The following is a 288358-nucleotide window of genomic DNA, read 5'->3' as shown; positions in this document are numbered from 1 at the left end:
GCAGTATGTTCTCTTTTGTATGTGAATCGTAGCTTCGAAGGTTTAGATTTGTATGTGAGTTGAAGCAAAAGTAAGCAGACGAAGAGGGCAGGAAGCTAGGAAAGGCCGTGAGGGAGGGGCGAGAGGGGGACAGGAGACAGGCACGTTAGATGTGTAAGCAGGGGAATAGGGTTCTGGGGGTGAGCAGTCTAAATGGGGTCGGGGAAGGGGATGAGAGACAGGACAGGAGAGGAGGGTCGATCAAAATTAAAGGGGTGCTTTGCAATACTGTCTTTCAGATACCAAGTGGCCATAGTATTTATGACTGCACAGTGGGTGAGACTACTTTCACAAGGCCTGCACCATAGGAGGGAAAATGATGACATCAAAATTAAAGAGAGACTAGTTGAAAAGAAGAAGAGTTTTTTTTAAAAATATTTTTATTCATTTTTATTTATTTGAGAGCAACAGACAGAGAGGGAGAGAGAGAGAGAGAGAGAAAGAAAGAAAGAGAGAGAGAGAGAGAATAGAATGAGCGCACCAGGGCCTCCAGCCACTGCAAATGAACTCCAGACACACGCGCCCCCTTGTGCATCTGGCTAACGTGAGTTCTGGGGAATCGAGCCTCGAACTAGGGTCCTTAGGCTTCACAGGCAAGCGCTTAACTGCTAAGCCATCTCTCCAGCCCCCAAGAGTTAAAAAATTTTTTTTGTTTATTTTTATTTATTTGAGAGCGAGAGAGAGAGAGAGAGAGAGAGAGGGAGAGAATGGGCATGCCAGGGCTTCCAGCCACTGCAAAGAACTCCAGACGCGTGCACCCCCTTGTGCATCTGGCTTATGTGGGTCCTGGGGAATTGAGCCTCAAATGGGGGTCCTTAGGATTCGCAGGCAAGTGTTTAACCACTAAACCATCACTCCAGGCCCAGAAGAAGAGTTTTAATGGAGGGGGGATTAAAAGGAGGGTTGTGGATGGGAATTAGGATCATGGTATATTGTGTATATGTATGGAGGTTGCCAATAAAATGTTTTGAAAAAGCAACTTAAGGAATGAAGGCTTGCTTTGGTTTAAGGTTCGGGGGTATGTAGTCCATTGTGGTGGGGAGGGGATGTAGTCCATTGAGGTGGGGAGGGCATTGCAACCAGACCACGAAGTGACTCATCACACTACGTCCACACTCGGGAAGCAAATGGAGATAAATGCTGGTACTCAGTTTGCTTTCCCTTCCTTCCCTCTTCTTCAGTCCAAGACTGGCCTAGGGGTAGTACCACCCAGATCAGGGTGAGTCCTTGATGCATCTCTGTACATGTCTTCACAGACACTCCAGAGGCATGCTTCAATAATGACCTAGGGGCTTATTAAGCCGGTCAAGTTGACAGCTGAAATTAACCACCACAGATGATTTAAAAAAAAAAAATCAGTGCTTACCCAAGCAAAAGGACTTGAGTTCAATCCTCACTACCCATATAAAATTATCAGCTGTGGGGCATGTCTGTAAACCCAGTGCTGGGTGAGTAGAGACAGGAGGATCCCAGGCCTCATTGGCTCCAGGCTAGTCTCACTGGTGAGCACCAGACCAAGGACAGACTTTCTCTCATGAAACGTGGATGCCAAGGTTGTCCTCTGGCCTCCGTGTGCATGTTCACACATGCATTGTGCACACACAACATGCAGACATACACCTGTATTCAAAAGTGTTGCAATAAGCTACATTTAATTCTTTCAGTATCATGGAGCTTGGTAATCAGAATGTCCCAGAACCCATGTAAGCCAGATGCCCATAGTAGCACATGTATCTGGAGTTCGCTTGCAATGGCTCAGAGGCCCTGGAGCACCCATTTTCTCTCTTTCTCTGTGTAATAAATTAAGCAAAAATAAAAGTACCTTTAAAAAATGCATGAAAATAGTAAAAAGGTTTCACTGCAAAAATAATGACGTTTGTTTGCTGTGGAACATTGGACTGACTATTGGTACAGGCAGACGTCATCCTAAAGGGTATTCGCTTGCCACATTGATGATAAGAAAAGAGACTTCATATGTGCCTACGGGTTGGTCTCAGACACTTTGGTAACACATAAGTTCCCTATCAGAACACTGGGGACCTTCCAAAGGGTTAATTATAGAGTCAATGCCTATAGCATTGTACACATACACAAACACACACACACACACACGAAAGAGAGAGAGACTCTCTCATACATGTGATTATATTTATGCGTGTAAGAAAAAATTATGTGTTAAACTCACTGTTTTTAGTAAACAAAGCTTAAACTTTGGAAGAAAAAAGATCAAATATGTTTGAATAACCATTTCTTCTAGAGCATCTGGGAGACATAAACTTGGGAGTGTGGAGACCCTCCCTGTGAACAATGGCCACCCTCCAGAGAACAGTAAGGGACACATATTTTCAAAGCAACAGCACCAAAGTACCAACCACAGTCATCTACCACTGAAGTACTGACTTCAGCAATCACGACGGCTGGTGATACTCAGCAGAAGGTTATGCCTTTAAGTGCTGCCGCAGAAATCCAATTTAATTAAGAGCGGGTTCAATTATAAAAACAAAGATGACTTTCCCTTCTATTTTTAATTTTATGGATGAAAAGTAAGCCTTGGAAATATGAAAGGACCAAATAAAGTCATCACATAGAAATAACTTAAGCTTGTTTTCTGATCCTAATTTGTGGATGAGTAGAGCAGAGCACCATTTGGCAGGCAATAGATAAATATAAGCAAACTGAAAGTCCCTGATTTTGCCTTAAGTAGCCGAATGCATGATGAGAATAGGACTGAAAGAATTCCAGCCGATAAACATGGACACCAGTGTCTTGGCATCTCGAGCACATTGTGTTGAGTACAAGGTGACGTGATGGAAAACGGGAAGGCGGTGTCACCCCAGAAAGGAGACATTCTGAGCGCTGGAGCCACACAGAGAGTCTTTTCGCGTCCTTCAGAAGAGAAAGGCTCATATCGAGGACCATGTGCATGAAGAGTTTAACTAAATAAGGAAGACGGTTCTCAAACAAATGCTGCGCCATCAGCCAGGTTGCCAGCAGCATTTTGAACCCAAACAAAGAATATTTGCTAATGCACTGGGACATGTTTAAGGCTAAAATCAAGGATCTCATAATTATACCTACTAACTTTTTTCTGGATGAAGGGATGTGAACTTAGGGTAAAGAAGCAAAGTTATAGATGGAGAAGTGACATGATGGTTAAGCAAAAACAGGTTAAATTGATGCAGAGCAGCTCGGTGGGAGGCCTCTGTCCTACTTTTTCTTTTACATTTTGTAAGAAATCCAAAATGATGTTGGTATTTCTCCCTCACTAAACTGGCAACATTATGTGGCTGTGTTCATCTGTACCCAGGCTGAGTGGCATGTGCACCAACCAAAACACTAAAGAAAAAACTCTGTCTCCCACTGGGTGTGGTGGTGCACGCCTTTAATCCCAGCACTCGGGAGGCAGAGGTAGGAGGATCTCCGTGAGTTCGAGGCCACCCTGAGACTCCATAGTGAATTCTAGGTCAGCCTGGACCGGAACCCCCCCAAAAAAAATCTGTCTCCAGGACATCTTTAAATTAATTTATTTTTCTTTCCATCATCATTAAGGAATATTATTTAAGCAGAGCAATAGTCTACTTTTTGAATATCCGACTCTGGGACCAAAATTGTCAACCAAACTCAAGTTTAAACAGTTCCAAGTTTGGGATCCAATCGTATTAACCTTTCTACCAGCTTTCCTGCTCTGTTCAATGTGATTGTCCAGGGAGGCGGGCCGTGAAGGATTGCCTGTGCTGTGGGAGGGCAGGAAGTGGTGAGGAGGGCGAGCTTTCTTCTTGGCAGCGTGGGAGCATGCAGTGTCCCCACTCAGAGAAGGAGCACACAGAACCGAAATGTCATGCCACCTCAAAGGAGACCTTAGGAGTGACAAAAGGATAACTGGCTCTGAAATACTTGATGATCCTACCAACAGGAATAGCTTTTTTTTTTTTTTTCCTGTTTTCTTTTTGGGAATAGTTTCTTAATTGAACATTTGGAGAGGCAAATGTTGTGCTTGGCTTTTGTGTGGGGGGCAAATGAGAAGGAGCCGGTCTTTGATTCAGGGGAATGCCCGCTGCCCATTTGTCAGGTCCTGTCACGACTGCAAATGAAAGGCCACATGCTATATGTTAAAATATTTAGAAGCTGTAAGTTAGGTTTGGTTGATGGTTTGTCTCGCTCTATAGCTCAGATTGGCCTGGAAATCTCTGTGCAGCCCAGGTTGACCTCAAACTCATGATAAATCCTCCTGCCTCTGCCTTCCAAGCACCAAGATTAAAAGCATGAGCTGCCATGCCTAGCTTCTACAAATTAATTTTTTTTTAAAGATTTTTATTGATTTATTTGAGAGTGACAGAGAGAGAAAGAGGTAGTTAGAGAGCTAGAGAGAGAATGGGCGTGCCAGGGCTTCCAGCCGCTGCAAACGAACTCCAGACGCGTGCGCCCCCTTGTGCATCTGGCTAACGTGGGATCTGGGGAATCGAGCCTCGAACTGGGGTCCTTAGGCTTCACAGGCAAGCACTTAACCGCTACGCCATCTCTCCAGCCCTACAAATTAATTTTTAATATCAAATTTATTAAGTGAACTTGAAAAATTCTATATTTTGAGAACAATGAGATGTCACTAAATGATTTCTATAATTTCTTATAGAAATAAGAATAAATTATTTTACTTTTTTAGCATTATCTTTTACATCTGTCAATGGGAAGATTGCATAATATGCTGTACATGTGTTATGTATAGAATTATGTACATGACTTGTTTCATATTTCTATATGCGCTGTAGTCACTGTGGCAAAATGATGTGAATATCAGATCTCTTGAGCCGCAAATTCAATGACAGGGGAATAAGTTGGGGGGGGGGACTTTTGGTATGCAAGATTCTATTGCACTGCAGCTCATCAAAAGGAAGAATTTGCCAATGCTTAATAATTTGTCTTCTCTCTTCCCCAGGCATGTCAGCTCAGTGCACGGTGCTTCACCTCAAAGGAGCATTGGCTTCTGAGCACAGCCAGCAAAACCTTACACAGAAGCCCACTCGCTTTGATTGGGAGCACAGAGGACAAGAAATGCGAACGAGGTATATGGATGACTTAGTCACTAGAAAGGTGCCAAGACACACTGTGCCCATATTCAGAATAGACTCTTTAGCTCCATGAATTCTTTAATAAATTTAATGCCTTGGTATTTGCAATATGTGTTATCCATTATTAAAGATGGACCCTATGTGGGTCATGGAGTCCTGTTGACCTTGGCCCAATCCAAGGGTAGTACCCCCATAGAGTTTATAATTATGCAAGGGAAGTAGACATGCAAATAAATGGTTGTAGGAAGTTAAATGAAGGAGTGCTATTATAGTACCTGACTTTCACTGGCCTCCAATGAGCCATTCCTACCAGTGCTTTATAAAAATTATTTCATTTGAACCTCACAAACTAATATATAATAATAAAATACAGATTAGAGGCAGAGAAACATTAGGTAACTTGGCCATGCATAAACGTCAATTAGAGACTACATTTTAAACAGAAGTCTGTTGGATATAATGGTGTGTGAAATTTTATTTTAGGTTTTAAACATATGTTCACAGAAAGCATTGGCTTTGTTTCAATATCATAATTCTCTTGTCAGACTTTGAATTCTTAAATACTCAGCTATGTATATATGTGTGTATTTGTGAATGACGGAGCTATGTCTAAATTGTACATGGAAACATCAAAAGTCAAGCACAGTCCTGACAATATTGCAGAAGAGCAAAGTGGAAAGATTTACAGGAATGTATATCAAGTCATATCATAAATCTGAGCTTACTGAAACTTAGTATTCCAGGAAGGAAGCAACAGAACAAGGGAACATTGCTCATCAATGGAGAAAAAATGCTCTTTACAAAAATGCTAAGTTGTATGATATTTATGTAGGACAGTAAGTAAAATGTGAGTCTCACCTCCTATCAGACCAGAACTTCAATTCCAGGTGTGTTGTTCATCTAAATATGGAAGGAAAGGTGTCACTGTTTCTGGAACGTAGAAGGGAAATCCCTCTTGAGGACTGAATTGATACTTGGAAACAGAACATAAGAGCACTATTTAGAAAAAAAAAACATATTTATAAATACAGCTGCACCAAAATTCAGTTCTATCTGTGAAGAGATGCCATTAGCAAAGTGAAAGTTGAGCCAGAATGGGGAAATCTGTGGAATAAGCATCTTTGCAAAGATTTTCATTCAGAATATACAGAAGAGCCCCCTGGAAACCAATAAGGATAAAAGATAGATAACAGCAGAAAAAATGGGCAAGAAGTTTGAGTAAGCAGTCTGGAAAAGAGAATATCCAAGAGTACAGTAAGCGTGAAAAGGTGCTGAATGTCATGGGTTCCTAGGGAGTGAGAGCGAAAGGCACCAGAATTATAACAGCATCCACCAGAGTGTGACTTTATTTAAAATCCGTTATCAATATTAGGTGTTGGTCTGAATGTGGAATTCTCACCCTTTGGTGGAAGATTAGGATAGTTCAACATGTTGGAACACTTAAGTGCTGTACATATTAAACATGAAATTTTTATTATTATACTATAGGAGCTAATAATTTCATTTCTAGAAACATATACATATGTGCATGCAACACAGGGACAGAAATATTTATTAACAGGATTACTTGTATAGACCCAAAATGAAAATAATCAAACTGTTCATCAATAAAAAGATGAATAAATATATTACAGCTATTTATACAATGGAATATGTTGCTATTGCTCAGTAATGAAAATGGATGAACCACACACAATAAAACAAATGATAAATAAAATGTGCTATTCTATGCAAAAACCCACAAAGGTGCATTCTAATCCATAAATTCAAAAACATGTGAGGTAGTTCATGGTATAGACGCAAGGATAGTGGTTATCTTAAAGGTAGAGGGGGAGGTGTGTTACAAAGCGGGTATGAATGCATCTCTGGAACCCTTGCAATGTCTTACTTGTGTATCTCCTTGAAATTAATAGGGCATTGCTGTATAGAAATCTATCAAACTGTAAAGATATGACTTATGCACTTTTTTACTTTAGAGAGGGGGGGGGGGGAATTGGCATGCCAAGTCATCAGCCACTGCAATCCAACTCCAGTTGCTTGTGACACCTCGTGGGTTTATGCGACCTTGTACTTGCCTCACCTCTGTGTGGCGGGCTAACGTGGGATCTGGAGAGCAGAACAAGGGTCCTTAGCCTGCCACTAAGCCATCTCTCCAGCCCTTATGAACTTTTTATAAACATTAAATACTTTGATCCAAATTTTTGAACAACTGGCAGTGGAAAAGAGAATAGAGAAGGGAGATCCAGAAAACCTTTCTGAGGAGGTGCTATATGAAATATTTATGAAATGAACCCTTGAGAATAAGAGATACACAGCTGGGAACAACCTCAGGCTCTTCACAATGCTAATTGCAGTTTTGCACTTTCACACTGTCAGGGAGAAGTGTGAATCCGCTCACTACTGAACTTGTCCTGTATCGAGGTGCAGGGCTCTCGGCATAAAATGGATGCATTTTGATGGACTTCAGGACTAAGGAAGATTCAGAGTCTGAGGTATTCGCCCATCGTCTTGCCCTTGGTAACAACTGTCCTACTGTTGGTTTCCATATATTTGACTTTTTATTTTTTAAAGAGTCTGTATGTAAGTGGACTGTACCTGATTTGCTTCTGTATCTGATTTATTTCACTTAGCATAATGTTCTCCAGATTTATCCATGTTGTAACAAGTGGCAGAATATCCTTTTTAAGGCTTAAGATCATTTCATTGCCTATATATTTCCTTATTCACTCATCTGTTGACAGACACATACATTGTTTCTATAACTTGGCTATTCTGAATAATACTGAAATAATCCTAGGGGTGTGGAAACCTTTTCCAGTTTCTATTTTCATTTCTTTTGGATATATAGCCAGGAGATTGATAACTGAACCCATACAGTAGTTCTATTTTTAAATCTTTTACAAGCATCCACACTATACTGCCTTCCATAATGTCCCTATCAATTTGTTTACGCACACAAGAATTCCTTGTATAAGATAATACTTGTCCACAAGTAGTATATGAGAATCCCACACCTCACTGACACTTGCCATCTCTTGTCTTTTTGACCATAAGGCTATGGCGATCTTTATGAGGTGGTATCTCATTATGGGCTTGACTTGTATTTCCTTCATTGTTAGTGAAATTGAACACCTTTCCATGTGTCTTTTAGTCATTTTTATGTTTTCTTTGGAGAAATACTTATTCAGATTCTTTGCTCACTTTAAAAATATTTTCTTTTTTTCTTTTTTTTGAGATAAGGTCTTAATCTAGCCCAGGCTGACCTGGTACTTACTGTGTAGTCCCAGGCTGTCCTCAAACTCATGGCGATCCTCCAACCTCTACCTCCAGAGTGCTGGGATTAAAGGTGTGTGCCACCATGCCCAGCTAAAAATAATAAAAAATTACTATTAAATGGTATAAGTTTCTTATATATTTTAGATATATATATATTAAATATATATATTTATATGTATATATATATTTATTTTAGAGAATACCTTATTTATCATGTATTTTCCCAATTTATAGACTATCTTTTATTTTGTTGAGTGTTTTCTTTGTTTTGTAGAAGATTCTTAGTTTGATATGCTCTGTTTACTTGTTTTTGCTTTTATTTCCTATACTTTGGGTTTGATGGTCAAAGAATTATTGTCCGAGTCAGTGTTTCCTCTACATATTCTTTTAAAAACTGTAGATGTTTAGATCTCATATTTTGGTCTTTAATCCATTTTAGATTGATTTTTGTATATTGTATAAAAGTTGATTTCATTCCTTTCCATGTGAATATCTTACTTTTTCCAATAGCATGTGTTGGAGAAGCTATGATCTTATTGCATCCTTTTGGTGCCCTCATCAAAAAGTTGACCACAAAGGTTTGGCCTATTTCTGGGCTCTCTGTTCTATTCCATTGACAGCATTATTGTTTTCATACAGAAAATAATAAAGATTTAGAGAGCTGTAAAACTTTAATGTTATGAAACAGAATAGCAAAAAGTTTTAAAGTATTAAAATTAGGATGCTTATATTTTTACCTTATAACTAAAAAAACAGAGTGAGAATTAAAATAGCATCAAAGTTTTACAAGTTTTCCAAGCAACAAAATGCAGTTAATTCATACTTACAAGGTCAAATTAAGTCACATTTATGAAGTATTTTCTATGTATAAGCAAAAATTTAAGTAGAAAAATATGGCATTCCAGAACCTATACCAATAATTTAATGATAGTAAAGTTTTATTTAAAATATATTATAGCCAGGCATGGTGGTGCATGCCTTTAATCTCAGGCCACCCTGAGACTACATAGTGAATTCCAGGTCAGCCTGGGCCAGAGCGAGACCCTACCTCAAAGCCAAAAAAAAAAAAACCAAAAAAAAAAAAAAAACCCAACTAAAATATATTATAAAGAGGTTCAGTGGAGGGGAGATTTGAGAGGGGGAAGTGGATGTCATGGGAGGTTATTATGATCATGGCATATTGTCTATACTTATGGAAGCTTTCAATACAATCCAACCCTCAGTATATCACCCAGCTTGATCAGAGTCATCATGTGATCATGTAAGGGCCAAAGTACTAAGAGAAAAATGACTGGAAAAGAAGTGTCTAAAGGTACTCACAAGTTTCTAAAGATGAGTAAGTATGCAAAACATGCGCGCAAACCGTTTGTAAGGTTGCGCGGGCGCAGGCGAGCAGTCACAAGGGAACTGACTGGAGAGAACAAGCAGCGGTAGGGACTCCGAATCAACAGGAATGTGTATCAAGTCATATCATAAACCTGTAAGTTACTAGAAGCCTGACTTTGGAGGTCTCCACAGGCCAGTCTCCACCACCCAGCCATTTCCAGATGGGAGAAAGACACATGGTGGGGAGGAGAAAGTGGGGTACATTCTAGATTTATCCAGGAGCATGAGTAGAATGTCCAGCTCTCCCTAAGTGTGCCAGCAAGGTGTTGGCTGGCTCAGTCTTGTTTCGAGTGCAATGTTAGTGAAAGCTCTTTATCTTAAGCATCCATTTATGTTTATTTTTCTTTAAAATAAGCTTGGCAATCAGGAGCCTGGCTTCTTTGACTCTTTGATGGCAATTGTTGGAGCCTTCCCTTACCATAGCTGCTTTGAGAGGGCGTCTGCCAGCCGAACAGAGCAGCCCATTTGTTGGTGACCAGCTGGACTGTTCTTGGGCATCCTAGGTGTTTTGACCGTGTCATGGATACCTGAACCACTGACGCTTCAAGTTGTACTGCTGGGGCCACACCTGCCTCAGGAGGCTTCGCTCCAGTCACCGTGCTCCAGACAACCGAAGCTGGCTTTGTGACCCTTCAGCAGGGAAGAGCACACCAGGGCGAGCTTTAGATGATCCTGTTTGGTCAGGCCAGGGATGGACGTGTTCCCTGCTGACTCAGCAGAAAGCTTGGGATAGCTAACTTCATGCCTGGTTCTCAGATGAAGCTTTTGATTGGTGGCACTGGAAGCTCTGGTGTATTTGGTTCAAACTACAACCCAAATTTGGATACCACACCATGCCCGCCCCTGTCTGGCTGTATAACCAGGCTGCACTGTGTATTTTTGTAGTCAACCCAAAGTTGCTCTCTGTGCTGCCTTGGGGGTTGCCAGGTTGGGCCAAATAAAAGAACTTCCAAATGGCCTTTTCTTGTGGCTTTTTCTTTTTTCTTTTTTTGTCGAGCAGAATGAACCGAGCTGGTGACATGGAGAGGTGGTAACAGTACCCAGCAGCCGCAGTGGGGGCAGTGTCAGCAGCTTCGGCAACATGACGGAAACAAACTGTGGAGTGAAGAGCTTCGGAGGGTTACTGGGGATTCTTAAAACCGTAGCAGGGATGCTGGGCAGTAGAAGGATAGAGAGGGCCAAGCCTGGAGAGGGAAGGCTGGAAGATCCAGAGACAGAAGCGTCTGGGTGCCTGGCGGCTGGAAGAGTTCCAGGGAACTCTGCTGCCCACCGCCAAGACCAGAGGACCTGACCTTCGTGAGCCCGAGCTGTCTGCTGCCTCCACCAGCTGCTGTGGGCTGGGCTGCTCCAGATGACCGGCCTCCAGTCTGCTAGTTGGGCCCTGGAGCCTTGGGCACTCAGGCTCTGTTGATACTAGAAGGGCAACTCATTGTCTCCCCGGAATTTCATCCAAATACAGCAAGGAGATCGGCCAGACCCTGAAGATAGCCAGTCTAGAAGGTTGTGTATTCCTCTTTAGGACAATAGCTCCAAGATTATATAGAGAAAGGATAGAAGCCAGGGAGCAAGAGGTGCACACATGTATATTATAGGTCTAATTTTGGGGGTCTTTCAGCACTAGGGCTTAGGGGAGGCAGCTTCTGTAAGAAATTATGTTTTATAGATAATTTCTCTTTAAAAATGTATTATATACAAAAAGCCTTCAGAACTGATGACCCAAAAAAAAAAGTACACAAAAAAAGGCTGAAGGCCTTTTTATGTACCTTAATTGATATGATAAAAGAATGAAAAAATGAAGGAATAGATTAAAGTCACATTCAGGCATCATAAGCAAAAGGGGAAGGAAGGAAAGGTGGGAGGGTATTTAAGAAAAAGGAGGAAAGAATGGAGGATGGATGGAAGGAAGTAGGGAGAGAGAGAGAGAGAGAGAGAGAGAGAGAGAGAGAGAGAGAGAGGGAGGAAGAGAGAGATAATATGAGAGCAGTAAGCCATGCTATCCTGATCTTTCAGTAGCATTTTTGCATTATTTAGAAAGCACTCCAAGCCAGGCATGGTGGCACAGGCCTTTAATTCCAGCACTTGGGAAGGCAGAGGTAGGAGGATTGCTGTGAGTTTGAGCCCACCTTGAGAATAGAGAATACAGAGAGAATTTCAGGTCAGCCTGGACTAGAGTGAAACACTATCTCGAAAAAACAACAAAAACAAAACAAACAAAAACAAAACAACAACAAAAACAAAAAATAAAACAAACAAAAAGAAAACCAAGAAAGCAAGCAAGCACTCCGTGTGATCTTTCTCTGCATACATAGGCCTCTGTATGGACCTTGGGTATGGCTGTGGCCATATTTTCACAGTGAAGGTTTTAATACTTAAAGTGTGAGAGTTACAAACTTTCACAACACAAAGACTTTCACATTCACACGTATTGGCTCCCTGTAGCTGGAATCAAGGAGGACGACGCAGTGTGATTCAATTAATACTTCTCTGTAACTGGTATACTTCGGTGTTCAGTGTACACAAAATGTTCAAGATAGTCAAATTGGTTTGGGTTATGGAAATCATATGAAATAAGAAAACATCAACTTCACTGTAATCCAGCACCTGGGAGACCAAGTTAGGAGGATCATGAGTTCAAGTCCAGCTTAGACTACATAGTGAGATAGTGCCTCAAACAACCCACCAATAGCAACAAAATAAAATCCAAGAACAGCTCACATTAAACTTCTAAAATGACTACAGTACTAAACTATGAGATTTACTTTTCAGGTGTGAACCAGATGCTACAATAAGATGTACTTTTTTTTTTTCAAGGCTTTTCTTTCAGTATATTCTAAAGAAACATGCTGATGACTGACATTTGTGTTGAATACATTCCAAATCATCTCAGTATAAATTTAAAAAAATTTTATTTATTTATTTGACAAAAAGAGAGAGAAGGAGGCTTATAGAGAGTATGGGCATGTTAGGTCTTCCAGTCACTGCAAACAAACTCCAGCCACATGTGCCACCTTGTGCATCTGGCTTATGTGGGTACAGGGGAAACTGAGTCCTTAGGCTTCTCAGGCAAGCGCCTTAACTGTTAGGCCATCTCTCCAGCCATCAGTATGAATTCTTTTCAACAAAAACCAAAGCCTTTTTTAGGGCTTATCTAACCAGTGTTTCTTTTTAAAGAAATACTTTATTTATTTATCAGAGAGAGAAAGAGGCAAATAGAAAGAGAGAATAAGCATGCCAGGGTCTCCAGCCACTGCAAACAAACTCCAGATGCATGTGCCACCTTGTGCATCTGACTTACATGGGTCCTGGAGAATTGACCTGGGTACAGAGGCTTAGCAGGCGAGCAAAAGCCTTAACTGCTAAGCCATCTCTAGCCAGTGTTTTCTTGAGAGTAATTAATTTTCTAGAATTTCATATCCTGAAACAAATTATAATATAAAGGAATATTATGATTGTTGAAAAACAGTCAGTGATATTAGCTTAGAATTTTTAAGGAAGCAAAAGAGAAAAAAACAAGGTATATTTTTACTGATAAAATAATTAATTTTTATTACATTATACAATAGATTGTGTTCTACATTGAAAGGCTTTCTCTTGGAGTCATAGTTATGAAATACCTTGAGAAAGAAATTTGATAATGTCATAAAACATATTAACAACAAACCCCATTGTTTTCAAGAAACCATATGTAGCCTAAACATAACAAAGAGACAATAAGTATGACATAGACATTATGAGCATATTGAACAGAAGTAAATTAAATTTTATTACATCATAAGTAAAAACCAAGAAAATATTTGGACACTTCTTTCCTAAAATTTCCCACTAGGCCTCTGTCCTAAAAATAAATGTTAGAAAAATGTAATTCCCATATATCATAAAGAAAACACAATGCTAATTGTGAAAATCATATACAGTATATATGTCTGTCAAGTTACCACCTTATATACCAGAAATATGTACCATCCTGTGTGTGTGTGTGTGTGTGTGTGTGTGTGTGTGTGCGTATGTGTGTGTCTTTCTGCAGGTGCATATAGGTGTGGAAGCCAACGGACAACCACAGTTGTTCCTGAGGAACGTCACCCCCTTTTTGAGGCAGGGTCTCGCGCTGACTTGTTTAATGAGGCTAGACTGGCTGACCAGTGAGGTCTGGAGATGTGCCTATCTCGGCCTTGCCAGCAAGAGGTGACAAGCGTGTGTCACAGCTCCTGGGTTGGGTGTCTTGGGATCCAGCTCTGGTCCTCATGCTGGCAAAATAAGCATTTTACCAACTGAACTATTTCCTTGGCCCCTGAATATATCCCCTCTTTATTTTCCAATTATATGATATTTAAAAGTTTAATGATCAGCAAAGAAAAGCGCAGAGGTTGGAAGGGGCACGTACACAGCATTAGGGGCTCCTTGAAATCCTGAGCGAGGGACAGCTTCGTGTCGCTCCACAGCAGCGACCGAAAGCTCGTTATGGGAAGACTAATGGGAAAACAATTATATAATGGCTGAGACATTTTTCCAGGCTAATTAGATGTGAGGATACTAGACAATAATCCTTTTCTGACTCTTTAGTAGATTCCAAGAACTTCAGGAGAGAAATTTCACCTCGTGACTTTTTCTACCGTGGGAAAACTGTATCTCCAGAGACTAACTCTGGTTCTCCACAAATTCCCCCCACCCATGCCAGTGATGGCCTTTGCACACGCGTGCCGGGGGGCAGTGTCGGGAGGCGGTGGGTGGTCTCATCTGTGGATGTATCGTCAGATCAATGCCAGGGCCTACCCCTGAGGACCCTCCAGGAGAACCCCGCCTCCCAGGCTACCTCTGCCGTCTTCCTCTTTACCTCTCCAGGCTTCCATTTCCTTCTCTCTGCCTTTTGCGCCATGCCTCATTCTCTTTCTCGTCTTGTTTCCGTCCTCTGTTTCTCTCCTTCTGCCTCCGTCTTCCCATTTGCTTCTCTGGTAGTGCCCTCCCTGACTTTTATCCTAGGTCCCTTCTCTTCTTGCACGCATCTCCCATCTGCTTGGGTGTTACACTGAGGTTCTCTGAGTGGACATTTTGGGGAGGGGGGCGCCTGAGCAAGTCCTCTGTCTGCAGAGCCAGTGTCAGCAGCAGTGCTTGGAGTCACACAGCACAGACCTTACCCTTGGCCCATGACCCTATATAATGCCCATATTATTGCCTTTAAGGAGGCAGAGTGTCAGAGAGACAAACACCTTATAAGAAATCAAAATCTTGCTTAGGCCAGAATTTCAAAGGCTTTCTCTTTCCAGAGCTTTCTGTTTTCAAGGTCTCTCTTTGATTTATGCGCAAAGCTAGTAAGTTGTTTTCTGCAAAATAAAAGATAAAAGCCATTTTTACCTTCATAACAATGAGCACTGTTCCTTTGACATTCTAGCCCAGAATATTGGTGGAGTTGTTCTATTTATCAAGACTCAAAAGATCAATACCCGAAAACATTTAGAAGGAAAACAAAGCGAAACAGATGATAGATTTAATGCTACTTTCCAAGGGTTTAGACAGAAAATATCAGTAGCAAAAGTTAGTACGTGATGGGTCATCGGGGCTTATATAACAGAAATACAATAGTAAAAGTGAAATATGCCGAGGCATGCAAGAGCAGCATGTCCCACTTCAGGGCGAGATTGCGGTTTCCGTCATGCCACACAGGTGCTTTCCCCACAGTAACAACAACAACCTGGAAATAAAAACGGAACTATTCAGTTCCGAACCCGCTGTTCCTCTCACTCAAAATTCTAAAGGTTCAATTTTGTGATATATTTTTATTTATTTTTGAGAATGAGCTAGAGAGAAAGAGCACAAGCATGTGCCATTTTGTGCATCTGGCTTTTCGTGGATTCTGGAAGATTGAACCTGAGCCAGTGGACTTTGCAAGCAAGCACTTTTAACCACTGAGCCATCTCCCCAGCCAAAGTTTGGTTCTTATCATTTTCTTTTGATAAAAGCAGGGGTTAAAAATAGCATTTGTCGGGTTACATGGTATAATGGTTAGCAGTCTAGACTCTGAAAAATACCATGTGTTGTTCTTAAGAAAATCTCAAGCAAAAGCAATTTTCCTCGTCCTACTTCAGCCAAAGAATAAGCTATCATGCTCATTTTTTTATAAAACCCTGTCAGCTGTTTTATGATCTATACTTTTGCACATAAGCATGAATGGCATTTCTCTTTGTGACTAACCTAAATTAACATTTATGTTGTCTGCTTTTTTCCAGATTTCCTTGTAGGATCAAAGTACCACTATTAGTATTCAGTGAGAACTATGATAATGAAAATGACCTTAACCACCCTCCTAAGTATTTAAATATTTGTGGTTTGCTAATTACAAAAGGTGGACAGAGCTATTTTGTGAGATTAGAATCTTCCTCCCTTAGTGGGAAGCTGAGCATTTCTTTCTGTAAGTGTCATTTTCAAATCAATTATTTCTTTCATGTCCAAGGAATCTACTTTGTTACTGGAAAAGTTTAATAGAAATTTATATACATGATATAAATATTTACATATTTATAAATAGAAATTTGTATTTTGAAAAATTTAAGAAGTATTTACAATCTGAGAATGAAAAGTATACAAATTAATTATTCAAAGTATATGCGTTGAAGAAAAAATATATCTACAATCTCATAACATTTAAATTTTTCCAATTGATCATAAAATGTTTTTATTGCAGAAACCTTTGGAGATTATCTGGAGGATCTCAAATTTAGTTTGCATCAGGAATACTTGCAGAATTTGTTAAAATCAAGTGTGTATCAGAGTTCAGTGGTGCACGTCTGCACAGCCAGCCCTTGGAGAGTAGAGGATTATAAATTCAAGGTGTAGTAGTATAAGGTGACATGTCCCCCACAGCCTCATGTGCTTGGATTTAAGCCTCATCCTTGATCCCCAGCTGGTGGAGCCTTTGGGGTGTGAACCCTTACTGCAGAAGGTGTGTCACTAGAGGCTGCAGGCTTTGGACCTTAGTTCAGGCCCTTGCCAGTGCCAGCTAGCTCACGATTGCCTTCCAGCTGATATGACAAGGTATGAGCCAAACCTCTGCTCTGCTGGGCTTTCTCTGACATGGTGAGATTTCCCTTGAAACTATAAGCTGAAAAAAAAATATTGTTTTCATAAGCTGCTTCTGGTTGGGTGTTCTGTCCCAGCAATAAGAGGATAACATCTGCACAAGGCCAGCCTGGTCTACCTAGACCCTGTCTCAAAACACAAACGAGAAAGAAGGAAAGAAAGAAAATGAAGAAAAAGAAAGGAAGGAAGGAAAGAAAAAAGAAAAAAAGTCCTCTGCTGCAAGGATCATTTCAATAATTTGTTAAAACAAAATTTATGGGCTCACTCCCAGAATTAGTTTCTGAGTCAGAAGAATTTGTATTCCAGTATATTCCAGGTGATGTTGATGTTTCTAGTCCAGCGGCTCACACTGTGAAGACTTTTGACCTATTTCAAACCTTTGTTATATAGATTTTATTGCAAACTTGCAGTTTCAATACATTGCCTAATGCTAAACAACTTACTGTCAATCAGTTTTTCATTTCTCTAACAAAATACCTGAGAAAAATCTTATAGGATATCACAGTCACTTTCTCATTACTATGACCAAATACCTGACTGGAAACAACTTAAGGAAGGAAAGGGCTTATCTTGGTTTACAGCTTCAAGGGGAAGACCAGCTTTTCACAATGCAGCCAGAATCAGGAAACAGGCAGTGAACAGGAAATGCGCATGTCTGTAACAGCCCAAGGCCTGCCCCAGTGACTCAGTTCCTCCAGCAAGCCTCCACCTCCTGAATGTTCCACACCTTCCAAACAGCGCCCCAGTTACGGTTCCATGTGTTCAAATGCATGAACCTAGGCGGGGCATTTTACATTCAAACCACAGCAACCCATCTGTGGCTCGTGATGTAAAATGCATTCAGTCCAACTTCAAAAGCCCTCATATCTTTAACAGTATCAACACTGATCAATAATCCAACGTCTCTTCCTAGAATCAAGGCAATTAATGGTAACTCTGTGTAAAATCAGAAAACAAATTATGTACTTCTAACATATAATAAATAGCACAGAGTAAACATTCCTATTGCCAAAGGGAGGAATGGGGGCAGAGCAAGGAAAGATTGAAACAAAGCAAGACTGAAAGCCAGAAAGACTGAAAGACTTAATCCTATAGCTCCATGTCTGGTATCTGGGACGTGTGACGAAAAAGGCTGTGTAGACCCACTCCTCCAGCTTTGATGCCTGTGGCACATATAGCCTCTGTCTTGGGCATGATACATTCTGAGCACATAGCTTTTCTTGGTAGACGTCCCATGGTCCTGGCATCTCCAGCATCTCGAGGTCTCCATCACAATTTAACACTGACCTTCAAAGTTTCACACAGTGGCCTCTTTTCAGGGACTCAGCTCTACTGTATACAGTACACTGCCTGGTCTCAGCAACTCTCTGAAATCATGATGATCTTAGAATTTTCACACCCACAAAAATGTGCTGTCAAGTTCTGCAGTCATCTGGGGATGGATTCTGGCCCATTTGGACCAGTTTTAGCAGACTCTCTATTCCTTGTAGCTGGCATTTATGAAATACTTCCAAGTAGAAAGCCACTTTGCAGAAGACGGGAATCCCTTCAGCATTCACCTTTTAGACATTTTTCTTTCAAAAGAATTTATATTATTACATGTTAGAGCTTTCAATGGATAGAGTCTTACCTTCAGAATATCTTTCCTATTGTCCCAGTATATACTAGTAGGCTCCTCTTTAATATTACTAATCTCTTTAAATATTATAGCTGCCTTTTCAGCTGTAGTCTCCTTGTCTGGAATTTTAAACTTGCTCTCACTCTGTTTCTTGCCAAATTTCACATATTTTCATCTCTGTGTGTTCACTTCTTGCTCTATCTCACTGTGTATCTGAATAAGCGCAGTCATCAAATCCATACCACAGAATTAATGCTATTCTGCCTTGAAATTTCCTCTCCCAAACACATTATTCCATTTAGCTTTATTTGAGTTCTCAGGACAGAGGCATAAAATAGATAGCTTCAGTGCTATATTATCACATGAACTTGCTCTATCCCAGTTCCCAGTAGAAAACTTGTTCCTTCTCAGAACCATGTGGCTCCCACCAGAAAAGGGGAATTAAGGTCTGAGCGCATTATTAGACAGCTTTCCTGGCCAAGAGCCTATGAACCACATGATCAGTTTTACCACAACAGCCCTACTCCCATACCTGTTTTCTGTATCAGCTAATTTTTCATTTCTGTGAACAAATGGCTGACTAGAAGCACTGTAAGGAGGAAAAGGTTTTATTTCGGCTTACAGTTTCTAGAGGAAATTTTAGGGAGAGAAAGATGTGGCAGGAACACATGAGCCTATGGGGACATTTTGCATTCAAACCATAGCAAAGGAGGAAAGGTTTATTTTGGTTCATTCACTGTTAGTGAGAATTCCCTTTGATCAATATCTATGACTGTTAATTTCTATTGTCAGCTTGATTGTATTCATCTCTAGATTGTCTTTGTGAGATATCTGTTCAGACGTTCAGCCACTTTTCAATAAGATTGTTCTTTATCTTACTGTTGAGTTTAAAAAGATCTGTTTATATTTTGCAAACTAGTGCTTAGCTTCATGATAGTCCTTTTTTGAGCAAAATGCTCAACTTCTTTCTCAGAATTTTTTTTTCTTTCATAAAAATGCTTTGCTGGTTAGAACTGTGTAAATTTCACAAAGTGTATGAATTATTTTTAACAACTTTTAACCTACTTTTTTTTTAAGTAGGCTTTTCTTTTGTTGTTCTTTACTTTGTAAATATTTTTGGATACTAAGGGGATAAAAATACATGGTTGACCTGGCATTGTGGCACTCTTTTAATGCCAGGAGTCAGAAGACTGTGGTAGGTAGATAGTCATGAGTTCAAGGCCAGCCTGGGTTACAAAATGATTTAATCTACTTTTTTATTACCTTGGAAGATAAAGATTACCTGAAAAGTTTGATATTTTAATGAAAAGCTATTAAACATACATTTCTTGCTTCTAGATAAAAATATCCATTCAACATTTACATCAAGTACTTTCTGCTGCAGACTTCAAAACTACAGTCATGTGACCCACCTTCTGTCAGAAGATCTAGGTATGAAGGCAAGTATAAAATAATATGATGGGTGCCAAAGGAAGTAGGTTATGTAAGGACGAAAATATTCCTGGGGGAAAAACTGACTTGGAAATGAGGAAGTGATTTTTAGGTGGGTTTGAAAGTACACATAGGAATCTAAAAGATTTTTCAGGGGCCGAGGGGAGGTTTTGATACTCTAGGCTGAGAGACAGCGGAGTCCAAGAATAAAAAAAGAATCAGCCTGAAGACAAAACACTGCAGAAGACTTAAATTCATGGAGCTGAAGGAAGCAGGAAAATGAAAATAGAAGTGGAAAAGGCATCTTCACAGACTTCTAAGTAACCAACATCCCAGGACTACCTTGAAAACTGTAGTAGAATTACTTTCTAGCTGCTTTACAGTTCAGCAGACATAAACAATGAGCAGTTACTTCTGATCTTAGTCTTTAGAAAACCCAAGTCACGTTCACTCCATGGGAGTCATTGCTAACACAGACATACTGTCTAAAGTTCAGGGATTTAATTTACACTTAAAAGTTGTCATTTTAAAATGTCACTACCTCTTTTAAGCAGCTAAATGTGAATTAATATGTAAACATCCACTTTAAGAGTAACATATTTTAAGCAGACCAATGGACATAATCAATTGGCTCAATTTCAAGACTTAAGAGGGCAGGGACCAAGTTGAATAAATAAACTCCTAAAGATTAACTAATGAGTTTTTCCCTTCTAACATTGCTCTTTGCAATACATACATACATACATACACACACACACACACACACACACACACACACACACACACGAACAGTAAAGCTCTTTCCTGACTACATTTATTTTCAGTGTAGCTCTGGTGCACATCCCTGTTCTTTTTGGCAGCTTTACTGCTCTTCAGGGAATAATCTCTTTATGACTCAGACATCTTTGCCTTTCACTCTCTCTCTTGTAAACCTCTACCTAAATTTTCCAACTATATTTCAGCTAAAAGATCCCTTCTTTCCTGTGTAGGTAATTCATTTCTCATCAGTTTAATTTTTGCTCTGCAGTTTCTCTTTCCCTCTTTGGAAGAAAGAAAGAACTCTTAAAAAACATTCTTAGCTCTCAACTCACCTGAGTTGAGTGATATAGAGGTGTGTTGCAAAAGTTGAGTGATCTTGAGGTGTGTTGCAAAAAATTTTAATGTATTTTATTTATTTGAGAGAGAGAAGGATAGAAATAGGGAGAGAGAGAGAGAGAGAGAGAGAGAGAGAGAGAGAAGGAGAAAGAAAGAGAGAGAGACCAGGGGACTCCAGATGCATGTGCCCTCTTGCACATTTGGCTTACATGGGTGCTGGAGAATTGAACCGGGATCCTTTGGCTTTGCAGACAAATGCCTTAACCACTAAGCCATCTCTCCAGCCCACACAATTTTCTTAGGTATGACTTTTTGATTCAATACAAATATAAATACCCAGGATTTTTTTTAATGGAAAATTAAGTAAGACTTGAATTCATTATGTGTCAATAAAGTAATTCTCAATTTTTATTTAAAGTTTTTTTGTAATCATGTGCAGTTAGATACTGAGCAGAGTTAACTCATCCAAGTATTAGTCAGTATTTAAAACAACTGAAACTGCGTTTATGGATTGTCATGTCAATTCAGAATCCAAATATAAAGATAGAAAATAAACGTTGGGGCTGGGGAGATGGCTCAGCCAGCAGTTAAAGGTGCTTGCTTGCAAAAGCCTACTGACCTGGGTTCAGCCCAGGTTCAATTCCTCAGTACCCACATATAGCCAGATGTGCAAGGTGGCACATGCATCTGGAGTGCATTTGTAGTGGCAAGAAGTCCTGAGATGCTCCTTCTCTCTCTCTTTCTTGCTCTCCTTTCAAATAAATAAAGTTAAATATATTTTTAAATGGAAAACAAAGAAAAATAAACTTCTAGTACTATTGAACCAAAGGGAAGAAAAAATAAAGGGCATATACAATAAAATTGGAAACAGGAGAACAACAGGAGAAAATCAATAGAACAAAAGCTAGTTCTTTGAAAGAAATCAATAAAATGGATAAATCTGTAGCAAGACAAGAAAAGGGAAAAAAACATAAGCCCCCAATAGCAAGAATAAAACAGATGCTAAACCACAGAGCCTGCAGATGCCAAAGATATGATAAAGAAGTATAAACAATTATATACTCATAAATTTGACAACTCAGAAGAAATGAACTTGAAAATCCGCAGCTGCCCAAACTGAGCTAAGATGAAATAAGGCAACTAAATAGCCCTCTGAACATTAAATTGAATTAATAATTTGAAAGCTTCTGAAAATGTCATTTCTAGTTACAGATGGTTTCACTAGAGAATTCCAGCAAACATTTAAAGGAGTAAACTCAATTTTATACAATCATTTCCAGAAAATAGAAAAAACTCCTAGTTTCATTGTATGAAGGTAATTCTTACATAATATTAAAATCAGACAAAGTCAAAATAGTGCAAGAGAACTACTCACTAATATTTTCTCAGGATCTTGGGTGGGAAAAGTATACAACAAAATATTAGACAAATTGACTCTAGTAACATATAGAAACAACCAAACTCTTTTATAGTTTGGATCTGAAAATACCCACTCCCCCCAAGCCTTGTTTTGAAGGTTTGGTTGCTAGTCTGTAACATTATTGGGAGGTGGTGGACTCTTTAGGAAGTAGAGCTTCGTGTAAGAAAGTTTGGTCACTGGGGGTATGCCCTTGAAGGAGAAGTTGTCATACTCTTTTTTTCTTCCTAGCTATAAGAAATCAAACAGCTTTCCCCTACCAGACATACTGCTATGACATTCTCTTTGCCAAAGAACTGAAAGCAATAGAGCCAATCAAACATGGGCTTAAACCTCTAAATTCATCAGTCAAAATAAGCCATTCCTCCTGGAAACTGATTTTTCTCAAATATTTTGTCATAGTAATGGATGGCTAGCTAAAACAAGTGGCATTTATTCTGGGTATATGCAATTGGTTCAACATTTGAGAAGTCAAACAATGTAATCTACTATGTCCCCCTGCTAAGGAATAAAAAATCATATGATCATGTGTTAGATGCAGGAAAACACTTGACAGAATCAAATATTCATAATGAAAACCTTTAGTAAATTAGAAATACACGTGAATCTCAAGTTGATAAAATACATCTACAGAACATAGATAGGCAGGCAATGTCATATGCAATATTTAAAGAATCAAGACAAGGATGCTCATCTTATTTAACATAGTATTGGAAATTTTACCCACTTCATATAGAAAAAAGGAAGAAGAAAATTATATGTAGGCATGTTAGAATGAAATAAAACTATTTCTATTGTAGATGACATAATTATCTGAATAGAAAACTCCAAGGAATCCACAAAAATACTCCTAAAACTATTCAGTTCAGCATGGCTGAGCAGTGCAATATCAACATAGTGAAATCTCTCATATTTCTACATTTAAAGAAGGATCACTTGGAAATCAAAACCAAAACAGCATTAACATTAACAGTTTTTCCAAAGAAAATGAAATGAGTAGGCATAAACATGCATATATCTGGCATGTATGTGATGAATGCTATGAAAGATTGATGACAAAAATCAAAGTCCTAAATAAATGAGGAGACACTATTCTTTTAAAAAATTTTTTTTTGTTTATTTTTATTTATTTATTTGAGTGTGACAGAGAGAGAAAGAGACAGAGAGAGAGAATGGGCGCTCTAGGGCTTCCAGCCACTGCTAACGAACACCAGACGTGTGTGCCCCCTTGTGCATCTGGCTAACGTGGGTCCTGGGGAATTGAGCCTTGAACTGGGTTCCTTAGGCTTCATAGGCAAGTGCTTAACCACTAAGCCATCTCTCCACCCCACTATTCTTTTTTAAAAATTATTTTATTGATTTACTTGAGAGAATGAGAGAGAAGAGAGAGAGAGAGGGAGAGAGAGAATGGACATACTAGGGCTTCTAGCCACTGCAAACAAATGCCAGATGCATGTCTTTAAGCTTCCCAGGCAAACGCCTTAACCACTCAGACATCTCTCCAGCCCAACACTTTATTCTTGAATTGTAGGTCTAATATAATAAAAGTTTAGATAGTACTTTTGTAAGAAGAGGAAGGACAGGCATATTCTGATGGAAGACATGTCTTAACAAAGCTAAAACAATCTTCAGAAACATGGTCCAAGGAATCACTCTACCCAGTATTCAAACCTACTATCAGAATGATCCAACCTGCAACTCTTGGATTGTGTGTGACATGTAGCCAGAGATATCTTTGAATGTGGCCCAGCATAAAATCATAAACTTACTTAAAACATTTTTTGTGCAATTTTTCTTTTGTAACCAGAATGTAGGCTCTTGATTGTGAACCGTGTAGGTGACAACAATTGGATTATAACATCATAAGGTTAGACATACCCAATAAAGCCTAGGCAAGATACAGTGGAATTAGCAAAGTGATTAAAAACACACAGCAAACTCATAAACACACGAGGTATCTCAATTAATATTTGTCAGTGGTGCAAAATTAATTCCATGAAGTCTTTTCACTTCTGGAATTGGAAAATCATGGAGGAAAATTAAACTTGAATCTAATTATTTTATTTTATACAAAAATTAAATCAAAATGAATCATAGACATAAGTGTAAGGCATAAAACTTTTAGGAAAGCAATAACAGAAAATATTTGAGATCAGGCAAGAGTGTTTAGACTTGACACTATAACCAAAATGTATAGAAACTGAAAATTAACAAACTGGACCTCATCAAATTGTTATCCCCCAAAAACAGCCCTTTAAAGAGGGCTTTAATAAGGAGCAGCTTAGCCATCTCTCTAGTTGACTGGAGGCAGAGGAGAAGGAACATGAGAGTATGACCCAGTAGAAATATGGTCAATATGGAATATGTTCCCAAAAATCAATTCTCAACTTACAAAAATCTGATAAAGAAAAACATTATAGCACTGGAGAGATGACTTAGTGATTAAGGCACTTGCCTGCAAAGGCTAATGACCTAGGTTTGATTCCCCAGTACCCACGTAAAGCCACATGCACAAAGTGGCACATGTATCTGGCATTCATTTGCAGTGGCTAGAGGCTCTGGCATACCCATTCTCTCTCTTTTCCTCTTCTCTCTCCTTGCAAATATATAAGTAAGTAAGTAAATAAAAAAATATTTAACAAAAATAAAAAAATTATAGGCACAGTAGAGATCACCATATACCTATCCAAAAGACTAAAATTAAAAATGGCAACACCACCAAATGCTGGTGAGAATATAGAGAAACTAAAACAAATGGGCAATCCCCAGGAAATAAGAGCAGAATCAACAGAAAGTTGTAACATATTAATATCTCCCCAAACCGAAAACAACCTGTGCGACCTTCAGGAGATGACTGACTAAACAAACTGCTCATTTATACAGTAGTATACTACACCTTAGTTAAAAGAACTCTCCCAGTCATGTGATGACTCTCCGGGTTACTATAAAAGTTTAAAAAAAAAGCCTATCCTAAAAGGTAACATGTCATATTATTTAATTTATATCATGTTCTTGAAATTATATAGAACCAGAGAGCAGATTAGTTTGCAAGTGTGCTGGGACTGGAATAGACAGGTATGAGTATGAATGGGAAACAGAGGGGCTGTAGGTATTGCTGACTGGTAGAGAGCTTGCTCAGCATGCTCAAGACCCTGGATTTGATCCCCAGAACCACAACAAGAAAAGAAAATGGCAAACGCTCCTTGCGACACTGGAGTTGTTCTGTATCTTGCCATGGCAATGATGGCAGCTGGTTAGAATGCTGTACTCTAGTTTTGAAGCTTTGGCCACAGAGGAAGCCAGGAGCAGGTGCTGTGATAGTCTTGAATGCAACTGGACTGCATTGAGGAGCATGTAGGACAGTAGTGAAGAACTCCTCTGGCTGTGTCTGAGATCCCCTTTCCCAAGAGGATTAACCCAGGAGGAAACCCACCCTGAATGGGGGTACTACTGTTTCATAGGCCCTGAAGGAATAAGAAAGGTCAAAGAAGAAACTAGATGGCACCGTCTCTCTCTCTCCCCACTTCCTGGCCACAACAATGAACTGCTCGGCTCCATTACACCCTCCCGGTCACAGGAGACTGACACCACCAGGAGACATCGTGTACCTGTCCTCCCTCTGAGTTGCCTTGGTCAGGTACAACCTTCCTTGGAAAACTGGCTAATGACAGAGTCTATATTATTTCTTGAAACTGCCTATGAGGGCTGGAGAGATGGCTTAGCGGTTAAGGCACTTGCCTGTAAATCCTAAGGACTCATGCTGGACTCTTCAGGTCCCACATAAGCCAGACGCACACAGTGACACACGTGTGCAAGGTCACACATGCACACTAGGGGGCGCACTCATCTGGAGTTCAATTGCAGTGGCTGGAGACCCGGGTGCAACAGTTCTCTATCTCTCTCCTTCCCTCTGATAAAACAAAAAGAAGCAGAAAATGCCTATGAGTCACTCATTACCTGAAATTAAAAGTTTAATTTAAAAATCACCAGTTTTCTTCTTTTTCTATTGTCTAGTTATTTGATTATAACTTAGAACTATTAAGACCAGTAGAAGACAAAGGAGTCCAATTACATATGTTTATGGAAAGACAACAGAGTTTTTAGTCTATCTTACAAAATACTCATACTTATCATATTAATGATCTATATTATAATTATGTGATTATTTATATTCCCATGTGGAATATTGAAAACCAAACAGAATATATGGCATTACCTACTCAGATCTCTTCTGGAACAAGGTGGTGTTTGAAAAAACAAAAACATGTGGGGTGTGCATACAATCTCTGTCTTGCCATACAAAATGTTAGAAAACGTTCTTTCTGTCTGAATCCATTGAAGCAAGGATAGGTATCATATTTCCCTGTCTTCACTGCTCAGGCTTATTAATGAGTTTTATTCTCTGATGATGACATACTCATTAACCACAGTCTGTGTGGGTTGATCTTAATTAGGTTAATTCCATACTGGAAAGTGAAAAGCTCGGCATTTCTATGCAAAGAAGTACTGTCTAGAAATTGAACTGGAGGATTAGAAGCCAAGTCCCCGGGACGGACATTATCCTTTGTCCCATTGTGTATGAACCTCAGTTGACGTGTGTATATTCTGGTCTCCATTACTTTTTCATTCATTTATCCAACTGACATTTATTGAAGACATGATGTGTTCATAAAAGTATACTGAAATAGAGTGAAAAGATAAATAAAGTTCTATCCTCAAATAGACTTCAAAGGAGCATGCTGCCAGAAACGTAAAGATTATAAAATAGAAAGCTTTAGAGTATAAGTTATGGCTGGTATAGGCATAGGAAAGTCAGCATTCAGAGATTTTTTTTATGTGTGTGTGTGTGTACCAGAAACCTGGGAAAGTTTCACGGGAAAAGTGGTAAATGAGGTAGGGTTGTCAAGAAGGCCAGGCTTAGACAGGATGGGATAGAGCAGGACCAGGGGATGAGGGACCAGGGGCTCTGGAACGGCAAGCGAAGTCTGAGGTCAGGCTGATAGTGCCATGATCTTGCTGCTCACCTCGTTCCACCAGACTTGCTGGATCCCACGATTCCACACTGGCAGGTCCCATGGCTATTTCGCAAAAGCGGTGCATCAGCCATCAGCAAAATTCTTACTGGTTTCCATAGATATTGAGCTTTTGAGATTAAAGGTGTTCAAATATCTAAATTACCTCAATAATTTTTTAGAAATTATTTCACTAACAATAAAGTTGTTAGAAGAGCAAAGCTAAACAGCAGCAGAAGGGTAACTTCTGGAGGACTAAGGGTTAAAAATGGCTGTACAAGGGAAGTTTGGGGTTCCACGGTGATATCTAAAGGAAAATCAATAGTCTTCATCATAGACCTCTGTTAGAAAGAGGCAATCTTTCCCAACATCAATGTGAGAATTTTTCTTTTTTCTTTCTTTTTGTTTTTTAGCTTTTGGCTGGTGAAACTCAGTCTGGTACATAATTTATGTGCATAATTATGTTTACCTATCGTTAACCCTCTGAAGAGCTTGGGAAAGGTGCTAGGATTTTTATATTTTCATATCATAGTTAATTGGGGAAGTTTATTTTTGTGTTCATCCATACACTTTCATATTAGACAGTGGGCAGAGTTCAAATGCCAGCCAATGTAGGTGTTTTTTTTTTTTTGTTTTAAACAAATCTGTCTTTTCTATCCATTTTCCCGAGGATATGGGCATGCTGGTGTGCGTAACGTGTATGAGTGTGTGCGTGTGTGTTGGAGACAAGAGAGAGGAGACATAAACAACGTGTCTATACCACATATGAACTATTGTAAATGAATCTTAAATTATATTGAAATTCTAAAAATCACTTCTCTTCACTGGGAAGTAATTTTTATTCTGGTAAAAAGTAGACAAATTAATGAGTCCTCTAATTATAAAACATGCAGTTTGGTTGGTGAATGTTGCTAAAGTCCCCCAAACCTCAGGTTGGATTTTGAAATTTTTCATCCATTAAAATAGTTATCCTTTATCATGCGCCACCTCTAATATGACTAATGGGTGACATCTTGAAACAATATATGAGTAAGGTCATGAAATGTGAGCACCAAGGATGGTCATTTCCATCCCTTCTCTTGCTCTCTAATTCCTATGAGATACAACAGACATGTTTGCATCCAAACATTAAAAAAAGAAAGAAAGAAAAATAGGGTTAGAGAGATAGCTCAGCAGTAATGTGCTTCCTGCACAAACATGGATCTTGTGGGGACTTGAAATTACTGGCTTCAATCTCCGGAGCTCAACTTAAAAACCTGGGCATAGGGCTGGAGAGATGGCTTAGCAGTTAAGGCGTTTGCCTGCAAAGCCAAAAGATCCTGGTTCAATTCTCCATGAACCCAAGTAAGCCAGATGCACAAGGGGTTGCATGCATCTGGAGTTTATTTGAAGTGGCTGGAGGCCCTGGAGTGCCTATTCTCTCCCTCCCTCTTTTGCTCTCTCATATAAATAAATAAATAAATAAATAAATAAGATATATTTAAAAAATCTTGAAAAACCTGGGCATGGCTACACACACATCTGTAACCCTAGTATTGTGGGGAGCAGAAGTGGGAGACTAGAGAATCTCTGGGGATCAAGAGACACCCAGAGACTCTGTTCAGAGGGAACGGCAGAAACAGAGGTACAGAGAGGCCGAGGCCAGGAACCCAGATGTTGAGGCTCACCCCTATGGTTTCAGCACTTCAGAGGCCTAGACAGGATCCCTATGAATTCAAGGACAGCCTGGGGCTAAAGAGTGAGTCACAGGTCAGCCTGGGCTAGAATGAGACCATGCCTCAAAAAGAGAAAACACGAAAAGACGGAAGAGGAGGAGGAAGAGAGGGAAGAGGGTTTAGCGGGTGAGCTGTATTTCAAACATCCAAACATGTAGGAGGCTTAAGAGTTATTTGTTTATACACACAACCACACCACATGCACACACACCCCACACAAACCTGCCCATTGGATGCTCACAGAGCAAATGCTTCTAAGCCCAACACTGTGGATGGAAGTTCTAGAGAGCCGTGTCAGCCCTAACCCACCACCTGGCAGAGACTCTGAGGTACTCCATTGGTCCATGACGTCTGCTCTCCACTCTGATGTGTGGGTTTTGCCTTAATTTAATAAACAAAGTGGCTAAACCTTTTCTGCTCAATTCTTTTTAAAGCTGTACATTTTCTCAATCAGTCCCAAGACCTGGCCCATCCCACCAAAAAACAAACAAACAATGGTTTGTAAACTGATGTGGTAATGTCAAATGCCATCACACCATTCACGATTATCCAGTATGAGATTTCTTCATGCAAGGGCCTAGTGAACTCACCTGAATAAACTGGCCTCCACTATGCATTGCAGCATGAGATCAGAATTTTTCCTTTGGGGTAATACTCCATGTGGAAACGTTGAGTGTTTCTTTTAATAGCTGTAGTTACAGTTATTTCAAAGACTACCTAGATATTTGAATATTGTTGGGTAAAACTTTTAAAGCATTGATCCCAAATTGTGACTTGCCCACATTGGAAAACTCACTCCAGATCAGGCTGCCTGACAATTACTCTCAGGGTGAGGTTGGTACCTCTCCTGGCATTTAGGTTTTCTCTTGACATCTATACTTACCCTGATGTCAACATTAGGAATTAAAGTAGTTAAAAACAATAATAAAAGTGACACAGGGGACTAAAGAATTCGAGGAAATGTGATTCTGAAAGTATCTTTATCTTTTAAAAGTGTTAACAGATTGGAATTGTGAGCTTGTAGCTTTTGGCAAGCATGTTTATTTTGTACTGCTGGAAGTATTTGGCTTGGCAAATGCGTTTTGGTCAGGTAGACTCTCAGTGCAGGCCGTATATCACTTGAGTGGTGTCAGGACTGTTGGCATGAGCCCCCAGGACATGCAGCCAAGAGCAGTTATTTTTTTTTTAATGTTTTTATTTATTTATTTGACACACACACACACACACACACACACACACACACACACACACACACACACAGAGAGAGAGAGAGAGAGAGAGAGAGAGAGAGAGAGAGAGAGAGAGAGAGAGAGAGAGAGAGAGAATGGGCGGGCCAGGACCTCCAGCGACTGCAAATGAACCCCAGATGCGTGCGCCCCTTGTGCATCTGGCTAACGTGGGTCGTGGGCAAGTCGAACCTGGGTCCTTTGACTTTTGCAGGCAAACGCCTTAACTGCTAAGCCATCCCTCCAGCCCAAGAGCAGTTCTTATGTGAGCAGTTACCTTGGGTGGCAGGCACCATGTGGCCACGGACAGATGGCAGCTGCAGACCTTGGGTAGATGCGTAATTTCCACGTGATGTGCTGGGCCAGCTTGAGGAGGGCCCAGTCACCCCGCGGAGTGGGGAAGACACTGGCTGCTGAGGGCCTGTGTCAACTGTCTTCCTGCCTCATCTGGAGTGCTCTCCCAAATGGCGATTTTATTTTATTTCATTTTCTCAGCAAAACAGTACGTTTCAGTGCAATAGATTTGGCCACATGGCAGTTGTGAGGGCAGCGGTGGGGGAAGGAGAAGATGGACGACACATCCTATGCATGAACACTGACTCTTCCCCTGTGCTTGTTATTCCATCAGTATAAATAGCAACGTTCTCCACCTCTTGGACTATGGCTGCTGTAACTCATGGAGTTCAGGCCGTGTGCGTGCATGTGTGTGTGTGCGTGTGCGTGTGTGTACACACAGAGAGAGAGAGAACTGTGTTGCTTGTTTGGGGAAACCAGACCAGATGGAACACTTTAGGAGGCAGAAGGACCATCTGCTGCCACGAGACCCGCGGCCTTGCTGCTTCTGCAGGACCCTGGGTGAAGGTGACCGCCCGCCCGCGCTAGCCGTCCACTCACCCTGGGCAGCGGGCAGGGCCGACAGCCAGCTGGGCACCTGCGCTCTGACAAGCGCGGTGCACCCACGGCGTGCAGAGCAGCGCCCCTCGCTCTTGGCTGTGCGTGCTTTCCTCGTGCTGAGAGCACCTCGGCCCTCCCAGCCGCGGGCCGCCCGTCCGAAGCACCTGGCGGCCGCCTCCAGATTCCTCGGAGCGCGGTGGCCGCGACCTCCAGGCGCCCTGCCTGCTCCGGAAGCACTGGGTTTGGCAGGGCCGACTTTCCGACCCACTAGCGCGGCGGACCCGGGTCTGCGGCGTGCGGATCCACCGTTCGTGGTACTGTGTACGCATCCCGGCTCCCTGTCGTCGAGGCACGGAAGAGATCAGGCTCCGCGGTGCCTTCCTGGCTGAGGCTTGGGCCCCATCGCGTGCTTAAGGGCTTCGAAGGGGTGGAGATGCCGCGCCTTTGAGTAGATGAAAGGGAATGGAAGGGAAAGCTTATTTAAAGATAATCTCTTGCTGAACCAAGCAGGCACCTCAGTCCTCAGCTTTGGAGAGCCTGGGAGAGGAGGGATGGAGCCCCAGCTGCCCCCAGCCCGTCTCAAGCGCCTGCTTCGTCACCTGACTCTTGCAGCCCACCAGCCCTTCCCTCACTTGGCTCCTTTACATGCAAAATATTTAAATCAGATGCCTAGCCATTTAGAGTAGCTTAATTCCATTTTTTTTTTTGAAGTTAAAATGAAAGGAGAAAAAAAAAAAAAAGACCTGTTTTCATTTATTGAAACAGGGAGGAACTCTGTAAGGCCAAAGGATCAAAATGTTTATTCTCAGTTTGATACCAAATTCATCACCTTTATGGTTCAATGAGTTTTCTGGCTGATCATTTTATGTTTCCAAGGTCTTGACAGTTTTATATGTATGTGAGAAACAAAGATCAAAGTGTTTCTGGAAAAAAAATGTGCTAGAAAAGAAAAATAATTACCCACGTAAAACTACAACCCAAATATACTGATTTTTTTCCACGTAATTCCTCAATCATTTTCTAAAAATGGAAGCATTTAACTAAAATTCATTGCATACATATTTGAACCAACTCTCAGCACTGTTCTCTTCTTGGATTGTGCTCGTGGGCGGAATGGCCGGTACCAGCCTTTCATGCTGGCATCAGTGAGGGCAAGCAGGACTTACGGAAGACAGGTTCATTGGTGACTACGGGGGCGGGGCTGTTGCTGCTTGATTTTCCTCCCTGTGTCCAGAAGGGCGGATTCAGCAGGAGGTTTGTCCCCGGGAGACTGGAGTCTGATCAATTTTGGTGGGAAATGCAAAAGCATGGCTATTGTGGGGACATTTGTGCAGTGAGGGTGGGAGTTATCTCTAAGCAACCAGTCTTCTGGAGCCACTATTTTCTTTAATAGCTGAATAAACTAGATGGTTGCCAGACACAACTTTTCTGTATTTCCAGATTTCCTAGAGTGACTTTTTCTGTGCTTCTCTCTCTGAGTGCCACCTGCCTCCTTGCACAGTCCTCTGGCAGCAGTGGGGTTGCCTTCCTGTACAGTGCTGGGGCACCCCTTGATTGCCGGCTGGGCATGTGTGTCTGGAGCACACTTGAAAGTAGATGGAACCCTACAGCTGAGCAACACAGCAGCTGGAAAAATAAACAAAACCCCTTTTCCTTTTTCACCCCCCCACCAAATTATTAACTCAGGGTTGATATGCATGACAGAGTCTATGGAAGACACCATATCAGAGTGGGGAACACTTTATAGGCCTAATAAAGGAAGGAAAATAGCTCACGTAAACGCCTGAAAGTAATTCCACCTTCTTCCTAATCCTTTTCTTCAAAAGGGGATAATGACAGCTATTTTTTTGCCTTTATACATGGCTTAGGCACAAAGGAGGGGGAAGGATGAGATAAGACCTTATGTATGGGTTTAAAAAAACTGTGTTTTGTTTATTTTTATTTATTTGAATGTGACAGAGAGAGTAAGAGGGAGAGAGAGAATGAATGGGCTCTCCAGAGCCTCCAGCCACTGCAAAGGAACTCCAGATGCGGGCGCTCCCTTCTGCATCTGGTTAACGTGGGTCCTGGGGAATTGAGCCTCGAACAGGGGTCCATAGGGTTCACAGGCAAGCGCTTAACCACTAAGCCATCTCTCCAGCCCATGTATGGGTTTTTAAGACAGTGGCAAAGTCCCGGCTGAAACCCGAGACCCCTGGCTTCATCCCCACTGGCCACTTCACGTTCTATATTCTGCCATGCATTCAGTCTTTTCCAGACCAAGAGCAAGGGGAAAATATAGCTCTTACACAGATGTATACAAACAACTTGCTCTTATCTGGCCAATTGTTTATTGATTTGAAAGTCTCCTTCCTACCCAAGGTCTTCCTTATATTGCCAATTAGCTTGTTCCTAATGGCTTGGTGTCAACATTAAGATCTTCTGATTAGGGATTTATAACTGCAATCTCTTTTTTTTTTTTTTTACTATTTTTATTGAGATGCAAAGAGTCACTGTGCTGTGCCATTCCATGCTCTTAAACATGACTGGTAAATGCATATTTAATTTGGTGGGTAAAACACAGGTAAATTTTTCCTATTATAACTGATTTATGAGAGGTAATGCAATCAAAGTCACTCTCCAATTATTCTTTAATCCTTCTAATCATTGCTGCATTGGATATAAAATCAACTAATGTTGTACCTATAAATTTTGTTTATTTGGTACTAAAGCAAAGTAAATTGAACAAGGATCATTACTTATAAAAAAATTAGAAAGTGCTGTATTTAGATAGAACCCTATGCAAAAAAGCTAAGTAGCCAGGAAAATCTACTCCTGGTAATAGGCTACTAGTCAACTGTTCCAAATAACATCATAAGAGGATCCAAATGGAACTAGAGGGATTATTCAGAGAAGTAATTACCTACTGAATTTAGGGAAATATTTGAGGATCTTATTTCTTGCAGTCTGAAATGAATTCTTACTTGTTTTTAAGAAATAAAGAGACACAGAAAACCTTTATTATTAAGAAACGTACACTACTTTCTCACTTCTATTATCTTGTTCTAAAATATTTTTATTTCTTTATAAGGAGTGAGAGGGAGAGAGATAAAATATGAATGGGTGTGCCAGGGCCTCTCGCCACTGCTTTGTGCACCTGGCTTTATGTGGGTACTGGAGAACTGAACCTGGGTTGTCAGGCTCTGCAAGCAAGCGCCTTAAGCCACTAAGCCATCTCTCCCACTCCTTACTTATTAGCATAATTAAAAATTCTGCCACATACTATAGGTTCAGTAGCTGTTTCATGTATATGATTGAAATTCTACACAGAATATATACTATGTAAAGGGGGAAAAAAACCACTTGGAAAAAAGGAATTTGAAGATCTCAGAAAATGTGAGACTAAGATGAAAACCATGGTACACAGGTGACATTGAGTGCCTGTCCGGTTCTTGCTCCATTTTGTGAGTGGGTTGTTTGACTTTTTATTGTTTAGGTTTTTGAGTTCTTTGTAGATTCTAGAGATTAGGCTTCTGTCAGTTGGATATGCAGCAAGTATTTTCTCCCATTCTGTGGGTAATCTATTGGCTCTGCTTATTGTATGTTTGTCTGTGAAGAAACGTTTCAGCTTCAGATGATCCCATCGGTTGAGTGATTGTTTAAGATCCTGTGCTACTGGGTTTTGTTCAGGAAGTCTTTTCCCATTCCTACATCGTGGAAAGTTCCTCGTATTTTTTTTTCTAGTACTAACCAAGTTTCTGGTCTTATATTGAGGTCTTTGATCCATTTGGACCTGATTGTGTGCATGGTGAGATGCATGGATCAAGTTTCAATTTCCTGCATATGGTTATCCAGTTTTTCCAGTACCATTTGTTGAAGATAATCACTATATAGTCTCACTCATCTACAGCTCCTAACCTGAATCTACCCAAGATGCCAACATACCTAGCAAGCATCTCAAGGACTGGACAATAGGGTGGTGGTGGGGGTGTTGGTGGGGGTGTCAAGGAGGGGGTGGAGGACACAAAACTGGACCCAAACAGCAATGGTACCATAAAATTCTACATCCTAAAAGACAAACCAAATGGCTGAACCTTCACCAGGCCCTTAGAGGGAATACCTGAGTCACAGGCCCTGGAGAGGGTACATTGAAGACTGACCTTAATCTTCTACTGCTTCTCTCTCTCTCTTTCTTTCTCCCTCTTCTCTCTAACTCTTTTATATTACTTATCTTTTTCTTCCTTCTCTTCATGGGTACTGACCTGTAACTCCCAGTACCAGCAGGTGGCTATCATCCACAATAAGCTTTTGATCAGAGAGACCCACAAGGTTTCCTAAAAGAATGACAGACTTCTGACAGAGTACTTGATGACCCACCAAAGGTTAGTGGTAAAACCCTACTGCTGAAGACCTCATATGCTATTGGCATGTAATGTGGAATGACATGGCTGGAAGCTGGAAGAGAGTCAGTCCCCAGACAGTTAGCACATCTAGTGCCAGAAGGTGTTAAGTGAGTGAGTGAGGGAAAATGGTCAATATCTGTCCAAGCAACTCATGTTATGGCCTAACCTACTTAGCAGCAAATAACATGTTGTGATGCTCACACAAGTGCAATAGTGGTGCACAGCCATGGTGGGAAACCAAATCAAGGCTAACTGATTCACTCAGTGGAACAGAACCCATAGCTGGAGCTGGGAAGCAAGCCAGAACCATATCCAAAAATGAGCCTGCTCTCCATTATCAAGCTACCACAAATCGTGGGCTACAAGAGGGCCTACACCTATTAAATTCTCTCTGAAAAAAATAATGGTTATCCAATTTATCTGGTGTTAACTTTACTCTCCATTGGAGAATCTGCTTCTCTTTTTAAGATAGATGCAGATCCTAAGGAGAGAGACACCCCATCATACCTCAAAAAGGCCCCAGCTGAAACTAAGAAAAATTGGCAAAACAAGCAAGAGTGCTGTTTTCTTGGTGAGCCTGGTACCAGCACAGGGTGAAGGAGATCGACACAGAGAACAATCAACTCCTACCAAATCAGATATCCAGAGACACAGAGGCTCCCAAGACCTCATCACTGAAGCAGACATAAAATGAACCCAACATGGCTCAGGGAAATTTGCGGGACAGGGGGCAGAAAGAATGTCACAGCCACATGCTGGGTCATGATACACAGAGACATTTCCTCCTACCCATAACTGATGGCTAACCCCATAATGCACGACCCATATACCCCAACAAGGAGGGTCCCTGTGAAGTGGGGAGAACAGAGAGGAGGTTATCAATGGTACCAACTTGGCTGTATTCACTGAGTACAAAACTAATAAAAAATCTGCATATTTCCAACAAGAGCTTTCACTACCTGTATCCCAAGTACCCAGGGATTGCCCTAGGCTGGAGCTCCAGGCTGCTGTGAGGAAGAGTCCTGTGGGCTGCTTAGCTGTAGCTGGACTTTTGGTAGGGTAGCCCATGTCAACATGGCAGAAAGCTGGACAAAGTCTACTGGGTAGAGAGCTGCCTCTGCTGTGTTTTGAGGGGTTTCTAAAAACACGTGTCTGTCACCAAATACTTCCCCTAGAAAGTGTCTGCCAGTTTCACTCACTAGTCTTTATTTTTTCCCCACAAAGGAGATCCTGGGCAGAGCCGTGAGTAGCCTCTGACTGCAGTGTATCAAAGGAATGCTCTCTTTAACTTGTGGAAGTATAGCGGCTTGATGACACATTCTACTGGGATCCAGAGGAGGTGGGACAAAGGCACCGTTTGGGAGTATGCTTAGTAGAGACAAAAAGCCTGTGGCTGGTGCTTAGCCGGGATCTGAGAATGAAGACAGTGAAGGAGGGTCCTGAGCAGCTCAGTCCCAGGTACGATGGGTCTCTGGCGGCAAAGGATGCTAGAGGTTGTTTTGAGAGGTGGAGGGCAGCTGATATGCAAGGTGGGGTGGGTGGTTCCCTACGTAAACTTACCACATGGTTTTGTAGCCAGTTCTTGGCTTTGAGCCAGGAAGGATCCTTTGATTTGGTGACAGCCATTTGTATAACTCATGAATGATTGCCAGACAGAGAAAGCAGAAGTCCCAGAACTCAGGGTGACATGGCGTCAGGCTCTCCTGGATTTCGTTTTGGAACAGGATTCTGTCCTCCACTGTGGACAGAGGTGGACCTGCTGCTTAAATTGCTAATATGTTGCAACCCAATAACCCACCACAACTGGAGATTTCATTACAACATTGCTTCATGTTTTCTTATTTTCAGTAGGACTGAAGAAAACAATAGTGTGGAAATGGAAGTGGGCCCTGCTGCTGCCTCTCTGGGTCCCAGGCTAGTCACCTGCAGGTCATGTGCACAAGGAAAGAGAGGGAGGAAGGACTGCCATCAGCCATCTTATCTGGTCGCAGCTCCGCCGCAAGCCATGGAAAGCCCGTGTAAAGAAAGCCACCCGCAGGAGGGGATCGTCTCACGGAGTCTTTCTGCCTGAGGAAGGTGGAGGGGAAATGTACTGGTAATTGGGTCAGGCTTCAGTAACCTTAAGTGCCATAACTTCTACTGGCTCCCCCCAAAAGGGCTCCCATCTACAAGAATGATTCGGACCGATAAAGAATTTGTCTGTTTCCCTGGACAGGAATTCAAAGAAGGTAAAATAAATGATTTCGGTCCGCTGGATGATTAAAGAACAGCAGTTTGGATTGTCAGTCCTGCCAGAGCACAAAATGCAGAATCAGGCACGCTTGTAAAGCTCTTGATGCAGATAAATGGGCAGCCGACATCTGCCTGAAGGTGAGCCACTGTCTCATGCAGTAACTGACAGCAGCGGGCAGAGAAAATGGCAGAGACGCAGGGCAAGAGGACAATTGTCCGCAAAGCCTGGGACATGGGTTTCAATGCTACATACAAGCAAGGGAAGGCAACTGTGCACCGTGAATATGACCCAGGGTCAGATCGTTTCTCATGTCATACGTTTAAAATCAGGCCTCACTAGCTGCTGCGTGTCCCATCAGAGCCAGTGTACACAGTGACACAAGCAAGTCCAGCATTTCCCCTGGCTCTTGTCCCGACCACCAGCTCACACTTTGCAGTTAGGACGCTGCTGCAACAATGATGTCAGTAGTCATGATTCTTCAGAAGGGAATAAAATAAGAATATTTTCCAAGGGCTGGAGATCAGAGTGGCAGAGCTTTTGCCCACTGTGTGTAAAGCCCTGGTTCTAGTAGCAAACAAACAAACAAAAAAAAGGGAAGTAAAAAAATGAGACAAACTAAATGTTTCTCAATACATTAAAATATTATTCTGCTAAAAAATGAGGTGTGTCTGTAAGTTTTTACACGAAAAATTATTAATAAAATGTATTTTTTAAAAAAAATAACTAAATAGGGAACATGTATACTTTAATTTCATTTTTGTTAAAAAAGTAAATATGCTTTGTTTATATGAGAAGACTATATAGAAGAGTTTATACAAAAGAGCACATAAGGAATGAATTTGAGGAATAAATTAAAAAGTAAAATATGGCTATTTAATTTTTACTGAAGAGAAATTTTTGCTATTTAAATTTTAATGATAACATATTTATTAAATTTTAAAGACAGACTATTCAGTTACTTTAAAAAAGGAAAATAATGAGAGAAAAAACAAAAACAGGTAATAGCTGTCTGCTGGGAAGATGGCTCAGCAGTTAACAGCACTTGTTTGCAAAGCTTGCAGGCCAGATGCACAAGGGGACGCACGCGTCTGGAGTTCGTTTGCAGAGGCTGGAAGCCCTGGTGTGCCCATTCTCTCTCTCTCCCTGTATCTGTCTTTCTCTTTGTCTGTCACTCTCAAAAAAAAAAAAAACTATTAAAAAGGGGATTTATTTGATTCACTTACAGCAGTCCAAAAATAGCTGTGTGAAAGCTTGAGAGTCAAGGAACCTGATAGCTATTCAGTTCACAAGGCGGGTGCCTCAGCAGTCCTACCCTCGCACCTCACGCCTAGTGGATTCCTGGAGAGCCGCTGGTCTTCAGCCCATGTTGGAAAGCTGAGAAAACCTGGTTCCAATGCTAATGAAGGATAGCTGAACAGGATAGATGAAAAAGCACTGGCTAGCAAGCAGCACAGGCAGCCAGGTGGAAAGGGGCTGTATTGCTCTCAGAGCTTCCTTTCATATAGACCACAGCTGGGAGGCCACCTGCTCTGGAGGAAGGACCCCTTCCTTTAATCAATCTTTCCTGGAAGCAGTCTCAGAGATCTGCCCAGGAGGAATGTCTATGGATTCCTAATCAGGTCAAGTTGACAACATAACGTAACCATCACAAGTTCACCCCTTGTCAGCTTGACACCAACCATATCTCCATATATCATGCTTGCTTGATTTCCAAGTGAAGACAATAACAGGGTTGTAGTTCTGCTTGACATGATATAACTATCCCATGTACAACTGGAAATGCCCAGCCTTTCCTCCCCAATACATAGTAAGGTCCCTTGAGGAAAGCTTGGTCTTATCTGCCATCTTAGTATCCCGCCCAAAATTGCTTCTGACCAAGGAACTTGCTTCACAGCCAAGGAAGCGTGACAGCGGGCTCATGCTCATGGAATTCACTGGTCTTGCCACGTGTTACACCATCCTGAGCAGCTGGCTTGATAGAACAGTGGAATGGTCTTTTAAAATTTTATTTTATAAGAGGTTGTACTCTTACTCCCTTGCCTCCATTCCTGTTTTCCCGAGGGCCCTCCTCAGTGAGGTTATTGGTATTCACTGTGGAGTCATGAAGGCCTCAGTCTCTGTTGGGGCCAGGGGCCTCAGGGTGTTCCTAGCTACTCTGTGGCTGTTCCAAGCTTTCTGCCCCCTCTTCTGCAATGTTCCCTGAGCCATGAAAGGCTTGTTAGCAGTCTGATTTAGCATTGATTTCTCTGTAGCATCTGTATATCTGCTCTGATGGGTTTGGATTGACCACAGTGTCGGTCACTGCCATCCTGTAGCTGGTTTCCAGGCTAAAAGTGAGACCAGTGCTCATGTTACCACTTCCTCTGAAATTTCATGCATCATTGGAGGAATCATAGCAGTGGAATGGCTTTTTAAAGAAATAGTCTTTTCAATGCCAACTACATGGTAATTGTCTGGAAGGATGGGGTAGGATTCTCTAGGAGGCTATATATGCTCTGACTCAGCATCTAATTGTGGTGGTTTAATTCAGGAGTCCCCCATAAACTTAGGGGTTCTGGATGCTAGGTTCCCCAGCTGATGGCAATTGGAAATTAAAGCCTCCTGGAGGTGGTGTATTGTTGGGGGTGGACTTATGGGTGTTATAGCCAGTTTCCCCATGCCAGTGTTTGGCACATTCTCCTGTTGCTATGGTCCACTTTATGTTGGCCAGGGGGTGATGTCCACCCTCTGCTAATGCCATCATTTTACCGTGTCTTTGTGGAGCTCCCCCCTTGGGTCTGTAAGCCAAAATAAACCTCTTTTTTCCCACAAGCTGCTCTTGGTTGGGTGATTTCTACCAGCAATGCGAACCTGACTGCAACAGTAAAGTGGTACCGAGAGTGGGGTTGCTGCCGAGTGTGGTGGCGCACGCCTTTAATCCCAGCACTCGGGAGGCAGAGATAGGAGGATTGCCATGAGTTTGAGGTCATCCTGAGACTCCATAGTGAATTCCAGGTCAGTCTGAGCTAGAGTAAGACCTTACCTAGAAAAAAAAGAAAAAAGAGTGGGGTTGCTGCTAGACACCTGACTGTGTGGCTTTGGCCTTTGGGAGGTGATTTTCCAGAGGAATGTGAAAGGATTTGAAACCGTGGCCTAAGAGATAGATGCCTTGCAGTGCTGTAAGTATAGCTTGATGGACTATTCTGGTCAGAGCTGAAAGACCTGAATGCAGTAAGAACTATGGACTGTGAGGTTTGGTTTATGAGGGTTTAGAAAGAGCTTTGCCTGGACTGAGCTACAAGTACTTTGTGTAAGAGGCTTGCTGTTATAGCCAGGTCCTGAGAAGTTGTGCAGGGTTGCATTGTGTAGAAATGGACTGGTGTGAAAAGAGGGATGTGGCACAGAAAAAATGAGATATTTGAGTGAAATGCTGCCTGTTCAGCTGCAATTGAGAGATTATAACCTTTGATATTGGTCTAGCTGACCTGCCCTGGGGCAATAGGAAGAATGTAGACTGTTTTAAAGGGGCCTGAGTGCTTATGGAGTGTCCTGTTCTTCAAAGTCTGCTTTATTCCCCCCCTGGATTAACAAATTGGCACCCTACCTGGTATTGTGGGGTATAACAAATGCAGGAAAGAGAGGGTCATTGATTGCAACATGGTTTTGTGTTTTGGAAATGGCCATGGTCTGTGTGAAACAGGTTAGCTAGATACCTGTATGGGGACTCAGTGGCACTGTGAGGATGAAGTGTGGCTTGCAGTGGAGACCCAGTGGAGATGCTGGGACCACGAGATGACTGTTAAGAAAACCTGCCAGCCCTGGATGAAGTTTTCCAGGACTGTGAGTAGCCTAGCTGGAGGGACGGAATTGGAACTTCAGAGACTTGTTGCTGGGTAGAATTATGAGACTTGGAGACTTGTCACTGACTAGAGTTGTTGGACTTGGAGCTACAGTGTTTGATGTTTGCCTGTTTTAAATCTTGTATTGATTGAATATTTCTTTGCTATGCCCAATACCATCTTTTGCAATGTGTTTATTCTGTGTCATTATGGGCTTTTGGGGGATTTGGTTTTTGGTATTATGATTCACTTAAAAGACCTTGGACTATGGGGATGTATGAACATCATTGGAACTGATAAAAACTATGGGGACTTTTAAAGTTGGATGAATGCATTGCATTTTACGTCATGCATAGATATCAGTTTATGGGGACCAGGGGCGGAATGTGGTGGTTGGATTCAGGTGTCCCCCATAAACTTAGGTGTTCTGGATGCTAGGTTCCCCAGCTGATGTCAATTGGAAATTAAAGCCTTCTAGAGTCAGTGTATTGTTGGGGGTGGGCTTGTGGGTATTATAGCCAGTTTCCCCATGCAAGTGTTTGGCACACTCTCCTGCTGCTATGGTCCACCTATGTTGGCAGGGGTTGATGTCCACCCTCTGTTCATGCCATCTTTTCCTCCTGCCATCATGCAGCTTCCCCCCTTGAGCCTGTAAGCCAAAATAAACCTCTTTTTTCCCCCACAAGCTGCTCTTGGTTGGGTGATTTCTACCAGCAATGCAGACCTGACTGCAACACCAACATATGGTACAGCTTCTCCTGTAGTCCAGATTCACGGGTCCAGGACTCATGGGGTGGAAATGGGAATGGTACCACCATCCCAAGTGACCCATTAACCAAATTTTGCTTTCTGTTTCCACAACCTTACACTCTGCTGGCCTAGGGGTCTTGGTTCCTGAGGAAAGTGGGAAGTGCTTTTGCCAGGAGGAGCAAACAATGTCCCATCGAAGACTTCCCCCTGGCCACTTTGGGCTCCTGATGTCCTTGAGTAAACAGGCTGAGAAAGGAGTAACAGTGGTAGCAGGGGTGATTGGTCCAGACTACCAAGGGGAAATTGGAATGCTCCTCCACAATGGAGGAAAGCAAGAAAGAGTATGTCTAGAGTGCAGGCGATCCCTTAGGGCACCTCTTGGTGTTATCATGCACTGTGATCAAGGTTGATGGGAAAGTACAACCCAATCAAGGCAGGGTGATAAATGGCTCAGATCCTTCAGGAATGAAAGTATGGGTCACCCCTCCAGGTAAAGAACCAAGACCTGCTGAGGTGCTTGCTAAAGGTGGAAGAAATACAGAATGGGTGGTAGAAGAGGGTAGTTATAAATACCAGCTGAGGCCACAACCAGCAGTTACAAAAAACAAAAGGATTATAATTGCCACGAGTGTTTCTGTCCTACTTTGTTAAGTATGTTTAGGAATATGTATAGCTGTTGAATTTATATTTAAATTATGGTATATTAGAGACTGTCTTGAATCTCAGGTGAGGCTTTGGGCTTTTGAACAGTGTTAAAATTAATAAGGTCTATGGGGACTTTTGAGGTTGGGCTGAGGGCATTTTGCATTGTGAGACGGCCATGAGTCTATAGGGGCCCAGCGATGGATGTGGTGGTTTGAATGTAAATGTCCCCCATAGACTTGAGTGTTTTTGATTAAACGTCCTACTTAGCCCCCAGCTGGTAGAGTCTTTTGGGAGGTGAAGTCTTCCTGTACGAAGTGTATTCTGGAGTGGACCTTGGGGTTGATGAGTCCAGCCGAGTGTGGGTTCAGAGCCAGCTGCTCTTGCTAGCCTCTCCCTGCTGCAGGCATGTGACAGTGTGAGCCAGCTTCTCCAGCCATGGAAGCTCCCCTTGACACTACAAACCTGAAACCCTCTTCTCCCAGCAGCTGCTTTAGACGTGGTGTTTTGTCCCAGCAACGTGCAGGTGACGACAAGAACTCTGTTATGAGCGAAGGGCTCTCTCGTTCTCTGGTTTGCCCAACTGCCTTGTCATTTGTTTCTGAGTGATTTATCACAACAGAAAACTCATGCAAAATAAAAAAATTGATTTTAAATACCTATTTCATTATGAAGGGAGAAAATGCACTTTCAGATAAGGTTTTAAAACATCCTGAGGCGGCGAGTTACTGTGTAAAATAGTTTATGTTCCTTTTCCTGCGCCAGCAGTCCTTTAAAAAGCAGGTGTTCTGGATCCTTGAGATGACGAATAGCTTTATAACTAACTGGACGAAGAGCAGAGGACACTCGGGTCCTCTGCCAAGTACAAAAGCCAGAGAGAAGCTTTTGCAAAGTGGACGTTTTCTGTAACAATCCCAAAACAGGGGAAGCTGGAAGCTTAGGGAGCAGTAAGTGCACAGCTTGGTCACTTTGAAGGCTGACATGTGCTTTGCTCAGGGCATGCCTTTACACAGATCTCTTAAACAAAGAGATTTTCCCTTCAGCCAAGTATTGAAGATATGAGAGCTTTTCTGCTTTCGGCTTATATGACATCCCATCAATGTTTCATAGTCTAGTTGGAGGGAGAGTCTTGTCATGAGATCTGGTGTGCCCTGGGTGCTTACGGCAATGACAATAAAGGCTCGTGTGCTGGTTGTTTTGGAGGGTGCGGGAGGGAGGTTTGGTGCAGAGCGGCATAGCCTTGCACAGTCTTCTGTCTGGAAAAGCACCTCTATCGCCAGGACATCATACAGTCTGCAGCCCTGAGTCACAGAGCCAGAGGGTGGGGTGGTGTTTGCTTCTGTTTCTTATACTCCTTTCCTTATTTTTCTGACATTTACTGATGTGTTTTCTACCAAGCATCAATTGTTTTCAATACTATCTAACTGCCATGTCTATCTGTTACACTACATGTAAACCTCAGATGGCTAACTACCCGGTTTTTTTTTTTTTTTTTTTTTTGACAACATTACTATCCATTTTGATCAATGGGATGGGATGGATGGTTAGGGAGCAGATATGATCAGGATGATATCTCATTCCTTTAGAATGACTTGTCCAGTAGGAATACAATGTAAGAAAAACATGTGATTTTAAGGACTTTAGCAGCTGTACTTGAAAATAACACATTGTGGTGGGTAGGATGTGAAAGAACCCCACAGTCTCATGTGTTTGTGATTGAGCCTCATCTTTAATCCCCAGCTGGCAGAGCCTCAGTGGCAGAGGTGTGGCTCCAGAGGGTGGCCTTGGAATCTTACAGCTCAGCCTAGCTGTCCAGTGCCGCAGTGCTTACCCTTGGTCCTCCCTGATGCTGTAGAACTGTGGTGCCTGGCTGTCTGCTTCTGCTTTCCCGCCTTGATGGCAATTCCCCTCAAATGGTAAGCCATAAACAAACCTTTTCCTTCCCTAAGTTGCTTCTGGTCAGGTGTTTTGTCCCAGTAATGAAAAGGTAGCTGCTTGATAAATGAAAATAGCTTGAATGTTTTTTACTTAATCCAACATGCAGAAACAAATCCAATTATAAATTAGATACTCTACATTCTTTTTTCCACACCAAGACTTTGGAATTCAATGTGTATGTTATATTCTTAGCCCATCTTAATTTAGATTTTTCAAGTGTTCTATAACTATGTGTGTCCAGGGGCTGTATATAGAAATGTATTTGTGGTGCCCATACATAATATTACTTCTGAGTACTCAACTGGATGTTGTGAATATAGAGTTGATATTATTTTAAAAAAATATTTCCTCAAATCTGTACTAAAATTCCAAAATTCCCACCCCCAGTCAATATATCTATTAAAAGTCATTTCCAAGGCTGAGGGGAATGATTCAGGTGGATAAAATATTTGCAGTGCAAGCACCAGGACCTGAGTTTGAATCCCCAGCATCCAGTGCCAGAATGGTATGGTGGCCTTCCTGCCAGCCTGGCACTTGAGATCCAGAGTCAGGAGGCCAGTGGTAAGCTGGTTAGCTAGACTAGCTGAATCAGCAAGCTGTGGCTTCAAGTGAGAGATCTTCCCTCAGTAATTCAAGTGGAGAACATCACACTCTAGCCTCCACATGCATGTGCATACACGTCACATGCACTCATACATATATGCACCCATCTTCCATGCACACACACACCTTTCCAAAGCATGGAAGATTTGAGAAAATATGGACAGTTGGTGGAAAAGAGAAGCACTCTTAAGTGCTTCTCTTCTCAGCACTCTGTTGCTTTTTGGGTCATCCCAGTGGTCATTGCCATCTGAAAAGAGAAACTTCTCAAACCAGAAGTGAGAGTAGCATTAACATATGAATATGAACATTAAGTGTACTGCATTCAGGACAATTTGGTGAGAATGATATATGCATTTATCCAGACCAGAGCAGGCTTCATACCCCTAAGGCTCATGACCTCCCCTGCCATAGGCTTTTGACTAGGTTTTCAGTACCAAGCGTGTATTCCCTCCCATGGAGCAGGCCTTCAGTCCAATTAATGAGCAGTTGGTTTCCCCCAGAGCAGACATGCCATGATTGCACTCGTTCAGTCATAATTTTATTTTAGGTGACTTTTTCTTTGCAAGTATCTATGTTATATTTTTGATTCTCATAAGATTTTTTCATTGCCTTCACAATTTTCTGCTACACAACTTGCCCCTAAATATGGGTTCTAGTCTCATTTCTCTAAAGTTTGGAACAATGGATCTCCCTCCTTCTGGTTAAACATTTGTAAGCACTGCTTGGTTCTCACACCTCACAGGATGCTTGGGACTAAAGATTCACAGTGGTATAGATTGCCCATAAGCTCTGTGAACACGTTAAATCTGTAATATTCCAAGTTTCCTGTCACTGTGATTTAGGATGGAGGTGCTGATAACTGTCTGTGTGTGTGCCAGTCCAAGAAGGAGGTAGATAGGATCCTCTTCAATGACTCAGCTATTTGACAGCAACCCTGAACTCCATTTTGTCTTTATTTTTAAAGATTAGCTTTTATTTATTTATTTATTTATTTATTTATTTATTTATTTATTTATTTATTTACTTAAGACAGAGAGAGGGGTGAGGAAGAGAGAGACTGACAATGGGCACACCAGGTCCTCCAGCCACTGCAAAGGAACTCCAGATGCATGTGCCACCAGGTGCCTCTGGCTTACATGAGACCTGGAGAATCTAACCTGGGTTCTTGGGCTTCGCAGGCATGTGCCCTAACCGCTAAGCCATCTCTCCAGCGGCCATTCTGTCTTTTGAGTGGATGGGTGCTCAGCCAGGAAGCTGCTTCCTCCACGTGGGGTGAGTCTCTTGTCACTGTCCATGTTGTTTGGTTCTCGTTCCTGAAAACTAGAGACGTTCCCTGACCACCCAAGGATACCTTAGAGCCTCTCTCTGTTTTCACCAGGTATCTTCTTGCTTTCGTAGCTCTTGGCACCATCGGATATTGTTTATTAATGACACCAGGGAAGCCTGTTGTGTCTTATTTGTTTGTCTCCATGCTTCCTAAATGATTAGTTCAGTATCTAGCGCATAGCGGGAGCTCAGAAATAGTTGTTGAATAAATAAATAGCAAAACACTTCATGTTTTCCCCAGAACTGTGTTTTTCCATTTATATTGCTTAATGGAAAACATTAAAATCATATTTCATTCTGCCCTAGAGTGGAAACTGCTAATGATATTTCTCTCGTTAATGATGTTGCACTTTTGCAAATCCTTCCTCTTCATCTGTTCCTGGATGGCTAGAAAAATCACCAGTGAGGTCTGAGTAGAATGTTAAATACTGACTAAAAACCGAAACTAAGTATCAAATGAAAGGATCTAAATTTTAAGATGTCTTAAGCAGCCTAAGACCCAAGAGCGAGACTTAAACATCAACTAATGGGTTTTCCAAATAGAATTTCACATAATCTAAGTGGTAAGTTATGATAAAACAAAGTTTTGGATAACTACACAAATACCCTAGAGAACCCACAATGTCGCCAGGTTTGGCCACACACTAGAATCTCAGTCTGTAGTCCCAGCACTTTGGAGGCCAAGGCAGGATCAGAACTTCAAGACCAACCTGACCTACATAGTGAGACTCTGTCCAGCAAAAACCATGAAAGGGGCTGTAACCGTGGCTCTTGGTACAGTGCTTGTCTAGCATACACACAGACCTGGATTTAGTTCCCAGGACTGCATTAAACAGGGTATGGTGGTGCTTGCCTGTAATGCCAGCCCTTGAAGGTAGAGGGAGGAGGATGTGCAGTTTATCCTCAGCCACATGCATAGTGAGTTCAAGGCCAGCCTAGGCTACATAGACCCCGTCTCAACCACTCCCAATACCAAAATCAAGGTGTGAGATTATTACAGTTTAAAAGTAAAGAATTCTGATTCTACTTAATGATGCCATGTAAAAAGCAGAAAATGCAGACTTGCAGTCAGCCAGCATTGCTGAGCTTGGCAGTGATTTGCCAAAAGCCAAAGAAAGGCTTCAAGGAGCTTATTTGCTTAATGAATATTTTATCATTCTCTTAATTGTATAATTTTCAACTCTGATAAAATATTTGCTTGTTTATTTCTCATAATCTTTAGAAGTAAGGATTATTAACAACCTATTTTGTAGTAAAACTAAGGCCTGATCACATTAAATAACATGGAAGACAGAAGCAAAGGCTGAGATGTGAACCAGGGAGTTTAACTCGTATGTAGGTGTATATAACCTCCAAATTACAGGGTTGTCTTGGACTTGGATATTTCTTTTTTGTTGTTGTTTTTCAAGATAGGATCTCACTCTAGCTCAGGCTGACCTGGAACTCACTATGTAGTCTCAGGGTGGCCTCGAACTCATGATGATCCTTTTACCTCTGCCTCCCAAGTGCTGGGATTAAAGGGGTCTGGCTGGACTTGAAATTTTTTGAGGGGGTGGTTTTTCAAGGTAGAGTCTCACCTTTTTTTATTTCTATAGGTAACCTTTAAAACATTCCTCATGATTTAGAAAGAAACTTTTTTGATGTCAGCCAACACCTTTTTCCATGCACTTCAATATATATTTAGTACTTCCTATTTTTTTCCTTTTTAAAAAATGTATTTATTTGAGAGAAAGAGGGAGGGGGGAGAGAGAGCGACAGGGAGAGAAAGGATGTGCCTGGGTCTCCAGCTGCTGCAAATGAACTCCAGATGCATGTACTACCTTGTGCATCTGGCTTACATGGGTCCTGGGAAATTGAAACTGGGTCCTTCGGCTTTGCAGGCAAATGCTCTAACTGCTAAGCAATCTCTCCAGTGCTCTTTTTCCCCCCTAAGGTAGATCATATGTTCTCAGACCAGGGAATTGGAGGCTTGAAGCTATAAATATAGAGAAGTAAAATTTACTAAATAGTGATATTTAAAATACTGTGAACCTCATTTCATTTTCATAACTAGCTTTTCTTTCCCAAAAGAAGTTTGGAAATAGGATTTCTTCTGGTTAGGAACAGTGGGGATTAAAATTATACATTCCACTCACATCTATCTGCTCCTTCTCAGAGGTTACCAATTCTAATGCTTTCACATGGCTGATTCAAAGGGAAAATGTTTCTATTAACCACAAAAAAGCTGCTTAAAGATAAAGAAGAGACTAAAGTCAGTAATAGCATTAATCCCCTTAGGATCTAAATCTCCTGCTTTTTATTTCACACCCACGTGCATCATCTGTAAGCCTAACTAATTATCTCTAAATGCACCTGCTTAGCCTCCAGATGTTACAGGTTGTGTGGTGGGGGGAGAAAATTACTCATAAAAACAACAGAAACTTTGAATGCAATGAAGGTAGATATATGTCATTGTAATATGCAAAGTACAAGCTTTTATAAAATTATTATAAAAGGGAGACTTTGTAGTTGCTGATAGGACCATATGCAATTAAGTCTACAGTTAGCTATCTGTGAGATGCCTTCTCACAGGTTGCATAATCTACAGCCATGGTGCATGTGAATGTGGTATGGTTGACCTATATTCTTCTTCAAATCAATTATCACACTCAGATGACCTGCATTTTTTAAAAAAGAAAAAGAAGAAAAAAATGTTATCAAATTCATTTCAAGTGCCAAAATCTCCAGTTACAGATTTAATCTGTTTATGCACATGTGTGAACTTTCCAGTGTCTAAGCATGCTCTTGCCTAGCAGTACTCCATACTTACAGAATATGAATTTCAAAAGACTTTCCAGCCCTAAGTTTTCCAGTCTTTAATGAGCATCCCTATTTTCTCTTGCCTTTGCAAATGGAAAGCCCCTTTCAGGGTCAGACTATCTCATAAAATGTTTGATTTTATGCTAGTTGGCTTGTAATCCTCAGGGAATCATTCCACGAGGGAAACTAAAGGTGACCCTCTTTGCAGATATGTCACCCCTCATTCTTGCCCTCTGACATTTTTCTCTTCCTCTCTCCATTGTGCTCTGTTGTCCTCAATCTGTGAGATATATGTTGCTGAAAGCAACCTTTTTAGTTATCATTTTAGACAATATGTATTTGTACTGTTGGCCCAAGTTGGAAAGTTGTGTACCAGCAAGTACATCGCTAATGTGGAAGCCTTTAGAAAATATTAACACCATGGTATGTCACAGGTCTGTTTGGGCTTGTGATAGCTAATACCTTGTTACATACATTAGGAGAGCAAATACAAACAGAACGTGTACAGCATTTTCCTCAATCCTTGAGTGCAATATTCTATTCTGATGTGGGAGGGTTATTTATTTCACCAAAAGAAAAAACACAAGAAAAAGTTGAGTGTAGTTATTGTTATAGAATGTTGGGCATTTCCCTTACTAGAAATATATGAGCTGCAAAACTTAGAAAGAGCTGTTTTAGAGTGGAATGATGTCAATTCACATCAGTGACATGAAGAGTAGAATAAGGAGTGGACTCAAAGAGGTGACATCAAAGGCAAATGCCTGACAGGTTAGACTGGATTTATTCAGATTCTTAAAACAGGAAGGACATGTGAAATCTATCAGAGTGTTTTTGTGTATTCATTTTCCCTTAAACACTGTAAATGACTATAAGGCAGACAGGGGCAGATAAATTCCAGGTGGGATAATTTTGCAGTTGGAAAGCTTAGGTCAGTTAGCCGAACGGGAAAAGTTTATCTCTGAGCCTTGCAAGTTTCAGAGGGACAAATAATTTTAACCTCAGCTAATCACTCATGAGACAAGAATGGGAAGTTGGAAGGTCTGTATCTGGCCTTGTCAGTACATTCTGGCAAAAGGGGAAGGTCTCATAGGTAAACAAGGGCACAATCTGTGACATAGCAGTCCTGAGACAATATGGTCTGAGAATTCCAGGTAGGTCGCATGGGCAAAGTTGGCCTCTTGTGCTGAGCCATTTCCTGAAGCTAAAAAGATATTCTGCTTTCCGGGGTCACAGGCTCAGGTAGATTTCACCGTTTTCAATGCCAGTCTGGTTCAGATGGTAGAGATCAGTGGATATGTGTCCAAGGAGAGTCTTTCAATTAGATCTAAAAAACAAGCTATCTTGAAAGGCTAAACATTTTCCAGGGAAAAGCAACCGTAGAGACAATGTAGGTGGGATCCCTCAGAGGACTGTCAACTAGGCCTCTTGATAACTGATAGCAATATACTACAAAATAACCTTAGTCTCTCAGTACATTTTTACTCTAGGTGGCCTCTAACACATGACAAGATACTCATTTACCTGATTTCATTTTTGCACATTGGCTAATTATGTCCACTTAAAAATGCCACAACGGTGTATGTGTCTGTGTTCCTTTGCAGTGGCTGGAGACCCTGGCATGCCCATTTTCTCCCTCTCTCTCTGTCTTTCTCTCTCTCTCTTTTCCTCTCTCTTAATAGAGAAATAAAAATAAAATAATTTAAAAACAAAAACAAAAATAAAATAAAAATGCCACAAAATAAAATGTTTGATGACTATAAGATTGGATAAAGCAGAGCAATTGGAGGAATTTGAAGTCTAGGATTGTCCTGGAGAATCCGACTAACAATCCACAAAGCCTCTCCTACACCATGACTTTTACTAAGGCTCCGGTACTGTAAACAGCAAGATTCACATTTCATCTCCACCAGTTATAACTTTATTAGAGGTACGAAGTTGAAGAAAATGGCTAAAACTTGAAAGTAAGAAATACTACTGAGGGTGGGGGGGGGCAGGGACCATTGGCAAAGAAATGACCATAGAAACAGGTCAGGTGATGAATGCCCAATTCCTACCCATGGCTCAGGCACACAGAGACACCTGGGCTTCAAGAAGTGAAAGATAAGGGAACTGTGTGCATGGGAAGTGAGCTAGGGAGAAGACGTGTGCACATTCTTCTACCTGCACAAAATTGAATAACACCAGGCAGGTATATGATCATTCTTCCCCCAAAACTGAAAAATGCTCAAAAGCTTAGTTTCTAACTTTTCTTTTGCAAAGTTGCATTCTTTACTTTAATTCCGTGGCTATTTCAGAATTTAACATGATGATAGTATATAACATAGACTAAAAAGTTGTTCAGTGTGTTTTTATGAAAGCTTGTATGTGAGATTCTCGGAGAATGTTCTCATGGTTTGCACCTGGAGGGACATGTCATAATGGTCACACTTCCTTGCATTATTTGCCAAGTAGACTGGATCTATGGTAGAGCTTCACTTCAGCCTTTTGTGATTTATAGACCACCACACAACTTGTGGTGGCCAATGAATTGTGAGCAGAGGTGTCTGAGTTGTAGCATTTAATTCCTGATATGACACAAGAGAGTTCTCTTTTTGACCAGTACTCAGTAATATTGCCCCATTAGGCCCGAGTGAGAAGAACATGAAGGAAATCTACACCTCTGATTTGTGTCATAAGCTAACATATACTGACTGATACAGTCACACTTGCTTGAGATGTGTGGTTTGATTCTCGATGTAGGTAACTTATCACTAACACACAATGAAAGCCAAGCAAAGGAAGCAAGATCGGGTCCAGAATAGAGACGTCTCCTTAACCACCCTAATTATAGTTCCCAAGCAGAAATCAGAGAGGTCCTTAACCAGGACTCTACAATGAGTCAGAATCACTCAGTTAAAAAAAAAAAAAAGGGGGAGCTTTTATCATAAAGCTGCATGTTTTATTAATAAAATCTGCACTTAAAACAGAAAAAAATAGAAAATACTTTTGCGTTTGATCTCTAGCACTGTTATGGTAGTTTTATCCAATTTTTTTGTAGCATAATAAAGATATATTATGGAAATTGGGCAAAAGGATAGAGGAGGCAGATGTTTAATTGTAACAATTGAAGGAGTTACATGGCAGCTCTTTGGCAGATGATGTACAGTAGAACACACTTTCTGCACTAATTATTTTCAGTAGCTCACTCTGAGTATAAAAATGTGCTCAGTACTGAGGATCCAAATATGAGTAATATGAAACTCCCAGTCATCATGGTGAGAACCAACAATTAAGCGGCAGAAAATGGACAAGAAGCAGCAGTGCACCAAATACCCTGAAGTGAGCACACTCTCTGCTGTGGCCGGCATGGCTGGGTGGCATGTTAGAAGGGGAAATGGCCCAGTGGCTATGGGCGCTATGCCATTCTATTGGTCCCACCCAGGACATAGTCAGCCGCGTGATTAGAAAACCTGAGTACAGGGCTGGAGGGATGGCTTAGCGGCTAAGGCATTTGCCTGCAAAGCCAAAGGACCCAGGTTCCATTCTCCAGGACCCATGTTATTAACGCCAGATGCACAAGGGGGCGCCCGCGGCTGGAATTCGTTTGCAGTGGCTGGAGGCCCTGGAGTGCCCATTCTCTTCATCTCTCTCTCTCTCCCTCTTTCTCTGTCAAATAAATAAAAACAAAATATTTTTTAAAAAAGAAAACTTGAGTACAGAAACTGCTGCCACTTAGAAGCATCTGAAAGGACTAGGCAGAAGCAGTTTGTCAGCTTGATAAAAAAAATCAACATGATGAGGAGGAAGCCACACTGGATGTGCAATCAATCTAAAACCTAGCAGCTCTGTTGGAACTGAACGGTTTTACTTCCACGCTTTGGCATATCAATTTGTGGTTTGGATTGGCAAGGCTCCGCCCAGGACAAGCAAACCAACAAACAATCCGAACAAAAGCAAACTCGCAGTCTACGTGGGAAAGTATACACAAGCAGATTCAAATCACAGCTCAAAAGTAATCACATGGAAACAATGGGAGTGTGTAATCAAAAACATGTTGAGAACAGAAAAAAAGTAACAAAAGGACTACAAAAAAAATTGGGGCACTATCTAAAATGACATCACAAAGATTGCTGTTTTCCACTATGGTGTGCCATTGTTTTGACTGTGCAAAGACTAAAATTTTTATTTCCCTGGACAATCCATTTTCTGGACATATAACAAAATCAAGTCTCTTGGTGAATCACGTCTATGAGGTTAACACCTGGCTCACTGTTACAGTTACAGGATGTTTAGGACAACTGGAAAGTGATCAATTTATAAGTCCTCCACAAATGATTCCCTCAATAAATTAAAATATGATTTTCAAAAAAAGGAATGTCAACATATTTAAGAGGATGTGAATGGAAACATCTCTATATATCATGTCAGAGGTAACACCAATTCCACTTATATCTACTGGATAGAAGCAAGATGTGCTTTTCTTAGAGTTTACACTAGGAAAAAAAAGTTTTATTTTAACCAGATGTGAGCAAATTAAACCCAATATTTTTAAGTATTTTTAGTGCCATATGATGTCATCTGATTCTATATTTTTCTACTAAGGAATAATGTGTATTTTTTTTTAAAAAAATACGAAGCCACCTTCCATATATGTACTTCAAGGCTTATACACGGCAGGCAAGTTACAATAAGCAAAGGCGAGGCTGCAGGACATGCTCTTGGCTGGGTGCAAAGCTGTGGGGAAACTTTCAGTTTTCAGTAGGAAACGGGATTTAGAGCATATGAGCTCTGTTCGGCTGACCCCCAGGTAGTCTCTTCTCAAGGCGCTCCTCATGGTACTGAACGCTCTTGGTCCGGATGGGTCAGGACCAGGACATTGCTCGGGCTCTTCCGAGCGACCCTACCTGCCTCTTTCCTATGGCCCCAGTAGGAAGGGCATTTAGTACATTTTGCTAAAATTGACCACGGAAACCCAGGTTTTAAACTGCTCCTTTTATTAGCAGTGCATTTTCAAAGCTGGGCTGGCATTTGACACACACGTGCATTGCCACTGTCCTGGTAGTGTGTGCTGGCTTTCCCTGGACCCACTTGGACACACTTCTTATCCCCTGGGACTAAGTGGTAAGGGAGCAAACTGTCCCTAAATGGACCAGGACTTAACTCTCCGCACTCTTTCCTCGGGGTTGGGGGCGCAGCATCAGACCCTGCCGCAGGAGTGCCCGCTCCCATTCATCTCCCCGGGGGCGGAGATCTGCTTAACGCCAGCTAAAGCGGTCCGAAGGGGCAACGTTGCCGCCAAGGCTTCTCTAAGCCCCCTCGCTTTCCTTTGGCAACAGAAAGAGGCAGTCAAGGCGGCACCCGGCGTCTTCCCCACCCTGAGGGGAGCTCCAAGTGGAGTTGACGTCGTCCTGGGGGCCCTGGGGACGCCCAGACCCTGATGAGTTGCCCAGGCACCATTTCAGACCCAAACCCGGTGCCACCACCCTACCGGAGCCGAGAACATTCCGGGCAAAGGCCACCCCCTCCCCTTCCCTAGGAGTCCTCCAGGGTGGGCGAGCCTCGGGGAGAGCAGAGGGAGGGGAGGGCTGGGTGGGTTGGAGACTCTGTGCCAAGGCCGGGCTTGTGTGCCAAGAACGCGTCCCGGGGCGCAGGGCGCCTTCCCGCTCTCGCTCCTCGCCCAGGGCCCGGGGACCCACGAGGCGGCCGCGGCGGGTGAGGGGAGCCGGCGGGGGCGGGGGCGGCCGGGGGGCCGGGGCGGGAGAACGTGGGAAGCCGGCGGGGCCGCAGTCGGAGGGGAGGAGACCGGGAGGCGAGGGGACGCGAGGCGAGGTGAGGAGGCGGCGGCGAGGGGGCGCGGGTTCGCGGCCCGGGAGGGGCTCTCGCGGCCGGGGCTGTCGCGGGGCGCGGGCTGCGGGCGGCTCCCCGGGCAGGCAGCGCTGTCCCTCGGGCGCGGGTTCGAGGCCCGGGGCTGCTCGCGCCCCCCCCCCCCCGCCCGCCTGCCGGGGGGCCCGGGGAGCGGCGCCGGCCGCCCGGCCGCATTGTGACGTAGCCGGGCCGCCGCAGCGCCTCCTCCGCCCACCGCCGCCGCCGCCGCCGCCGCCGCCGCCGCACCGTCCGTCCGTCGGTCGGTCCGTCCGAGCGTCCGTCGGTCTGTCCGCCCCGCCGCGCCGCGGAGCCGTCCCCGGGGCGGGGGTGCTTGGTGAGTCCCGGTCCCCGGAGGAGGGCGCCGCGGGGAGGAAGGGGGGCGGCTCGGCGGCGGAGCCCGGCTAAGTTTGCACCGGGAGCGCCCCCGGGGCGGTGCGTGTCGCCGCGGCTTCCCCCGGCCTCCCGGGTCCCTTTGTGCCCCGGAGCCCCTGCGCGGGAGGGCTTGGGCACATCTCTATGGTAACGGCGGCGGCGGCGGGCAGCGGCGCTCGCTCTCTGCAGCCGGTCCTCCGGCTCGCGGCGGGCGGAGACCCCCGGAGGGTCTCGGGCTGGGGGCTGGGGACCGCAGCGATGGGCATCCCCGTCGCCTAAGCGCCCACGGGCAGGGCGAAGGGATGCCAGCCCGGCCCCGGCGGGGACGGCAACCGTAAACGTAAGCGAGGACGCCTGCGGGTGTCGCCCGCCCGCGGGAGCCCCTGCTCGCGGAGCCCGCGGCGGTCCAGCGCGGCTCCTGGGCCTCGCAGCCCTCCTCCGCCCGCGTCCGGGCTGGTCCCGGTCCAGGTCTGCCCGGAGCTTTCTTCGCTGGCCTGCTCGGTGGCGGGTGCTTTCCAGCTGCAGGTGGTAAGTGGGGTGAGCCTAATTTTGGCTATTGTCAAATGCCACGTTTTGTTTATTCCATTTTCTTATTTTTTTCCTTTTTCTTACGCAAAGAAAAGAGGGAAAAATTATGAGCCGTTTCTGGCAGCCGTACAGTTTCCACAGGAAATACTAGCATTCTTTGAGGAGCACGCTACTGCTTGCGACGAAGAAAGTCTTTAGGAAACAAAAAGCCAACGGCGTTGTCGCTCATTTTCAATGGGCCACTGGGAGGGTGGAAGCGTGGTGGTTGTTTTTTCCCCTCCCTGTGGGAACCTTGCTTTCCCTGGGAAAGTTAATTAAGGAAGCGTTGCTGTGTGTGTGTGGGGGGGCTTCTTTCCCTTGCTGGAGGTTGGGCCTCCCGCGCCCCCGGGCTGTGACTGACAGGTGTCCATCAAACGGCCTGGAGGAGGGGGCGTCTTCCTTGCCGGCCAGTGTCTGCTCACAGCGCGCGCGGTGGAGCTGGGCCACGGCGCTCTGTGAGAAAAGCGACAGAAGGAGGTTTATGAGGATTGCATGTGTGCAGAATATGTCACACGAGGTCTCTCTCTAAACATGTAATTTTCAAACATCAGTTTCAGCACCGAACCGGCAAGCATGCAAAAATCTATTTCTCTTTATGGAGTAGACATGGCGATTGGGGGATTGGTTCCACTTGTACACACTGGAAATTGTAAAAGCCAAGATCACAAGGCGTTGGAAAAGCAATATGCTAATGTGTACACACCTGGGAGGGAGTGTCTGGCTCTGATACGTCTCAATATTAAATTACTTTCAGCGTGATAGAGTGCTCCGTCGTAGAGTGCAGAGCAACACACCACCTTTGAAGTGTCCTTACAGCTATTAGAAAAATGAATGACATCCTGGGACTGGTCACGGAAATCTCTCGGAAAGGGAGCATTAGCTGGAGGTCACACATAATCAAATCCACTTGCTCTCCCAGGTCTACAATCGGAAAGAAAAGGACCGTGCTTCACGTAAGGGTCTTGGAGCAGCGCCATGAGTAATGCAATATGAAGATGGTTTTCAAAGGAGCAGTGCTATTTTGACTATAGCCCTTATCATCCCATGACATGCAGTTTAAGAAGAGGGTTTCCAAGCTAGTCCATCTGAAATCATGCCATGTTCACTAATTTGATATTTATTAATTGCTAATGTTCCAAGGGAAGGGACTAAAGTGAGTGAATTTCTCTGACTTGCATGCCACTGCTTGTTGAGTCCAGCCAGTTGCTCCTGGGCAGGTGCGCTGGGAACGGAGGGTGGAAGGGCGAAACTCGGTGTGTGCTTTTGTTTGGGAAGGACTTGAAGCAGTACTCCACTGCTCTTCAGAGGAGGGAAACCCACACAAACCTCCAAAATAAACAAATGATCTTTGATCTTATCAGAGAATGCTTGGAGCCATGTTTCTTGCCAGATTCAAGGCATTTCTTGTCAAAAGAGGAAGTCTCCCTAGGACGAGGTGCATCATATTAAGACACACAAGGGACTTTTTCTTTTAAATGCAAAATCTAATTGAAGAGCGACAAGAGATTCAGTGACACTGTTAGAATAAAAGCCTAGTTTTTGGCACGGTTTCGGGTTACAGATAGATGTTAACCACAAAGGAGAAATATGTGTCTTCAGAGAAAAATAATGTGTGGTGAAAATCAAATAGTTGCTTCTATGAAGCCCATACCCTTATATACTAATTTCTTTTTGCTGTTTGATTGGTGTGTAAATTCCCCTGAAACACAAAATTTCCTGAACATGAATCCATAATTTAGTTGCTCAAATATACCATACATTATTTTGGAGCTAGCTAACTAGATTTTATATTTTATGGTTTACATCTTAGCTCTTTCATTTTTATTAAGCCTTAAAAATTAATGATAAAAGCCAGGTGTGGTGGTATACAAGAGTTGCCCCAGTGCTTGGGAGGCAGAAGGAAGAGAATCAATGCAAGTTTGAACCCAGCCTGGTTACATAGTGAGTTATGGATCCCCCAGGGCTTTGCAGGTGAGACTTTGTCAACAACCACAACAAAACCCTAACTATATAAATAAAGAAATAAATAGAATTAATAATTCAAACGGTGATTGCTTCAGTACTAGGTGACTTCTAAATAAGTATTTTTAATCAATTTCTACATACTTGCCAGCCTGGGTTCAACTCTTCAGCATCCATATAAAGCCAGATAGGCTTTCATTTGCCATGGCAAGAGAACCTGGTATGCCCATGCAAACACACACACATTTGCACGCTCAAGTAAATTAAACTTAATATTACACAATGCATAACCGCTTCACAAGAAGCTTCAAGGGAGGAAGAGGGCATATACACAAAAATTAAAATATGATAGAAGAGCTGGAGAGATGGCTCAGCGGTTAAGGCACTTGCCTGCAAAGCCAAAGGACCCAGGTTTGATTCTTCAGGACCCATGTAAGCCAGGTGCACAAGGTGACACATGTGTCTGGAATTCATTTGCAGTGGCTACAGGCCCTGGCATGCCCAGTCCCACTCTCTCTGTCATAAGTAAACAAATAAAAAATTAAAATATAAAAAATATTGAAAACATGAAAAAGGACATTTTGTAACTGGGTGCCCAATAACTAAATAATGACTGTAAAGGAGTTTGGAGGAGAAAGTAAGTATGTTGGCTTAAGTGTTTTGCCATCCCAAAGCCCAGTTGCTGAGAACAGTTTACTCCAGCTCATGGTTCTGTTGCTCGTTGATGTGGACTGCATTCTGGTAGGCGGTTCTGCTAACCCTAATTGGGTTCCCTTGGGCACCATCTCTAGTCCACTGGTGGGATGACCTTGGCTAGCTTGAGCACAGGCCTGGCAGTTGTTGTGCTGTTGGCCAAATACGCAGGTGACTGGGACACTGGCCTTGGCTCTCCCGTAAGCTGGCCTGTGCTTCTTCCCACGCAGCCTACCCACACTCAGAGAGCCTCGAAAGAGCCATGACAAGGGTGAAATGACTCTGAGCCCTGCGTGTATCACATCGTCTATTCTCTCTCTGGCCATATCAAATCAGAAGGTCACTCCAGATTCAAGGGGGTGTAGACAGACTCTACCTGAGATGTGAAGAAGCTGCAAAAATTATAGCTTACTTTAAAAAAATAATTACAATTTATTCTATTTATAAGAGAGAGAGAGAGAGAGGAAGAGAAAGAGAGAGATTGATTTGGTCCTTCAGGATCTTTAGTCACTGAAATTGAACCCCAAATGCATGTGCCATCTTGTGTGCATGCATCACCCTGGCTTACATGGATTCTGGGGTGCTAAACCTAGGCCTTAGGCTTCTCAGGCAAGCACCTTAATTGCTAAGCCGTCTCTCCAGCTTTGTAGCTTACATTTTGCAATGTATACCTCCTTTGAGTAATTTGTTTTTAGTAAATGCATTCTGCTGAGGAGTAGCGGCATAGAGATGTGGAGCTTGCTTGCTTGGGGGAGCACATAATTTAGGTTAAGGAATTGCCCGACACATCATTGTCTTGTAATCTTTGTTCTGTGAACCACAGGCAGAAGAGAAATGGCACGATGCTAATACAAAATCATCCCTACCCTCTGACAGCAGCGTTGAGACGGAGACAGAGGTCTGGTGGCAAGCAGCAGGACGTGTGACAGGGAGGACAGGCTTCGACCCAAGGGCATGTGTGGGCCATGAGAATAAAGGCGCGGATCCAGCAGATCCCAGAGTGAGGGTCAGGTGGCTGATTACAGAGGTTTGTGAAAGCATAGAGTCCAAATCATTCGTAGATTTTACAAAGCTTAAGTGACTGAAAGAATTAGTGTGCTATTGGGAGAAATAGAGAAATCAATAGACATTTATTTAGGGGAGGAGATAAATTCCGCTCCAAAGAGGTTGATTAGAAGAGACAGAAGCACTTGGTAAGCCACAGCATGCACTACCAGTGATGTCTACTGGTTACGGCTTAACAGGCTATTGGACGTAGTGGAGGTTCTTTGCTTGCAAAGTAATGGAAAACCAACTATGGCATCCCGGTTACCCTAGGCTGCCAGAGGGAAGCAAGAAGAGCCACATTCTGGATGGAAACAACTGTCCTGAGGGGTCCGTGGAGAAGAACCAGTGTTCTTGTTTCCGAGGCCCGACTGGAAGTTGGCCTGGGAGCACTCTGCCATGGACCCAGCACGCCAGGCAGGAGGACCCCTTTGGCCTAGGCCAAGTGTCCCTGCGTGTCATGTGCACTCCCTAGACAAACCATTGGCCGGCAGCTTTTCCAAGCACACAACGAGGCATCGGTTGAGTGTGTCTTCAGAGAGCACTGCGATTGGAGCGGGAAGCCGGGCTGCCCACGGGCGGCGCTGCCGCAAAGTGCTCACCGCAGAAGGACGGGGACGTTTACTTAGGCTTAGCTAGGGACGTAGTCAGGGTGGAAGGCAGCCACTGAGGCAGAGTCACGTTGAGCCACAGGGGCGTCAGGAAACGTTCACAGCGTTTTCTCATAGAGCAAAAGGCTGGCCTCGCACAATGCCTCATCCAGATTCCTCCATAACGGTTAGTGGACGTTTTATTTGAGGGAAGAATGGTAAACATGTTCTATTATGTCTTTCTCCTAAGGGCTGTTCACACCGCTGCCTCGCCAGCCCGTTGTGTAGATAGCCAGGCGGGGCCCGACCACCAAGGGCAGCTGCCGGGCCAGACAGCAACACCTGGCCTCTGCTCCTTCACACCGCCAGTCTGCACAGCGCGCAGCTGCTCTTTATGGAAGGCCTTAGACGGACCCGGCTGAACCTGAGCATACGCTTTTATAGGTTTTTATTGCACAAGCCTGAGAACCTTGAAGATACTCAATAAATGTTAATTGAATGAGTGAATGTGCCATTATCTCGTGCAGTAACATTTTCTAAAACAGCCTAGTCTGGCTCTTCATTATTCAGGGTAGAGTTTGCTATAAAACCCTAACTACCCTTTGAGGATTTAAATGTTTTAAGGCGCTCTTGTCACTGTAATATAGGAATTTTTCTTTTTTAAAAAAATCACAACTAATTAAAACATTTTTTTTCTTTTTTGAAACACCAATTGTCATGACTCATTATCAGTGGCAAGTAACAGAAACCAGTCTATACTTACTCAAGGAGGAAGGGCTAAATACTAATTACTGGACACATCCAAAAAGGATCCATTTCTGATCTTTCTTCCGCATGGTTGCAGAGCGGTTATAGGTAGCTTAAGACCTAACCCTGGAAGTAAAGAGAATTCAGGATTAATTCCAACTAGAACACTTGGATCACATGGGGCATGGATGCTTGATCCTGTTCCTGTGGTCAGATATTTGGACCATGTCACTTGGATTGGCTTTATGAGCCCAGACCTGGAGACCTGAGGAAGGGGAGGAGGGATGCCTCAGGAGTAGGGTATGATATGGTTGGGGGCTTAGGGCTTTGGGGGCATGCATTGGAGAGTGGTCAGAAAACCCTCGTAAACCAAGTGATCTGCAAGTAGGAAAAATGGTATTTCATTTTATTTGTTTGGTTTTTAGAGGTAGGGTCTCACTCTGGTCCAAGCTGAACTGGAATTCACTCTGTTGTCTCAGGGTGGCCTCAAACTCATGGCGAACCTCCTACCTCTGCCTCACGAGTGCTGGGATTAAAGGTGTGTGCCACCATACCTGGCCAAAAATGGTATTTTAAAAGAAAATATTGAAAAGGAGAGAGGGGAGGAGGGGAGGAGGGAGGGAGGAGGGGGAAGGAGGGGGAGGGAGGAGAGGGTGTCAAGCAAGCACACGTGGCTGACTGGTCCTGTCTTCTCTAGAAGACGTGTGTGCTCTCTGCACCACTGAGCCAGGAACAGGAGTGTTTAGATGTAGCTTCTTCCTCTTGTCCGCCTGATCCACAGCCTCTTGCCCCACCTCTCTGTCTTCTGGTTGTTACCATCTGTGTTTCGCTTTCACAAGGAACCTCCCTCACCTCACCGGCAATCCAGCCTTCCCGCTGCCAGAGGCGCTCTTTCTAACGAAGAAGGAGACTGAGTCAGAGCTCATCGCTCCTTGCTGAGGACAGTCCACAGCCTTGTCATAGCCCTGGGCGAGGTCCTGCCGAGGAGTTGAGTCCCAAGGCTCTGCCTTCTTGCAAGGGTGTAAGAGATGAGAGGAAGGTGTGTTCAACAAGGTGTAGGAGATGAGAGGAAGGTGTGTTCAACAAGGTGTAGGAGATGAGAGGAAGGTATGTTCAACAAGGTGTAGGAGATGAGAGGAAGGTGTGTTCAGCAAGGCTTTACTCAGCGCCCTGCAGTACTGCCGCGTGGCTGACCCGCATGACCGCGTCCTACCCGGGCTTCTGCTCTCTCTCATCTTTGTGCTTCTGCACAGGCTGGATCTTCAGTGGGCTGTTCTCCTTCTGTGACCCACGAGCATTGATTATCCTTCCAGACTCAGCCCAGAGTTGCTCTTTGCAGAAGCCTTCGCCAAACAGCACCCCTACATGTCCCCTGTGCCACACTGTGTCCCATGGCACCATTTATGGCATGCAGGTCTCTTTCCCTCTCTAGACAAGTGGCCAAGAACAGGGTGGTAACTTTCCAGGCGTGAGCACACTCATGCTCACTGAACTTCACTTGTGCCAGGCCTGCTCAAGCGTGTCTCAGTGGTCAGCGGAGGTCTGATCTTCGCCCCTTTTTCTTTCTTTCTTACTTTTATTTTTTTTTTTCGAGGTAGGGTCTCACTGTAGTCCAGGCTGACCTGGAATTTACTATGGAGTCTCAGGAAGGCCTCAAACTCACAGCGATCCTCCTACCTCTGCCTCCCAAGTGCTGGGATTAAAGATGTGCACCACCACACCAGGTTTATCTTTTATTTTTAGGTTATTTCAGGTTATTTTCACTTGATTCCCACATTTGTATTTTAGAGTATTGGACATGAAGGCAGATTCCTCCTGAAGCTGCTGTCTGCTGTTTCATATATATACATATATATATAAACATGTGTGTGTGTGTGTGTGTGTGTGTGTGTGTGTGTGTGTATGTATATAAATATATATATTTGCTTTTCGAGGCAGGGTCTCTCTCTAGCCTAGACTGACCTGAGATTTACTCTGTAATCTCAGGCTGGCCTTGAACTTACAGTGATCCTCCTACCTCTGCCTCCTGAGTGCTGGGATTAAAGGCATGTGCCATCATGCCTGGCTGTTCATATACTTAAAAAAAAATGTTTTCCCCTGCTAAGCGGTGGCCTATGCCTTGTAATTAGGAGACAGCAGTAGGAAAATTACTGTGAGTTTAAGACCAGCCTGGAACTTCACACTGAGTTCCAGATCAGCCGGGTCCTAGAATGAGACCCTACCTCGAAAAAGCCAAATAAGTAGATAAATAAATACATAAATAAGTAAAAGTTTTTCTTCCAGAGTTTTTATGATTGGATGTTATTTAGCCACGAATAACTACTTTATGAGAGGCGAAATACCTGTGGCCCACAGTACATCTCTGCCAGTCTCTGTGAGTCGGGGGAATGTGCATAGTGCGTGCGCATGTGCACAGATGCGCTTGTCCCACATGCATATGGAAGTCCCCGTAGAGCCCCAGGCATCCTTCTCTATGTCTCTTCCACCTTTGCCGTGGCTACACGTTCTGGTGTGTCCGTTCTCATTCACTGTCTCTCTGCTTCCAAATTAATTAATTAAAAATAAATTACATTTTCTTTTATATTATAACAGGTTATACTCTTTTATCTCCTCTCCCTGCTCCCATTTCCCTGGGGGCGCTCCTCAGTGGGGTTATAGGGCTCACTGTGGGGTCATGAAGGCCTCAGTAGCAGGGGGTCCGGGTCTCAGGGTCTTCCCACCCACTCTGTGGCTCTTAGAATCTTTCCGCATCGTTTTCCACAGGGCTCCCTGAGCCTTGGTAGGCCTGAGGTCAGTCTGATTTACTGTTGCACTCTCTGTAGCTCTGGATTTCTGCTTTGATGGGTTTTGATTGATCACCATGTTTGTCACCATCACCCTGGAGCAGGAGACCAGGCTAGCAGTAAGAGAACTCATGTCACAGCTTCCTCTGCAGTTTCTCCTGGGCCCTGGCAGATGTGGTAGAGGTGGCAAGTCTTACGGTGGGCAGTCAGTTATCTTCTTGGTGGATCTTGGCTCTCCTCCGTTTCCTCTGCCACCTGTAAAATAAAACACACTCTCCAACCAAGAGTGAGAGCTGCTTGGGTTAAAGGGGTCTGTATAGTTACTTGAGAGATCTGTGGTGAGCAGGCCCACCCCTCTGCAGAGAGCAGTGGGGGCTTCTTTCTGGAGTGTCTGAGTGTCCTGACCTTGGCATGCTGACTTGGTTTCCAGTACCAGATATGAGTTCTCTCCTGCTGAGCGGGCCTCATGTCTAATCAGAGGACAGTTGGTTACTGCAGCTTTTTACATAGGTACTGGGGATTGAGTCACCTCCTCAATACTTGTGTAGTAAGCAGGTTTACCCACTGAGCCATCTCCAGCCTCCAGAGTAAATTTCTAGGTGAAATCTATGGACTGGAGAACAGGTGAGGAGTCATTCTGGATACCTTACTTTGTTCTTTGGTCTTCACAGCACCCCTGGGAAGGAGGTGTTACCATCTTTCATCCTTTCTTCAAGTATGAGGAATCACTGATTGAGAGTTGACACGGCTTATTTAACACTAAGTCCTCTCTTCCTGGAGCTGGCCAAGGTGCCGGACACTCATCTGGTGACTGACTGACCAATAGGAGAAATAAGTTTCAACTTGAATCTCTCATTTTGCCTAGAATAATGTTGTTGCTATCCCATGATACAATGCCTACCTCTGAAAAGTAGAACATTCTAGTGGCCGCCCCTGGCCATTGATCATTTGGCCATCAGTCATGTCAGAAAGTGATAGGAATGCTAGACAGGACTGATGCTTCCTGTACTTTAGCAGCCATTAAGATGAACAACACCTCACAGATACCAGTTATCTTGTTGTGGTCTTGGTACTTCCAGGTATAAAAGTTTTCTTTTTTAATATGTAGTGTGCTTACACTGCTGTGTTTTCTGAAGAGGCACAGAAAAGCCTTGGTTTTGAGAGGCATTCAGGATGGTTCCACAGACATAGAAGGAACCAAATGCTTTGGAAGCCACCCAAGCTTGAGCTTCTTAACTTGTTTTCAGCCTAAGAGTCTTTTGAGGTTCTGAAGAGAGTTTCAGACTGTTCCCTTGCAGTAAAATCCAGATATGCATCCCCACACACCATCTTCAATCCTAGGGGCTTCACCCATCTATTAAAAGCCTCATCTTTAGATTTTTCTAGGGCTCCACAGACGCCAGGTTAAAAACCATGATCCAGGGGCTGAAGAGACGTGGTTAGGTGGATAAGAGCCCTTCCCACACAATCATGAATCTCTGATGGGACCTGAGGCCACCTGAGTTTGATTCCCTAGAACCCATGGAAACCAGTTTGGCAAGGCCACTCACATCTGTATGTGGGGAGCAGAGACCATAAACATCCCTGGGGCTTGCAAAAGCAGCAAGCACCAGAAAGAGTAACAGGCTTATCTCAAGGAAACAGGTAGACAGGGGATGGAGGGAGGATGCCCGATGTTCTCCTTTAGCCCCCAAATGCACATGTATCTACACACACACACACACACACACACACACACCACACGCCACATCACACATACTGCACATATTCACACATAAAAACCAAACCAAACCAAACGTAAACCCCTGTGATCCAGAAGGAAGAGAAGAGCCATTGTTGAGTGTTTACCAAATATCACATGTAACCATTTATTTAGTATTTATCACTTTTTATGGTACACTTTTTGGAAAGTGTTTTATAGAAGAACCATCCCTCCAAGCCTTGTTTTAAATTACGGCCAGTGAGGTTAAGAGAAGGAACTTCACTGGCCGGCAGTGGGTGGAGTGCCAGTCAAATCGGACCCGTGTTGCTGCTCGTTCTCGGTGCCTCTGGGTGCGGTCACGCCGCCCTGGAGAGAAAAGCTGGGCCAGCGATGGCTGGGGCCTGTTGGGCCCGAGCTCCCTCAGCTTCAGCACCACTGAGCAAAGCGCTGCTGCTTAGACCGACTCCAGGAAAGGACTGGTCGGCATCTGAGGCCTAGGAAGGTCCCAGTTCACTCGGCTTTTTAAATTCTCACAACGTTTTCACACATAGAGCAGGTAACATCGCAAGCGAGACAGTGCTGCCACTCTGATTGATCATCTCAGCGCAAGTTCCTGCTGTATTGTTGGGCGTCGTTTACACGTGGAAGACACTAGCTCACTAAATAACAACGACTGCTTCAGGTTCTCCTTGTAATCGGCCCACAGATATTTCCTGAGGTCTGTTGTGTGCTGGGCTTTGTCCTCCAAGGTGGGGTCACAACAGTGAATGGACGGAACTTGAATGTCCACTTGTGGCACTGCCATCTGGTTTCTATCTTGCCCGGAAAGGGCTCATAAATAATTTAAATTAAGTGTGATATGTTTTATGAAAGAGGAATCATAAAAACTTTATTTTACTCCAGTCTCTCTGTCATTTGTAGCTTCAAAACACTAGTCACAAGCCATTGTCTCCTTCTTTTGCCTTTTCTTCCCCCCAGGAAGTTTAGGGTGCACCTGGCTTCCCTAGACTTGGTTGACAGAATTGCGGGGGGGAGCACTCAGGCAGAGCAGTTAGTCACCCCTCTTCACAGACCAAATGACGTAAGCACAGATGGGGCAAAAGATGGGTGACTGATTGGTCTGGTCTATGGGGCAAAGGATGGGTGACTGATTGGTCTGGTCTGTGGGGCAAAGGATGGGTGACTGATTGGTCTGGTCTGGTCCTCAGCAGACTGCTGCTCCCTGTAACCCTTAAGCTGCTTCGACTCACTTGAGATGCTGTTACCACAGTCCTTGTGTTGTGGGCTCTCCTTGCTGCATATCAGTGGAGCAAACACGACTCAGGAAACACTCTCTCTGCTCCACACTGGAGCCCTGGTGAGTTCCTCCATGCATCCCCTTCTCATGCCAAGGCGACTTCTCTCTGCATGTCCACCTGACCATGAGAGAGCCTCTCCAGGGATCCTTCCCAGAACTCCTCCCCAAGTAACTGATAGAAATGTGTAAGTTGGACTGGGAAGATAGCTCAGCTGATAAAGCATTCGTCCTGGAGGCAGGACGACCTCAGTTCCGTCCCAAGATACACATAACCACGTCCTGTTGGCTCGTAGCTCTGAGATGCTGGAGACACGAGGATGGCTGTGGGTGGTGTTCCTGAGGAATGACACTGGAGGTTGTCCTTTGGTCTCCACACAAGTGCATACACCCCCATACACACACACCTGCACACACACACACACATGTACACACACCTGCACATGCACACACCTGTACACACACACAAAACCACATAAGCATAATAAAAAGAGGATTAAGGGTTTAGTTCCATTGCAGAGTGCTTGCCTGGCATACATAAAGCCCTGGGTTCAACCCACAGCACCACATACCCCAGATATTGTGGTATTGGAGGGGGGAAGATCACAGGTCATCCTTGGATGTATAAGAACCTGTCCAAAAAAAAAAAAAAACAAAACAAAACAACAAGAAAGAAAGAAAAAGAAAAGAAAGTGTAAAATTCCACTTATGCAAGCCATATAGGTGGATTTCATATTTTCTATTAGGCATATTATAAGTAAAAGAAAAAAAGTGACACTCACTTTAATAACATATCCTAATATATATCCCGAATCTTAGCATTTCCATATGCAATCAATATAAAAATCATTAACCAGAAACCTAACATTCTTTCTTGTCCATTTTAGGTCATTGAAACTTGGTGTGCATTTTATACTTAGCTCAAACGAATAGCATTTCCATGTTCACACCACTGGTAGCACAGGCTAGACCCTGAGTCTACAGGGAAAGTCAGCATCTGCTCCCCAGCACTTAGCTCAAACCTCTGCCATTGCCCCAGCAGGCACAGTCCATGGCTATATGTGCTCTCCACCCTGGGCCTGAGGGCAGGAAATGCGTCTTTGTCATTTTTCTTCCCGTCCCTACTGCAGACACTCAGTATATGGCAAATGCATTGGTGAATGAAGGATAATTATTTGTACACAAGTGCCTTTAACCACTGAGCCATCTCTCAGCCACCAAGGAGGGTTATGTGTAACCCAGAGCTGAAAGCTTTGGTATGTAGAGGCTTACCTCTCCTGCCCCAGCACACGAGTCCCAGAGCTTTCCATACCAGCCTTCCAGCTCTACCCAGAGCCACACGACTACCCTTGGACCCATCTGAATGACTGGAGGCCTTCACAGTTGTACAACTGGAATTGTCCTGAGCTTGTCTACCGCTTGCTTAACTTTTGACATCACCTCTTACTCTTGAATGCTGGTAGACTTGTAATCAGTCTAGCACAAGTTACAAGTCATAATGCACGTAAGAGGATGAGAAAATAAACAAGCGGAAGACAGACTGACCACAAAAGTCACCCACCAAACAAGCCTGTTAATTACCAACTGACACACAGAACAGTAAATCCGCAAGAACGAATGACCGGCCGCAGCCGGGGCTGGTAGAGTCATTAGGAGGTGCTCGCTCTGTTTGCCGGTCGTTTAGAGAGCTCTTCTCTTCCCCAGGAGAACGGGAGATTTATATCCTGAGTAAATTTGCCTGTGCAATACAGTATTTAAATTTTTGTGCTTCTCAACAGCTGGGGTGCATGTTTTAAGGGGGATGTGATTTTATTTTTAAAAAGTTGCATATTCCAAAACACTGTACTTCAGAATTTCCACTAAAGGTTAGAAAAGCAAAATACTGCTAAATACCAGCATAAAACCATGATACATACTTTGTGGCCATATTAAGTTTATTAATATTAATATTCTGTAATATGATATTTCATGTTATATATTTTTAAATGTAGGGGAGTGATATTAAAAGCCTGTATTCTATGGCAGAGTTTGTCGACTTTGCCCTCCTGGGTGAAAACCACTGCAATTTGTTTTCAGTATCAGGCCTTAGAAGATGAGTGCCCTCACTCAGGAGCGTGAACGTGGAAGCAAACATTAGTGTCTGATCTGCCACGTGACCAAAACACTGAAGGTGGGAAAGGATATGACCCCCTGAGCTCACGTAAAGGGGGCATTGAAATGGAAATGAAATTGACCAACGATCACCACTTTCAGCCCGCAGTGCCAATGCGGGAAAAGTAACTCTTGCTGTCTCACGCTGTGGATTAAAGCAGGAGGATGGGCGCAGTCCGAAAAAAATGTTTCCACTGATTCCTCAGCAAACTATCTGGAACAACTTGAGGGTGAGGGAGTATGCCATTATTTTTGCAAAGTAAATTCTTAAGTCCTAGAAAAATCTTCACATGCATCGTCTAGTAAGTCAGTCAGTAAACATTAGCTGTGTTACGTGACTTGACGATCTTGTCTTGAAAAATAAAAGGACAGCTCCGGTCAGACCAAGCTGTTGGCTTTGAGTTGAGGAATGCTGTTTGTCTCTGAAAAAAGAACTTCAGGTCTCTCCAACTCAGATACACTTCTTCAAACAGGATGGCTCTGGGGTGCTGTGCTGGTGTAATTGAAAACCTATAAAAAGGATGAGAGCTACTTTGGAATTGGCTCAGTGAACTTGGGCTGAGTTTGTCAAAGTGGTGAAAGGTTTAAAGGAATTTTCATAAATGAGGTCTCCAAACTGTGTTTTAACCATGGAATTCCAATGAACTCCAAGGCCCATGAACTCAGAGAACAGCGCCTCAGAAGAGCAGTCATGTTGAGATGGAAATAAATGATTCATTTTCATTCCCTGAGTTTTGCCGATGTAAGCACACTTAGCGGCTGATAATCACAATTTAGCAGCACTGTTGTATACTAAAAACACAACAGAAGTCTAGCCTTTGATTAAACTGAGCACTCACAGATTAACATGGTTACAGATCCTGGGCACTGGATGTAGTACAATGTTTACTCATGTTGCTAGGAAACAGCAATGCTCTTCAAAAGATTGATTTTGTGAGAAGAGGGAATTCTGCTTCCCCCAGTAAGGGGACTGAGCCTTGCTGCCTGACATCATAATGCTGCAAGTGTGTTTCAGGCAGCTGAGGCTCAGTGTTTTCACAGCTGCTGTTTGTCATGGATGCCCAGGTATGTTTGATGCAAAGGATATTTGATAGTGTTTTTTATTTTCTCTCTCTTGGAGCCCATGCATGAAATATACATCATGAAGTTCTGAGGGTTTAGTGAAATGAATTTTCTCATTTGTTGGAAAGACCAAGAAAATAGGAAGCTCTTTGAAATCTAATTATCATAAGGATAATTGGAGGTTTTGCATTCTGGCCATTAGTGGGAAGCTGTCAAATTAGTACAGAAATGTGGTCCAGGTTGACCAGTTTCCAAAATCATTAAAACATGCATGTAGGACATTTACTCGGCTTTTCTTTCTTTTCTTCCCCCTTTGGCAAGCCTCACTGCATGATGCATTGCACAATAGTGTTTTCTTCTTTTTCCTTTTTAAATGCAAAGCTGATGCTTGCCCAGCATGAACGGGGAGTTTTGCCAGCTCACTTGCCTTGCTCCTGAGAAAGGAGAGAGGTGTGCTATTTCAGTCAGGACCAGGCATGAAAAGTGTCCTCCCCAAGTTAAACACAGAGCTGGAGAAAATCCCATAGGGACAAATTCCTATTTGGTCTCTCTGAGACAAGCCTGTGTACCGGGGGGCTGGTATTTCAAAGCAGGGGCCCTTCCTTAGAGGTGAACACAAATGGAACAGCTGATTGTGTTGTGAACGGAGTTGGGGCAGCTTGGGCTTTATAAGCTATTCTAGCCCCTAGCTCAGGACAAGCTGGGAGAGTCGGGGAGGTGGGTTGCTGGGGGTTTCAGCAACGGGGGGCATGATCGCATGCAGCCTACAACTCCCGTGTCCTCGCTTGAAACTAACGCATTTTCACTCATTTTTGGGATAGTTATTGGATAGTTCATATAGAATGCCAGTAAAGACTGTTTTCTCAATCTGTCAAGTATCTGGTGGGTACTGTTTAATCAGCATATGTTGGTTGGATAAGTGAATCTTGCAATATGTCTTAAGTCTTACTTTTTTTTTTTTTTTGCAGTTAATTGAAGTTAAGGGTTTTTATTCACAAAGACAGTACGTTGCTTGTGCTGTTTATACCCAGAGCACCCGAGTCAGGGCCCTATTAAATAAGTAGACAGAATGTTGTGTAATGGAAGGTGTCACCACACAGCCACCAGTTGGAAAGTGCTAGAACTATACAACAAGATTCAAAAGTTTATAGAACCTTTGAGGCTGGGAGAGAATTTGGAGCTTTGACAATCCTGAGACCAAAATAATAATCATAATGAAAACTTCTATAAAGATTACAAGCTTCTTGAGAGCATCAATCCCAACCACTTCCAATATCTCCACAAATACTCAGCCCCTCATGAATGACATTGGACAATAAGGGTAGACAGGATGCAGAGCATCATACTGCTCCTGACCATGGTCACACATCTCAGAGCAAGGCCTGGCTCATCTGATGATGTGTGTAATTTGGAATGACTTCTTAAAATTTTCAATATCTTGACATGGTTTCTTCCTTTAAATATTAACAAGTGTTTATTGAGTACCTCACTTAGTCAAGCTGAATTTTAGAGTTTGGGTTAAAATGTGAATAGTAGTTACCAGATCCAATACACCTTTGCTCACTTGCTCTATGGTAGGTCACCTGGGGGGCTTGCAGGATGCATTGGTAGGTGTCTTTTTCTCTGGCTTCTGATTGAGTTTGGACAATGGGAAACATCAGTGAGAGATTCGCAAATAAGTGAAGGGGAGTATAATGTTCAGGAGTGACCAAGACCATGGACACCACTCTGAGGCAAAGATGGAAGTTTTGATTCAGGAAAACCATGAGCTGCCAGGACTGACTCTCAAGAGCAGTTGACCTGGGATCGCAGACAGTGGACTATATAGAGCTCTTTAGTCGGGGCAAGGTGAGGAAGGGGGAAGTATTGAAAAGGTTTCTTTAGGGGAGACCTAAGATAGCCAGGGTGTGACACCAGAACAGTAACCAGGTGTCCTGAGAGATAAGGAGTCAGGACACCCAGACCTGGGGCATTGTTAGGCAAGGAAGGGATGATGGCTGGGTGGCTCCTTGAGGAATGTGGATGACCACTTCCTTGTGTCTCTGTCGCCCTTGTGCTGTCCTCGATGACTCCATTTTGTCCTGACCTAACAGACAAAGGGGGGGAGGGGGAGTTTGAGCTGCTTATTCCCCTTATGAAGCCACTTGTCCCATGTTTGGCTGCAGCTGCTGGCAGCAGCCACCTCCCTGGAGGCCTCTTTCTGTGTTCGGGTGACTGTGCCCTGTGCCCTCCTGACACCAGCTACTGTTTTCTCCTGGAGGTCTTACCAGTTTAGGGTCCAGAACTGCCTCTTGGTCTTTTTGTTAAACTACTCCCAAATTGCATTTGCATATGCCACCTGTTTCCCATTTGGAAATTAAACCAACACAAGTGATTACTACTTTTCTCAGAAGTCATTGTAAGAATGGCATGATTTATGTAGAATTCAGTTCAATGATTGCCTCTTAGTGTGCAGTTAGCAAAGTCAAGTTCTCGTTTAATGATGGGGACGCACATGTTGAGGAATAGATTGCCAGGCGGTTGCTTCTTTTTGTGAACATGATAGAGTGTGCTAAGTGTTTTTTTTTTTTTTACAGATTTATTTCATTTTATTTATTTGAGAGCAACAGACAGAGAAAGAAGGAGGGGTGGGGGGAATGAGTGCACCAGGGCTTCTAGCCACTGCAAACAACTCCAGACATGTGTGCCACCTTGTGCATCTGGCTTATGTGGGTACTGGGGAATCGAGCCTTGAACCGGGGTCCTTAGGCTTCACAGGCAAGCGCTTAGCTGCTAAGCCATCTCTCCAGCCTTTTTTTATAAAAGTTTTTTTTTTTAAAGAGTGTGTTATATAAATTCAAAAATGGCTGTATGGGTAATATAATCTTATGCAGCTACTGTCATATACATAGTCCATCACTGATTAAAACATAGACATGTAGCATAAAATTTCACATCATTATTAACAAATTTGGGGGTGGAGTGGGTACTGAGGATGGAACCCAGGGCGTTGCATACTCAGGGCGGGTGTCCTATCACTCAGTTATACCCCAAACTCAGATTGCTTTTTAAGGTACTGTTTGGAATTACAATACTATTGTCACATTGTTTAAAATTGAAAACTATTTTAAAGTTAGTGTTTGACAGTTTCATCCATGTGTACAATGTATTTTGGTCATATCCAACCCCTTTACCCTCTCTTCCCCCTCTCACATGGAACTCCTTCTTTCCAAAAAGTTTCTCTCCTACTTTCATGTCTTCTTAAAAAATGTGTGTGCATAACCCATTGAGAGTCACTGGTTGCTTTCATGAACATGGGTGGGAGATTATTTGCTGAAACATGGACAACTTAGTGGATAACCACCATTGAAGAGAACCACTCCCCTTCCCCAGAAATACAGCAATAGCTCCTCAGGAATGGGTCCACCTTCGCCAGCCTCTCCCCACCCATGAAGGAGTGTTGATGAGTCCAGTCTTGTACAGGTCTGGTGTAGGTAACTGCAACTGCTCTGAAGATTAAAAGACAAGTAACTCATATCTTACAAATGTTAAAAATGAACAACCAGAACAAGTCAAGTGCTAAGGTCACACAGTGCTCCACTGGCAAAATTAGAAAGTGAATTAAGAACTTTCAAACTTACTGCAGAATAGGTACATAGTTATAACATCTCTAGAGGAAAAAAAATTATAAAAGTATTAGTAAATAAAATAAAACTGACTTGGGATAATTGGATATTTCTAAAGTAATAAACCCTATCTGTGACTACTGAATAATCGTGAAGCTGACATGAGCAATTCAGCATCTTCCACTTAATGTCTGTAGATATCAGGGATATGAACACAGACTATTTCTAGCCTCTTTAGTTTTGAAATAGATGGTCTTAGGGCTGAGGATTTTGTTTTTATAGGCTCCTAGAGGTAGACTTGTTTAGTTATTTTGACTATAAATAAACAGATTTACAAGGTAAACTGTCAAGAATAGTAACTAAGAAATTCCCTGTAGTGGCCAGTTTGAAAAATAAAACACAACACAGCATCTCTTTATTTGATAATCAAGTTGTCAGTTATTAAAGTTTCAGGCTGTATGCATGTATCCTTCATGTCTTATGAAAACTGTCCATGTATCCTCTAACAGTCTAGAGGGAAGAAAGGAAGTTTCAGAAATGCCTTTCCTTTATTTCTTACTTCTTTCTTTCTTTCTTTCTTTCTTTTTTTTTTTTTTACAATTGAGTAGAGTCAAGAGAGAAATAGCAATTTGAAAGGTCTTTTGATGTCAACCCAAATGAGGATTTATAGATTATCCCTTCTGAGAAAGGAGCTGAGTAGGCAAAAATAAATATCCTATGGCCAGATGACCTGATGCTTCTAGAAGGAATTATTGTCATTTAGACATTTGAATCTTATTTTTCTTGTCCTCTTTTTTTCTTCACTAGCATTTTCTTTAAGGTCAGTCCCAGGCAGGCATCCTTATTTCTGTCTTTATAAAGAATATGCTTTCATATAGTAAAAAACCTGATAAATAAAACCTTTCTCAGCTATTTTAAACTGTTATTGAATTGTCCTTTTATTCGGTCCTACCTAGTACTCAGGCTCAGAGTGTGGTGACGCAAGCAAGCACTCTACTGTGAAGATACACTCCAGCCCAGATGAACCTTTTTTCAGGAGATGTTAATCACAGTCTAACAGTGTCTCCCATTTGTTCTTTTTTTTCATTTTCACAATTTTTATTAACATTTTCCATAAACCCAGTTGATTCTTGTATTGTTTCCTCTGTCCTTTTATTTCTGTTTCTGTTTTATCTCCCCCCTCCCCTTGAATAAAATATAGTCACATGTTCACTGAGAAGAATGTGGTATATTAATAGTGATTACTTTGAATAATGACACTATTTTCACATCAGTTGTGTTGATAGAAGTAGCAGTAGCATGGAAATAAAATCAAGTTCTCAGTGGATCATCATAAAAATATTGATATACCCAGACACCTCCTGTGGCTTCTTGCCACACAGTAGTCATTGGTTCATTAAAGTGGTATAATTGATGTTCTCTGAAGACAGATGACTCATTACTTTATGTGCTCATTCTCTCAGACATTTGTTGGGACCTTTCTTAGTGTGAAGGCAGTTGTTTTTTCCTCTTAGCAATTTTCTATCCAGTGGAGATGGGAAATGTCTCCCAATAGTAAAGGTGTGAAGGAAGAAGGAGTGATGAGCTTTCCCTCTATGGAAAGGAAGACGATCAGATTCCCAAAACCTTCCCGGAAAAAAAAAGGGGGGGGAGATATTAGATTTAGAGTTAAGGTCAAGGAGTGTTCACCAGACAGAAAATTTAGGGGAGAACATTAGGGTCTGACAGTTCTTGGAAATCATATTTTGATGTGTTTTTATGGCAAGACATATACTGTAGAGTGACAGAGATAAAGTGGAGAGGGTGATTGGAGCCAACTCTTGATCCATCTCTCACTGTGGAGAAGGGGACTGAGGAGTCTTTGTTATAGACTGGCATTGATAAACAACCCTGCATTGATTGTGTCTTCCATTCTCAAGCTTTACCCTGTCACCTCTGCTGGTGATTTCAGGCCCAAGGTCCTGGGCTAGGGGTCCTTTCTGTCTTCTGTCCATCTGCATTTGAATGTTTTCTCAGTTCTCACACAACCTACACTCTCAAAATACATTTGTTACCTTCCCTGCAAAATCTTGGCTTTGCCTCAATTTCTTAGTTTAGAGTGTCCCTGCTTTCAAGTAGATTATCCATAAGATTACCTTCTCTCAAACCCTCATCTTCCATCACCCAGAGACTCAACAAATTATGCCTTTATAAAAAATTATCCTCAACATTACAGCATTCTTTCCATCCCCATTTCTCTTGTCTCTATTCAGAGTCTCATCATCTTCCCTTGGATAACCATAGCACATTCTGATACTCTTTTTGACCTGTTCCTATACCATTCTTGAAATTGGTATTAATCCTCACTAATTAGGACAAAATCCAAAAAATCATTAGCATGATATACAAACCTGAGGCTCTTACCCTCCTTGTGCTTATTGAATGACTTGAATTTCCCAGCCTGCTAGTCTTCTGAATATTTTTTTTTTCCTGTTCCTAGCCTTCTGTCCTGTCAAATCATCTCCCCAGACTTCCTCCTCTCCCTCCTCTATCTGTGGGTTGAGAGTCAGTTAACCTTTGTCTATCTCTACTAGTCCACAGGCACCTCTGTGGCAGACATGATGTTTCAGCCATATCTACCATAATCCTGATTAGTTTCATGTCTGGCACATAGCTATAACATGAATAATAGTATTTCCTGTGCACTTATTATAGACCAGATGGTGTGCTAATTTATTTACATACATTATCTCTTTTAAAGGTGTTGAAACAAAATGACAACAGGCTTCATAAGGTAAAATAGCAAAAAAATGTTTTTTGAAGATTAGGCATGGGATTTGTTTTAGGGAGACGAATCAGGACAATGTATTAGTAAAACATCAAGAATTTAAAGGAGATGCATAGTGGGACAGAGGCAATGAAACTTAAATGGAGAGAACTTACACTGATATTGATGGATGAATATGGATTGGTGATGGTTGAATAGAGAATTCAACATGTGCTCCATGGAATTCACTGGGGGCCTCAGTTTACTTAACTTTTAAGTTTTAGGGCCTTCCTGCCACATGCTTCTTGGGATTAGAGCAGTGACCAAGTGATTGAAAGAGAGAAGTGGATTGTGTGGCCACAGCTGAAAGGAACACTGCAGACATATCATGAGATAGTGAAATGGCATGACTGCCACACAAAGATATATAATAATTATACGGATGCATGTACAACTATTAAATTAGGTACAAGGGGCTGGAGATATGGCTTAGTCGTTAAGGCACTTACCTGTGGAGGCTAGTGACCCAGGTTTGATTCCCCAGTATACATGTAAGTCAGATGCACATGGTGACACATGCATGTGGAGTTCGTTTGCAGTGGCTAGATGCCCTGGTGCACCTATTCTCTCTCTTGCTCTCTCTCTTCCCCTCTGCCTCTTTCTCTCTTTCTTAAATAACAAATTAAAATGAGATTCAAAACTAAATTTTCAAAGAAGCACGGCAGTATTATATGCACTGTAGAATTATTTTAATAACAATTGAAACTTCTTAGGTCTGGCGCTGTAGCTGAGTTGGTAGCATGCTCGAGGCCCTGAATGAATCCCCAGCACTGCATAAACTGGACATGGTGGCACTTACTTATTATCTCAACACTTGGATGGTGGAGGCAGCAGGATCATAAGTTTTTAGCACATCCTCAGCTACATACCAAGTTTGAGGCCAGCCTGGGCTATGTGAGAATTTGTCTCAAAAAATTTATCAGTCTGATGTTAATAGAGAGTAATGACTAAAAGTGGGGATACTGGAACCAGAGACTCTGTCTTATGTTTTAGGCTTTACAATAAATCCTTGTACTCTGGAGGCTGGGAAGTCCAGCACTAGCAAATTCAGTGTCCAGTGAAGAACTCCTTTCTTGTTTCAGACTGCATGTTCTTGCTGTGTCCTCATATGATGGAAGGGGAGAAGGCTGCTCTCTGGAACCGCTAATCCCTCATGACCTAACACTGCCCAGTGGCCCTCATCTATTAACATCAGATCATGGGAATTAGGCTTCAATATATAAATGTAAGGTGAAACAAAGTTCAGACCATGGCGATTGGATGATGAACATCTGTAATGTTAACCTAGTGAGGTGCTTCTCTTTTTAAGCTTCTTGGCCTTCCCTAGTTTCTTAGATGGATATATAGATTCACCAGCATGGTGGTGTCTCCTTTCAAGCCACAGTCATCCTGAGTACTTTGCCTTGCGTTGGTTTTTCCATCATAGCATCTACCCCAACACAGATCCTGTGCTTCTTTGTTTATTGTATATTGTCCCCACCAGAATGTTGGGTGGTAAGTGCCAGAAAACCCTTTGTTTTACACCGTATTCATTCAGCCTCGTACAGTCTATGGCCTACAGAAGTTCAGCCAGTATTTGTTGAATGAGTAAGTGTAGAGATGAGATATAAGCTATTAGCTAATAGAGTGTCCTAAACAGGTTGCTCTGCTATCTAAATGTTTTGTAAACTATTTGTTTATTATGATGCTATACTTGTATGTGTCAAGATGCAACTGAAGCCGTTCTCCAGTTCTGAGACAATGATTGAACATTGTACACAGTGCCTTGCCATTCCCTTCATGTATCTGACATCACAGCTATGCATAATCTTGGATATATTATTTTGTAACTTGTAGTTTTTATTCAGTATTCAGTCATCAACATGATGTTACACTTCACAAAGATATATATATTTTGAGGTAGGGTCTCACTCTAGCCCAGGCTGACCTGGCATTCACTCTGTAGTCTCAGGCCGCCCTTGAACTCACAGTCACCTCTGCTATCCAAGTGTTGGGATTTAAGGTGTGTACCACCAGGCCTGACTACACAGATTGTTATAATGACTTTTATTTAAAAGTTGTGTAGGAAATGTACATTTATTCCTACCTTCCAAAATAACAGAAATCATGAAGCACGGAGAAGAAAACGCACATCTGTGATGAAACAAGTCGTTGGCAGCAATCCCAGAGCACAAACTGTGCAGCCCTTGCCAAGCCTGCAAAGTTTGGACACAGGTGAGGGAGGACAGAAGAGTCTGTACTTATCTCATCTCCTTGGTTTCCCTCAAATTAAGTGCATTGCCATAAAGACATCGCCAGTGTTTCCTGATTTATGCATCAAGACTTAGAGCTGTAACAAGACTGTGGGAGAAGGAGAGAGTGGACCCCATAAACAGCCAAGTATCAGCACTCACAGCAAGGCAAGATGAAACTGGAGAGAAGCCACCCTGATATATACCTTGTAATTTTCTTTCCTTTCACTGGCTGGTCGAGGGAGGGAGCCGGCTGGGAGTGAAGTAGGGAGGGAGGAGCAGGTAACCCACGCCATGAAGAGCTTTGCTGTGAGGCTCTTCAGGGCAAGCAAGCGAAAGCAGGGGTCAGAAATGTGAGCACTTTCTAGAAAAGCTAGCCAAGCTGTTACAGAAATACCTTAGTTATTTCAGACCTAACACCCTAAGACACTTAGTAGTATTTGGTGAACTGAAAGGGAGATATTTTCTCCCTAATCTGTTTGGTACAGAGACATGGCTACTATGGGAAAAAGAATAACCCATTAAGATTAGAAATGAGAATGAAATAGCTGAGCTTGAGTAAACTTCATGGAGTTTACAGAAAAAGGTTAGCACTAAGATCGGAGCCATAAATCAAAGACCAGCAACCTAGCACCGAGGGGCGTGTGTTTCTGTAATTGTAAAATGAGCTCCACGGAAGAAGGTGAAGCTGAGCTTTTCAAATGGCTGAAATGTCACTGTTTATTTATGAGCCCAGATAAAACTCATTTCTAGATAAATGACTAAATTGAAATACTATAATGCGTACCATTCAAGTGCTGTTATGGTTAAAAAATGTGACTATAAAAATGTCACATTATTACAGAACCTATTTGTTGGTTAGGCATTTTCTGAGTCCTATCTTCTCAGTTTATTGACTCCCACTAGGCTTTTACTGCCTGCCAATATGCAGTCGCTCCTGTGGAAGTGGCAGAAAGTTCTTCCATGTCACACAGCCCTGAATAATCTCAGGACCTAACCCAGAGCTGGCACTGTTGCTGATGACATTAGATGAGGTTGAAGTAAAGGTACTTGTAGGCAGGTACTGTACAGCGTTTAAAGAAAAGCTGTGGGTTCTCTACAATTAAGCTCATATTTAATTTGAAACCATATCTTCTAATTATTCTATTTCCCCTGAGCACTTAAGCTATCATCACGAATCTTCTGAACTAACAGGGAGAATTCTTTGTCCCTAATCCGTTTTGTGAGACGTGGTGACTGTGGATGCTCATCACTTTCCAGAAATCAAGAACCCTGGTTGTGCAGCAGTGCAGTCCCGTTTTGTGTGCCTTGGTTGTTAGGAATTGCAATCGACTACCCATGTCGATAAATAATGGCAGGGGCGTTAGGCCACAGCGGGATATTATATCTGGCAAGAGAAAATGATAAGTTTTCAGAAATGGTGGAGAAATGGAGCACGCGCGGCAGCGCAGAGGAAGAGCGCGGTCTCAAGCAGAGCAGGCCAGCAGATCGGCCCGCGGAGAGACGGGGGTGACTCATGGCGAAGAGTTAAGTAGACACTGCTCCACAGAGCTTGCCAGGTGTGGCTGCGCAGTGACCCACGGAGGGAGGATGCACAGATGGAAGAGGAGGGGGAGAGCACTGAAGTGGAATGCTCAGGTCACACAGCTAGCAGAGACCCATTGGAACTGGGATTTGAACCCTGGGAACCTCAGCTCAAGCCCATGTTCTTGTCCTCTTTTGACTTCGATAGCTCTTCATTACCTTTCTCAGCTGTGGGTTGCGACAAAGTAAGGCAGCTTTTAAGAGTTTAGCTGTTTATTATGTAAAAGGATGAGTTGGAAAGAGTTGGCGGTTAGGTCATTGTTCACAGTCAACACTTGAACACCTCAAGAGAGCCCTAGCCGAGAAGCGATGAGAGAAAGAGGGTGATTCTGACCAGGCCAGTGGACACGGTGTGCTGAAATGGAGGGAGGGGAAACAGGGCGGATTAGACACAGGATTTTAATAGCAAAACCTAAGCTGGAACTATAGATTTATATTAGAAGAAAGAGTGTTTTCCTTTATTTCTATTTTGCAATTGAGAAACCTAAGAAAGTGTGAATAGTTCTTGGCAACTTTGAAGTAGTCCTTGTGCTAAACAGCACGAGATTGTTGATTGCCGCACCTATCTTAGTCCCTTGTGCTAAAGTGATATTGATCCTGTTATAGGTACAGATAGTAACTACCATGTTCAGGAAATGTTATACCAGTAGGGATATTTTTAAACTACTGTACATTTGGCTAGAAGATATTCTAAAGTGTATTTTCTGAAGTGTCTTCACTTGCAATAACTGACAGACAGTTGAAGGGCTGACAAGAAACTTTTAGGCAACTGAAATACACGTTTTTCTGTTCTTTTTTTCCTTGATGGCCACAGTGCTGTGTACTCGTGTCGTAAAAGGGGTGACACTGTGTGTTAGCGCTCGCCTTGAGTCGGGTGTGTGCGTGAGGGACTGAGAGGAGCGGCGGCCGGTGCCTTGCATGCAGGCCTCTACGTGCGCCTCGCCCAAGGTGCTGCCTCCGGGTCAGAGTAACTTCCAAGAGACATGGGGACCGCCGTCACTTCTAGTTAGGTTGAACTCGTCATCTGCCGGAGGTATCCAGTCTCTTCTTTTACCTGCATCTGCACCCTGTGTGACCGTAGAGCAGAGACAGCCGCTCTCAGGGAGAGCACAATCCCAGCAGGCGTGGCAGCACACGCCTTTAAGCCCAGTGTTTGGAGGCTGAGCTAAGAGAGTTCAAGGCCGGCCTAGAGCTACAGAGTGACTTTCTGATCAGCCTGGACTAGAGTGAGGACCCCCCCCCAAAACAAAAAGAAACAAAGAAAAGCAAAAGGTTTTTTTTTTTTTTTTTTCCCCAGTTGTGATGAGCATGAAGCCTGACCACACACTGGCCACAGATCTCTCCGGTCTTCTCAAGGGAAATTGCTGTAGATAGCTGATGGCTGAGGGCCATTGGACAGTATCCTTCAGTCTGTAGACATAAATTTGAACAACATTTCACAGTATCTTCTATAGTAACTGAGCAAAACATTTGTGATTTTAAGAGAGAAATTATACAAAAATAATATTTATAGTTTACTGTTGACATTTAAATTATAGTGTGATGACAGAAGTTATCCTTTGCAAAGAAAATTAATCTATGAGAAGGTTGTTTATTTGAATAAGTCTTTTACTGAGTAGAAAAAGGGAAAGAGTATATTTGGTTGCATATTGATTATCAAAAGTATGTGTATACACATATGACTAGGCAAATAGGATGAGCCACTTACGGTCTTACTGCCTAACACATGCTCTCTCATCTGAGTTTGCAAATTTCTTGCAAGATAAGTATCTTTGTTCCCATTCCACTGATAAGTAAAACAAGCAGAGTTCAAGAGACTTATCTTAGAGTAATGGGATAATGGTATGGTAATGATTCTGGGTCAAACCTACTCAAATCAAAACCCTTTTGCTTGGCCACATCCTATGTTGTTCATTCTAGACTTTGAATTTTAGCCTGAAACTTTCAGCTTCAATAGATTTTATACCCCAGTTATTTATTTATTTACTTATTTATTTATTTATGTATTTTTGGTTTGTTGAGGTAGGGTCTCACTCTAGTTCAGGCTGACCTGGAGTTCACTATTTCATCTCAGGGTGGCCTCAAACTCACGGCCATCCTCCTACCTCTGCCTCCCAAGTGCTGGGATTAGAAGTGTGTGTCACCATGCCCAGTTTATACCTCAATTTTAACAGTGCCTTTTAATCCAGTATTTTGTACTCATAGAACTCAAACATTTGACATACTGAGCTTTTATCTTATTTGAACTTTGTCATGACCTCTGTTGAAAAGAAGAAACATTTGGGCCCGAGAGATGGCTCAGCAGTTAAGGCACTTGCCTGTGAAGCCTAAGGAATTAGGTTTGATTCCCCAGAACCCATGTAAGCCAGATGTACCAGGTGGCACATGCATCTGGAATTCATTTGCTCCGATGTGCTCATTCTCTCTCTCTTTCTCTGTAATAAAATTTTTTAAAAAAGAAATATTTTATTTTCATATATAAGTGTTGTAGACAGCTTTACATTGCTGGGATGAATGTCCAAACCAGGCACAGTGTAGGGGAGGAAGGGATTTACTTCAAGCTTAGAAATCCAGGGGATGTTCCATCTTTGGTGGAAGAAGTGGGCTGCCATTCATAAATCCAAGGAGAGAGAGTGGGGGGGGGGCCACCATCAACTAGAAAACACAAAACTGACAGCAAGCAGGGACCCTGCCCCCACCCCACCCCAGCTCATACTGCTCTCCACACCTTTGGGCTGGAATCAGACCCACCCCCAAACACACCTCAGCGCTGAACTCTACAATCTGCCCCCAGTGACACCTCCCAGCCAGGTGGTTAGAGATCCAAGTTACAAGCTTTAACCAAAGCCTGAATCTATGGGGAATGCACTTTCAAACTACCGTAAGTGCCTATGCAGTGGCCAAGCAGTCATGAAAAGGGACCCTTCTGCATGTCTCGTGTGGTGATGCCTGTAACACCAGCACAGCATGGGGAGGCTGGGGCAAAGGGTCATGAGATCAAGGTCAGTCTGAGCCACACAGGGAGGCACTGCCCAAGGGTGCGGGAAAGGGAGGATGGGAGAGATGAAGGGAGGGTGCATGGAGGTAGGTGAATTAACAACTAAAAGAAGTCTCTGGGGAGATCAGAGGTGAGCTTAGGTATACCGATTACAAGTCCCATGCTTGATTCTCCTTCCAATAGGAAATGAAAAACAAATGAATATACACATATAAATATAGAAATAAATCAACAATATGACCCTCTACTATAATTCTTTAATTTACAGTGAGGATATTCTGGAATCAGTAGGAAGAAATCATTTGAGTTGAAAATATGAGCATATAATACTTTTAAGTATATGACTTCAGTGAACTTTGGAAATGAATTTAAACTTCATTCAGACTTGAATAACTTCCTCAGGGCCTCTGATCTCATTAGACTGCTTGGAACATGCGTGTTTTTTTCTGCAACTATGGTTGGCTGATCCCCACAGTAGAGTCATGTCAGAAATGATTCAACACTTCCATTGCTCTGTGACAGTTGGTTTCCTCTGGTTTGTTTTTTATGCCCTGATGAAAGTAGACAAGGTTCTCATGTTCCATTGTTTATGTTAATAGGGTGCTGCTTTTGTCAGGTCATTCAAGAGGACTTCAAGACATTTCATCTTCTGTAATGAAAAGAAAGTAATGAGGAGGGTTGTAATATTTCTAATCACACACTTTAATATAAAAAACAACAAATAATCTCCATCTGAAATAGTTGATCTATTTTAAGCAACTGTTGCTTTATTTGCTTTGATCAGTTCAGATATTAATGGAGAATTTTGAAAATGGTTAAGGCACTTGCCTGCAAAGCCAAAGGACCCAGGTTTGATTCCTCAGGACCCATGTAAGCCAGATGTATAACGTGGCACATGAGTCTGGAGTTTGTTTGCAGTGACTGGAGGCCTTGGCGCCCATTCTCTCTCTCTCTCCTTCTCTGTCTAATAAATAAAATTATTTAAATAATAGGGTGAGTAGTTGGAATCTTGTTTTATTTGGCATATTGTTTTTTATTATTGATTGGCTCATAAGTAGATACTGAATTTCCTTTTTCCCACTTGTATCTTAGTATGAGATTTCTTGTCTTGACTAAAACCTTTGTGGTCAGTTTATATCTGATCATTTGTCTGTCTGATATCCTTGATATGTTTTGACAACATTTTTCACAGAAAATGTAAGTGCTGTTTGTGAAACGTAAGCTGTTCGGCTGGGAAAGGTCTCTTGTGATTTCTCAAGTTGTTTTCACATTCAACTGATACTAGGCTTCTAGAACAGAAGTCTGGGAGCCAACAATGAATGTGAGAACACTGAACACAGGTCTCCTTCCTTTCCAAGAGTGTCTTCAGGGTAGAGCAAAAAGATGAATGACATTGGAAAATAAATGAGTATAGCTGAGTAGGGGTTAAGTTTATTAATTTCAGACTCAACTCAGCTTGAAGACAATATAATAATCTATAAAAAAATTGAATACTGGCAAGAAGTCAAGCGACCACTATGTTTTTTTTTTCCTTTTTAAAAGCACAATGTGTTATAGTAATCAGGAACTCATAGATTGCTCTTACAAGCAGTTTAGGAAAAACACTGTATGAAACCTACTTAGAGCTGGAGACTGTAAAGAGATTCTTTGTCCCTGTTGTTCCTGAGGTATTTTTTTTCCATGTGTTGAATTTCGTTTTGGTTATTCAGTGGAGAACATGGGGATTTCACTTCTTGAGCCTGTGATGGATGAAGAGGGGTCAAGATGCAATTGAATCACTTTAAATACTAAGGAGCCAAATGTTAATAACACTCCGTAGTACTATCTTCTCACGGTATATGTGAACTCAGAGCTATCGTGGTCTCCTCCTCATTTGTACCAAGTTACCTAATAAGAATTATTGAGTGGCTGATGAGAATAAGAGTAAATAGATGTGAATGGCAAAATGGTCCAGTTTCTTCCAGCACAAGCCTCTCTGTCTCTCCACTCACCAGTAAAGTAAGTTCCTCTTTGTCATCCATGAGCAATGCTAGCACTCTCCAGGAAAAATGCCACTGAGAATGGCTGAAATCTCAAAGAAAACAAATTGTTTCTTTCAGAATACTTATAGCTGAGCAGGAGAGGTGGCTGAGCGTTAAAGGTGCTTGCTGGCAAAACCTGATGATCTGGTTCAATTCCCCAGTATCCTTGTAAAACCAGATGTACAAAGGGGTACATGCATCTGGAGTTTGTTTGCAGTGGTAAGAGGGCCTGGCATGCCTACTCTTTCTGCCTGAAAATAAATAAAATTATTTAGGAAATTGTTTTTAAAAAAGTTGCAGCAGGCATGAAACAACAAAAGACCTTGCTCTAATAATCTTTGTTAGGATCTGTAGTATTTCTTACTACAGTATTCCCCACAGATAAAGACTAACTACACTGACCCCTTTTGTTAACATATGTGAGCATTCATATCTAATTACTTAAAAAAAATCAGATGTTTCTACAAGGATTCCATGGAAAATTTAAAGAAAATTTTACTACCTCATCACCTGTATCTGGAATAATTTATTAGGGACTTGCTGAAGCTGAGTACTAATACCTGTTTATTGGGCTGATTTTCAGGCTACGTACATGAGAACCTTCACAAATTTGCTTGAATGCTATAGAATTTCAGCTTAAACAGGGATTAGGCATTCATAAATTGGATCAAGTGATGTTGAACCAAAAGGAAAGAAAAATTCTTTTTAATGCACTCTGGCACCCGACTCCTCCTTTGCTTTCAACCGTAAGAGGCTGCTTTACAGTAAGGAAAGACATATTTAAAGTTAGACTTCTAATGCCAGAAATTTCTACTTTATGTCTTGGCTAACCAGCAAGGATAATCAGCACCTTCTCTCTCTTAAAACTGACAGGGAACATTTCTAAAGTGTTGAAAGAGACATACACAGAGCTTACAGTTGAGCAGTCTCAGTTCCCTGGCCTTGGTAAAGGTTTTGGAATTCAAGCTGTTTGCTGTTGTCAGGGTAAAGTGCTGAGGTCAGTTAAATGAATTGACTTTGGTCATTCTTTTCTAGCTAATACATAAAAATGAGAAGAGTATACTTTGAAATTATTTGTTGTAACCATCATACTTTTAAAGCTACATGTTTCTTTTACCAAAGAAACATTTGGGCTTCCACTTAGCTACGTCAATCAGTTTTTTTTTTTTTTTTTTTTTTTTTTTGTGTGTGTGTGTGTGTATTAAAAGGATAAACCCATTTAATGCCTCAGGCTTAATTCTTTGAAAATTAACCCAAACCTAGTTTTCAACTTCACTTTGAATAATTTTACCCTAAATAAGCAGTGGGTCTCCTGCTTATTTTTATCCCTTACTGGGGGGAATAAATGGTATGTTTTCCCATGCTTCTGGCTACTGCTTTAAACTGTGGCCCCTCAGTGTTTCTTCAAGAGCAGTGACAACCTTCATCCCCCAGGTTCTGTGGGGACTGCCATTCTTTGGGCAATCTTCAGCCCTAAAAATCCACCCTTGATATCTTGCAAATACTGAATAGGTGAAGACTCAGGATACAGTGGGAACAGACAAATAAAAAATATCACATCTTGAATTTACCTTCTTCCCCAAGTCCTTTGTCTTTTATTTTATTTTATTTTTTAATTTTTTTTGTTCATTTATTTGAGCGCAACAGACAGAGAGAGAAAGAGGCAGATAGGGAGAAAGAGAGAGAATGGGCACGCCAGGGCCTCCAGCCGCTGCAAACCCTAACCCTAACTCCAGATGCATGCGCCCCCTTGTGCATCTGGCTAAACGTGGGTCCTGGGGAATCGAGCCTTGAACCGGGGTCCTTAGGCTTCACAGGCAAGCGCTTGACTGCTAAGCCATCTCTCCAGTCCCTCCTTTGTCTTCTGTAAATCTACTTCCTGGTTCTGTCATAAAATCAAAAGTAAAGAATGTAAAATAATTTTAAATACAGAGTCTGGAGGAACTTTAAGTCAAACAGGCTTTTTGTCTTCAACCCACCTTCCTCTGTAGAAGAGCGGACGCTTCTGTGGACAGTGATGTGCGTCCACTGTGGAGTTGAGCTGTTTACCAGCTGCGCACTTTCATGTTCATCAGGATGTCCTCAGCCTGACGCACGTGTTCATGTAGCCAAGGTTTCATGGCTTTGGCTCCTGCTTCCCTTCTAGCCTGACTTTCTCAGTAGCCTACCTACTGTTGTCCTGTTACTCGGGTACTTAGTTTGCAGGGTAGAGAACGGAGCTCTCTGAGATGTTTAGTTTGGGGAATGGAAGAGCCGGACCATCAACTGTTCTGCCCATCCTTATTGGGAGCCACAGGTCTCGTGCCACGAGTGTTTGGGAAGTGTCCTCGGGAATGACAAGTACAAGTTGCAGTGGCCTCCTGTAAACAGACACAGAGACTCTGTCCCTCAGGATGCAATTCACTGGTTATAGATTTGGGTACTAAACACACTTCGCAGGCTCAGTTCAAGTCACATGCCACCAGTCACTGTTGGTGACAGCTGTCAGGCATGACAGTCCCCATGAGTATCTGGAAGAGCAGAAGAACTTCCAAACTCAGGCACGGTCTCCTTTACTCCTGAGGATAGTCCTGGAACTGTACTTTGGTGACAATTATCGCCAACTTACAGGTTAAGAAATGGCTTTAGAGAAAGGTTAATGGACTTGCCCTTAGTGACTCTATGGAGGAACTGTCAGGAAAGTTAGGACGGCTCCAGAGTCCGCCGTCCTCACCACACCTTTGAGCGCCCCGCTCCCTGCGTGTTCACCCACATGTGGGGTGCATCCCACAGCGCTGGCTTTCCTGTGACTGTGATAAGCTGGCACTGCCCTATTCAGTGGCAGCACTGGGAAGCTGTGTCTTAGCAGTGGTTTCGAAAGGAGAACCGCAGCTGCACCTAGCTGCTACCTCCATACACACCTTGGGCAAGAAATGAAGTAGAAAGTCTTTTCCTTCCTTTCCTCTTAAACGTGTGATTGCACTTGTATTGGAAGAGATTTCCAGGACAGATGGCATCTTAAAATAATTTTAGTAAACATGCTCATGACTTAAAATTACAGTAGTACTCATACCAAGCAAATTTTCTAGTGACACGATAAAAACATCTTCACATGGAATCTTGGGTACTTAGCTTTTAAAGGAAATTGAGTTTCAAAGGAAGTCAGGCAGCTGTTTCAGTATTCTTGCCTCTTCCTTGTGGATAGTGACATGCTCTGGATTTGAACTCACCCCCCCCAAAAAAAAAACAATCCTTATAGGCTCAGAGCTTTTATTCAGATGCCAATACATCATTTGAGTTAGGACATATTTTTAAAATTCAGTAACTTGTATTGAAGATTGTTGAAATTAGTGTGAACTCGAGTTACTGAACATTTGAAGCTAGAACATCTGCTTTTATATGTGAGTGGTGTTTTTCAACTGAGCTAATTTACATCTGTAATTATATCTTGCTTTAATGGATCAGTAAGAATGTTTTATAAATAAATCATGGGTACACTGCCCAGATGCTAAACACATGACAGTCTTCTGTTGTTTTCTGGCAGGTAGAGAAGGATTGGGAAAAGACACTCATACCCTAATCTCTAGCAGGGTTTCTCAGTCTTGTTCTTATTGAGTCTTTGAATCAGATCATTTGTGGCTGTGGGGAGTCTGTTCCCATGCATGTTATTTAATGGTACCTGTGGCTTCTTCCTACTAGGTGACAACCTCTTCCCAGAGGTGACCATTAAAAGTGTATCCAAGCCTTGCTTAATATCTCTTAGAGGAAAAATCACACAGTTTAAATGCCATTGTTCTGTAGCTCTTAAACATATGAGAAACCATAAATATACATCAAAATATTACTTCTGAGCTGGACATGGTGGCACCGCCTTTGAGGCCAGCAGTTGAAAGGCAGAGGTAGGAGGATCGCTGTGAGTTCAAGGCCACCCTGAGATTTTATAATGAATTGCAGGTCATCCTGGGCTAGAGTGAGATCCTACCTCAAAACAAAACAAAACAAAACAAAACAAAACAAAACAAAACAAAACAAAACAAAACCAACAAAACAAAACAAAACACCCAAACAAAAATATTAGCTCTGTTGGTGACCAATCTAAAGTGGGGAATGTGACTAAAAATTAAGGCATAAATGGTTCCTTTATTCTTTTGTTTTGATGTATTTCTGTTCACATTTCATTTTCCCAGCTCTCCCATGACCACTCTGTGTAAACTGTAGCATAAACCTATGACTATTGCCCCAACATTGGTTAACTCTATTCGTGTATCCAGTCCCCAGCTCCACTTGAAATTATATATTTAATTTTACATGCTCTCCTCCACCACTAAAATGCAAGCTTTAATAGAGCAGGACATTTTTATATTATTCCGTGCTATTACCCCAGGGCATAAATCAATGCCTGGCACATAATTTGCAAGCCAGGAGTAATTGTTGACTAAATGAGTCAATTATTTACGTAAAAATCAGGCTGATGATATTAAAAATCACAAATGTAACTGAAAATAAATTATTGAGAGTTTTTATTGAAGACTTATAGCTTCAAGCATGGTCATTCTACCTAATGGATTTATAAATAATTATTCCATAATTGAGATTTAGGTTTTTTTTTTCTCATTTTGTGTAATTAGTTTTCCTAGAGCCTATTTTTCATGTCAAGCAAACAGAGGCTTCAGAGAATGGAGAGCTTTGAGCTACAGTGGAGAGAAAGCCCAGATGATTCATGCAGTGAGGAATTAGTAGGAAAATACCAACATTCTGTATGCAACCTGTCACCACAGCTGTACCAACAAGCAAAAGGCTCTCGTGCTGGAAGGTACAGGAAGCCAAGTGCAGTAGTCTTTTGAATGCTGTTTTGAGTCCTAGAACCAAAAACTGAGAGTTTTGCATTTCAAGCAGCAGTTTACCCATTTAGAGTTTGTAGGTTTTATTCAAATTTGTAAGTCGTTAATAGGAAATCTACTCTTCATCATAAAAATAGAACACAAAATCTTTGGCTTAGTTTTGAGGCTTAGAAATGGTTGGATGAAAATGCTGGATGCTTTGGAAATGGTAAAGTTATATGTGTTTTGATCTTCAGGAATTATGGATAAATGTGCAGACAAGCTGAAGGATGCAACCTCCTCAGGCTGTGTACTGAACACTATTGAAGTTTTATATGACAAGAATGACCAACCTGGCCATGGGAAGATGTCAGAATTCACTAGTATTATCAACAAATGGGTCATGGCAATTTTTCTTTCAAAAATGCCAATAATTAATTTATTATTCTTGGTTGATTAGAATGTTCTTATGTGTTTCTCAATTATAATACACGTTTGGTTCTTCTAAAAAACTGTTTACATAGTGAGACCCTACTGCAGAAAAAAAGAGGGAAGAAGGAGGTAAGGGAGGGAGAGAAGAAGGGAGGGAGGGAAGAGGAGAGCCTAATGCTTCTTACAGTTAAACACAGGGTCAACATAATTAGTGAGCATACTGGATATTTGCTTACTTGATTAATTGTTTTCTTTTCCCCATATTGCTTCCTGTTTGTAAAGTCATGGGGAGTTTACCTTAGCTCTAGGGTGGTAAAATTGGTCCTTGCTCAGTGCAGATTAGTTACAGAAGGGAGCCATTGAATGTTCTGCTGCATTTCTCATTGGCTGTGTCTTGTAAAGGAGTTGATTCCCCAACCTCAGAGTAAACATTCCTTCCTGCAGCTCATCCTTCATGATCTCTGCTAGCCCGTTATGGTATAGTGTACAATACAATAGTCTTTCTCCCTTCTAGATCCTATACTTGCAAGAAGGATTTTTTTTTTTTATAATGATAGGATACGTGAAGATTAGGTAGAGAACAAAAAGGGAACAAGAAGAGTATAGGACTGCTATTTCTGTAAACCTCACGTGACAACAATATGTTATGTTCAGTCATTAGACACGTTCACTTTTCATTAAGTACAAACATCATCACATCAGGTGGAAGGAGTGACATGAGGGTGGATTTGGTCTGTCCCTGCAATCCAGGACAGCTAATGGTTTGCTTACTTAAGATTGCCCAGTGCAGTTTATAGATGCAGATCTTCCTGGAAGTATTGGGTATTTGAACAGAACATGGTTCTGTGACCTTTGGACACAACAAGAGTACTTACTTTGAATGCTTTTGGTAATAGCATTTTGATTGCTCTTCAAAGTTCATTCTCTCAGGGATTTATTAATACAAGTACAGCTTTCATCATCCCTTGATTTGCTGTATGTGGCTTTACATCTCCTAAGTATATTAAAATTGTTAACTGGGATCAAAAGTAGGGTTCTAATGTTAGAGATGAGGGAACAGAGTTTGTCTGAAATAGCTGGTGGTTTTTCCACAGTCAAAATAAAGCTTCCTTTTTTCATTCAAGTGGAAGGCAGTTTGACCAATAAATTCAATTAGATAATGTCTATTGCAAAGAATGGATTTCCAGACTATTAGAGTTTTAAAGCAGTAAAAGTAGATATGATATAAATAGCTAAAGCAGTGGACACTTAGTACATGCCTTTCTTCTAATCATTGCCTAATAGCACTCTCACATTTATTTCTACTGACTTACTGGAATTCAGATAAATGAAAGTAGGGCTGAAATGATTTATTTGCAAGTCTTTTGACACTTGCAGTTCACAGAAATACTAAGCCAAGAAGTCAATTTTTAAAACCTCTTAGTAGCCACATAAAAGTAATCATTTTGACTACTGAGATATTTGAACTCTGAGGTTATGAGACACTAATGATATGGATATAATTATGGACATAATGAAAGCAGTTGTCACTGACATGTGTGGGGCTTTTTTCTCAATCACATTAGCTATATTACCAAATAATTAAAACAGAGTTTGAGGCAAGCTTTGCAGAAATGATTCCCAGATGTCAGCTAATTTTTATCGTTACCTTAGAGATAACTCCACGTTTTTGTGAGGCGAACACACGACTTCAGTAGACCCTGCAAGACATCAGTGTTATTTATCTTTCTTCATTTTATCCTCAGATTGTTGGAAAGGTAGAGTATGGATTCTTTGCCATCTATAATATGCTACAGCTTTTAGGAAGGTCTGTGTGAGAAGTGCTTTGCAAAGCTTGCTGGGATGAATGGTCACCACAATGTCTTTATCACAGGGAACATCTGCTTACCAGCTCCGCTTTCTTCACCAGTTAAGGGAGTGTTTTAGCAGGGATTTTTTTTTTTTTCTCAATAGGCTTCTGTGCTTGAAGCCAGACTACAAAAATAATAAGTGTGTGTGTGTGTGTGTGTGTGTGTGTGTGTGTGTGTGTGTGTGTGCATACATACATTCATGTGTAGCATGCTAATACTGTTAAGTATAGCCATTTGAGAATGTATTGTTTCTCCAGGTAATATGAAAGTCATTGGTATTGGTATTTCCACATAGGTGTACCTGTGCTTTCCTTTGTCTCTTTTCTAATTACATTTTAATTTCAAGAAATTCTTTCGATTTTAAGCAAAACAGTGCATTCAACATGGTGTATTCAACAGTTCTGTTTGTTGTATCCACAGAACATTATAAAACAAGAAATATCTTGTGTGTTTTCACCTAAAATAGGATGGTGAAACTCTTTAAGGAAGGATAAAGTTTAATTCAGGCAATTTTTATCCTAATAATTCCTCTGACAACATTTTTATTTTGTTTTATTTTGCTTTTCGAGGTAGGGTTTTGCTTTAGCCCAGGCTGACCTAGAATTCACTATGTAGTCTCAGTCTGGCCTCGAACTCCCAGACATCCTCCTACCTTTGCCTCCTGAGTGCTTAGATTAAAGGTATGTGCCACCATGCATGGGTGATGGCATTTTTTTAGGGTTGTTTTCACTTTCAGTTTTTAAAGTTTTATATATAACAGCTTATACTCTTGTCCCTGCCTGTGCTCCCATTATCCTGGCATACTCCTCAGTGGGGTTATAGTCATGAAGGCCCCAGTAATCTTTGTGGGGTAATGGAGGGAATTTTGTCTCAGGGGATTCCTACTTTTACCGTCTTCCTGCCTCCTCTTCTGCAATGTTCCCTGAGCCATGGCATGCTGTTGGTAGTCTAATTTAGTGTTGAGTTCTCTGTAGCCTTTGGAGTTCTGCTTTGATAGGTTTTGATTGACCACTGTCTGTCTCCATCACCCTGGAGATGGTTGTCAGGCTAGCAGTAAGAGCAGTGTGCATGTCACTGCTTCCTCCACAATTTCTCCTAGGCCCTAGAAGATGTGGTAGAGGAGGCATGGCTCATGATAGTTGGCTACCTTTGTGTCTTATTTCTTGGTTCTCCTCTGGTTTCTCTGCCATCTTGCACAGGGTTGCTCCCTTCTAGCAGGCACCATGAGCTGGGTCTAGCCTCGGTGCACAGCCCAGCACTCAGCTCTGTCTCACAGTGGCACACAGCTCTATTGTACTTTGGCTTTCCACAGGTTTGTTCCTAATGGCATTTTTGATTAAATAAAGAAATAAGGGGGCTGGAGAGATGGCTTAGCAGCTAAGGCACTTGCCAGCAAAGCTAAAGGACTCAGGTTTGATTCCCCAGGACCCACATAAAGCCAGATGCATGAGGTGGTGCATGAGTCTGGAGTTTGCAGTGACTAGAGGCCCTGGTGTGCCTGTTCCCTCTTTCTGTGTGTGCCTCTTTCTCTCTAAAATAAGTAAAATTTTAAAATATTTTTAAAAAGTAAGCCAGTTATGGTGACACACAGGAGTGCTTGGGAGGCAGAGGTAGGATTGCTGTGAGTTCAAGGCCAGCTTAGAACTACAGAGAGTTCCATGTCAACCTGGGCTAGAGTAAGACCCTACCTCAAAAACAAAACATAAAAAAGTTAAAAGTATTTTGTATTTTCTATTTTCTCCTCTGCCCTTTTTTATACATTAAACATTAATAAGCATGCTATGAGCAGACTAAACTATAAGTATTTAAGTGTTACTACCTAAATCAGTAGAGTTTTAGAGTCTAAAAATGGTACATAAATTGATTACTTTTCAAATTACTTGGATTTTCCCCTTCTGTTAGTTTATATTTCAAAAGGTATTTATCTTTCACCAAAAATATTTTCACAATTGGACTGCAACTTGAAAATTATTAATTTGAATTTTTTATATTGCTTAAAGAGATGAGAACAACACAAATAATTGGTCATAAAATATGTCCTTTGTTTTTATATATCTTTTCTCATTATAAGAATAATAACCTATAAACAATGCAGTTTTATAAAACATAATGGTTTAGCCTATTATTATTATTTATTACCTTGATACTTGATACTACTGCATACATGATGTGTGGTAGGCATCCTGTCCCACCATCTCAGTCCCCACAGTTCACTTATAACGTGGGTTGTCACAACAGGAACATAAACATTCACTGATAAAAATAAGTAGAAGTACTTATCGAAGCAGTCTGTTTTCTTTTGTGCTACTAGGGATTGAACCTAACTTAGCAAGTACTCTACTACTCACCTGTATTTCCAGCCCTCTTTTTCTTTTTGTTTTGAGTCAGGGTCTTAGTAAGTTACTCAGGCTAGCCTTGAAATTGAGATCCTCCTGTGTCAGCATGCCAGGTAGCTGAGATTACATGCCTGCACCAGGCCCAACTTAAGAATAGTTATGTTCTAAAACCCCATCAGGTTAATATTTTCATTCATTAGTTTAGGATATTACATAGTGACAGTAATTTATTGTTACAGATGCAATACTAAACATATGATATATGTACAGTCCAGATAAAATTAAGTACAAGATTTTTCAGTTCAAAACAATTGATGTTGAAAACTGCCTGAATCACATATAAATCCATTAATACATGAGAAGTCTGCAGTGTTACACCAGTGAGCAATTGAATGAGAAGACAAAAATGGATGTGGTCATAAGTAGATGTTTCATATGAGAATTACTTCAGAATCAAAGGATTAGGGAAGCTCTTGGGAAAATAAATGACTTTCTGAGTATCTTTTACAATAATAGCCCTAGTTTTGGCTGACCTATTATGTAATTTTGTCCCAAAAAAGAAATCAACACTTGATTAGTCCTTACTCCAGCTCATAGCTGCAATTCTTTATAAAATTTGTTTCATGTGTATAATCAACAAACTTTTAATACCCCAGTGTGATTATTCTCAGTGTTTTGATGACAAAGTCTCTTGGCCCCTTTGTGGTACAATGACTCTCTACTAACAAGGACCTCAGAAGGAAGCCGCAGCTCTCAGTTATGGATGTAATGTGGGCCCCACTTGCCGTTTACATTGTAAATTCCTATTTCTTTGTTTCTTTACAAAATGCTTACTTAGCACAATGATTCTCAAGTCTGGTGTGTGGTAGTTTGAATGTGATATTATAAATATATGATCCCATAGACTCAGATATTTTATTAAAAGTTAAGTTTTATGGGGGCTGTAGAGAGGGCTTAGTGGATAAGGCTTTTGCCTACAAAGCCAAAAGATCCAGGTTTGATTCCCCAGGACCCACGTAAGCCAGATGTACAAGGTGGCACATGATCTGGAATTTGTTTGCAGTGGCTGGATGCCCTGGTGTGCCCATTCTCTCTCTCTCCCTCCCTCACCCTCTCTCTGCCTCTTTTTCTGTGATGACAGAATGAAACCCAGGTCAGCTTGGGCTAGAGTGAAACTCTAAAAAAAATATTTTTTAAAGTAAGTTTTGGGGCTGGAGGGATGGCTTAGTTGTTAAGGTGTTTGCCTGCAAAGCCAAAGGATCCTGGTTTGATTCCCCAGGACCCACATAAGCCGGATGCACAAGGGTGTACACGCATCTGGAGTTTGTTTGCAGTGGCTGGAGGCCCTGGTGCACCCATCCTCTCTCTTTCTCTCTCTGTCTGCCTCTTTCCATCTCTCACTCTTTCAAAGAAATAAATAAATGAATAAATAAATAAAAAATAATTTAAAAGTAAGTTTTAGCCAGGCATTGTGGTGCACGCCTATAGCCCCAGAATTCAGGAGGCAGAGGTAGGGGGATCGCCATGAGCTCAAGGCCACCCTGACACACTACATAGTAAATTCCAGGTCAGCCTGGGCTAGAGTGAGACCCTACCTCAAAAAAAAAAAAAAAAAAAAAGTGAAAGTTTGTAACTTGGGTCTCCATCCACCCTTCTGGAGGAGGTGTCACTGGGGGTGGATCCTGGGGTCCAGCTCTGAACGTGTGTTTGGGGGTGGAACTTCACTCCAGCCCAAAGGTGTGGCGAGAGCTTTGTGCTGTGGCTGTTCTTGGTGCCGCGAGGTTTGTGCTTTCTTGTGGTGCTGACTGTGGGGGTGTCTTTCTGTTTGGATCTAGAAAAGGGACCTAGCTTTTTCTGCCCCTGGTGGTATTCCCCTGTATTCTGTAAGCCTGAAATAGATCCCATCCTCCTGTAGGCTGTGTGTGGTTGGATGTTCTTCCCAGCATCATGGGGCTGACCACAACATCTGGTCACACAGGAAGTGTACCTAAGAAGTCTTTTAAAATACTGGCATCGGCTCTTGGTCCCAGCACAAGTAACCCAGAGTCTGTGGGGGACTAGAACTTGAAGCAAAACTATTCTGTAGTATTCTGCATAAGATTCAGTGGGGATCACACGCAGTACATCAAAAGGTGTTGTCCATCATTTAGCTTTGCAACTGGAGAAATGAAATTGATTTATACTGTATCCCACTGTTTTGTTTCTTAATTTGTAATAATGTGTTATATTGTAAATGCTATATAAACATAGTAGTGAGGAAATGATGGTATCATAGATACCTGTCCTCTTTCAGTTCAGATACAGTCTACGCCTCCTCCCTCCATCTTCCTACCATACCTCTTCCCCTCTCTTGAACCCATCTATCCCAGCCATTCCTTCTTCCCCTTTAATACCTCAAGTGTTCTGTTGCCTTCCCCATCTCCCTATTTCTCCCAACTGCCATCTGATGAGCCTCTTTTTAGTTTTCCGGCCTCTCTCCACACTTACTCTGAACTAAATACACATATTAAAAAATTAGAAGCCATAACCTGCATTATGAGGAAGAGAAGCATTTGTCTTTCTGAGCCTGGGCTAATCTCATTGCAGATGTTTTCCAATTCCACCACTTTTTCGTAATTTCATTTTTATTCTCATTACAACTGAATAAAATCTCAACGTGGGGTGTGGATAAAGTTTGCTAGTGTCCTTTTCCTCCTTTGTGAAGCAGTCTGAGAACTGTTGGTATTAGCTCCTCCTTGAAGGTTTTTCAGAATTCAGCAGCAAATCCATCCATCCCTGGGAATCTTTGTGGGGAGACTTCAGCCCCCCATAGTGTTAATATGTTGAACATTTCTCAGGATTTCCCTTATATAAATCAACTTTAAAAGTAAGATATTAGGGCTGGAGAGATAACTCAGCAACTAAATGCATGTGCTTGCAAAGCCTGAAGGCCTGGCTTTGATTCCCCAGCATCCCTGTGAAGCCAGGTACACAAAGTGGTGCATGTGTCTGGAGGTCATTTGCAGTAGCAAAAGGTCTGGTGTCCCTGTTCTCATTCTTCTCTCTCTCTCCTTGCAAATAAATTAATAAATTATTTTTAAATATCATATTAGAAGCTGAGCGTGGTGGTGCATGCCTTTAATGCCAGCACTCGGGAGGCAGAGGTAGGAGGATCGCCGTGAGTTCAAGGCTACCCTGAGACTACCTAGTGAATTTCAGGTCAGCCTGGACTAGAGTGAGACCCTACTCAAAAAATCAAAAAACAAAACAAAACCCTACCCATATTAGGGCTAGAGAGATGGCTTAGTGGTTAAGGCACTTGCCTGCAAGGCCTAAAGACCTATGTTCAATTCTCCAGGTCCCATGTAAGCCAGATGCACAAAGATGCAAGCATGCAAGGTCATACATGTGCACAAGGTGGCACATGCGTCTGGAGTTGGATTGCAGTGCCTGTTCTCTCATTCTTGTACTTGCTGCCTCACATAAGAAACAAAGGCCAATCTGTCAGTCTTGCCTCAAAGCCCCCCCTGCCAAACAAAAAAACCTCTTAAAAAATAACATTAGATCTGACAAGGAAGAGGACATTCTTAAGCAAGATATGTCATTTTTAGTATTTATTAAATTTGAGGGTTTAGCTACTATTTTTTATTTTATTTATTTGACAGAGAAAGAGGGAGGGAGAGAGAGACAGAGGGAGAGGGAGAGGGAGAGAATGGGCGTGTCAGGGTCTCCAACCACTGGAAATTAACTCCAGAGGCATGTGCCCCCTTGTGCATCTGGCTTATGTGGATCCTGGGGAATCAAACTGGGGTCCTTTGGCTTTGCAGGCAAAGCCTTAGTTGCTATTTTTATTTATTTGAGAGAGAGAGAGAATGGGCACGCCAGGGCCTTTAGCCACTGCAAATGAACTCCAGATGCGTGCACCACTTTGTGCAACTGGCTTATGTGGATCCTGGGGGAATCAAACCAGGGCCTTTTGGCTTTGCAGGCAAGCGCCTTAACCTCTAAGCCATCCCTCCAGCCCCAGTTTAGCTGTTGTTAGCTTTAAGGAAAATGATGTAGTACTGTTTATAATTCTGAAAGTTTGAGGACCTGGCAGCTGGACCCCTGAACATACATCGCATCACGTCACAGCTCGTGACTTCTAGCCTCCTCTGCTTCCCGTTCCACTGTGCATCACACTCTGGCGACGCAAACAGACCTTTTGCTTCCTAAACAGATGATGTATCTTGAGACAAATGGTTCGGTCAGGACTCTTGTCTGCCTTTGGTTGCTCTGCTCATGCACCTGTCCCAGTCCCTCCTGGCCGGGCGGAAGTCCAGCTCTGAGCTGTGAGTCCTAACTCTCCCATCACTGTGATGCTCCTGGGAGGGAGAAGCTGTCTTCCTTCGTGGGTGTTGTCGCTTTCTCATCTGAGCTGACTGCTTCGTCAGGACTCAGAGGTGAGGAGGCGACAGCAGCAGGGATACTGCTGCGGTGACTCTCCAGAAGTTTACTCCAGGCAGGCTTATTTCAGAGCTTCAGCTTTGAATTGTGTTACATGCCTATACTTGGAATAAATTATATATGGCAATATCTGAATTTAGGGGACATCCCAGCTGAAAGTATTTATAAGTACATAAATTTGCTGATATTTATGTTTACTAGAAGCAGACACCAGAGATTGTTGTTTAAGTTCTGTTCAAGTGTACAAATATAGAAGGTAATTTTAACTAAACAGGGTCTCATGTATGTCAGTGTGTCCTCAAATTCACTATGTTGCTGAAGGTTTCTGATACTCCCGCCTCTATATCCCCTGTGTTGGGATTACAGGCATAAAACGGCTTATGTACAGAGGATTGAATTCAAGGCGTCTTGAATGCTAGATGCGGTGGTTTGAATAAAATGTTCCCCCATAAGCTCATGTGTTTTGAATACTTGGTCACCACCTGGTGGCAATTTGGGATGGTTGTGGAGCCTTTGGGAGATAGAGCCTTGCTGAAGGAGGTGTGTTACTGGGGGTGACCCTTCTGTTATTAATCCAGCCCACTTGGTGTTCAGAGATAGCTCACTCTTGCTGCTTCCTGCCAGCTGATGTGACACCCTAGTTGTTAGCTCTGCTGAGCTTTCCCCTCTATGATGAAACATTCCCTCAAAACTGTAAGCCAAACTAAACCCTTTTTGCCCATTAGGTGCTTCTGGTCAGGTGTTTTGTTCCAGCAATGGACAATGACTGCAACACTAGACAAGCACTCTAGCAACCTAGCTACATTCTCAGGCCGATTTCTTCTTCCTTAATTCATTTTTCCAGAATTAGTTTCAGCTAATGAACATTTACTTTGGAATGTTTTTACTTTATTTCAATATCTACTAAGTAGATTATAGTTTAGATTTATGCATTCCTTTCATACATAATTAAGGCCTCTCCAAGGATTTGAAAAGATTAAAGATTTTTGCAAACCCAGTTTTGATCACTAGGAAGGTCTTGTAAATCACTTCTCTGGTTTTTAGCTCACACTGTGACTCACAGCTCGTGGCTGCCTCATCCTTACTTCCAGGGTTCTGGGGAAACAACTGCATTATTGTAGGTTTTTGTGTTTGCATGTGTCACCCCACTGAAAAGGTACAGAGAGTATGCTGGGGTCGTGAGAGGGGGTCGCTCTCTCAATCACCTGCAGGCTGCTTCATGGCAAATCTTTGCAGAAAGGAGAGCCAGCTCAGGGGAGCTGCTAGGAGGAGAAACAGAGAGTGCGTGTTGATGGTCAGGCGATTGTGGACAGGGCAGTGCCAGGGGAAGAAGGCAGAGCAGCGAAGCTCATGAGCTGGCCGAGGGGACAGCCAGGAGTTATTCTTGCTGGCCGACTAGAGAGAGTCCTCCAGCCTTCCTCAGTCCTGAAGACTTTGGTGGAAACACTGCACGCGTCCAGCCCCCCGCTCACCGTGCGCAAGGTCAGCTCGCACTGCGTGGCGCCTGTGCCGCCTCCTCTCCTCCAGCGAGTCAGCACCTGTGGCTGGCGTTCTCTCGCATACACGCGTTAACCGTGTGTTTTTACTCTTTCTGCTCAATCTCAACTCTGTTTTGTAATGTCTTCTCCCACATGTTATTTCTCCTCTCATTAGTAGATGTACGTATTTGACTGCAGAGGGGAATTAAAGGTAGGAGTGGGTGAAAAGCATAGTGTTTTATTCCGTGGTGGCTGCATACTCAGCACAGCCGGTGAACAGCCTGTTTGGTTTTGCGTTGAGTGTCACGAGGACCCAGACAGGCCGCAGCAAAGGCCGCTAGTCAGCAGCGTGCAGCGTCTCCTGTCAGTTCTGGTTCCAGCTGTAACCAGGACGTCTGCGCTGATCTCATCGGGAAGGCTGGCTGCTTAGCAAATGGGGACAACTCTAACCTAAATTAAACGAGTTTGTATACAGTGTGTCAGCTGCACACCAGAAGACCAGATGATGGTCTTGCTCGGAAGAGAGGTTTGTCAGCAGCGATGACCTCTTGCCTCCCAAACCGCAGGGTCCTCCGGTCTCGCCCTCTGTGTCCCCTAGGATCTGATCCTTCTCACTCTCACGGAAGCAACAAGACTTACCAACGACCAGCACTGTGCACTTTCCTCATTCTTGGAGGCCTGGTGTTTGTAAATGTTGTTTTCCCAGATGCACGAAATAGGTAAATATGGTAGTTTTAGAAGTCACTTATCCTTTTGTCTTTGATCCTCTTATCAGATTTCAACCAGGCCCTTCCAGGAAATGAGTTTCTTATCTCATCGGTTCTACACTGTCAGCAAAGATGATCACACTGTCACTTGCACCATGGTCTCAAAAGCCTCTAGAAAGTTTCCAAGTGAGTTTAAAACTATATGTTATGAATAAGCCTTCTCAAAAAAGGTCCATAAGTTTTTGTTGAGGTGTGGTCTTGCTCTAGCCCCGGCTGACCTGGAATTCACTATGTAGTCTCAGGCTGGCCTCGAACTCACAGTGATCCTCCTTGCTCTGCCTCCTGAGTGCTGGGGTTAAAGACGTCACCCTCATGCCCAGATGTCCATAGGGTTAATAAGATCTAGTTGATGTTTGGGTCTCATCAATAGTGCTAAAATTCATTTCTCTGGCTAAATTGTTGACTCTTGTCACTAAATTTTCTACTTGTCTTGCTGAAGGACAAATCATAACTATAGGATTCCAGTGATGTTTTATTTTCATAATTCAATTTGCTGTGAAACCCTTTTTTTTCATGGTTGTATATAGGCATGGACAAACAGTTCCCCACCAAAGAGAAGATTCTTAAAGTTTTTTGTTGTTGTTTGATTTAAACCTACTTTAAATTTTAGATTTGGGGCTGGAGAGATGGCTTAGCGGTTGACGCAGTTGCTTGTAAAGCCTAGGGACCCAGTTTCAGTTCCCAGGACCCACATAAGTCAGATGCACAAGGTGGGGCATGTGTCTGGAGTTTGTTTACAGTGGCTGGAGGCAGGGGCCCATTCTCTCTCTCACTCACTCTCTGTCTCAAATAAATAAAAATAAATAAATAAATTTAGATTTTGTTTCCCCCTATGAACCTTGTAAAAAAAAAGTCATGGTTTTTAGTCCTCACTTCATTGTAAGTGAAGACAAAAGAAATAAATTGCATGGGGAAATGACATAGCATGAGAAGATAGATTTGGGTTCCTTATATTGATCCATTCATTCAAGAACCATTTTTTTCCCTTGTGTGTATGCGTATATTTGATGTGGTGCATGTGTGTGTGTGTGTGTGTGAATGTGTGTGTTTGGGTGTGTGTAATATGGTGTATGTTCATATGTATACCCTTGCAGTGCTACATGTGTTTGCCTGTGGAAGAGGTCACTTGCATCAAGTGGTGCCCAGAGCAGAGTGTTGGGTGTCCCACTCCATTGATCTTCTGCCTTATTTTTTTAGATTTAAATGTTATTACTATTATTATTATTAACAACATATTTCATATGGATAGTCATGTGTTGGTATCCTCTTCTGTCTCGTCCCTGCACCTATTCCGTTGACGACCCTCCTTAGTGGGGTTGTCGATATTCCCTATGGGGTTGTGGTTTATGTGTTGTGGGAGTAGCAGTCAGTTATTTTGGGGGACAGGGAATACCTCTGGGCATGATGTCTCAACCTGTGGCTCTTACAATCTTTTTGCCCACTCTTCTGCAAAATTCCCTGAGCCATGGTGGGTGTGTTTTAAGTCTACTTCAGTGATAAGCTCTTAGAAGTCTCTGGATCTCTACTTTGGTGGGTGTTGAGTGTCCTCAGTGTCCGTCTCCTTCACCCTGGCATTGATTGTCAGGAACAGCATGGAAGCAGCACTCTTGCTCATCTCCCCAATTCCTCTGTGGTTTCAGCTGGGGCTTGGTTAAAGTGTGAGGGGTGGTTTATCTCCTCCGGTCTCACTACCTTCTGAAAAAGAAGAACAGATTCTCCAAAGGAGAGCGAAGTCAGCATAGTTTAAATGGGATAAGCATTAGGAATTTAGAGAGAATTTGATGTATGTAACTCCTCTTTTAGCCAAAGACTAGTGAGAGCTGGACATTGGAGAACATAATCTTTGTTTCCATAGGATTCTGATTCCCAGTTCCAGATATGGGTTCCTTTCCACTGAGCAGATCTCTTAGCCAATCAGAAAGCTGTTGGTTACCCACTGAGGCTGCGTGCCACGTTTGCACTGGCGTGTTCATCCTGTCAGGGTGTTTGCTTCTGAGTAGCTTAGACTTCTGGTTGCTCAGATTCTTGTTGGCCATTTTCCTCCAGTAGCTCATGTAGCACTTTCCAGCACTAGGCAGTCTAACTGTCTGGGGACTGGCTTTCTCCTGAATTCCATCCAGGTCTCACCGTGCTCCATGTCCTTCTGCCTATTCTTGTTTGAGCCAGAGCTCTTACTAATAATACTAGAGCTTGCTCTTTATTTTATTTTATTTTTTCTGAGCCTGGGTAATTGTCTGGTCTCTGCTTCTTTTTGCCAGATTGGGGTTATAGACATATATGGCCATGCCCAGCTGTTTTTGTGGTTTCTGGAGATTCAAACTCAGGTGGTTTTAAGCCCCCTCAGGCCCTCATGCTGACGCAGGAAGCACACTTAACCTCTGAGCCATCTCTCTAGCCCAAGATGTATTTATTTTCGTTACCTTCATGTAAATGAGTTATAGACTTCTTGAAATCACTTTGTTTCACAGATAAATATTTTTGTTTATTCATAGTTTATATGCCACAGCTAACCGAACACTTCATTTAAGCCAGTAACTCTCAGGAACTTTAACTAGAACAATTCTGAAAATATAACTGGCTTTTAGCTTAGCCATCGCTGGTGGGTACAGAGCACTGTCTCATAGGAACTCTTGCTATACATGTGATGAAGCAGAGTTCAGACTGCCTATGCTCTGTTCATTAGTATGACGGGTCTCATTGTTTTCAAAAGTCGTCTTCCTTGTTGAGTCAGGAATTCACACCAGCAAAAATTTGGCAGCAGAAGGAATCACCAATGCACACCATAGTGGGGCTGAGCCTTCAGACGCTGCGTGGAGGCAAAGGGAAGGGAAGAACTCGCGCCACGTGATTCCAGTTACGTTATGTCAGCAAGGCAAGCAAGTGCGTTTACTAGGTTGGCGTTAGGATAGTGGTCGCCCTTGTCCAATTTAGGAAAGGGTGGAGAGTGGCTGAGACGGTACCGTGGGAGGAACTCTTCAATTTGTAAAAGTTCATTAAGCTATACAGCTATGACTTGTAGTCATCTCAATTAAAAACCTTAGAATAATAAAAGTTGTAAGATAATTAGGAAGATGGAGGGACAACTGCTGTATTAAAGCCAGGCTTGTAATTAGGGACAAAGATTGGAATAGCAAGGGTGGGAGTGACCCGAAAGCCCTGCCTCACGACCACCACATTTTAGATCCAAGAAAGACCGCTTCCGAGTAACTGATTAGCTGAAAATTACAGACCTCCAATGACTGCATTTATTAACTTGTGGAATAGATGTGTATTGAATGCATCCCTTGGTACAAGGCATGGGACTACATTGGAAACCAGACTGGTCCGTCCAGACCCCAAGCTCCCAGAGTTTAGAAACTCAGGTCTTCACCCGGTAACGCAGCCTGTCTCTTCCCCAGCAGACATTTGTGGTTGCGCGTCATTAGCTCACATTCATCTTGTTTCGAAAATCCAAGTACTTCATTTCATTAAAGCATGGACTCGATTTTCCTTTGAGGTCAAGGAAGGACGTTCTGAGAGCCGAGCATGGTGTGATGTGCGTTATGAGAGAGCCTTGCCTTCCAGAGGTTCCAGAGGGCAGGGGAAGGCTTGCCAAGGGCGCTCCTCTGGGCCTGGCGGTGCCGTCATTCCGGGTGGGTAGGCTCAGCCTCCTCCCTGGCTGCCAGGCTTGTCATCTGATGAGGACCTCATCTGCATGTCAATAAGGCTTGAAGCCCCTGGAAAGAATTAACTGGTCTGGGATGTTCATCAAACTTTTCAGCAATTGCAATTGAAGGGAAAGTTGCCCTGACTTGAGCTGATTGTCTTGGAGCAGACACACGGTGAAGTAATCATATTAATATTATGTGACTTGAGTTCTATGATATTTTCAATGATCAGCTCAGTAGGAGTTTAAACATGAGCAAGAACAAAAAGCACACACACACACACACACACACACACACACACACACACACACTAATCAAAAACAGTCAGTGGAACTTCCCTCTAAAAGCAGATCTACTAGCCTTTTATTTCTTTTTATACTTTTCATTTGAGTTAAAGCACGGCACAAACTCAGACTTCCTTTATCCTATATGATCCATGTTTTCTATTGTATTTTTTAAGCCAACAATATTAATTTTCAGTTGTGTTTTTTTTCCTTGTAGACTAATTAAAGAAAATGTATTTTTCTAGGCAACACTCCTAAATTTCTAAATGCCAGGATGCAAATTCTGGTGTTATGTTCCCAAAGAATGCTTGGGCTTTGAGATCATGCAGTGTGCCCCCTGTGAGGTGCACGCGTTCTTTGTGCAGAGCGTAGCTGGGTGCCTCGGGCATGTCTAGAGAGGTAAGCAGAGTCCATGCAAAGACTTTCCTACTTCTTGTTCACAGATTAAATAAACAAAAACTCAGCACACTCAATGTAAATTGGAAATACAGTTTTAGAGGACATAAACATAGTAAGTAAGACCTTCAAAATTTGTATATTCTTTCCTTCATGTATAAGACGATTCCCTCCCCCCTAAAAAGTTCTATGTCATAGTTGATTTTCAAACTATTCCACACTGAAATATAGTAATACACTAATCTTTGTGATTCTATTTCTCAGTAAAGTTGAAGCAACTCTGCCACTAATGGTATCAGTGAGCCACCATCTTATAAAGTGATTAGGTTATAAGCTCAGTACATGAGGCAAAAAAATATGTCTAGTCAGAATGGCCCTTAAAAACCTGTTAAATTGCCCATAAAGCCCACCTATCCATAAGGCAAAGCCAAGGTTTTATCCTGGCTTTGGAAACATCACAATCTCCTTGAGCACCAGTTGAGGTAGGACCACATTGTAAGGAAAAACAAAAACAAAAACATTTCTTTAAACTCTAGAAAGTCCCCCAGAATGGTGAAGTGCCCATGCCAGGAAATAAGTAGGAATAAGATAAGCAGAGGGAATGGCTAATTTTCTGTCTTATTACCTGTGCTCCTCAGCAGGCCTAGAGTCATTGAGGTGAGAGGCGCATAGGACTTCCTAGTGAGTACCTGGCTTTTCTTTCATCCTTCCGTCCCTGAGTGGTTGAATTTGAGTTAAATTCACATATGCAGTGACACTATTGTATCCAGAACCCTGAAGGGCTTTCTGCCAGTGAGCAGGTTAGGAAATACCTTGTTAAATACAGGGCTTAAAAACTGGCAGACAATACTTGTAATGAGAACATCCAGTGGTCTGTACCCCAACTTTCTTTTGAATATGTTTGATTCTGGTATGAAATAATGCTTTTGAAGGTGGATGTCATTTATGCTTGCTTAAGTATATATCATTTAACAATATCTTGAAGTGTGCTTTGTTTGATGGTGCGATAGTGCTGAAAGAATGACTTTCCTTTGGAAAGGATCACCACAAAGTTTGTATATCTGATGTTAAAGGAATTCTTCGTGATTACATTGAAGCAATTGGACACATGTAACATTTTATTTGCAGGCACATGCACATGCACACACATATGCTGGCATGCTTCCTAACATTCATAAGGACTTTTCTGGTTTGGTTTCTCTTGGCTCCATAGTCAGTCCCTCCCCTAGTGTGTGGTGTGACTAAGATAAGCTCTCCAGGTAACCTTGGACTCGTCCTCAACTACCTGGTTTTTCTTCCTCACATACACGTAGATGCTCCTCATCTGTCGTCCGTCAGCAGTCTGTTGGCTGTGCCCTTGCGGCACTTTCTGGAGCTGACTCGGGGCTGCTCTGCTTCAGCTCTGGTGTGGCTCCTTCTAGCTGCTTATATTCTCCCTCTCGTCCAAGCTGATCTCTGCATAGCTCTGTGTCTCATCTTACTAAATAGGTTACTTTAGGGGCTGGAGAGATGGCTTAGCAGTTTGGCACTTGCCTGCAAATCCAAAGAGGTTTGATTCCTCAATACCCACGTCAGCCAGATGCACAAGGTGGCGCATGTGTCTGCACTTCATTTGCAGTGGCTGGAGGCCCTGGGGCACCCATTCTCTCTCTATCTGCCTCTATCTGCTTCTTTCTCTCTCTTTCTCTCAAATAAATGAAAATAAAATATTCAAATAAAAAGTGTGTTATCTTAGTCCTCTTTCACTGGGAGTCATTCCCTGGCTTTAATGTACTTCAGAATCACTCCAAACTCCTTTCCAAGACCGTGAGGCCCCATGGGCTGGCATGCCAGCCTTCCTCTCTGACTTCTCCCTGAAACTGCCATTCTCATGCACTATGGTTTTCTCGCTCTGTGAAGCCCTTGCAGTGCTGTGTGCCTGCAAATTTCTTCCCTTGCATTTTTGCATGCCTTAATCTCTGTTGTCAGCTAGTTCTCCTTTAAGATGCCTTTTTTGACCTACAATATTTTAAAGAACCCATCCTCTTTCCTTTACCTCCAGTCCTTCTTCCCCTAAGGGACTTATCCAAGCCTAAAGAAGTTTTAATGTACTTATTGTTTATTTATTGTCTAGTGGATTTGTGATAACTGGGCTGTCCAAGATGGCATCATGGGCCACATGTTGGCTATTAGAATGTAATGAATTACAGTGGCATAAAACGTAAATTCAGTTTCTTGGTTGCGCTGGCCCACACTCCAGATGCTCAGCGGTTGCATGTGGCTGGTGGCTACCAGACTGGGAAGCACTGACAGAAAGTTTCCATAAGCCAGGGAGTTGTGCTGAGCAGGGCTGCCCTGGCGTGCCCTCAGCTTGGTCCCTGTGGAGAGACCAGTGGCTGTGCCACATGTGGAGTTCAATCAACACTAAGATGAACAAGCAAGTGAAAGAAAGAGAGACGCGTGTTTTCCAGGAAGAATTGCCTTCATCACTTTGATATTTTGTCTTTAATCTTTCCATATCCCAAAGTAGGCTTAAATTTCAAGATTGAAGAAATTAAAATTGGTTAATACATACAAGGGAGAGAACATTTAATGCCATAAATGCCATCCCTCCTAGTGCCCTCTTTCACCTGGTCTCCTTAGAGCTCCCCGCGGGGATTACAGCCTTCAGATAAAGTCTCTCTCACTTCTAGGAAAGAGATCTGTTTTCCCCTTGTCTCTTTTAGCATAATAAACCATCTTTTTCCTTTTATCTGCACAATATATGGGCACACATTTTCACTAACAACCACTAAGTTAGGGAAGTAGAATGCTTTGGCCTGTGAGTTATTTGTGCTGGTTTTCTGCATTTGCCTTGTGAAAAAAAAAATCACCCCATTTAAAAGTTCTTGACAGTGCATGAACTCATGTCACCACGTCCTGGTGGGTGGGTGAGATCTGTGCTGCTAAGGGACCATTCCTAAGTGTTCTTTATGAGCAGCATTTGCCCTCTGGCGTACTTCACAGCTAATACCCTTATAAATTGTTACTCTGAACTTTTGAACTCAGAAAAACTTCTGAATATATGTAACAGGAAATGAGGCCAAGAATTTGTGTCTTTCCTGAAACAAATCACATAGATTTAAAAAATAAGTTTGGGGCTGGAGAGATGGCTTAGAGGTTAAGGTGATTGCCTACAAAGCTAAAGGACCCAGGTTCGATTCCCCAGGACCCACATAAGCCAGATGCACAAGGTGGCACAAGCGTCTGGAGTTCGTTTGCAGTGGCTGTATGCCCTGACACACCCATTCTCTCTCTCCCTGTCTCTGTCTCTCTATCTCTCTCAAATAACCAAATACAAATTAAAAAAAATTAAAATGATAAGTTTGGTTCTTGGGTTTTTAATAGTTTCTTATAAGTTAATGTTTTTATGTAATTATCCTTAACATTTAAACATGGCTTCATGTGATGACTTACAAAAATAATCCTTCATATAAAGTTATCAGGGTAAGAATCTTTCATTCAGGTGCATAGGAAAATTATTTTTAAATAATAGTTTCAAAGACAATAATTTATAATCTTAAGGCAGATGTATCAAGCCCCAAATAATTCATTAAGTTATGCTATGAAATTTATTAGATTTGAATTATCAAAGTAACGTTATGGCATTTAGGTTATTGAGTAGGTTTGTTGTCCAATACCATATTACGTTGAAAAACATGAGGCTGAAATAAGATAATTTGCAGAACCATGATTCTTGGAGAGCACTTTCGTTTAATGAGATTATGAGAGAACTATGAAAGCTCTTCATGGAGTGTGTTCATCTTCTTGTTAACTAGAACAAGTGTAATTTGTCTTGGTGTGCAGCTCATGAACCTGCAGGTTCTAGGGTGAAGACTGTATCTCCTGACCTGTACTGCTAACCACATTGCTTGTCAAGGCAGCCTCATGTTGCAAGGATTCCTTCTGTACTGAATGAAGTGGAGCCCAGAGAATCTGCTGGATTGTGGGATCATCTCTCCGCATTCAGGGTTGAATGCCTGTGCTCCTCATGGATGGGCTTTTTCACACAGAAGTGGGAAAACGTTGTTCCAGGGAGCACGTGACACCGCTCTCCACCATTCTCTTTTGGATAGTGATGTGAGAATTGCTTTTGGTTCATAAAAAAAGAAATCCCACAACCAGTAGATACACAGGAATGCTTCCACGTGCTTCAGATGTGTGTGGCAGTGCCAGCGGGCAGCGTGTACTGCCGTGGGCTCTGCAGTCTCCTGGCAGGTGGCGCAGCCTGCCTCAGGAGCCGTGTGTCACTGGCCTCCTTGGGGATGCTGGTGATGACTAGAGTTGTCCTTGTAACTGATCTGAAAATGGCTGGTTCTAAATCTAACACCCAAGACCACATGGGCTATGTTAGGCTCTTTCCCCACGTGGATTGTAACCCTTTCTCTACTAGTTATTTGCTCTGTGAATTAATGAATGTTAACCTTGGCCTCTCTATTCCTATCTCTAAAACAGGAGCAATTCTACCAAGTTTCCAGAGCGGTGAGCTTTAGTTAGGCAGATAAGCTGCTTGGCATGTGATAACTGGTTGGAAAAGCAGTAATGTCCTTCAGGTTCAGGGAGTTCACCAGCTGAAACTCTAGTTGGAAAAGAGAATGCGGGACTCGGGAACTTGGTTTACTTAGCCCTTCTTTCCTTCTGTAATGTCTCTCAGCAGACTTGAGCACGGAGGGCCCATTGTGCATGACCAGGAGAGCAAGGAAGAAAGCCACTTAAAAGGTGACACCGCAGAACTTGGGACCATGTTTTCATAGAAAACAGCAAAAAGCAAACAAAAATAAGTAAATTTGCCTGCTTGGAATCATCTTGAAAAACCAAAATACTCTAGGGCCTATAGTTAATAAAATTTACATCAGATCTTTGGAATGAACTGGCCAACAATTCTCTCAACAAAACTATAGGATTCGTATTATATGACACCATTGTGCTTGACTGAGTCAATTTTGAAAAAACACAAACCTAACCTTTCTTGGATTTCACCACCCCAGTCAGATTTTTCTTTGTCCTTCGATAGCTAGGTCATTTTCCTGTGAAGCCTTACCCCACTACACTATCATCCTTATTATATCTTTCTGTGAATCTTCCTTCATGTCTTTTTGAAATTCACTGTTCCAACTCTTCTACTATCCTGCTGCGTATTTCAATTTTCAGTATCGCTTTCTCTGACTTGGAGAATTCTGCATCTTTTGCAAACTTTGCAATTTTGCTTCCAAACTATTTGCATTTTGTTTGTGTTACATTTAAGAATAGTTCTCCCGCATCGGTGAGATTCCAAAGATGTTGACTTAGTCCAGCTGCACAGTCCTGGTCTCCTAATCATTGCTGATCTAGATGCGTTGAGTCACTTTGCTTATCAGACTAATTGGAGATTATAATTAAGAATAAAGATAAAAGTAACAGATGCAGAGATGCTGTCATAAGCAGAGGTTGGGGGCATGAAAACAAAAACAGCTAGTTCATGAATATTTTCACGTGAGGATGGCTTGCATATCCTTGTGCGGCCTTGACCCTGTGGGAGGATAACGTGGGCCTCTGTGTGGAATCCCTGGTGAAGAGCTGCTTCAAGTCCTCAAGGTCTTCAGCGGGATCCCTTTTCAGCCCGTTTGTTTTTGGTGTCCCCTGAGCTGTCCGGAATAGCTTCTCCACCAGTGCCATTGGATCCTCTGCTTCAACACATCAGTTCCCAGTATCAGCCTAGAAGTAGGACGAGAGATCGTTCTTGCTCTGCATCAGCAAAATCAACTTTTTTTTTATTTTTGGTTTTTTGAAGTAGGGTCTCACTCCAGTCCAAGCTGACCTGGAATTCACTATGTAGTCTCAGGGTGGCCTCGAGCTCACGGTGATCCTCCTACCTCTGCCTCCTGAGTGTGTACCGCCATGCCCGGCCAAAATCAACTTTAAACCATGTGGAAGACTGGCTAAATAAATTGGATTAGAGGGAAAATATAGGAAACCTGGCTTGTAACAGCTGTGAAAGAATGATGTTAGTAGTTTTTTTCTTCTTGGAGGATGGGGCACTTAGGGGACAGTAGGAAAAGGAGGCCAGTATGTGTGAATGCTCTGAATTCTGGCCTCAGAACCCCACTTTTCTGGTCACTGTGAACTGGATGCACTGGGTAGGTAGCTCTGCTTGTCAATCAGGGTGGAGATTCTAATGAAGTGAGGGCAACATGAGCCCTGGGTACTGAGCACTTCTTTCAGCTACTGTTGTAAGGACTTTGCATGTATTTTCTCACTTAGTCTTCACAGTGCCAGGCGTGGTGGCGCACGCCTTTAATCCCAGCACTCGGGAGGCAGAGGTAGGAGGATCACTGTGAGTTTGAGGCCCCCCTGAGACTACGTAGTGCATTCCAGGTCAGCCTGGGCTAGAGTGAAACCCTACCTTGAAAAACCAAAAAAGGGGGGAAAAAAAGAATATAAAAACTTGGGCTGGAGAGATGGCTTAGCGGTTAAGCGCTTGCCTGTGAAGCCTAAGGACCCCGGTTTGAGTCTCGGCTCCCCAGGTCCCACGTTAGCCAGATGCACAAGGGGGCGCACGCATCTGGAGTTCGTTTGCAGAGGCTGGAAGCCCTGGCACGCCCATTCTCTCCCTCTCTCCCTCTATCTGTCTTTCTCTCTGTGTCTGTTGCTCTCAAATAAATAAATAAAAAATTAAAAGAAAACACAAAAAAACAAAACTTGTGATCCAGCTTGCTTCACCTTGGGAATGGAGGTTTTGAAAAGTCCCACAAAGTGTCTATGGTGATTCCACCTTGAACATACCTAATATTGTCTGAAAAGATTGATGAGGGTTCAAGCCCCAAGCAAAAGATTTGATCAAGAAGGAAAACATCTGTACTTGAAATGTTGGTTTGAGATTCTGGGTGTCATGGCTTTTGTTCTTTCTTGTATTCACTGTCAAACCTCTAAGCAGTCAAATCTGCACATTGCCTTGTCTATTATACCAGCTAGCATTGTTCCCGGGAAGGGACTTAGTCAGGAAATGGCAAAGATCCTTCTCTGGTGGCTGTGGTTTATGAGGGGCCTGGCTGAGTTTGTCTACTTCTGCTCTATCTCACCTGGGCATTTAAAAAAAATGGCCTGGATATCCATGACCTTGCTGACACTGCCTACTCAAGACCATCATAAGAGGAGGAAAAGATCATGACATCAAAATAAAAGAGAGACTGATTGAGAGGGGGAGGGGATATGATGGAGAATGGAGTTTCAAAGGGGAAAGTGGGGGAATGGAGGGAATTACCATGGGATATTGTTTACAATCATGGATGTTGTCAATAAAATATTAATAAATAAAAAGAAGATGGGGAAAAAAGGATGCTTAACTACAATTACTTAATGTCAGGATTACTATAATATCAGGATCTCATAAGACTTAGACATTAAGGAGAGAAATAGAGAAAGGAAGGAAGAAAGGAAAAGAAGAGAATGAGAGAGGGCAGGAAGAAGGGAGAAAGAGAAAGAGAGATAAATTCCTGTTGCCATGGTTTTTCGCTACCTTGAAATGCTCATCTTCTTTTTACTTTCCCAAGTTCTCTGCCTGGTCTCTTTGTAACCATGATCCCATATATTTTGGGCAATTATGACCAATTTTATGATACATGCTTTTGTACAAAATTTAGTGTGCCCTACATTTATTTTAAAATGTCAAGCCCTGTTTTGTTATAATTTTTTTTTCTGTGGTACTGGTACAGCATTTTTTTTTTTTTTTTTTGGATACCTTCTGTGTCTAAGGCAACCTGGCTTCTTATACAAAGATCCCTGATTAGTTTTATAGTTTCCTTCATCCCTACTGTTTAAACTTCTTGCTGAACACTTTGGTATGGCAAAAAGGGATCTCATGATGAGATCTTGTATGAGCAGATGATGCTATTAAGCTATGGAAAGCACTGTGTCATTTGTTCAAGGAGTTTTGCACAGAGGAAGAGATCAGTAGATAATCTAGATTTGAAGTCAAATGTGAATTTATAAGCTGCCTTTGTTGCTACTTCCTACGTGACACCGTAAGTTGAATCTTTAAGGGGTAAGTGAGTGAAGTCAGTATAAAGTCAGAATAAACATCAACCACCCTCAATATTTAAGACATAGGGAAGTTAACAGAGAGAATTAGTTACTCCACAGTTAATGAGCTGAGGCAGCAAACTAAGGAAGATACTGCAATCCTGAAATTAACAAAAGCAAGGCAGCAAATGCCACCTCTAGAAGTAAAAGTATAAAGGAAAGAGGCCCGTTATCACTCACAAGTTGGGGATTTTTCACAAAACTATAGTGATGCTATAGCTATCTTATCAGAGCTTGTGCCATTAAAATCACTGTCTGTGGCAGGATGTGTGTGTGTGTGTGTGTGTGTGAGAGAGAGAGAGAGAGAGAGAGAGAGAGAGAGAGAGAGAGAGAGAGAGAGAGAGAGAAGAAGAAGAAGAAGAAGAAGAAGAAGAAGAAGAAGAGAAGAGAAGAGAAGAGAAGAGAAGAGAAGAGAAGAGAAGAGAAGAGAAGAGAAGAGAAGAGAAGAGAAGAGAAGAGAAGAGAAGAGAAGAGAGAAGAAAAGGGTTAAGGGGGAGAGATGAAGTTCTTTCTCCGTTATTTTCACTCTCTGATCTTCCACCTGGACCTCCAACCTGGAAGGCATGCAGTTGGCAAAGGAGCTCGGTATTGGAGAGGTATGAACAAGCCAGCGCGGCACGGACAGTGAAAGGCCGAAGGTTGGAGGCTGGCGGGCAGGGCGTGGCTGGGGAGGAGGCGTTGGGACGGAATCCTAGTGTGCAGTGTGAGTTAGAGGTGAGAAGGCAGAAGACGGTGCACAACGTGGCAGACTCCATGGCTCTGGGGGGACCGGCAACCTGCCCTCGTAGGCAGTGAGAAACGCTGATTTCAATGAGGAAGTGGCATCATTTTAACGGTTTTGAAGAAGTAAAAATCTTCAGATTTCTTTGTCTTTACTATCTTATTCTTTTGAAGTCATCCAAACAAGCTACAATGAGAAGCAAAAGTAGGAAAACAAGCAAGACAGCTCAAAAGGGTAGGATGCCTGACCACACAACCAGCTGTGGGGGTAAGGGAGAGCGGGCTCGGTGGTAAACTGAGTCTAACCTGGCTGAGCAGGTGACGGTGCTGCTGCCATGCAAGGGTACGTCTCCGCTGGGAGGCGCATGGGACATCAGATAGTCGTATCCAGAAACAGATGACCTCTGTGCACTCGGGTACATGGGAGGTGACCAGACCAACCATAGAGAGCAAAACCATAAAATACATGTATGGGAAAGGACAAGGAATGTGAGATACGTCCAGACACAGTAAGATTTAGTGGGGGGAGATGAAACTTTGAGACGATTTCAAGGGTAAAAGAACTATAGACTAAGCTTTGCTGGGTAAGTAGTAAAAGGAAGTCAAGGAGATAGTAATGGCGAATCAAAAATGGCTCCATACGCTGGGCGTGGTGGCGCGTGCCTTTAATCCCAGCCCTCGGGAGGCAGAGGTAGGAGAATCGTCATGAGTTCGAGGCCACCCTGAGATTACACAGTGAATTTCAGGTCAGCCTGGACCAGAGTGAGACCCTACCTTGAAAAGCAAAAGTGCTTCTTTAGAGAGAGTTTGGATGCTCTGTGAGAATAGATGGTGGAGTTCAAGACCAAGGTGGATTTTCATTGCACTGTTGATGAGAGTAGCGGTTTGCATGATCAGGGGCAAAATAAGTAAATGCATAAATAAAAGAACACAACAACAACAAAACAGGTAAGTTTAGTCTTTAGGGGGCAGAGGGGAGATAGTGACTACATTTAGTTCCTTTCTCATTGTGGTGACCAAAACACGGGCCCCAGATTTTGCTTACAGATCTTTCCTGTCTGAAACCCTTCCTTTTCATACACAATGGGAAAAGGTCCTTTTGTCCCTACTTCATACTTTTTCACCAGGGTCTCCATAAATTCATCTTTCTCTGCTACCAGTTTTTTTGTTTTTTTTTTTTTCTCCAATTATTGGATCCAGTATCATCAGTAGTCAGAAATTTCTATTTTTGCTTCAGGCCTTGCCAACCTACTGCTTTCTGGAGCCACACAAATCTGTTGGGATTCCTGACTGTGTCCCAAATCCACTAGAACTGATCAAGTTACTCAGCTTACTGAGTTCACTAATACCTTGCAGGGTTACTGCAGGGGTTTCAGGAGACCGCGTGTGATCCAGCTCCGAGCCCTGCTTGATGGATCTTAACCCCCTTCGACCAGAGTGGCTGGAGCACTTATCCACGCTTCCCAGTATTCCTATCGTAATATAATTAGCAGCATTTGTGTATCTCAGAGGCAATTACCATTTAATTGCGCTGGCCCAGCCAGCCTGAAGTAGTTCTCCATTCACTTCTAATTTGGGGTTAAGGGGTTTTAGTCCTAGCCTGACTACTTACAAAATCAGTGTCAGAATTGAAAATAACTTTAGGCAGCCATTTATTACAGGGCAAAAGTTTTGCTAATTCTTTGCATTTGCTTCTATATAAAAATGCCAATTCTCAATTTGCTCCTGGCCAATGAACAGATGAGACAGTTTTGAGCAGCATTTATTTATTTATTTTTTTTTTGGTGAATTATCAAAGTTGGTTACATCCGCTCTGCCCTTAAGGAGCTCTGCCTCCTCCATGTTGATCTTCATTACAATAAATTAGTATCCTCATATGGATTCAGGTTCAGAATCAAGTTTCAGGTATTTCTTCTTAAAAGATATTTATTTATATTACATTCTCAGTTTAAAGGCGTAAGTACCATTCCCTCAGCCTGTGAAATTTGTTTGTCTTCGTGCTGCTGTAAGAACATGAGGCCCGGATGAAGGCAGTGTGCTTCATCTCACCTCCTGACCCAACATCACGTCACGTAGACAACTGCAGTTCAGAGCAGCCCCGGGTTTGTGGAAACCTCCACATGAAACCTATGGATGCTCACATGTGCATCTGAGGAAAAGTAGACTGCCTTAAGCCACATGGAAAACATTTCCATATGAACTACTTTCCACGTGATTGTGAGCTAAAGTAAATTCTAAATAACGTTTAGCAGTTTGAGATTTGGAAAATAGCCTGGGCCATATAAATTCTCCTTCAGTTCTCTTTCTGTTAAATCTGATGCCAGAATAAACGGAAGCCGTGGAGGACCTTTGAACTTCTCAGTTCTCAAATGACCTCAGTGAAGCTGGGTTGGCAGAACCAGTGTTTAATTTTCAATGGAAAAAAAAGTTTATTTTTCTTTTTCACTTCTCCTTGAAGGGTCCATGTCACAGTTACCTCCCTTGACGGAGGATGCAGCATTGTTTCCTGGGCCCTCAGCTTCAGGATATGCATGAACCTCTGAGGAAGGGGCCTTCTATTAAAGAACTGAATTAGTGTGGCCCTCAGGGATCCTCAGGATTGACTCCAGGTTTCTCAGCATCTTGTATCATTGAACTTTGAATTCCCTTCCCTTTTCACCTATCAAAAAGAGCTATGGGGAGTCGGGAGCTGAATGCCACCTTCTTCTGCTTGTTAGTGTAAATGGCACTCACCTTCTCTAGACTCCAATTTCCTTGTCTCTGACTGGAGCTTAAAAGTAGTCTTGCCCACACAGCTCTCTGTTGTTTTAAGTCTTTTGTTCTTGACCTCATCATCATGTGGGTTTTTACATTTAATTTACTATTAATAATTGAAACTTAAATATATCCTATATTTTATTGAACATATGGAATATAACTTAATATGTAAAATATATGTTAGCACATACCAATAATGGGGTGCTTGGGGTCCATGAAAGTCCTTGAACCCCAAACCCTTAGGTTTGTTTCTAATTTTCATCAAAGATTTGAATAAAAAAGACTGAGAAGGATAATTATTAAATTATTATACTTATTGAGGGAAGTACAGAGCCAAGGAAAGACACCTACATGGCTAGAGATCCCACATAGGGGACCAGGGAAAACCATGGAAAAAAGAGAAAGAAAAGAAGGTTCAAAGAGTTCCTGTCATGTGGGGAGCTGGAGGGAGTAAAGGAGTCCAGACCCGGCTGAGGGAAAACTTACCCATAGCTGGCAGTTCCCAAGTGGTCAGAGAGCCTGCCCTCCCTTGCAAAGGTATTTATAACCTTATAAAGTTGGGCTGTCTTCCTGCTCAGGTGAACCAGAGGGACAGCTGGCTGGTTAGAGGTAGGGTCTATCTCAGGAAGAGATTAGCCCTGACACCAAGTTCCAGGGGCTGGACTTGACCAACCACAATGTTTAAATCCTATGAAAGACTTCCCTCCCAGGAGGGGGTCCTGGTTATTTGTGGAAAAACAGGTCTAGGGAACTAGGCAAGAGATAAGAAGTCAGGTTATCTTTGATTTCTAGCAAGTGCAGACTTACCTGCCTGTTTTTACTTTCAGGGGTCCAGTCACCCTACCTGTGTTCCCTCTCATTCTCTTCCCTCATGAGAAGATACTTTAACTGCTGTTAGAGGAAAGGAGTCCATGATGTTAGTCATGTGGGCTATTACATTTCATTTAGTATTAATAATTGAAACTTAAATATGTCGTGTATTTTATTAAACATATGAAATGTAATTTAATATGAAATATATGTTAGCATGTTCCCATTACTCGATCTTACACTTCTAGAAGGTAGGGTTAGTGGTTTACACTCTTGTTTACCATGCTGAGAATCCAGGCCATGCTGGGAACACGATAATTTCTCATTAAAAACTGTTCATCCTAGGGTTCTGTTAACAAAGGAAAATATTCATCAGTTAAACCAATGTTAACAAAAAGTAATTTTCTTCCCCTTATAGCTGAATATGTGCTGTTTCTATAATATAGAGATAACTGTGAAGGAGAAACAATGCTATTTTGCATTTTCTTGCATTAATGCAAAGAGGTATGATACATGTTTGTTAATCTTTAGGAAAATAAATGCTTATATAAGCTTTAAAAATTATGTTATAAAACAAAACCTATATATTATATTATTATTATTAATACAATTTACCCCTCATACCATTCAGGTAATGATTTGTTATTTTGCTACAACTGGTACTTGTTTGGGCATATTTGAGAAGTAGTAGCACAGAGACAATTTTTAAGCTAATTATCCCAAAATTAAGTCTCAAGTTGAGGCCAGGGCTGGGGTTTGGATATTGTTTGAGTGTGTCCCCCAGGGGTTCATATGTCAGAACTGTGCTTTTCAGGATTGTGATTTTGGAGGTAGTAGGACCTTTCAGAGCTTTAGCTTAGCAGGACCCTGGGTTGTTCAGGATGCTGCCTGCAGAAGGCAGGACTGGGTCCTGTGCAGTTCTGCTTAGCGCTTAGGAAAGGGTCCGTGTAAGAGAAAGCACGTGGGCTGGAGCGATGGCTTAGTGGTTAAGTGCTTGCCTGTGAAGCCTAAGGACCCCGGTTCGAGGCTCGGTTCCCCAGGTCCCATGTTAGCCAGATGCACAAGGGGGCGCACGTGTCTGGAGTTCGTTTGCAGAGGCTGGAAGCCCTGGCACGCCCATTCTCTCTCTCTCCCTCTATCTGTCTTTCTCTCTGTGTCTGTTGCTCTCAAATAAATAAATAAAAAATTAAAAAAAAAAAAGAGAAAGCACAGATGCCCCTCCCCCTCTGGCTTATTGTCTTACTGTGTGATCTCTCACTTCCGCATGTGCCCGCACGCTTGTGACTGTTGGCCAGAAGGTTCTCACTAGTAATGTGCTCTTGTAATTCCAGAAGTGTGAGCTAAGTAGACCACTTTTCTTTAAAAGAGGGGAGAAAAAAGTACACATCCTCAAATGTTTTGCTGCAGAAATGGAAAATAAACTAATACAAAAAAATTGGTACCAAGGAGTGGGATCATTGCTATTACTGTACCTGAAAATGTAGACGTGGCTTTAAAATTGAGTAACAGGCAGAGGGTGAAGGAATTTGGAGGAGGTTGCTAGCCAAAAGCCTCCCAATGGGCAGCTCTCACAAGACTTAGGAGACTAGCTTAGGGAGATGACACCGAGGCAACAGGGACTCTGCTGACATCCTTATGACAGACACTATGTTCAGGCTGACCTGGAATCCACTATGGAGTCTCAGGCTGGCCCTGAACTCTTGGCGATCCTCCTGCCTCTGCCTCCCAAGTGCTGGGATTAAAGGCGTGCGCCACCACGCCCGGCTTCTTATGACACTATTTAAAGAACTTGGCTTCATTCCCTGTATGCCCTAGCACTTTATTCAAGGTCACATTTTAAAGTGATCACCTAGGATATTTGATGGAAGAAAATTCTGAATGTCAAAGCATTCACACTTCAACATAGGGATTGCTAGCAACTTTTAGTCAGATTTACAAGAGGATGTGGGAGCAAAAGGAGAATGTACAGAATGAACAGGGAGAGGAAGAAAGGGCGTTTGGGAGAACACACCGGCATATAGCCCGGCTTCCTAAGAAGATTAGCGTGGTTAAAGGGAGCCATGTGCTAGTTGGCAAGATAATTAGAGGTAGGTCTCAAGGATAGATAAAAAATCTTGCCGGGCGTGGTGGCACACGCCTTTAATCCCAGCACTCGGGAGGCAGAGGTAGGAGGATCGCTGTGAGTTCAAGGTCACCCTGAGACTCCATAGTGAATTCCAGGTCAGCCTGGGCTAGAGTGAGACCCTACCTCAAAAAAAAAAAAAAAAAAAATCTTCACGGCCCCACTTTCCATCACAATCCCCAAGGCCCAGGGCACAAACACTCCAGAGGACTGTGCGTGCTCTCCATGGACTTCCTGTCTGTGTCTTCCTGGGAGTCACTCCTTATTTTCTGGCAAAGCATTCCCTGGCGGCAGCTGTAGTTCAAGTGCACTCAGGTGTGGATTCTACAAGAATTACGGGCCTACGGTAGCTCCCACTGGTATTTCAAAGGAAAGTCCAAGAAGATAGACAGACATCTTCCATGGAGCCAAGCCAGAGCAGACAGTCTCCCCTGGGTGGAGTCATATCAGGCACTGGTAATGCACACTGAACAGCCAGTCTAAGAAAAGTGCAGGCGTGTGCACACAGCCTAGGAGCGCAGCCGTGTAAGAGCGAAGCCCTGGTGCAAAGCCAGCGAGACCCACAGTGTGCACAGACAGATGCCAGACTTGGAGCCTTCAAGATTTAATGTCTTTCTTGGTCAATTGTTTCCTTACTAGAAACCTGTGGTCCCTTTCTTAGGTGTATTGACTCTGCCTATCCGGCCACTGCATCTTGGAAGTGTGTAACTTATTTTTGACTTCACAAGATCATGCCTGGAAGCAGGTTGTCTTGAGTGGCGGATGAGATTTCAGACTTAAGACTTCAGCACATTGCTGGAATGAGTTAAGACTTCGGAATTACTGGCCACGAAGTGAGTTGTCATTGTGAATTGTGAGGGGCGTATGAAGCCCAAAGGCCAGAGTAGAATATGATGGTTTGGATATGGTTTGAGCATTCCCCTAAGAGTTCATGTGTTGGTTGCTTGGTCATGAGTATGGAATGTTGACTAGTAGGTAGAGTCTGGTGGGGGCAATTGTGTCCTTGAGGGAGCTGACCTTGGAAGGGTTAACGTAGTTCTCAAGGAGCCCTGCTTAGTTCTCATAAGGGGACTGTTAGGAAAGAGTGGGGCTGGATACACTTTCACTCTTTGTCCCTCTGCCTTCCTGTTTCCTCATGTGATTTCTCCCTCTTCCATCTGCTTCTGCCACGATGCCATTCACCATGTAACCTGGCCAATGGGGACTTCACAAAAGGCCAAACATGGATATCTAATCTTAGACTTGTAGTCCTCAAATTGTGAGCTAAACAAAGATTTTCCTTCATACTTTATTAACTGTTTAGTTTTTTAAATTTAACTTATTTATTTGAGAGAAAGGGACAGAAATCGGCAGGGAGAGAGAGGGACAATGGACACACCAGGGCCTCCAGCCACTGCAAACAAACTCGAGACATATGCGCCCCCTTGTGCATCTGGTTTATGTGGGACCTGGGGAATTGAACCTGGGTCTTTGGGCTTCACAGGCAAGTGCCTAACCGCTAAGCCATTTCTCCAGCCCAGCTGTCTAGGTTTTTTTTTTTGTTTGTTTGTTATAGCAATATAAATGGACTAACACAATAGTGATGTATTGCCCACCCATGATGAAGGGTGCTCTACAAATTTATCTCAGATAGTCATTAAGCCTCTGCTTAAACCCTGTCAGTGTGAAGCCTCACTACTGTTGGATCTAGTAGCCTTTTTCCACTTAAGTAAGACATCTTTTTTTTTTTTTTTTTTTGAGGTAGGGTGTTGTTCTAGCCTGGGCGGACCTAGAATTCACTATGTAGTCTCAGAGTGGCCTTGAACTCATGGCAATCCTCCTACCTGTGCCTCCTGAGTGTTGGGATTAAAGGCGTGCACCACCACACCCGGCTTCCAGTAAGACATCTTAAATGCATACAGAATGGTTCGGGTTCTTTATGAGGTTCATACATGTAAAACAGCCATTTTCATGAAGACTGAAAAAGAAAAAGAAAAATACCAATCACCATAAAAAATCTACATGACCTGCTTGTTATAAACTTAGAACTTCTCAGGACAAATGTTTATAAGCTCTATGCACTGGATGGACCAATTATAAATCATTAGGGGAGGCAGAGACGAGTCTGCAGAAAAATCTATAATTTGACAGCGTGCTGTGGAGAGGTAGTGGCTGAGAGCCTGTGGTTTGAGAATCAATCTTATGTGGTTGTGTTAATTACCTTTTCACCGCCAGGACAAAATTACTGAGAAAACAACTTGAAATATATAAATAAATTTTAATTTTGGTTTATGGATTTGGAGGTTTCGGTCCATGGTTGCTTGGCCTCATTTCTTTGGGCTTGAGACAAGGTTGAACATTATGAGAGAGAGAGAGGCGACGTAGAGAGAGAGAGAACAACAAACAACAGAATCGAGGGGCAAGATCTACACTTCAAGTCACAGCCCCAGCGCCCTGGTTCTTGCACCTGGCCTCCAGCTCCTCATAGCTCCATTCATTCTGAACTCATAACCTGTTACTTGAGATCAGACCTTCATTGCCCAATTATATCTTAACAGCACTGCCATCTTAGGGTGAAACCTTCAACACATGAGACATTTTGGAGGCTGCCTCATGTCCAAACTGTAACACTGGCTGTGTTCTTTCCTCTCTTATCTCACAGTGTTGACTTCAGTCCCCACTCCCCCACCACTGCGGCTGCAGGGCCCAGATTTCATGCCTGCTTGCATTATCATAATGTCTTGTCTGCGCACACTGGGAGTTTTCCATACTTTTGCTGAAAGAGCTGCAGATGCCAAGAAATAACCTTTTGTAGATAAAATATCAGCTAATTTTTTAATCACTATAATCCTTAACTTTTGGTCTGGGCAAAGTTATACTAAGAAAAGAGCTTTCAAATCTTGGGCTGGAGAGATGGCTTAGTGGTTAAGGTGTTTGCCTGCAAAGCCAAAGAATCCCGGTTCGACTCTCTAGGACCCACGGAAGCCAGATGCACAAGGGGGCACAAGCATCTGGAATTCATCTGCAGTGGCTGGAGGCCCTGACATGCCCATTCTCTCTCTCTTAAATAAATAAATAAATAAAATATTTTTTTAAACATCTTAATTCACACAGCTCGTAGTGCAAATACTCTCATTATAGCCAAGGGCAATCTCTCAGCCAGGAGCCACCGAGCAGAGTTGAGGAGACGTGAGCACAGCGGCTCAGGTCAGCATAGACTAGCTGCTCTCCACCGCTGTGCTTGGACACTAAAGGGCAGGATGATTGATAGTGACATGTACAAGCAGAGTGAATACAGAGAAAGGGCAATCTCATACCCCGTAATGATGGCACTTTTGTTCAACGATGGCCCACATCATAGCTGTGTTAGTGTGTGCAGATATAGTCTATGATGTTTACATGATAACAGAATCCTAACAAAGCATTTCTCAGACCATGTCCCCATTGTTAAATGACACACAAATATTTCTTTACTCAGCAGTGGTCCTAAACACAACACCCATGTTGATGACAGGGCTTTGCTCCCCTTTTTCCTCCTTTCCCCTTCTCTCTCCTTTCTTTTCTTGTTTTACCACCCTGACTTTCTTCATAAGAATTTTCTATCATGTTCCATGTTTATGACAACCTCCTGGGAGCATCAGAACAATTGACAGTTTTCCTGCTTTGCAAAGTGGTAGAGAAACTAGGTCATCATCCTTCTGTGTAAAACTGTCTCATGATACTGCCTTGTTCTTAATTTGCCATTTTGTTATTTTGAAATCTGCTTTGTCTAGTTCCTTAAGTTTTCCCCATCCATGGGGTGTGGCGAGTTCAACCTTCGGCCACCTGTCCTTTGCTGTCATAATCTTATTCTCTCCTTCATGAGTTTTGGAAACTGTACTATACCATCTATTTAGGAAATTGTATTACAGTACTATAAATACATTTCTGAGAACTTTTAATTACATGGTGATAACTAGAACTTTCTCATCATAAAGTCCCTAGAGTTGATAGGGCAGAATTCTCTTGGGAAACAATTCTGTTTCTAGCAGCTCATCACTGAAGCAAGCAGAACTCTGTTACATACAACATCTGACTTGCCCCAGTAATACCAGTGCAGGATTTTGTCAACCTCCTGGGAGAGGTGAGGGCATAGATCTTCTCGGTAAAGATCTCTTAAACATTGTGTGAAAGCCTAATGCACTAAACTGAAGGGAAGAAGATATTTGCAACTACAACTTGGCATTTACTATGCAGCTCTCTGCAGATACACTTGAGATCACCGCGTGTGCCATCGTCATCCTTGTCAGCGTCGTGGGAAACACGTGCTTGTTTTATTCTACAAGGAAGTGTGTCACTGGGCACCTACACACATCCTTTCTTCTGATTTTCAATCTTGTATTTGTCCACCTTGTTAAGAACTTGGTGGTGAATGTAATGAAAATTGTTTACTCTTCTGGAATCTCACTGGGTTTGGCCGGCTGCAAAGTTCTGCACTTCACCGCGGCCCTGACGACCTCCCTGGCCATCTGGTTCATGTTGCACTTTGCGTTGCTCTGCCACCGGAAGCTGTACCAGATCGTCTACCCCGTGAGCGAGGCCGCAAACCTGGACCAACACACACAGTCCTTGAAGGTGATCTCTGCACTTTGGGTGGTTGGTGTGGCAGTGTACATCCCAGTGCTAATCTATACTCGAAAGCCAGAAGGGCTAGGAGGAAGAAACGACACACACTCCTTGTCTCCTCGAAGAATTTACATGGATTGCTTAAATGGCTTTGGGGATGAGCAAGTAGAGTTCTACTATGGAAAAATATTTTTAGTGCTCATTGATATTCTTCCATTAGCCGTCTTGGTCTTTGTCTGCCTCTGGATGTCGTTCCTCCTCTCAGAGAAAAAGAAGATGACATATGGTGACATCTGGATCGGGGAGGATGATTCAGAAACCGAGATCCTTCGAGGGGCCAAGTTCAGTATTTTATTGATGTTGCTCCTCACTTCGCTCTGGGTTTCCCACTTCATCTTAGTCTGTTTCTTGAGAGATTTGGCAGCATATGTCTTTGTTCCAGCTGTTCTCACCGCCCTCTCCTCGGGCTTCTCCGCTCTCAGTCCTTTCCTGCTTATGTTGGTTAATTACAAAATGAAGTTGGTGTCCTTCTGTGGTGCCAAGGAGGAAAGATCCACAGTACAGCCTGCAAATGTTGTTCTGTCTCCATATGCTTGATGGGAGGGAACTTGAGTGTCAGCCCTGGAAAGCAGACCCTGCTGCAAGGAGACACAACCGGAGTCTGCGTGTCCATCATCCAAAGTGTCTGCAAGGACAAAACTGATTCCTGTACAGAGCAGACTTTAGGGGGAGGCTGCGCAAGCAGATGCAAAAACACTAAGGTTTTTGTGTTGTTTTTATAATTGAAGAAAAATTCTCGTCTCAACATCTGTTAGTTAGGATAATAAAGTAAGTCAACATTATTTGCAGTTTGGGAGTGAACTCAACACAAATACTATGCTAAGTTTTTGTGCTGTGCAATGTGTTGTATTTAAAAAGAAATTATTGTTGAAACTGAGGACAATTTTTCCTAGATGAGTTCCTAAAGATTCTCCTGAGTGATCTTAAGTTTTCATCCTAAGTTTTCCCTGAAATGCCTTCACACATATTGGAAGTGCATTAGGTGGATTGGCAGTGGTCAGTGTTTGCAATTTTCATTATAGCTCCTCATGTGAGCTGGGAGATGATTTTGTTTAGTGTCCTACTCTAAGCATCTAAAGTAAATGAGGGCCAGACAAAAAGCATTGTATGAAAGTATTGGTACTTGCTAAGATTTTCTTATGTGGGTATGTATAGACATGTAGGTATTTGATTGCTACTAACATGTAGCCCAGTATCCTTGCCTAATCCCCTAAATACATATCGAAATACATGTTATCGTTGGAAAAAATGACATTTATTTTATAGATTATTTCTCCTTTTGGTCAGTAATTGGTATCTTTAAAAATTGTAAGAAATTGGGCTGGAGAAATGGCTTAGCGGTTAAGCGCTTGCCTGTGAAGCCTAAGGACCCCGGTTTGAGGCTCAGTTCCCCAGGTCCCACGTTAGCCAGATGCACAAGGGGGCGCATGCGTCTGGAGTTCGTTTGCAGAGGCTGGAAGCCCTGGCGCGCCCATTCTTTCTCTCTCCCTCTATCTGTCTTTCTCTTTGTCTGTCGCTCTCAAATAAATAAATAAAAATTAAAAAAAATTATAAAAAAATTGTAAGAAATTATAAAATCCTTATGATAATTTGCATCTTGGATTTGGAGTCAATATAATAATTACTTTATAATTCTAATGAAAAATACGTGGCCAGGTTTTTTTTTGTAGTCAGTATGGCCACTTGAAATCTTTGGATTCAGCAAACAATTATTTTAAATACCTATGTGAAAATCTGTGTAAGAATTTTAAGGTATCTTTTATTATATTCTCTTTTTTCTATTTTCTTTCTGCAGCAATAGACCTGTAATTTATTATTCCACAGTTCTAGTGAGTGGATCTCTTGAAATTGAGAGTCTTGCTCTAAAAAAAGGCTATGTCAAAAATTATAAATCTGGATCTCATTTATAGAAGAGACTTAGAATATTTTAGTTGCTACAAAGTAAGTACTGCAGAGGAAGGGAACTTTAAAGGAATTAAATCTCACAATATCTAAGGTTGTGTGGGCCATTGTGTGTCCCACATATAACAGAGAATTTAAAAAAAGACACACATAAGACTTTCTGAGATTTCTGGGTGGTCTTCATGGGAAATGCTTAGTGGAAGTCCACTGAGGCAGTTTAATCAGAGGGTACCAGGCATGGATCCTGCATAATGAGGTTAACATCTGGGGAGATGGAGGATGTGGGGAAGAGGTCACCATCTTTTAATTAAGTACAGATGTATCCAGAACTGGGAATAGCCATTGATCTTAGGTAGAGGTTCTCAAATGTGGTTCTGGGACCAGAAGAGGCAGTATGACCTGGGATCTCATTAGAAAAGCAAGTTCTTGGGCTTCATCTCAAACCTATTGGATTATAACTCCGTTGAATGCAGCAGTCTGTTTTAATGAATCTTCCGGATGATTTTCATGCTCACTGAAGTTGGAGAACTACTAGTCTCGGGGTTGTTCCAAAGTTCAGTCCTTACACGTAATCAGAGTAAAGCCATAATAACTGACTCAAGATGCCATCTTCAATGCTCTTTGTGCACATTACCATCATGCCTACTTCCCTCCAAAATGGCAATCAAGATCACCATCTGTGTTCCATACCGTCTCAACAGTAATTGCCAAACAAGTAAATCCACTGTAGAACTTAAGTAAGTTTTTCAAAATCAAGAATAATGCATGAAACATCAGGTGCGCCAAAAATTTGGAACTTGGATAGTTTCCTATACATAACTAAGGATCCAGTTCCCATATTATTCCACAGTTCTTTCCAGAAACCAGTGCAAAACACACTTGGCTTAGACCCATGCTTTACTTCCCAGTGCTAGCAATGTTTCTTTTCTTCCCAGATTTTTTTTTTGGAGGGAGGAGGTTGGCCTCATTAGATCATAGTTTTGTCCTTGTGGAGTTGATGCATTTTCCTCTGTCAGAGTCTCATATCCTCACTGAATGAACAATACTCCAATTCTCTTTGTAGACCTATTTTCACTTAACTCTTGCTCACTCCCTTATTGTCTGTAGTCCACGTGCATTTCTCATGGGATCTAGACAACAGAAATGAGAATAAGGGAGATGAAGTAACATTGCCAAGGCAGCACTCTGAAGAGAGGGTTAAAAGGTGGGTCAGGACTGTTTAGGGAATCTGGGGTGGTTTCAGAGGTATTTCCCAACTTCCTCTCATGTAGCATCTTTGAGCGGGAAGGCTATCTTACTCATTCCCAATGCAGGATTCCAATCTTCCTTCAAAGGTCAAGTTTGTGCTGGGATTGCTTTGACCATGCAAAGTACTTTGTTATATTATAGCCCACTCAGAGTATTAAGAACAAACCCTTCTTGAGTCTCCCATCTCTGAAACTTCCTTTAAGACTTATTTTTTTTAATTAATTAATTGATTTATTTTTAAATTTGAGAGCGACAGACACAGAGAGAAAGACAGATAGAGGGAGAGAGAGAATGGGCGCGCCAGGGCTTCCAGCCTCTGCAAACGAACTCCAGACGCGTGTGCCCCCTTGTGCATCTGGCTAACATGGGACCTGGGGAACTGAGCCTCGAACCGGGGTCCTTAGGCTTCACAGGCAAGCGCTTAACCGCTAAGCCATCTCTCCAGCCCTTATTATTTTTTTTTAAATAATTGTTTGCAAGCAGAGAGCGAGAGAGATAGAGAGAGACAGGCAGAGAGAATGGGCATGCTAGGGCCTGTAGCCATTACAAACAAACTCCAGACACATGTGCCCCTTGTGCATCTGGCTTATGTGGGTCCTGGGGAATCTAACCTTTGGTCCTTTGGCTTGGCAAGCAAATGCCTTAGCCACTAAGCCATCTCTCCAGCCCCAAGACCTACTTTGGAAGTTAAACCCTCATTTAATCTGCTGGGTTTTAGCTTCTGAAGGGAGAGAAGAGCGTTTTCCTTCTGGATATGTATTTCCTTAGCTGTACCACATGGCAGAAGAGCTGCCCATCCACTGGCTGCCTTGGCTTTCTAACTTTGTCTTGTCCATCTCAATTTATGTGGAACATAGCCCTTTTCAGAACTGAGCCACTGTAGATATTTCTGTTATTGCATGTGTTTTCCTAATCTTGTGAACCCATGTTGCTGTGAGCATAGATTCTATCCTTGTTTCAAAAAGAATTTTAAGTTTTGTATACATTTTATATCACATCCACACAGATAATCCAGAATATAAAATGCGCGCATGCGTGCACACACACACTTATTCTTAGGCTTAAAAACCAAGGTCTTCACAAGCTCTAAAGTTTAAGTTAGTTCATTATTAGTATTTGATTCAGAAATCATACGTTGATCCTCAGATCATTTGAAAAAGACTTAAGCTGTTAAATCAAGGCTTAAAACTATGGAAAAGATTAATCTTTGTAGGAATTTGTCAGAGAAATCCTTATCTCTAGCAAGAAATTTCCTACTTGTCTTCACAATCAGACATAAAATAAATAGTCATGGGGTGTAAAATCAATGTATCTTACTTATATAATAAAATACCAAATTCATTGGTAGTAAGAATCAACCACTTATAGTTAACTTTATTAATAAAATTATCAGTGATTCCAGTGTAAAATTTTGTAGTACTGAATGTCAAGCCTAACTTCAAACTTTGTTTTTCATCTTAATTTATGATAATATTCTCAAGGCTATCAACAGAACATATTTGTTTTGTGATCTATGAATTTTCTAATTATATTTCAATGCTATGAAGAGATAACCCCAGCATTTTTTAAAGATGAAACAGAAGTGTTAAATCAATGGACTGACTATGGAATACAATGAACTCTGATATACTGAAGGATATCTGTGGATAAGGTGTGTTAGGTATTCACTCATCTGTACCAATGGTAATTGTGCCTACATTTGTATTTAGATTCTACTAGCATGAAGTGTAAGTTGTTTGGTGTCATGATTTTTTTAAAAAATATTTACTTAGTTTATTTATGTGAGAGAGAGAAAGAAAGAGGCATAGTAGAGAGAATGGGTGCACCAGGGCCTCCAGCCGCTGCAAAGGAGCCCCAGATGTACGCGCCCCCTTGTGTATCTGGATAACGTGGGTCCTGAGGAATCGGACCTGGGTTCTTAGGCTTTATAGGCCTATGTGTCATGATTTTTGAACACTCAGGGTGACATAATTCAGGGGTGAATGTGCTGTATACGGTTCTGACCTGGATGGTTCATAGTCGTGAGCTGTCCTTGCCTCTAGAAGCATATCACCTTGGCAATGGCATTCTTGAGTTTTGCCATCTGCAAAACAGAAGGGCATATAGGCAGGTTATAATTCATAATGCATACACTTTTCTTCCTGTATAGAGCTATAAGATGAAGTCAGGTTAGATGTTCTGAAGGTGAGTTTGAAAGGCCAAATGTTTGACACGGATGCAGGGCTGCTTTGCCGTTGCTGTTTTGACAGAACCTGAGAGAAAAAGCGCCGCATTGAAAACCCAGATCCATGACTCTGTGTCTGTAAGGCACTTACATAACCTGTCTGAACTTTGGTCTCCTCATGTTCATCAGTAACAGAGACCACAGAGATGTCTCCTCAGGACTGCAAGGAGGAAATGCAGCGTCCCTCCCCAGGAGCTGTTGTGCATTACATTGCAGCATCTTGTTTGCTATCAGATGTTCATTGCATTTCCCAAACATGCCAGAAGATAGGCGATTCCAGGAAGGCACGGTCTGTTGACACTCTGCGTTGAAAATGCTCCCATAGCTATTATCTTTCCACAGTCCTCACCCCTCAAATCCCTTTGTAAAGGCCAATATAAAGCAAGCAATGGCTAAATCCACCCTCTTTTGGAAGTTTGCCAGACCTCTGCCAAGCTGTCACCCCCCCACCCCAGGGAGAGTCCTCTTCCCCTCCCTCAGGACACGCTCATCCTCATGTAAGTTTTCAGGTGCACCAGGCTAACTTCCCTCCTCTCCAAAGTCCATTGACCCAGTTCCTGGGTATGTTTGTCTGAGCCAGCGCCACACGATTGTGCAGTAGCTTGCTTTTTGCTGGCCTCATTGCATAGTGCAGATTCCACAGGGCGCGCAGTGGTCTTAGCCAGCGCGGCGCACACCAGCCTGCTGGGTGCTCAGTGCTCGGTGCCCGGTGCCCGGTGCCCGGTGCCCAGTGCTGGGAGCCCCAGGCTGCGCTCCCCTTCTGCGCCTCACACCTGCGGCCTGGCCCCCGTGTCCTGCTTTCTAGTAGGGACTTTTTTTTTTTCTTTTTTGGCCTCTATCATTTTTCTGTTTCAAGATTAAGCATTTAGTGCCATGCTTTTGGCCACTGTTGAATCAGAGAGCAAAAGAAACTGAATTCAACATTTGGAAGGAGTTACTTTCTTGCCAGCCAAGCCACAAAGCCAACTGGGGACATTTCTCCCCAAACCTTCCAGTTCCTAGTCTGTAATATCTTTTCAGCTCCTACATTGAAGAAAGTAGGCACAGTATGTAGATGTAGGCCTTGGCTTTGAAAGTTTATCTGAGTATAAATTTGGCAGGGGAGGGAAGAATGAAGTGAGGGACTATATTTTCCCAAGCGTTAGTGGATTACAGGGTAGAGCAATAAGTCGTGATACAAATCAACTAAAGTTACCTCATCACTGAGTAGCCTCTGCTCACTTACTTTGACAAGCCCAGCTTATTTTTAATTACCAGGCCTCGTAGTATGCTAGTAAACATGTACGAAGAGAGACTTTGACAGAGAGGAAGAAAAGTGTCATGTGAGCCTGCATACTGACTTCTAGTAAAATGGAGTGAGGCAATACATTTAAAACAGAATTTTGTAGAGAAATTTAATGGGATGTGTGACTGTAGTCACAAATCAATGAGTCGTTTATGAGGCAAGCACACCAGATTGTGTACATTACCATGAGCACAGTTTCTCCCAGAGATTCTGTTAGCCACTCCAAGTTTTTCCAGAGATGCTGCCATTGCCCACCAGAGTTTTGGAAGTCTTCGTTTGGAATGATTTTTTAGTCAATTTTCATGTCACAGCGGCAGCCACAAAGATAATTCTTGAAATCACAAAATGAGGGCAGGGGAGGCAGCTCTCAATGCTTGTTCACTTTTCATGATCACATGTGACTCTTCTTTTCTTTAAACTTTCTTATTGGCAGCTTCAATAATTATAGACAATATATGTTGATAATTCCCTATCCTCCCCATTGTCTCTTCACAAATCCACTATCAATAGCCCCTCCCCTCCCTCTCTCAATTAGTCTCTTTTGTGTGTGTGTTGTGCTTGTTTTTTTTTTTAGAATTTTTTTCATTGACAACTTCCATAATTATAGACAATAATCCATGGTAATCCCTCCACTTTCCCCTTTGCAACTGCACTTTCCATCGTACATTTTCCTCTCTCCATCAGTCTTTTATGCATTTGGCTCTTTGTTACCTGAGTTCTTTCCCCATGGGGGCTTTGCTGGAAGAAAGCGGTTGGGCCGTCACTGGTCATCTTCATGAGAATGTGACAGTGTGGATGGACTTAATAGGCACTGGTCGCTCCGGCGTGTCCCGGAGGCCGTGTTAGGAAAGCCCCGTGCACAGTGTGCGCCTTGGGTGTGTGCAAATAAAGTGACCAAGATGCCACCAGCAGCATTTGCAGGACGTGCAAGTGGCAGCTACTGGCTGTGTCCTCATACTCTCACATTTTTCTTCTTTCCCTCCTGTTTTTTTTAACCCAAATTAGGAAAACTAAACCGTTCAAAACAGTTACTGGGTTAGAGAGATTGCCTAGTGGTTAAGGTGCTTGCCTGCAAAGCCCAAGGAGCCAGGTTCAATTCCCCAGGACCCATGTAAGCCGGATACATACAGAAGAACATGTATCTGGAGTTCATTTGCAGTGGCTAAAGGGCCTGGTGTGTTCATTCTCTCTCTCCTTCTCCCTCTCTCTCTCTCCCTCTTGCAAATAAATAATAAATAATTAGGTTTAAAAAAATTAAAGACATTTACTTTTTTCTTCCATTACCTGTCCAATCTGTACTTTGTTTCCTCACTTCAAAAAAGATTATTTTTTTTGCCAGGCGTGGTGGTGCATGCCTTTAATCCCAGCACTCGGGAGGTAGAGGTAGAGGAGGATTGCCGTGAGTTCAAAGCCACCCTGAGTCACATAGTTAACTCCAGGTCAGCCTGAGTCAGAGTGACACTCTACCCTGAAAAAATATCTATATATTCTTTTAAATGATAACATCAAAGTAGAAGAGGGGCGCTGGGGAGCGGCTCAGTGCATTTAAGCACTTCCTTGCAAAGCTGCAAGCTCAGGTTCCGTTCTGCAGCACCCACAGTAAAGTCGGATGCACGAACTGGTGCATGTGTCTGGAGCTTTTGCAGTGGCAGGAGGCCCTAACATGCCAATACACTCTGTCTGTCTCTCTTTGCAAAGAAATCATAAAATAATATTTCAGGAAATAGAAGAGTGACTGGTTGGAAAGAAGGGGTTCAGTGGAGGGGAGGCGGGGAGGGGGACAAAGAGGAGTGGTGTCAGGGGATTATGAGCGGGGTCTATTGTATATGTGTTTGGAGGTTGTCATTAAAAGTTTAAATAAAAATTTTTAATTTCTCTATTCATATATGTTTGTGTGTGTTTATGCATTAGGGCCAGAGGGAGTGTGGGTGTGGGTCTTTTTCTGGGCCTTTATTGGCATGACTTCCTGCCTTTCCCTCTACTCCCACTATGGAAACCCACACCAGTCACAAGAAAGCAAGACCTTCCTGCTCTCCACTTGTGAAGGGAAGGAAACATAATCCCACCTCTTAACGTTTTATTATGTGTGTGAAGGTTTTCTTTCTCTAGTACTAAGAGAGACGAAGGCCTTGAAGCACAACTTGTGACTTGCCAGGACTTTATTTGTTAAAAAACGAAAAAAAGAAAAGAAAAGTTTCTCTTGTGGCATGAAAGCATAAAATGATTGCAATAAAAATTCACTCTTAGACTGCAAATGAAGTCCACAGTTTTGGCAAGAGACACTGATTAAAAAGTGTGGGAGGGTAATGGTGGTACTTATTAGTACCAAATTCCTTCAAAAGCTCCAACTCTCAAGTGGACACCGGGCAGGGCGCATGGCTGCGCAGTGCCTCTGATGAGCTGGGGCACCATCGAACGGGCAGGTAGGAGCAGCTGGCGCTCAGCCCCAGGCCCTTGTTGTTAAAGGGAATGTATATCTGTGTTGCCAGAGCTTGAGGTGTTTTTAAAGTAAATCCAAAAATCAAGAATTCACATAAACTCACGCAAGGTACAACTTGGCAACTCATTTGACTTAAAAAAAAAAAAACCCAAAAACTTAAAAATCGCACTACTAGGGCCAAACAAATCACATCTGTGGGCCAGACTCAGCCCCTGGGTCTCTGACATATAGCCTCGTGTTGCTGGGCTTTCTGTGAGACCACGTGTGTCCTCCGGCACGAAAGAGGGCTCTGGGTTTCTGCTGTGGATTAGAGGGGCGAAGGAGCAGGGCAGGAAACCAGAGTCCACAGTTCCATTTCTTCGTCGCATTTCACTTCTAGCAGCTGCCTGACCAGAAGTCATTCCACCCCTCCCATCCCTTCATGCCTCCGGAGGAGGGGCCAGTGCCAGTGCCAGGGCTGCAAAGAAGGAGCTGGAAATGGAGCAGGGATGGGTGACCCTTGGGGCTTTCCACCTGCGGCAGGGAGAACGTGAACCCTCTCAAAGTGGCACCTTGAGAGAGAGAAGCATTGGTGCCACACAAAACGCATGGTGCTGTGAACAAAGCAAGATGTCTCCAGGAGACACCTGTGTGTGGAGGTCGAGAGGGAAGCAAAGTTCCGGAAGCTGGGCAGACTTGCCTTCGGGAGCAGACAGTGAAAATAATAACACATAAATCTCAGTACCGTCCACCAAGGGCAAATACAGAGAGTTTTCTGCTTCAAAAAGGCAGCATGACTTATATAGTCATGATTTATATTATCCAGGGGTTGTATTCAGCCAGAATGGCTATCCAGGGTTTCAGTGATAAATTTGATTTGGTTAAGGGGGGAGGGGTGGGGGGAGATAGCTCAGCAGTTAAAGGTGTTTGTTAAGATCTGTTCATCTGCCTTTTGCGTTTGGTGTATTTCTATGTATGAAAGGTCCACGTAGTTCTCATCTCTGATGCATATTTTGTTTTGTCCTTCCTGTCTCCACATTCCTTGTGACTCTGAATGAATTGCCTTCTTATTCCAAGCTGTTTGTTTCTTTAAGCTACAAAATGATTAGTGGGTATCAGTCTTAGACCTGTGTGGTGACTGTGGACACCAAATATTCGTTGCCCCCAGCATAGCACCCAAGGTTATGTCCGCAGGAAGTATTTGAATAGGGTTTTCCTGAATACGATTTCCAAGTGTCTTCCACCCAGTTTTCATTTTTTTTTAAATTTTATTTTTATTTATATGAGAGAGAAAGAGAGAGAAAGAATGGGTGCATCAGGGCCTCTAACCACTGCAAATGAACTCCAGACGCGTGGGCCCCCTTGTGCATCTGGCTAACGTGGGTCCTGAGGAATCAAACCTGGGTCCTTTGGCTTTGCAGGCAAATGCCTTAACCGCTAAGCCATCCCCCCAGCGCTGGCCCAGTTTTCATGGAGGATTGGTGAGAGCTGAGTGTGGGTTGCAGGGAAGGCAAATGCTTGTCATGGGGAAAATTCTGCTGGGAGCTCCTGCCATCACCGAGGAGCAAGCACAAAACATGTAGAGCAAAGGATTATGGGTGCTCAGCAGGGAGCCGAGCTGGGGACCCGAGGAGCTGTGCGCTCTCAGCTGCTGGGAAGCCTGGCCTTGGAGGGAGGACATGTGCTCCAGCGCGAGTCTGTCGCCCGGTCACTTCCCCGTGGTGTGTAAGTAGAGCTGGTAGTTCTAGCTACCATAGCGAACCTGTCCTCCATTCTCACCTGCTTCTGTCTTTTGCAGGCGGTCATGAGTATTTGACCTTACTCAAAATGTGCAAGGAAGAATAATGGAAGCCCCTGAATACCTGGATTTGGATGAAATTGACTTTAGTGACGACATATCTGTAAGTACCACTGCTTACAAGCAGAGCTTTCCGGATAGGCTGCCTTTAAACTGACGCGCTGTTTTCTCCTTGTAGTCTGTGTCTTCACAACAGCCCGACTCCGTTTATAAGCGGAACACAGAAACCTGTATGGCAGACATGGTGTGGCTCGGGAGTCTCTGGCCCAAGAAGTGAGAACACTTAGTTTTGTGTGAGCCGTGGGGAGGTGGTAGTTTCACGGAACCTCCCATTTCTAGTCTGTTCCATTGCTGTGGATGCTACTGAGTAGCTTTGTAATGTTTCTGTGCATGCAGCTAAGTGACCCTATGAATATAAATTTTCAGTGTCCTTACCTGACTACTGTTCCATCGTCAGCATTCTCTAGAGCTCACAAGAACACGGGCTGAAAGCAAGTTCATAGGTACTAATGATGAAAAGCAGAGAGAACTTTCCCAGTGACTGCCAGTATCAAAGCACAGACTGGACCCTTTCTGGGAGCACTGACTGAGAGATGCACAGGACTGCACCAGCTGATCTCTGAGGTCCTGCTTAATTCTATAAAGCTCTGGGCTGACGACTCCCCGAATTTCCCTAACACAAACTTCCTGCTTCACCATTCACTCAGAACTGCTCTGAGTGAATTGTCTGTGTGCACCTTGCTGAGAACCATGTGTAATTTCTCCTGTGCCCTGCACTCACTTGTCACACCTTCAGACAGGTTAGCATCACCTGCCCCAAGAGATCTCAGCTTCTGACATGCTTTGAACTCCCCACACCTGGAGCTCTGGGTCACCTCTGGGAGTTGCATGTGGCAGCAGTGTTCTTGTGTTGTCTTCCCCATCGTGCTGTGCCTGCTGTACGTGGCATATAGATGGCTGGGGTGAATTGGGTGCATCTCTTGCTTTTACACACACACACACACACACACACACACACACACAGAATTGGTACTCTAGGGCTTCAGCCATTGCAATCAAACTCCAGATGCTTGCACCACCTGGTGGCATGTGAAACCTTATGCTCGCCTCACCTTTGTGCATTTGGCTAACATGGGACCTGGAGAGTTGAACATGGGTTCTTAGGCTTCATAGGCAAGTGCCTTAACCACTAAGCCATCTCTCCAGCCCTCCTGCTTGTATATAATCTTGGATGATCTCTTTGTAGTACTAGACAAATGCGTCTTCAGCCTTTCCCTGATTGCAATTTTCCAGTTTTTCAGTTTTCACTTAGACTAAGGTGAAGTGAGATTCCTCCACGTCATGATGACTGCCAGCCAGCCAATCACTATGGTTTCACAAGAAAGTGTTCCAAGTGTGATTTGTTTTGTGACCACTTCCTTCAAGGAATTTTGATTTGAGAGGTGAAAACCAAGAAACTGGTAGTGTGGAAGCGTGTGGGGACTAGAAGTGCACGTACAAAGATGAATCACAATTAGGCGTTTGGTGGTTCAGGAGGTTTGATAGGAAGATTGTGATTTGGGAAATGATTTAAAAATTTTGTTTTTGTTTTTTGTTTTATGAGGTAGGGTCTTACTCTAGCCCAGGTTGACCTGGAATTCACTATGTAGTCTCAGGGTGGCCTTAAACTCATGTCTATTCTCCTACCTCTGCCTCCTGAATGCTGGGATTAAAGGTGTGCACCACCATACCCAGCTTAAAATAATTAAAAAAATATTTTATTTATTTAGTTATGTGTGTGTGTGTGTGTGTGTGAGAGAGAGAGAGAGAGAGAGAGAGAGAGAGAGAGAGAGAGGAAGAGGCAGAGAGAAAGACAGAATGGGCATACCAGGACCTCCAGCCACTGCAAATTAACTGCAGATGCATGTGCCTCCTTGTGACCTGGCTTATGTGGGTCCTGGGGAATCGAACTGGGCACCTTAGGCTTCACAGGCAAACGCCTTAACCACTAAGCCATTTCCCCAGCCCTAAAACAATGTTTTTAAGAACTTAAATATATGAACAAACTATAAATTGGTTTTTATTCCCATCAGGTTATCCTCTCTTGTCCCATCTCCGAGACCCACACTCCGCTGAGAGCTCTCCTCAGGGGGTTATTAGTAATTACTGAGATATCGTGAATGCACTGGTCAGTCTCTACTGGGAGGTGGGGGAGATACCCCCGAGCGTACCTCCTACCCTTTCCGCTCTTTGCACAGCATGGCCTGAGCCTGTGCGGGCAGGTTAGAAGTCTCCCTTAGTGTTGCTCTCCCACCAGCCTCTTATTTTCTGCTTTGATGAATTTTGAGTCTCCCCAGAGTCTACCACCATCTCCACAAGAAAGTTCCATTGTTTTGAGTTTTAGTGGTTTTTCAGTGGGATACTGTTGATTTCTTGTTTGTCTTCAGTGATGGGGATTGAACTGGGGGCATCACCCATGCTAGGCAGGCACTCTATCAGTGAATTGCCTCCCTAACCCTTGGTTCTTTGGAGTGGGGCTCTCACTGTGTAGCTCGGGCTGGGCTTGGTGTTTGGAGATGGGATCTTACCATAAAGCCCCAGCTGGGACCGAATTCCTTCCTAATCTTTCTACCTCCTTCTGGGGGTGTTGGGCTTCACTCTTGGTCAGCAGGCTTTGAAGGCAGCCAGCCCGGACTCCTGTCTTGTTCTGACCTTTGCTGGATGGATGATTTGGGGCACATTAATTTCACTTTCCAGAGATAGTCACCTTAATTTTGAGATTGTTTTGAGGATTGGTTGAGACAATCATATCTGAAACACTTAGATTGGCACACATTAAGTTGCTCTTAAAAATGGTAGCTTTTGTTATTGTTTCAATGAATAATACAATAATATTTATATGACCAATAGTGAAGAAAGAACCCGAGGGAAAAGACCAGGCATGGTGTCAAGATTTTTTTTTTAAAAAGTACAGCAGAGCAGTGTATTTACAAAGGAATCAGCTGGCAGTAGCCCATAATTTTGATGAATTAGGAAGCTCTCCTTGAAAGATAAAATGTGTTCAGCAGTAACTGAAGCTGTTTAGTGAATTGTGGTATGGGATTATGCAATGGCCAAGCTTCGAAGCTCGACCACTCACATATATAAATACAGATGTCCAGTGTGTAAGTTCACCTAAATTCCCCTCCTTTAGTTTCTATTGTTTCAGTCGTCAACCTGAACTTAAACAAGCGGGAGTTGACGTTGCTTAGCGTTCATGGAACAATGCTGCTGCCGTGCACTGTTTAATCCCCACAGTCAACCCCTTTGTCATCTTCATTTGACAGGTGAGCAAAGTAAAGCGTGACGACCTTACTCACATGAAATGCCAAGGGCACAGCTGGTCAGGAGAACTCTTTCTCCAGATCGCTCACCTTTCCTGGAACTGCAGCCTGCCTCTTTAACATGATTAGAGTGTATTAGAGAGATTCACAGTAAGGGTGATTTTCGACCCACCGGTTGCTATCAGGAACACTTGGCCGTACCTGGAGAGGCCCTATTTGTCTGCAGTGGGTGGAGACAGGGATGCTCCCAAACACCGTGCAATGCCCAGGAAAGCTTCGACAGAAAGGAGCCTTGTAGCCCACAGTGCTGCCGTTCCTGAGGACAAGAAATCCTGGTTTCTAGTTAGATGAACTAGTAACAATGGGTATTACTGTTGCTTTAAGGGATAAATGGGAATTATTCAAATGTTAAAGCTGCAAAATGAACATGTTTCCCATGTGCTAACTCATGAACATAAAAAGAAAATGAAGTTTCCCATGGACATGTTTTTATTCTTAAGATTCCAGAAGCCTCCATTTCTGGTGGCCATTTCTCTTTCCTGGTTAAGTGGCAGAAAGGAGGAAAGCACACACTGCATTTGGAAAAGATGTTTACAAAACCCACGCTGGGGTTTAAAGCTCATCTTCTGACTCCCCAGCCGTGGCCCAATTACGTAGTTTAGGCTTTGTGTTTCATGGCTTTTTCCCTCTGGTCATGAGCCTGGTTCTTGTTTTAATTAAAACACAAGCTGTATATTGCTATAGAAAAACAACTAGAACTTTTTTTTTCTTTACCTAATGAAACAAAACGCAGAAGGCAACCAAATTATTTTGAAGCTTCCCAGACTTGAAAATAATGTGCATCCTTTGCAAAGTGCCAAGATTAAACTGTACATTCTTGTGACCCTGTCATCGGAAAGGGCAGGGCACTGCGTGATTCCCGGGCGTCCGAGGGCAGGGTACACACAGGAACACAGACGTTTCAAGCTGTGATCTTCCATCCCTGAAAATGGGTTTGCAGATTTCTCTCTTTCTGCCTGTGGGAGCCAGACCCTCCTATCTGTACAACAACAAAACCCTCTGGAATTCTTAGGAACCCCGATGTATTTGTTTTATCAAAGAAGGCCAATCTGCTGTTCTCAAAATCGTATCTGCAGGAATGAGTGTACGGAGCAGGGACTCTGTGTTGCTGACCTGCGTCTCTAGTAGCCTGCATCCATCCATATTAGCTGAGCCACGTGCAGCAGAACTGAAACCTTTGAGCCACTTACCTTGCAAGCCTCACAATCGCTGATAGGCTCTGCTGTCATCCTGTGTCACAGATGAGAAAATTGAGGTCACCGGAGGTGGTATGACTTTCATAAAGCGCCACGTAGGGACTGGAGAGATGATTCAGTGATTAGAGGCACTCGCTTGCAAATCCTGATGGCTGGGGAGCTATTCTCTTCTCACTTAAATCCAGATATACAAAGTGGCACATGTGTCTGGAATTTATTTGCAGTGGGAGAAGGCCCTGGTGTGCCCATCTCTCTCATTCTGTCTTTTTCTATCTCTCTCTCGCTCTCAAATAAATAAAAAAAATATATTTTTAAAAATATTTTTAATTTTTATTTATTTATTTGAGAGCAACAGACAGAGAGAGAAAGAAGCAGGGAGAGAGAGAGAGAGAGAATGGGCACACCAGGGCCTCCAGCCACTGCAAATGAACTCCAGATGTGTGCACCCCCTTGTGCATCTGGCTAATGTGGGTCCTGTGGAATTGAGCCTCAAACCGGGGTCCTTAGGCTTCACAGGCAAGCACTTAACTGCTAAGCCATCTTTCCAGCCCATAAAAATATATTTTAATGAGGGTCCAGATATGTAAACAGCAGGGTCAGGACTTAAATGCAGCCCAGTTTGACCATTTGTTCTCTCAACAGTATCTCCAGTTAGCCACTTTACCCTTCATCACCTCTGTTTGGCACTGAAGTAATTACAAACTGTTTCTTGGCAGTATGAGAGTGAGTATCCATGAAAAATAAACAAAATAAGGTTGGCTGAAAAGGAACTGTAATGGGGAAATTGGGGCTTGGGGTGCTTTTTGGAATTCCAAGCCCTGAGTTTATATGTGCAAACTTAACCAAAGAATTGGCAATTTTAGATTCAACAGAATGACTTTTATAATACCATACTTTTTTTTTGAGGTGGGGTTTTGTCCTACCCAGGCTGACCTGGAATTCACTACATAGTTTCAGGGTGGCCTCGAACTCATGGCAATCCTTCTACCTCTGCCACCCCAGTGCTGGGATTAAAGACGTGCACCACCACACCCGGCTTAGTACCACATTTTACTCAGATTTTACAAAGGAGTGCGGAAAGGGGAAGGCTGAGAGGTAAGGGGAGACAAAGTGGGGAGCAGAGAAGTGCCCCATGTGGAGCCCCAAAGCCCATGTGGCCACGAGTAGCTCAGGAGTGCATGTAACCAGGTGCCGATTTCAGAAAAAGTGTGAGAGGGAGTTTTAAAAATAACATGTGCTTTTGAGAAGGACCAAAAGTGAAGATAGTCATAAAAGTTAAATGGTGTCTCTTTCCACCCCGGCATTATGCCAGGGTGGGGAAGAGCTCTTACTTACCCAAAGATCAGAAAGATGCTGCTGCCAGCTCCCGAGAGAGGAGAAAGTGGGTCCCTCCCTGTGTGGGCACAGGGGGATGTAGGATTTGTGTTATCCTGCTTAGGCACACCTACACCAGGTGTCCCAGCCATCGGTCTGGGCTTTGAGGAGAAATCCACCCATACCTGGGCACTTGGGATTTAACTGGGTGGGATGGATAAGCACTAAATCCCAGGATTGGTGCAGGTGGGGCAAGCTGAGATAGGTGTGGTGTCCCAAGACCCCTCCCTTTAATTGTGGCTCATGTGGGTACTGGGGAATCGAACCTAGGTCCTTAGGCTTCACAGGTGAGTGCCTTAACTGCTAAGCTATCTTTCTAGCCCATAAAGTTTATTTATTTATTTGTAAGGAGAGAGAGAGAGAAACAAAGAAAGAGAATGAACATGTCAGGGCCACCAGACACTGCAAATGAACTCTGGATGCATGGGCCACTTTGTGCATCTGGCTTTATGAGGGTGCTGGGGGGTCAAACCCTGGGTTGTTAGGCTTTACAGACAAGCACCTTAATTGCTGGGCAATCTCTCTAGCCCCTTTTGGGCTTTTTAATTTTTTTTTTCTAGTGTCCTGCATTTGAGTACACATTGTCTCTCATTCTGCTTCTCCAAACCACAATATCAAAAGCTTCATACCTTGTTCTAATGTCACGTGTTTAGCATTTTATCTTGTTTTTATGCATTCCTGACAGTCCACATATGACAGTGCTTGATTATTGACTCACAGTTGAAACGGGACCATCACTGATTCTGAACAAGGGTTATGATGACCAGTGTCCCTATCATATGATGCAGTTTTCTTTTGATTCTTTTGTAATTTGTGTTTTTGCTTTCATACTTATTATTACTTTGGCTTCACTTTTTTGTTTGTTTGTTTGTTTGTTTTTGTTTTTTCAAGGTAGGGTCTCACTTTGGCCCAGACTGACCTGGAATTCACTATGTAGTCTCAGGGTGGCCTCGAACTCATGGTAATCCTCCTACCTCTGCCTCCCGAGTGCTGGGATTAAAGGCGTGCGCCACCACGCCCGGCTCTGGCTTCACTTTTAATGCTCCTTCTGACACTTTAAGTGTAAATGATAATAGTTTACATCTGTTACTTACTCTATTTTAAGCCACACTCTGACTAGATATAATACTTGCCCTGTTTCTAGCCAGCAAAGTAAGACTATCTATAAAATGGTGAAGCTGGCATATAATATGAACATTCTGGCTCTGGAATGCACCTGGGTAATCACTGCATTGAAAATGACTTCACCTGGGTCAGTTGGTCACCCTTGAACTTCCCAATTCAGCTAGATTTCTTCCTATCCATGTCCAATTCTCACAGTAGGAAGTTATTCAGCACTCATGACCTTTGCCAGGGTGGATCTTAATTTTTTTTGCCTCATTGCAGGTTGCAGTAATTATATATCAGCATTACAATAAAGTAGCCCCTAGTGTGCCCTTAGAGTGACTGAAAAGAGCTGCCAAGTTTTCATGGATACTAATGACAAACAGTATCTAGTATAGGAGAGTTTTTATTACCAGTAGTATTATTAATCCTGAAAAATATGAGAAAAAAAGATGTCATTACAAAAATCAAGTACAATTGAGAATTGGCTTGACTACAATAATTATCCTTACTGGATCCTAGATGGTGAAATGGAATGTAATTAAACGATAAAATGTAACTAAGGAGGAATGGGACACATATATTAACATGTGGACTGTCTGCATCAGTTTTGTGGGTAGGAGAAATGGGAATAGATAATGACCTGTGAAGATGTAGAGTTTAAAAAAACACAAAGATCCCAAGGAAAAAGAACTGTGAAAAAGTATGTACCATGTAGTGATCTACAAAAGAAACTGGGAAGAAATTTTCAGTCATAAAAAAAGAAAACCAGCCTGGTGTGGTAATGCACACCTTTAATCCCAGCATGTGGGAGACTGAGGCAGGAAGATCACTGTGATCTTGAGCCAGCCTAAGACTATATAGTGAATTCCAGGTTTGCCTGGGCTAGAGTAAGATCCTACCTCAAAAAAAGAAAGAAAGGAAAAGAAAGGAAGGGTGGCAGAGAGAGAGAGAGAGAAAGAAATGGTCGAGATGCCCATGACCTTGCCGTGCCTGGCACTACCTACACAAGACCAGTATAATAGGAGGAAAAAATGATTACATCAAAATAAAAGAGAGACTGATTTAGAGGGGGAAGGGATATGATGGAGAGTGGAGTTACAAAGGAGAAAGTGGGAGGGAGGGAATTACCATGGTGTATTGCCTATAGTTATGGAAGTTACCAATAAAAAATACTTTTAGGGCTGGAGAGATGGCTTAGCGGTTAAGCGCTTGCCTGTGAAGCCTATGGACCCCGGTTTGAGGCTCGGTTCCCCAGGTCCCACGTTAGCCAGATGCACAAGGGGGCGCACGTGTCTGGAGTTCGTTTGCAGTGGCTGGAAACCCTGGCTCGCCCATTCTATCTCTCTCCCTCTGTCATTCTCTCTGTGTCTGTCACTGTCAAATAAATAAATAAATAAATAAATAAATAAATAAATAAATAAATAAATAAATAAATAAATGAATGAATGAACAAAAAATATTTTTAAAAAGGGGGTGGCTGGAGAGATGGCTTAGCAGTTAAGTACTTGCCTGTGAAGCCTAAGGATCCCAGTTTGAGGCTCGATTCCCCAGGACCCACATAAGCCAGATGCACAAGGGGATGCACACGTCTGGAGTTCGTTTACAGTGGCTGGAGGCCCTGGCATGCCCATTCTCTCTCTCTCTCTTTCTCTATCTCTCTTAAATAAATAAATAAATAAAATTTTTTAAAAAAATGAAGGGAACAAAATGGGGGAGTAGATGTTTAGGAACTGACGAAAGAAATGTGCCATTATAAAGGTGCAGGTTGGGAAGCACCCATGGGGTTTCCAGGCCCCTCGGTGGCCATAATGAGCTCAGTGTGGTGTGAGGGGACAGAACCACGTCATGTAGCGTAAGGGTAAATACAGAGGTGAGGAGCTAAAGACAAGTACAGTGGCAATTCCTTCAAAGGAGATAGCCGGTCAGCACAGGCCCAGGAGAGCCCGTGGTCAGTGCAGGGGTAGATGCCGTGACGTGGTGCGGATGCTTGTTCATGTTCTCAGGATCTGAGGAGAGATTGGCTGAGAGGAGTTGGGAGGAGAAGGATGGCAGGTAAGCGTCCTGAGAGGCATGCAGAGCCCTGGTGATATGGGACTGCTCTGTTGATGCCCCAGCGCTGAAGTCAAAATGTCTTTCCTCCACTGGAAGGCAGCCCTTTGAAGAAGGCAACATTTTAGAAACAAAAATTATGTCCCCCCCACCAAAAAGAAAAGCAACTCACTTTAGCTTTTCTGGTCAACTTTGGTTGTGTGCAGGCTTGTCACTGTTTCATTGTGTGCACGTCGAGGCGCCTGCCTGAGTTTTGGAAAACTCTGCAAGGAGTTACGGATTTTGTGATAGCCGCTTGGATGGATGACTCGATTGTTTCTTTTGGAACTTTAGTAAGACCTCAGTTATTTAAAAAACTCCTGCTTGAATAGGTGCATGGGACATTGTGCTTTCATTTTCTGTGGCCCATTACCGTTTGAGTCATGTCTGTGTGCTCACCCAACTGGCTCCAGTTTTCAAGATTAAGGGCCAGAGTTTTTCAGTTTTGAGCAATATTTAGGGTGGTCAGAACTCCCCATGGTGCAAGGTCAAAACCTTGCCCCATTGTTACGGATCCCATGCATGTTCAAACGGTTCTGCATGGCAGAGTGACAAGATGGGCTGGTGCCGCCGGGAACATGTAGGATTTTCTTGCATCACATAAACTGTGTAGTTTTTGAAGCTGAGCTTTTGTTGTCAGCCCTCAGCTACAAATTCTCTTGGGTGAGGAGAGAGTAAAGAGAAGACAAATGAGCAGGGTGTGGTGGCACATGTCTTAAATCCCAGCACTTGGGAGGCAGAGGTAGGAGGATTGCTGTGAGTTCAAGGTCATCCTGAGACTACATAGTGAATTCCAGGTCAGCCCAGACTAGAGTGAGACCCTACCTCGAAACCTCCAACCCCCCAAAAAATATATATATGTAAATAAATAAAAATAAAGAAAGAGAAGGCAAATAAGATGCTGGGTTGGCTGAGCCATCTTTCTGTTCATTTCCAGGCCCAGCTCAGAATCTCTCTTCCCACTCATTGTTCCTCATGGCTTGTCCTACTGAGTTTAGCTCCCAACAGGAATGAGGATGAGGAAGCGGGACTCTTATGGAAAATAGATTAGAGAACAGACAAAAATGTTTACAAGCACTTAACAGTCTGCAAAATGACTTCACCTTCATTATCTCATATAATTATCTGTTTTGCAGATAAGAAAAACAAGCCCAAGAGATAAGATTTATTTGTACTGAACCATAGAGTTAATCAATGTTAGGGCTAAGACAAAGAATCTTCTGGATCCAAATTCATTGTCCTTTATAACAAAAGAACAGCAGCTTGTGACCATATTATTAAGATATTGAGTGTTTTTCTTTTAAATAAACCATATTACATTGCTAGATTTGAAATGAACTTTTCCAAGGTTGCCTTAATATAAATATAAACCACTCTTACTGCTACTAAAGTCATGGACTTTACCAGAGGAATTTATTTAATTCCTACTCCCTAGTATTTTAGATCAATACAGTGTTGTCTACAGCTCAAGAAGTAAAGAAACACTCATCATATAAGTAAATAGATAGAATGTCACGTGTTAGACCCTGAAGTGGATGTACCAGCCCAGATGAGGAAAGGACACAGAGCATTTGTTCTTAAAAAAAAAAAGAGTCCATTAAGCATCAGGGTCCCCTGGGTGGCTTGTGTCAAAGCAGATTGTTGGCCAACAATCCTGATTCAGCAGCCCTGGGACAGTGCCCAAGAATTTCCATTCTGAAGGAGTTCCTGATGGTGGTTGCCGGGCTCCTCCCCAGCGGGCAGGGAGTGCTGAGGAGGGACCAGGCCCGACGGTTCCTCCCAAGGGGTTGAGAAGGAAGGTGAGCGAACCTCTCCTAGTCAGTGGAAGAAAACCACACTGAGTCGGGAGTCTTGTGGAAGCAGAAACTCACAGGAACTCGCTTTATTGTTACAAGCAGTTGCCTATATAATGTTGGGGATTCTAGGATGGGAGAAGAGGCAAGGGCCAATAGTAAACTGTGACTATTGAAATGACAATTCCAACTCCTGCGTGGAAGTAGCAGTCCAGAAGCCATTAGGCGTCTTGCTGAGTCCCAGCTGGCCAGAGACAGGTCGCCAAACTTTAGCTAGGCTCAGGAAGTCCCACTAAGCCTCATGCCCGGGTCTTTCAGGGTCTAACAGTGGTGATGCCACTGGTTCACAAGTGTTGGTGTGACCCTCCCGTGGACAGAGAGACATTGCGGAAGGGGGTCTTCCAGTGGAGATGGGTGGAGCGTCGTGCTAGGTAGAAGGCGACCCAGTCAGTACAGGCGTAGGCAGGGCGGTAGGTGGAGGTGCTGCAAGAAGCTTGTTGCTATGGTGAGAGCGAAGGGCGAGGAAGTGGGACATGAGACTGAGCTGTCTGCTAAGACAGACGTCTGTCCTACATTTGCAGAGCCAGTGAAGAATTTTAAATTAGAGACATGCTGAAGCCCAATTTGCACTATAGAAAACTAATGAATTCTGATGCCAGTGTGAAAGCTTAGAGTAAATTCCCACTTACTACCTAAACATGAAAGAGCTCCTTTGAACATCTGCAATATTAAGCCCAAGGGGAAGTAAAATGTGTGCACATGTAGCTCTTTCAGTCAGATGGTTAGTCAGTCCTCTGTGCCATGCATATATACAAGTCAGAGGTAAAGCTCGCCCTCCTTTGCCCATGGAAGCCAATGCTTACATAAGGGAAATAGCAAACTTAAGACAATGCAGACATTTGCTGAGGGCAGAAAAAGGAAAGGTTAGTAAGGACTGAAGCAGTCAGGTGGGGCTTCATGGAGATGAAAATGCCCATCCTGCTTTGTGGAACAGTGGGGGTTGCGCAGATGGAGGAAAGCACCATAGGCTAGGAGGACCCCCGAGTGAGAGGACAGAAGGAGAAGTAGGCCTCAGGTAAGCAGGAGCTTTGGGGAAACTGAGGTCAGTCTTTAGCAAGTGTCCTTTTTGGGATGGAAGACTAGAAAAGATTTGATCAAGGCAGTAAACTCTGGGAGAATTCCAGAATAGGCATATGCTGGGGCCTCATAGTGAAAGGAAATGTGATGTTTCTCAAGTAATGTAAGTCCTCTCTCTGATCACCCCAGGATAAGAGAATAAAGGCTACAAAGTCTGGGTTGGAGGGTGAGAGGAAGGGAAGATGTGTTGGTCTCTGATTCTGATAGAGTCACAGTAACAATAGTTACTATTAGCCATTATCCTCCAATGAGGTAGGTTGGCAAACTGATGTCCCCCTGAAAAGGATCATGAGTTTTGTGAATGGGGATGAAGGTCTGGGCAGACTTCTTTACCAGCTCCCAGATGCTAACACAGGGCACTCCTGCAAGGTGGACTTCCTAGGTCATGTGCCCCTTCCCACACTTGTGAGTATAAAATATCCTTACATGTTTGTTTTATGAAGGGTGTGTTTTTTGTGCATTTCTTCACATGACCACTTAACCGTCTTTCAATTATTTGTATAAACTTAGATAAATCCACAGATTGATCATTTCACATGTCTTTATCAAAAGCGAAAGATTTGTTGATAGCATAGATCATGCCACTGCTGACTGTGATATTGCATATACTCTTAAAATTCAAAATTGTCTGATCAACACCTCATTCTTTCTTTGGATTACTGTACTTTTTATTCCTTTCCCGGGACCAACATATAACTAACTGGCTTTAAGGTTGTCCTTCCTTAAATGCTTACGGTGAGGTGTGGAGAGGCGGAGCTGCAGCATGGGACCCAGGTCAAGGCAGTGGAGTTGCTCAGTGGGCGTGTCTCTGCCTTGACTGGACTGTGCCATTCTAAGCAAACCTTCAACCAACTAAAACTCAATGTACACTGTGGGCCTGTGTAGTTAGATGGGAAGAGTTGGAACTGGAGCTAATAAATCCAAGATCCTAGCGTGTCTGACTTGGGAATAGGAATTAGCATGCATGGGCCTGGAATGCAGATAGCAGGTCACCCATTTTAATCAGGTGTATGTCATTAGGCCTAAATGAGAAAACCTTATTGAATTTATCATTAACTATATTTAAACATGATCAATCTTAAAATTTCCTTCTTCTAAAATGTTGCCTTGGTGAGAAAAAAAAAAAAAGAAAAGAAAATGTAATTGTGAGACTTTGCCAAAGGGTGTTTCATGGGGTGCACAGCAACCAAAACAAAAGGCCTGATTTTAATTGAATTATAGACTGTGTAATTATATAACCTGTACCAGCTGGTCTCAAGAAGCTACCAGATTCCTTAGAGAATGGATCTGGCCAGAAACATAGGTACCTTATTAGTACCAAGAAAGATGTCCTTTCCACCCGAATTATCACTGACCCCAAAGAACATAACAGGAGAAAATAGCTTGAGGTCCGTTATTGGTTTAAGAGGCAGCCATTCCTCCCTCTGCATATGTAACAAATTTGCTAAGCACCTATAGTCTCTGAGGGACGGCCAGTATAAACAGCATGGTATTGCATCAGACAGGTAAGAGTAATTTCTCTAATTAGCCAGTGGAGATTTCATTTTTCACTTGGAAACACTGGAAATTTAATTTGTATGTGATGTGCAATTGGCAACCTGACAATGGCTGCTACTGCGCCTCCCTCTGCCCTCTTTGCTGATGCCTCGTGGAAGGCACCGGCGGTCTCCACGTCAACTTGCTTCATCTTTCAACATCACACCAACTAAAGCACCTTCGAGTTGAAAAATGTTCTAATTACACATTCCTCACTTGTGACGCTACAATAAGCCTAATGACTTTCCCCTGATCATTTTTATTTTAGATTAAATGCTTTTTTCCTCAGTCACCCCAACTTTTTCAGTGGAGTCATAATTCATGATAAGCACTCATCATCGTAGATTTATAGAGCAAAGTATTTTTAGCAAACTGCATTTTTACGAATTCAAGTGTGAGCATGATTGAAGACAGACTCTGACTTAGCTTTTGATCACAGAGTGCATCCTATTTATTTTGCTTTTAAAACACCCTTCCCTCAAGAAAGATTGATGGGTATCAACTGTAGTCCCCATAAATCATAGATATTGATTTTACATTTGTTTTAGCTCCTCTGATTTTGTGTCTTCTTGTGTCATAACTTGTTATCCTGATAGCCAGCCCCTGAGCCGATGCTGGGACAAGCTGAAAGATGGGGTCCCTCCTTCAGACCAATCTATCTGTGAAACAGATGAGATTTCAAACACGCAACCACGCTCCTCTTGCTTTTATGCCACTGCCATGGTATCTCCACGGAGACTACAGAGGTTGCACAGCCAAGCCGGGAGCAAGTAGCATCGTTAGAGACGTTCGCAGAGCACTGGCTACATCACGCTGGTGTGTCTGTCTGCTGCCTGCCCTGAATGTCATGGGAATCTGAGGGCCCCTCCTTCAACTTTTCACACTCAAAACTGACCCTCGGGATTCAGAATGCAGGTCAGATGGCCACCTTTTGGAAATGCTTCAGATCAGATAGCTCTGCTGTCATCCAAAAGTAGAAGTGATGAGAGACAGAATATCTACTAACTACTTCCCACCTTGTTCATTAAATAAGAGATGGAGGCCTCTTTCCCGCCTGTATCTACTGAGAGGCTTGTGGGTAGGCGTGAGGATGCTGCCAGATCACAGGTAGCCCCTTTGGAGTACAGTAAGTCGGACCACCTGAATATAGCTATTGTGCTCTTTTTATTTTCTCTTCTTTTTTTTTCTGGCTGATTTGAGTGAAGGTTCTCATTGAAAAAAATAGCTGTTTTATTCCTTTTCTCTTCTGGCTTTCCTTTCAGTATTCAGTCACCTCTCTCAAGACCATCCCAGAGCTGTGCCGAAGATGTGATTCACAAAACGAAGACCGGTCAGGTAGGTCTGGCTGCTGCCCGCTCCCCTCACCCTGAGGTGGTGGTAGCGTCACTGGACAGCACTCTCCCTGGTGCTGGTGGCTCCTGGCTTCCTTCAGCCTTTATGGTTTTTCCACTCACATTCCCTCCTTACCACTTTCCTCAAACAGATGTCATGCCATCCTCAAAAGGACAACAGGACAAGGAAGGAGGTCCTAAGCAGTACCTGGCTACATGTAGATCAATGTAGAATGTCTCAGTGTCTCCAAACCACAGAATATGTAGCAATATACTGAATACCCAAGAAACCATTGGTGACAAAACATAACGATTCAGGCGCCAATGAAAAAATGTTGGCTGCATTTACAACCCATATGGCAGTGACCAACTTGGGGGATGGTGCTTTGCCAAATTCTGAAATCCTATCGGGATGTGACATGATAGAATCTGCAGTAAGTCATACTGTAACAGTTAAGATTAAAGCAATGCTTTGGAGTTTAATAGTGTAAACGAAACAGAATTATGGCATATAGATGAAAACCAGCTGCCTGACCTTCTCTCCTTGCACCCCCTCCCCAACCAAAAAAAAGTACATTTAGAGTTTCCCCCCTTTAAATCAAATTAAGCCTGATTTTCTCTCTGTGATGGGCAAAACTGAAAATACAAAAGTACATTGATGGGAATGATATTAAACTATGAAATGATGTCTATTAGTGTTTTCTCTAAGGCATCACTGTTAACCTTGCCAAGAATAGACTTCTGATAGTAACAAGAGTCCTGAGAACCACTGTTGGTGGGAGGCTTAAGATAATCCTTAAATTATGTGCATGGTATTTAAAAACAAATAGAGATACCTTACCTATACATCTAGTAGACTCCTGGGTTTCTGGCTGAAAGGATGTGGCAAGGAAAATTTGCTTTTATTCTGGACTGTTTGTTTTTCTTTGACATTTTGCTTAGATAAGGTAACAAAAATAATTAGTCTTTTTTGGTTTGTTTATGTGTGTGTGAGTTTGAAAGTGATATGTCAGTTCTTGAGTCAAATGATAGTTTTAAACTCAAATAAGAGTTTTCATTTGACCTTCAGTTTTTTTTTTTAAAAAAAACATTTTATATTTTAAAAACACTCAGGTTTCTATTAGGTTTGACAGAGGCTGTTGGAGATAAGCTTTGTAAGACCATATTTCCTTAAAGCAGCATATTTTCCAAGGTGACGCAATGACTGTGCTCAGTGGCCCAGGCTATTGACTATAGTGGCGAGGCAGACAGCGTCAGAGCCCGGAGACCTGGGTTTACGTTAGAATTCAGCCACTTAGTAGCTACATGGCCCTGATCCTGTCAGTAATTATAAGAGTAATGAATAAATAAATGAAAAAAATTCTACCAATGATGTCAAATTGTTGTTAGGATCAAAATGTGGAGGCACTTTCTTTAATCGTGGGTGTGGAGAAAGAGAAGCAATAGCACACATTTTGTTAGTCCTAAGTAAGTGCCCTTAAGGTACGAGTGTAAGTTCTTTATCTGCATTAACTATTAGGATATTTATGTTGCAGACGGGCAAACGGGCGACCAGAGCAGTTACACTTCTTGCTCAGAATCTAACAGCAATTAACTTATAGAAATTGCACTTGGGATTCATACCCCAGGAAGTCTTTCTCTATATTCTCTTTTCTTTATAAAACATATTACTTCTTGGGTAACTGGACCAAGTTGATACAGTGTAACCTTAGGATGTTATTTTTTTGATTTTTACTTTTAAAAATATTTTATTTGTTTGAGAGAGAAGGAAGCAGATAGAAAGAGATGGGGGGTGCAGGGAACTCGGCATACCAGGGCCTTTAGCCACTGGAAACAAACTCCAAACACATGTGCCACCTTGTGCATCTGGCTTTACATGGATTCATTCCATTCTTCTTAGGTTTGCGACATATAGCTGCTTCTGTGGTAGAGTATGTTAGACTTCTGTGGTGAGGGAGAAGGTCAGATTTAACTTAGGAGCTTTGGGGCTGGAGAGATTGCTCAGCAGTTAGCGTGTTTGCCCGCAAAGCCTAACAACCCAGGTTTGGTCCCTGGTACCTCACGTTAAGCCAGATGCTCAAAGAGGCACATGCATCTGGAGTTTGTTTGCAGTGGCTGGAAACCCTGGTGTGCCATTTTCACTTTTTCCTCTTTCTCTGTTTGCAAATAAATATGTAAGTAAAATACTTAAAAAAAGTTAGGAGCTTTAAATTCCACCCAGATCAAAGACCCAGTGCTCCAGGTGATCAACAATAATGAGTGCTGGCAGGAAGCGGATGGATGAGGAACCTCTGGAGGGAATGGCGTACCTACTGCCAATTGAAGGAACCACATTCTAATGGATGAAGGATGCATGTAGTAAAAGAAACACAAGGAAAAATTGTTGGGCTGGAAGGATGGCTTAGCAGCTAAGGCATTTGCCTGCAAAGCCAAAGGACTCAGGTTCGATTCTCCAGGACCCAAGTTAGCCAGCTGCAAAAGGGGGTGCACGTGTCTGGAGTTTGTTTGCAGTGGCTGGAGGCCCTGGAGCACACATTCTGTCTTTCTCTCTCCCTCTTTCTCTGTAAAATAAATAAATAAATTTTTAAAAAGGTCTGCACGCAGCACAGCACAGCATGACTACAGGATTGCTAATTGATTGAAAGAATGTGAAGTTATAGACTTAGTTTTGAAAGAATGGGTGGAGTATTCCAATTATTTCTATGGGTAGCAGCTGTAGAAATAATCCTTTATGCCTATTTTGTAGCAACCACCTAGGAAGAATGCCTTCTGTCACTTAAAGTATATTCCGTATTTATAGAATTCACTAGGTAACATCCACGTGGGTAGATGGTCTGTCAAATGTTCGCGCTGACCTTTGTGTTAACAAGTCTTTGAGCAGATGTTCCTGGTTGTTTTCTCATGGATTAATTCAATCATTGTGTTCTCTGACTCAAGCGTGGAGGGCAGAGCTAAGAAGAGTGCCGCAATTTGTACAGGCTCACGGAGCTTGCGTTGTGATGGGGCTGACAGTCAAAAGACAGTCAAGCCAGATCATTCCAAAGAACACTAAGAACTTGAGAGGGTTGGGATAGTGTTGCAGTCAGGTTCGCATTGCTGGCCGAAATCACCCAAGAGCAGCTTGTGGGGAAAAAGAGGTTTATTTTGGCTTACAGGCTTGAGGGGAAGCTCCATGATAGCAGGGGAAAGGATGACATGAGCAGATGGTGGACATCACCCCCTGGCCAACATTAGGTGTACCGTAGCAACAGGAGAGTGTGCCAAACACTGGCAAAGGGACACTGGCTATAACACCCATAACCCCGCCCCCAACAATACACTGCCTCCAGGCAGTGCTAATTCCCAAATCTCCTTCAGCTGGGAACTTGACATTCAGAACACCCGAGTCTATGGGGGACCCCTGAATCAAACCACCATAGCTAGGAAAGCGCATTTGCGAGGTCAAGGGCGATCAGACTGTCTCAGCCCTGTGGAAATCAGCACGAGGGGTGGAGGGCAAAGAAATGGGCAAGAACAAAGTCCTTGAGCCAGGAGCGGGCTCAGTGATTATGAAGAAGGAAAAACAATCAGTGTGGGTACTTCATGGACATCAAAAGGGTGACTACCGAGAAGAGGGAAGGGTGGGGCATGATCTGAGGGGCCCGACTCCCTAGGGAGATCTGACCTGTGAATACAGTGAACATCACTTCCAGCGAGATTCCAAAGTAAACTTTCTCTTACCGAGAATGCCTGGGTCTAGAGGCGCTTCAGATTTTGGAAGTCTGTATTTTAGACTCTTTTTTTCACCCATGTTGAACCTCATTGCTTCTGCACAAGAGAGGCCATGAGCACAACCTACCCTCAAGGCTGACAGCCTCCGCCCAAATACCACAGCCTCGAGGTGCTCTGGAAGCTGAAACTTGCCCGCACCTACAGCTCTGCAGATTTTGGCACAGTTTAGCATCTGGATTCTTAGCCCAGGAATGCTTCACCTGTAACTGGTAAGAAACTGGCAAGAAACTGACATCATTGTGATTGTAACTCTTAAGGAGACTAGAGATCTTAAAATATCTGGTCTGAGAGAAAGAGCGAGGGCAAAAGTGTAAAAGAGAAATGGGTAAAATGTTGACAATTGGTGAATGTGGACAAAGGGTGTATAGTTGGCTTTGGCATTGTTTTTCACTTCACAACTATTGTATAAATATATTTGTAATGAAAAAATTTAAAATATTTACAAATAAAAATGTTTTTAAGAAGGCAAAAGGGTCACAGTCTAAAGCCATTCAGATTAAAAAATATTTTATTTTCATTATTTATTTGAGAGACAGAGAGAGAGAGAGAGAGAGGGAGAGAGAGGGAGAAGGAATCTGAGACAGAGAGAGAGGTAGATAGAGAATGGATGCATTAGGGCCTCCAGCTACTGTAAACAAACTCTAGATGCATGTACCATCTTGTGCATCTGGCTTACGTGGGTCCTGGGGAATTGAACATAGGTCCTTTGGCTTTGCAGGCAAGTGCCTTAGCCACTAAGCCATCTCTCCAGCCCACCATTTTTATTATTTATTTGAAAGTGACAGACACAGAGAGAAAGAGGCAGAGAGAGAGAGAGAAAGAGAGAGAGAGAGAATGGGTGCGCCAGGGCCTCCAGACACTGTACACAAACTCCAGATGCATGCGCCCCCTTTTGTATCTGGCTAACGTGGGTCCTGGGGAATCGAGTCTCAAACTGGGGTCCTTAGGCTTCATAGGCAAGCGCTTAACTGCTAAGCCATCTCTCCAGCCCCCACCATTCAGATTTTTGAGGGTAATTTTTACTATCCCAACCCTGGGGTCATCCAGCCTGTATTTCACCTCAGTAACAGGGTGAGCAGGGTCTCATGATGTAGCATGAGGTTTATTTTGTTATTCAGCCAAAATCAGTGTCCCTTAAATTTCTACCCATTGGTCCTACTTCCTGCTTCGGTGCATTAGAGAAGTGACGTGGTTCCTCCTGGGAAAGAGTGGGAAAAACAGTCACTCATAGTCCTGCCTTCTCTGGGTAACATTCTCCTTCCCCCCACAGTGCCAAGTACAGCTTGGTCATTCTTTTCACTCTCTTGTGGATGCACCGCACTTTCCAGCATCCTTCTTGAGGGGCAGCACCCAGAGCTGCAGCTGGGGTCTCTCCATGGGTGGCCTGACCGAGTCTGTCAGCAACACGACGCAGATCCTTAGCACTTACACCATGCTGTCCCTGCCTTCCCAAGTGGGCCTGTCCTTTTCCCTGTGTTCTGAGTGGTCATAAAGCCAGATACACAAAGTGGCACATGCATCTGGAGTTCATTTGCAGTTGCAGGAGGCCCCGATGTACCCATATTCACTCTTTCCCTATCTGCCTCTTTCTGCCTCTTTCACATAAATAAGAATTGAGGAAGGAAGTTCCTTGTGAGATGTTTGCAGGCATTCCCTGCTTAGTGTCTGCTGTTCCTGTAGGGACAACCAAGGCACAGAGTATAAATGCTGCCGTATGGTTTCCGTCAAGTGAGGATAAAAATACATCATGGAGACATATGGTATTCAAATAAAACATATTCAATTTCATTGACTTAGAGTTTTTTAAAGTTAATTAGATATTCAAACACACAGTTGTTCAGTTCATAATGCTCGAAATGGCTGTGGTTCCTTCAAAATATGTATCTGCTAAACTCATTGTATCATTTTCTTATGAAAGAAGGAAAATAAATATTAATGTAGCTCTGCATTTTAGAACTTATATGTACTGAGGTAGCAAAATGCAGCTATGTTATAGTGATAAATAGTACTCTCTCTTTGAAAGCAACTTCTGAAAGAATTTTAAATGACATAATTTTAAATAATATAAAATATCACTTGTATGACAATGAAACTATCTTCTAAACACTCTGTGTCTCATACAAGTCCTTTGGGATATATGCTTAGAAACTCTGCAAATCTGCTATATTTTTATACCTCATGCATGCAAATTTTGTTATAAATCTTGAACCTATGAAAACAAGCACTTACATGGTATTCTAAGACTTTTTGAGGATTTCGGCCATCACCTAAAATAATAAACTGACATCACATTTATCCCGTAGACATTGCTGTGACATTGTGATGTTTCTAAATATACGAGCCTCCTGTTTCTAATTTGTATTAAGGTTTCATGTTAAAAGCATGAAAGGGAAAGCTAGCTTGGCAATTGAAATCAAAGCCTGCTGATGAATCAGCTGTACATGATGTAACATGAACTGGGCTCCAAGGTCTAGGACAACAAGCCGTTTAACATTTATGACCAAAACCCAAGTTCATTTAACAGCAGTCACACTTTACAAGTGGTGAAACATCTAGACAAGGATGTTCTTCACAAAAAATGATTATTTTAGCTAGACATGATGTGGCATGTGGGGAATCCCAGGACTCAGGAGACTGAGACATGAGGCTGGGCTTCATTGTAAGACTTGGTCTCAAAAAAATTTATTTTTCTTTAAGAAAATTACAATTATAAAAGTGATCTAATCCATAATCCATTATTTTTAAACATAGAAAATTAAAAACAAAAAACTGAGCCGGGCGTGGTGGCTCACGCCTTTAATCCCAGCACTCTAGAGGCAGAGGTAGGAGGACTGCCATGAGTTCAAGGTCACCTTAAGATTATTTAGTGAATTCCAGGTCAGCCTGGGCTAGAATAAAACCCTACCTCAAAAAACCAAAACAAACAAACAAACAAACAGAACAAAAACAAAAAACTATAATCTTGCCATTAAAACAACTACATTTTTTTTCAACTTTTATAATGAGCCATATATTTTTTTTAATTTTTTTAATATATTTATTTGAGAGCGACAGACACAGAGAGAAAGACAGATAGAGGGAGAGAGAGAGAATGGGCGCGCCAGGGCTTCCAGCCTCTGCAAACGAACTCCAGATGCGTGCGCCCCCTTGTGCATCTGGCTAACGTGGGACCTGGGGAACCGAGCCTCGAACCGGGGTCCTTAGGCTTCACAGGCAAGCGCTTAACCGCTAAGCCATCTCTCCAGCCCAATGAGCCATAGTTTTTGTCGTTTAGTCACAACGTGAGGACAGTTGCACCTACTGTTTTTGTTTCTTGCTGCAGAGTGTGCATGCTGTTGTTCTAAATGTGCGATAAAACTTACCTATCCATGAAAGTGGAGGCGCCCCCGACTTTCCAAGGGCAGAGATCCTGTCTAACCTTTTGCCTGTCAATGCTTTATATTTCTGAGAGAAAAGACGTAATCAGTGTGTGTAAAGATGGGCAGAGTGGTAGAAAGCTAGATCCTGTTTGTATTAAAATAAGGAAAGGACCAGCAGGGGCAGAAGTTTAATATATTGCATCTTGGTCCCGCCCCTTTACTTTCACATTTCTTCTCATTGCTTAAGTGTAGATAGCAACCTAGATTTTTTTTAAAGTTTAGAGAGACTATATTGCATTAAGAGAAGGAAAGAGGAGGAAATACAGAGAGGGCTCAGCATAAGGGAGCCAAGAGGGGTTAAAGTCCACCCTGTGACCCAAGTTGGGGTCATTTATAGATTCAGGATGGGGGTTGAGCTAACCAGCCATGATGCCAAGTTCTGGGGCTGACCTTAACCAACCACAATGTTGAGATCAGATTTAAACCTTCCAGGAAGGTTCCTTCCCAGGGAGGGGCTCAGGTTGTTTATGGAAAAATAAATCTATGAAACTCCTTTGAGCTAGAGATAAAGACAAGCCAGATTCTTCTCTGCTGTGTAGCAAAGCACAGAATGCAAGGGCAAACCCAAGGACATTCCTGCTTTTTTACTTTTGGGGCTCAGTCACCCTAAACTGCCTCAATTCTCCCTCTGAAGTCACCTGACTGCCCTTAGGGAGTTGGGGAGGAGAACAATCTGGCTCCTTCAAGCTGAGTGTGGTTGTTGGTTGTGACAGTGGGGAAACTTCTCCAGTGGGACCATTAAGAAACCCTGAAAGTGTGTCGCTAGAGTGCAGAAAGACGGTCCTGGAAGAAAATGTTGGAGAGAAAGAATAGAGGCAAGGAGTGAAGGGGGAGTGGGCACACAGCAAGACAGAGGTCTTTAGGGTTCTTACGTTGTAGACTTTTAGGCCTTGGAGTGCGATCAAGGGAACCCAGGCAGATGCAGTGAGATGGTGTCAGGACCATCTGAGTATGACCTGCTAGTAAACGAGCAGAAATACAGTTAAAACAACAACTGAGCATACAGGGCCCAAAAATTAACAGAATGATATAAAGTGTATGATAGGTATAATCTTTTTCCATGATGAAACCTGAGATCCACTCCCAGAACTGTTGGCCAGTGGCACGGTCGTGTCTGACATGGTCTGCAAATGCTTCTGTAGACTTTGCAAAGCAGATGGGTCGTTAGTAGAGTATTAGGTACAAATACACACAACACTTGACGCTGATAGTGGTGCGTGTGTCACTGGGCTGCTGTGAGGATGTCTGAAGTCCTGTAATGTTTGTATAATTGCTATTTTTCTTATTTGAACCTTAGCATTGAGAAGGGAGATTCCCTCAGATGGGTTTTTGTAAGCCTTTGCGGTATATTTAGTGAGTTTCTCTGTGCCAGATGACATCTTCTAAGTCAATAGATGTAATAAGAACAGAATCAACGAGCAATCTCGTCTTCTTAAGCGTTAATAGCAGTGGAATTTTAAAAAAGTAAAGTCGTAAGTGGAGAAGATGTCTCAGTAGAGAAGCCATTTTGTCACATAAGCATGAGTCACTTGAGTTTGGATCGTCTGAACCCACACAGGGCTGGACTTTGTAGCATCTGTAGTGCCTATGGAGAAAAGAGAGGTAGAAACAGAAGAATCCTGGAAGCTCATTGGCCAGATAGTCTTGTGAACAGAGCAATGCATAATGAGAGGCCCTGCCTCACATGAGGAGGAAGGTCAAGACTGACACTCACACACAGGCCATGACACACACACAGCCTCACTCACATATATGAGCATGTATGCACATAGACACATATAATATATATGCATACACTTAGAAAGTCATAAAATAGAAAATCATGTGAGGAAAATAAAACTTAGAGGAAAGAATTAGTCTCCTCTTTCAATGTCTTGGTTCACTTTTATTGGATTCTAAGGAAGTCTCATCCCCAAAACTGTTCACCAGAGATGGTGTTGCAGTCAGGTTCTCATTGCTGGTAGAAATCACCCAACCAAGAGTAGCTTCTGGGAAAAAGAGATTTATTTTGGCTTACAGGCTCGAGGGGAAGCTCCACGATGGCAGGGGAAAATGATGGCATGAGCAGAGGGTGGACATCACCCCCTGGCCAACATAAGGTGGACCACAGCAACAGGAAGGTATGCCAAACATTGGCACGGGGAAACTGGCTATAAAGTCCATAAGCCCGCCCCCAACAATACACTCCCTCCAGGAGGCATTAATTCCCAAATATCCATCAGCTGGGAACCTAGCATTCAGAACAGTTTGTGGGGGACACCTGAATCAAACCACCACATTCCGCCCCTGGCCCCCATAAACTGATAATAATACATGATGTAAAATGCAATGCATTCATCTCATTTTAAAAGTCCCTATAGTTTTTATCAATCCCAAAGATGTTCATACATCCCCATATTCTAAGATCTTTTAACTGAACCATAATACCAAAAAATAACCTCAAAAAACCCATAATGACACAGAATAAATATTCACACTGCAAAAGATGGCACTGGGCATAGCAAAGAAACATTCAACCAATACAAGATTTAAAACAACCAGGGCAAATATCAAACGCTGTAGCTTCGAGTCCAGTAACTCTAACCAGTGACAAATCTTCAAGTCCAATAATTCTAACCAGCAACAAGTCTCTGGCATTCCAATTCTGCCCCTCCAGCTAGGCTACTCACAGTCCTGGGAAACTTCATCGGGGCCAGCATCTCCTTGGCAGCCATCTCATGGTCCTGGCATCTCCACTGGGTCTCCACTGCAAGCCACGGTTCATCCTCATGGCTCCATGGGGTCTCTGTGCAGGCAACCAGCAAACCTGCTTTACACTGCTCATGGCCATTTCCAAAATACAAGACCGTGTTGCAAACTCAATGACCCTCTTTCTAGCATTCCTTATACTCCACGATACCAGGTATGGTGCCAATTTGTTAATCCAGGGGGGAATAAAGCAGACTTTGAAGAACAGGACACTCCTGGAGCACTCAGGCCCCTTCAAAAGAGTCTACATTCTTCTTGTTGCCCCAGCACAGGTCAGCTAGCCCAGTCTCAAAGGTTGTAATCTCTCAGTTGCAGCTGACCGGGCAACAGTTCACCCAAAGATTTTTCTTTCTGTGCCATATCCCTCTGCTCATACCAGTTCATTTCTATGCAAAGCAACCCTGCACAACGTCTCAGGACATAGGCATAACAGTAAGCTGCTCACACAAACTGCTAGCTCAGTCCAAGCAAAGCTCTTTCTCACCCTCATAAGCCAAACCTCACAGTCCATAGTTCTTACTGCCTTCAGGTCTTTCAGCTCAGACCAGAATAGTCCATCAAGCTGTACGTACAGCACTGCAAAGTATCTCTTAGGCCAAGGTTTCAACTCCTTTCACATTCCTCTTGAAAATCAGCATCAAAAGGCCAAAGCCACACAGTCAGGTGTCTAGCAGCAACCCCACTCCTCGGTACCACTATACTGTTGCAGTCCGGTTCGCATTGCTGGTAGAAATCACCCAACCAAGAGCAGCTTCTGGGAAAAAGAGATTTATTTTGGCTTACAGGCTCGAGGGGAAGCTCCACGATGGCAGGGGAAAATGATGGCATGAGCAGAGGGTGGACATCACCCCCTGGCCAACATAAGGTGGACCACAGCAACAGGAAGGTATGCCAAACATTGGCACGGGGAAACTGGCTATAAAGCCCATAAGCCTGCCCCCAACAATACACTCCCTCCAGGAGGCATTAATTCCCAAATATCCATCAGCTGGGAACCTAGCATTCAGAACACCTAAGTTTATGGGGGACGCCTGAATCAAACCACCACAGATGGCTCTTGGTGGAAAAGAGTGTATGGGCATCTGCTTCAAGGAAGGACGAGAAACCAAGAGCACAGCGAGGCACGTCAAGGCTGGGAGGAAAGGAATGTGCCTCAGGGACGGGGCAGCTGGGCGCAGAAGCCAAGCATCCTTTATACCTGTGACCTCAGAGGGACTTTGCTGTCGGGCAGCCTCGTCCTGCTGAGGAAGGCTGTTTCCCCTGTGCACCTTTCCATCCCAGTGCACAAGTGTGTGTGTTGGGGGGTATTCTAACCAGGAGCTCTCAGAGCCTACTTGCTGAGGTACACACTTCTCCATTTGTCCAGCATAAATGGGCCTCATCTTCCCATTTCAAAGAACCTCTGTCTCCACGGCCCCTTTACTCTGATTCTTTCATAAAAGGTGTTGGGATGTAGCTCGTTTGGTAGTACGCCAGGCAAGGATCCCTGAGTTCGATTCCCAGTGCCTTATAAACCAGGTGTGGTTGTCTACATACGGTGTGCCCGGCACACCTAGGTAGAGACAGAAAGATCAGAAGTTCAAGGCCTTCCTTGGTTCTATGGCAAGTTCAAGGCTAACTTAGGATGATATCCTGTCTCAAAACACAGTAGAGGAGAGGGAGGGTCTCATAACTAACTCAGGCAATAGAAACAGAACCCTTAAGTCCTACAACTCAAAGATCCTCCGAGGGGGTGGTGAGGGAGAGAGGTCGAGTCCAGCCCAGACACTTCTGAGCATTTGTTTAGCCAAACCTTGCATCTCACACTGTGGCCCAGGACCAGTACAAGCATCACCTGGGGGCTTTGTACAGGCTGTCATGGCACACTCCAGACCTCACATTTGGAAGCTCTATTATTATAAGCCAGATTCCAAGGTGATTCAATTATTTACATATAAGCCAGAGAAACACTGGTCTAGAATGTATTCCATTGTCTTTGATGAGGCACAGCTCTCTACCCCAAATAATGGAAAGCTGCTCTTCCTTCCAGCTAAAAACCAGGTTGTCTTCAAGACAGTTGTCAAAATGTGACATGGGAAGTTTTCCTTGAAGGCTCTGAAGGCCTTGGTGATCTACTAGACGGGCAAGCGTCTTTGCACAGCACTTCCCGTTGCGTCATGGAACCTCCCTCAGTTTTGCAAATGTGCAGAGTTCCTTCACTTTTTCTCCTCTCACTTCTGTATTGTTCTCTCCTTGCTGGGGCAGAACCCATGACCAGTAGCAGTGGTTGGAGGAAATGGTTTATTCCAGTGTCAAGGGGAAGCTTCAAGTATGGCAGACACACATGCCAGGCCACAGGCTGGCTATCACCTCTTGCCACGGCAGTAGGCAGAAAGCACAAGACAGAGTTCTGGTAGCTTCTGGACTGGACAGTGTCAGCCTAGGTTTTATCCGTACCAACCACAACACACTACATTATCTCCTAGCTCTCTCTGCTTTTCTCCTCTGGAAATATCTGTGTGGCTGGCTATGCTGTGGGGAAAGGGCAGGGGTTGAACTCAGGCCTCACGCATGATAGGCAAGCTCTGTACCACTGAGCCTGATCCCCAGGCCTTTTGATCCTTTGTGTTTTGAGGTGGGGTCTCACTAAACTGCCCAGGCTGGCTTCAAACTAGCTTTGTAGTCCAAACAGTCTTTGAAATCCCAGTCCTCCTGTCTCAGCCTCCCAACAGATTAGGATTATAGGCCTGAGCCATCAGACCCAGTTAAATATCTGATTTCTTGAATTTTATTAATAATGTAAAAACTAGGCAGCAAACTCATTTGAGCGATTTTATTCATGGTGTATCTTCTGGACCTTGGTGCTAACTGTGTCTCTGAGGACTGGTTGGACAACCGTAAAGAGGTAAAAGAAATCCTAGTGCTTTGGGCTTTTATAATAGACACGGGACAGCTGCTGGTCTATTTCTTTTGTTTAGTTGACAACTTGATGCTCGTATCTCAGCTTTCATAGGCATCGTCAATGTCTTTTCTATGAAGCTGTCACCTTCGACATGCAAACACTCCACTTCCCATCTTAAAAATAAAATAAATAACCTAAAACAAAATCCCGTCTTGGCGCTTCCATCCTGTTTCTCGAGTCCGCCCTTCACTGACCTCATTCCTCATGACCTTCCGGGTCTCCTGAGCTCACTGTATATTCTTGTGCTCTGGACTACGGGTTTGTGTTTCTCCAGAATTTGTAAACTGAAGCTCAACCCAGGGCGATGGTATTCGGAGGAGGAGGCTCTGGGTGGGGGTGATTAGGTGGGACTGTAACCCTCTCCCCCTTCCGCCCCATGAGGACACACATTTCTCCATGGAGCCCTTCCAGAATCACCCCGCTTCCGTTATGAAGGACAACAAACCCACCGAACCCCTCAGTGTATGCTGAGCCCCGACAGCCTTCCTTGTCTTGGTCTCCAGTCCCTTACTGTGCCGCTCACTGCTTCAGCAACAAGTACTACTTCTAGAACCTTCCAGGCTCTCCTGCTTTGGGCGTTTGTGAAGGTGCTTTCTTTTGCCCAGCTCTTCACAGAATTACCCTTCCTCTCCCTCCACCCGTGGCCCTTACATACCTGGCTTCTTCTCATCGCCCTGGCCTTGGTTTAAGTATCACGTCCTAGATGAGATTTCTCAGCTGCCCGGTGTTCTCCTGCCGGACACTTGGTAAGGTTTTAGTCACCTGCGCACCTGCACCGTTTCCTGGGCAGGGTTATGCCTGCTGCATCCACCCCTCGCCCTCAGAGCCATGTGCACACGAGACAGCCAGCAAATGCCTGCTGAAGGGATGAACCCGAACAGCGGACTTTAACACCCGCCGTCACCAGTTACACCGCATTCTGAACACGCCTCACAGCGGCTCTGTATGTCCTGCTTATGCTGAAAAGAGACCAGCGGCTTCGGCCCCTGGAAGGAATTGGCCTCTGGAAGCTGGAAGAATACATTCCCGGGGAGGAGATGAATCTAAATTTAGGCTTCATGTTACTTAAGGTAAAGTGGAGAAATTCTACTCAACTATTTTTAGGGAAGTTATTATTTAAAAAAAAAAGTTTCATCAAACTTTGCTCCTAACTAAAGTTTGATACTAATGGATTACCAAACTTTAGGTAAAAAGCTGAGGTTGGGGGTTAGATTAAAGGGAATGAAATGAGCATGACAGGCCCCCGGATGCTGGATTCCACGACCTACATGTGACCCACATAGAAAGATTGCGAATTGCATGTTTTGGGAATAATTTTAATTTTGATAAATTGGTCCTCTGGTGTTTTAGAAAGTTGGAGTCAGGGAACCTAAGTCCTGGTTGAGAAGTCAGCATGTAATTTCCCACATAATACTTAAAATTCCCTGAGTTCTCATTTATTTTCAATTGAAAATACAGAAGAATTACCCATCTATCTTCTAAACTTGTGACGAATCTCTGCTGAACTCATATTCTACTCAGAAAGTCTTACACAGAGGTGTTGTCAAATCTGAAGTGTGGAAAGGAGGAAACATCAAGAAAATTGCAATGAAATGTTCTGTGAAATGGAGAACATGCATTTGCCTCGCCCTTTCACTGTCTTATGATAATGCCCACGAGAGGTCCACTGACTGCAGGTGAGGGTGGGCACGCAGCCCTGCTCCTCGCGTGCCCGGGAAGAGCCAGCGTCCTTCGTGCTTGCCTTGTTCTGCCGTCTGTGCCCGAGCTCTTGCCAGCTCGTTCAGGGGGTCTCTGCTGAGGCGGGGGCCTGCAAGGAGGAACAGCGGACTGTAGGGCACACTCGTTCTTTCCCTTCTCCCCTCCCTACCTCAGAGTGCGACCCTGCCAGTGAAAGACCGGGTTTCATGTACGCCCTACTTTGTTTCCATGGCAAATGGGAGGGAGAGCTAAGACTCTGGCACACTAAAGACATCATCACTTTGTCTTCTTGGCATCTAAAACTATTTTTTAAATTTTTATTTCTTTAAATTTTATTTATTTATTAGAGAAAGGGGAGGGAGGGGGAGAAAGAATTGGGCATGCCAGGGCCTCTAGCCACTGGAAACAAAGCACCACCTTGTGCTTCTGGCTTATGTGTGTACTGGGGAATTGAACCTGCATCCTTATGCCTTAACCACTCTATCTCTCCAGCCCTAAAGCTAATTTTTTTTTTAATTTTTTATTTATTTATTTGAGAGCGACAGACACAGAGAGAAAGACAGATAGAGGGAGAGAGAGAGAGAATGGGCGCGCCAGGGCTTCCAGCCTCTGCAAACGAATTCCAGACGCGTGCGCCCCCTTGTGCATCTGGGTAACGTGGGACCTGGGGAACCGAGCCTCGAACCGGGGTCCTTAGGCTTCACAGGCAAGCGCTAAACCGCTAAGCCATCTCTCCAGCCCCCTAAAGCTAATTTTGAAATGTGGACACATACTCCATACTTAAAAGTGTAGTGATCTGGCCTTTGGGTAGCTGCCGGCGGGGGTGGGGGGGTGGGGGGGAGAGACGCGGAGGAAAGAGCAGGGATTCTCCAGCGCATCCCTAGCGTCTGCTCAGCTGCCTCTAGCAATCTCTTCCCAAGGAGCAGCACTGAGGGTGTGCGCCGTCCCTGGCGTCAGTCACGCTGTCAAACATTGCCACCTTCAGTTAGAACCGCTACATGTGTGTCTGTGTGGCCAGAAACCACGCAGCCTGCAGCTCCCTCTCTGCTTGAGGTGTGTTTCCACCTGTGCTCAAGGAAGGAAGGAGGGAGCAAGATGGAGGGAGGAAGAGGGAGAGAGAGAGAGAAAGCGAAGCCTGATAAACGAGCGTGGAATGAACACAAGGTCAAAATGAGGGTCAGCGGCATACTTTCCACGTGATGGAATACCTTTGAAAGCACGTGCTTTCTTCAGACTTCCTTCGGTTGCAATTCTGTGACTACTGTACTTCTGAAGATTAAAGATTTAACCTTGTCAAACTATTAAGTCTGATGTCACGATAGAATATGCCTTTTTGGTAAAGAAGTATGCTTTCTGTCCAGGATCATAGGCCTTGAGCTTGTCAGTGAGCTTTCTCAGACAAAGGAACAGGCATAGATAAGCTGCCAAGTTATCTGAGCAGGTCTCCATAGCTACGGGGAGAGCTGGGAGTAATAAAACATGAAGCTGGCACATTTGATAACAGCTGTTTGATATCAGTAGCCATTTAAAGATGGGAGGTTTGGAACTCAAATCAATAACTATTTTCCACAGCACCTTAATGGTCATTGATCAGTGACTGGCATTTTGTACCCTCAGGATACGCTCACTAAAGGGCCTGTGGTCTCAGTGAAAGGGAAGAGCCAACAACCCTGTTGGAACATTCTAGAAACTTGTGTTCCTTTCACAGACACAGTCACTCTTCTCAACCTAGTCGGATCAGGTTGCAATGGGTCTAATCTTTGAGGGCAGCCCAGCAAGTCACTGTCCAGACCACACCCTTCTTCCTGCTGTCATGGAGAAGCCGCGCCGTCGCTCCCAGAGCTTGTGTGGCGAGTCACTCGTGGGCTTGGTGCCGATTTCAGTTTGCCTCAGGTAAAGAGGCGCATGATACTGACACCCGCCTAATCTTTCCTAAGCCCTTTGCATGGGTGAAAATGAAGGGCAGTGAAGGTTGGAGAACATGGAACGTCTGACCCTCAAGCAGCCCCTTTTCAGTGACTGTGGCTGCGTGGCGGGTTGTCATGTGTACTTAAAGTAACTGCAGCTAAAGCTAAAGCTAAAGCCACTTTCTTTCTGCTGGAAAACAGAACCCATTTAACTTGACATAACCATTTTCTTTCTCTTCTTGCTGCCTCCAGCTAACATTCTAATCTAGGCATACAAGTCCATATTTAGAAGTAAAATAAATGGGCATTTTAAGAGCCAGAATTGATGTTTAGTCTCAGAAGTTGGATCCACCATGGCAACAGCAAACTGTACATTATCTTCTTAAGAAAATACTAATTTATCAGACTAAGAGCCAAGGAATTATTCTGTGTCAGCAATCAGCATAGCCTCATAATTACAAATTTGTGAGGATCTGGTAAAATACATGAATCCAAAAGAATCATAATGTTTCTTAGTGAGTCAGAATAAACAGCCCTGTGATTTGGAGACATTCTATACTGTCACAGAAATTTAAAGTAGATCGGCTCTTGGTAATAACACAGTCCAGCCTCTTTGTCCTGCAGCCGAGAGGACTAAGAACTAGCTACAGGAAGTACAGGAAAGGGCCTCGATAGGCAGCACGCCTGCACTAGCTTACCATCACTCAAAAGTTCAGCATGGTGTGCCCACAGGGTGGCTAATGTTTGCCATCTATACCCTGGCATTTTCCTTCCTTTTCCACTTCATTCACTCATTCATTTGGTGAAGTATTTGGCCACTCCACCCCAGTGCCTTTGAGGTTCTGTGCTAGGTGATGGGATAGTTACAAATGTCAGTAGGTCCTTGAGGAATCTTTTCCCTGGGACTCTCAGGAAAGGTATGACTGGTGCATCGCCACCAGAACTGCCTGGCTCTGGGTGTGTGCCCATATTGCCAGGGCACTGAGAAGCAAGGAACAGCTGTTCCCTGAGAGCCATAGGAAGTAGGTCAACGGGTGATGCCCCATGCAGGTCTGGGAGATGCACGTGGTTCTTAGGCAGAGACTACAAGCAAGGGCATTGCAGGAAAGGACACACCAAGGGCAGGGTGATGAAGGAAGGAAGTTACAGACCCAGAAAGAGTGAAGTTAGCAGTGGAGGAGCAAGAAAAGTAGTGCCTGGGAGTCATGAATACTGAGAAGAGAAGGCCAACTAGAAAATGGATGAAAGAACTGCTAAGGAATTTTGCTATCAACCTGAAACCAGTGTTTTCCACACCTTGTAAGTTACATATCATTTTCATATTATATGTTCTATCCAAAGTCTCCCTCTATTGCTTTAATTTTACTTGCACTATAGATACTTAATGTATTTTTCTGTACCACTTTATTTTTATTTTTTATTTTTTTTTAATATACTTTATTTATTTGGGAGAGAGCAAGAGAGAAAGAGAGAGAGAGAGGGAGAGAGAGAGAGAGATTGAGAATGGGCATGCCAGTGCTTCCAACCACTGCAAACAAACTCCAGATGCATGTGCCCCCTTGTGCATCTGGCTTAGGTGGGTTCTAGAGAATCAAGCCTGGGTCCTTTGGCTTTGTAGGCAAATGCCTTAATAGTTAAGCTATCTCTCCAGCCCCTATCTAGCACTTTATTTTTAAATATTTGTGTTTAGAGGGACCCATGCCACTCTTGTAAATAGAAGACCTATATTTCTTTTTATTATTATTGTTCATTTTTTGATGTAGGGTCTCATTCTAGCTCAGGGTGACCTGGAATTTACTATATAGCCTCAGAGTGGCCTTGCACTCATAGCGATCCTCCTACCTGCGTCTCCTGAGTGCTGGGATTAAAGGCGTGTACCAACACGCCCTGCTGAAGACCTATATTTCTTGAAATAAATCAAGGCCATCATTAAAATAAATATGATGAGCATAAAACCTTCCCATTAATACTGTTTATGAATGTCTATAAGCCTAATGCCTATAGTGTCACTTCCTAAAGGGCTTCTTAAGTTTGGGAGAATAATTAAATTCCTTCTAGCACAAAACTGAGACTCTTTACAAGAATTGGGAGGAAGAACTGAATGGTGAATACATCACATTCTCTATAAATCAAGTATGTGTAGCACGGGTCCTGGGTGCCTCTCAGACACAGTGGGGTCATGCATCCCACACATGAGGAAATAGTGTTTTAGGCAATATAGGAACTTCTGATGCTTTTGAGATATTTTTTAAAAAAATATCTTATCATTTATTTGAGGGGAGGTCGAGAATGGGTGAGCCAAGGCCTCTAGCCGCTGCAAGTGAACTGCAGCTGCATGTGCCACCTTGTGCATCTGGCTTACATGGGTCCTGGGGAATCAAACTGTGGTCCCTTGGCTTTGCAGACAAGTGCTGTAACTGCTAAGCCATCTCTCCAGCCTGTTTTTGAGCTGATTTTGAGTGACAGTCAACATTATCTCAGGAGAGCAAGGGAGCAAGGAAAACTCGCTTATGGAGGCTGTGAGGAAAGGTCCCATATCGCTCAGTGAAGACAGCGGAGATGCAAAAGAAAAAGAAAAACAGGGGGTGGGGTCCAGGTTTAAGAGGGTGCCTGAGGGATGTGGGGCAAGGGGCACAGAAACAGAAGGATCAACAGTGCCTTGAGGATGAATTAGTTGACAAGCTGCCCAAATGGTACTGCGGTTACTCAGGCCAGGATCAAGAGGAATGTGTTTGGAAGAGCGGAGAGAGGGAGAGAGAAGGAGGAGGAGGAGGAGGGCAGGGGGCAGAGAGGCAGAGAGACCTTGTACTTGGATCATGCCTGGCACAGACCCTTGCACGCACCAGGTCTGTGCTCACGACTAGTGCTTGTGGGGAAAGGGCCAGGTTTGAATGGTTATGAGGTGACTGACATGCCTTACTGATGCTCAGAAGCGCCAGGCAGCAGCACAGACCAAGCCAGCGCTCTGCTTTCAGTCAGCATCAAAGCATCTCTTTTCCTACTGACAGTCTTAGAAAAGCTGCGATACAATCAAGTAGATAGGCTTAAGGCATATTAAGCATGCTTACTTTCATAAGATGCTAAAAATTAACCCACTATAAACCTACTTAAGTAAAGCAAGTTTTTGAGCATTTTGAGGAGCAGAGAGACAAATTAGACAAAGATCTCGTTCTGGTGAAACTTTGTAAAGATCTAAGGTAGACATGAAAAAAACTTCAGGGGTTTAAACTATGTTAGTATGTAAAGAATTTATTCCTGACTTCCATAGAACAAATCTTTCTAGTAACCATAATTAGTTTGTAATTTGCTTTCAGGATGATAAGAATTTTATTATAGTATTAGAGCAGGGCAATATTATAAATGAATTTTTTGATAGCTTTGAAGAACTGGAAGTGGAAATCTTGTTAGACATTAATAATTCTTTTTCTTATATGTGTTTGTGTAGCTTGGGAAAAATAAGTTAATTGAATTTTGTCTTTTGTCAATAGCATGAATTTGCATTTCCTCTCAACCAAGCGTATGATGTAACTACAAATGAAAGCATTCTCATGAAAACTCATTAATCTATTTTTTTTCTTAGCAGTCAAGGCTTAGACTGGAAAGCACAAATTTTACCCTGAGCCTAGAAAGAGCCATAGGTTTTAATGAGGGAAAGGATAACAAACCTAAATGTTGACACTCCTTCTTCAGTTTCTAGATCTTTCTGTGGAAAAAAAAGTGTTTTCATAAGACTCAGAATTCATTTTCATAGAGTGTTCTTAATGGCTCCTGTCAGAACAAAACAGCTGGAAAACATATGGTATTCATTTCCCTATATCACTTGGAAAAAATTTCACATGTAAATAAAGCTAACATAAAAGAGTAGCCCTTTGAACCCATGACCTTATATAATACATAAATATATCAGTACAATGCACTCATTGTATTGACCCACTAAGTCATTTGGCTCTAAATATTTTTATTACATTCTGAGATACACATTTTTAAAAGTTCCAAAGAAATCAAGATAATTGGCAAACTATTGGCAAATTCCATGCCTAAGGACAAGTACGTATCTCGGAAATGGCACTGAGTGGTTTTTCCCACTACATTTATAGCTTTTCAGAAGGTGATGAATAAAATCAGATGCCAATTTGCACCTTCTAAGCTTTTTTTCCTTTTGGTGTGTGTTTAGCATGTGTGGTGGGTGTATGGTGTATGCACTTCCTGTGCACATTGTATGAAGGCCAGAGGAGCACGTTGAACGTCCTTTCTCATCTTTCCACTTGTTTCTAGGAGACAGTCTCTGTCACTGAACCCAGAGCTGCTGGTTTTAGTCAGACTGGTTGGCCAGCAAGCCCCAGTGGTCCTGTAGTCCGGGTGCTGAGTATTTGCTCTCGGGGGCAGTTCAGGCCCTCTCTGACCCCCGTGCTCACACAGCAAGCCCTTTTACCTGCTGAGCCATCTCCCAGCCCCTGTCTATTGTTTCACGTAAGTTACCATCTGTCCTTAAGGAAGGGAGAAATGGACAGCTAGGCAGAAATTTATGTCAAACATGAATTTTTCATAGCTTCAAGATTTTAGAAGGAAAAGCCCATACAAAAGAGAGAAACTTCTACATTTACAAGGGACTAACTAGAATTAGTCTTTGTCAGTTTACATTTTATAAATAACTTTTGAGAATCTAGCTTTCTTTGGTGATTATCACTCCTCTGGATTTATTAACAGGACTTTTGTCCCCTGTGAAATTAAGCTGCAAATCCCCCAGAAGGATTCACTTTGTGCATGTTAAAAGATTTAATGAGTTGTGCAAAGTGAGATTCAAATTCACATACTTGCATTTGTTAATTGTCTGCTCTGGGCCAAGCATGTTCTGCAGCTCAGAACGCCAGCCAAGAAATGGGGAGCGCAGCAGTAGCCTGAAGCCATGTAGACACCTTCCTTCCCTTGCTAGATGTCATTATTGGAGAGAAATCAGCCCTCCCTCCACAGTTCATAGCATTCTCTTCTTAGATTCTAAAACATGGGAGCCAGAAAGGCCTCAGGGGTAGACTGTGTAGTGCAGATCCCCTGAAACCACATGCCAAGATGTTGTCCATTTAGGGGACAGAACTCACAATTTAATAGCAATCAGAAGACTCACTCCCATCCCTTTGCTTGGTTCCAGAATCTCTCTGACTTTGTTTTAGAACACATCCCAGCAGGAAGAATTTAGTAGGCTGAATTTAGGGAGCTTAATAATGAGTCCTTCAAACTCAGCAACCAGTTGTGACCAGGGACTATTGCCAAAGCTGCAGCTGGAGTAGACCTGCTAGCTCAGGCTCTGTCGGCCTTTGGTTGTGCCCAACAGCAGTGAGCACCCTGAGGTTAACCCTCCCATCTGGAGTTGTTCCACGGAGTATGTCATTATTTTCTCTTAAAATATTTTATTTTTGTTCATTTGTGTGTGTATGTGTGTGTGTGTGTGTGTGTGTGAGAGAGAGAGAGAGAGAGAGAGAGAGAGAGAGAGAGAGAGAGAGAGAGAGAGAGAGAAAGAGAATGGTCATGCCAGGGCCTCTAGCTACTTACTGCGAACAAACTCCAGGCTCACGCACCACCATGTGCATCTGGCTTACATGGGTTCTGGGGAGTCAAACATGGGTCCTTAGGTTTTGTAGGTAAGCACCTTAACCACTAAGACATCTCTCCAGCCCCAAACCTTTCTTTTATAGTTCTCTGTTTTCCAGTGGTAAGTGTACTTTTTTTACATGAGACAGATTGAGAAAGAGAGAGAGAGAGAGAGGGAGGGAGAATATTGGTGCAGCAGGGCCTCAGCCACTGCAATAAACTCCAGGCTTGCACCACCTAGTGGGCATGTGCGACCTTGTGCTTGCCTCACCTTTGTGTGTCTGGCTTACATGGGATCTGGAGAGTCAAACATGGGTCCTTAGGCTTCACAGACAAGCGCCTTAATCACTAAGCAATCTCTCCAGCCCTGAAGTATTTTTTGGTGGATTTCCAGTCTCCTGAACTCATCCTTCTGTGCAGGGACTCAAGGTAAGCATAGCATTAGTGGACCATGTCTTCCTACATGGCCAAAATGTGCTGAGCATCCAAATTTAATAGTTTCCTCTTAATTTTTGTTTTTTGTTTTTTTTTTTTTTTTTTTTTTTTTAAAAAACAGTTTCTAACTCTAGCTGGAATTGTGGTGTCTCAACTCTCATTACAAACCCACAAAAGCCGACAGGAATTGCCGACGTATACAGTAAGTTCCGTCCAGTGAAGCGGGTTTCTCCCCTAAAACACCAGCCAGAGACTCTGGAAAACAATGAAAATGATGACCAAAAGAGTCACGCAGTGGAGTACCAGAAAGGCATTGAGTCTGACCAGGGACCCCAGCACGAGGAGCTGGGCCCCGCAGATGGAGTGGGAGGCTTGCCGGGGAAGGGCTCTGAGCCCAGCCCGGAGCTGGGCGAGCTGGAACATTATGACCTCGACATGGATGAGATTCTCGACGTGCCTTACATTAAATCCAGTCAGCAGCTGGCCTCTCTTTCCAAGGTGACTACAGAAAAGAGAATTTTGGGTTTATGCACAACCATCAATGGCCTTTCTGGCAAAGTCTGCTCTCCTGGAAGCACTGAGAACGCCCCGTCCAACATGACGCCCTTCTGCGTTCTGTCTCCTGTGAAAAGCCCTCACGTGCGGAGAGCCGCGGCCGCCCTCCGTGAGCAGCACAAGCTCGCCCCGGACGACTCCGAGAGCTTCTCCCCTCTGCTCCAATGCGGCTCTGCCTATGAGCCCGAGAGCCCTGGTAAAGACTTCCTAAAGAAGGCGTTCAGTGAGCCACACAGTCCAAAACTCGAGAAAACCCTGTCTGGCTGCCAGCTCAGGGCCTTCCACCTGCAGCCCCCAGCAACAGAGCCCAGACCAGAGGAGCAGGTGAAGGGCCTGGCCTGGACCACCTCCCATGGCCCAGAGGAAAGGAGCGAATACCTGAAAAAAGCAAGAAGCATGTTGAACATTGTGAAAGAAGGACAGATTTCTCTCCTGGTGAGTATTTTCTCTCAGCTTTCAAATCTAGGACTCCATTTTTTTTTTTTTTATCAGCTACACTTATCTTCAGAATGATGTGTTTGTTTCTCTTGTTTACTCTTTTTTTGGAAATTTTTATTTATTCATTTGAGAGAGAGAGAGAAAGAGACAGAGAGCAAGAGAGAATGGGCATGCCAGGACTTCCAGCTGTTGCAAATGAACTCCAGATACATGTGTCGCCTTGTGCATCTGGTTTACAATGGTCCTGGGGAATCAAACCTGGGTCCTTTGGCTTTGCAGGCAAACGCCATAACTGCTCATCCATTTCTCAAACCCCTTGTTAATCTTTACTTATCGCTTTAGTTGGGAAATGGGACCCTTTGAGATTTCAAATCAAAGACTAGGAAGTTAATAGAGGGAAAGCAAAGAAGTGTTACTGTATTTTCATTATGTCTGAGTAGTTAGGCATAAAGATGGAATAAAGACATTTTATCTAAAACACAAAGGAAACAAAGAGAACTCAGAACCTTTTCCAGTGGAATCTTCGTGCGTTTCCTTTGACTTCTCAAATGGTTCCCTCACTTGGTTTCTGTGAGCAAGTCACTTCTCAGCCGGTGGCGGACATGCCAGGTCTCTGAACACAGTGCTCTGTCTGTTTCATCCTGTTCATTCTTCCGAAGAGTTGGGCCAGGATGTTTGTGAAGCATATGTAGGTAGACACTCCCTTGAGAGCTGGCTTGCCCTCTGACCCACGTGGAGGTTTTGCTTAGTTCCAGCTCTGCATGTCAACCGAGCATGAATATTTTCAACGACCGCAGACATGAAGTGACATGATGTAAGAAAAGTCTGCTCTGGCTAGACAACCCAAGCAGCGCTCTGTCTGCCCATACGGCTCTTCTCTAGCTTCCAGACATGGATCAAACAGTAGCAAGCCTGGGCTCATGCTTTGATGCTAATTAAAGTCCCATCCAAGGAAACAATTGCTTATTCGAAATGTGATTCCACTTAGTATAAAGACATGCAAAGATAAAATACAATGCACTTGGCTTATTATCACAGATATGGTTATAACAGGACAACATGGTGAAACAATGATTTTACCAAATAAGCTAATTATTCTTTTTTGTTTTGTCTTGAAGTTGTACTTTCCATTTTCCTTGGCTCTTTCCTCTAAATTCTCTTTGGTTCATTCCTTCCCATACTTTCAGAATTCTCAAATGCTAACACCACTCAGCTTTTCCAACATTCTCTATCAACCACTTCATACTCCGAAGACTAAATTTCACTGGAGGTTAGAAACCCCGAAGAGCCCGTGAGAACACCAGTAGCAACAATCATCATGCGCTCTAAAGTCAAATTCAGTTCACACAATTCAAAGCAAATGGTTGAAACGAGTAGCTTGTTCATTCAACAAGTCTGAGACGCAGATGAAAACAGAACTCATTCCCCAAGGACCTAGCAGTCTAGTGGCAGAGGCAGGAAGCTGCATAAAAGTCATCGTGTTTGATTAGAAACCAACTTGAGGCCTCTCAGCTCATTGGTCCTGGTCCCATGGTCCTGTTTCATATGAAAACCTGCTTCTTAATGGCTTAGCGCTTATGGTCTTGCCAGGAAAGCCAAAGGACCCAAGCTCAGTTCTTCAGCACTCATGTAAAGCCAGATGCAGAAGGTAGAGCATGCATCTGGAGTTTGTTTGCAGTGGCTAGAGGCCCTTGCATGCCCATTTTTTCTCTCTCAAATAAATAAAGAAAAAAAATTAAAGAAGAGCTTAAGGGCTGGAGAGATGGCTTAGTGGTTAAGGTGCTTACCTTTGAAGCCTGAGAACTCATGTTGTAATCTCCAGGCCCCACACAGCACAGTGACGCAAGCTCTCAATGTTATACATGCGCACAAGGAGGCGCATGCATCTGGAGTGCACTCACAATGGCCCAGGCCCTGGTATACCCATTCTCTCTCTGCCTCTTTCTCTCTCTCTCAAAATAAATAAATGATAATAATAAAGAGCTTGGGCTGGAGAGATGGCTTAGTAGTTAAGGTGCTTGCCTGCAAAGCCAGAGGAACCAGGTTCAATTCCCCAGGACCCATGTAAGCCAGATGCACAAAGCAGTGCATGCATCTGGAGTTCGTTTGCAGTGGCTGGAGGCCCTGTTGTGCCCATCCTCTGTCTTTCTGTCTGCCTCTTTCTCTCTCTTGCAAGTAAATAAAATATATAAGAAATTATTAACAAAAAAAAAGAGCTCAAGAGAGCAATAAACATAGCAGCGAGGGTCTGATCTCCCAGGTCCCTCCATGGCCACCAGAGCTTCTGCAAGTCATGACTTTTCCCTGAGCCCAAGGAAAACTTGTGAAGGGTCTTGTTTGGATTTATCTACTGAAGTTTTCTAATCTGACTGTTTACACAGCCACACCTAGCTGCCGACAACCTGGACAAAATTCATGATGAAAACGGGAACAATCTGTTGCACGTTGCCGCATCGCAGGGACACGCAGCCTGTCTGCAGCACCTCACTTCTCTGATGGGAGAAGACTGCCTCAGTGAGCGGAACGCGGAGAAGCTCACTCCAGCAGGCCTGGCCATCAAGGTGACTGGTTGGGGGCTGGGCTCTCCCCAGGGGAAACGTTGGATTTACACCTTTTAAGATATCTTGTGAGGGCTGGAGAGATGGCTTAGTGGTTAAGGCACTTGCCTGCACATCCTAAGGACCCAGGTTAGGTTCCCCAGCACCCATGTAAGCCAGATGCACAAGGTGGCACATGTGCCTGGAGTTCTTTTGCATTGGCTAGAGGCCCTGGCATGCCTCTCTCTCTCTGTCTCTCTCCCCCTCTCTGCTCCTTTCTCTCTCCCAAATAAATGAATAAAATACTTTTAAAAATATTTCTTGTGAGTTAAAGTATTAGAAGGGTGGGGGAGGATAGAGTATTTTAACAAACAACAAATGAATGCCTGTGAGAAATTGATCACTTTGGTCACTAACCACTTTTAGGTTTTGACTGCATTCCAATTTATTGTCCAATGAGAGCAGTCTTCAAATTGACCAGTCAGAGAAAAGAAAATGATCTGTAGCAGTGTTGAGAACGTTGTTTTGTTCTTGTTTGTTTGTTTTTCGAGGTAGGGTCTCACTCTAGAGTTGGCTGATCTGAAATTCACTCTGTAGTCTCAGGGTGGCCTCAACTCATGGCAAGTCTCCCGCCTCTGCCTCTGGAGTGAAGAACGCGTAGCTTTCACGTGAGCGCTCTCTAGCTTCTCAGCCACCCCTGGCTCCCTCTGAGACTGTGTCATGTTCTCAACAGTGAGGATAAGGAGCAAGCGTGAGGCAAGTTAAAGCACAAGGGCTTTACGGGAGACGAGCACTCAGCACATTTCAAACAGTACAGTGGGCCTTCTGCACTAACTTGTTTGGAGAGAGAGAGAGAGAGAGAGAGAGAGAGAGAGAACCCGCCAGGGCCCTTTGGCACAACAAACAAACTCTAAATGCCTATGCCACTTAGTTCATCTGGTTTTATATGGATACTGGGGAATCCAACCTGGGCCAGCAAACTTTGCATGTAAGCAAGCACCCTTAACTGCTGGGCCGTCTCCCCAGCCCCTAAAGTGGGCTCTTAATGGAACAGATCTGAGTTTAAATGTCTGCAGTACCAAGAATTGTTTATAATATCAGTGTGGATTTTGCATTCAGCTCTTTAAGAGCACAATATGTTGTCAAACAGGATACAAATTAATGCCAACTAGGGTAGAGCTAAAACTTAGAAATCATATGACAAGAAAACATGGACTTTTATAGCATTGCCACAAGGGCCTCTGTGAAATATAATCCATTACTAGATGGTTAGCTATTAAACTACTTTTAAGATGTTTGGCAAACAAGTATTGAGTTCAGTCATATTTATTAAAAAGCCAGAAGTGAAGTTCAGGGAAATATAATACATCTTGTACTTCTGCATCTATATTTTGCTTTACATAATAATTACATTCTTTAAAAGTTGCATAATGACTTTTTTTTTTTTTTTTTTTTTGGTTTTTCGAGGTAGGGTCTCACTCTAGCTCAGGCTGACTTGGAATTCACTATGTAGTCTGAGGGTATCCTCTAATTCACGGCGATCCTCCAACCTCTGCCTCCCAAGTGCTGGGATTAAAGGCATGTGCCTCCACACCCGGCTACAATTTTTACAAATGGAGTTACATAGGTATAGAATACGGAAAGTTGCTGGCTACAGAAACTACTTACAAATTCACTGAAGAACATGTTACTTTTGAAAAATAATAATCATGGTTCTTTCCCTAATATATCTTCTGGGTAAAGCTGAATTTTTAAACTTTAATTCATTTACCAATTAGTAAGGTTTTACATATTACAGAATATGTTATAGCTTATGAACTTTGCTCACTGTTAAAGTATGGCTTCAAAAATAAGATATCAAATAAATTGTTATAAGATGGAAAAATTTATGGTTCTGGTGGACATATTTTTCTTTGGTTAAAAGTTGATGCCAGGTCAAATCATGGGGCCAACATGAAGACAGGGAATTTATTGTGAAGTCAAGGTATGGTAGAGTTGAGTCTAACCATGTATACCTAAGCTACCAGATACTGTGTGGTTGCCACCATTAGAAATTTGAGTAAAATGCAGCACCTATTATTAAGGATTGAATAGCCTAGTAAATAAGGCAGGTGCTTTGGTCATTAGTGATACGAGTGCAGGATGGTGGGTTCAGGATTTGGTCCTGTGACCATGGCAGCGAGGGCTGAGATCTGCATGCTGGCCGAGTGTGTATAGAATGCAGTTCTCCTCAACTTTCCCATCTAGTGGTAGAGGACAGAATCCATCCTCTAGCACATAATGAGATACAAACATTTGTCTTGATTTATATGTCCTCTGCTTGTTAGATTTAACAGTTTGGACTCTGACAGTCATTAAGCCAACCCTCAGGATAAGGCCTTATCCAGGATTAGCATATCTTGGTGTTAATTTATTTCGGAACTGAAGTTACTATTGCCTTGCTATTACCAGACAGCCTGCAACATTAAACAGCAGTCGTTTTAATTTGTATGAAAAACATATGAAACCCACAAGACTCAGGATCTCTTATAGATTTGGAGTCTCGGGCAAAGACTTGTTTTCTGGACAATGGTTTGAGAAGTGGAACTGTTCTGTTCCATTGCTTAACCTAGGATTCATGAGAAGCAAGAAGTACAAATACCTTATGACCAGTGCTGCCCCCTTGAGGCGTGTTCTGAGACACACTGTCTACTCCGTGTTCTTTGAAATTGATGAGGTGGAGAGTCCTAAATCCTCATTCTTGTTCTTGTGAATACCAGTAACAACTAGCAGTGTTTCACCTCATTACCCAGTTGCAAGAGCCCTGCTGCCACTAAAGACAAACATGTCCAAGAGGCAGAAGTTTCTTGCGTGTGTGTCTTTCCTGACGGGAAGCAGCTAGAGATAAAGTATCAAGTCAAATGATGGCTTTGAAAGGGGCTTTAAAATCATACCAGAGTTGAACATGTCTCCTCTCTTCTTGGACTTCTTAAGTGGAACAAAGTGAATTGTGCCTGTTATACACAGAATTAATTGAAAGTTTTCTGGGCTATCCAAGAATGGCAGCTGTGGGCGTTCAGGATAGCACCAAGCTACCTTTGGAAATGGCTAAGCAAAGAAATTGGAATAAAGATTTCTAAAAACAATTTTATTTTTATATGTATTTATTTAAGGGAGGGGGGGGAGAAAGAGAGAGAGTGGAAGAGTGAGTATAGGCATACCAGGGCCTCCTGATACCACAAACAAACTCCAGATGCATGCACCACTTTGTGGACCTGGCTGCATGTGGGTACTGGGGAATTGAACCCAGGCAGTCTGGCTTTGCAAACAAGGGCTTTTAACCACTGAGCAATCTCTCCAGTCTCCAGGAAGAAAGATATCTAAAAGGTCTGATGCATATAGCAGTTTATTTTCTAAAATGTGACTAGCAAAAGAAATTATTTTAGAAGCTAAACAAACTTTTTTCCACTTCTCTTTTTTAAAAAAATATTTAATTTAATTTATTTATTTGAGAGTGACAGACAGAGAGAGAAAGAGAGAGAGAGAGAGAGAGAGAGAGAGAGAGAATGGGCGCGCCAGGGCCTCCAGCCACTGCAAACGAACTCCAGACGCATGCGCCCCCTTGTGCATCTGGCTAACGTGGATCCTGGGGAGCCAAGTCTCAAACCGGGGTCCTTAGGCTCCACAGGCAAGCATTTAACCGCTAAGCCATCTCTCCAGCCCTCCATTTCTCTTTTGTTTATTCTTATTAAGCCTAGACAAGATGGAAGGCAAGAAACAGAGCTTCTCTCTGACCTCCGCATGCACACCGTAGCACATGCTCAGCTGTACTCACACTCTTTCACGCGCGTGCACACACACACACACATTCATAATGCATACTCAGTAAATCCCTAGATAAATGAAGTATTCGTTTCAATATGATCGCAATACAAAGTTATGAACTTTACTCACAATGAAGTGTGTCTAGACATTCATAGTAAGGGACATCCAGGTTAGTTGTAACTATATGACATTAACCCACTCTAAAATACAAATGTATAAAATACAAAGGAAATTGGAAAATACCTTAAGATGAATGAAAATGAACATGCAATAAACACTTCTTCAGGAAGAAGCTAACGTTATGCTTAGAGGGAGGTTTGTGAAGGATGACAACAATGCCAAACCAGTTCCCCACAATTCTATCTCTGAAAGTGGGAAAGAAGAGTGGGCCACACCCAAAACAAGCAGAAGGAAAGATTTCATCTTTGCAGTGGGAATAAATGAGATGCAGGGCATTAAACAAAAGTAGGTATGTCACCTCACATTTTTGTACCATGTAAAATACATGTATATAGCCGGGCGTGGTGGCGCACGCCTTTAATCCCAGCACTCTGTGAGGCAGAGGTAGGAGGATCACTGTGAGTTGGAGGCCATCCTGAGACTACATAGTGAATTCCAGGTCAGCCTGGGCCAGAGTGAGACCCTACCTCGAAAAAAAAATACATGTCTATAAGCCATCTTGTTCCACATATGGTCCAGCTGGTTCCTGCTCCATTCTTTAGAAAGCATTCAGCATGGCTGAGGACATGGCTCAGAGGCGACAGGTGCTTGTTTGCAAAGCCTGCCTGCCTGAGTTCAATTCTCCAGCTCCCACATGCAGCAAGCTGCACTAGGCGGTGGCACATGGTCTGGCATTTGTTTGCAATGTCAAGAGACCCTGGCAAGCACACAAGCATGAACCCATGCACACAAATAAAATATTAAAAAAAATTTTGTTTTATTTTTATTTATTTATTTAAGAATGACACACACACACACACACACACACAGAGAGAGAGAGAGAGAGAGAGAGAGAGAGGGAGGGAGGGAGGGAGGGAGAATGGGCGCACCAGGGCCTCCAGCCACTGCAAACGAACTCCAGACGCATGTGCCACCTTGTGCATCTGGCTTCCCTGGGTCCTGGGGAATTGAGCCTTGAACCAGGGTCCATAGGCTTCACAGGCAAGTGCTTAACCACTAAGCCATCTCTCCAGCCCCAAATAGAATATTTGTAAAAAGAAAGAATTAAGTAAATATATAGTGCAGGGGGTTGTTTTTACTTCTGTAGGAGAGACTTGGCATGCTCACATAGTGAAATTTCAGGAGCTTCCGGAAGGAAAGGATTGTCTACAAAGGTAGGCTGTTTGAAGTGAGTCCGTGAAGGGAAGTGCAGTGCCAGGGCTCAGCAGCCTCCAGGGCACAGTTGCACCGAAACCTGATGGGGTACTTATGCAAATTGGAGACAGAGGCTAAGTAGAGGTGGCAGCCAACTTTGACCTGTGACTATTGGAGGCAGTTCTCATCTGGCCAAGGCCACCCCACAGAAGGGAGTCAAAGCAGAAGCGACCTCAAACTCACTCTTTCCTGATCTCCTGCCCCTGATCTGCATTAGCCAGACGCAGCCAGAAGCCAGGGTCCAGGAGCAGGGAGTGCAGAGACAAGAGAGTCCTGCTACCTGATCATGCCAATACAGGCGTATGTCACTTGACAATGAAGGCTCATTCTGAGATGAGTCATTAGGAGATGCTGTCCTTGGAAAAACACCACAGGGCATATTTACATGAACACAGTTAACATAGGTTGTGTAAGTGACCTTGGCGTAATGAGAGATTTGGTACACATAAAATGTGTGAGGCTGGGATGGAGAGATGGCTTAGCGGTTAAGCGCTTGCCTGTGAAGCCTAAGGACCCCGGTTCGAGGCTCGCTTCCCCAGGTCCCACGTTAGCCAGATGCACAAGGGGGCGCACGCGTCTGGAGTTCGTTTGCAGAGGCTGGAAGCCCTGGCGCGCCCATTCCCTCTCTCTCTCCCTCTATCTGTCTTTCTCTCTGTGTCTGTCGCTCTCAAATAAATAAATAAATAAATAAATAAAAAACGTGTGAGGCTGACAGAACAAAACATCTGTTTAACAGTCAACTTTTGTAAGTTGAAGGAGCAAAGACTAAAAGAATGAGACTGAGCACAACATAGCAAGTATAGCAACCTGTAAGGGAGTTGTTTGTTATCAAGCATCTCTATGATTTTATGGGGCTACTGTGATATATGCAGTTGACAAAAGCATCATTTTGGGGCATATCACTGTACCTCAAAAGAATCATCAACATGAAATTCTGTTACTCAATAGGAAAAGATGAAGGTTGAGCAGATTCTTTGCATGCCTTCCTCTCAGAATGCACCTTTTCATCTCAAGGAGTTGTTAAGATTCAAAAATAAAGAGAGAATAACCTTTTTATACTAGCTCAAGTGTTGCCCACCTCGAACCCTTCCCTGGCTCTGTGCCCACAGTAATTTTCTCTTTCTGTGTGAGTCCCTCATACTGTGCAAACCAGGGAGGAAGTTAAGTGCCTCGTTTGACTCCCAGCATTACACAGAGAATCCAGGAGAGTTCTGTAAGAGAAGGAAGCAAGGATTCTGGGCTTAGCGAACTTGCGGGTTACCTTGTTTTATCATTATAATGGTGTCACAAAAATAGCTGCTGTCATCTGTTTCACATGAGACAGCTGTGTGTCCAAGAGATGAAGTAACATGTGCAAGGACTTGAGAGCAAGTCATGGGCGGAGCATGCAAGTCCACCCTAAGCTCTGAGGCCAAATCCCTAGGACACGCAGATTACTCTGTAGCGGATGGTCAGAACCCCCTCCACATGTGTGTGGACTGCATCTTAACTGTTCTCATATATTGTTCACTTTCTGAAACTTTCACAGTGCCTGGGAGTAAAACCTAATGACGATATGGGGCTGGAGAGATGGCTTAGTGGTTAAGACACTTGCCTGGGATGCCTAAGGACCCAGGTTCGGTTCCCCAGAACCCATGTAAGCCAGATGCACAAGGTGGCATATGTGTCTGGAGTTTGTTTGCAGTGGTTGGATGCCCTGACAGGCCCATTCACTCTCTCTTATCTGCCACCCTCTCTCTCACACACAAATAAATAATAAAATATTAAAAAATCTCATGATAATTTAAAGTTGGAAGAGAAGTGTAGATTTGAAAAAACAATGAGAATAATATCCTTATAAAAACTCCAAAAAATTTTCCTTTTTTTCTGCTTACTTCTACTTTATTGTACCTCTTTATTATAACTGAGGATCATTTAAAAATTTTGTTTGTTTGTTTGTTTGTTTATTTATTTATTTATTTGAGAGTGACAGACAGAGAGAAAGAGGCAGAGAGAGAGAGAGAGAGAGAGAGAGGGAGAGAGAATGGGGTGCCAGGGCCTCCAATAACTGTAAATGAACTCCAGACGCATGTGCCCTCTTGTGCATTTGGCTAATGTGAGTCCTGGGGAATTGAGCCAGGGTCCTTAGGCTTCACAGGCAAGCGCTTAACTGCTAAGCCATCTCTCCAGCCCTGAGGATCATTTTTTGTTTCCTAAAAAGTGTTTATCAATGTTTTGCCTTCTGTAGCAACCATTTTATCTATTTTTTTAAAAAAATTGTAAGTAGTTTACTAGTTGATATAGTTACCTGATTACTTAGTGTCAATTATTATTTAAAATGTGAATTTGTTAATATTTCACTAACAGATCTGATAGCTTTGTTTGGGGTTTGGAAAAGTATTGCTCCATTGTGTAATCCGTAATTAAGGGTGCCCACTCCAGACAGTGTTCCATGCTAGCTTGGCTGGCAAACAACTGGGATGTTCTCATGTTGCTAGCATACATGTGACTTAGTTAACCACTTTTGAAATCAGTTTGACAGCTTTTAAAAATAATCATTTTTTAAGACTTAAGTAGCCTTTGTTTTTTGTTTTGTTTTGTTTCTTCAAGGTAGGGTCTCATTCTAGCCCAGCTGACCTGGAATTCACTATGTAATCTCAGGGTGGCCTCGAACTCATGGAGATCCACCTACCTCCGCCATTAAGCAGCCTTTTGTGGGAGGAAAATCATCAGTAGTCTTCTCCAGCAGTGGACCTTGAAAGCCTCATGCCTGGCCAGTCAGGCCAAATGTACCAACTGGTACAATGGTGGCATGTCTGTTATAGGAGAAACCAACTGCTCTGTATTTGGATTTGAGGTCCACTCCACAGGAGGGAATACCTGCCTGGTATTGAAAACCTAATCAAAAGACTTTGGCTTGGGAGGTCATATGCCTTAGTTTGGGTGGGTGGGGGGGCTTCTACTGTTATCTGGCTAAATGGATATATTATGTCCATTAAACTTCCCTGTAAATATTTGTTCTTATATTAATGCTACTGTCACTTTTGGCAAGAGGAGCTTCTCTTTTCAGTGTTCAGCACTAAGTGAGACATCTCTCTCACACTTTCCAAGGCTCAGGGACCATTGTGGAAGAGGAGGCAGAAAGAATGTACGCACCAGAGGAGGAGCTCTTACAAGGCTGTCTGCGAGACTCACAGTGCCCTTAGTGTTCATGACCTCACAGTGGCTGATGGCACCCACCCAAGACTTGCACAATAGGAGGGAAAAGGGTGATGACAGTAAAACTAAAGACAGACTAGTTGGAAAGAAGAAGAGATTCAGTGGATGGGAGATTGAGAGGGGGAAAGGGGAGACTGGTGAGAATGGGTGATGATCATTGTATTGTTTATATTTATGGAAGTTGTCAATAAAGTTTTTTTAAAACATGATGTACCCCCATGTGCTCTCCAGAAAGCCACACTTCCCACCACCTCCTAATTATGCCATCAGTTTATGAAATTATGAATCTAAAACCGGGAATGATGGCACAAACCTGCAATCCCAGAACTCTGAAGGTGGAGGCAGGAGGAAATCCTCAGCCACATAGCAAGTTGGAGGCTGGCCTGGGCTACATAGGATCCTATATTTTTCTCTCTCCTCAGACAGATAAATAATGATTGCTAGATAGCTAGATAGATAAATGATAGATGATAGAGAAATGCCTCAACAGGTAAGAATGCTTGCCATGCAAGCATAAGGGCTTGAATTCGATCCCCTGTACCCATGTCAAAAGTCAGCAACTGTTAGCCAGGCGTGGTGGTGCACGCCTTTAATCCCAGCACTCAGGAGGCAGAGGTAGGAGGATCGCCGTGAGTTCGAGGCCTCCCTGAGACTACATAGTGAATTCCAGGTCAGCCTGAGCTAGAGTGAGACCCTACCTTGAAAAAAAAAAGTCCAGAACTTTTATTGACAACTTCCATATATACAGACGCTATGCCATGATATGCTGTGACATAATCCCCTCTCACTTCTTTCCCTTTCCTCCCCTCTATCTTCTTCATTATCTTCACAGAATCCCTTCTTTCCAACTAGTTCCTCTTCTGTTTTGATGTCATCTTATTTCCCCTTTTGCTCTGCAGGTTTTGTGTAGGGCATATCAGCCAACTGTGAAGTCAGGAGTACTACGGCCATTTTGTGTCTGGAATAGAGTATTGAAAAGCACCCTCTTCCTTTAGTTCTTACATTCTTCCCACTACCTCTTCCTCAGTGGCCCCTGAGCCTTGGAGGATGTGACAGACATGTCTCACTTAGTGCTGAAAACTCCGCTGCCTTTTCTTCTTAGTACTTTGGTAGCAGTTTTGTGTCTCCCTAGTAGTCACCAGCATTTGAAAAGAGAAGCTTTGCTAACCAAAAGTGAGAGTAGCAATAATTCATGTGAGCATGAATATAAATATTTAGAGGGTAGTTTGGTGGGCATAATATTCCCTTTAGCCAGAAAATAGTAATAATTCCACCCCCCTTCAAGGCTTATGAGCTCCCTAGCCATAGGCTTTTCATTAGGCTTTCAGTACCAAGCAGGAATTTCCTCCCAGGTACTGTGCCTCCAGTTAACCCAAGAGCAGCTGGTTCCCCCATAGCAGACACGTCACCATGGCACTTTTTGTTACACTTGGCCTGGCTGGCCAGCCATAGAGTTTGCAGGGTCCAGTGCTGGTAAAGACCACTGATGACATTTCTCCCTCGGCAGGCTATGTGGCACTTTCCAGCCCCATGACAGCAAGAGTCTGATAGCTTTTTGCAAGTTCAAACACACACCTATCACTTATTTCAGAAATTCTAGTCCTACGTACTTGTCTAAGACAAATGAAAGCCTATATTTTAAAAAAATAGTCACAGCAGTCACATTCATAATGTCATCCAAATGGAAGCAACCTGACTTTCTATCAGGTTGACAGGCCAGTGAGCTGTGCCGTAACGGTACAACAGGGTAGAGCGGCCTCAGCAGTGAAAACGGACGACTCCGGGTACAAGAGGCGGATTAAAGACGCCAGAACAAAGGTGGCCAGCGCTGAGCTCTTATGACAGAGCTTACCAGTGGTTGCTCAGGGGCAAAGAGGAGAGCCGTGAGAGCTAAGGAGCATTAGAACACTTCTGGGGTGATGGAAATGTTGTGATGGAGTTGCAGCTCCAATCAAAAGTAATGAAACTGGGCTGGAGAGATGGCTTAGCGGTTAAGCGCTTGCCTGTGAAGCCTAAGGACCCCGGTTCAAGGCTCGGTTCCCCAGGTCCCACGTTAGCCAGATGCACAAGGGGGCGCACGCGTCTGGAGTTCGTTTGCAGAGGCTGGAAGCCCTGGCGCGCCCATTCTCTCTCTCTCCCTCTATCTGTCTTTCTCTCTGTGTCTGTCGCTCTCAAATAAATAAATAAATAAATAAATAAATAAATAAATAAATAAAAATTTAAAAATAGTAATAATGAAACTGGGGGGACCGGAGAGATGACTCAGTGGTCAAGGTGCTTGCCTGCAAAGCCCGATGAGCACGTTCAGTTCTCCAGCACCCACGTAAGCTAGATAGGCAGAGGGGCACTTGTGTCTGGAGTTTGTTTGTGGTGGCTGGAGGCCCTGGCACACTCATTCTCTTTGTCTTCTTTCTCTCTCTCTCTGCTTGCAAATAAATAAATAAATAATTTAAAAAATAATCCAACTGTACACTAACAAATGGAACATGTTACATGCATATGACACTTCAATAGAGCGATCTCATTCATTCATGCATGTAGTTGATAAGAAATCATTTGAGGTACATCAGAAGAGATAATACAGTGTGTGTTGTGCCCGGAGCCTATGTAGGCATTCTACCTCGCAATTACACCCCTAGCCCAACAGGGTGATATTAAAGTAACTGATTAAAATCAGTAAAATGCATTCAGGTTAAAATTCTGCAATTGATTTAGAAGCAAAAATCACAAATTAAGAACAAAACAGGCAATATCTTTAAATTGCAAATAAATACAGGCCAGGTATAAAAGCCAAAATTCATTTATCTTCCCATAGTAAAATTAGTATCTTTGGGACCATTTCCAAGTCTAACTACATTGAATTTCTGTCTGTTCTTTTCTATATCTAGAATGGACAGCTGGAGTGTGTACGCTGGATGGTGAGTGAAACGGAAGCCATTGCAGAACTGAGTTGTTCTAAGGACTTCCCAAGCCTGATTCATTACGCAGGCTGCTATGGCCAGGTATGGAGTCTGTACGTCTCTTCCTTTATGTGCCTCGTGATCTGCCTTTCTTATTAGTTCATCAGATTCTAGCAATCATATCATCAAAAATATATCCAGCCAGGCACGGTGGCTCACACCTTTAATCCCAGCACTTGGGAGGCAGAGGTAGGAGGATCGCTGAAAGTTTGAGGCCACTCTGAGACTACATAGTGAATTCCAAGTCAGCCTGAACTAGAGTGAGACTGTACCTTGAAAAACCCTATATCTATATCTCCCAAGACTTGCAAACAGTGATATTCACTGTAACATCTTTTAAAGAAGGCATGTTTTAAACAGCCTAAATGTCCCAAGATATTGATAAATTATGAAATTATATCCATATTTTTGGATTGTGGAATTTTGTGAGGAAATGTTAATTGCTTTGTATTAACTAGAATATATGGGTTGGAGAGATAGCTTAGTGGTTAAAGCATTTGCCTACAAAGCCAAAAGACCCCATTTCAATTCCCCAGAACCCATGTTAGCCAGATGCACAAGGGGGCACATGTGTCTGGAGTTCATTTGCCATGGCTGGAGGCCCTGGTGTGCCCATTATCTCTCTCAAATAACAAATAAATAAATAAAAATATATGATACAGAACTGTCACTGTAATTTAGTACCAACTCTGAATGGTGGAGAAGCAGAAATGGAAGAGAAAACAAGACTAGAAAAAGCTGCAGCACAGCATTTTACAGGTAGTGCCATGTAGGGTGGCATTAAAAGTGACTTAAATTCTGTCAGTGCCTTTTAGTTTAAGTGCATATGTTAAACATTTATCAAAAAGAAAATTGATATAATTTATTGAACCCAAAGCTAAGAGGCAAATTTTTATGACATTAATCAAGGAAGTCCCATTGGAGCAAAGATGAACCAGCATGCTAACTAGATGACTCGTACGAGTAATTTCTACCTTAGAAAATCCCAACATTATTAATAGATGTCCACAGACCACAATCCGGCACATTAAATCCCAATCTCCCTTTGAGGGGGTGATTATAAATTATCTTTGAAAACATCGAAACCACACAATGCCAATCTGTCTTTACAAATAAGGAAGTCAGCACAGTATGAAAATAGGTTTAATCAAGTTTTCTTGTGGCAAAGAAAATTGCTTCTCATGCATATAACCATATCCCGTTTGGCTTCACGGACTTTCCTACTAGCAGTAAATTGTTGTGTTGTCAATGAGAGACTGTGCTTTTCCAAGCATGACAATCACATTTTTCAAAAAAAAAAAAAGTCTGAGGAATATTGCCATAGTCTGCCTTTCTTCCCTTTTGTTGTTGCATTTATTTATTTATTTATTTATTTATTTATTTATTTATTTATTTGAGACAGAGTCTATGTACTAGCCTGAAGCACACACTACTAGATGGCCTCAAGCTCACTGTCCTCCGACCTCTGCCTCCAGAGTGCTGGGATTAGAAGTGTGTGCTACCATGAAAAATATAGCAATTTTTCTTTCTTTTTTTTTTTTAAATTATTTATTTATTTATTTATTTGAGAGCAACAGACACAGAGAGAAAGACAGAGGGAGGGAGAGAGAGAGAGAATGGGTGCGCCAGGGCTTCCAGCCTCTGCAAACGAACTCCAGACGCGTGCGCCCCCTTGTGCATCTGGCTAACGTGGGACCTGGGGAAGCGAGCCTCGAACCGGGGTCCTTAGGCTTCACAGGCAAGCACTTAACCGCTAAGCCATCTCTCCAGCCCATAGCAATTTTTCTTTGTAAGAATCATGTTTGCTGCTTCTGTATCAACTTCCATTTGGTACAGGTATAGATACATATATTTTTAAAATTTTTATTTGTTTGTTCATTTCTTTGAGAGTGACAGACATAGACAGAAAGAGGCCGATAGAGAGAGAGAGAGAGAGAATGGACGCTCCAGGGCCTCCAGCCACTGCAAACTGACTCCAGATGCATGTGCCTCCTGCATATGGCTTACGTGGGACCTGGAGAATCAAGCCTTGAACTGGGGTCCTTAGGCTTCTCAGGCAAGCGCTCAACTGCTAAGCTATCTCTCCAGCCCTAGATACCTATTTTGAATGATCTAAGTAAAGCACACACGTAGTTTCCTTTGTGCGCCAGGTTTCTGCCTTTGGAGCCTCTGTACATTATCCGACCCTCAAAACAATTCTATGAGATATTGATTTCACCCCTTCTAGAGATGAAGAGACTGAATAAGGAAGATTGCATAGATGGCTTCTATATCTACACGTGTAAGATGGCTTACACAGTCTACTAAGGGCAAAGACTAGATTTCCCGCAGGTCCTGTGACTTCATGGCGGGCTCTGCTATGCCCAAATCTGCATAGATCATTTGTACAGATGACTTATATTTTTGCAATTTTCTTTAGCAATACATTGTGGCATTTGGAGTACCACAGGGCTCCGAAGTGAGCAGCTAGCTGTATAAATGTATGAAATGAAAGCAAGAAGTAGGAAGAATATTTAAAAGCTGTAGAAGCTACTATCTCTAAAATATGAGTCCTTTCCTCTTTAGACATTGTACTCAGCAGTCCCAACTCAGCGTCTTAAAGACAAGCAACGGCGACTGCCAGCTCTTTACTAAGGATGCCATTTTGTGCTTTTACTGGAAAGGAGACAATAGACATTTTTCAAATGATTACAAGAATTTGATCAGTGCTAAGCTTCATAGGTATTTTTTTTTTTTTGCCGTTAAACAATTTTACTAAACTGTGTAAATAATAGCTTTGCTTCCTTGATTTCATTTGCTTCCTCAAGCCTAAGCAGGGTGTTCAGTTAGGAACATCATCATGTGGATGCTGCTACAGGAAAGGAAGAAAGGATTTGGGGGGGCGGGGCCTGTTGGAGCCTCAGTAAGTGATTGAGCCTTAAGCATTCTTTGTCTTTCAGAAATGTCGCTTATTTATGCCATTTTTTGTTGTAGTATTCAACTCTCACAGCAGGTTTCTCATCGTTTGAGCTGTAGGGATAGAACAAAAGAAAATGCCTTTGGTGAGCCTGGCTGGTGACGGTTACTTTACTTATAGCTGAATTATAGGAACATATGCAAATCAACAACCTATTTGAAGAGCGTTATCAAACATTTGCTTCATGCTAGTATCAGTCCTGAGGCTATTTCAAGCTGACAAGCATTTTTTTCCCCGACCTAAAATGCAGCTCTGAAGGGGGCAGCCCAGCGTTTGCCAGGAGAGCGTTCTTAGGCACCTCTTAGATCTGCGGGTGCTGTCCGTCCACCGAAGCTACTTATGCAACAGATTAACCTGCAGAGCTGCTCAGCTTGGATCTGTGACAAGGCTAATATTTTCACAAGGAAGACTTACTGCACAGCTCTCTAATGGATTCAGGATCTGCAAGTTTTCCCCCATCAAGCAGGCATTTGCTTGTGCTCTGGTGATGTTTCTTCAGTAAATATCTCTGGAAAGGAGAGTACCAAAGAAATTCCTCTTTTGGTTTATTTTAGTTGCCCTCTGCCCTTCCTATAGATTCATGAAGAACGGGCTCCATTGGACTCCAAATCTGTGTCCTTTTTCTTGTAAAAATTACCTTTAAAGGCTCCAGTATCTCAGGGTAGCTGGCAGTTTTTAGTAGACTTCTAAGGCGATAGATCTTTGGGTGAAAGGGATTATTGATCTGCCTCATCTTGACACTTGAAGTCTCAGAGGGTGCAATTATCCCATCGTCTGATCGTACCTTGCAGAACGAGCCTGGGACCCATTACCGTGAAAGCCGCAGGGAGATTTGAACAAGCCAGGGTGTCCATCGAAGGCCGCTTTGCCTCCCTAGAGAGGGGCAGCGCTGGGAGAACAATTGAGACAAAACTGTGTTGACTCAAAGCCACTGCCTATGGAACTTTTGGGCTGTTTCATTCAAATGCCAAGGGGCAGTTGTCTCGCCTAGACTCTCCCAAGAGGTCTCCCGCACGCAGCTGCTCTGGGGGTGGTCAGCCTGTCCTGTGTTGGTCCTTCTCCCAGTGGACTCTGTGTGTGCCAGTCAACATCAAATCTGTGATTCCTTTGTTCCTGAATCATTTATAGAGCTTTTGACCAACACATTTTTCTACAAACAGAAAACAGCAACCCTACATCTTAGCAACGAGCACCTTTGCCTGCACTGCATGCTTCTTCATTTGAAATATTTGCCCTGGTGATTCGTCAAGGCCTCCTCTTTTTATTTATTTATTTATTTATTTATTTATTTATTTATTTATTTATTTATTTATAAGTGATAGAGAAAGAGGGAGAGAGAAAGAGAGAGAGAGAGAGAGAGAGAGAGAGAGAGAGAGGGAGGGAGGGAGAGAATGGGGACGCCAGGGCTTTCAGCCACTGCAAACAAACTCCAGACGCGTGCGCCCCCTTGTGCATCTGGCTAACATGGGTTCTGGGGAATGGAGCCTCGAGTCAGGGTCCTTAGGCTTCACAGGCAAGCGCTTAACCGCTAAGCCATCTCTCCAGCCCAAGGCCTCCTCTTGAGACAAGGAAAGGGTGGCTGGTGCCTGTGAATGACTGGTCATAGGCATCAATGGGGCCTGTGCGAGGCACACACTTCTACTTCTCTGTTGTTCTATAGTTTTCTTTAAAAACCGTCTGGATTTTATTGTTTTGTTGACTGTTGCTTCGCAGTCATGAAGCAGAAATGAGCAGTCTGAATGTTTTGTTATAGATGAACAGAGTAGGCGAAAATTTTTTGTTTGGTTTGGTGTGGTTTGATTTGGCTTTTTGAGACAGAATCTTGCTATGAAGCCTAGGCTGGTTTGGAACATGGGATCTTTCTGCCTTGGCCTCCTGAGAGCCAGGATTTCAGATGTGCATCACCACAGCTCACAGAGACACCTTAGACTATTGTGAGCATCTGTCTACACTCCAAGCACTGATCTTGAGAAGGTATCACTGGCTTCAGAGCTCCACAGCCTACAGAATGACAGGCCAGCAACCGTGGTTTCTTTGATCTGAGGGGCACAAAGGGAGCGTGCCGTGGAAAGCCAGGGGCCACTGGAGAATGAGTGTTGTGAACACTGATGCTCAGAAGACAGAAAACAGTCATGAGCAACAACAGGCCCTGACTTAAACTGTCTGAGGTTTATTGTTAGTCCTACTGGGCCAGTGGCCTTGGACCCACTTATTAAAAGGAAGAGACAGAAGAGGAAAAATAAGACAAGGAAATAAAAGAAGTCTCCTATACCTTTGTGTCATTTTTGTGGCGAGTACAATAGGACCTTCCTCATGAGGCTGTTCTGCAGACAAAATGGGAACACAGTGTATTGCCCAGCCCAAACCACACAGTAGGTAAATGTTGAGTGTTGTGACAGTTGGATATTTGCAATTTGTTGCTTTTATTAATCAGTATTTTTTGCTTATCTCATTACAAAACATAAGCTGGAGAGATGGCTTAGCGGTTAAGGTGCTTTCTGCAAAGCCAAAGGACCCAGGTATGATTCCCGAGTACCTACATAAGCCAGATGCACAATGTGGCACACATGTCTGGAGTTTGCTTTCAGTGGCTAGAGGCCCTGGTGCACTCATTCTCTCCCTCCCTCTCTCTCTCTCTCTCTCTCTTTCTCTCTCTCTCTCTCTGTATATCTGCCTTTCTTTCTCTCTTTCTCTCAAACAAATAAATAAAATAAAAGGGACAAGAGGACCGGCATAGTGGTACATGCCTTTAAGAAAAAAATAAAATAAAATAAAATAAGAGAAACTTGCCAAAGAATTAATTTGACCTTGATCTACTTAATAAATTTTACCTGAACCTTTTTTCACATCTCACCATTTTGTGTTCTTCATTTATTTTATAAGAAATGACATTATGAAATTATTACTGGCCTTTTTTCTTACAATTGAAAAACTAGAACGAAGTTAAAATTGAAGCCATCCTAAGTTTGGTGACCTGTGGTCACAATGGAGCTCAGTCCTTAAGGCTGTGCCACAAGCCATGGAGACTTCATTGATGTCAGCAACAAAACTGGGACATACCCTTCACTTAAAGTTTTATTAGCCTTGGTTCAGCAAATCTAATAAATTATATGCATTAATTGTGTCTTTAAACAACTCACATTGCCTTTGGGAACACATAAAACACAACATTTAAAACAGGTTACCAAAATATCAGAAAATCCCCAGAGAGAAAATTAGTATGTGAAGGAAATTCTCAGTTAGTAGATGCAGGCTATATGGATGGACGGATGGATAGAAAGGAAGGAAGGAAGGAAGAGGAAGAAAAAAGGTAGATGATATGAATAAATTAATGAACTATAAGCTGGAGAAGTACTCTTAGACACTGAGATAATGTAGCTGGGCCTCTCCATCCATGTTACTGCACTGCATGTTCTCTGAAAGCAATATTTATAGGAAAATGAAAATCTGGTATTATAGTCTTTTTAACACTTTCTCCTCTCAGGGAGTAGGGAGTAGAAGTAGAATGAGAAGGGCTAAGAGGGGAAGTAGCTTAGATAGATAGATAGATGATGGACAGACTGATGATAGATAGATGATGATAGATAATAGATAGACAGACAGACAGACAGACAATACTTTGAGGGGTCTTTTCAATAGTCCAATAGCTAGCTAGCTAGACGACAGAGTAGATAGGTAAGTAGAGGTACACCATACATGCCTTCTTAGCTGGAGAACATCATGTATATTCCCTTCTCCCTATGAGGTACTTGTCAACTAAATCATGCTTAATTGTAGGACTTGGCATCTTCACAGACGTGAGCATCACAGGGGCTCTCTCTGAGAATGGATGAGCTTGTGAAAACCAAAGGAATTAGTCTTCTCCATATCCATCTTAGAAATCAGAAATGTGGGTTATTAGAAGACCGGGATTATTGTTAGAGAATCCTTTTAAAACTTAACATTTTTAACACTTTATTGAGAATTTTGATACATGAATTTACTGTAATTTGATTGTATTCCTATTCTAATATCCCCTTTTGTCCCCTTCCCCACCCCTATCCCATGGAGCACCCTCTTTCCAAGTAGTCTTTCTTCTGTCTTGATGTCTCATTTCTTTTGTCCTTCTACATCCTCTCTGTTAAAATGCTGATGGGCTGAGAATTGTACGGGTCGTGTGGGGGAACAACAACTACTGTGAGGTCATGAATGCACCAGTCAGTTCATGTCCAGAAGACATACCCCAAAGTACTCCTTTCCCACCCTGTGGCTCTTACATCCCTTTTGCCCCCTTTTTTACAGTATTCCCTGAGCATGGTAGAGGTGCCGAGCTATCAACAGCCTGTTGTTTTCAGCTCTGATGGGGTTTAAGTCTCCCCAGTGTCTACCAGCCTCTTCACAGAGAAGCTTCTCTGGCCGGCGGAGAGAGCAGCACATCCTGCGTAGTGTTCCATGAGCCCTGGCAGGTGTGATGGAGATGGACTTCCTTCTTGTCTCATCATCTTGAGGAGCCTTGGGTCTCCCCAGTGTTCACCACCATCTGTAAAAAGAAAATTTTCTAACCAAAAGTGAGAACAGCATTACTCAATAGGCATAAGCATATACATTAAGCAGATAGTTTGATGGGCTCAGTATATCCATCTAGTCAAAGAACAGTGGTAGCTTCCCTCTGAGGACTATGTCCTTCCAAGCCATGGGTTTTTTAAAATGTATTTTTAAATTTATTGTTTTGTGAGAAGAGAGAGAGGAGAGAGAGAATGAGCCTTCCAGAGCTTCTTGCTGCTAGAAAACTCCAGATGCATTTCCCACTTTGTGCATATGGTTTTCTGTGGATACTAGAGAATTGAACCCCAGTTGACAGGCTTTGCAAGCAAGCACCTCCAGTCACCATGCCATTTCCCCAGCCCGCCACAGGCTTTTGACTTTGTTCACAGTACTGGGCATGAATTCCCTCCCACTAATCAGAAAGTTGGTTACTCCCATAACTTATGTACCTCTGTTGCACGCAGAGGCACATCTCGCCTGGCCGCCTGATGGTGTGCTTTGCAGAAGTCGTGCTTGTTATGACTGTGGACCACTGTCCTCTCCCAGCAGCCTGCATGCCACTTTCCACCACTCTGCCAGGTCGCCAGTGGCAGAGGTGGCGGACAGCTCAGATCCAGGCTGAGTTTTCAGTGTCCTGGGGCCACAGCATGTGGTGTCCTTAGCAATAGGTTCTTATCACCTAGTTCTAATGGATAACTAAAATCACTGGCAATCAGTAGCCCACATGGTTTTGGGGCCTCATGGGCCTCTCTGCCCAGCAACTCTCTGGGGACCAGAGGTGTCCATCCTTGGCACTAGAATTTGCCTGCACCAACCTATGGTTTCAGGGTCAAGTTTTCTCTACCCCAGCAGGATACTTCTGCCCAAAATTTTTCTCTCTCAAATATATTTTTAAACAACTTAGGAAGAAGCAGGTTTCTATATGACGCGCGCACAATGTCTTTAGTTGTGTATATTCCTCCTCCTCTCCTCCCTCCATTTCCCCGCCTCACTGGGACCTTTTGCCTCCTCCATTCTGTCCATCTACTTTCCTGTCCACTTTCTACCTCCTCCAACCCTTTTCGGCTTTTCCTCATTCCAAGCCTCATTCTAACTTCCTGGCCTCTAGCACCGACTCTTACTTCAGCTTACAAACACATCTAAATATTCAAAGCTAGGACTCACCTATGAGAGAGGACATGAGGCATTTGTCTTTCTGAGCCTGAGTCACCTCACTTGGTATTTTTTTTCCTAAATCCATCCATTTTCCTGTGAATTTCTTTTTTTTTTTTTCAGTTGAATAAATTTCCACTGTATATAAACCACATCTTATCATCTACTCATTAGTCGTTGGGCATCCAAGGTGATTCCATTTCCTAGCTGTTGTGAGGAGAACAGCAATAAACATATTCAAACAAGCATCTCTGTAGTAAAGTGCAGTCCTTAGGGTGGACATCCAGGAGTGTTACAGCTGGGTCATGTGGTGGATCTATACATCCAGGAGTGATACAGCTGGGTCATGTGGTGGATCTATACATCCAGGAGTGATACAGCGGGGTCATGTGGTGGATCTATAAGTCCAGGAGTGTTATGGCTGCATCATGTGGTAGATTGTCCAGGAGTGTTGCGGCTGGGTCATGTGGTGGATCTCTATGTCCAGGAGTGTTATGGCTGGATCATGTGGTGGATCTCTATGTCCAGGAGTGTTACAGCTGGGTCATGTGGTAGATTTATACGCCCAGGAGTGTTATGGCTGTTTCATGTGGTCGATCATCCAGGAGTGTTATGGCTGGGTCATGTGGTAGATCTGTACGTCTAGGTGTGTTATGGCTGCATCATGTGGTGGATCTCTACATCCAGGAGTGTAACGGCTGGGTCATGTGGTGGATCTGTACATCCAGGAGTGTTATGGCTGCATCATGTGGTGGATCTCTACGTCCAGGAGTGTTACGGCTGGGTCATGTGGTGGATCTGTACATCCAGGAGTGTTATGGCTGGGTCATGTGGTAGATCTATACGTCCAGGAGTGTTGGCTGCGTCATGTGGTAGATTGTCCAGGAATGTTATAGATGGGTCATATGGTGGATTTATAAGTCCAGGAGTGTTACACCTGGGTCATGTGGTTGATCTATACATCCAGGAATGTTACAGCTGGGTCATGTGGTAGTGTGGTAGATCTATTTTGAGGTTTTTGAAAAACCTCCACACTGATTTCCATAGTGGCTACATCAGTTCAGTGACAACAAATGCTTGTGAGAATGTGGGGGTGTTGGTGGGGGTATAAACTAGACAGACTTTTTTAGTAGTACTCCTAATTACTTCTCTTATAAAAGAAAATTGTCCTACAGAAAATATAAAACCAAAGTTAAGGTTCTGGGCAAATCTCATGGTGTTTTGAATAAGTAAAGATAATTCTTACTTGACGTAAGTTTTTTTATATTTGATTGGGTAAGACCACTAATTGCCATTACAAGAAGAAAAGGCAGATTATTGTAACAACTCAGGTTGACCTTAGCTTGCCATGCCCTTAGGAGTCAGGGAAGCTTTTGTTTTTTCCTCACATAAACTTCAAGTGCTTTGAATGGTCATCCTATGAGGTCATTTGTCAAGAACTGTAGATTCTCCTGCATTTCCACAATAGGATAATTCCTAGTCTAATGCCTATAATCCTATCACTAAAAGTCAAAATACATAATTTTAACATAGCACGGTGTGTTGCATTAAGTAGATATACAATCCATTATAATATTTAATTTAGTGTGCAAAATTAAAAAATGCACAGGACTAAAAGGTACAGCTAAACATTTCAAATTATCTTAATCTCCTTTAAGTCTTACTTGCTAAATAAAGAATCTGGTTAAAATCATGAAATAGTCCTCCTTGGTTTTCGGACTGATAAATAAAGTTGTTACAGTTGGATGTTCCCCCAAATCTCTTCCAGTCCACAGCTTAAAGAGTCCATGATTGAATGTCATGGAACAAACCAAGTTACCCCGTGCTTGAAAATCACCCATTGGGGAGCCTCATTCTGCACATGGTGGGTCATCTTCCCCCCAGCCTGCCTTCTTGGACCTTCCCATGTCTCAGCATTCGCTGCATTGCCATATGTCTTTGGGCTTCATACTTCTGCTCACTGAATTTTTTTAAGGTTACTTGGTACAAACCTCTGTTTCCAAATAAAAATAGCTGGGAAAGGTAAGGAAGTAGTTTTATTACCACAGGCACATGAAAACGCTCCCTGTTCTGATGCGCACGTGAGCTCCAGCTTTCTCCAGGCCGGCCGCTGAGGGAGCCTTCTCCAGCTTCCAGCTCCCAGCCTCGGCCTCCACCTTCTGCTCTGCGCCACCCTCCAGGGCGCCCGGAGGGCTTCCCCTAGTTCTGCGACGTCTCTGGGCTTCAGCCAGCACCCATCCTGCTCTCCAAGGTGCATTCTTGGCCGGCTGTTGTCATTGATTCTATTTTCCTATTTTTTTTTTCTTTTTAGGGGTCTTACTCTTACTTGCTCATTTGGAAAAAGTAAGGAACAGATAGATATTCAGCCTGTCCCTTGCATCTCAGATATCTTTATAAGCAGTGCCTTGTTTCTCAGTTTGGGGGGGCATGAAAGAGTTGGCTGTTTTTATCCAACATTCCTTTAGCAGGTTAATTGGCATGTTCAGAAGATGAAGGAAAATTTAATCCAGAAAAGTATAAAAGTTCATGACCAGTCCAAGCAAATAACCAAGTTAAAAAAAAAAAACAACACAAACCTTTAAAAGGCTAAGATGAAAAAAAGTTCAAAGCTATTTCAAATGCATAATCGTCTTTTTAAAATGTCACATTCCACCCACTAAACTTCATGCTGTTGTTTTTACCACTCTCATATTTTTTTAACTTTATATTTAATTCTTCTATTTTAAAACAGTGAAACCCCATCCCCCTGCTTCATCCAAAGCCAAGCATAACATGAAAATACCACAAAACACTGTGGGTAAAATACAAACAGATTATGACAAAACATACTGACTACTTACTCTATGACTTCGTTTTTGGAAGGTCTGTGTTCAGAGTCTTTGGTCCCCTCCCTTTAACATGGAAAAAGAGACAGCTTTGCTTCTGTGTATTTGCACATGTGTGTGTGTGGTGTGCCTGTGTGTATTTGCGTTTCCATGTGTGTGGACAATGTGTGTGTGGGGGGTGCATGCGCTCATGTGTGCATATAGAGGCCAGAGGACAAAGTCAGGTGTCATATTTTCTGGAGACAGGGTCTCTCACTGAACCCAGAGTCATGATTCAATTGGCCAAGCTAGCTAGCAAGCCCTAGGGGTTCTTCTATCTTCTCTGCCTCCCTGATGCTGGGGTTACAGATGTGCACTATCATGCCAAGATTTTTATGTGGGTCTGGGGGATCTGAACTTAGGTCCTCATGTTTGCTTAAGCACTTTACCAGCCCTACAATTTTACTTATAAAATGTCACTAACATTTGGTTAGAAAAAAAAAAAAAAAAGAACAAGAGGTTCCTAGTTTTGTTACAGTGAGATTATCTTGCCCTCGACAATTTACCATGTTGACTCTTTTTGTTAAGTCTGTGGTCTGCGTGGAAAGAGGTAACATGGTTGGGGGATTATGAATTTGAATAGAAACTAGTTACCTCACAAGTTCAAGGCTTGATGACAATATGCTTGGAGTCTCCAGTGCAGCTTAAACACAGAAGAAACAGCATTGCCTCGGGAAGACTTGGAATCAAAAGACCTAGAGTCTATAGTTCGAACTTTGGATTTGTCTAGAGGTGTGACTTGGAGGAAATACTCAACTTCCTGTGAGTTTGTTTTCCTTTCTGGAGAGTAAGGAAAACAAGAGTGTTTCCTAGGTGCCTTCCTACTCAAAATCTTCCATGTGGTCCTCTTTCATTAATTTCAGAGGAGTCCTGGATTTCAGTTAATTCTAAATTGGTATTTCCTTTTGCTATGGTAAGCTTAGTGTGATGTACTACTCACTGTTTAGAATGTTGTTTTCTTCTACATACTGACTTTCCTGCATGAGAGTCCACTAATCATGGGTATTCCTTTGTTTATAGGAAAAGATTCTCCTCTGGCTTCTTCAGTTCATGCAAGAACAAGGCATCTCCCTGGACGAGGTGGACCAGGACGGCAACAGCGCTGTTCACGTGGCCTCACAGCATGGCTACCTTGGATGCATACAGGTGCACAGCCTTGCTGTTTTGCAAATAGGAAGGGGTGTGTTGAGAAACAAAACAGGAAGAGGTGGGGAAGGAAGGGAGGGAGGGAGAGAGGAAGGAAGGAAGGAAGAAAGGAATTTGCTCATGGAGAAAATTCTTGTGTAAAATCAGCTTTTGTATTATAGTAGACAATGAGGAATTAAAATGATGTACCCATTCTCCAAACTCCACACAAATGTAGGCAAAAATAGCCCTAACTTTCTCCATGAGTGTCGGAAAGTGTTGAAAGGGACTTTTCCTGTTCTCTCAACATTGCTGCATGCTGAGGACAGTGTGTGATAAGTGCCCCATGGCCTCACGAGGGCAGGGACACCACCATGTGGACATTTCTCAGTTTCTCAAATGGATTTTTGCCCTCATTAGCACATCTCTCCTATCTAGGCTTATGAGGAACAAGACATTTTCTGGGTGAGAGTCCTTCAGTGTAGACAGTAGTAGACTCTTCTTTTTTGACAGTAGAGCTGAGCTTTGCAAATATATTCATAAGGCCCAGGGTTAGGAGAGAACTCAGAGGTTCAAGGTGCTTGCTGGCAAGCCTGCAGACCCAAATTGAGCCTCCTCCACGCCCATGTAAAACTGCACACAGAGTGGTAATATTCATCTATAATCCTGACCTTCCCACAGCAGTGAGAAGAGGAAGGAACCAGGGAACTCTGGGAGCTCACAAGCAGTAGCATCCAAATCACAGTAAGAGAGAGCCATATGCAATAGATATACACACAACCAGAAATAACTTTTAAAGGCCCAGGGATAATTATCAGGGCTACATAACCGGTTCTCTTGGGCCTTTGGCAGAGTAGATCGGTCCTTGGTTGTCCAGCCCCTGCTTCTAGCCCATCTTGTCCTCTAAATATTCTCCTATTCTCTGTTTGCAATGATGTCAAAAGATTGGTTAGCAGAGCCACAGAAGAAGGGGGAAAGTTGTGCCCACTGCCCTGAGCCACACGAGAATTGCTCCCGGGTGAAGCATTCAGAAAGAAAGAGGAAATTGTGTCTGAAATGGAACACTGGACATTGAGAACTAGCTGTCCAGGAAGGTTACAAGGACTCGGGAAATAACAGGAGAATATATGCCAAAACCAAAAATATAAGACAAGGGTTTAAAGAAAACAAAGGCAGAGAGCACCAGAAAGCTCTCTAGAGTATTTACTCACACAGAACTATTCCTTAGAGGGCTAACTCAAGAGGAAGTTTTCAGAGTGTCGGAACTTTTGCTGTTAGTGTTGGCAAGGCAGGCATCTTCTCATTCAAGGTACCAGCTTTTAAAAGCAGTGGCGAGAAATAAGAGCATATTGCTGGATAGATGGTTTAGTGGTTTAGGCACTGGCCTGAAAAGCCAAAGGACCCGGTTCCGATTCCCCAGGACCCACACAAGCCAGGTGCACAAGGGGCACGTGTGTCTGGAGTTCATTTGCAGTGGCTAAATGCTCTGGCACGCACATTCTTTCTCTCTGTCTCTCTCTCACCCTCTCTCTGCCTCTTTCTGTCTGTCTCAAATAAATAAATAAAAATAAAACATTAAAAAAAAAAAGAAGGCTGGAGAGATGGTTTAACAGTTAAGTGCTTGCCTGTGAAGCTAAAGGACCCCGGTGAAGTTCAATTCCCCAGGACCCACATAAGCCAGATGCATAAGGTGATGCAGGCATCTGGAGTTCGTTTGCAGTGGCTGGAGGCCCTGATGTACCCATTCTGTCTGTGTTTGTCTGTAGCTCTCAAATAAATAAAAATAAACAAAAAATTTTAAAATTTTAAAAGGGAAATAAGAACTTATAGAAATCAGATACATTAAATTCTTAACAGGATCTTCAGAAAGATTAAAGGAGTGGCATGACTTTTTTGTGAAAAAAAGATAATTGAATGAAGATTGAAAATTATACTTTTTCTAACTTATCAAAATAATGTTCAGCAACTCTGAAACAGACTTTTTATCAGCTAAGAAGAGACTAAAAAGCCAAAGAAATCCAGTTGGTCACTGACTCTATTTCAGTTATTTTTAAGTACGTGGAGACAAGTGGTCTGTCCTTCCAGGGTACTGGTCATTCCACTTCACATGGATGATGTTTTTGGCACTGGACACTGTGGCTGTGGGAATTTGTGTAAGCTTGGAAGAGGGTCTGGGTGTGAGATTAAAAAATAATAATAGAGGATGACTGAGAACAAGCAAGTGACCTTATGAGTAAGGAGGGGACTGAGGAAATAAAACAGTGGAAAGAAAACTGCAGGGGTCAGAGTCAAGGGGAGGAAGAAGAGTGCGTGCTGACAGCGAGTGTCTCTGCGAGCCCCGGAGCTCCCAGCTGGCGGAGTCGTGAGCTCGGTGCAAGTGGCTCTGGGGAGAACTGACCTTTCACAGCGAGTGTTCATCAACTAAAAGGAAAATCGAGTTCTTTACTGGCCGCTGAACCTAAGTAACCTAAGAAGCTAAACACAAGCACTGCTTCTAGAAAACATGTCATTGTCCCAAAGTAACTCAGAGGCAAACAGTGTCATCACGATATTATCAAAGAAGGCATCAGATGGCAGTGGATGATAAATATTCATGTAACAGCTTTCTCTAGACTTTAATGACATCAAGAAATAAATAGGCAATGGCTCTGGTGTTCTTCAATTACTGATTTCAGCCATGTGCCGTCCAGTCTCCCTCTCCCTCCTAATGACTCGTCAGCCACATGCCCTAATGTTGCTGTCTTTGGCTGCTAAACTTCACTCTAACGTGGCTGAAAGCCTCAATCCCGTTTATCCCTTCAACGCTTCATCTGGCTGTGGTCAGTGGTAGAGAACTCTATGGCAGCCTTGAGGTGCAGACGCTGGAGGATGTTATGGGATCCCTTCATGAGTACTTAACATGGCTCCAGCTTTGCCACCCCTTCCCCCAAACAATTCCTTCAGCCTGTGACATACCCCATGGCCACTGCTTCTGGAAAGCCCTCTCCTTGTGAGGAGGTATGCAGGTGGAAACAAGTTCCCACTAAGCCCCGCTACATTGTCCATGCAATCCCAACACAGGCATGTGGGCTGCTTCTCAGCCTCCCCGCAAACTATGTCATCTCCCTCCAGACGCCATCTCTCTCCAGATGCCATCTCTGTCCAGATGCCATCTCCCTCCAGACGCCATCTCTCTCTAGATGCCATCTCCCTCCAGACGCCATCTCTCTCCAGATGCCATCTCTGTCCAGATGCCATCTCTCTCCAGACGCCATCTCTCTCTAGATGCCATCTCCCTCCAGATGCCATCTCTGTCCAGCCCTTCTTACTCCTGATCAGGCAGGTACAGCAAGAGGTCAGCAAGCGTGACTCCAAAACCAAGCCTGAGTGAATAGGAGCAGACAGAGAGAGTTGCGGTCCCCACATCTTACAGGCAACTCTGCCTTTAGGAATGATTCCTTTGGACCCTAACCTTCAAAAGAAACAAAACACCACAAATACTGTGCTGCCCATCTCAGAAAAGAAATGACTTTGGAGAAAGCAGCAACCTCCTCTCCGCCTGTTAAGCCCTGATAGGCACAGGTGAGCGGGGCGTAGCCCTGGCTCAGGTCTGCTCTAGCAGGCTCTGAAGGGAGGCCTCTGCCACTAGCCACTGGCAGGTCACTAGTGACTCTCTTTTTCTGAGCTGGTGTTTCCCCCATCAAGCACCATGGATTCTGATCACTGACTTTTGAATAAGAAAAAAAAGTCTCCCCATTCTGTTATACTCATTTAAGAACATTGTTTAAAGGAAGTCTGTTATAGTCATTGAAAAATAATGCTTTTTGGGGCTGGAGAGATGGTTCAACCATTAAAGGTGCTTGCTTGCAAAGCCTGATGGTGCTGTTTTGATTCTCCAATACCCATGTAAACAAAGCCAGGTGAACAACATGGCTCATGCCTCTGGCATCGTTTTGCAGTGACAAGAGACCCTGTTACGCTCTTCTCTCTTTCTGCTTGCAAACAAATAAATAATATTTTAAAAATAATGTCTTTTGTCCTCGGGAATCTGTTCTAATTAATTTAAAATAATATTTATAAGGAGGTCCTGATACCATCATAAGTGTGTGCATTTTCTGACAGACCCTGGTGGAGTACGGAGCGAATGTCACCACGCAGAACCACGCCGGAGAAAAGCCCTCCCAGAGCGCTGAGCGGCGCGGGCACACGCTGTGCTCCCGGTACCTGGTGGTGGTGGAGACCTGCATGTCGCTGGCCTCCCAGGTGGTGAAGCTAACCAGGCAGCTGAAGGAGTAAGTGGCCGCTGGTTCCGAGAACAGTCTGACTTGTCCCTGCTGTGTTTCCGACCCAGCCAAGGGCTCTGACGAGCTGCCTTGGTTCCAGGCATGGCTTTCCCCTCATCCTTTCTTCGTCTGTCCTACCAGCTCTCGTGTCTGCAGAGGTACGGTGACAGCGAGCCAGGCAGGGACACTCGGCTACTGCAGATGAGGAGGGGAGGCTCTGCCCGCCTTCACATCCCTTGGGGACCTTGTCGCGGCCGAGCAGCGGACGTACACTCGGTCACCACCTCTGGCCTTCTGTCCTTCGTAGTCTGGAAAGTCCTACAGAGTATGAAGGAGAGAAAGAAAATGGAAGTGTTTCTGAATTTTCTCAAAAGTAAAAAAAAAAAAAAAAATGAGTGTTTTGGGAAATTACACATGATCAGCTTTATGTCTATCACGAGCCAATTTATTGTAAAAAAAATTAGCCAGATGATCAATGAACTTTCAGACCATGATAGTGTTTGTGCCACGGCTTACTAAAACAAGTTCTTCCCTGGATGTCTTGTGTGTCTGGTTGTCATGGAGAAGACGTTCTGGGAGATTTCCATGACATGCTTGCAAAAGTGGGGTGGTGGTGATGGATAAAAGGCCATCAGGTAGGTTTCTAGCAAGTTGAAGGATTAAAGGAGCTAATGCTAAGAACCAACTTCAGCCCCTTGGAGGACATGAAGGTCAAATTACAATTGCTAGTTGAGGAGGGCTTCCTGAAAATAAGATCAATATTCCAAACAATGTTGATAGGAGGAAAACCTTAAAAGTAAGGTAAATTTTAGAGGGAAAAAAATGAAGTCTTACCTTAAAGATATATGCATATAGTCATATACATATGTAATAATAAAACATACAGTTTTGCAATGGGTGCTAGAAGCCCCTCCCCCTCGGCTGGGCAGAACCAGCCCCCAAGCTCCAGAGCACAGTTTTGCTAAGTGTGGCTGGGGGTCGCTCCCGCCAGGAGAGCACTGACTTCTGAGTCCACTCAATGGTCGCAGATCCGGGAAGAGCCCAGGAAGTCTGTGCAGGAGTCCCGGGCAGCACTGGAATTTCAAAGACAGGCATGTGGAAAAACAGCAAGTGTCCATATCCCACTTCCCTCTCCAAATTTAATGATTATCCTTGTTTTGCCCTGCCACAGTCACCAGTAGGTAGTGGGGTCCTAGGGGTTCAGGAGAGTCCTTGAACCCTAAACTCTAGGTCCGTGTCTACTTGTAATCAAAGAACTGAGTTTTAAAAAAAGACTGAGAAGGATAATTATTAAATGATTATGTTTCTCGAGGGAAGTACAGTTAGGGAAGTGCAGAGCCAAGCAAAGACACCTACATGGCTTGAGAGCCCACATGGAGGGCCTGGAAAAACCATGGAAAGGACAGAAAAGAGAATTCAAAGAGAGCTGGGCATGGAGGCACACACCTTTAATCCCAGCACTCGGGAGGCAGAGGTAGGAGGATCATCATGAGTTCACGGCCACCCTGAGACTACATAGTGAATTCCATCCATCCAGGTCAGCCTGGGTTAGAGTGAGACCCTACCTCAAAAAAACAAACAAACAGAAAGTCTCTAAACCGTGAACTCTGAAAAGCTTTCCTGGGCTGCATTTCTTATCTGCTGTTTCTTAGTGAATGGTGAACCTTCAGGGTCTTCTCCGTGCTCTCTCTAATGGTGATTCTGGGGTACGCTGTTAACAGACAGCAGTTCTCAGTTGTCTCCAGGGCAGACAATTGTTGATCCTGTGGCAAGAGAAATGTGAGAGGTTGTTTTTCTGACCCCTGTCTTTCACTTACTGTATACGTCACTGAAGTAGAAAAGCCGGGAACTTACTGAGAAACCTCTGCACACTGTGCTGTGTCCTTCGGGCTGTAAGGCATTAGCAGCAAGTATGCACAGGAATGGAGATGATTTCCATGGGTGAAAATAGGAGTCTTTCCAATCTAGAATTCTGGAGGCAGGTAGTCTTAAAAGCTTCTTCTAACTCGAGCATGTGACCAACTCTTTTTTATTTTTTTATTTTTATTATTGACAACTTCTTTGTTTTTGAGGTAGGTTATCACTCTAGCTGAGGCTGAGTTGGAATTCACTATGTAGTCTCAGGGTGGCCTTCAACTCACAGCAATCCACCTACCTCTGCCTCCTGAGTGCTGGGATTAAAGGCGTGCGCCACCATGCCCGACAATTATTATTGACAACTTCTATAATTATAGACAATAAGCCATGATTGTTCCCTCCCTTCCCTCACTTTCCTCTTCACAATCCACTCTCCATTATTATCCCCTCCCTCTCTCAATCAAACTCTCTTTATTTTTATGTCATCCGCTTTTCCAACTGTTTTTTCTTTCAAGGTAGGGTCTCACTGTAGCAAAAGCTGACCTGGAATTCACTATGTAGTCTCAGGATGGCCTCGAATTTACAGCAATCCTCCTACCTGTGCTTCCTAAGTGCTGGGATTAAAGGCGTGCGCCACCATGCCTGGCCTTTTCCAACTTTTTATAGTTAATAGACTCTGTTACCATTTGGAAATGGGAAGCTTCAACTCTATTGCAGTCCCATTTAGTCAACAAAGGTGTTTTGGATCAAATTCTGTCCCTACCAGGAAGGTATGCTGGAGTATTGAGCTCTAAGACTGTATAATGTGGCCGTATTTGGGGATATGATCTTCATAGAAGTATTCAAGCTCAAGTGAGCTTTTAGGGGAGGTCCTAAACCAATGACTGATAGCCTTATAAAGAGGTGACATTTAGACACAGAGATGGACCCATGCGAGAGACTGCTATGTGAACATTCAGAGAGCAAAAGGATGTATGTCTAAAACTAGGGAACTCAGAGGTTTCCAGCAAACTAACAGACCCAAGGACAGAGGTATCAAGCAGTCTGTCACAGCCCTCACCAGGAGCCAGTCTGGCTGACACCTTCACCTTAGACTTCCTAGGACTCCAGGACCGTGAGACAGTACATTTCTGGTATGTAAGCAGTCTGGCTGGTGTCTGGTACTGTTATAGCAACCCTATTAAATGCATTCAATAGGCACATACACATTTTTTCTTGTTATTCCAATTGATCAATCCTGGGGCTGGAGAGATGACTTAGCAGTTTGGGTGCTTGCCTGCAAAGCCTAGGGACCCCAGTTCGATTCCCAAGCACCCACATAATCCAGATGCCTAGGGTAGTGCATGTGTTTGGAGTTTGTTTGCAGTGGCCAGAGGCCCTGACATGCCCATTCTCTCTCTCAAATAAATAAATAAAAATTAAACATAAAAAGTATTGATTGAGGGGCTGGAGGGATGGAAGGCTTAGCAGTTCAGGTTCTTGTCTGCAAAGCCAAAGGTCCCAGGTTCGACTCCTCAGAACCCATGTAAGCCAGATGTACAGGGTAATGCATGCTTGTGGAGTTCACTTGCAGTGGCTGAAGGCCCTGGCAGACCCATTCTCTCTCTCTCTCATCTGCCTCTTTCTCTCTCTCAAATAAATAAAGTAAATTTAAAAAAAATGATTGACCCTTTCTGAGGGCTTCTTTCAAACATAGAGCATAGAGTCTTCTCTATTCCTACCTGTGATCCATCCATCAGTCAACCAACTATCTCCAGATAGTTTCTTTTAAGGTATCATAATTCACTCAAGTCATGTAATAAATCCTTCAAAACAAGACTCTATCATCCTTACTCATTTGTTCTCCACTTCTCTCTAACTTGAAGCACGTGGCATGCATTACCAGCTAGCACAGCTGGGCAGAGGAACACGCTAATGTGTTTTGGAGTATTTTTCTTACATGAACCCAGTGTCAGCAATGATCTTCACTGGGACAAAGCCAGCCCACCACTCATTTTTGTAAACGAAGTTTTATTGGTACACCCCCCCCCCCATTCATTTATGTACTGGAAAGGCTGAATCATGCTACAAAGGCAGACTAGAAGCTGTGTCACGACTCACAAACCTAAGATGTTGTCTGTCTGGGCCAATGAGAAAGAGTCTGCACGATCCAAGTAAGGGGATGAAACTGAAGTGAGATTACACACTTGCCTGGCCTTGTGGATGAAAGGTCAGAAATAAGGCGGACTGCTGGGGCTGGGAAGACAGGCCAGCAGGCCATGGTGCCTGCAACGCAAGCTAAGGGTCTGAGAGGGCCTGAGGCCACAGCTGAATTTGAGTTTGATTCCCTAGCACCCATGGGAGCAGCGGCAGCTGGGAGTGGACACACACACCTGTAATCCCAGTCCTGAGGGAAGTGGGGACCAGAGAATCTCTGGTCCTCACTGGATAGCCAATTGTTGCACACGCGCGCGTGCACACACACACACACACATACACACACACACACACACTCTCTCTCTCTCTCTCTCTCTCCAGCCAGCAGCTAGCTCCTGGCTCAGGTTAAGTGACAGGGTCTGTTTCAGGGAATCAATTGGAAGAGTGATAGAGGAAGACAGCGGACATTCTCCTTTGGCCTGTGCAAGACCATGGGGCAAGTGAATCTGCACACACACATACGCACTCATGCCACCACCATATGTGCCATGGGCTATATACATACACATGCACGCCACCACCACATGGGTTACATACATACACAATAAACATTATTAAAAATAAAAGCTGACGGTGTCCGAGAATCACAGCGGAATACTTGAGGTTTGTGGAAGGCACTAGAATCTCACTTCACAGAGTTGGAGCTGACCGACGTCAGTTGTTGAGTACATGTAGCAATGTCCTGCAAGCAGGCAGAGCGTCCCGCGGCCAGGCCTGAGAGACAGCAGTCATTTTAAAATTTTTATTTTTTTATTTTATTTAATTGAGAGCGACAGACACAGAGAGAAAGACAGATAGAGGGGGAGAGAGAGAATGGGCGCGCCAGGGCTTCCAGCCTCTGCAAACGAACTCCAGACGCGTGCGCCCCCTTGTGCATCTGGCTAACGTGGGACCTGGGGAACCGAGCCTCGAACCGGGGTCCTTAGGCTTCACAGGCAAGCGCTTAACCGCTATGCCATCTCTCCAGCCCAGCAGTCATTTTAGAGACGCGTGCATTGACTTCTGTGTCCTGGCTCCGTGAGGGCTGTCTCCGTTTTTGTGCTAATTGTATTAGTATCCAGTTGCTTGTAACAATCACAGAATTAGTGATTTACAGTAGCACAGTTGACCCCAGGCTTCCGTAGGCTAGAAGGGCGCATTAAAATCCAGCTGGGCAGGATGTGTTCCTTTCCGAAGGCTCGAGGGGGAGTTGTGTTCTGCTCACGCTGCTCCTGACATTCAGGGGCTGGAGGTTCCTGCTCTGCTGCTGGCTGTCAGAGGGTCATTCCCAGCCAGACTTTGTAGCTTCCTTCCTCCATTTCAGCACCAGCCAGAGAAGAATCCCATCCTTGCCAGGCTTCTAAGTCTCTCTCTTCCTCTTCCACTGTTGGGTTGGACCACCTTAGTAATCCACCTAAATCCTTTTTTTTTTTTTTTTTTTGAGGCAAGCCCAACAGATTGGCCTTTTTCTTTTCTTTTCTTGCTTTCTTTCTTTTTTTTTTTTAATGTGAGAGAGTAAATGAGTGAGTGTGTGAGAGAGAGATAGAGAAAGAGAGAGAGAATTGGCTGGCCAGAGTTTCCAGCCACCACAATGGAACTCCAGATGCGTGCGCCCCCTTGTGGGCTTGTGCAACCTTGATCGTTTGCATCACTGTGCCTCTGGCTTATGTGGGACCTGGAGAGTTGAACATGAGGCTTTGTAGGCAAGCACCTTAACCATTAAGCCATCTCTCTAGCCCAAATCCCTCCTATTTTAACATAACCAATAGATAGATAGTCTTGCCTTTTGCATGTGAAGTAATGTAGGCACATGGGGCAATTGGGACGTGGATGGACATCTTTGGGAAAACTTCACAGTATTGCCTACTGAGTTCAGCAAAACATTACTTCTTCTTATAGTATAAGAATCAGTTCTGTTTATTTATTTCAACTTCTATGATAACGAGTATGTGTTTTCTAAATCAATTTTACTTGCAGTAGCTGTGACTTTCATCCTATATCCTTACCTTTACAGCACATTCTGATACATGTTCAGAGGAAACTGGGCATTATTATATATTACCTTCCCTTATACAAAAAATGCCAAGTTGTTTGTTACCCAAAGTAGAAATAGTTCACTGGTTGTTTTGCTTACTTATTTTTTTCTGCTTTTCCCCCCCACTCAGTTAATTGTTTTAAAGGCTTTAGAAAATTTAAACAAACTTAGAAAGCTTAAGCAATATTTTGAAATATGTTCTTACAGATTATTTTTATATAGATGAAAGAAAGTTTTCTTAAAACTGAGACTATAGAGAGCCAGGTGTGGTGGTACATACCTTTAATCCCAGCACTTGGAAGGCAGAGATAAGAGGATTGCCATAAGCTCGAGACCACACTCATTCACCACAGAGTGAATTCCAGGTCAACCTGGCCTAGAGTGAGACCCTACCTCAAAAAAAAAAAAAAAAAAAAAAACCAAAAAAACAAAAAGCTGAGCTATACAACTCATAGTACTTTGTAATACTCCTTTTCATTTTAGGCAAGTAAAGTATAATATATATTAATATAATATACTAATATAGTATATGTTATCTATATAGACAAACCATTTATATGCCTATATATTCAAATATATTATAAATTTAGTGGCTACCATTATGGAAATTATTACAATTCCTTTAGACAATTGGTGAGCATTTAGTTTACTCACAGCTTTCTATTTATAGGAACAATAAGCATTCTTTTGGGTACTTTTAACTATTTCCTTTGGAAAACTTCTCAATTATGAGGATAAGGATGATACTTTTTAAAACTTTTGAATGGATTGTAACTTGCTGCATTTTCATGAAAAATCCTTGACCTACCAATTTATAGCCATAGCCATGTGTCGGAGAATATGTACTTTGGTTGTTTTCACAGACAGACAGTGGAGCGCGTCACACTGCAGAATCAACTCCAGCAACTTCTAGAGGCTCAGAAATCAGAGGGCAAGTCACTCCCTTCTTCACCCAGGTAACTAGGGATGTTGGTGCAAGGGGCACTTAACTATTGCAAATTTTTAAACTTTCTTCTGGACTTCCTTTCAATACCCTTTAAGAAAATGCCAATAAAAATGTCCTCATAGAGAGAAACAAAACGCACATATCACAGTGAAAATGTCACTGGGGTGAGTGTCGCAAGACCTGAGCTAACCTTCAGGTATTCTAGTCCTTTGTTCCTCAACTACAAACAAGTGGCTTTTTCTTTCATGGCTTGAGCTATAAAATGAGAATAATGTCACGCAGGTTGATAAGATGGACATGGAATTGAGGAAATTCATGCAAAATTGGTGTGCAAGCAACAGAGCAGACAAATTTACTAGCCATATAGTACAGGCCATGCTATACTTTGGCCACAGGTGCTAGAATTGAGTATTTATGAATTGCTTTGAAAAGATAATAAGCATTTTGACTGGGGAAATGGCTGAGTGGTTAAGGCATTTTCCTGTGAAACCTAAGGACCCTGGTTCGACTCCTCAGGATCCACATTAGTCAGGTGCACAAAGGGGTGCATGCGTCTGGAGTTTGTCTGCAGTGGCTAGAGGTCCTGGTGTGCCCGCTCTCTCTTTCTCTCTATCTGTATGTCTCTCTCACACACACACATAAATAAATAAAATAAAAGGCAATAAGCATTTATTCTTAATTCCAGTTTTACATTTCATAAATTATTAGTAATATTACAGGCAGGGAGGAACTTGTGACAGTTAGAGAAACCTTCTTACCTGTCCTTCAATCTCCTTTCAGTTCACCCTCCTCACCAGCTTCCAGGAAGTCCCAATGGAAAATTCCAGATGCAGATGATGAGACCACAGCCAAAAGCAAGCCAGTGGTCCAAGAGGGGATCCAGATTCTCCGAAGCCTGTCAGCACCGGGCCGGGCAAGGGCCAAAGCAAAGGATGAGGATTCTGATAAAATCCTACGCCAGCTACTGGGAAAAGAAATCTCTGAGAATGTCTGCACCCAGGAAAAGCTGTCCCTGGAATTTCAGGATGCTCAGGCATGCTCTAGAAATTTGAAGAAAGTCCCTCTGGAGAAGCGGGAGCTGAAGCTGGCCAGGCTGCGGCAGCTGATGCAGAGGTCGCTGAGCGAGTCGGACACCGACTCCACCACCTCCGAGGACTCCAAGAACACGCCGGTGAGGAGGGCGGACAGGCCCCGGCCGCAGCCCATCGTGGAGAGCGCGGAGAGCGGGGACGGCGCCGAGAGCTTGCACCTGATGATCAAGAAGCACTCCCTGGCCTCGGGGCGCAGGTTTCCTCCCTTCAGTGCCAAAGCCTCCAAATCCTTGGGTGAGCACAGCCCGTCTCCAACCTCGGAGAGTAGCGAGCCGGACTTGGATGCCCAGGGCCCAGGCTCGGGGGGCACTCCTCCAAGCCAGCCCGCTGCAGACCCCAATCCGGACGGCACTGCTGCCCAGAAAGTGGCCACCAGTCCCAAGAGCGCCCTCAAGTCTCCATCATCCAAGCGCCGGACGTCTCAGAACTCCAAACTCAGAGTCACCTTTGAGGAACCCGTGGTGCAGATGGAGCAAACGAGCCTCGAGCTAGGCGGGGACAAGGACAAGGACAGGAACAAGAGCCTGCCGCGGAGCTCGGCGGCCAGTGAGCCCGTGGAGCCGCTGAAAAAGCCTTTTGGAACTTTTCGCTCCATCATGGAGACCCTGAGTGGTAACCAGAACAATAGTAACAACTGCCAAGCCGCCCACCAGCTGAGGACCTCCACCCTGCCCTTGACCTCGCTTGGACGGAAGATGCCAGACGCCAAGGGGAACCCCATGAGCTCTGCCAGCAAAGGAAAGAACAAGGCGGTGCGTGCTGTCTGTGCGGTCCGGTGACACCCTCTCGTAATCCCATTGTTCCTAGTGCTACGCACAGCCCCAAATTCAAAAGTTCATGTTCCTGACGAAACATGCCATGTTAGAACACATGCCTGTTGCTTTAGAAAACATATCTGAGAGGTACAGGTTGGGGAGTCACACAGGCTAAGGTCTGATCCCTCACTTTCCCTGCATGTCTTGATCCGCAGGAGTTTGGACTCCTAGACGGAGAGACCCTTCTCTAAGATGAAGCCACCAGTCAGTGCAAAGTCAGGTCCTTCCTTGACACTGATTTTCGCCTCAGGAAGAGTTTGTTCTCTTCACTTGACTGTAAACTCTCAAGCCCGATTTAAAAAGCACGTAAATAATAGCTTTTAGCCACTCAACTTGGATGACCTTTGAAACAAATACCTCATGGGAATTTCACGTGGCATGTTACCACATAGACCTCCAGCAGTTGAATGCAGGCTGCAGACCTCATGCCAGGACACGGGACACTGTAGAGGTCACGAACTACATGTTATAGTTGCATTTACTAGAACCCATGAGCTGTCATCTGTGACTTGCATCTAGTGAATAACAGATCTATTTTTTGTTTTGAGGCAAGCCCAACAGACTGGCCTTTGGTTTTTTATGTGAGAGAGCGAGCAAAGAAAGACAGAGAAAGGGGTAGAATTGGTGCGACAGGGCTTACAGCCATTGCCTTGAGCTCCAGACATGCGCACCACCTTGTTAGCCTATGTGACCGTGCGCGTTTGCCTCACCTTTTACGTCTGGCATAAATGGGACCTGGAGAGTAGAACATGAGTCCTTGGGCTTTGCAGTCAAGCACCTTAACCACTAAGCCATCTCTCCAGCCCATGAGCATCTTTTTAGACACTGTTTTCTGCATGCTCTGTGCTTACCATGCCACCAAAATAGAAGAGCAGCCAAAATATGAAACTTGCTGTAGAAGGAATTACTCACCCACCATTCCATCTACTAAGCTTCCCGGTGGACTGTCCAGAGCTCCATAATAGATTATTTGCTACAGTGTTAAAATCCTGTTCACCTTCTTCCTATGGAACCAAGACAGGTCTTAATTAGTATTTATCACCAGTTTTTAAACGATCCATTAATCTCCTCTGTGTTATAAGGGACTTGAGCATGTATTTGCTTCATATTCAAAAAAAGGTGCACACGTTTTGTTAAATATGTCAAAAGCTGAAGTGTTTTCAAATAACTCACTCCCTGGATCCGTAATAGAAAAGTCACCTCCCCATTTTCCTGTACCTCAGGCACCCCAGCTCCTGACCACTAACCCGTACCTCAGGCACCCCAGCTCCTGACCACTAACCCGCCTCCTCCGCGCCTCACCGGGGCTTGTGCATGAGCTGAGCTTCCTGCATGTTTTCAGACAACTTTCCGTTGCCCTTCCCAGGACACGTACAGCAGCTGCACCAGTCTTTCCTCTAACCCGCTGGTCGAGGAGCTTCTGCGTAACCCCGCACGGTACGTGGCACCGGCCTGCTGTGCTGCTGGCCTGGCCTGGGCTGAGGCTGCATGAGTTTCCAGTTCTGGGCACATTTCATCGGTGTTAATGCCAAGGAAGAACAAAACTGCATCTCTTCTCCCAAATAGGAGTGGGCACAGAGGTCACCAGGCTTGGGAAGTAGCTAGTCTCCATGGCGGGGGCTTTAGTCTGTCATGGGTCAGAAGAATCCCTTCATTTGCAGACTCCCTGCATCTCAGTTGACCCTGGCTTTCCGTCTCTAATGAGTCAAGTTGCAAGTAAGAACTGACATTAGCTTTCCTGTCGTGCGTGGGTGGAAGGAGCCGGGACGGAGCTGGGCTTTTCAGTTCTGGTGGTAGACTGAACGTGCTTTCGTTGCCACTCTGCTGACCCCGGGAGGGCCAAGGCCATGCCATGCCAAAACTTGTCTAGCTTAGCATCGTGAACCATCGTTCCGATCCAGAAGCCAATCTGATGATGCCTACCAATAAAACAAGCGTCTTACTCAAACAAAATGTTCGCAAGTCCAAAAGCATGGGCTGTATATGTATATGTACATGGAAGCCAGCCCAGCCCCAGTGAGTGGGGCTCCTCCTTGGGCAAAGGCCTTCTGCATGCCAGGGTTTGTCCTGTGCTGGCAACGTGCGCAACTTCCTGAACAGACAGGAAGTGGGCGAGTCAAGGGGAAAATAGCCCAAGAGGAGTTAATGTGCTCACTGCCTCTTGACTGGTTTATTTGAGAACAGTTTAGCCCCAAAAAAGCCATTTTAAGAGGAAACTATTGCTTTTAAATTGTTTCAGTAATTGAAAAATCATGACATGTTACTCAGCATTGTTCCAAAATCCTCCAAAGAACGTGTGTGTTGTACATATGAACTTTAGTTTAAAACACTAAAGTGCAAGAAAGTCTCTTTCCTCTCCTGCCCCCACTAAATCATACTTAACCCACTCTGTCTATATCCAGGATGGAGGAAAGCTAAATCTGCTGTATTAGGGGTAGCATCTAGAAGTTTCATTAGCTCAGTGCATTGAAGGAAGATCCTCAGAGCTTTAATATTTTCTAGTCACCACTAGTCTTGCTGGAGTCCAGCCAAAGACCAGCGGCTTGAAGGCCCGTGTGTGGACAGCTTTCTGCCATCTTGAGGCAAAGGCTCCTGGCCCGTGCTGAGAGCCCAGAGCCTAGGCAGGGAAGGCGATAGGAAGAAATCCTGTTTGCCCTTCCGGACATTTCTCTCAGCCTGCTTACCTAGTCTTATAGCCTTTCCTTTCCCTGTCTTTGGTTGCATGCACAGTCTTCTTGGTGTCTGGAAAATTCTGCTTTTGTCCCACAGGCAAAGAAGCACAAAGACTTGGCAAAGTCCCTGGGAGCAGGAGAAAAAATGCCTCTTATTTCTTCCAGGCTTTATAGCAACTGGGAATAAGATAATTTGTATCATGACAGATTCTCCTGCCAGAAATAGTCCATCTCCTCTTTCTACAAGCAAAGGAACAAAGCTAAGCATTTTGCTGTAATAGGATTACAAAACTTAGAGCACTAAACAAGGTGATGGGGCCACTCAGATATCTGACACTCAATTACCACTTTTCCAGTCAGCTTAAGGAGCAGTCCTTCTGAAGATTCCAATGTAAACCCAATAAATCCACTGGCTTTGTATATTAACAAAGTTTGGTTACAACATTGGATATCTAGAAATTCCAAAATAGAAGTAATCAAGCTATTGACAATTACTTTCCCTCAGTATTGTATAAATTAAACTATATTTTATCATGCTTTTAGTTTGACATGTGTTTCCATAAAATGTAGAGTTTTCTGATTGGAGGGAAAAGATTCTTTTGATTCACTCTGAAACATACACACACACGCACGCATGCACACACACACATACACATAAACACACACACGCATACACATGTGACAATCCTGGCCTGCTTGTTACATAGATCAGGGATTATACTTTCTATTTGAAATCAGGATTCCTCAGAGAAATTAACACTAGAGTGAAGTATGGGATGAAAAATGACACCTAATTAACTCTTATTCCTGTTACATCTTACCTATGGGACCTACATACAAGCATTCATCCACCAGCCATATCTTCAGAGCTCAAACAAAGAAGTTACTTGATGACCAGGTGGCCTTGGGTTAGCAGAGGACTTCCCAGTCTGGGTGGAAGGTGGGGACCAAAGCCACTGTGCTGAATCTCCTTCTCAGAAGAGCCTGTGACAGCATCCGTCAGTTCCAGGATCCACTGGCATCACATTTTAGCTTATAAACTTTCATTTTTCCTGGTAAAGAAAAAAAAAACAATAAATGTAACACTTTAGAGAATGTCAGCTCTGTTAAGGGGATTCTGTGGGCTATTTATTTGTCTAAATTGGTCACAGATTGATAGCAAGGAACCTGAATTTCTTTTCAATGCCCTTTGAAATGAGATTTGACCTTATTGCTTTTGCAGCCTCTCCAGTACATTTTAGCTACAGGAGACAGCCATTTATAACAAACATGTTTTTCTTAAAAAGAATAAGTTGATTTTGAGTTATTACAACTCCAAGGAAACGTTTGCAGTTACTGGACTTCAAATGCCCATGAAGCATTCACTTCTCAGTGTTTAAGTCTGTCTGAGATCCGTAACACATGACATGAGCTTGATTCCAGTTGGGCGCAGCTGCCAGGGTGGTAGCCCTGGCAACCTCCACTAACATCCCCCCTGGCCATGTGGAACTACTGCCCTTGGGGCAAGCTTCGGAAACACCTGATCCTCATACCAGAATTCCAGGAGACTCCCTAAAAAGACATTAAGCAATAAATACCACTCGTGTGGGTTTTACTGCCAGTGAATTAGCCACACTGGGAATTTTATCTGCAGCCAAAGAGCTAATATCAGGTATTTTGCATAGATTTCAAGATTGTTCAGCAGCTCCTTCATAGCGGATGATGGTGATGTGATTGATGCCAACTATGGCATTGGTCATCTGCTTCCTGTGTTCCATAGAGAACACAAAGGAGAGACCTTCCCTGGAAGCCAACACCATCTCAACAGGACCCATTCTCTCAGCATGCCTTCCTCATCTAATAGTAGTCAGAACACTCGAGAACAAACAAGTCCTTGCTCATCTCCTTCCTCTTCACCTCACTCCTGAGAGGTCTGGTTAGGAGTTGTGTGAGCCCAGAGAGAGTGCATGGCCTCCAGTGTCATACCTATAGTACCTGCCTGCCCTGCTGGGGACGTCTTTGTATATTAAGACAGTACAGCATATCTACCAACTCCTTAAAGATTGGAATTTAAGACATTATTTTATTATGTACTTGAGAGAGGCAGAGCGAGAAAGAGAATTGGCACACCAGGGCTTCCTGCCACTGAAAACAAACCACAGATGCATGTGACCTTTTGTATGTCTTGCTTCACGTGGGCCTTGGGGAATCAAACCCAGGACAACAGGCTTTGCAAACCAAGTGCCTTTAACTGCTAAGCCATCTCTCTAGCCCAAAGATTGGGATTTCAAAGAACTGGTAGGTTGAGAGCAGCCCAAGTAGATATTTTTCTCTGGACCACATCCCTGGATTGTGAAACCATTCTTTTCCCTGTGTTTGTCGATAAGGCAAGGTCCCTGACCCCAACAAGACCTCAAAGAAGGACACGCCTCAAGCAGAAGAAGCTTCGTGAAGGGTGTGGGAGCTTCATGAGGACAGTGACCCTTTACGGCACCACTGCGCCCCATTTGTGCCCAGTGTCTGGTGTGGGTGCCTGGCATATGGAAAAGACTTCACAGATATTTTTGAGAGAAACAGAGCATGACAGAGGAAAATAGCATAAAAAAAGTAATGTGGTTTTTCTTTGCAAATCATTAGCGGGAAAACAAACAAACAAACAAAACCCCCTTAGCCTATCAACCTACCAGAAAAAAAAAGAAAAATGCTATCCTTCATTAATTTTGGGGGGGCCCTGAGACTCAGTTTCTTGGCAGTGTCTCAGGCTGTGTACTGAGAGCACACACTTTCATACTTTGAACCAGAATCCCATGTTTTAGTAGATAAAATGCACAGCTGTAAGGGATCTTCCTGTGAGGTTACCGAGGGAGGTAGGTGGTGAGCTGTGGACCATTGCTTGCTGAGCCTGTGAGGGGCTGGCTCTTGTGCCATGGGCCGTGGAAGTCCCCACTCGGTGCCGGGAGGTCTCCGTGTGTTAGATTCCCTGGAAACTGTTACTTAAACTTCAGCCTTTTCTGCTTTCCAGTCTTGGTCACTCAGAATGTGATGTCATATCCCAAAGTGAAATCAGGGAACAGTCAGTTATCAGAATAATTCATGCCAGCATTATCCACCATTGATCTTGTGAATTCTGTAATTGCACGCTCACCACTGAGCCGTCTCTCCAACCCCCTAATTTAACTCGTTTGTTCTTTATTTCTTTGGCAAATTTATCTGACTGTAATCTGACTGAAGGGTTCAGGGAGGCTAAATTATTCTCACATCGTTCAGATGAACGTCTCACCCTAACATTTTGCTTGGTTTTGGACAGTTCTCTCTAATCTGTCCAGCAGACAGAGGATTCTTTAGGTTGGGGGGGGTGAACCTAGCACCCCCTTTATTTAAGCAGAAATGTGCCATCAAATTCTGAACTATATTATCTTTATAGTGCAACCTAGACATTCTCTTCTTTTATATTTTTTAAATGCCTTTAATTCCCATACTTATTTATCCTGTATAACTTATTTATTTATTTATTTAACAGAGAAAGAGGGAGAGAGAGAGAGAATGGGTGCACCAGGGCCTCCAGCCACTGAAAATGAACTCCAGACACGTGCGCCCCCTTGTGCATCTGGCTAACGTGGGTCCTGGGGAATTGAACCTAGGTCCTTTGGCTTGGCAGACAAAATACCTTAACTGCTAAGCCATCCCTCCAGCCTGTCTCGCTTTTACTGTGTGTGCGCGCACATCATGCACGCACATGCAGAAGCCAAAGGATAATGTACAGTGCCCTCCTCTTGTTCTCATGACATTCCTTCAGATGAGTCTCCCTCTGAAACTGAAGCTCCCCATTTTGTGGGGAGACTAGCTCACCAGTGAGCCCCAGTGATTCTAATCTCTCTGCTCCCCTCAGCACTGGGGTCACAGGCACGGCCACCCCCGGCTTTTTATGTAGTTCTGGGAATCCAACTCAGGTCCCTTGCTTGCTTGGCAAGCACACTCACCGCTGAGCTGTCTCTCCAACCCCCTAATTTAACGCGTTTGTTCTTTATTTCTTTGGCAAATTTATATAAATACATATGAGTGCGAGCAGTCTGACCAAAGCTGGCTGTCTCCTGTCGCAATCCGCCCCATTCACTGTGCGCCATCCACTTGCTTCGCTTACAGGTTTCTTTCAATATTCTTGATTTTTAAAAATAACTTGTTCGCAAAGCTTTTCATTCTTAGCTATTGCTCCCATTGTCAATTGGCATCCTACCGTAGGCAGTAGAAGTGGTTCCTGAATGCATGGCTTCATTTCCTCTCACTCCCAGCATGTGCGTCTGTTGAGAAGCCCCGTTCCTCTCGGGTCACTGTTGCTTTGGAACGCCTGTGAATTCTTTACCCTCCCTCTCTGACTCCTTGATGCTTTGCTGTGCTCTGGGCACTGAGTGGATGCATTCCCTCTGGAAACCTTCAATCTCTGATGTGTCATATAATTTCCTTAAAAAATTTCTTTCTTCTAATTTCCTTTTAATTTCTGTAAGTTCTGTCATTCTAATGTTGGATGTAAGTCTTACCCTCAGTTTTGCTTTTTAACTTAAATATTCACTCTAGCTCTGCCTGCCCTTGCTTCATTCTGCATTCCAGGATACTTTCTGAAATATACATCTGGATATTTATATACATTTACTTACATCTTGCTCTTCATCAGTTCTACAATACTGGTGCTTTCAATAGCACTTTGCTCATTCTTTCTCTTGTAGCATGACACACACAAACCTTATATCAGCTTTGTAAGATTAAAAAGTATATTCTTTTTATGCTAAAGATGACATATTATTTACCATAGAGTTTTCCTTCTATGCTTCTAACAGGTGGGCAGTCTTTATACATGAGTATAAAGAGAGCTCCTTTATTCTTTTGCATAATTACTGTCATCTTTCAAAACACATACTTCATGGGCTGGAGAGATGGCTTAGCGATTAAGCGCTTGCCTGTGAAGCCTAAGGACCCCGGTTCGAGGCTCGGTTCCCCAGGTCCCACATTAGCCAGATGCACAAGGGGGCGCACGTGTCTGGAGTTCGTTCACAGAGGCTGGAAGCCCTGGCGTGCCCATTCTTTCTGTCTGCCTCTATCTGTCTTTCTCTCTGTGTCTGTCGCTCTCAAATAAATAAATTAAAAAAAAAAAGAAAAAAACACATACTTCTTGCTTCTTGAAGTGTGAACCTGTCTGCTGGGTTCCTGATTAGAGACCCAGGATTCTGCTCCTTCCTCTGTTTAATCAATTCCAAATGTCCTTTGACGAGCCTACTTCTGAACTATCTATCATTGGCATTTTAAAAATTTTATTTGAGAGAGAATTGGCACACCAGGGCCTCAGCCACTGCAATTGAATGCCAGACACTTGTGCCACTTAGTGGGCATGTGAGACCTTGAGCTTGCTGTACCTTTTTGCGTCTGACTAACGTGGGATCTGGAGTGAAAAATGGGTCCTTAGGCTTGTCAGGCGAGCACTTAACTGCTAAGTCATCTCTCCAGCCCCTGCCCTCAGCACTTTATCCAGCACTCCCTCTCCATTTACCTTGCTTGCATGGGCTTGTGCCCCTGGTGTTTTATTTGCTTATTTGGCTGTTACCCCACAGGCAAGGATGCACCTGCATCCGCTTCATTAAGTGTAGCTGCAGATCCTAAAACACATTCTGATCACTGATCATTTGGGTTTTACATCTGATTCATCCTTTTCACTTTCTTGCCTACTGACCAATGTCAATGTTTTATTTAGAACCAGGCCTCCAGGCTTTGCAGGCAAGGTCTTTGAACTGCTGAGCCATCTTCCCAGCTCAAAATTTCAGATTTTGACCAAATATGTACTATAATACTTAGGAGTGTATTCATCCTTTTTGTACATTATTACAAACCACAAGGGACTGGATAACTTTACAGAGAAATGACATTGTGTTTTAATCTGTCAACGTTGTAGGTATTTTCTTAAAAAAAAATCTTTTTTGATTCTTCAAGGTAGGGTCTCAGGGTGGCCTTGAGCTCGTGGCAGTCCTCCTGCCTCTGCCTCCTGAGTGATGGGATCAAAGGCATGCATTACCACACCCAGAAAAATTTTTAATATTTATTTATTTTTTATAAAAAGATTGTGCTCTTGGAGCTCCTTGTATTTCTGCTCCAATTCTGCTGAAGGTGTTCTTCAGTGGGGCTACTGGTGTTCATTATGGGGACCGAGAGGCCTCAAATTCCTACCTTACCCGCCAAGGCTCAGGACCATTGCAGAATAGGTGGTGGAGAGATTGTAAAAAGTTTATTTTGATTGTGTTTATAGATATCCAAGGTCTAGGGGCCACATCTGGTAATGATTGTGCTGCTGGCAGTGTCCAAGGTGATGGTACACAGCACCATGCACTGAGAGGCAAGGAGCATGCATGTGTGTGTCTCCTTTCTTTCTCTCCTCTCCTCTCCTCTCCTCTCCTCTCCTCTCCTCTCCTCTCCTCTCCTCTCCTCTCCTCTCCTCTCCTCTCCTCTCCTCTCCTCTCCTCTCCTCTCCTCTCCTCTCCTTCCTCTTCCTTTCCCAGTACTGGGTATTGAACCCAGGGCCTCATGAATACTAGACAAGTAGTCTACCTCTGAGCTACATCTGTACCTAGCTCCTCTTTTTCTTATAAAGCCACAAGTGTTCAATCATAGGGCTCTATTCTGATGACCTCTCAAAGGCTCCATGATTAAGTTTTTACCTTTTAATTTCTCACAGTGGAGATTAAACTTCCACACATGAACCTCACTCAGACCAAACAGAAGCCATAACCATGAGCAAGCACGATTTAAAAGTTGTAGATGTTCTCCTGCATCCTGGTGTGCCATCATTACAGGAACCAGTTTCATTTTGTCTTGTGTGGCCACAGTGAGGAATTTAATAATATGTGGGTTAACCCACATGCAGCAGCTAGCTCCTCTTTGGAAGCTTTTATATCCCACTCATATCATGAAAATGAACGTATCTTATCCAGAGGACAGTTCATTGCCAAAGAATGTCTGATTTAATACATGAGGTAGACTAGTTGTCTAGTATTCATGAGGCCCTGGGTTCAATACCCCTGGGCTGGAGAGATTGCTCAGTGGTTAAATGTGCTCGCTTGCAAAGTCTGCTGGCCCAGGTTCCATTCCCCAGTACCCACATAAGGCCAGATGCACACAGTGGTGCATGTGTCTGGAGCTTGTTTGCAATAGCAGGAGGCCCTGATGTGTCCATATCTCCCTCTTTCTCTCAACCTCTTTTTTCTCTGCCTCTCACTCTCATAAATAGTAATAATACTTTTAACAAGTACAATAACTAGCCTTTTAGTATGAACTATCCTTCAATATGGTTTGGGAATGGACCATTTCCATGTTTGGTGAGCTGCTTAGTGGCATTGTCTTATAACTTGACCATAGTTTTATCTAATTTTGGCCTGTGGTTTCTCTTCCACTTAGGCATAACGACATCAGTAGAAGGACAAAGAAATCCGACAGCACAAAGCACGTTGCTGAGCCAGAGTCGAAAGAACTCTTCTTGTAAGTCTCTTGGGGATTGTCCTCGCTGATGCCCTTTGGACGCCCTTGGAAGTGACTGGACTGTCCCTGTGGGCACAGCGCCACAAACGTGGTGCCTCACCAGCAAAAGACTGATCAGGATGCCTTAACTTTAAAAGACAAGACTCTAGGAGACACATTTTGGGTGATAATTGTATATATTACTTGATTTTTAAAAATATGCAGTTTGGAAGCATGATTGGGCAAATGTCTGTTTTTAGCGTGGGGTTGATGATTCGTCCTTTTTTCAGTACTCTGGCCAAGCCTCTGACCCCACGGGTATTTTGACGGTTGCATGAGTGTTTGCTAGTGTTAATTGAACTGTCCTGTCCCCACAACATGGGCAGCATTGGCTCAGCTCTTCAGCGAGACCAGGTCAACAGTATTATTCTCGGTCAAGAGAGTTTTTTTTGTTTTTTTTTTCTGTCATTTCTACTTTTTTTTATATAAAGGAAATAAAATATTAACAGCCACCCATGAGCTCTGTGCATCTGCTTTCTAATAAATTTGTGTTGTTCTGATTTCTAAAGGGCTTTGAAAGTATTGGGATTGCCGATATTTATGTCTAGAACATGGCGCTCCCCTGACTCCCTCAGGGGTCAAATAAAACAGTCTACAGTTCATGAAGTACTCAGGGGGCAGACCAGGACACGGAGTGAGATAACCCTGTGGCCTTCTCAAATCTCACCATTGGCATGGGAAAACAGTAATGACAGCTGGGGATTCAGTCCCTCCTTGGGTCACCGTTTTCTGCCCCTGACACATTATGGGACGTGTGTAACCCCTTAGGAGACAGTATGGAGCCCAAGCTCATGACGGCCTTATTGCTGACACAGCTTTTCCAGTCTGTAAGCGGTAAGTTATGCAAAGTCCCATCTTGTCATATAAAAAGCCATGTCTGTTGAAACTTTACGAGTTTCATTTTGAAGGCACTGGTGTGGCCCATAAGAGGCCAGTCAGGGTCTGGTTTAGGGGCAGAATGTGTATTTGCCAGTGGAACAAGTACATGTGCTGTTTACTTATTACCACTTGATGCCCTGGGCACAGAGCAGGCCATGACTGAATCTAGAGGTTATCTGACATGTTTGGGTCAACTTTCGAGCACTGCAGAGAGGTACAGAAGGAGGATTTAATACTCGAATGTCGTGTGTGCCAGGCAGTGTGTGATGGGGTCGTTGCTCTCATTTACACACTGGAAAACAAGCAGGGTGACGTGACTTGCCAATAGCAGAGCTAGTTCCATCCCCACAGCATTCGGTCAGTCCCATTACTATGCTGTGTTCCTGGGACGATGCCACTGGACAGCTAGTAGTCAAGAAGCATGAGTGCAGGCGTGGAGAGATGGCTTGGTGGTTAAGGCATTTGCCTGAACAGCTAAAGGACCCAGGTTCGATTCCTCAGGACCTACATTAGCCAGATGCACAAGGGAGCGCATGTGTCTGGAGTCCATTTGCTGGGGCTGGAGGCCCTGGCACTCCCATTCTTTCTCTCTCTCTGCCTCCCCCCACCCATCAAATAAGTAAAAATAAAATAACTTTTTAAAAAGCAGCATTAGTGCAGCTGGCCTCCTGGGCAGTTCTATAGTCTTGCACAGGGGACATTGCCTCCTTGAAAAATTTGGAAAAGGGTTAGCTCAAGCTATATACATGTCTATGAAGAAAAGGCCTTCCAACTTACAGAGCCACACCTATGAATGTCAGCCAGTTCTGTCCTCACTGAGTCCTGTGACTTGCTGTTACTAGTCTGGTGTCACTTCTCACCCCGTCTTATACTCAAATGCAAGGCCCTGTGTCCAACTGTGACCCTTGGCCACTCTGCCCTCTTTGGTTGCTTCACATTTCACTGTTACTACCAGAAGATACATCACAAGGCCACAGGAGAACAGACTCATGTTTTTACCTGGTACAGAGGAGCTGGCAAGAGTCATGCAATGAGGCAATCTATGGTACTTGGGCCCAAAGATGGCCAAGGGAAGGGGTTCTAGAGCATGATCTCTCTGTCCCCCAGAGCTCTCTCTCTTGTTCTGACCTTTTTAAAGGTGAAAGATGAAGGGCACGGGCTTTCTACAGATGTTTATAGCAAGACAGACAGACAGACCAATTAATCATAGCAAAGAAAATTTCAAGAGATTAAAAGAAGAAATTAGGGCTGGAGAGATGGCTTCATGGTTAAGCGCTTGCCTGTGAAGCCCAAGAACCCTGGTTTGAAGCTCGATTCCCTAGGACCCGTGTAAGCCAGATGCACAAGGTGGTGCATGCATCTGGAGTTCGTTTGCAGTGGCTGGGGGCCCTGGCGTGCCCATTCTCTCTCTATCTGCTTCTTTCTCTCTCTGTCACTCTCAAATAAATTAATAAAAATAAACAAAAAATTCAAAAGAAAAAAGAAATTACTTTTACCTGGAACAACTGGCAATTCAACCCTTTAGTAGAAGTAATGAAGGACTCAGGAACAAGATGGACGCCATGACAGGCTTCAGAGTTCTCAGTAGGCCTAAGTTTCTGTTTCTCGGCAAAGTCTAAGTTTTTATCTTCCAGTAAGAGTGGGTTTAACAGTTACTGGAAACTGCTTACGCCATACATTCCTGTAGTCATAGATAAGTTCAATTCCCCTAGCCCCAGCCTGCCAACTTTGCCTGCCAAAATCCTGAGCCAACCAGAGGAGTATACTGTTTAAATCAACCAATCATGTCCCCATCCCCTTCTTCCATGTTCAAATCCCTATGAAAACCCTACCCTCCCACTACTCAGGGCTCTTGTATGGATCCACTGCGTTGGTGAAGTCAAGAGACCGAGGGCTGGAGAGATGGCTTAGCGGTTAAGCGCTTGCCTGTGAAGCCTAAGGACCCCGGTTCGAGGCTCGGTTCCCCAGGTCCCACGTTAGCCAGATGCACAAGGGGGCGCACGCGTCTGGAGTTCGTTTGCAGAGGCTGGAAGCCCTGGCGCGCCCATTCTCTCTCTCTCCCTCTGTCTTTCTCTCTATGTCTGTCGCTCTCAAATAAATAAATAAATAAATAAAAATTAAAAAAAAAACATTAAAAAAAAAAGGGAGACCGAGCTTAAGCCGGAAATAAAGCTCCTTGCCCTTGCGTACGTGTTTGGTTCTCCTTGGTGGCCACTGGGGGTGCCGAGAACTGGGCCTAACAGTAACATTTTTGATCCCCCTGTACAGGCAAGCACAGAATGGCATGGGTGAAACTGGAAAGATGAGTAGATTCTCATCAGCTGGGCTGTAAGGTAGCACTTTCCACATTCAATGTGTCTCTGACGGGACCCTGCAAAAGGCCTGTCCTCAGGTCCTGTCCAGGTTCGTTTTGAAATGGATACAATAAAGTGACTTGAAATTGGTAGAGATATGTTTCCTTTGCCACAACAGTTTTGAACACAATTTTGATGAAATGAAACCATGAACTTATTTTTCCATAGGAACAGAGACACATTTGCATGCTCAAGAGAGACCGAGGGGCCGGCTGCTGCAGGGTGGGAAGGTGGCTTCGTGGTAAAACATAGTCACAGCGTCTGACGGCATCTGGTACGGACTGGCCTCTTTCATGACTCTAGTGGGACTTACATTGCCAACTTCAACATATCAAATGCAGAATGCTTCTCAGAAAAGAAGAGAAGACACTAAGCTGTCACAACTGCGAATGGATCGAATTCTGATTGTTCGCCCACTCCAAACAGCATCAAGACTTCAACCCTAGTGAGAAAGCTCTGATGCTCGCTGTGGCTTTGAGAGTGGGGACGAGAGCTTCAAGATATCTCCAAATATGATTTTCATTCATTTATATTTTTGTGGTGATGGGGATGGAACTCAGGGCCTCGCCCACACTAAATAAGTGCTCTGCCACAGAATGCACCCCCCCCGTGCAATATTATGAGGATATTTTTCCTTCATGCCAGGCATGGTGGCACATGTCTATAATCCCAGGACCCAAAGGCTAAGGCAGTGTGATCACATGTTCAAAGCCACATAGTAAAATCTTATTTAAAAAAAAAATTATAGGGGCTGAATAGATGTCTCAGCACTTGCCTGCAAAGCCTAAGGACCCAGTTCAATTCTTCAGTACCATATAAAGCCAGGTACACTAGGTCCTGCATGTATCTGGAATTTTTTGCAGTGGCTAGAGGTCCTGGAACATCCATTGTCTGTCTGTCTGTCTCTCTCTCTATCTCAAATAAATAAATAAAATATTTTAAAAAATGGGCTGGAAGATTGCGCCATGGTTAAGGTGCCGGCCTTCAGAGCCTAAAGGTCAGATTCTCCAGGACCCTATACAGCCAGATGCACAGGGTAGCTCATACATCTGGAGCTCATTTGCAGAGACCGGAAGCCCTGGCTCACCCATTCTCTGTCTCTCTTATCTCTCTCTCTCTCTGCATGAAAATAAATTAATTAATATTTTACAAAAGAAAAACACACAGGCAAGAGAATGATTAGTGTTAACAGCATGATGATACATGGCAGAGGAACGAACTGCAGAATCAATATTTACTCCCTCCAAGCCCTTTAATTCAGGATGGGTCAAATGCTTGTCCTCTGTGTCCTCCTACATGCTTGTGTGAAGTTGAAAAAGCCAAGTAGAATGAAGAATTCTTGCAACAGAGTCAGTGCCCTTTTCCCCCATGAAGCTGAACTTCACTGTGGGCTTCCCACAACACCCACATGCTGAGAGCCTGCCTTCATGCCCTACGATAATGCTGGTTCCTAGCGCCCGCTGAAAACACAACTTTACTGATCTCAACAGCATCTCCACATCACCTCACTGGTGGTTCGGGAATACTGATACTGTTTTTCAATGCCTTATGCCCTTTTCTTCTCATCTCATTTTCTTCCAGCTCCTCTTTGCCTTCCTTTTTTCTCATTTTCTTTTCTCCCTGATTTTTTTTTCTTTTTTTATTCTGTCTGCCCTATTCACAAGATCTCAAAACGCTATCTATAAAATCTTCTTTGAGGGCTGGGGAGATGGCTTAGCAATTAAGGTACTTGCCTTTGAAGGATAAGGACCCAGGTTCCATTTCCCAGAAACCACATGAGCCAGATGCTCATGGTGGTGCATGCCTTACATTGGCTAGAGGTCCTGCTGTGCCCATTCTCTCTCTCTCCCCCTCCCTTATCTTCTTCTTTTAATAAATAAATAAATAAATAAATAAGTGATTTAAAATTTTCTTTGAAAGAAGTCAGCAAAGGGATTACAAATTGAACTATGTTAGACCCAGCTTTATTATGAAAAGTAAGTCTTCTCTCACTTGTCAAGAATGTAAGTAGGGGCTAAAAGGACAGCTTAGAAGTTAAGGTGCTTGGGGCTGGAGAAGACGGCTTAGTGGTTAAGGCATTTGCCTGCAAAGCTAAAGGACCCCAATTCTATTCCCCAGGACCCAAGTAAGCCAAATGCACAAGGAGGCATATGTATCTGGAGTTCATTTGCAGTGGCTGGAGGCCTTGGTATGCCCATTCTCTCTCTGTCTCTCACTCTCACTCTCTTTCCTCTCTCAAATAAACAAATAAATAAATAAAGTATATTTAAAAAAAAGAAGTTAAGGTGCTTGTCTATAAAGCCTAGGACTTGGGTTTCATTACCCACTACCTACGTATAGCCATATACACACAGTGGTGCATGCCTCTGGAGCTCATTTGCAGTGGCTAGAGGCCCGGATGCACCCTTTCTCTCTCTTTCTCTGTCTCCATTTTTTTTTTTTCCCTGTGTGTGTGTATGTGTGTGTGTGTGTGAAATAAATAAAGAAATAATATTTTCTTTTGTTTTTTAAAGGTAGGGTCTTGCTATAGCCCATGCTGACCTGAAATTCACTCTGGAGTCTCAGGGTGTTCTTGAACACACAATGATCCCCCTACTTCTGCCTCCCAAGTGTTGGCATTAAAAGCATGTGCCGCCCCACCCAATGAAATAAGAATTTTTTTTCTAAAAAAGAATGTTAGTAGAATAACAAGATGAATCAAGAGTGCGATTGAGCACTCTGTGCTGCCTGAATAAAAAAAAAAAAAAAAGGCCCAGAAGGAAGAGTATCAAAGTCTGTGATCGCTGAAGTTCACCTAGCCTTCCCAGGTGTGCTAGAAATTACGAAGGACCACGCGGCTCAGTCTGGCCAATGACAGGCAAGTGAAGTGGACAGCATTAGGCCTTGGGAAATCACGTGGAGGACGCCGCTTACCTGACCCTCGTATTTGACCCTTGTTAAAACGCTTCTTCACCCCAGAGTACAGCACAGCCTCATTAGCAAAGAGGACAAAACATATTCTACCAAAAAATAGAAAAATGAGGGGGGACTTAGTTATCTGAATAGTTTCACAGGCTTTTAATGGTACTCCTGTGTGATCTGCTGAATAAACCCTCTCGATTAACTAAACCCCTGGTTTCTGGCCTCTGGGAGGACCAACCAAACACTGTTCATAACTGATGCACTCAGTGGACAGAATGGAATATACGCCCAGCTGCTGGACTGAAGCCAGATTTCACTGCCTTAATTTACTGCCAGGTCTCTGGACAGTGGCTGTGCTGTAGGATCAAAGGAGGTTTTGCTGGTGAATTTGGTAAATGGCGCATACAAAATCCTACGTCACGCTGTGCTGTGCCACCTTCAGACAGAACAAAAGCTTCTCCCCAGATGCCAGTAGTGCTGCTGGCCCACAGCCCCAGTACTGGCCTTCTCCAGCGACCTCTCTTGGCTGGGGAGGCCTGCCTTGTCCCGGAGCTCACACTTCGCTGAGCAGCCTGGAGCCGGTGAGCCCGTCGGTTGGAGCTAGACAAGACTAACTCATCACCCAGCTCTGCGCAACTCCAAGAGAGCATCTGCGCTCTGGAGGAGATGACAGTTTACCCAACTGCTTCTGCCTGGTCCAGCTTCCTTCTCCTCCGTGGGCGTCGGTCTCCAGAGCCGTCTGCAGTTAACTCCCTACAAGCCAGTCACAAGGCCAGTGTACTTGCCAGCGAATCCAATCTGTGACATCATGACACCACGTCCAAGTCTTGAAGCAATCCCAGAGCACAAAAGAAGCGTGTTTAAATTGTGTTTGGAACCTAAACTCACTTGTACCCCAGAGGATTGGAGCAATACTTTTCTCATCCCCGAAAATGGTTTTGCTTAAATTTTGTGGACATGTTAGGGTTAATTTTAGATCATTATGCATAGACAGAATCTAGACCACTGTTAAATAAAATATACATTCCATAGCAGAGCTATTTTGATAAATTTCAAAGAAATGTAGCCAAAGTTATATTCTATTGGAATATAATTTCATTTGTATACTAATGTCAAATTGATAATAAAACGCCTGTGGCCATTATTAGGGAGACATGCCCTTCCTAGCATCCTTCCATAGAATGTGAGTCCAGATGTAATCCATCAATCTCGTTTCATTGCTGAGGGTTGAATTATAGCACAGTTCTCCATAGAAAAATCACCTCTGTATTATGGCATTTATCAAAAATCAATATAAGAAAGAGCCATGTTGAAAAAAAGTTTCCATATATATTTTTAAAACTTATTGAAACCATCACATGTTTGAAAGGCCAATGGCTCTATAAGGGGCTATAAAATAAATTCCTCTTAGAGTTAGTACTAGGGGAAAAATCTGCCTCTATAGAAAAACTGGTATGCTTCATTTTATTAGCTAATAAGAACCTTATATAACTTTTGTTTTCCTGTTTGTCTTGCTTGGCAGAAAAAGGTCAAAATAAAGTTTGACCTGAACCTTAGTAGCAAGCCCTGGTTTTTCTGGAATATCTAATTCTCCAGACCCACCACCTTCCTTTGTTCTTACTTTTTTCTCCTTTGATAATGGTTGAATAGTTTCACAGGCTCCTCATGTCTTCTGGTGTAAGTCAACCCAGTGCTTTCTGAAAACCAATCCCGTTGTTCTTTCTGCCTCACTCACTACTTAACGATCTTCCTCATTGTATTTACCTGATGTTGAAACCTTCTCTGTGCATACAAGGAAATGCTGATTCAAAGTAGAAGATAATTGTTCCCTCTTTTAAGATTTTATTTTTAGTTATTTATTAGAGAGAGAGAATGGATACGCCAGGGCCTCCAGCCACTACAAACAAGCTCTAGACGCCTGCGCCACCATGTGCATCTGGCTTAGGTGAAACCTGGAGAACCGAACCTGGGTCCTTTGGCTTCACAGGCAAGTGCCTTAATCACTAAGCCATCTCTCCAGCCCCCAATTGTTACTTTTTTAAAAAAAAATTATTTATTTATTTATTTGAGAGAGACAGATAGAGGGAGGGAGAGAGAGAATGGGTGCACCAGGGCCTCCAACCACTGCAAACAAATTCTAGATGCATGCGCCACTTTGTGCATCTGGCTTATGTGGGTCCTGGGGAATGGAGTCTTGAACTGGGGTCCTTAGGCTTGATAGGCAAGTGCTTAACTGCTAAGCCATCTCTCCAACCCCCTAATTGTTACTTTTAAAGTGCTGCTTTTCTTCCAAGGATGGAAGAGATCACACATGTGTATGCAAAGTGTAGTAGGTGTGACAGGGACCAGGGACCAGTGTTGTGAGAAGAGGGAGAATTCACCTGCAAAACAGCTAAGACAGGTACACACCTTGTAAGGCTGCTATTGAATAAAGGCAGACAAGTATACTCAGCTCAGTCTCTTTGCCTGGAAGAAACTAAGTTAACCTAAGCCTGGAGGCCTCATGTAGCGTAAGTCAAAACACACAGTATTTCTTGTCCATAGCCAATGGTCTTAGCAGCAGTTACCAAACTCACACAGCTTTCAAAAACATCCAGGCAAGCTCTTCTTGACAGAGCAATCTGTTACAACCCACAGGCAGGAAGAAAAGATGCTGAAGTGAGTCTCGGCGTTGTTGGCCTTGTCTCCTTGTTGGGACTGAGATCAAGGGCTGTAGTCTCAATCCTGAGTGTCCTCCTTGTGACCCTTCTTTGGTCAGCACCGAGTGTGCTTCTCCGATGGTTTTGATCTTCTCAGCCAGAGTGCTTTCCCAGGTGTAAGTCCAGCTCTGGCTGTCTTCACCCCCAAGACCAACCCTCTCCCCAACTTTCTTAGCCAATGGCTAAGCACGCTGGAGGTGTTAGTGCCAGGACACATGTTCCCACCAAGGGCCCCTTCTAACTAACTGACAACTGTTGCCTGGGATGCCCTTGCTATGGCCCAAACTTCCTCCAGACTGTACTACGTTCTGAAGGTCTGACTCCCCATTCCTTCCTTACCCCTCTCATCAGCCAGATGTGCACTGCGAAGGGCTCTCTCTGCCTACGCCTGCCCTCCCCATTGCCTTTCTTGGGAAAGTGTCCCTCAGATCCCTTGCACAACTCATCCCTTTTATGACTGCTTTTCAGGGGACCTGAGATGACGCCCCCCATCTTCTGCTCTTCTTGCTTACTTACATCTCTGTGTGGTCCTCTCCTTGGGGAGGCATTAAACTGGACCCGCCCGTATCCTCTGCCTCCTCCCCTCCCCTGCTAGCTGGGTGCGTGCACTGTGGAGGTTACAGACGGAGGTGGTCTGGGCGCAGGCTTCACTGCTCCTGCCTAAGTGCTCTGTACCATGCTGAACACTCTCTCTCTCTCGTAATTCTTCCCCAACTGAAGTCTTATTACAAAAAAAGCCCACATTTCATTCCTTTATGTCCTATAAATTCCAGGCTTAAGGCCCAGATCTTGACTTAGTGGGAGGGAAAGGAGAGTTGGTATTGGGAGATGGTATATGACTGAGAAAATTCACCTTACAACATAGCCAAACTATGTTACTGAGCTCAAAGCGTAAAAAAGAAACCTCAGAAAGCAGAAATTTCCTCTTGGCATTAGTGTCTCTGCGTATGTATGTGGCCTTGATCCAAAACCCTTTGCTGTTCATGTATGACTAACTCACAGTTCTTCCTTTGCATTTCTCCTTTCCATCAGCATTTGCCATATGTATGCTAATTTACTAAAACAACCACATAAACAATGTACTATGAATTGCTCATTTGTTTGTAACATAGAGTTGTACTTTCAAAATAACCATACCTAAAATTTTAATGAACTTATTACAGGTGGTGATCATCAGGTGCTGAAAGTAAATAATAAAGCTAGAGTGAGAAATTCCTAACCATGAATGCTATGGATGGTGCTTGCTTTTTCCAGCCCACGTGCAGGACATTTTGTCATAGCGATTTCCCAAACCTTCTCAGTAACGACTAAGAAGGGAATGATTCTGTTTGTGCCCTGGCGGGGTGGGGGGGGGGATGGCATGTGATCACCTTATCACACAGGTAAGATACCTCACCCAAATAACACAGACTTCTGGATTCATAGCTGCAAAGTGCCATGGTGATCTGAGCCTTTGTCACATCATCCTGTGGGGTCACATTCCCCGCAACTGCCAGGTGGTGACAGATTCCAGCAGAAAGCAATGGTAGCAAAGCTGTGGAGGGATTAGCAAGGCTAGGTGGTCCTTTATGCTGGCAATGGGCAGCAGTCCTCCAGAAGGACACCATGCTTATTTCCAAGCTTTAAAAACTCTGACAAGCAGAAGAAAAAAAAAAAAAAATCACACCTCTGACTTTCAGACCATTCCGTTGGAATTTATTTTGGCCCAATGGACAGTTAAAAATAGTCACTTTATTTGAATATTTTTCAGTCTCTTTCGAGACCCATTTAGAAGGCTGAGCTCCTTCCCTCACAAGTCTTTTGTTCTCCAGACGTACCACAAGCCATAAGGGTGCACGGTCTGCGCAGTACAAAAAATGTTCAGTGACGGGGCTTCTTGATTGGCTAACCAATTAAGTAAATCTCCTTCCTGGAGGAAAACTAAGTTAAAATAACATTGAGGTCTGTCTCCAAGCCCACAAAAGAAATGAAAATTAAAAACCAGGGTTTGAAAATGTCTTCTGTTGGGCAATGAGAATTGCAGAATTGCCATCATCTGAAATTTCAAATCTGAATTAACACTTTGTCAAGTGGATGTTCAGACCCCCACAACCCCCTGACCTTTGCAGGTTAGTGTCTGGCAGGTTACGCTCTTAGAAGTGCACCCAGCTCCAGACCCAGGGAAGTGTGTTCTGTGCTTACTAACTCTCCAGAGCAAGATGCTATGTTTCTCGGCATTTCTTTTTTAAAAAAAATTTATTTATTTGCTTATTTATTTGAGAGTGACAGAGAGAAAGAGGCAGAGAGAGAGAGAGAGAGAGGGAGAATGGGCGCGCCAGGGCGTCCAGCCACTGCAAACGAACTCCAGATGCATGCGCCCCCTTATGCATCTGGCTTACGTGGGTCCTGGGGAATAGAGCCTCAAACTGGGGTCCTTAGGCTTCACAGGCAAGCGCTTAACTGCTAAGCCATCTCTCCAGCCCTCAGTATTTCTTTTAGGTTGTTGCAACCATTAAAGCTCGGCAGATCTCCCTCCTCGACCGATCACTTCCATGGGGCCTTGGCCACAGTGAATACTCAACATGCTGCACCCGTAGAAGGGAGGCGGGGGTCAATTCTAGAAGCCGAGAATGGTAAAAGGAAAAAAAAAAAGATTGAATAACTCTTCAAGTGTAAGAATTGGCACTCCATTTTTTTTAACCATAAAAAGAACTAAAATATATCCCCTCATAAAGCCAAGTTTTATTGATATATATGGGATCCAGTAATGTGAAAACTACTTTAAAGCTAATAAATAGCTCATATTCCTCTCGACCCATGAAATAAGTAATCATGTAGGACAAACGTCTCGGGGTTATGCATATTCCTTGGGTATATTTATAATAATTCAGTGATTGAAAAACATCACATGACTGTAGCCAGGTCCTAGCAACAATTTCCTATCCCAACCAGGACCGTGAGACCACTGGAGACAGATCCCTCTGGGCGGGTTTCATACCCCCATCTCACATCTAGTGCAGGTTCCCGTTTTTAGCCCCCACAAGGATCTATTACATGGGAATTACCTGGTTTATTTCCATATTAGCTCTTGATATCTAATATGCCTTATTAACATAACTGACCATATTTTCTGGGAATAAGTGTTTATGGGAAAAACTTCAGATTTATACCAGGGTTGGGACATGTGAGTCATAAAAACTGGAGTAAGAGCATTGTTGCTAAAACCTGGGCTTGCTTTGAAGCCTCATTATACTGTTCTTGGGGAAACAGTTACAGAAAATGCCCTGAAGGGCAGGAGAGATTGCATTGAGCAATAAAATGTCAACAAACGACAGGATTTGAACATCAAGCACTTTCATCTGAACATGCCCTTCTCTCCTTTCACTTGGCAGGAGTTTGGTTTTTGAAAAGTAATAAACTCGAGCACTCTGGTTGACCTGGGATGTGTTTAAGAAATCAAATCCTCAAGCCAGAAGCAGCATGACCTTTCGCGTGGCCTCCCCACCTTAGAAAAACCATAGAATGAGAAACATAAACAAAAGGAGAACAGAAACGTCTGTCTCAATTGTCCAAGTCTTGGCTTCTCTAAAGAAGGTACACACCAAAAGCCAGACAGAAAGAACAACCTTAAATCTGTCTGAACAGGTGTCGAGTACTCACTACTTCACAAACAGCAAATGAATATAATCATAGACATCTCAAGAAACCCTGTTCCTAGGCCACCGTCATCTCCATAAACCTGTGACAGTGTTCTGCCTCCGAGCAGGTTTGTGGACAAGAAAGCGCTTCCCACAGCCAAAAGTGGTTCAAGACAGCTCACCTCTTCACTGACTTAAGAACTGCAAAAGGAGAGCTTGGGAATGGATCTGTGGATGAAAGCTCTTGGCCCACAGTGTGCAGAGATGAGTGGGGACCCTCAGGACTCACAGAAAGAGTCGGGGCGGTAACGCCAGCGTCTGCAACTGCAGCGCGCTTACAGAAGAAGAGCGAGTCTCGGGCAGCTCGCGGGCTGGCCACTGTGGCGTAGACGGTGGAGAACAACAGCAAGACCTCCTCACACAAGGTGGGAGGCAAGGCCGACATCAGAGGTGGTCCTGCGACTTTCACTCGGGCACCATGGCATACGTGTGCCCACACTCACACAAGCATGCACGCACACACACATGCATACACACACACACACTTACAAAGAAAGGAAAGGAACCATAAAAGAGATCCAACTTCAACAACCATAGCAATGGTTATTCAAACCCTTTCATCTTTCACCTTCTCCCTCGCATTTGCTGCCACTGGAAGCCTTTCACCTCACGATCCCATAACTCCTTTCCACACGTCAGCCTCTGCCCTGTCTCTCCTCGTCTTCTATGACGTTGCCATGTTCACCGCCTCACCTCCTAGCAGAAGAGCACTCCTGCTTACAGTGAAGAGTCAAGAAGTGGATCTCGTAATTAGAGTTCTCTTTGGTGGGGGAGAGGAGGAGAATCGATGGCAAGTGTTCCATACTAAGAGCTTGATCCCACACATATATTGAACAGTGCTGTGAAAAACAGCTATTACAAACTGCTGGGGCCTGGGCAGGGAATGTAAATCACTTGTCTGGCCTGTGCCAGGCCCTGGGTTTACTCTCAGCCACACATAACCAAGGTAAGCACTGCAGCTGTAGTGAGCCGCTCAAACTGAGATGTGAAACATGAGCAAAGAGGCTGCTTGGACGGCTCAGGAGGTGATAAGGGTTTGACTGGAGAAGTCCAAGTTTACAAAAGCAAAGACGGAGATCTCTGTTCATCTCCAAGCAGTGAAGTTTCCTTTTGGAAATATAAATCTGGCATGCTACAAACAGAGGTCTTGAGTTTCTTGGAGAAAGAAAGGGAAGGAGCTGCAAGAGAATGCTGCCTTGTGGCTTTGGAAAGTTTTAATTTTATTTAATTTTAATTTTATTTCATTTATTTGAGAGAGAGAGAGAAAGTGGGAGGGAAGGAGAGAGAAAGAGAGAGAGAAGGGCACGTCAGGACCTTTAGCCACTGTAAACGAATTCCAAATGCACTCGCCACCTTGTGCATCTGACTTATGTGGGTACTGAGGAATTGAACCTGGGTCCTTTGGATTTGCAGGTGCTTGCTATGGAGAATGAGGGATTGCCTGGGTGGGCCAGCTTTCATCTTATAGCTGGTTCAAAATCAAAGGTTATCCAGTCAGGTGTTTATAACCAAGTGGCATCAGTTGAATTATGACTGTGGCAGAGGGACGAGCGTGCAGTCTATATGCGCAGGCGAGGACTCCGTCCCCACTGGCTCTTCGCACAGAGGAGTGCAGGCCTAGAGCTGCCGGACTACAGTTCTCCAAGACAAGGTAAAACCCCAAACACTACTTGTGACACCCTCCCAGCCTTACATGTTGGCACTTTTATATCTTTTATTACTTATGAAGACCAAATAACCATGCATATGAGTTTATGCAGTCAACCAACCAAGCAACTCTGGAAGAAAAATTTAAAACCTTCAAATAATAAATATACAGAAATATTTGGTCCCTTTATCTGATTCAATCTCTATAAAAACATCCACCAATAAATAAAAAGGCTTAGAGGAAATTTAAAAGGTAAGAATTTTGATAAATAAGGGGATTTAATTGACCATGTAGAAAAATATAGGTTTGTGCCAAGAAAAAGCCAGTATGAAATGGGATACTATCTCTGCCCAACCATTTCACTTATAGTGAGTTATATATATAATTTTTTTTCAAAAGGTCCTCTTGATTATACAAGATTAATATGCAGGGATTGTGTATTATAATTTGTAACTAAAAATTGAAAATAACTAAGTCATGCAGCAATTGGAGCTTAGTTTCCATAAGTTTTGTATGAAATACATATGCAGTGTGCCAGACTGCACACTTGCTAAAATGCTGCTGTGGAAGATTATTTAGTAGTAAGATGTTCTTGATAATACTATTAACTAAAATGTAGGTTACAAATACAATTAAATTATGTCTCCCTTTTTGCATGTTTATATTTTTTGTGTTTATAGCCTTGAATAACAGAAGAAACAACAAAGGAAACCAGAAAATAGTTTCAAGTGTATGATACTATAAACAAAATATATCAAAACTCTTGCCGGGCATGGTGGCGCACACCTTTAATACCAGCACTCGGGAAGCAGAGGTAGGAGGATGGCCGTGAGTTCAAGGCCACCCTGAGACTCCATAGTGAATTCCAGGTCAGCCTGCACTAGAGTGAGACCCTACCTCGAAAAACCAAAACAAACAAACAAACAAACAAAAAAAATACACAACTCTTGAGATGCAGCTCAAGCAGTGTTAATTGGTAAACTTACACTTTAATCCTGTGTTAAATAGAAGAAAGCCTTAAAATTATATAAGCTTTCACATGAGACAATATTTTAAAAAGATGAATCAAATCCAAAGTAAGAATCAAAAATATAATAATAATGATGAAATAAGACTAAAATCAAAGACATAATGAAAATAAACAATAGAGAAAAACAATGAAAATAAAAGCAAGTTATTTGAGATCTATAAGAGTTATAAACCCTAGGCTGATCAGGCAAAACAAAATAGGGAGCTGGGAATCTTAGTCCTGGTGATGGAGTGTTTGCCTCACATGCATGAGGCTCTGGGTTTGATTCCTAGCATTGAAAATTAAAAACAAATAACAACAAAAATCGCAGGAAATATGTGAAACATTAACATCATTCTATTCTATAGCCACTTCAAAAAGACAATGAACATACAATGAACAATTCTATGAAGGCTGGACACCTGAAAAAAAAAATAGATTCTTTGAAAGCAGCAAATTACAAATCAAGCAAGAATTAGCAGATGAGGGATAGAGAAACACCTCAGCCATTAAGTGTGCTTCTTGTGCAAGTGTGAGAGCCTGAGGGGTCCTGACGGAAGCCAAACTTAAATCTTCAAACCCGTATTGGTAGCTGGCTGTTGTCCTCATTATCTGAACTCCAGTCCCATCGAGAGGCAGAGGCTGCAAGCTCCAGGGTCAGCAAGAGACTCCTGATGGACCAGCAGAGTGATGGAGAAGGACAATCATCAAAAGTTTAGTCCTGGCCCCTGCAGGGGAGCAGACACAGGTGAGTTCATGGGGTGTACATTCATGTACCATACACAGCATACCCCAAGACCCCCCACACTAAATACAAAAACAGAACTGGCAAGTGGACCATGGGAAATTGAAAAGCCTCTGCATGACAAAGGAAAAGGAATTAAGAGGCAGTCTACAGAGTGATAGAAAAGATTTTCCAGCTAGGTGCATCTGACAGGGGAGGATAATATCTAGAATACATCCAAAGAACTCAAAAACATTAAACACAGAGGCTGGATAGATGGCTCAGTGGTTAAAGACAATTGCTTGCAAATCCTGCTACAGATGTTTAGACTTTTGTGTGATTGGGGTAAAAATTGGTAGCAGAGGTCTGTAAACTACAAAGTTTGTTCTTAATAGTAATTTAAGAAAACACTGATAAATCAGGCGTGGTGGTGCATGCCTTTAATCCCAGCACTCCGGAGGCAGAGGTAGGAGGATCGTCATGAGTTTGAGGCCACCTGCAGACTACACAGTGAATTCCAGGTCAGCCTGGGCTAGAGTGAGGCCCTACCTCGAAAAACCAAAATAAAATAAAATTAAAAAACACTTATAAGAAACTAGAATAAAAAGAGCAGACATCAAACATTAGACAGACCTTTCAGGGCTGGAGAAATGGCTTAGCAGTTAAAGCACTTGCTGGCAAAGCCAAAGGACCCAGGCTCAGTTCCACAGTACTCATGTAAAGCCAGATGCACAAGGTGGCACACGCATCTGGAGTTCATTTGCAGTGGCGGGATGCCCTGATGTGCCCACTCTTTTTCTTTTTCTTTTTCTCTCTCTCCCTCTTTCCTTCTTAAATAAACAAATAAATAAAAATAAAATACCTTAAAAATCAATTTCTGTCCACCTTCCAATGGCATTCTTCTAAGATCTAAGACACAATCCAACAATGTGTATGAAAGCAGAGAATATAATAAATTTCCAAAGTGGATCTAATCAGAAAAAATTACAAATATTACACAAGCTCAGAAAATAAAACATAGGGAACATTTCTAACCAATAGTACCACCTTAATACTAAAAACATGTACATATATTAAAAGAAAAAAAATTAAGTATTCCTTGTGGAAATGGAAGAAAAACACCTTTAACAAAACTTTAGCAAACAAAGGCTGACATATATATATATATATATATATATTTATATATATATATATATATAAATATATATATATATATATATATATATATATATATATGTAGATGTATTCTATATATTCTTTCTACCATGACCATATGATGATTATTCCAGCAATGTGGATTGATTTTAGAGCTGGTAATGCAATCACTGTCATGCTGCACAATAAGAAAAGAGAAGAGGGGGCTGGGAGATGGCTTCGTGGGTCAAGTCACACGCGTCCCAAGCCTGACCACTGGGCTTTAATTCCCCAGTACCCACATAAGGCCAGATGCCCAAAGTGGCACATGTGTCTGGAGTTTGTTTGCATTAGAAAGAGGTCCCGACACACCCATACTCATTCTCTCTTTCAGATAAATAAAAAATATTTTCAAAAGAAAAGAGAAAATCACAACATCGTATTAATAAACATGGTGGAAAACTGTGATAACACTTTAATGCCCATTCATGAGTGAAAACCTTCAGCTAGTATGAGCAAGAGAAAAGATCTTTTTAAAAAAATTGTTTTGTTTATTTTTATTTGAGAGTGACATACAGAGAGAAAGAGGGAGAGACAGAATGGGTGTGCCAGGGCCTCCAGCCACTGCAAATGAACTCCAGATGTGTGCGTCCCTGGCTATCAGTTCCCTGGGGAACTGAGCCTTGAACCGGGGTCCTTAGTCTTCACAGGCAAGCTTCAATTGCTAAGCCGTCTCTCCAGCCCAAAGATCTTAACATAACCAAAGATGTCTAGGAAAAGCCTATGGCTAATATCCCTTACAATAGTAAAAGACTTACTGCCCTCACAAAGATTAAGTTTTGAACAAAGCAAAAATACCCACACGTAGCAATGTAATTCAAGTTGTAATGAAAGTTCCAGCCAGCATTGTAAAGCAAGAAAAAGCAATAAAAGGCCTGCAGATTGGAAAAGAAGCAATAAAATTGTCTTTACTCACAGATGGCATGATTATGTGTATACACAGCAATTCCGAAGGAATTTATAAAATAAACCACTGCAACTAATGGTGAATTATGTAGTCTCACTACAGAAGGTTGATGATAAAATGGATTCTTGCTTATATGATAGCAATGGATGTGGAAAGTAAATTTTAAAAAACATTTGACAAAACTAAACAAGTTGGAAGCAGATGTATCAAAAATCTGTGTAAGATGTATCCACTGGAAGCAGCAAAACGTTCATAAGAGAATAGAAGACCAAGGTAACAAAAGTAAAGTGTATGTATGGACTGAAAACTTCAAATGTTAAAATGTTAATTCACCCCAAATTGATCTAGAGCTCTAATACAATCCCAGGCAAATTTCTGGTAGGACTTTAGGGTTGAAGAAATTGACGTGCTGCTTCTAAAGTGTGCATATAGAAATGCAAAGGATTCACCAAGACCAGAGAGATTTTGAAAAGGAAGAGCAAGGCTACAGAACTGACTTCAAGCTTTCAAAGAAACATAATACATAATTACGAAGAATTGACTTCACAATATTAGCTGTTGGTGTAATGGTAGAGCTATTATTTAATGAGATAGAGCTCAAAATATACCCACATAGCCAATTAACATTATTACAAAAGTCCCCTGGCAATCCCATAGGAAAAACATAGCTTTTCATTGAGGGGTCCTGGAATAACTGGTTACCTATCTATGTGGGCATGATGGCTAATTTCACGTCGATTTGGCTGAGGCATAGTGCCCATATATTTAGACTAGCATTATTCTGGATGTTTATATGAGAGTTTTGTGGAGGAGGGGCTAGCAGGAATTAAATTAACATTTCAGACAGGAGTATTTCTCCCAATGCTAGCCCAACTTTCAAATCCAGGAAGATAGCAACAAACACTGTGGTGAACCAAAACAGATGGTAACAGAAATACGGAGACTACAGACATATCGGTGCTAACCCCTAACACACCTGCCAAGGCTCAGGAACTATTGCAGAAGAGGGGGCAGTAAGACAGCAAGAGCCACAGAAACCCCCCGAGGCCCAGCTCCCCCAGAGACAGAGGCCCTGATTACCCCACAGTGAACACCAATAAGCCGACCGAGGAGGCCTTGCAGGTAAACAGAGACTGGGGGAGAGGACACACTGCGGCCTATATGTAAAAGTTAACAAATAAAAGATAATGATGATAAAAAATTAATTAAAATTTCAATTGGTGAACACTGAGTAATGCAAATTTTTCTCCCTAATGTGGGCAGCACTCATCCAGTCAGCAGAAGACCTGAATAAACCACTGTTGACTTCTACTGAGCAATAAGAAATCCCTGCAAATTGCCACCCTCCCTGAATCTTTCCTCCCTAACTCACCAGGCCATCAGATTTCACCATGCCATCAACCCATTACATTGTATAAATCTACCCTTTAAAAAATCTCTCTCTCCCTCTCAGACACACATACACATCCATTCATTTTTAGGGGCTGGAGAGGATGGCTGAGCAGTTAAAGGTGCTTGCATAAGTGGGCTGGAGAGATGACTCAGCAGTTAGAGGTGAGTGCTTGCAAAGCCTGACAACCAAGGCCCTCTGCCCAGTACCCTCAGCAAGCCAGATGCACAAAGTGGAGCATGGATCTGGAGTTCATTTGCAGTGGTAAGAGGCCCTGGTGTGCCCATTACCTCATTTATTGATGCCTTCTCTCTGCTTGGAAATAATTGGTAAAGATTCACCTAAGTGGATCATAAATACACATAAGAACAAAATACATGAAACTCTACATAATATAATATGAGGGAAATGCATGTGGCTTCAGATTATAAACAAAGTGTTTTATAGACAGGAACACAATAGCCCTATAATAAAAAATGAAACTTGCAATTTCCATTTAAGCAAAAAAAATTTTTTTTAAGTTCTTCAAAATGAAATCACTAAGAAACTGAAAGGTAATCCACAGAAGGAGCAAAATACCCGCAGTGTATATTTGTGGTAAGGAATCTGTGTTCTGGATACATAAAAAGCTCCTAATTAAAACAAGACAAAGTATTTGAACCAATGCTTCACAGAAGAAGATATGTACATGATAAATACTCATTTGAAAAAAGATGCTATGTAAATATCCATTGATGGATGAAAGGTTATCAAATCTTTGTTCGTTCATGCAATAGAATAAAACTACTGACATAGATTATATATCTGAGCAAAACAAAGGACCATATATACCATGTGATTCCTTCCCATGTATTTCAAGAACTGATGAAACTAACCTGATAAGAAAAATTGTACTTGAGACTGGAGAGATGGCTTAATGGTTAAGGCCTGCAAAGCCAAAAGACCCAGATTCAATTTCCCAGGACCTATGTAAGCCAGATAGATGCACAAGGGACACATGTGTCTGGAGTTCATTTGCAGTGGCTGGAGGCCCCGGTGTGCCTATTCTCTCTCTATCTGTCTCTTTCTCTCTCTCTCTGATTGCAGATAAATAAATAATTTTTTAAAAAAAGAAAGAAAAATTGTACTTGCCTAGCATATGGATCAGGTTGGTAGGGCGTTAACCACGATGCAGCATGCATGAACTTTCAGGTGTGTTGGAAATGCTGTATGCTGGGAGTAAGGATAGCGAATACTCAGATACGTACACGCTCAGCAACAATGGTGAAGTTGCTGCATCCTGTTGCAGCTGCGCAAGATGCCTTGTACTCTACCATTGCCTCCTCTGAGCTCAGGCAGAGCCTCTCAAGGCCCAGCACACGTAGCTCCAGGCCTTGCCTGCTGCCCCGACAGAAGTTGTTGTAAGGCAGAGATCACAGTTGGGGCTGTCAGTCACAGTCACCAGGGCTGGGCGTTGAAGGTCCAGGTACCTCTGTACTCTCCCTCAAACGTCTGATCTGAGCAAACCCAAGGCATGCTGTCCTGTGCTCAGCACGCACACCCCTCTCTGCAGCTTTGCAGGGGCTGCGTGCAGGGCGTCCCGCTGCAACAGCTCCCCATGTGTCCAAGGCTGTCTTTGGACCCTGGTCCTACTTCTCTACTAACTACCTTTTTTTTTTTTTTGCCCCAAATTTAAGCAGCTCAGGAGACAAATGATGTCACTCTTACCATTTATATATCAAATTATCATGGCTCTGAGACAAACAGAAATCTCAGCCTTTTTCGAGGGTCCTCTCCTCATAGTAATCTTAGGAGTCTCCGGGGAAGATGACGTATGTGCAGGAAACGGTCCCACTCACGGTCGCTGCTCGTGCGGGAAGGCAGCAGTGGAACTTGCCCCTGCGATCTGGGATTAAGGATGAAATCCTTTAATGGCGGTATGGAGGAACTCAGCTCTGGTTCCACCTCAAGATGACTGAGGAATTCTTACCATGTAACTATTTTGTTAAACCACAGAGGACAGTTCGTGAAGTCTGTGCCTCAAGACCATAAAGACTGCAGTGGTTAGGAAATCCCTTTGTCTGAAAGCCATTGTTTGCTGGTTTGATCTGCTTAGAAAAATGTCAACAATTGTACCTCTAAGTCCATGAATTCAGGATGGGCATGAGCTTCTTGGCACATGGAAGGTGGTGATGGCGCATGTGTGACTTCCAGCATGACAAAGCTTTGTGGAGCACCCCCGTTAGCTTACAAGGGGGGGGACCTTACATGCATATGAGGCAACAATCCCGAGCCTATGCATGGCGGGTCCTACAAGACCAGGAAGAGACATCGAACCACTTTTCCAAACTGTAGATATTCTTTAGGCTTCTTCACTTACCTTTCAGGAGTTGTAATACGTGAAGACTCACGAGGTTGGAAGCCTAGCTGGGGAAGAAAGCAACAGCGCACATCTCTCTGCGGTTGGGGGGCAAGAAGGTTTGGACGGCAGATGGCAGCCTCAGGAAATTCAATTGCTGTAGTACAATGAAAGCAACTCCGAAAGCACGGGCAGTTCGGAATGCAGAATGCAGGCTTGGTGTTCTCTGCTGGGCCCTGGCGGCAGTGCTGGCTCTTAAAGTCCTCTTACTTTTTACCAACAAGCTTACTTTGGGAAGCAGAAAAGCCATGTGCCAGGATTCAGTCCAATCACCATTAGAGAAACATTCCATTTCTTTTTGTGTCCTTCTGATTCTCTGTAGAAAAAAAAAAAAAAAAAAGAAAGAAAGAAAGAAAAAACAATGACAAGTCCATTACTTCCATAAATATTCTCTCCTGTCAATATGATGGTGACAGAATTTTCCTAGCCTGGGCTCTCAGTGGTATTCTAAAGGCATGCTTTCTTATTTTATTACATTAATGACACCTCTAAATTTTTAAGTAAAAATGACATTGGAAACTTTCTAGTCCTAACTGTTAATTTGATATGTTAGCTATTTATGAAAAATATATGTGATTAAGCTCCTACTATGTGCCAGGAGTAAGAGCTACAGACATAGCCTCAGATATCCGCCTTTCCTGTTTTCCCCTCTAAGCTGGTGGCAATGAACATCTTCAAGTGTCGGTTTGTAAGTTTTCTGAGCCACTACTTATTCCACAAACAGTAATTCTTCAAAATGTTCCTAAAGTTACCTCTCTCTTTTTAAAATTCTATTCTTATGAGAGTGAAAGAGAGAGAGACAGCAAGAGAAAGGCAGGGGGAGAACTGGTGCACTAGGCCTCCAGCCACTGCAGCCAAACCCCAGATGCAGGTGGCATCTGTGCACATGTGTGACCTTACGTGCTTGCATCACCTTGTGCATCTGCCTTAGGTGGGATCTGGAGAGTAGAACATGGGTCCTTAGGCTTGGCAGGCAAGTGCCTTAACCATGCCATCTCTACAGCCCTAAATTTACCTCTTTTGAGCTCAGCAGACACAATAGTATACAAAAAAAAAAAAAAAGGACAAACATCCTACCCCAGGCAAACTTAGCATCTAACTGGAGAAAGTATGCTATAAGATTATATCAGTAATTGACATGAAACAGTGACAAGTGTGAACAAAAAGTTAAAGTGAAGAGATAAGGACGGCAGGTCGGTAATTTACTGGGTGTAGTGGTTAGGGACAGCTTTTCCGGGAAGGGAGAGGGTAGACACGTAGAGAGAAGGAAAGCAGATAGAAAGAAGAGAGCAGCATCCCAGAAACCAGTAGTATAGGCATGCAGGGGCTGGAAGGAAATGCGGGGACACCTCACCGACTTTCCAAAGCTAGGGGCGTAACTCACCCTGCCTCCCACCACACTGCCCAGAGAGCTCTCACAATAACCTAGAATAACCCCGTTTCTGAAGTCACGATGCATCCTTACAATGTCACGAAGTTCCAGTTGTGCATTATGAAAGACCACAAAATAGCAGTCTGAGAGAGATGAGTACTCCCCGAAAGGAATTATATGATGATTAAAGTTTTGATGGGAAAACTACACACAGGGAAATTTAGATGGAGTTTTCTAAACCATGGAAGACGTGATAAGGTCCCAGCGGAATTATCTTTAACCCATTCCTAACTATTGCTTCCTGTGGAATGTACGGTCCGGATATTTTCTGTATCTGTACAGTGAAGCTTTTGGAAGCTCAATCGCACACCAACAATCCCCATAGAATGAACTGTCAAACAAGGACCAGAGAGGAGTGCTGGGTTACTGCCCCTGGACTCTCTGTGGTTGCCCAGGTATGCCATCCAGAGTAGACCAGTGGCTGCCAGCTAGGCAGAATAACTCTAGAAACCTGGCAGCTATTGCCTCAGGTTTCTGTCCAGACCTTAGATCATCAGCCACTCTACTACATATTAGTAAGTCCTGCTTTCAAAAAAGAACTCAAGGAGACCTGTGAGGAACATTGCACCCAAGTAGATGTCTATCTGGGACAAATCTTGAAAAATAGTCATAAGTCAGTTAATAGGTTCCTGGAGTCATTATTTTTAAAATGGCATGGTGGAGTACTGAAAATAATTAATTCACTATGTTATTATCTGTAGATACTTTATTATTCTTACCAAGAAATGAGATGATGAATGGAAAGTTCATAGATAATTACAACTAAGTTAACAAGAAAAAAGTAATTTCATATTTTTCTCAGAAAAACTTCTGGCAATTCAAGTGTCTGTGCTTAACAGAATGTTTTCTGATGAGTGTTGCTCTTGCAGAGGTCCTTAAATTACTGGATAAATTTATTGGCTAAACTGAGACCTCTGTTTTTACTCAAGTAGACATTTCATATGTCTCTCCATGTTTATGTTAAGGAATCTTCTGACCCATGCCCTGGGCTATTCTCCAAATTCTTCAAGAATTGTCTATTCTCTCTCTCTTTTTCAAGGTAGAGTCTTACTCTATCCCAGGCTGACCTGGAATTCACTATGTCGTCTCAGCATGGCCTCAAACTCACAGCGATCCTCCTACCTCTGCCTCCTGAGTGTTGGGATGAAAGGTGTGCACCCCCATGCCCAGCTTTATTCTCATTTTAAATTTAGTATTTCTCTCCTATAGAATCCTATCCTTCCTTTTTTATAATCTTCCTTCTCCTGAAATGTATTAGCCACTTAACTCTGTGTGAGTATAGCTCTAGTTATTCTCTAGTTTACTCTAATTTTAGTTCATTTTCACAACTTTATCATATGTTCTCTCCTGTCTTGGAGCAAGCATTGCTTATTATTTGGGTCGTAGATATGTAATACTTATTCTGCCTAAGAAGCAAAACTTCGTCCAAAATGTTTGCAAAACTAAAGTGTGCCTTTATATTTCACATGGGGCTTATTCCAGTAAAATACAAAAATCAATTTTTTTCCATTCTTAGTTCAACTTTTTTGTCCCACCTTTTTAAATACCATCATGAATTACAGACTCTAGAACCAACAAGAGAGCTGTAGGGAGAAGGATAAAGGGAAGGGAAGAAAGAGACAAAGAGGGGCTGAGGGCGCAGCTGTGTGTAGAGTTTGTTCAGAGCATGTTGGAAACCCTGGGTCCAGTGCCCACTGGCATACAATGGACCAAGCATGGTGAGACTCAGCGAGAGTCCTGGCGTTTGGGAAGTGGAGGCGGAGGATCAGAAGTTCAAGGGCATCCTTGACTACAGAGTGAGATGAGAGTTTCAGGGCAGCCCGGGACACACACCTTTGAGAGAAAAGGCAGTGAGGGGGGGACGTTCTAGGGGTGGGGCCAGAAGACATGACGAGGACCCGGACAGGAGGAAGGCATGGCATGCTGCCTTATGCTGCTGCTGCTGCTGCTGCTGCTTTGAGACAAGGTCTTAACTTTATCCCAGGCCGATGTGGAACGCGCTCTGCCTCTAGCCTAGGCTGGCCTCAAACTCCCAGCAATTCTCCTACCTCGGCCTCCCGAGTGCCGGGATTACAGGCCTGAGCCACTGGCCCATTATACCTCCTTATACCTTGTGCTTCCAGTGAACTTCAAAATGTGCTTCGTCTTTCTATGATTTCCTCCTAGAAACCAGACTAAAGAAGAGCATGGGTCATCTGAGGGTCACTTGGGTCATTGGAGGGTCACTTTCAGTGTACAAAAGTGTGCCTACAAAAGTGCTCAGAATGAGAGTGAGGAGAGTGTTCGTGGTAAACATAAACCACACTCTTAATATTCTGATCAGCAAAAATCCCTTTTATTTCTTTTTTTTTCAATTTTTATTTATTTATTTGAGAGAGAGATGGAGAGAATGGGTGTATCAGGGCCTTCAGCCACTGAAAACAAACTCTAGATACATGTGCCACTTAGTGCATCTGGCTTAAGTGGGTCAGGGGAAATCAAACCTGAGTCCTTTGGTTTTGCAGGCAAGCTCCTTAAGCTATCCCTCCAGTCCTCTTTTATTTCTTTTTGTCCCCAGAAATAAAACTCCTTAAGAAATGGATCCCTTGTTTAACCCATTGAAAACTTTATTGCTACATCAGTTTGGATCTATTCTAAGTCCAGAATCTCGAGCAGCAGAATTCACATGTGGACTCCAGAGGCCGTCCAGCGCCCCAGCTGCTCCTGAACGGACGTGTGGTAGCAGCTCAGACAGCATGCCCAGGGACAGACATGCAACAGTTCAAACCCTAGAGCCGTGGCGACAAGGCAGAAGCCACGTGCCGCTCCCATGAGGCTGACTGCATTCTGCAGGAATGCTGGAAATAGCAGCTTCCCGGATAGAGACCCCAAACTGCTTTATGTGATGGCATCCAAGCTGCGCTGCCTTACGTGGCAGGTTAAAAAGCCAGTGAGGCTGTCCCTGTTCCATTCTCCTTCTCAAGCTATCTGGTCACCAGAAACCAGGGTTATAAAAATAACAATTATGTGGGAGAATTCACCCAAAGCCGAGGTGGTAATGATAGCTGCATTTTGGAGGCATGCGATTAATCACAACAACCAGGATTGCCTTTTTCCTCTTTTACTTTTCTTCATTTTATTTAAAACATTTATGGATAAGGAAATTAGAGCTGAGATAGGTTAAGTAACTTAATAAGTGGCAAAGTCAGAATTAAAACCAAGTCTTTGGGATGTAGAGTGGATGGCTAACATTCACAGGGACTTGGGATTAATCCTAAGCAACACACACACACCACACCACGCCACACATCACACACCACACACCACATACACACACCACAGGAAGGAAGGGTGGGAGGAAGAGAGGAAAGGAGGGGGGGGAGGGACGGAGGGAGAGAGGGAAGAAGGAACATGTCTTGCTCAACAAGGGGCAGTTGTGCCCCCTAGGGCACAGTCTTGGTGGTAACAAGGAGAGGGTACACTCCTGACATCTACTGGGTAGAGATTAAGGATGCTTTTATTATTCAACAGCAGGTAGGGACACTGCCACGATACAGCCAGGCCAAAAGGTCACCAGTGCCCAGGCTGCACGATCCTAAGGCTGGCATCCGAGGCGTTCTGGGACACAGCTGAGGAGGATGAGGAGGAGTGGCCGGCGGTGGTGGCGGGCAGTCGAGAAGAACTCAAGTCCCCAGCCGGCTTGGGGTGGAAACTCCCATTAATTTGTCATGGCAGAGGGTGAGAAGTAAGTGTCTGGTTGTTTCAGTTAGCCTCTCCCTCGACAGCCTGTGTATGGAACCCGTCATGGCCAAAGATGGAGTGCCAGCCCGAGGAATCTGGAGAAAGCCAGACACTGGGTCCTGGTTGTCACTTGCTCTTGCTGTTGTCATCTGCATGTCCAGAGACAGAGAGGAGACCAGGAAAGCCACTGGGCAGCTTACCCTACACCCTGACTGCTGGCTGGGAAAGCCTCGCCAACGTCCAGGTCATCGTGAGCTCAGCCAGCCTCTGGCTGTCGGCACCCGGCTCTGGGCCCGTGGGGCTGGGGAGGGAGGCTGGTGCCAGACACCAGGCCTGCGCTCTGTCCGCCCCTGCCTAATAAATGACCTTCCTGGCGCTGCTCCCACATGGATGGGTGGCGGCATAGAGTCCCTGCTGGCAAGACAGTTGTTCCTCTATGACTAGTTGGGGCATGAAAAACAGAAGCTTCCCTGGATCGTTCGTTCATGTCAATGCTCTATCACACATCTTCTCCATCATTAACCATTCATAAATCACCCTACTGAACAACCTCGTGGTGTATCTGTGAAGTTTTCTTCACTCTTCTCTCTTCCAGAAACGGGCTGAGCTGGGGAAATCACACAGGGAACTCAAGAGCCTTCACGGCCTTTCTCACACGCCTTTCATCCTCTCTGCTCTGAGATATAGTTTGTTCAGCCCCGTCCCCCCAGAGCCACTGGACAGGCCTGTCCAGTGGCCCCACAGAGCTCTGTCCAAATCTAGCAGGAAGCCCACGAGCTGCGCACTTTCTCCACGCTTCCCTGTCCGTCCTCGTGGGGCGGAGGCCTCGACTGAGCATCGGCCGCCGGTGGGTGCATCCATCCTTTGAGTTAGGAAGCGGGTATGATGTCTGCGCAGATGTCCCTGACACCAGTTTACACTGCTGCGCTCTCACTGTAGAACGCCGGCTCCTCTACTAACCAGCAGCATCCTTTCTGGCAAGGGACACATGCATCCCGGATTCCCGGCTCAGAATAGCAGCTGTCGTGACTGAGCATAAACAATAATTTGAAGCAATCAGTGAGCCTAGGGTTAAAGCCGTTGTGTTTTCCTCCCAAGGTCCAAAGAAAGAACCGGAGATTACACAACTATATACATTCATCAAGTCACAGAAGTGTTTATCAACTCAGTTTATCAACCAAAATCCCAAAAGACGTGACTGTGAATGCCCCAGTCCTGGATGTTAACATCAAGAGAGATTAAAATCCCTACCTTTGGACACTTGGAAGTCAAAGGCCTCCAGACTGGAAGGCCACAGGACTTGTAAGATGAGGGAAGCAGAATCCCAGGAAGAGGTTAGTTCACTGCGGTTGTACACAGGCTGGTTGCCCTGCATTAGCCGGAACGAACATGTAGAAACCCACAAAGCATTACTGGGATGTATCTGGAGAAAGTCAGTGCGTGAGTCTGAGGGACTAGATGGGAAGGAGCCAGCCTAGAGGTAGGGTGCGCCACCAGATTGGCAGTTGCCTGAAAAGAACGGCTGTGGAAGGCAAGTGGATCTCTAGGAGCCGGAGCCCAGCCCAGGCGGCTTCTGCTGTCTTAAACACCACAAGTTCCACTTTGATGCCTTTTGGACTCCAGGATGTGCACCAGGGCTCCTGGGTGCTCGGGCTGCTGACCTCAGTCTGTACACCCACAGTTAAGCTTTCTGATTGGCTAGGAGAGCTGCTCAGTGGAAAGGAACCTATAGTTGGAATTGGGAACCAAGTCAGAACTCTATGGAGACCAAGATTACAGACTGCAACGAGAAGCTTCTACTAGTTTTTGGGCAAAAGTGAGGCTACACCCATAAAAATCTCTCTAAATTAACAATGTTCATCCCCTTTCACCTATCCTGATCTCACTCTCTGTTGGAGAATCTGTTTCTCTTTTTCAGAAAGCAGTGAGAACTGAGGACAACTGAAATCTTTCAACAAGACAAGAAAAGATGGCTGACTCCCAGGCAAGTGATGAACCACCCCTCACCCATCAACCAGGGCCCAGGGGACCTCAGAGGAATGGGTGACATGAGCAAGAGTGCTGCTTCCATGGGGAGCCTGCCAACCAGCCCCAGGGTGGTGGAGACAGACACTGAGGACAAGAGCTCAGCACGAAAGTAGACTTAAAACACACCCACCATGGCTTGCGGAACTTTGCAGAAGAAGGGGAAGAAAGGTTGTAAGAGCCACAGGGAAGGAGGGAATATCCAGAGGCACTGCCCCCCCCCCCATGACTGCTGCTTTCACAACTCACACCCCACACGCCCATGGTGAACACCAGCAGTCCCCCTGAGGAGGCTCTCAGTGGAGCGGGGGCAGGGAGGAGGGAAATGATGGTACCAACACATGACGTGTCCATACAAAGTTTCTACTTAAAAGAATTTTTTGAGGTTTCTTTTTCAGGATTTCAACATTTCAGGTTTTGATATTTGGGATTATGTATTTTGGATTGTATGGCCTAGACCCATACAAATTCACTTAATTTTTTTAATTTTAATTTTAATTTTTTGTTTTTTTGAGGTAGGGTCTCACTCCTGTTCAAGCTGACCTGGAATTCACTATGTATTCTCAGGGTGGCCTTGAACTTATGGTGATCCTCCTACCTCTGCCTCCCGAGCGCTGGGATCAAAGGTGTGAGCCACCAGGCCCAGCTTCATTAATTTTTAAATGTAAAATAGTACAAAACCGTAAGAGGGAAATAAATAATTTCCCCCAATATGGAATTGTACCTACAATAAACATTTAAAGAAAGCTTCTCCCACAGAAATATTATGCACAGACATGTCATTTGAAAAGCCCTACTTAGCTACATTGAATATCAATATATCTTATTTTATATACAAGTTCCTAGTGAAAATAAGGCACTTCCAGTTCCTTAAGGTGATATTCAGCTACAAATATGTCTTGAGAGATTACATGTTCTTTTAGCAGAATATAGCTCTATTAGACTTAAAAGCAATGTGTTAGAATTCCTGAGTTTTAAAAATTGTTTTACCTGAGGGATTTATTTACCACTCTCCTAACACATTACATCATAAAATAGCATGCATAAAATACCAAGAACTGCTTTCTAGGGACATATAGACTTAATATGGTCCTATATTAGCAGGATATAGTTATAATTTAAAACATTTCAAGGCTGGAGAGATGGCTCAGCAGTTAAGGCACTTGCCTGCAAAGCCTAAGGACCTCAGTTGGATTCCCCAGCACTCACATAAAGCCAGATGTGCAAGGTGGTGCCTGCATCTGGAATTCGTTTGCAGTGGCTAGAGGACTTGGCATGCCCCTCTTTCTTTTTCTGTATCTGACTCTTTCTCTCCAAAATAAATAAGTAATATTATATACATATAAAATATTTTTAAAATTCATAATTTAAAATAATCACCAGTGTTTGAATGGTAATAATAATAATAAGTAGAACAACAGCTATCATACCTTTGGCATGAAGCAGAAATACCACGGCCCTTCTCGAAGCAGGCTCTGTGTCAGTTTGCGCTAATGAGGATCCCAGAAGGTCTCAACATTTTCCTTTCTGTCGCCTGAAACCAGGTTCACCTCTGTATGCAGAGTCCGTCAAGCCCATGTGCTTGAGAAACGTGGCAGAGTTCTGTACAGGAGCTATGAACTTTTTAAGGTTGTCAACATTCCACCAATGATTTCAAAGCTGATCATTTCCCACACAGTACCATGATCTGGTTTCTCTTGAAAAATCAACAAGATCTGGCAATGCTGGGCCACATTCTCATGGATCTAACCGTGGATGGCTGCTTTGCACAGAAGAACCATTGGTTCTCTAGTTTGCCAGTGTTGTCCAGCTCCAAGAATGGCCAAGTGAGCCAGGCGTGGTGGTGCACACCTTTCATCCCAGCATTCGGGAGGCAGAGGTAGGAGGATCACTGTGAGTTCGAGGCCACCCTGAGACTCCATAGTGAATTCCAGGTTAACCCTGGGCTAGAGAAATGGCCAAGTGTAGGCAACATGGGCTCAACTCTCTGGTTGTGACTAAGTGGACTGAATGAAATGATGAGTACTTCCTGAGACTCTCCTGGCCAGTGTTGTATGGAAACGCCTGTCCTGAGTTGGCCAAAGCCACAAAACTGGACGAAAGGCCCACAGGTTGTGAGACTCTGTCAGTGAGTGGCCAGAGGTTGGTCTGGGTGCCAGAAGACAACAGGTGATCTTCAGGGTGGCAACTGTGTTGACAACATGCTGGTGTCATCTGGGCCCGGCAGGTGAAGACCTCTGGCAAGCCGTGCCATGGTGGCGTCCTGCTACAAAGGGTCAGAATCCTGCAGCCCGACGCAGGAGTTTCCTAGTGGTGTCTTCAGCATGCTAGTAGAGACATGATCTCACTGGTGCTCACGGAGCTGAGGCAGAGGCTCTGACTTCAGAAACCTTCACAGGAACCTCCTTTCAACAACTCTTCATGTCTTGTATTGGGTTGCTTTGTATGTTCTTCAATAGCAGAGTCACTCTCTTGTAGGCATACCTTAGATCTCACACTCTATGGCAATGAATATGTGTCCATCACATCGCTCATACTCTGTCCTAGAGTGGATTAGCAGGCTGTCTTCAGAGCCCAAGATCATAGAGACATGTGAGCAAAGACTGTGGGAACTACAGCTGAGCCCTGTGCTGGAGAGCTTGGCCCCTGCTTTGCTCTTCATGGTAGTTAAAACTACCTGTTCTGCAGCTGCCAGGCTGGGGGCCCCATGCTGGAGAGAGACTTTAAGATGTCCTGTCCACCAGCATCACAAAATGTAACTCCTGCGTAGTGTCAGGAGGAGTGAGGTCCCCACCTGGTTATGTCTGAGAACAGGCACTGGGCAACTGTGATATTCTCCATGGATTGTGATGCTGAAACGCTTCAGGGGGATATCTTCTTTCTGAAGATTGTTAATTTCAAATGCCCACAACTGCACTTTCAGATGGGGTTTGTACCTACGCCCACATAAGCCTGATAGAAATTAGCCCCAAGAACCAATAAGAAGGAGTCATCCCTTGTTATAAACACTGGTTTATCAGCCTTACTGCTGATTAGTATTCACCCCGACTTTTAATTATGCTCTCATTTGTACCCTGCAAACATCTAACAATTCCTCTAACAGTTTTTTTTTTTAATTAGTAAGAAAATCAGTGGCAGAGGTGGAATTTGTGGGATATTGAATGCAAAATGTTAATTAATTTTAAAAGTTTGAGGTCTTTGAAAAACCCCATCTGGGAAAATTTTAGGTGATGTCTTCATTGACAGAGACTGTCACATAGCCTTTGCTTTTACTGTGTTCCAGCACGCAGCCAATCCAGCGTAAAGGAAGTGGACTTCTTCCCTCTGCCCTGTTGTTTCAGAACGTGCTCTGGCACAGGCAGGCTTCCTCCCTGGGCACTGGACCCTTTACTCTGCAAGTGTGAGTGGGTCAGCTCGGCTGGGAGGGTTGACCGTGGGCCTCTGAGCACGCATGCGCTCGGTGCTGGGCCGCTTTCTCATTAGCCAGGGCAACGCTGCGACTTCTTCCCCTTTCACGTGTAAGGGCTCTGAGGCTCAGGAGAAAAAAAGCAAATGTGCTCAAAGTCAAAGAGCTGAAACACGCCAGAATCAGGATTTGACCCAAGTCAGATTCTAGAATGTTCCTACAATAGAAACTTCTGAAATATTCTTAGGACTAAAATCTGAATGTCTTTCTTACTTTCACCTTACAGGATATGATTTTAAAACATGAACTGTGAATTCCTTGTGTGAAAGTGGGGTCCCAATATGCATGCCCCATCCTCTCTTAACTACTGCCTCGTTTTCAGATTCTCTTGGGAAGAATGTCTTGATGCGGTTGGGGACACGGCTCAGAGGCTAAAATGCTTGCTACACAGACGTGAGGGCTTGAACTTGGATCCTTAGCACCCACGTAAAAATACCAGGCAAGGTGACATGAGCCCGTAATCCTAGTGCTTGGAGAGAAACACAGGAGCGTCCTCTGAGCTTGCTAAGCAGCTGCCCTAGCCGCATCAGAGAGTTCTAGGTCCAGGGAGAGACTACCCCAAAGACTAATGTGGAGAGAAACTGAGGAAGACCCCTGATGCCACCTCTGTGTCTCCCACACACACGTGTATCCATACCCATGCTCACATGCATGCACACCACACACACATGCAAAACTATGTCTTGATGGGTTTGACAGTGGTGAGCTATTCAAACCAGTAGAGTGCCAGCCACGTGTGCGCATCAGGCTCAGGGCAAAGCGCTGACATGGAGGAGCCAATCTGTTCCTCGCAACAGACGCTGGTCTGCTCATTCTCACCGGCGCAGAGAGCTTCAGAAATACACTGGAAGCTTCTCGGGGAGAAGAAGTGTTGGCCCTTAAAGCCTGGCAGCCTCACTCCAGGGCATGCTGTCATTAATGGCACCAGACAATGGCTCCCATTAGAGTCCTCAAGCAGGAGGAGGGGCACCTTAGCCCACGGAACCCGTCGCTTGGTGTGGCTGTGGCTCAGGCAGAGGCCGGAGCTCGAGCGGTCAGCAGAGGGAGACAAAGCTTGCGGCATCCACATCTCGGCTTGTGCCTGAGCCCGGCTCAGCCTGCCCGGGAGAAGGATGCACACCGGCCTTCTGCTCTGCTGGTCCGGCCTCCGCCTCCCCTTCCTTGTGTCCTCTGCCGCCCCAGAGTCCTTCGCCCCTTCATTTCCCAGCGTCATTCCAGGAGCCGCTTCCCGGGCCCAGTCCAAAGCAGAAGGAACGTTATAGGCCGAGGCTTAGCTGCAGAGCACCCTGAGCGTGTGCAAGGCCCTGGGTTCAAGCCAAGCACGGAGAACTAAAACCTCAAAAAGAAAGCCATGAGGTAAATGTCCCCCTCTGTCCTCAGCCTTAGCATTTGAACTTTGGGGACACACGGCATCTAAGCTGAAAGGCAATGATGAACACAGTGCACAAAGCCCTTGCCAAGTCCTGCAGTCTTTTTAAAAATTTTTTTGTTCATTTTTAGTTATTTATTTGAGAGTGACAGAGAGAAAGAGTAAGAGGCAGAGAAAGAGAGAGAATGGGTGCGCCAGGGCCTCCAGCCACTGCAAACAAACTCCAGACACACGCGCCCCCTTGTGCATCTGGCTAACGTGGGACCTGGGGAACCGAGCCTCGAACCATGGTCCTTAGGCTTCACAGGCAAGCGCTTAACCACTAAACCGCCTCTCCAGCCCAAGTCCTGCAGTCTTGATGTAAACACAAAAGCGACACCCAACAATAATGCACACACACGCATTTACACACGTACACATGTACACAAATAGTATTTTGATTTCTTTTGATTATTATTTCAGTGACAGACAGAGAGAGAAAGGGGCAGAAAGAAAGAGAGAGAGATAGAGAGAGAGAGAAAGAATGGGCGCGCCAGGGCCTCCAGCCACTGCAAACGAACTCCAGATGCAAGCGCCCCCTTGTGCATCTGGCTAACGTGGGTCCTGAGGAATCAAGCCTTGAACCAGGGTCCTTAGGTTTCACAGGCCAGTGCTTAATTGCTAAGCCATCTCTGCAGCCCATACATATATTTTTAAAAGAAGAATTTTGACATCTCCCAAGACAAAAGAGAGTGTGACATAGAATTAATTTGTATGATTTTTCTCACAACATTTTAAATTGGATTACTAGTATTATTATTATTATTTATTTTTATTAAGTAGAAACTTTGTATGGGTGCATCATGTGTTGGTAGCAGCATTTCCCTCCTCCCTGGCTCCATTCCACTGAGGACCCTCCTTAGTGAAATTGCTGGTATTGACCATGGCACTGTAGGTTAGGGGTTAGGAGAGCAGTAGTCAGTCATCGTGCTGGGGGCAATGCCTCTGGGTGCTCTCTAGTCTTTCCACCCTCTCTTCTGCAAAACTTCCTGGGCCGTGGTGGATGTGTTGTAAGTCTAGCTCAGTGTAGGGTTCTTAGCACCGTCTGGATTTCTGCATTGTGTGTTTTGAGTATCCTCAGTGTCTGTCTGCATCAGCCTGACACATGCTCACCGTGGAAGCAGCGCTCTTGCTCACCTCACCAGTTCCTCCGTGGTTTCCCCTGGGCCCTGGCTGACGTGCGAGGGTGGCTCATCTCCTACCAGGTAGTCAGATATCTTTTCTTGTCTTGTTGAAAGATTTTGGTTGTCCTCAGTGCTTTCTGCCTTCTGAAAAAGAAAAAAGCAGAGTCAACAGTGAACAGTGAGATCATAGGTTTAAGGGGATAAGCCTTGTTAATCTAGAGAAATTTTAATGGGTGTAACCTCTCTTTTGGCCAAAAATGAGTGGGAGCTTCTCTTTGGAGTCGAGTCCATAATCTTGGTCTCCGTAGGATTCTGATTTTGTTCCCACTTCCAGCCGTGGGTTCCTTTCCATGAAGCACATTGCTTCGCCAGTCAGAAAGCCATTGGTTTCCCACCTTGGCTGGGCGCCACCACTGCAGGTGTGTACATCCTGCCTGGCTGTTGCTTTTGTACATCAGGTCCTTTGCTCGCTTACAGCGTTGTCAACCATGGCCCCCAGCAGCCCATATAGCACTTTCCAGCACATCCAGACTAACCATCTGAGAACTGGCTTCCTTCCAGAATGCAGCCAGATCTCTGGATGTTTTGTGTCAGAAGCATGTGGTGTCTTCAGCAATAGGGTCTTAACTTAGGTGACTGCTTTGGCAGAAACCTGTCTTGTTTTGGTGATCTCTGATAAACAGCTCAATGTGGGTTTTTGTTTTATTTTTTTATGACAGAGAGAGAGAGAGAGAGAGAGGGAGAAAGTATGTGTGTGTGTGTGTGTGTGTGAGAGAGAGAGAGAGAGAGAGAGAGAGAGAGAATGAGAATTGGCTTATCAGGAGGACCTCTAGCCACTGCAATTGAACTCCAGACACATGTGCCACCTTATACATCTGGCTTACATGATTCTGGGAGTCAAACCTGGGTATTTAGGCTCTGCAGGCAAGCGCCTTAACCAGGGAGCCATCTTACCAGCTCTCAATGTAGGTTTTTAAATGGCAAAATATTCTGTATTATAAACAACACAAAACTATACTCAATAGTGGAAGCTTTATAAAGCACTGGTTATATAATATTTAGATTTAAACTTAAAATTTGTCAAGGATGGGCTGGAGAGATGGCTTAGCGGTTAAGCGCTTGCCTGTGAAACCTAAGGACCCTGGTTCGAGGCTCGGTTCCCCAGGTCCCACGTTAGCCAGATGCACAAGGGGGCGCAGGCGTCTGGAGTTCGTTTGCAGAGGCTGGAAGCCCTGGCGCGCCCATTCTCTCTCTCTCCCTCTATCTGTCTTTCTCTCTGTGTCTGTTGCTCTCAAATAAATAAATAAAAAATTTAAAAAAAATTTGTCAAGGATTCTCCTAAGATTTGCCACATAATGGGAGTGAAAAAAAACTTGTAGTAGAATCTCACTCTAGCCCAGGAAACCCCAGAACTCACACTGGTAGCCCAGGCTAGCCTTAAGCTCAATAGCCACCCTCCTCCCGCAGACTTCTGTGCTAGGATTACAGGTATGAGTCACCATGCCCAAAAAGGAAAACATTTTTTAAATCATAGAATTAAAAATAAAATTTGCCTTGGAGTCAAAGATCTGAATAAAGAAAACATTTAGGCTACCACACTGAGCTCCTGGGGAAGGGGAAGCTTAATTTTATTATTACATCAGATATCTCCCATATCTCTCAGTGTGTTTGTGTGAGTGAGGCATCACTAAATACTTACTTAACTGATTAGTGAATGGTGGATCTGTGATACCTTGGAACCCACACTGAAAGCGAAAGGCCAATGTTGCCAGACCTCTAGGTCACCCACTGGAGAAGACCCAGATCCTAGAGCAAGACCCAATCAAACAGCCCAGTAAGAGTAACACAGTCATGCTAATTCTTGGCCTCACTTTTCTCTGCCCACATCCTTGTCCTGATCTGGAAATTGTTAGTTAAAAATAGAAAAGCAGGAGCCAGGCATGGTGGTGCACGCCTCTAATCCCAACACTGGGAAGGAAGAGGTAGGAGGATTGCTGTGATTTCGAAGCCACCCTGAGACTACAGAGTGAATTCCAGGTCAGCCTGAACTAGAGTGAGACTCTACTTAGGAAAACAAACAAACAAACAAAAATCCCCAGAAAAGCAGATGGGGAGATGGCTCAGGCAGTAAAGTCCTTGCTTTGCAAGCATGAAGACCTGAGTTTGCTCCCCAGGACCTACATACCAATGCCAGGCATGGTGGTGCCTATCTGCAATCCCAGCACTGGGAGAGTCAGAATCAGGAAGAACCCTGGAGCTCCCTGGCAAGCCTGTCTAGCCTAGTGGGTAAACTTCAAGCCAATGAAAGACCTGGTCTCAAAAATAAGTGGATGACATTGCCGAGGGTAACACTTGAAATCGGGCCTCCACACGCATGCACATACACGTGTGCACACATATATTAACATGCACACATGCATGCACACCACACACATGCGTAAAATAAATAAGCCCATAAATAAATGAACAAATGAATACATAGCAAATGTCCACCCACCTAGGCTGAACAGGAGGGAAGAGGACAGTACATCACGAGCCTTCTAGGTGGCCCAGCTAAGGAAGGACAAAACACCAGCCAATGGCAGTGGCCTCATGCCATCACTTCTGCTCGCTCCCTGAGAGGTCTGCCCCTTCCCCGTGCATTTGCTTCTCTTTCTGCTCCATCTGCCTCACTCACTCTACCTGTGATAGCAAGTGTCTGTTCTAGCGCGCACACACGTCCTTTGAGCTTGATTGTCTCTGTGTTCCAAATCCAGTTTTCCCTGACAAGGAAGCTGGCCCAACTCGGGAGCTGGGTTTGAGGTTAATCAAAGTTACATAGTGAGATGCTAGCTCAAAAGATAGAAAGACAGAGGGAAAGAAGGGAGGGAGGAAGATAAAGAGAAAAGCAGGGCTGGAGAGATGGCTTAGCAGTTAAAACATTTGCCTGCAAAGCCAAAGGACCCAGGTTCAATTCCCCAGGACCCACGTTATATGCACAAGGGGGCACATGTGTCTGGAGTTCGTTTGCAGTGGCTGGAGGCCCTGGCACACCATTCATTCTCTCTCTCTTTCCCTGTCAAATAAATAAATAATATAATATAATATATTTTTTTAAATGTCAAGAGAAAATTAAGGAGGAACAAAAGGAGGGAGGAAGTGGAGGAAGAAAATATCTGCCTGGTAAGATTTATTCTATTGCATTTGGACTATATTGCAAAGTTGTTGATATACATATTCCTTTCCTCTTAAGTTTAGTTCTTTTTTTAAAGATTTTTTTGTTTAGCTTTATTTATTTTATTTGAGAGCTACAGACAGAGAGAGAAAGAGGAAGAGAGAGAATGGACGCACCAGGGCCTCCAGCCACTGCAAACGAACTCCAAATACATGCAACACCTTATGCATCTGGCTTCCTTGGGTCCTGGGGAATCGAGCCTCCAACTGTGGTCCTTAGACTTCACAGGCAAGTGCTTAACTGTTAAGCCATCTCTTCAGCCCAATTTTAGTTCTTTATGTATTTTCAGATATATTCTCTAAGTGCCTAGAGCTTATCTTAGGAGGCTTCATGATGAAGATATTTATGCAAAAAGTGGGACTCATAAGACAGGAGTCACAAGATTCATTAGAATGGATTTCCCATCCGAGGAGGGAATGCCCTTGAGTTTACGCTGTGGTTGGCTTTTCCTTGGGCAGAAGTAAAGGGCCAGTGAGACTATCTCAGGAAGGACTATGGTACTGAAGCTCCGCGTAAGAACTCCTTCAAGCTCCTGCACTTCACCACACATTTGTCCAGCTAGAGCTTGATAATCACCTACTGTGTGCCAGGAGATGGATTAGTAGGGATTAGAAAATAACCTAGACTGCTGCCAGGATGCTCATAGTGCTGGAGAGTGGCCCATGCACTCGGGGAGGGAACTGGAAGTCTCTTAAGGAAGACGTATTTCTCGCTCTCTCTCTCTGTGCATAAATCACATACTAGGAGCTGAAATAGAGACAAACAAATATTTGTGATAAGCACTGGTTTTGCAAGCTACTTTTATGACTCTGAAAGTAAGTTTTAAAGACACCCCAGCTAGTTGAATTTTAGCCTCATTTGCTTCCTGTCTATTCTGATAAGCATTAGTAATATTGTATGAACATAGAGCTCAGCTGTGTCATTTACAGAAATCCAGTTCTTTTTATGTGGAAAGGGCTCATGATTATAGCAGCGCTTCTTGCCTTTTGTTTATTTGTGTTTGCCCAAACCCTTATCCCGCCATAAACAGAACAATTTACTTTGTTGCCATTTTAATGGTTTGGAGTATATATTTTGGTTTACCTCCAGCAAGGGCCTGCAGTGGAGTAAACCATTCTCTGTAGTCCTGCATAATTACTAAGCTTTGCAATCTTAAACAACATTTATAACTCCTTGGCGCTCTGGTAGAAGCTTTCAGGTAAATAGGAGGGATGATTTCTCAGTCCTTGTTTTGCCTCAGATCCATTTTCCAGACATAATTCATGACTGATTATCCTGCTTATGTGAATTTTTAAAGGAGTAAATGCCAATATCAGGACAGATGACTTTTTCATCTAATCTAAAGAAACCAGCCCTTAGTGAGCCTTCCTATTTTTTCCAGACCTGTAAAATAGAAACAGAAATAGCTGGTGGTGGCAATGGAGGCAGATGAGAAGCTACTAGAGCCTGGGCCATATGCTATCATCTCACAGCCTCTGGACCCAAACACATGGCGGTCATACAGTAGAAATGCCAGTGTGTGCAGAATGGAATGCTGCCTTTGAGGATGTTGTTAACATATGTAGAGAACTGAATCTTAGTGTACAGAACTCTCAGGTACTCATTCTATCAAATTCAAGTCAAAACAATCCAGTGTCTACTTGTTTTCTGGTTTCTGTGCTAAGGGAATCTGGGTCTTTAATTGTTGAGCTTACATATCCGGAGTCATCTTCTAAAGCTAGTAAATGTAAAACTACTGTTTTAGTAAGTATTATGTTCTTAAGGTATTTTGGGGGAGGTATAGTCTTGAGGTAGGGTCTCTCTCTTTAGCCCAGGCTGACCCAGAATTCACTATATAGTTTCAGGGTGGCCTCAAACTCACAGCAATAATCATCCTACCTTGGCCTCCCGAGTGCTGGGATTAAAGGAGTATGCCACAAAGTCCAGCCTAAAGATTTTTTTTTTTCTTCTCAAGGTAGGGTTTCATTCTGGCCCAGGCTGACCTGGATTCCCTATGTAGTCTCAGGGTGGCCTCGAACTCATGGTGATCCTCCTACCTCTGCATCCCACGTGCTGGGATTAAAGGTGTGCACCACCACGCCCAGCTTCAGCCTAAAATATTTTTAAACCAGACTGTTGAAGAGAAGTGAAAAGAAAAACAAATCTGCCTAGACCTATTTATTACTTCTGTTACTATTTAACAATCTCCAAAGTGAAATGACTTAACAAAGCAAATGTTAGGTCTGGGGAGATGGCTCAGCCAGTAAGAGAATTTGCTGTACAAGCATGATGGTCTGAGTTCAATTTCCAGTATCCCATGTCAAAATCCAGACATGATTTTACATGCCTGTAACCAGAGAGCTGGGGAGGGAGGAGGCAAGAGGGTCACTGAGGCTCACAGGTGGGTCGGTCACCCCAAAAGACAGTGAGCTCCAGGCTCATTCAGTGACAGACTCAGGGAAATCAGGTGGAAGGGCAACAGAGGAAGATGCCAGCGTCCTCTACTGGCCTCCACACATGTGTGCATGACCTGCATGCATCTGCACACACATGTGCATGTAACAGGGTGTGCCTCAAGTGAATGCACGCACACACATATACCAAAAAATTAAAAAAAATCAATAAAAAGGTAAATTAAAAAACATTACCACAAATTGTATCTAGAACCTAGAGGTAGCTTAGCATTCTCCATGATGGGATTCTGCCTCTGGTAAGAGAAGATGGTCTTGGAGCCTCATTCTCTGTCTCGTGTCATCAAACACATTCTTTTTATTTTATTTTATTTTTTATTTATTAGTCAGAGAGAGAGGGAGAGAAAAAGAGTGAGTGTGAGACTGGACACTCCAGGGATTCTAGCCACTGCATATGAATTCTAGATGCATGCGCCCCTTTGTACATCTGGCTAATGTGGGTCCTGGGGAATTGAACCTGGGTCCTTTGGCTTTGCAGGCAAATGCCTTAACCACTAAGCCATCCCTCCAGCCCCACATTCTTTTTAAAAATGATTTAAGGGCTAGAGAGATGGCTTAGTGGTTAAACACTTGCCTGTGAAGCCTAAGGACCCCGGTTCAAGGCTCGATTCCCCAGGACCCATGTTAGCCAGATGCACAAGGGGGCACAAGCATCTCTTTTGCAGTGGCTGGAAGCCATGGCACACTCATTCTCTCTCTCTGCTTCTTTCTCTATCTGTAGCTCTCAAATAAATAAATCAAATAAACAAAAAAAGATTTAATTATATCTACTCAAAGATCACATTTTATTTATTTATTTTTAAATATTTTTTTATTTATGAAAGAGAGAGAGAGAGAGAGAGAGGAGAGAGAAGAGGCAGAGAGAGGGAGAGAAGGAGAGATTGGGTGCACCAGGGCTTCCAGCCACTGCAAATGAACTCCATAGGCATCTGGCTTACATGGGTCCTAGGGAATCAAATCTGGGTCCTTTGACTTTTCAGGCAAGTGCCTTAACCACTAAGCCATCTCTCCAGCCCCCCACCCCCCACCAAAACATTCTTGATCGACAGACATGTGTTTCCACGAAGTCTTTCTGCTTTGTGCTCTTTCTCGGGTTTGAAAATAAAGAATTTGCTTGTGTATATTGATACCTTGAAGGAAACAAGTAACCAATAGCTTTAGATCTTCCTGGAAATGGTAAATGGGACGTTCATATTTATTAGCTATGCAAACAATCTGAATTAATTTTCTAAAAGGCTAATTAGAGTTTGTTTCAAATATAAACCTGTCTGGGTAATAATGGCAGCCTATTGTTAGAAAGGCCTTGACAACAGTAACAATAATTAGCAGTGACAGTATTAGCAACACTGAATAGAGAAGGCTGATTGAGGGAGCGCAAGTTTAAATTCCGTCCCCGAGCAAATGTTCCAGTTCTAAGGAGATTATGGGGTGCCTTGGGGCTGAGGGCAAGTCAAAGGTTGGTCACAAAAGGGAATGATTTCCAGGGCTGAACTGGAAACATGCTCCTGCCTCTGACTGTGCCAGACGCCAAGAAGGGAAAGTGAGAAGGAGCCGGGAAGGAGGAAGCCACCATTGCCACCCACCGCCTGGTCGTCCCCTGGCCTCCCAGGCTGGGCCACACTCGGGAAGCCCCCAGTGAGACCTCGGTTCTCTGCCTGCCTCTCGTGCCAGTCACTCTAGCTGCTGCCGCCACCTCCTTTTTGCAAGCTCCAAGTGTTTGCTTGCTTCTGAGCCAAACACCTGCCCATCCTTCACTAATATGAGAGAAGAGAGAGAGCGAGCGAGCGAGAGCGAGAGTGAGAAAAGGAATGGATTTCTATATAAGAGTCAGCACTGTTATTGACCATTATTTATTTATGTATTTATGTGGCTCCAGATACAAGTGTCCCCTTGGTCTCCCGGTGACCATTCTAGCGTGCCACATCCCCACACAGCCTTGCTGGAGGAGGTGTGTCACTTGGGGGCAGATCTTGCGGTTTAACAGCCCAGCCCACTCGCTGGGTGTTCCCAGCCGGCCCAGGACAAGTTGTGATGCCCTGCTCTTTGTTCCTGCCATGCCTGCCCCACCTTGATGAAACTGCCCCTCATAACTGCAGGCTGACATGAACACCTTCCTTCGCTGAGCTTCTCGTCACGTGTGGTGTCCCAGCAACAAGAAGGAAGCTGCCACACTTCCCAGCTAGACTTGGGCTTTCTGAGAGTCTGAATTGGCATGTTTGGTTCCTTCTGAATCTCCGGAACATGGATCAGCACCTGTGGGCGCTCAGTAACACTCAATAAATTTATGCTGAATAAAGGAGCGAGTTACTGGTTTGTCTGCATCACAAAGACCAGTGGACTCTGTGTATGAACTTACGCAGGGGCGTCAGGGAGGGACTCTGTTCACATGATCCTTTTTCAGGGTTGCAAGAACTCAGAGAAGTAAGCAAATTATGTAAGACCGCCTAGCTGGTGGGTGAGCAGTGGGGATCCGAAGCCCAGTGCAGCCTGATTCTGTGCTCATAACCAATTGACCTCTTCTGATGGAGTGATTATCCCCAACAGTCAGGTGGAGGGAGCTACAGAAATTCCCGCCGAATTGCATGTATCACTTGGACTTTGCCACCCAGTCCGTGCTGGGGGAAACGCCACCTAAATGAGATGGAAAAGTTACTGACGGTCCTGTCAGAGCTGTAACTGAGCTCCTCGCCTCCCTGGGGCCCAGCCTCCTCTCGTTTGCAGGAAGTCCAGCTATCACGGAAAGAGTTGTGGTGACTTTTCTCTACCGTGCAGACGAAAGGCAGCCACGGTAGCCCTCGTGGGGACCGTAGGAGGACGAGGGAGAGGCCGCAGAGGAGGCTGGCACAGCCCGTCCGGACCAGCCTTCCACCCCTGCGGCAGACGACTTCAGGCTCGCTGAGATGAGCGTCCGGACCAGGCTCGGTTGTGGAGGAAGGGATTTATGGAAGCTTTCAGATCCAGGGGACGTTCCATAATGGCCGAAGAAGCTGGCCTGCCTTCCCAGGACCAAACACACACAGAGCGAAGCACAAGCCAAAAAGCCAAAAGCCACAGCCCAGCACACTTCAGGAACTCCAGCCAGGCACACTTTGCAGATCTGTAGACTGAATCTCAAACCCACCACCACCCCTTAAGGTCTGCCCAGTGACACCTCCTAGCCAGGTGGCTGCAGACGCCAACTGCAAACTACAAAGCGGACACTGAACATATTGGGGGTCTTCTGTTCGAACTACCACAACTACTGACACAGTGAGTGAAGCGCCCACCCAACAGCTTCTCAGTCCAGAGTCCTGCAGGCGCCCGCTCTCGCATGGTCGGCGTGGAGCATTTCTGCGGCCCTGGGAGTGACATTAGTGTCTTTTGAACACCGGGCAGCACACAATTCAATTTCATGCATTGTCTCCTTAAATCCTCAGCAGAAGCAGAGATTTGACAACTAATATGCTTGACACTTAGAAATGCCAGTATATACTCAAGGTATTAGTAACAAGCTGGACACATGATGACATATGCCTATAATGCCAGCAATGGGGAGGCCCAGGCCAAAGACTGAGTTCAAGGACAGACCAGGCTACACAGCAATACCCTGACTCAAAATATATAGATTAGATGACCTCTGGAATTGAATCCCTCGAGTCTGGATTTCTTGCTTTAAAAATGGGTTCCTAGCCAGGCATGGTGGCACACACCTTTAATCCCAGTACTTTGGAGGCAGAGGCAGGAGGATGATGGTTGTGAGTTTGAGGCCACACTGAGAATACATAGTGAATTCCAGGTCAGCCTGGGCTAGAGTGAGAACTTACCTCAAAAAACAAAAACAAAAACAAACAAACAAAACAATGGGTTCCTGGGACTCGGAAAATTGCTCAGTGGTTAAAGGTACATGCTTACAAAGCCTAGTGGCCCAGGTTCAATCCCAGGCCACCCACATAAGCCACCCTCAAAAAGAGGTGCAATTTATAATGGCAAGAGATCCTGGTGTGCCCATCTCACACACACACACACACACACACACACATGTGTGCACACAAGCATGCAAATAAAATATTTTGTTGTTGTTGTACTTCAAGGTACAGTCTCACTGTAGCCCAGGATGACCTGGAATTCACTATGGAATCTCAGGGTGGCCTCGAACTCACGGTGATCCTCCTACTTCTGCCTCCCGCATGCTGGGATTAAAGGCATGTGCCACCATGCCCGGCTTAAAATAAATTTTTTAAAAAAATGTATTCCTAAATATTTTTTCTAGAAGCTATATTTGACTCATAAAACCATGTTAAGCTTTTCTGCTGCCTATACACAGTCTGAGCCAGGGGAGGAGAGCGGAGACGAAATAGAGTTGGTAATTTTTTTAACATTTATTTTATTTTATTTACTTGAGAGAGAGAATGGGCACACCAGGGCCTTCAGCAGGTGCAAATGAAATCCTGACTCCTGGGCCACCTTACGCATCTGGCTTACGTGGGTCCTGGGAAGTTGAACCTGGGTCCTTTGGCTTTGCAGGCACGTTCCTTAACCGCCAAGCCAACTCTCCAGCCCAGTAAATTATTTTTGAAACTACAGTTACTATAGCATTTAAGTAATGCTAAAAACGAATTATTTTCTACAGTTGTGCTTCAAGCGCTAGGATGAAGCTGGGGCTTTTCTGATGCACAGCTGCGGACCCTGATTCCAACCCCATCACAGGGGCTGGGCTCTTGCCAGTCGGCTTGGTGAGCGCACAGTGCACAGTGTAGTACTGGGCACCCGTTTCCCCTCCAGCCCCAAACACCAGAGCACTGAGGCCTCCACCATCTCTTTACAGGACTCTGCTCCTTGCTCTCTTCCTCAGCAGCCTACTTCAAGTTCACGGCATCCTTGCAGCGTTCACAGGAGGCGATTCTGAAGGAAGACGGAGGGAAGGACAGAGCCCACTAGAATCCCAGGCGAAGGGCCCTGGCGAGTCAGAGAGATAAACAAGAGAGTCACAGAGTTTTCAAACACCAAGGACGATTTTCAACAATTTTTAGTAAGAGTAGAGGTGTCTCAGTGGGTGAGAGTTCTACCCACTGCATCCATGTAAAATGTCACGCATGGCCACACAGGCCTATCATCCCTGGGCTGAGAGGAGTGGAGACAGGAAGGTCTCTGTGGTGCCCAGTTAGCCTGTCTCACCGAAGGATGGCAAGCTCCAGGTTTAGTGAGACACTGCCTCGGGGCAATACGGCAGGCGAGGGGCCAAAGAGGGTTCCCAACATCCTCCTCTGGCCTCCGCACATATTTGCAGGAGGAGCCACGCATCTGCATATATACACAGCACATACAAACACACCACACGCACACACTCACACAAATGAATAAAAATAAAGTAAAAGACGTAAGAGCACAAAACTATCCGTTTTAAAAAGTGGGGAGGTGAGGTCAAAGGCAATGGAGAAAGATGATGCGGTTAACAGCCAGCTGGCCCGTCCACTTCCCAGAGGAGCCAGCAGAGAGCAGTGTTGTCTCACATATGTGGTTCTTCATGTCCAGCTTGTCTGAGCTTCAAGTTACAATCACCTCCTGGAAGGATACTTCGGGAGGAAAGTTAAGAATACCATCTCCTCCCAGGGTCAGGGGATTTAGGTTTTAACTCCAGCTCTGTCCTTTGTAAATTAGATTAAACTCATGCTGCTCCTTAAAAAAATAATCGTTTTCATCTATTGAGTACTCCCTGCTTGTCAAACCAGGTTCTAGGCCCTTCCATCACCATGGCTTCAACTCCTATTTCTATGACACGTTTAGGGTTGGTGTGATGTGGGAGAAATTATTTTCTTGAAACTTCAGTTTTCTTCTCTATACATTTGAGATGAATGGTCATGGGACAATTCTGAAAATTGAATAAAAATATATATACTTAAATCCCTCAGCCCTGCATCTGACATGCTAATAAATACAACTATTATCATTTGTTGACTCCATTTCATGTTCACATAAACCCTGTGAAGTGGTCACTGCATTTTATCCCACTGTATTACTGAGGAACCCAAGGATCAGAGAAATTCAGAATTTATTCCACTCAAAAGAAGGCCAACTGTGGCTGGAGGGGCGGCTGAGTGGGTTAGGCATTTGCCTGCAAGGCCAGAGGGTGCAGGTTCGATTCCCCAGGACCCACGTTAGCCAGGTGCACAAGGGGGCGCATGTGTGTGGAGTTCATTTGCAGTGACTGGAGGCCCTGGCGTGCCCATTCTCTCCCTCTTTCTCTGTCAAATAAATAAATAAATATAAACAAAATGCTTTAAAAAATAAAGGACAACTAGATTTCAGTCCTGCTCTGACATTTCTGCTCCGCATGCTAAGCCGTCTTAAGGATACAGACCCATACTTTAACTGTTCCATCTCTCGGACTAGAGCTTGATTGAAATAGCCCCGTTGGAAGAGGAGACAGCCTGGCGTTCACAGGGTTTTGAAGCTCAGTGAGTCTCCCACAGGGTCAACGCAAGCAAGTTGTCAGGAGGAGCAGAGCCCACCTTCAGAATGAGCTGCTATAAACCAGCCAGGTTCATTCATTCATAGGGTATAAATGTGTTCTGGTTTTTGTAAAGAGCATTCATTCCCACTTTTTGCTTTCTCCTGAAAGAAGCCTGGATAACTGTTTGGAATGCTAGCTGGGAATATCTGAGACTCAGATTTCATAGCATAGGCTGAAATCATCTGGAGATACCATCACTTGTGTGTCGTCTGATGGTTTGGTCCTCCAACTTAGGCAGGACCTCTCCGTGTGATTTCTCTACGTGAGTTGCTTTGGGCTGCCTCACAATTCGGCAGGGGCCTTGAACACAAGGACCTCCCGAGAACAAGGCCCAGCGCATGGGGTTTTTATTACTTATTATTAGTCACGTGGCATCAAGTCCATGATCATCTGGTGGTCAAGACAATCACAAAGGCCCACCCAGACTCAAAGGCAGAAAGCCCAGCACCCCAGCACTCTGTGTAGACATGCCAAGGCCCCATTAAAAGAAGAGCATATGAAGTGCAAGATAATGTTGGAACCATCTCTGGAAAATCTGAAACTCAGTATGTTCATACCAAACCTATCATTGTTCCTAATTTTCCTCATTCTTTATTTTAGTGGATAATGTCATTACTATTTGGGCTATTTTCCTAAATTATAAGTAGAGATCATTTCACAATTCTTCAGTTGCTTGAACCAGGAACTCAAGAATCAATGCGGAATCCTGCCTCACACCATCCCACAAGATTGTCACCCAAATACACTTATTTGTTGTCCAGGTTTTCTTTCTTGTCTTGTAAACACTTTTGGCACCTCTCCTCTCCTTGTAAACTCAACTCCTCAATCCGGGCTGTAAAATTAAACTCCTGCCTTTGCCTGGGGCTTCTGACGTCCCCTTTCCCACTAACTCTCAACCTCAACCTCAACCCCATTCCACATGCAGCTGTCAAAGCCATTTGCAAAATTCAAATCGAATGAAGCCGCTCCTCCCCTGGCTTCCCACACTCCCCAGGAGCTTGGCGGAGCACACGTCAGCCCCTTCTCTACCTCCACGCTGGCAGACCCGCCGTCCTGCGACCACAGCAGGGCTCTGCAGCTGCTGTGGGACCTTGTGCGTGGGCCTCCGCCTGTCCTCTGGCCACCTCCTGCTTGCATTTTCAGGCAGCTGAGGGACTCGCTTTTCCAAGAAGCCATCTCCTTATTTCTTCCTCCAGGCTGAGCAGTGAGCCTTCTCTGCATTTCCCTTCATTTTGTCTTCACACTTGGTTAAACCATTAGCTTGCCTTGTTTTTCAGCAACCTTCTAATTATGATTGCTCTGAGGAAATTATGCTACATGCCACCTCACAGCTGGAAAGAACTCCATCACCTAAGCTGACCCTGTTACAGCCATAGCGCCTGAGCACCTGGCCCGCAGCAGCTGTTGAATATGTCGTCCACGGTGTAGATGGCCACGCTTTGATGGCCAGACGTCGAACCTATGGTTTTGGAAGCCATAGCAGGGTTGTCAATCGGGTTTCCAGAGGGAGTCAGAGTAGGCAAGCGGGCGTTCTCCACCTGCCCCGGAGGGAAAGTGCAACAGCGTGCTTCTGTGTGTGTTCATGAGGGCGCCTGCAGGTGTGAGCATCTGTATTGTGTGGGCACAGATGTGTGTGCTGCAAGAACACGTGTGCACTTGTGCGCATGGAGATCGGCAGTGGGTGTCTTCCTTCGTTGTTCTCCATCTTGCGTGCTGGGCAGGGTCTCGCACTGACCGGGCTCCCGGCATTGGCTGGACGAGCGGCTTAGCAGGTCCCGGGGCTCTTCGTGTTCACCGCGCAGCGCCGGGAGCTCAGGGCCACAAGACCGCGCCGGCTTGAGATGCGCGCTGGTGACCTAACCTCAGGTTCTCGTGCAGATGGAGCGAGCGCTTTGTCCACTGAACCACCACCCCAGCCTTTTAAAAGACTTTTCCTGCTTTCTTGTACTGATTTCTCCAGGAAAGATCACTCACAAATGACTTGAGTGGTTTTCTGGCTGCACTTAATGTTTTTTTTCCCTCCAACTTTGTTTTATTTTTTCTGAGAGAGAGAGAGAATTGGTACACAAGGACCTTAGCCACTGCAAATGAACTCCAGACGCAAGCGCCCCCTTGTGCTCATCACCACCTTGTGTGTCTGGCTTAGGTGGGTTCTGGGGAGTCAAACCTGGGTTTTTAGTCTTTGCAGGCAAGTGCTTTAACTGCTAAGCCATCTCTCTAGCCCAACTTTGTTTTATTTTGTGTTTTTTAAAATTCTTTTATAAAATTAGTAGTGGACATACTCAGTACATAAATAGCACATGTTGGCACCATCCTTTCCCTCATCCCTGCCCCTCCAAAGGGACCCTCCTCTTTGGGCATGCTGGTCATACCCTGGGGATTGTGGCATGCATTGTTGAGACAGCCATCAGTTATGAGGGAGAAGCAATATCTCTGCATAATGTCCCAGCTTGTGGCTCTAACAATCTTTCCACCCCCTCTTCTGTGAAATTCCCTGAGCCATGTTGGGTTCGTTTTAAGTCCACCTCAGTGATGGGCTCTTGTGAGCCTCTGGATCTCTGATATGGTACAAGTTGAGTGTCCCCAGTGTGTATCTCCTTCACCTTCAGGTTCACTGAGAAAGCAGCACTCTGCTCACTTCCCCAATTACTCTATGATTTTGGCTGGGGCTCTGATGAAGTGAGATGAGTCATTTCTCTCCTCATGTCCTGCTTCTGTCTGAAAAAGAAAAGCAGATCCTACAACAGAGAGTGAAGTCAGCATTGATTAAATGGGATATCCATTGTTAGTTTAAAGAGAATTTAATAGGTGTAGACCCTCCTGTAGCCCAAGAACAGTGGGAGTTTAATACTGGAGAGCAATCTCATCATCTGGATGTGGTTCTTACTTGTTTCCCAGTCCCAGATATGGGTTCCTGTCCACTGAGCAGATCCATTAGCCAGTCTAAGAGCAGTTGGTTACCCACCATGGCTGTGTGCCACTATTGCACTTGTGTGAGCATCACGTCAGGTTGTTTGCTTCTGAGTAACTTAGACCTTGAGCTGCTCGGACAAACGTCGGCCACTTTCCCCCAGTAGCACTTTCTAGCACTAGATGTGCTCTCTGGGGACTGACTCTCTTCCCGAGTCCAGCCAGGTCTCCATGGTCCGTACTAACAGCATATTGTGTCTTCAGCAGTAGGGTCTTACCATTAACCTCTGGATAATCAAGTGCTCTGACAGAAGTCTGTCTTGTTTGTGGAAACCTTGTAGGTCACTCTGATCAACAGCCCATTTGTGGGTGCTAACTGCATCCTGGTACTAGAAGTTACAGGCCAGTGCCAAGGGAAAAGAAAGAAGGCAAAGAAAGAAAATAGAAAAAAAGAAAGAAAGACTAAAGTAAACAGGAGAAATTTAAGGTTGGGCTTCATTTCAACTTCTCCAGGTCCCCTTGATTCAGGTGCTCCCTCTAAGGTCCTGTTAAGGGTTCAACCTTTTAGTCTGTCTTCCAGGATATAGGATTCTATGGCACCAGTTCCATTTGGGTTCAGCTTTGTGTCTCCCCTTCAACCTTACTCTCCCCTCAAGCCCTATCTTCCCCATTGTCCAGGCCTCAAGATGCTTATTAGTTTGTCAGCATCTCAGGCTGATCCAGGTTAGGAGCCACAATTGAGTAAGACCATGCGATGATTGTCTTTCTGTGTTTGAGTGTGTTTGCTGAGTCTGATCTGTTCCAAGCTCAGCCATTTTTCTACAAATTGTATTGTGTCATTTTTTTCTAAATGCTGAGTAGAATTCCATTGTATAGATATATCAGATCTTGGTTTTCCATTCATCCAATGATGGGCACCTGGATTGATTCCAGTTCTTAGCTATTATGAATTGAGCAGCTATAAACATGGTTGAGCAAATATTTTTGAACTTAAGCATGGAGCTTTTAGGGTAAATGCCCAGTAAGGGAATAACTGGGTTTGTTGGTAACTTTATAGTCAACCTTTTTAGGAGTCTCCATATTGCTTTCCACAGTGGTTGTACCAGCTTACATTCCTACCAACAGTGAATGAGGGTTCCCATTTCTCCACAGCCTCACCAATATTTGTTTGCATTTGATTTTTTTTAACGTTTTCTGTCCTTACTGGGGTAAGGTGGAATCTCATAGTTGTTTTAATTTGCATTTCCCTGATAGTGATTTTGTGTTTTCTTCCTAAGAGGAGAAAAAGTTCACAGGATTTATGGTAACAAGGAAGACAATCTAAAAATCCAAACCAAATAATATCTCCTTTTTCATCTTCTCAGGAATATTTAATTTCTTCTTATAATGTTGCTAACAGCAGCATTTCTTATGGAATAAGAAAACTCGAGCAGATCTTCAGTGTTACATTGTGTAATGTACAACTGTACGATTGTATCATCTAAGTAAATGTACATCTTTCATCTTTTATGAATTAATCATCTTCGTGTTTGTAAATAAAACTCATAAGCTTTTAAATTCTACATCAAGCTCTTTAATCAAAAAGTTTTCTTGAAAAGTAGAAAACTCAATTCCATACCTATATGCATATATATGTATATATGACACCTTGACACATGTATGCAATAAATTTTAAAGCATTTTATTGGCAGCTTTTATACATATACATAATATGTTATGATCATAATCCCTTCCGATTACTTTTTTCCCTTCTTCTTCCCCTTGTCCCTCTTCGTTTTTCCAACTAGTCCCTTTACTATTTTGATGTCTTTTCCCCATCTCCCACCATTCACAGTGGAATGTTAATGCACCCAATACTGTGCAAGTAGAGGTAGCTGCTTGAGCCACTAAATGAGACGGCCAGAACCTAGCGTTCCAAACACCACTCAGGCTGGAGAGCTGGCTTAGTGGCTAAGGTGCTTGCCTGAGAAGACGAAGGACCCAGATTTGATTCTCCAGGATCCACATAGGCCAGATGCACAAGGTGGCGCATGTGTCTGGAGTTCATTTGTAATGGCTGGAGGCCCTGGTGCACCCATTCTCTCTTTCTCTCAAATAAAGAAATAAAAATAAAAATATTTTTTTAAAAAACTAAAAAAATAATTTAAAAATACTTAGTCCTCCCCATCCTCTGGCTGCTGCATTCTTTCTGTCCCCTCTTCAGCAGTGCCTTGGATGACATGACAGAGATGTCTCATTTAGCACTGAGCACTCAACAGTCACCTACTCTCAGCACTTTGTCAAGTTTTGAGCTTCCCCAGGGGCCACCGGTAACTTCAAAGAGAACAGTCTCTGTCCAGAGGTGTAAGCAGCATTAACCTAGGAGCATAAACATAAATATATAGAGGGAAAATTTGGTGGGCATAATAATATATGTATTTAGCCCCAAACAGTCATAGCTTCTCCCCCAGGGCCTATGGCCACTCCGACCACAGGGTTCTGACTGGGTCTTCAGCACCAGGCAGGAATTCACTCCCAGTCAGCAGGTAGAAAAGGAATATTCTGCTTCTAGAATGAACAAGAGATTTAGTGTTAAGAACAAGTAATTCCTAAAGAAGCCACATTTTCCATCTTTTTTCCACTTCTATAGCAAAGGAAAAGTCCAAGGTTGTCACTGAAGCCACTAACCTTGATGAGACTTTCCTGCTGTCATGACTGCCAGCGTCATGCTGGAGAGACGGATCCCAGGAACCTGTTTAGGTCATTCTGCTCAGTAGAATGAAGGAGGGAGCGATGCCCTTCCCTCTGATGAGCTCCAAGTGTGTTTTAAATATAGTGTATAGAAAGATATTTAATTCTTGTGAGAAGAAATGGAAAGGCAAGAGGTGGCCTGTAAAAAGTCACCTTGGGGTCTTGGGAGATGGCTTAGTGGTTAGGGCGCTTACCTGCAAAGCCTACGGACCCGGGTTCAATTCTCCAAGTCCCATGTATAAGCCAGACGCACAGAGGTGCAGCTGTGCTTTGGTCTGCCATCTGAGCTCTGTTTGCGATGAAGACAACTGTCCACATCTCCCCAGCGGAAAAGTTTCCCACGAAGATACCAAAAGCAGTCCTTTTCTGATCTGGCTTTTGTGTATGGTTGCCAGACAAAATACAGGGCCCTTGGTTAAATTTAAATTCCAGATAAACAAATGTCTTTTTGAAGTATAAATATAACACATGCAACATTTGGGACATACTTATAGTGAAGAAAATATTTCATTATCTGAAACTCAGATTTAATTGGGAACTTTGTATTTTTATCTGCTGAATATTTGTGCTTATGCAAATTGTCTAATTAAGCAGATCACCAAGAATGTAGGCTCCCAGTCTTTTAATTCTGTTTCCCCAGACACCCACAGCAGGGTGCAGTGCATTCTTTTCTAACTTTATTTTTATGTAGGTTCTCTGAGACAGTGTCTCAGGCTGGTCTGGAACTCTGTACCTCAGGTGAGCTTGAACTCATGGCAATCCTTTTGCCTCAGGCTCCCAAGAGCTAGGATGATGAGATGCCACAACTGACTGGGAATACTGCCTTGTACCTGAGGAATATTAAAACAGGTCTCATGGGCCTATCAACCTCACCATAAGTGAACGCATGATTTGTGTCATTGAGATGAAAATCTACATGTGTTCAATTGTTTACAACGTCCTTAATATTCTTTAGTTCTCAAAAACAGGAGAAATATGGCCTCCTTTTGAAAAACCATTTGTTCCTATTTTGCAGGTTAAGAAAGTAGACATAATATATATTCAAGATCACACAAAAGGTAAACAAAGTATTTTTGCCATGTTGCCAGGCATTGAAATAAAATAATCATTTCTCTCTATAGGAAGCATGTAATATAATTTTTTCATGTAAAAACTGGCCTCAAGATGGCTTAGCTGTTAAGGGGCTTGCCTGTGAAGCCTAAGAACCCAGGTTCTATTCCCTAGGACTCACATAAGCCAGATGCGCAAGGTGGCACAAGTTTCTGGAGTTTGTTTGCAGTGGCTGGAGGCCCTTGTACACCCATTCTCTCTACCTGCCCCTTTTTCTCTCACTCCCACTCTCAAATATATATATGACCCTTCTGCACAAGAATTTTTATTTAATATGACCTGATTAATATCTATGATTTTTAAAATTAAGAAATACATAAGCTACCAATTAATAAGATGATTTTTTTCTATCTGTCTCTTTTTCACTGTCCTTCCACTAAGTGGATAAATAAAAAAATATATTTTTTTAAATGAAAGGACAGGTGGCTGTAACTTTGTATGGGAAGTTACTAGTATTTCCAAGCTGCTTGGAGAGAAGTTTCTGATTCTTTGTCGACCATCACAACATTGTAGTTTGAGACCTTCGTGAGGGGATGAAGTAGTGACCAGGTCACTTAGGATGCGGTGGCTTTGATGATCAATACATGGTGATTGGGCTGCTTTCCGGAAGCCCTGTGCCAAGTCAGCTCTCTCCCAGCACCTTCAGTTTCTTTCTTTTTAAAAAAATCTTTTGTTCACTCTTATTTAATTCTTATTTATTTATTTGAGAGAGAGAGAGAGAGAGAGAGGGAGGGAGGGAGGGAGGGAGAGAATGGGCACGCCAGGGCTTCCAGCCACTGCAAACGAACTCCAGACGCGTGCACCCCCTGGGTCCTGGGGAACTGAGCCTCAAACTAGAGTCCTTAGGCTTCACAAGCAAGTGCTCAACCGCTAAGCCATCTCTCCAGCCCATCCTACTGTTCTTCCTAGAGGCAGTGAGGAGCTGAGGGAGCAGCTGTCTGGTCCACCCTGAGCAGTCCCTGTCCAGCATCCTGGCTGTGGCTTGATTTGGTCTAAGGAGATTATCTGTGCTGTCAGCATCACTGGGGAAGAAAGAACTCTTTTCTTTTTTCTTTAAAAGTAAGATCGTCTTATTAAAAAAAAAAAAGTGGAATTTCATGACCAAAGCCTAGAGTTAACATGGAAGGTGATCACGCATATTGCAAAGGGACTTCAAAGTATCTTCAAATACGACTTTTCTCCAAGTGCCCGTCGCTCTCGATACCAAACTCCTCACACAGCACCAGGCCTCTGCATCTAACATCTCCTCGGCCACCCCATGCTCCTGTTTCCGTGTCCCGCATTCTAATGGCAGCCACCTGCTGGCCCTGGCTGTGGGCTTCTGTGCTTTTGTTCCCGCGGCTCTCTGCGTCTTGGACCACCTTTGGTAGGAGCATCTTGGGGACCTTGGGGTCATGCTAGGATATATGCATGGGATAGCATATTGTGATATACATATACTGTGTAGACTGACTGTCCCAGATAGTGTCTAGATTGGGGACGAACCAGAAAAAATCTGCATTAGAAAAGAGGGTGGAAGTTTTGAGTCCCACACTACCATTTGACTTGGAAGCCAAGATCAAGCCCATAATCAATCAATTAATGACATCCATAGGGCAGAGTCCCAGTAAAATCTGTCAAGGCTGCCCAGTTGGCATCCTCCGCGCCTCATCGCAGGACGGTGGCAGGGCAGCGCTGCGCGCACCCGGCGGAGCGTCGGCGTGCGGGCCTGCCCCAGGCACTGTCCCCGCGAGGCTCCCCACCCCCACCTTCATCCCGGCCCCGCCACGGTCAGAGGCTGCGACCACGATCACGACCATGACCACGACCATGACGGCTCGCTTCGGGCTCTGCGTGTCCCCGATAAGCGTCCACCTAAGTCAGGGTGCGGGCAGTGGGAGAAGTGAGTGAGGTCCCACGCGCGCCCTGCTGCTGGGCAAGGAGAGGGTGACAAAAAGCAAAGGGCCTTTACGAGTCTCCCTTGGGGTAGCTGTCCGTATTCGGGGCCTGCGGATTGCTCAGGGCAGTCGGGAATGACACGGAAGGAAAGGAGGAGGTGGGAGGATGGATGGATGCCCCTCGCCCTGGTCCTCCTCCTGGCCTCCGTGGGAGGAGGGCGCCCGGATGATTTCCGCAGGGCGTTTCCAGAAGCCGCCTTACCACCCAGCTCACTGCTCGTTCGGAGTCCAGGGCAATGTGAATGAAGATAATGATGCGAAAGTAAATTCAACATGCTGGTAATTACTCCTGGGCTCTGCCCCTTCACAACATCTAATCAAACCGGACCTTTAAGTGTCGATCTTTACAATGCAGCTGTGATATGTTTGTTCTGCTTTTACTTTTTTGTCGGTCTTGAATTTTAAAAAAAGGTGCATTTCATTGGAAAACAGTACATTTTTTATTTTAAGTGGAATAGAAAAAAAATTGATTTTTTTTCTAAGCTCTAATTGCAAACATGTCAAATAACATGTCACATTTAAAGGCTGTCATGGGAGCCAAACAGCGTAATTGTATATGGCCAGTGCCATCTAATTCAGCTGTGTTCCTGTGATTTACGAGCACGCTTTGCTATTGGTGGTTTAATTTAGGACTTTGATAATCTCCCTTTTTTTTTTCCTACTAACCTAAATATGAAATCATTCACTTATTTTGCTCTATAAGGTCATTTTTGTCAATCGCATTATCTGGATATACCTGTAACTGGGCCTACAAAAGAGGCGGGGGAAGAAGGAAAGGCCAGCAGGCGTGAATGTGCAAGCAGGCTGTGGAAGCGAAGCAGGACGGACCCTGGCCCTGGAACCTCGGGTTTATGGAAATGTGGGATTGCTGGAGAATTCGTGAAGGAGTTTTGTTTTTGCTTTTATTTTTCTCACAAAATCCTACCCCCTATTAATAGGATATTAACTCAGGTTAAAGTATCAATTTGTCAAATAAGGATTGTGTTGTAGCATTTTCAACAAATTCATTGTCAATAAAAATTGACAGTAAGGTATTTCCAAGTTGCTGCCATGGGGTACATTGCATTTTGATGTCTTTAAACTTGTTTGTGTGAGTATGTCATTGTGTCTTGTTGTGAGACCTTCTGGGCTTAAAACGTCGAAGTTCCCTTGACCAGTTGGGGTGCTCAGAAATGGAGTCCTACTGATGATGTGAGCTCTCCTGGGGCCACCCGCAGCCCTCTCTTCAGAACCTGGCTCCACACAAGCGTAGCTGGAGACTCACTGTCAACTCTTCTGGAAAAAACAAAAAAGAGCAGTGGCTCAAAGACTTCCCTGAAAAATATCTCGTGCTTAATTGCTTTATAATCCACACCATAGCCCTAAAGCCTTCCCTTCATTGAGAGTGTTTTCTATCTGGAAGTTACCATGGGGTCAGCAAATGTCTTTGTTTGCGGTAGGGTCTCACTCTAGCCCAGGCTGGCCTGGAACGCACTATGTTATGAGAGGTTCATAACCCAGAAACCAGTCTTTTAAGCTAGCTTTGCCGTTACCTGCAACTACCTAAAAAGATGTCTCCCCCGGCCCCCTCCGGAAGCGAGGAAAATTGCCCTATGAAAAGCAGTTCCTTAGGAGATTGGGTGGCGTGGCCAGAGGCGTGATGCAGTCATCACATTCTTTTCAAAGCACTGTCTGGAACCTACAAGGAGAGCTTTGCTGCGTCCATCTGTGTTATCATCAGATGACAACCAGAAAAAAGAGGAAAAGTAGAAGTTAACAAAACTGTAGCTGGAGGGGCAAGTAAGCTAACGCACCAGGTTAGAGCGTCTTACGCTGGCCTCTTCAACATTGCTAACTCAAGGCAAACGCGTGCACGTTCCCAGTCAATCTTTCATGCCAAGCCGTTCATTTACATCAAATGTGTGCTACTAACTGGAATCCATTGTTGACCTTATTTCACACTCCAGATCCAGAATGCATCTGCTCTCTACTTCTAAAAACTCCTTATGTCATCTAAGAGCCAACTGTATTTGTTTTTATGAAAGTTTTTCTTTCAAAATTAACTTCCCTGTAGTATTCTCAAGAACAATTGTTTGTGACAATTTGGTGCTCCAAGACCCCAAGACCCTGAATGCGTTTGTGCTGACCATGACTCACTGGCTTTGGGAAGATTTTGGACTCAGTAGCTTTGGGAATAGCAATATTTTTTCTCAGGCAAAAAGTAGGCTTGCTTACTACTGCTTGCTGGGAAAGATTCTTTAAATTCCTCAGATACAAAACTCATCTGCATTATCCATTTGGGCCCACACTCCCCTCATGAAACTTGCAAACTAGGGGAGCTGGTACAGACATGCAGAGGTACCTACTACCACGAGAATCAAGTTCCCTGCCTTTCACTCAGAAGTCTTGTGTCTTGCCAGCCCCCCCCCCCCGAAATAGTAAGAGGTTAACTCATTAGCATGTAAGTAAAGACCGGATCACAGACCCAGCAAGCGTACAACTCAGCCCACTGCTTTAGACCTGTATAAATGTGTTGGAGCATGATCTGCTACCTGCATGCATGCATGCCATACCCTATGAACGTCAGTAAGAATATAGGTATTCCACTGGAGAGTACTGTCAAGTTAGTGATGTACAAATCAGCCAAGGCTGCTTATACTATACAAACACAAGACAATACTCACTTAGCTTTAATAAAAATAAATGAGCCAAGGTCGATTACATAATATAAGCAATGACCATCTTGAAAATGGCATTACCACACAATTGCTTTTAAAATAAAATAAAATTTTGTGACTATAGAAGAAAATTAGACATGCTTTTCCCACCCAAGTACTAACCAGTCCCGACCCTGCTTAGCTTCTTAGACCAAATGAAATCAGGCACATTCAGAGTGGTGTGGCCTTAGACTGGATATGTTTTCTATGCTTAGACTTTATGCTGCAGATGACAGTTGATTCTTTATGTTTTCAGAGCAACTAGGCAGGGATAAAATATATAATAGAATTGTTTGCAATCCAGTCATGTCACAGTCATTTGCTTAGCTAGGTCTGGATTTCAGCCATATTAAGTACTGCAGTACAGACACACAGAGACACACTTTTAAGAGTGTATGCAGGGCTGGAGAGATGGCTTAGCGGTTAAGCGCTTGCTTGTGAAGCCTAAGGACCCCGGTTTGAGGCTCAGTTCCCCAGGTCCCACGTTAGCCAGATGCACAAGGGGGCGCACGTGTCTGGAGTTCGTTTGCAGGGGCTGGAAGCCCTGGCGCGCCCATTCTCTCTCTCTCTCCCTCTATCTGTCTTTCTCTCTGTGTCTGTCGCTCTCAAATAAATAAATAAAAAATTAAAAAAAAAAAAGAGTGTATACACAGGAGTTGGATGCCCACATTTGTTTTACATTAGATCACCAGTTTCACATTTAATATAATCAAATTAAAGAGGAAGAAAATGAAACTGGGTCATTTTCCTACCGAGCTACTTTTCAGATATTATGGGCACAAAGTATTTCGTCTTAGTCAAAGTGTTTATTTCTGAGAGCCACTCAATCCAATACTGCACACCACCAAACTACCTGCGTCAACCTGACTTTCGTAAAGTCCAGATTATCTTTTTCTAATTAAAACAAGAAAATCCAGGTGTGGCAGTGCATGCCTGCATACTCATCACTTGGGAGGCAGAGGCAGGAGGGTGGCCAGTATGGGCTGATGCAGGCATATTCTTGCAGCGTGTGGAGATGACACCAGGCGAATGTCTTCCGTCTCAGGGAGTGAGCGCGGTGCAGCTTCACTGCTCATGGACAGTTCAGCCAAGTCTCCTCAGCGCCAGGTTGCCCTCTTCCAAATGTCTGTTCAGAGGTTCAATACTTCTCCTGGTTACGGTTTCACCATCTTTAGTATGTGGCTTCTAAGACCACCAGGAAGGGGAAACAGCACAGGCAATCCCCGGTGAAACTGGAGGTGACACAAATCACATGTCGCTTCTGCTAACATTCCACTGATAGAACTTAATCAGATGGCCGCCTCTGAGTACACGAGAACATGTGTGATCTAGGTGTCCTGGGAAGAAAAGAAAATAGGCCTGGTGATTAGCTAACAGTTCCTGCTCCATACAGCTTATAGGTCTTATGAGTAAATCTCACATTTTGTGATTATTCCTTTGAAGGCAATTTTCAGAATTGGAGAATAATTTGATAATTTAATGCACATTTATAAAACATGTACTAAGCTTCTAACTTCTTGTCATAGTCTTAAGAGATGGACTGAATATTTGCATTCTCATTGGGAGTCCCGCTCACGGACTGTAAGACTTCATGAAGTGTTGCCACTTCCCTGGTGACAGTGATGCCATTGATGACAACTAGATTTCTTCAGGTAAATATATGCACATGTGTAAACTTAGTGAATATGAAAGAAAATTAGAGGGCAGCTAAATGTTAAGTGTTAATACATTGCAGTTATTTTCAGGGGCATACCCATATTTTTATACCACAAAGGACAGTTTATAAAATGTATATGTTAAATATAAATTTATTTGTTTTGTGACATTAAAAAGCTTACTCTGAGAGCCAGGAGTGATGGTGCACACCTTTAATCCCAGCACTCGGAGGCCTCTAGAGGTAGGAGGATCACCATGAGTTCAAGGCCACCCTGAGACATAGTGAATTTCAGGTCAGCCTGAGCTAGAGTGAGACTGTATCTAGAAAAAGAAAAACAAAACAAAACAACAACAACAAAAAATCTTACTCTGTCTAGGGTAGTTTGAAATTCCAAAGGGATACATTTTGTAGTTTTTTATTTATGCACACCAAATGTCACACCAAAATTCCTTTCTATTCCCTATTTTCTACCTTTCATAATCAACTGAAAATAACTAGCAAACCAGGAGAAAAATAACTAGCAAACAAAGAAAATTCTACTATGGGTAATAACTTCTGTGAAATCTAAGTTAGGAGTCATGGTAGTGCTTACTGGAAATCTGCTCGTGTGTTTGGAGGATTATGATCCCCATCTTGCTGGGCCTTCTCAATCACTGACATATTTGTTTCTGACGTTTTGCTTCTTTCTAATAACTTTTTGGCTTTTCTTTAAGTGAGTGTATATTTACTAAAACATTTACCTGAGAATATTTCTTTCACACACCTCGCTGCGTTCTTTTCATATTTATCTTCAGCACTAAACACATGGCATTCACTTCCTATCTATATTTCCTCTTTAAAGTGGTGGTTAACACTTAGCAATAATCCTGCCTCAAAATAGAAAACAGAGTTCAGAGACTTGAACCAAATGAAATATCGATTCAGGTTAGAGAATATTTTGATGTTTTAGTTTTGTCACAGTTCAGTTGTTTCAGAAAATATGTAGGTTTAGATTTAGTTCAGACTGGTTCACTGATCTTTTTGTTTTTAATGGATTTGATTTATAGTTCTGTAAAAAGTTTAATATTGGGCTTAGGTCAGAGAGGACATATTCAGCAAAATAGTTGTTTAATTCCAATTTCTGTTCATGGGTCATTACAAGGCCTTGGTATTGTCGTTGTTTCCAGAGCCATAGCTTGAGGTTCGTGACTCCCCGAGGGGCCTTCTTCTCAGAGGACCAGAGAAGCCACTTGTTCTTAGCAGACTTGGGACCACTCACATGGATCTTACACGGCCTGAGTGAGACATGAAGTTATTGAAAAGGTAATGGTAGGAGTCACTCGTGTTTTAACCTAAGATGAGGTTTTCTTTTCTTTCCTCTACACATAAACAGAAAGCTTCCTGTGTCTTTAATTTTTAACATTATAACCTAGATTTTATGTCACTTTTGTCTTTTGGATGTATTTAATCATTTGGTATTTTATTCAATAGGTTTTGTTATTCAAAAATCATTGCAGTTTCAGGAGATGCCACTGAAGTGTTCGGAGCCCAATTAGTCCTGTCTCGAGTCTCGTTTTAATGGCTTAGTGTGGTAAGGCATTATGGAGGTGTTAGCTACAGAGGTTGTCATAGTAATATACTTCCATCTAGTAATGCTTTATGCAAAAACTGCAGTTTAAAATATCAGTTGGGTTGTTAGTGAGCGTAATATTTAAAGTGAAAGGATATGGAGAAACCTCTCAGTAGAAAAACTCTTTAAAAGCTGGATAAATAGTAAGGAGTGAGTGTAATACAACTAATTCACAGATTAATGCGGTGCCAGGCTAGAACACATTAACAAGGTAAGGCTTTGGGGTCTACTAGGTAAAATAATATATTGCTTTCATTAAAAAGCAATCTGCATGGACGATATCCACCAGCCCTGGAAACTCTGCAGCTGTCACCTTTATCAGGGGAACAAGAGCAAGCCACTACATTTTAATCACTGGAGTTTGTCAGGAACAAAAAACAGCCAGCTTCCCACAAATCAACAGACATGTATCCTGATAAGGGAAGTGCACTGGAAAAGGACAGCTACAGAGCACATGACACTGCCTATTCTAGGTGATCAAAGCCCTGTAATTGTGGAAGATAAATCGACCAAACTGGGCTTTGGGATGAAACAGTTGTCTCTGAACAAAGCAGGCACATACTTATACAAACAACCCACAACCCACGGCCCCTGCGCGGCTCACTTGTTTTGCAAGGTGGGAAGGAATGCGCAGTAGAAAGCGAGTTTGAGGCATCGTCACACTCCTCTGGCTCCACCAACTCCTTTCTGGTTGACGCGTTGGACAAGTTGAGAAGCTCTCAGGAAACAGTGGGAGCAGGAGGTCGTCAGGACACGAGGGGTGGAGACTAGAAAACTTGTGCTAACGAGTGGTGAGTTATTATTTTTTGGTTGCTCCTGTCTTTCATTCCTGCACTTCAAGAACTAGAGATTATCCCAGTCCCAAATGCTGCCACCTTCTCTCTTGTTCCTTCTCACCTCCATGGACTTCCTTGTTCAAGGTGACATGAGACAGACTTTGTACTTTCAACATAAGAATGTAACTTTCAAAGCACAGGTCACAAATGAGCAAAAACTACACATGGATATTCTAGAATTATGCCCATGTTGTGTGTGTGTGTGTGTGCACATGTGTGTGTGGGTGCACATATATGTGTGGACTCATGCACGTTTGTGTCCATGTGTGAGGCGGGCAAAGGACAGCCTCTGGTGTCATTCTTCAGGAAATCCATCCACCTTTTATGATCCAAGGCTCTCACTGGCCCAATAGGCCTAAGCAACAAGCTTTAAGGAATTCTGTCTACCTCCCTAGCAGTGGGATGATGAGCACGCACCACCACACCTGGCATTTTAAAAAATATATATTTCTCATTTATTTGAGAGAGAAGGAGAAAGAGAATGGGCATGCCAGGGCCTCCAGTCACTGCAAATGAACTCCAGATTCTTGTACCCCCTTGTGTATCTGGCTTATGTGGGTCCTGAAGAATCGAACAGGATCCTTTGGCTTGGCAGGCAAAGGCCTTAGCTGCTAAGCCATCCCTGCAGCCCCCACCTGGAAGTCCAACACCATAGATTTTCCAGGACTGATGCATCATAATGGAAAAGAGGACTGTGACGTTGAAGGGTGAGGCTGCCACGCCCAGGTTCTTGCACAGCAGCGAGGGTGCCTCAAGTCAGCAGCAGTGTGGAGGTCTCTGAGCTAGGACAGCGCCCCAGGAGAAGAGAGCACGCCGGGAGGAAGCAGTGCTCTAAAAACGAGCCCCCACGGTCAACACGGACAACTGAGGAGATTGTGATCTGCTTTGAAAACCCCGAACCGATCAATAGTCTTTGGCTTAAATTATGTACATGGAATGTTGCCTGCCCAGAAAGTGCTAGAATAGCAGTTAATAAGACGAAATTAAGTTTATGATTTACTAAGGTAAAAAGAGTGTATAAACACCACAGAATCCCCAAACTTATTTTTCTAAACTGAGAGGGAAATAACATAACATAAAGGAGGAACAAATTTAACGTGTGTAATTCGGTTGCATTTGGTATTTTCACAGCCATCACTTCGATGTCGTTGCCAAGCACTCTATCATCCTGAAGGAAATCCCGTGAGTATCAAATGTCCACTCCCCACTTTCCCACCACGACCACCCAAAGTCCCTGGAAACTGCGAACT

General features: G+C 43.5%; 2 protein-coding genes across 9 annotated transcripts; both read left to right on the top strand.

The window, feature by feature from the left end:
- The first annotated feature begins 55360 nt into the window (after positions 1–55360).
- LOC101603740 (synuclein alpha interacting protein) lies at positions 55361–224915 on the top strand. 8 transcript variants are annotated; one of them, XM_045130951.1, is made up of 12 exons: positions 55362–55428; positions 136213–136315; positions 151068–151140; positions 173763–174631; positions 177016–177195; positions 188436–188549; positions 201024–201149; positions 205230–205399; positions 212321–212413; positions 213184–214246; positions 215676–215746; positions 224395–224915. In XM_045130951.1, the coding sequence occupies exons 2-12, from the start codon at positions 136259–136261 to the stop codon at positions 224477–224479; spliced, it is 2901 nt and encodes a 966-aa protein (XP_044986886.1). In that variant the 5' UTR covers positions 55362–55428; positions 136213–136258; the 3' UTR covers positions 224480–224915. The 8 variants fall into 8 exon arrangements, with proteins under 8 accessions (XP_044986892.1, XP_044986886.1, XP_044986885.1 ...); XM_045130950.1 differs by lacking the exon at positions 55362–55428 and adding an exon at positions 55831–55915; XM_045130952.1 differs by lacking the exon at positions 55362–55428 and adding an exon at positions 56353–56481.
- LOC123453656 lies at positions 124902–125873 on the top strand. The gene has a single exon (XM_045130959.1). The coding sequence runs from the start codon at positions 124902–124904 to the stop codon at positions 125871–125873; it is 972 nt and encodes a 323-aa protein (XP_044986894.1).
- Positions 224916–288358: the final 63443 nt, after the last annotated feature.

Source organism: Jaculus jaculus, chromosome 12, assembly GCF_020740685.1.
Source record: "Jaculus jaculus isolate mJacJac1 chromosome 12, mJacJac1.mat.Y.cur, whole genome shotgun sequence".
NCBI classification, from domain to species: domain Eukaryota; kingdom Metazoa; phylum Chordata; class Mammalia; order Rodentia; family Dipodidae; genus Jaculus; species Jaculus jaculus.
Note: the sequence above shows the minus strand (reverse complement) of the source record. Positions and strands in the feature narration are given on the sequence as shown.

Excerpts from the sequence above, each read along its gene's own strand:
- LOC123453656 (XM_045130959.1), top strand. The coding sequence starts at position 124,902 with ATGCAGCTCTCTGCAGATACACTTGAGATCACCGCGTGTGCCATCGTC.
- LOC101603740 (XM_045130951.1), top strand. The coding sequence starts at position 136,259 with ATGGAAGCCCCTGAATACCTGGATTTGGATGAAATTGACTTTAGTGAC. Across the intron at positions 201,150-205,229 it reads GCTACCTTGGATGCATACAG|ACCCTGGTGGAGTACGGAGC; the intron begins GTGCACAGCCTT and ends ATTTTCTGACAG. Across the intron at positions 212,414-213,183 it reads TCACTCCCTTCTTCACCCAG|TTCACCCTCCTCACCAGCTT; the intron begins GTAACTAGGGAT and ends ATCTCCTTTCAG.